Source organism: Ambystoma mexicanum, chromosome 4q (assembly GCF_040938575.1).
Source record: "Ambystoma mexicanum isolate Mex_15411 chromosome 4q, UKY_AmexF1_1, whole genome shotgun sequence".
NCBI classification, from domain to species: domain Eukaryota; kingdom Metazoa; phylum Chordata; class Amphibia; order Caudata; family Ambystomatidae; genus Ambystoma; species Ambystoma mexicanum.
In genome coordinates this window covers 435,830,527-436,083,042 of record NC_090928.1, presented here as the reverse complement: position 1 = coordinate 436,083,042, position 252,516 = coordinate 435,830,527, and the positions used below count along the sequence as shown (strand labels likewise).

Here is a 252,516-nt window from a genome sequence, read left to right as displayed (position 1 = left end):
ATTGATGATATATTGATTTATTCAGATTCCCCAGAACAACATGTAAAACATGTAACAGCAGTGTTGAAAAGGTTACAAGAATATCAATTATGTGTGAAATCAGAGAAATGCGCATTTCATGTAAGTCAGGTGGAATTTCTGGGTTTTATATTGACAAACACCGGGATTGTGATGGACCCAAGGAAGGTGCAAGCAGTAGTGAATTGGCCTTCTCCACAATGTATAAAAGATATACAATCCTTCTTGGGGTTTGCTAATTTCTACAGACGTTTTATTGGCAATTTCTCCAAGATCGTTAGTCCAATTACACAACTACTAAAAAAGGCAGTGAGATTTACATGGAGTGTGGAGGCAGAGCAAGCATTTCAACAACTAAAAACAGCGTTTACTACCGCTCCTGTGTTAAGGCATCCTAAACTAGAGAGAGCCTTTCAGGTGGAAACTGATGCTAGTAATGTGGCAGTAGGAGCTATTCTATCACAAAAGGATGAAGAGGGAATTTTGCATCCTGTGGCTTTTTTTTCTAAGAAATTGTCAGGGTGTGAACAAAACTATTCTATTACGGATAAAGAATTATTGGCCATTCGATTAGCATTTGTGGAATGGAGACATTATTTGATGGGTGCAAGACATCAGGTGGTGGTGGTAACAGACCACAAAAACTTGCAATACTTCACAACGGCACAATCACTAAGCCCTAGGCAACTACGTTGGTCTCAATATTTTAATGAATTTGACTTTGTGGTTACATTCAGACCAGGTAGTAAGAATGGAAAAGCGGATGCTTTGTCTAGACAACAAAATGTGGATAATTCAGTAGGGGAAATTAAAACTGTTATTTCACCTGAAAGAATTGTCGGGGCTATTACACAGAAAATCATTGAGCAGGTCAAGAAGGCTTTACCAGTTAGACAACTGCAGGAATGGTGTAAAACACATCCCGCACGTACCCTACGAGAAGGCTTACCCTATCATCAGGGTAGACTGTACTTGCCCACCAAGGAATTACAGAAGCAAGCATTATACTGGTGCCATAATTCTCCATTGGCAGGGCATGCAGGTTTGAGAAAAATGCAAGAGATGCTAGGGAAATATTTCTGGTGGCCCACAGTAAAACAAGACTCGGAGAAGTACTTAAGGTTGTGTGAGAATTGTGCACGTAACAAGGCAGAGCATGGGAAGAAGAGAGGGTTGTTACAGCCCTTACCAACCCCAAGTCAGCTATGGACTTCCATTTCGATGGATTTCATTACGGATTTACCTCCTGATAATGGTTATGATACCATTTGGATAGTAGTGGACTTCATGTCTAAGCAGGCTCACTTTGTTCCATGTGCAGGAATACCAGGAGCAGGAAAGTTGGCAGAGTTATTCTTGCAACATGTGGTCAGATTGCATGGGTTACCAAAGTCTATAATATCGGATAGAGGTTCACAATTCACCTCCAGGTTTTGGCGTGCCTTTTGTCAGATGCTGGGAATCAACTGTGCGCTCTCTACCAGCTATCATCCTCAAACTGATGGGCAAACAGAGCGCGTTAATCAGACCCTAGAGCAATATTTAAGAGGGTACTTGGGAAATGGCAGAGATTCTTGGGTACAAGCGTTATGGTTGGCAGAATTCACCTACAATAATACCTATCACACTTCCCTGGGAATGGCACCAAATGAATGTTTGTATGGACAAGTGCAGAATATGCTACCCGAACATTTGCCAGAAGTAGGACAAATCCCCGCGTTACAAGAGCGAAAGCAGTTGCTTCTGGAGATCAGGCAAAAGGCACGGGCACATTTAGAACAAGCCAAAAGACAATATAAAAGTCAAGCTGACAGACATAGACAAGCAGGTCCTAAATATGCAGTGGGAGATAAGGTGTGGTTATCCACGCGAAATTTAGCCTTGATAGGCTCGCGAAAATTTCTGCCTCGTTTCATTGGGCCTTACGTGATAATTAAATGTGTGTCAGCCACTGCAATGAAATTACGTTTCCCAAAAAATGTACCTATCCATCCGGTATTCCATGTCTCTTTACTTAAACCCGCAGCTCCGGGGATGACTGCTAAGAGACCACCAGCCATCATGAAAGAAGGTCAGATGGAGTATGAAGTGAAAAGTATTCTGGATGCAAAAATAAGGAATCAACGGTTATGGTACCTGATTAACTGGACAGGTTATGGGCCGGAGGACTGTTCTTGGGAGCTGGCGGAATCAGTACATGCTCCAAGGTTGGTTAAACAATTTCATCGACAACATCCGGGTAAACCAGGTCCTGGGAAGGGCCCTCGGAGAGGAGGTAATGTCAGGAATAAGGGCAAGCATGTGTACACTGGGCTCAGAGGGCTAAAACACTGAAAAGTCCAACAAAACTACAATTCCCAGCAGTACTTGGGAGGCTGGGTAGTTTACTGCCGTGCGCGCGTGGGGCCAGCTGATCATGATTGCTAACGGTTTATGAGCGGCCCACGCCGCGCGGCAGGTGTGGCTTATTTTGTTTGGAGGTCGAAGCTGCGTCGGTCGGAGCAGCATTCGGAGAAGTCAGGAGCCGCCCGCTATGAAATTGGCAGGACCACGGAGGCGGCGGGCGTGAGCACTTTTCAGCGGGGAGAGGAGTGCTCTTCACGGCTGCTACGGGCGACAGCATTCAACGTCCGGGAAGGCTCAGGAGCTTCCCGGACACAAGATAAGTGCGGAAAGGGTTTATTGGTCATTAATGAAATGCACATGTGATTACGAGCATGCTCATAGAAGTACTCGGCGTTGAGAGACTGTGCACATTTTTCTGTTCTGCTGCAAGGAAGCATTCGACAAATCTTTATGTTCTACACGTTTAATTATTGTCGTGCTTGTTGTACTTGTTAGTTGCTATAAGTGTTGCATATACCAGCCCAAGGGGCCATGTGTCATGTCTTCATCTTGGGAGTATTCCCATCGTATGTTTCATCTGCTAATCATGCTTTGTTGTTTCATGTCAATGACATACAGTGTGTGAGATACATGTATTAAGATGTTCTCAAGGTATGGGTTATCAGGTAACAGGCAGTAATACCACATATGAAATCAATTAATCAGAGTATTGCAGAGTATGATGTTATAAGTATTACTAAGTGTAGGCTTTTTCCCTGTACTTCCCCGAGTCCTATCCAAACTAGGTTTTCCTATACCCTCTATCCGGTGTTCCTAAAACCCCTCACCCTGTCCACAACCTCTCCCTAACCCTCTTCCCCCCACTGGCTGCCACGTGGTGTCCTGTCTATATATATATATATCAGGTACCTGTGCCAACCACGGTGGGAGGGTCGACTTCATTCGGCTTCTGTGATTCGGGGGAGAGTGTCGACCTCTCCTCCTATTATTGTGTATTGTGACAGAGGGTTTGGTGGCTGAAAATGCTTTGCTTTGAAGGTGATTGCATGTTGCTTCCACTTTGTACATATTACTGAATAAATAAAGGTGAACATTTCAGAAATGGGGGTATAGCTCAGGGGTAGAGCATTTCACTGCAGATCAAAAGGTCCCTAGTTCAAATCTGGGTGCCCCCTTGTCCAACTGTTTTACCTGTAGACATGTGTTTTTAATTAAATAAATTGAAGTAAACATTTACAATCTTAGCATTTTATGTAATGAGCAACACATTTCTACATTTGAAATACTCCTGATCATCTCCTGAAACATAGGGTAAACACCATGAAACTGTTTAGGATTTCTTCGTATGATACAAGCTGTGTTTTACATTCACCCAAGTTCTACTGGTGATATTATCAGTTTGAAATAGTCCATTGGAAGCTCATATGAATGTTATAAAACTGTGGTGGAAACCAATAATATGCCCTTAATGAAATGTATTAATTTGTACAGCTGACCAGAAGTGCACTGATGTCATTAGTTCTACAAGTTCCATACAGTCACCCACTCTATCACCTTTTTAAAATAGGGCAGTTTTCAGCATTCAAGGGTTTATGTCAGTGGTAGAGCGTAGGAGTGTAGTTCAAGAAGTCCCTGTTTCATAACCATATACCCTCTTCAATAGATCCTGTTCAAATGTTTTTCAACCCAATGCACTGTAAGAAACAATAAGATATATCATCATTTCATATACAAAAGAATGAACAATTGGGTTTAAGTATGCTCTTAGCACAAAATCAACAAACTGCAGTAGAGAAGCAGTTACATTTTGCAGAATTTGTGCATTTGACAAAAGATTTTTTTTCCATGTTCCAAGATCTACATGTGATACGAAATGTATGAATTCTTGCAATGGAAACCTCACTGTATTTTACCAAGGCAGATAAAGGACATCCTTCGCACCCCATATACTTATAAGGAGGGTGTCAGGAATAAGGGCAAGCATGTGTACACTGGGCTCAGAGGGCTAAAACACTGAAAAGTCCAACAAAACTACAATTCCCAGCAGTACTTGGGAGGCTGGGTAGTTTACTGCCGTGCGCGCGTGGGGCCAGCTGATCATGATTGCTAACGGTTTATGAGCGGCCCACGCCGCGCGGCAGGTGTGGCTTATTTTGTTTGGAGGTCGAAGCTGCGTCGGTCGGAGCAGCATTCGGAGAAGTCAGGAGCCGCCCGCTATGAAATTGGCAGGAACACGGAGGCGGCGGGCGTGAGCACTTTGCAGCGGGGAGAGGAGTGCTCTTCACGGCTGCTACGGGCGACAGCATTCAACGTCCGGGAAGGCTCAGGAGCTTCCCGGACACAAGATAAGTGCGGAAATGGTTTATTGGTCATTAATGAAATGCACATGTGATTACGAGCATGCTCATAGAAGTGCTCGGCGTTGAGAGACTGTGCACATTTTTCTGTTCTGCTGCAAGGAAGCATTCGACAAATCTTTATGTTCTACACGTTTAATTATTGTCGTGCTTGTTGTACTTGTTAGTTGCTATAAGTGTTGCATATACCAGCCCAAGGGGCCATGTGTCATGTCTTCATCTTGGGAGTATTCCCATCGTATGTTTCATCTGCTAATCATGCTTTGTTGTTTCATGTCAATGACATACAGTGTGTGAGATACATGTATTAAGATGTTCTCAAGGTATGGGTTATCAGGTAACAGGCAGTAATACCACATATGAAATCAATTAATCAGAGTATTGCAGAGTATGATGTTATAAGTATTACTAAGTGTAGGCTTTTTCCCTGTACTTCCCCCAGTCCTATCCAAACTAGGTTTTCCTATACCCTCTATCCGGTGTTCCTAAAACCCCTCACCCTGTCCACAACCTCTCCCTAACCCTCTTCCCCCCACTGGCTGCCACGTGGCGTCCTGTCTATATATATATATATCAGGTACCTGTGCCAACCACGGTGGGAGGGTCGACTTCATTCGGCTTCTGTGGTTCGGGGGAGAGTGTCGACCTCTCCTCCTATTATTGTGTATTGTGACATAATAAGCCACCCCCATATTGGGATACTCAAACCACCCAAGCCAAATGGAAGCGACTCCTCCGCCTTTGGCCGATGTGCTAAAGGCCCTACAAGATATGCAGTTAGCATTAGCTCAGACAAGACAAGAAGCTGATAATTTGAAGACTCAAGTTCAAAGTTTGGTTGCTCAGAGAACTCCTTTGGAGGGGGTAGGTGCAATGGGAGTTGCCTCTTCTAGTCAGAATTCCACGGTAATTGTCCACCCTCCCAGTAGTGTCCCCTTGGCAGCCCCCGAGCGTTTTTCGGGGGATCCCAGAAAGTACATGATGTTCCTTACACAGTGTAGATTACATTTCCTGTGTAAACCTACGGCCTTCGAGACTATTCAAGCTAGAACGGCTTTTGTCATTTCCTATTTAACCGGGGATGCTGCAGCATGGGCAATGCCCTTGGTACAAAAGGATGATCCCCTATTATATAACTGGGATGGGTTTTTGACGGAATTTGGCCGGCTATTCGATCGCCGAGAGGTATCTCTAGCTCAGGATAAGGAATTGTTGGGATTAAAACAAGGAGTGCGGGACCTAGTAACGTATGTAACTCAGTTTAACAGGCTAGTCATAGAGACAGACTGGCCAACAGCCAAACAAACAGTATTGTTTTACCAAGGATTACGGGAGGAATTAAAAGATGCCATTGCACAAGTGGAGCCTCAACCGAGCACATGTACTGCTATGATAGATTTAGCGCTGAGGTTGGATCATCGCATGAATGAAAGGAAAGGTGATAAAAAGAGACCGGAAGTAGCACCTTTTGTACGACTAGACAGAAGTAGAGGAGGAAGGGCAAGTGAAGCAGAACCAATGCAGATTGGAAGTGTCAGAGGGCCATTATCGGCGGCAGAAAAGGAACAACGTAGGTCCAATAAGTTGTGTTTGTATTGTGGGCAAGCAGGGCATTTTATACGAACATGTCCCAATACTCCTCAGAAGAGTGGTGAAAAGAGTTCAAAGGAGGCGGGAAAAGAATTGGGCCGGCCTTGAGGGGAACACAGGTGTCAGGCCCATTAGAAGTAAGATTCCCCAGGTGGATTGCAAACACGGTGGGTGGGACAACTTCCCATTTTTACATTCTTGTTACATTATGTTTTGCTTTGACGAAACAGGAGGTTAGGGCGATGGTGGACTCAGGGGCCACAGGTAACTTTGTAGACATATCACTGGCTACTCAGTTAGGGTTACCTGTAGTTGACAAGCAGCAGGTAGAAGGAGTCCAGTCGGTAGATGGTTCAACATTAATATCAGGTCCCATACTACAACAGACTGAGGAATTGGAAATGATTTGTGAAGGAGGTCATCAAGAACTAATTACCTTTGACCTTATAGCAGCCCCGCAATTTGGGTTGATTCTGGGAATGCCATGGTTAAGATTACATAACCCGCAAATTGATTGGGTACTACGGACAGTAAGGTTTGATGAACAACGGTGTCAAGAACACATGCTGCTTGAAACAGGCCCCACAGCATTGTTAATTGAGAAGGTAGTAGGGCCCCAAGTGGTGGGAGCAGTGGAAAAAGGAATTCCCTCACAGTACATGGAATTTGCAAAAGTGTTTGACAAAAGAGTGGCGCAGCAGTTGCCTCCTCATAGGACCTATGATTGTGTTATTGAACTAGAAGAAGGGGCGAAATTACCTTGTAGTAGAATATATGCCCTTACAGAGAAGGAAAATGAACACTTACGAGAGTATCTTGATGAAATGTTGTCTAAAGGATTTATTAGGCACTCTACTTCTCCAGTTTCTTCTCCATTATTTTTTGTCCCTAAAAAGGAAGGGACGCTACGCACATGCATAGACTATCGGGCATTAAACAAGGTGACCATCAAGAATCGATTCCCTTTACCTTTGATTTCGGTTCTATTGGACCAAGTAAAGAATGCAAAGATTTATACCAAATTGGATTTAAGGGGAGCCTATCATTTGATACGGGTGAAGGAGGGAGATGAGTGGAAGACGGCATTCAGAACAAAGTTTGGATTATTTGAGTATCTTGTCATGCCGTTTGGTTTGTGTAATGCCCCTGCTGCTTTTCAGTTTTTTATGCAAGAAGTATTGCATGAGTTTATTGATCTCTTTGTAATTGTGTACATTGATGATATATTGATTTATTCAGATTCCCCAGAACAACATGTAAAACATGTAACAGCAGTGTTGAAAAGGTTACAAGAATATCAATTATGTGTGAAATCAGAGAAATGCGCATTTCATGTAAGTCAGGTGGAATTTCTGGGTTTTATATTGACAAACACCGGGATTGTGATGGACCCAAGGAAGGTGCAAGCAGTAGTGAATTGGCCTTCTCCACAATGTATAAAAGATATACAATCCTTCTTGGGGTTTGCTAATTTCTACAGACGTTTTATTGGCAATTTCTCCAAGATCGTTAGTCCAATTACACAACTACTAAAAAAGGCAGTGAGATTTACATGGAGTGTGGAGGCAGAGCAAGCATTTCAACAACTAAAAACAGCGTTTACTACCGCTCCTGTGTTAAGGCATCCTAAACTAGAGAGAGCCTTTCAGGTGGAAACTGATGCTAGTAATGTGGCAGTAGGAGCTATTCTATCACAAAAGGATGAAGAGGGAATTTTGCATCCTGTGGCTTTTTTTTCTAAGAAATTGTCAGGGTGTGAACAAAACTATTCTATTACGGATAAAGAATTATTGGCCATTCGATTAGCATTTGTGGAATGGAGACATTATTTGATGGGTGCAAGACATCAGGTGGTGGTGGTAACAGACCACAAAAACTTGCAATACTTCACAACGGCACAATCACTAAGCCCTAGGCAACTACGTTGGTCTCAATATTTTAATGAATTTGACTTTGTGGTTACATTCAGACCAGGTAGTAAGAATGGAAAAGCGGATGCTTTGTCTAGACAACAAAATGTGGATAATTCAGTAGGGGAAATTAAAACTGTTATTTCACCTGAAAGAATTGTCGGGGCTATTACACAGAAAATCATTGAGCAGGTCAAGAAGGCTTTACCAGTTAGACAACTGCAGGAATGGTGTAAAACACATCCCGCACGTACCCTACGAGAAGGCTTACCCTATCATCAGGGTAGACTGTACTTGCCCACCAAGGAATTACAGAAGCAAGCATTATACTGGTGCCATAATTCTCCATTGGCAGGGCATGCAGGTTTGAGAAAAATGCAAGAGATGCTAGGGAAATATTTCTGGTGGCCCACAGTAAAACAAGACTCGGAGAAGTACTTAAGGTTGTGTGAGAATTGTGCACGTAACAAGGCAGAGCATGGGAAGAAGAGAGGGTTGTTACAGCCCTTACCAACCCCAAGTCAGCTATGGACTTCCATTTCGATGGATTTCATTACGGATTTACCTCCTGATAATGGTTATGATACCATTTGGATAGTAGTGGACTTCATGTCTAAGCAGGCTCACTTTGTTCCATGTGCAGGAATACCAGGAGCAGGAAAGTTGGCAGAGTTATTCTTGCAACATGTGGTCAGATTGCATGGGTTACCAAAGTCTATAATATCGGATAGAGGTTCACAATTCACCTCCAGGTTTTGGCGTGCCTTTTGTCAGATGCTGGGAATCAACTGTGCGCTCTCTACCAGCTATCATCCTCAAACTGATGGGCAAACAGAGCGCGTTAATCAGACCCTAGAGCAATATTTAAGAGGGTACTTGGGAAATGGCAGAGATTCTTGGGTACAAGCGTTATGGTTGGCAGAATTCACCTACAATAATACCTATCACACTTCCCTGGGAATGGCACCAAATGAATGTTTATATGGACAAGTGCAGAATATGCTACCCGAACATTTGCCAGAAGTAGGACAAATCCCCGCGTTACAAGAGCGAAAGCAGTTGCTTCTGGAGATCAGGCAAAAGGCACGGGCACATTTAGAACAAGCCAAAAGACAATATAAAAGTCAAGCTGACAGACATAGACAAGCAGGTCCTAAATATGCAGTGGGAGATAAGGTGTGGTTATCCACGTGAAATTTAGCCTTGATAGGCTCGCGAAAATTTCTGCCTCGTTTCATTGGGCCTTACGTGATAATTAAATGTGTGTCAGCCACTGCAATGAAATTACGTTTCCCAAAAAATGTACCTATCCATCCGGTATTCCATGTCTCTTTACTTAAACCCGCAGCTCCGGGGATGACTGCTAAGAGACCACCAGCCATCATGAAAGAAGGTCAGATGGAGTATGAAGTGAAAAGTATTCTGGATGCAAAAATAAGGAATCAACGGTTATGGTACCTGATTAACTGGACAGGTTATGGGCCGGAGGACTGTTCTTGGGAGCTGGCGGAATCAGTACATGCTCCAAGGTTGGTTAAACAATTTCATCGACAACATCCGGGTAAACCAGGTCCTGGGAAGGGCCCTCGGAGAGGAGGTAATGTCAGGAATAAGGGCAAGCATGTGTACACTGGGCTCAGAGGGCTAAAACACTGAAAAGTCCAACAAAACTACAATTCCCAGCAGTACTTGGGAGGCTGGGTAGTTTACTGCCGTGCGCGCGTGGGGCCAGCTGATCATGATTGCTAACGGTTTATGAGCGGCCCACGCCGCGCGGCAGGTGTGGCTTATTTTGTTTGGAGGTCGAAGCTGCGTCGGTCGGAGCAGCATTCGGAGAAGTCAGGAGCCGCCCGCTATGAAATTGGCAGGACCACGGAGGCGGAGGGCGTGAGCACTTTTCAGCGGGGAGAGGAGTGCTCTTCACGGCTGCTACGGGCGACAGCATTCAACGTCCGGGAAGGCTCAGGAGCTTCCCGGACACAAGATAAGTGCGGAAAGGGTTTATTGGTCATTAATGAAATGCACATGTGATTACGAGCATGCTCATAGAAGTACTCGGCGTTGAGAGACTGTGCACATTTTTCTGTTCTGCTGCAAGGAAGCATTCGACAAATCTTTATGTTCTACACGTTTAATTATTGTCGTGCTTGTTGTACTTGTTAGTTGCTATAAGTGTTGCATATACCAGCCCAGGGGGCCATGTGTCATGTCTTCATCTTGGGAGTATTCCCATCGTATGTTTCATCTGCTAATCATGCTTTGTTGTTTCATGTCAATGACATACAGTGTGTGAGATACATGTATTAAGATGTTCTCAAGGTATGGGTTATCAGGTAACAGGCAGTAATACCACATATGAAATCAATTAATCAGAGTATTGCAGAGTATGATGTTATAAGTATTACTAAGTGTAGGCTTTTTCCCTGTACTTCCCCGAGTCCTATCCAAACTAGGTTTTCCTATACCCTCTATCCGGTGTTCCTAAAACCCCTCACCCTGTCCACAACCTCTCCCTAACCCTCTTCCCCCCACTGGCTGCCACGTGGTGTCCTGTCTATATATATATATATCAGGTACCTGTGCCAAACACGGTGGGAGGGTCGACTTCATTCGGCTTCTGTGATTCGGGGGAGAGTGTCGACCTCTCCTCCTATTATTGTGTATTGTGACAGAGGGTTTGGTGGCTGAAAATGCTTTGCTTTGAAGGTGATTGCATGTTGCTTCCACTTTGTACATATTACTGAATAAATAAAGGTGAACATTTCAGAAATGGGGGTATAGCTCAGGGGTAGAGCATTTCACTGCAGATCAAAAGGTCCCTAGTTCAAATCTGGGTGCCCCCTTGTCCAACTGTTTTACCTGTAGACATGTGTTTTTAATTAAATAAATTGAAGTAAACATTTACAATCTTAGCATTTTATGTAATGAGCAACACATTTCTACATTTGAAATACTCCTGATCATCTCCTGAAACATAGGGTAAACACCATGAAACTGTTTAGGATTTCTTCGTATGATACAAGCTGTGTTTTACATTCACCCAAGTTCTACTGGTGATATTATCAGTTTGAAATAGTCCATTGGAAGCTCATATGAATGTTATAAAACTGTGGTGGAAACCAATAATATGCCCTTAATGAAATGTATTAATTTGTACAGCTGACCAGAAGTGCACTGATGTCATTAGTTCTACAAGTTCCATACAGTCACCCACTCTATCACCTTTTTAAAATAGGGCAGTTTTCAGCATTCAAGGGTTTATGTCAGTGGTAGAGCGTAGGAGTGTAGTTCAAGAAGTCCCTGTTTCATAACCATATACCCTCTTCAATAGATCCTGTTCAAATGTTTTTCAACCCAATGCACTGTAAGAAACAATAAGATATATCATCATTTCATATACAGAAGAATGAACAATTGGGTTTAACTATGCTCTTAGCACAAAATCAACAAACTGCAGTAGAGAAGCAGTTACATTTTGCAGAATTTGTGCATTTGACAAAAGATTTTTTTTCCATGTTCCAAGATCTACATGTGCTACGAAATGTATGAATTCTTGCAATGGAAACCTCACTGTATTTTACCAAGCAGATAAAGGACATCCTTCGCACCCCATATACTTATAAGGAGGGTGTCAGGAATAAGGGCAAGCATGTGTACACTGGGCTCAGAGGGCTAAAACACTGAAAAGTCCAACAAAACTACAATTCCCAGCAGTACTTGGGAGGCTGGGTAGTTTACTGCCGTGCGCGCGTGGGGCCAGCTGATCATGATTGCTAACTGTTTATGAGCGGCCCACGCCGCGCGGCAGGTGTGGCTTATTTTGTTTGGAGGTCGAAGCTGCGTCGGTCGGAGCAGCATTCGGAGAAGTCAGGAGCCGCCCGCTATGAAATTGGCAGGAACACGGAGGCGGCGGGCGTGAGCACTTTGCAGCGGGGAGAGGAGTGCTCTTCACGGCTGCTACGGGCGACAGCATTCAACGTCCGGGAAGGCTCAGGAGCTTCCCGGACACAAGATAAGTGCGGAAAGGGTTTATTGGTCATTAATGAAATGCACATGTGATTACGAGCATGCTCATAGAAGTGCTCGGCGTTGAGAGACTGTGCACATTTTTCTGTTCTGCTGCAAGGAAGCATTCGACAAATCTTTATGTTCTACACGTTTAATTATTGTCGTGCTTGTTGTACTTGTTAGTTGCTATAAGTGTTGCATATACCAGCCCAAGGGGCCATGTGTCATGTCTTCATCTTGGGAGTATTCCCATCGTATGTTTCATCTGCTAATCATGCTTTGTTGTTTCATGTCAATGACATACAGTGTGTGAGATACATGTATTAAGATGTTCTCAAGGTATGGGTTATCAGGTAACAGGCAGTAATACCACATATGAAATCAATTAATCAGAGTATTGCAGAGTATGATGTTATAAGTATTACTAAGTGTAGGCTTTTTCCCTGTACTTCCCCCAGTCCTATCCAAACTAGGTTTTCCTATACCCTCTATCCGGTGTTCCTAAAACCCCTCACCCTGTCCACAACCTCTCCCTAACCCTCTTCCCCCCACTGGCTGCCACGTGGCGTCCTGTCTATATATATATATATCAGGTACCTGTGCCAACCACGGTGGGAGGGTCGACTTCATTCGGCTTCTGTGGTTCGGGGGAGAGTGTCGACCTCTCCTCCTATTATTGTGTATTGTGACATAATAAGCCACCCCCATATTGGGATACTCAAACCACCCAAGCCAAATGGAAGCGACTCCTCCGCCTTTGGCCGATGTGCTAAAGGCCCTACAAGATATGCAGTTAGCATTAGCTCAGACAAGACAAGAAGCTGATAATTTGAAGACTCAAGTTCAAAGTTTGGTTGCTCAGAGAACTCCTTTGGAGGGGGTAGGTGCAATGGGAGTTGCCTCTTCTAGTCAGAATTCCACGGTAATTGTCCACCCTCCCAGTAGTGTCCCCTTGGCAGCCCCCGAGCGTTTTTCGGGGGATCCCAGAAAGTACATGATGTTCCTTACACAGTGTAGATTACATTTCCTGTGTAAACCTACGGCCTTCGAGACTATTCAAGCTAGAACGGCTTTTGTCATTTCCTATTTAACCGGGGATGCTGCAGCATGGGCAATGCCCTTGGTACAAAAGGATGATCCCCTATTATATAACTGGGATGGGTTTTTGACGGAATTTGGCCGGCTATTCGATCGCCGAGAGGTATCTCTAGCTCAGGATAAGGAATTGTTGGGATTAAAACAAGGAGTGCGGGACCTAGTAACGTATGTAACTCAGTTTAACAGGCTAGTCATAGAGACAGACTGGCCAACAGCCAAACAAACAGTATTGTTTTACCAAGGATTACGGGAGGAATTAAAAGATGCCATTGCACAAGTGGAGCCTCAACCGAGCACATGTACTGCTATGATAGATTTAGCGCTGAGGTTGGATCATCGCATGAATGAAAGGAAAGGTGATAAAAAGAGACCGGAAGTAGCACCTTTTGTACGACTAGACAGAAGTAGAGGAGGAAGGGCAAGTGAAGCAGAACCAATGCAGATTGGAAGTGTCAGAGGGCCATTATCGGCGGCAGAAAAGGAACAACGTAGGTCCAATAAGTTGTGTTTGTATTGTGGGCAAGCAGGGCATTTTATACGAACATGTCCCAATACTCCTCAGAAGAGTGGTGAAAAGAGTTCAAAGGAGGCGGGAAAAGAATTGGGCCGGCCTTGAGGGGAACACAGGTGTCAGGCCCATTAGAAGTAAGATTCCCCAGGTGGATTGCAAACACGGTGGGTGGGACAACTTCCCATTTTTACATTCTTGTTACATTATGTTTTGCTTTGACGAAACAGGAGGTTAGGGCGATGGTGGACTCAGGGGCCACAGGTAACTTTGTAGACATATCACTGGCTACTCAGTTAGGGTTACCTGTAGTTGACAAGCAGCAGGTAGAAGGAGTCCAGTCGGTAGATGGTTCAACATTAATATCAGGTCCCATACTACAACAGACTGAGGAATTGGAAATGATTTGTGAAGGAGGTCATCAAGAACTAATTACCTTTGACCTTATAGCAGCCCCGCAATTTGGGTTGATTCTGGGAATGCCATGGTTAAGATTACATAACCCGCAAATTGATTGGGTACTACGGACAGTAAGGTTTGATGAACAACGGTGTCAAGAACACATGCTGCTTGAAACAGGCCCCACAGCATTGTTAATTGAGAAGGTAGTAGGGCCCCAAGTGGTGGGAGCAGTGGAAAAAGGAATTCCCTCACAGTACATGGAATTTGCAAAAGTGTTTGACAAAAGAGTGGCGCAGCAGTTGCCTCCTCATAGGACCTATGATTGTGTTATTGAACTAGAAGAAGGGGCGAAATTACCTTGTAGTAGAATATATGCCCTTACAGAGAAGGAAAATGAACACTTACGAGAGTATCTTGATGAAATGTTGTCTAAAGGATTTATTAGGCACTCTACTTCTCCAGTTTCTTCTCCATTATTTTTTGTCCCTAAAAAGGAAGGGACGCTACGCACATGCATAGACTATCGGGCATTAAACAAGGTGACCATCAAGAATCGATTCCCTTTACCTTTGATTTCGGTTCTATTGGACCAAGTAAAGAATGCAAAGATTTATACCAAATTGGATTTAAGGGGAGCCTATCATTTGATACGGGTGAAGGAGGGAGATGAGTGGAAGACGGCATTCAGAACAAAGTTTGGATTATTTGAGTATCTTGTCATGCCGTTTGGTTTGTGTAATGCCCCTGCTGCTTTTCAGTTTTTTATGCAAGAAGTATTGCATGAGTTTATTGATCTCTTTGTAATTGTGTACATTGATGATATATTGATTTATTCAGATTCCCCAGAACAACATGTAAAACATGTAACAGCAGTGTTGAAAAGGTTACAAGAATATCAATTATGTGTGAAATCAGAGAAATGCGCATTTCATGTAAGTCAGGTGGAATTTCTGGGTTTTATATTGACAAACACCGGGATTGTGATGGACCCAAGGAAGGTGCAAGCAGTAGTGAATTGGCCTTCTCCACAATGTATAAAAGATATACAATCCTTCTTGGGGTTTGCTAATTTCTACAGACGTTTTATTGGCAATTTCTCCAAGATCGTTAGTCCAATTACACAACTACTAAAAAAGGCAGTGAGATTTACATGGAGTGTGGAGGCAGAGCAAGCATTTCAACAACTAAAAACAGCGTTTACTACCGCTCCTGTGTTAAGGCATCCTAAACTAGAGAGAGCCTTTCAGGTGGAAACTGATGCTAGTAATGTGGCAGTAGGAGCTATTCTATCACAAAAGGATGAAGAGGGAATTTTGCATCCTGTGGCTTTTTTTTCTAAGAAATTGTCAGGGTGTGAACAAAACTATTCTATTACGGATAAAGAATTATTGGCCATTCGATTAGCATTTGTGGAATGGAGACATTATTTGATGGGTGCAAGACATCAGGTGGTGGTGGTAACAGACCACAAAAACTTGCAATACTTCACAACGGCACAATCACTAAGCCCTAGGCAACTACGTTGGTCTCAATATTTTAATGAATTTGACTTTGTGGTTACATTCAGACCAGGTAGTAAGAATGGAAAAGCGGATGCTTTGTCTAGACAACAAAATGTGGATAATTCAGTAGGGGAAATTAAAACTGTTATTTCACCTGAAAGAATTGTCGGGGCTATTACACAGAAAATCATTGAGCAGGTCAAGAAGGCTTTACCAGTTAGACAACTGCAGGAATGGTGTAAAACACATCCCGCACGTACCCTACGAGAAGGCTTACCCTATCATCAGGGTAGACTGTACTTGCCCACCAAGGAATTACAGAAGCAAGCATTATACTGGTGCCATAATTCTCCATTGGCAGGGCATGCAGGTTTGAGAAAAATGCAAGAGATGCTAGGGAAATATTTCTGGTGGCCCACAGTAAAACAAGACTCGGAGAAGTACTTAAGGTTGTGTGAGAATTGTGCACGTAACAAGGCAGAGCATGGGAAGAAGAGAGGGTTGTTACAGCCCTTACCAACCCCAAGTCAGCTATGGACTTCCATTTCGATGGATTTCATTACGGATTTACCTCCTGATAATGGTTATGATACCATTTGGATAGTAGTGGACTTCATGTCTAAGCAGGCTCACTTTGTTCCATGTGCAGGAATACCAGGAGCAGGAAAGTTGGCAGAGTTATTCTTGCAACATGTGGTCAGATTGCATGGGTTACCAAAGTCTATAATATCGGATAGAGGTTCACAATTCACCTCCAGGTTTTGGCGTGCCTTTTGTCAGATGCTGGGAATCAACTGTGCGCTCTCTACCAGCTATCATCCTCAAACTGATGGGCAAACAGAGCGCGTTAATCAGACCCTAGAGCAATATTTAAGAGGGTACTTGGGAAATGGCAGAGATTCTTGGGTACAGGCGTTATGGTTGGCAGAATTCACCTACAATAATACCTATCACACTTCCCTGGGAATGGCACCAAATGAATGTTTATATGGACAAGTGCAGAATATGCTACCCGAACATTTGCCAGAAGTAGGACAAATCCCCGCGTTACAAGAGCGAAAGCAGTTGCTTCTGGAGATCAGGCAAAAGGCACGGGCACATTTAGAACAAGCCAAAAGACAATATAAAAGTCAAGCTGACAGACATAGACAAGCAGGTCCTAAATATGCAGTGGGAGATAAGGTGTGGTTATCCACGCGAAATTTAGCCTTGATAGGCTCGCGAAAATTTCTGCCTCGTTTCATTGGGCCTTACGTGATAATTAAATGTGTGTCAGCCACTGCAATGAAATTACGTTTCCCAAAAAATGTACCTATCCATCCGGTATTCCATGTCTCTTTACTTAAACCCGCAGCTCCGGGGATGACTGCTAAGAGACCACCAGCCATCATGAAAGAAGGTCAGATGGAGTATGAAGTGAAAAGTATTCTGGATGCAAAAATAAGGAATCAACGGTTATGGTACCTGATTAACTGGACAGGTTATGGGCCGGAGGACTGTTCTTGGGAGCTGGCGGAATCAGTACATGCTCCAAGGTTGGTTAAACAATTTCATCGACAACATCCGGGTAAACCAGGTCCTGGGAAGGGCCCTCGGAGAGGAGGTAATGTCAGGAATAAGGGCAAGCATGTGTACACTGGGCTCAGAGGGCTAAAACACTGAAAAGTCCAACAAAACTACAATTCCCAGCAGTACTTGGGAGGCTGGGTAGTTTACTGCCGTGCGCGCGTGGGGCCAGCTGATCATGATTGCTAACGGTTTATGAGCGGCCCACGCCGCGCGGCAGGTGTGGCTTATTTTGTTTGGAGGTCGAAGCTGCGTCGGTCGGAGCAGCATTCGGAGAAGTCAGGAGCCGCCCGCTATGAAATTGGCAGGACCACGGAGGCGGCGGGCGTGAGCACTTTTCAGCGGGGAGAGGAGTGCTCTTCACGGCTGCTACGGGCGACAGCATTCAACGTCCGGGAAGGCTCAGGAGCTTCCCGGACACAAGATAAGTGCGGAAAGGGTTTATTGGTCATTAATGAAATGCACATGTGATTACGAGCATGCTCATAGAAGTACTCGGCGTTGAGAGACTGTGCACATTTTTCTGTTCTGCTGCAAGGAAGCATTCGACAAATCTTTATGTTCTACACGTTTAATTATTGTCGTGCTTGTTGTACTTGTTAGTTGCTATAAGTGTTGCATATACCAGCCCAAGGGGCCATGTGTCATGTCTTCATCTTGGGAGTATTCCCATCGTATGTTTCATCTGCTAATCATGCTTTGTTGTTTCATGTCAATGACATACAGTGTGTGAGATACATGTATTAAGATGTTCTCAAGGTATGGGTTATCAGGTAACAGGCAGTAATACCACATATGAAATCAATTAATCAGAGTATTGCAGAGTATGATGTTATAAGTATTACTAAGTGTAGGCTTTTTCCCTGTACTTCCCCGAGTCCTATCCAAACTAGGTTTTCCTATACCCTCTATCCGGTGTTCCTAAAACCCCTCACCCTGTCCACAACCTCTCCCTAACCCTCTTCCCCCCACTGGCTGCCACGTGGTGTCCTGTCTATATATATATATATCAGGTACCTGTGCCAACCACGGTGGGAGGGTCGACTTCATTCGGCTTCTGTGATTCGGGGGAGAGTGTCGACCTCTCCTCCTATTATTGTGTATTGTGACAGAGGGTTTGGTGGCTGAAAATGCTTTGCTTTGAAGGTGATTGCATGTTGCTTCCACTTTGTACATATTACTGAATAAATAAAGGTGAACATTTCAGAAATGGGGGTATAGCTCAGGGGTAGAGCATTTCACTGCAGATCAAAAGGTCCCTAGTTCAAATCTGGGTGCCCCCTTGTCCAACTGTTTTACCTGTAGACATGTGTTTTTAATTAAATAAATTGAAGTAAACATTTACAATCTTAGCATTTTATGTAATGAGCAACACATTTCTACATTTGAAATACTCCTGATCATCTCCTGAAACATAGGGTAAACACCATGAAACTGTTTAGGATTTCTTCGTATGATACAAGCTGTGTTTTACATTCACCCAAGTTCTACTGGTGATATTATCAGTTTGAAATAGTCCATTGGAAGCTCATATGAATGTTATAAAACTGTGGTGGAAACCAATAATATGCCCTTAATGAAATGTATTAATTTGTACAGCTGACCAGAAGTGCACTGATGTCATTAGTTCTACAAGTTCCATACAGTCACCCACTCTATCACCTTTTTAAAATAGGGCAGTTTTCAGCATTCAAGGGTTTATGTCAGTGGTAGAGCGTAGGAGTGTAGTTCAAGAAGTCCCTGTTTCATAACCATATACCCTCTTCAATAGATCCTGTTCAAATGTTTTTCAACCCAATGCACTGTAAGAAACAATAAGATATATCATCATTTCATATACAAAAGAATGAACAATTGGGTTTAACTATGCTCTTAGCACAAAATCAACAAACTGCAGTAGAGAAGCAGTTACATTTTGCAGAATTTGTGCATTTGACAAAAGATTTTTTTTCCATGTTCCAAGATCTACATGTGATACGAAATGTATGAATTCTTGCAATGGAAACCTCACTGTATTTTACCAAGGCAGATAAAGGACATCCTTCGCACCCCATATACTTATAAGGAGGGTGTCAGGAATAAGGGCAAGCATGTGTACACTGGGCTCAGAGGGCTAAAACACTGAAAAGTCCAACAAAACTACAATTCCCAGCAGTACTTGGGAGGCTGGGTAGTTTACTGCCGTGCGCGCGTGGGGCCAGCTGATCATGATTGCTAACTGTTTATGAGCGGCCCACGCCGCGCGGCAGGTGTGGCTTATTTTGTTTGGAGGTCGAAGCTGCGTCGGTCGGAGCAGCATTCGGAGAAGTCAGGAGCCGCCCGCTATGAAATTGGCAGGAACACGGAGGCGGCGGGCGTGAGCACTTTGCAGCGGGGAGAGGAGTGCTCTTCACGGCTGCTACGGGCGACAGCATTCAACGTCCGGGAAGGCTCAGGAGCTTCCCGGACACAAGATAAGTGCGGAAAGGGTTTATTGGTCATTAATGAAATGCACATGTGATTACGAGCATGCTCATAGAAGTGCTCGGCGTTGAGAGACTGTGCACATTTTTCTGTTCTGCTGCAAGGAAGCATTCGACAAATCTTTATGTTCTACACGTTTAATTATTGTCGTGCTTGTTGTACTTGTTAGTTGCTATAAGTGTTGCATATACCAGCCCAAGGGGCCATGTGTCATGTCTTCATCTTGGGAGTATTCCCATCGTATGTTTCATCTGCTAATCATGCTTTGTTGTTTCATGTCAATGACATACAGTGTGTGAGATACATGTATTAAGATGTTCTCAAGGTATGGGTTATCAGGTAACAGGCAGTAATACCACATATGAAATCAATTAATCAGAGTATTGCAGAGTATGATGTTATAAGTATTACTAAGTGTAGGCTTTTTCCCTGTACTTCCCCCAGTCCTATCCAAACTAGGTTTTCCTATACCCTCTATCCGGTGTTCCTAAAACCCCTCACCCTGTCCACAACCTCTCCCTAACCCTCTTCCCCCCACTGGCTGCCACGTGGCGTCCTGTCTATATATATATATATCAGGTACCTGTGCCAACCACGGTGGGAGGGTCGACTTCATTCGGCTTCTGTGGTTCGGGGGAGAGTGTCGACCTCTCCTCCTATTATTGTGTATTGTGACATAATAAGCCACCCCCATATTGGGATACTCAAACCACCCAAGCCAAATGGAAGCGACTCCTCCGCCTTTGGCCGATGTGCTAAAGGCCCTACAAGATATGCAGTTAGAATTAGCTCAGACAAGACAAGAAGCTGATAATTTGAAGACTCAAGTTCAAAGTTTGGTTGCTCAGAGAACTCCTTTGGAGGGGGTAGGTGCAATGGGAGTTGCCTCTTCTAGTCAGAATTCCACGGTAATTGTCCACCCTCCCAGTAGTGTCCCCTTGGCAGCCCCCGAGCGTTTTTCGGGGGATCCCAGAAAGTACATGATGTTCCTTACACAGTGTAGATTACATTTCCTGTGTAAACCTACGGCCTTCGAGACTATTCAAGCTAGAACGGCTTTTGTCATTTCCTATTTAACCGGGGATGCTGCAGCATGGGCAATGCCCTTGGTACAAAAGGATGATCCCCTATTATATAACTGGGATGGGTTTTTGACGGAATTTGGCCGGCTATTCGATCGCCGAGAGGTATCTCTAGCTCAGGATATCAGGATAAGGAATTGTTGGGATTAAAACAAGGAGTGCGGGACCTAGTAACGTATGTAACTCAGTTTAACAGGCTAGTCATAGAGACAGACTGGCCAACAGCCAAACAAACAGTATTGTTTTACCAAGGATTACGGGAGGAATTAAAAGATGCCATTGCACAAGTGGAGCCTCAACCGAGCACATGTACTGCTATGATAGATTTAGCGCTGAGGTTGGATCATCGCATGAATGAAAGGAAAGGTGATAAAAAGAGACCGGAAGTAGCACCTTTTGTACGACTAGACAGAAGTAGAGGAGGAAGGGCAAGTGAAGCAGAACCAATGCAGATTGGAAGTGTCAGAGGGCCATTATCGGCGGCAGAAAAGGAACAACGTAGGTCCAATAAGTTGTGTTTGTATTGTGGGCAAGCAGGGCATTTTATACGAACATGTCCCAATACTCCTCAGAAGAGTGGTGAAAAGAGTTCAAAGGAGGCGGGAAAAGAATTGGGCCGGCCTTGAGGGGAACACAGGTATCAGGCCCATTAGAAGTAAGATTCCCCAGGTGGATTGCAAACACGGTGGGTGGGACAACTTCCCATTTTTACATTCTTGTTACATTATGTTTTGCTTTGACGAAACAGGAGGTTAGGGCGATGGTGGACTCAGGGGCCACAGGTAACTTTGTAGACATATCACTGGCTACTCAGTTAGGGTTACCTGTAGTTGACAAGCAGCAGGTAGAAGGAGTCCAGTCGGTAGATGGTTCAACATTAATATCAGGTCCCATACTACAACAGACTGAGGAATTGGAAATGATTTGTGAAGGAGGTCATCAAGAACTAATTACCTTTGACCTTAAAGCAGCCCCGCAATTTGGGTTGATTCTGGGAATGCCATGGTTAAGATTACATAACCCGCAAATTGATTGGGTACTACGGACAGTAAGGTTTGATGAACAACGGTGTCAAGAACACATGCTGCTTGAAACAGGCCCCACAGCATTGTTAATTGAGAAGGTAGTAGGGCCCCAAGTGGTGGGAGCAGTGGAAAAAGGAATTCCCTCACAGTACATGGAATTTGCAAAAGTGTTTGACAAAAGAGTGGCGCAGCAGTTGCCTCCTCATAGGACCTATGATTGTGTTATTGAACTAGAAGAAGGGGCGAAATTACCTTGTAGTAGAATATATGCCCTTACAGAGAAGGAAAATGAACACTTACGAGAGTATCTTGATGAAATGTTGTCTAAAGGATTTATTAGGCACTCTACTTCTCCAGTTTCTTCTCCATTATTTTTTGTCCCTAAAAAGGAAGGGACGCTACGCACATGCATAGACTATCGGGCATTAAACAAGGTGACCATCAAGAATCGATTCCCTTTACCTTTGATTTCGGTTCTATTGGACCAAGTAAAGAATGCAAAGATTTATACCAAATTGGATTTAAGGGGAGCCTATCATTTGATACGGGTGAAGGAGGGAGATGAGTGGAAGACGGCATTCAGAACAAAGTTTGGATTATTTGAGTATCTTGTCATGCCGTTTGGTTTGTGTAATGCCCCTGCTGCTTTTCAGTTTTTTATGCAAGAAGTATTGCATGAGTTTATTGATCTCTTTGTAATTGTGTACATTGATGATATATTGATTTATTCAGATTCCCCAGAACAACATGTAAAACATGTAACAGCAGTGTTGAAAAGGTTACAAGAATATCAATTATGTGTGAAATCAGAGAAATGCGCATTTCATGTAAGTCAGGTGGAATTTCTGGGTTTTATATTGACAAACACCGGGATTGTGATGGACCCAAGGAAGGTGCAAGCAGTAGTGAATTGGCCTTCTCCACAATGTATAAAAGATATACAATCCTTCTTGGGGTTTGCTAATTTCTACAGACGTTTTATTGGCAATTTCTCCAAGATCGTTAGTCCAATTACACAACTACTAAAAAAGGCAGTGAGATTTACATGGAGTGTGGAGGCAGAGCAAGCATTTCAACAACTAAAAACAGCGTTTACTACCGCTCCTGTGTTAAGGCATCCTAAACTAGAGAGAGCCTTTCAGGTGGAAACTGATGCTAGTAATGTGGCAGTAGGAGCTATTCTATCACAAAAGGATGAAGAGGGAATTTTGCATCCTGTGGCTTTTTTTTCTAAGAAATTGTCAGGGTGTGAACAAAACTATTCTATTACGGATAAAGAATTATTGGCCATTCGATTAGCATTTGTGGAATGGAGACATTATTTGATGGGTGCAAGACATCAGGTGGTGGTGGTAACAGACCACAAAAACTTGCAATACTTCACAACGGCACAATCACTAAGCCCTAGGCAACTACGTTGGTCTCAATATTTTAATGAATTTGACTTTGTGGTTACATTCAGACCAGGTAGTAAGAATGGAAAAGCGGATGCTTTGTCTAGACAACAAAATGTGGATAATTCAGTAGGGGAAATTAAAACTGTTATTTCACCTGAAAGAATTGTCGGGGCTATTACACAGAAAATCATTGAGCAGGTCAAGAAGGCTTTACCAGTTAGACAACTGCAGGAATGGTGTAAAACACATCCCGCACGTACCCTACGAGAAGGCTTACCCTATCATCAGGGTAGACTGTACTTGCCCACCAAGGAATTACAGAAGCAAGCATTATACTGGTGCCATAATTCTCCATTGGCAGGGCATGCAGGTTTGAGAAAAATGCAAGAGATGCTAGGGAAATATTTCTGGTGGCCCACAGTAAAACAAGACTCGGAGAAGTACTTAAGGTTGTGTGAGAATTGTGCACGTAACAAGGCAGAGCATGGGAAGAAGAGAGGGTTGTTACAGCCCTTACCAACCCCAAGTCAGCTATGGACTTCCATTTCGATGGATTTCATTACGGATTTACCTCCTGATAATGGTTATGATACCATTTGGATAGTAGTGGACTTCATGTCTAAGCAGGCTCACTTTGTTCCATGTGCAGGAATACCAGGAGCAGGAAAGTTGGCAGAGTTATTCTTGCAACATGTGGTCAGATTGCATGGGTTACCAAAGTCTATAATATCGGATAGAGGTTCACAATTCACCTCCAGGTTTTGGCGTGCCTTTTGTCAGATGCTGGGAATCAACTGTGCGCTCTCTACCAGCTATCATCCTCAAACTGATGGGCAAACAGAGCGCGTTAATCAGACCCTAGAGCAATATTTAAGAGGGTACTTGGGAAATGGCAGAGATTCTTGGGTACAAGCGTTATGGTTGGCAGAATTCACCTACAATAATACCTATCACACTTCCCTGGGAATGGCACCAAATGAATGTTTATATGGACAAGTGCAGAATATGCTACCCGAACATTTGCCAGAAGTAGGACAAATCCCTGCGTTACAAGAGCGAAAGCAGTTGCTTCTGGAGATCAGGCAAAAGGCACGGGCAAATTTAGAACAAGCCAAAAGACAATATAAAAGTCAAGCTGACAGACATAGACAAGCAGGTCCTAAATATGCAGTGGGAGATAAGGTGTGGTTATCCACGCGAAATTTAGCCTTGATAGGCTCGCGAAAATTTCTGCCTCGTTTCATTGGGCCTTACGTGATAATTAAATGTGTGTCAGCCACTGCAATGAAATTACGTTTCCCAAAAAATGTACCTATCCATCCGGTATTCCATGTCTCTTTACTTAAACCCGCAGCTCCGGGGATGACTGCTAAGAGACCACCAGCCATCATGAAAGAAGGTCAGATGGAGTATGAAGTGAAAAGTATTCTGGATGCAAAAATAAGGAATCAACGGTTATGGTACCTGATTAACTGGACAGGTTATGGGCCGGAGGACTGTTCTTGGGAGCTGGCGGAATCAGTACATGCTCCAAGGTTGGTTAAACAATTTCATCGACAACATCCGGGTAAACCAGGTCCTGGGAAGGGCCCTCGGAGAGGAGGTAATGTCAGGAATAAGGGCAAGCATGTGTACACTGGGCTCAGAGGGCTAAAACACTGAAAAGTCCAACAAAACTACAATTCCCAGCAGTACTTGGGAGGCTGGGTAGTTTACTGCCGTGCGCGCGTGGGGCCAGCTGATCATGATTGCTAACGGTTTATGAGCGGCCCACGCCGCGCGGCAGGTGTGGCTTATTTTGTTTGGAGGTCGAAGCTGCTTCGGTCGGAGCAGCATTCGGAGAAGTCAGGAGCCGCCCGCTATGAAATTGGCAGGACCACGGAGGCGGCGGGCGTGAGCACTTTTCAGCGGGGAGAGGAGTGCTCTTCACGGCTGCTACGGGCGACAGCATTCAACGTCCGGGAAGGCTCAGGAGCTTCCCGGACACAAGATAAGTGCGGAAAGGGTTTATTGGTCATTAATGAAATGCACATGTGATTACGAGCATGCTCATAGAAGTACTCGGCGTTGAGAGACTGTGCACATTTTTCTGTTCTGCTGCAAGGAAGCATTCGACAAATCTTTATGTTCTACACGTTTAATTATTGTCGTGCTTGTTGTACTTGTTAGTTGCTATAAGTGTTGCATATACCAGCCCAAGGGGCCATGTGTCATGTCTTCATCTTGGGAGTATTCCCATCGTATGTTTCATCTGCTAATCATGCTTTGTTGTTTCATGTCAATGACATACAGTGTGTGAGATACATGTATTAAGATGTTCTCAAGGTATGGGTTATCAGGTAACAGGCAGTAATACCACATATGAAATCAATTAATCAGAGTATTGCAGAGTATGATGTTATAAGTATTACTAAGTGTAGGCTTTTTCCCTGTACTTCCCCGAGTCCTATCCAAACTAGGTTTTCCTATACCCTCTATCCGGTGTTCCTAAAACCCCTCACCCTGTCCACAACCTCTCCCTAACCCTCTTCCCCCCACTGGCTGCCACGTGGTGTCCTGTCTATATATATATATATCAGGTACCTGTGCCAACCACGGTGGGAGGGTCGACTTCATTCGGCTTCTGTGATTCGGGGGAGAGTGTCGACCTCTCCTCCTATTATTGTGTATTGTGACAGAGGGTTTGGTGGCTGAAAATGCTTTGCTTTGAAGGTGATTGCATGTTGCTTCCACTTTGTACATATTACTGAATAAATAAAGGTGAACATTTCAGAAATGGGGGTATAGCTCAGGGGTAGAGCATTTCACTGCAGATCAAAAGGTCCCTAGTTCAAATCTGGGTGCCCCCTTGTCCAACTGTTTTACCTGTAGACATGTGTTTTTAATTAAATAAATTGAAGTAAACATTTACAATCTTAGCATTTTATGTAATGAGCAACACATTTCTACATTTGAAATACTCCTGATCATCTCCTGAAACATAGGGTAAACACCATGAAACTGTTTAGGATTTCTTCGTATGATACAAGCTGTGTTTTACATTCACCCAAGTTCTACTGGTGATATTATCAGTTTGAAATAGTCCATTGGAAGCTCATATGAATGTTATAAAACTGTGGTGGAAACCAATAATATGCCCTTAATGAAATGTATTAATTTGTACAGCTGACCAGAAGTGCACTGATGTCATTAGTTCTACAAGTTCCATACAGTCACCCACTCTATCACCTTTTTAAAATAGGGCAGTTTTCAGCATTCAAGGGTTTATGTCAGTGGTAGAGCGTAGGAGTGTAGTTCAAGAAGTCCCTGTTTCATAACCATATACCCTCTTCAATAGATCCTGTTCAAATGTTTTTCAACCCAATGCACTGTAAGAAACAATAAGATATATCATCATTTCATATACAAAAGAATGAACAATTGGGTTTAACTATGCTCTTAGCACAAAATCAACAAACTGCAGTAGAGAAGCAGTTACATTTTGCAGAATTTGTGCATTTGACAAAAGATTTTTTTTCCATGTTCCAAGATCTACATGTGATACGAAATGTATGAATTCTTGCAATGGAAACCTCACTGTATTTTACCAAGGCAGATAAAGGACATCCTTCGCACCCCATATACTTATAAGGAGGGTGTCAGGAATAAGGGCAAGCATGTGTACACTGGGCTCAGAGGGCTAAAACACTGAAAAGTCCAACAAAACTACAATTCCCAGCAGTACTTGGGAGGCTGGGTAGTTTACTGCCATGCGCGCGTGGGGCCAGCTGATCATGATTGCTAACGGTTTATGAGCGGCCCACGCCGCGCGGCAGGTGTGGCTTATTTTGTTTGGAGGTCGAAGCTGCGTCGGTCGGAGCAGCATTCGGAGAAGTCAGGAGCCGCCCGCTATGAAATTGGCAGGAACACGGAGGCGGCGGGCGTGAGCACTTTGCAGCGGGGAGAGGAGTGCTCTTCACGGCTGCTACGGGCGACAGCATTCAACGTCCGGGAAGGCTCAGGAGCTTCCCGGACACAAGATAAGTGCGGAAAGGGTTTATTGGTCATTAATGAAATGCACATGTGATTACGAGCATGCTCATAGAAGTGCTCGGCGTTGAGAGACTGTGCACATTTTTCTGTTCTGCTGCAAGGAAGCATTCGACAAATCTTTATGTTCTACACGTTTAATTATTGTCGTGCTTGTTGTACTTGTTAGTTGCTATAAGTGTTGCATATACCAGCCCAAGGGGCCATGTGTCATGTCTTCATCTTGGGAGTATTCCCATCGTATGTTTCATCTGCTAATCATGCTTTGTTGTTTCATGTCAATGACATACAGTGTGTGAGATACATGTATTAAGATGTTCTCAAGGTATGGGTTATCAGGTAACAGGCAGTAATACCACATATGAAATCAATTAATCAGAGTATTGCAGAGTATGATGTTATAAGTATTACTAAGTGTAGGCTTTTTCCCTGTACTTCCCCCAGTCCTATCCAAACTAGGTTTTCCTATACCCTCTATCCGGTGTTCCTAAAACCCCTCACCCTGTCCACAACCTCTCCCTAACCCTCTTCCCCCCACTGGCTGCCACGTGGCGTCCTGTCTATATATATATATATCAGGTACCTGTGCCAACCACGGTGGGAGGGTCGACTTCATTCGGCTTCTGTGGTTCGGGGGAGAGTGTCGACCTCTCCTCCTATTATTGTGTATTGTGACATAATAAGCCACCCCCATATTGGGATACTCAAACCACCCAAGCCAAATGGAAGCGACTCCTCCGCCTTTGGCCGATGTGCTAAAGGCCCTACAAGATATGCAGTTAGAATTAGCTCAGACAAGACAAGAAGCTGATAATTTGAAGACTCAAGTTCAAAGTTTGGTTGCTCAGAGAACTCCTTTGGAGGGGGTAGGTGCAATGGGAGTTGCCTCTTCTAGTCAGAATTCCACGGTAATTGTCCACCCTCCCAGTAGTGTCCCCTTGGCAGCCCCCGAGCGTTTTTCGGGGGATCCCAGAAAGTACATGATGTTCCTTACACAGTGTAGATTACATTTCCTGTGTAAACCTACGGCCTTCGAGACTATTCAAGCTAGAACGGCTTTTGTCATTTCCTATTTAACCGGGGATGCTGCAGCATGGGCAATGCCCTTGGTACAAAAGGATGATCCCCTATTATATAACTGGGATGGGTTTTTGACGGAATTTGGCCGGCTATTCGATCGCCGAGAGGTATCTCTAGCTCAGGATAAGGAATTGTTGGGATTAAAACAAGGAGTGCGGGACCTAGTAACGTATGTAACTCAGTTTAACAGGCTAGTCATAGAGACAGACTGGCCAACAGCCAAACAAACAGTATTGTTTTACCAAGGATTACGGGAGGAATTAAAAGATGCCATTGCACAAGTGGAGCCTCAACCGAGCACATGTACTGCTATGATAGATTTAGCGCTGAGGTTGGATCATCGCATGAATGAAAGGAAAGGTGATAAAAAGAGACCGGAAGTAGCACCTTTTGTACGACTAGACAGAAGTAGAGGAGGAAGGGCAAGTGAAGCAGAACCAATGCAGATTGGAAGTGTCAGAGGGCCATTATCGGCGGCAGAAAAGGAACAACGTAGGTCCAATAAGTTGTGTTTGTATTGTGGGCAAGCAGGGCATTTTATACGAACATGTCCCAATACTCCTCAGAAGAGTGGTGAAAAGAGTTCAAAGGAGGCAGGAAAAGAATTGGGCCGGCCTTGAGGGGAACACAGGTGTCAGGCCCATTAGAAGTAAGATTCCCCAGGTGGATTGCAAACACGGTGGGTGGGACAACTTCCCATTTTTACATTCTTGTTACATTATGTTTTGCTTTGACGAAACAGGAGGTTAGGGCGATGGTGGACTCAGGGGCCACAGGTAACTTTGTAGACATATCACTGGCTACTCAGTTAGGGTTACCTGTAGTTGACAAGCAGCAGGTAGAAGGAGTCCAGTCGGTAGATGGTTCAACATTAATATCAGGTCCCATACTACAACAGACTGAGGAATTGGAAATGATTTGTGAAGGAGGTCATCAAGAACTAATTACCTTTGACCTTATAGCAGCCCCGCAATTTGGGTTGATTCTGGGAATGCCATGCTTAAGATTACATAACCCGCAAATTGATTGGGTACTACGGACAGTAAGGTTTGATGAACAACGGTGTCAAGAACACATGCTGCTTGAAACAGGCCCCACAGCATTGTTAATTGAGAAGGTAGTAGGGCCCCAAGTGGTGGGAGCAGTGGAAAAAGGAATTCCCTCACAGTACATGGAATTTGCAAAAGTGTTTGACAAAAGAGTGGCGCAGCAGTTGCCTCCTCATAGGACCTATGATTGTGTTATTGAACTAGAAGAAGGGGCGAAATTACCTTGTAGTAGAATATATGCCCTTACAGAGAAGGAAAATGAACACTTACGAGAGTATCTTGATGAAATGTTGTCTAAAGGATTTATTAGGCACTCTACTTCTCCAGTTTCTTCTCCATTATTTTTTGTCCCTAAAAAGGAAGGGACGCTACGCACATGCATAGACTATCGGGCATTAAACAAGGTGACCATCAAGAATCGATTCCCTTTACCTTTGATTTCGGTTCTATTGGACCAAGTAAAGAATGCAAAGATTTATACCAAATTGGATTTAAGGGGAGCCTATCATTTGATACGGGTGAAGGAGGGAGATGAGTGGAAGACGGCATTCAGAACAAAGTTTGGATTATTTGAGTATCTTGTCATGCCGTTTGGTTTGTGTAATGCCCCTGCTGCTTTTCAGTTTTTTATGCAAGAAGTATTGCATGAGTTTATTGATCTCTTTGTAATTGTGTACATTGATGATATATTGATTTATTCAGATTCCCCAGAACAACATGTAAAACATGTAACAGCAGTGTTGAAAAGGTTACAAGAATATCAATTATGTGTGAAATCAGAGAAATGCGCATTTCATGTAAGTCAGGTGGAATTTCTGGGTTTTATATTGACAAACACCGGGATTGTGATGGACCCAAGGAAGGTGCAAGCAGTAGTGAATTGGCCTTCTCCACAATGTATAAAAGATATACAATCCTTCTTGGGGTTTGCTAATTTCTACAGACGTTTTATTGGCAATTTCTCCAAGATCGTTAGTCCAATTACACAACTACTAAAAAAGGCAGTGAGATTTACATGGAGTGTGGAGGCAGAGCAAGCATTTCAACAACTAAAAACAGCGTTTACTACCGCTCCTGTGTTAAGGCATCCTAAACTAGAGAGAGCCTTTCAGGTGGAAACTGATGCTAGTAATGTGGCAGTAGGAGCTATTCTATCACAAAAGGATGAAGAGGGAATTTTGCATCCTGTGGCTTTTTTTTCTAAGAAATTGTCAGGGTGTGAACAAAACTATTCTATTACGGATAAAGAATTATTGGCCATTCGATTAGCATTTGTGGAATGGAGACATTATTTGATGGGTGCAAGACATCAGGTGGTGGTGGTAACAGACCACAAAAACTTGCAATACTTCACAACGGCACAATCACTAAGCCCTAGGCAACTACGTTGGTCTCAATATTTTAATGAATTTGACTTTGTGGTTACATTCAGACCAGGTAGTAAGAATGGAAAAGCGGATGCTTTGTCTAGACAACAAAATGTGGATAATTCAGTAGGGGAAATTAAAACTGTTATTTCACCTGAAAGAATTGTCGGGGCTATTACACAGAAAATCATTGAGCAGGTCAAGAAGGCTTTACCAGTTAGACAACTGCAGGAATGGTGTAAAACACATCCCGCACGTACCCTACGAGAAGGCTTACCCTATCATCAGGGTAGACTGTACTTGCCCACCAAGGAATTACAGAAGCAAGCATTATACTGGTGCCATAATTCTCCATTGGCAGGGCATGCAGGTTTGAGAAAAATGCAAGAGATGCTAGGGAAATATTTCTGGTGGCCCACAGTAAAACAAGACTCGGAGAAGTACTTAAGGTTGTGTGAGAATTGTGCACGTAACAAGGCAGAGCATGGGAAGAAGAGAGGGTTGTTACAGCCCTTACCAACCCCAAGTCAGCTATGGACTTCCATTTCGATGGATTTCATTACGGATTTACCTCCTGATAATGGTTATGATACCATTTGGATAGTAGTGGACTTCATGTCTAAGCAGGCTCACTTTGTTCCATGTGCAGGAATACCAGGAGCAGGAAAGTTGGCAGAGTTATTCTTGCAACATGTGGTCAGATTGCATGGGTTACCAAAGTCTATAATATCGGATAGAGGTTCACAATTCACCTCCAGGTTTTGGCGTGCCTTTTGTCAGATGCTGGGAATCAACTGTGCGCTCTCTACCAGCTATCATCCTCAAACTGATGGGCAAACAGAGCGCGTTAATCAGACCCTAGAGCAATATTTAAGAGGGTACTTGGGAAATGGCAGAGATTCTTGGGTACAAGCGTTATGGTTCGCAGAATTCACCTACAATAATACCTATCACACTTCCCTGGGAATGGCACCAAATGAATGTTTATATGGACAAGTGCAGAATATGCTACCCGAACATTTGCCAGAAGTAGGACAAATCCCCGCGTTACAAGAGCGAAAGCAGTTGCTTCTGGAGATCAGGCAAAAGGCACGGGCAAATTTAGAACAAGCCAAAAGACAATATAAAAGTCAAGCTGACAGACATAAACAAGCAGGTCCTAAATATGCAGTGGGAGATAAGGTGTGGTTATCCACGCGAAATTTAGCCTTGATAGGCTCGCGAAAATTTCTGCCTCGTTTCATTGGGCCTTACGTGATAATTAAATGTGTGTCAGCCACTGCAATGAAATTACGTTTCCCAAAAAATGTACCTATCCATCCGGTATTCCATGTCTCTTTACTTAAACCCGCAGCTCCAGGGATGACTGCTAAGAGACCACCAGCCATCATGAAAGAAGGTCAGATGGAGTATGAAGTGAAAAGTATTCTGGATGCAAAAATAAGGAATCAACGGTTATGGTACCTGATTAACTGGACAGGTTATGGGCCGGAGGACTGTTCTTGGGAGCTGGCGGAATCAGTACATGCTCCAAGGTTGGTTAAACAATTTCATCGACAACATCCGGGTAAACCAGGTCCTGGGAAGGGCCCTCGGAGAGGAGGTAATGTCAGGAATAAGGGCAAGCATGTGTACACTGGGCTCAGAGGGCTAAAACACTGAAAAGTCCAACAAAACTACAATTCCCAGCAGTACTTGGGAGGCTGGGTAGTTTACTGCCGTGCGCGCGTGGGGCCAGCTGATCATGATTGCTAACGGTTTATGAGCGGCCCACGCCGCGCGGCAGGTGTGGCTTATTTTGTTTGGAGGTCGAAGCTGCGTCGGTCGGAGCAGCATACGGAGAAGTCAGGAGCCGCCCGCTATGAAATTGGCAGGAACACGGAGGCGGCGGGCGTGAGCACTTTTCAGCGGGGAGAGGAGTGCTCTTCACGGCTGCTACGGGCGACAGCATTCAACGTCCGGGAAGGCTCAGGAGCTTCCCGGACACAAGATAAGTGCGGAAAGGGTTTATTGGTCATTAATGAAATGCACATGTGATTACGAGCATGCTCATAGAAGTACTCGGCGTTGAGAGACTGTGCACATTTTTCTGTTCTGCTGCAAGGAAGCATTCGACAAATCTTTATGTTCTACACGTTTAATTATTGTCGTGCTTGTTGTACTTGTTAGTTGCTATAAGTGTTGCATATACCAGCCCAAGGGGCCATGTGTCATGTCTTCATCTTGGGAGTATTCCCATCGTATGTTTCATCTGCTAATCATGCTTTGTTGTTTCATGTCAATGACATACAGTGTGTGAGATACATGTATTAAGATGTTCTCAAGGTATGGGTTATCAGGTAACAGGCAGTAATACCACATATGAAATCAATTAATCAGAGTATTGCAGAGTATGATGTTATAAGTATTACTAAGTGTAGGCTTTTTCCCTGTACTTCCCCGAGTCCTATCCAAACTAGGTTTTCCTATACCCTCTATCCGGTGTTCCTAAAACCCCTCACCCTGTCCACAACCTCTCCCTAACCCTCTTCCCCCCACTGGCTGCCACGTGGTGTCCTGTCTATATATATATATATCAGGTACCTGTGCCAACCACGGTGGGAGGGTCGACTTCATTCGGCTTCTGTGATTCGGGGGAGAGTGTCGACCTCTCCTCCTATTATTGTGTATTGTGACAGAGGGTTTGGTGGCTGAAAATGCTTTGCTTTGAAGGTGATTGCATGTTGCTTCCACTTTGTACATATTACTGAATAAATAAAGGTGAACATTTCAGAAATGGGGTTATAGCTCAGGAGTAGATAATTTTACTGCAGATCAAAAGGTCCCTAGTTCAAATCTGGGTGCCCCCTTGTCCAACTGTTTTAATTGTAGAAATATTTTTTTAATTAAATAAATTGAAGAAAACATTTACAATCTTAGCATTTTATGTAATGAGCAACACATTTCTACATTTGAAATACTCCTGATCATCGCCTTAAACATAGGGTAAACACCATGAAACTGTTTAGGATTTCTTCGTATGATACAAGCTGTGTTTTACATTCTCCCAAGTTCTACTGGTGATATTATCAGTTTGAAATAGTCCATTGGAAGCTCATATGAATGCTATAAAACTGTGGTGGAAACCAATAATATGCCCTTAATGAAATGTATTAATTTGTACAGCTGACCAGAAGTGCACTGATGTCATTAGTTCTACAAGTTCCATACAGTCACTCACTCTATCACCTTTTTAAAAAAGGGCAGTTTTCAGCATTCAAGGGTTTAACTCAGTGGTAGAGCATAGGAATGCAGTTCAAGAAGTCCCTGTTTCATAACCATATACCCTTTTCAATAGATCCTGTTCAAATGTTTTTCAACCCAATGCACTGTAAGAAACAATAAGATATATCATCATTTCATATACAAAACAATGAACAATTGGGTTTAACTATGCTCTTAGCACAAAATCAACAAACTGCAGTAGAGAAGCAGTTACGTTTTGCAGAATTTGTGCATTTGACAAAAGATTTTTTTTTCCATGTTCCAAGATCTACATGTGGTACGAAATGTATGAATTCTTGCAATGGAAACCTCACTGTATTTTACCAAGGCAGATAAAGGACATCGTTTGTACCCCTTATACTTATAAGGAGGGTTTGGTGGCTGAAAATGCATTGCTTTGATGGTGATTGCATGTTGCTTGCACTTTGTACATATTACTGAATTAATAAAGGTGAAATTTTCAGAACTGGGGGTATAGCTCAGTGGTAGAGCATTTCACTGCAGATCAAGAGGTCCCTAGTTCAAATCTGGGTGCCCCCTTGTTCAACTGTTTTACCTGTAGAAATATGTTTTTAATTAAATAAATTGAAGTAAACATTTACAATCTTAGCATTTTATGTAATGAGCAACACATTTCTACATTTGAAATACTCCTGATCATCACCTGAAACATAGGGTAAACACCATTAAGCTGTTTAGGATTTCTTCATATGATACAAGCTGTGTTTTACATTCACCCACGTTCTACTGGTGATATGATCAGTTTGAAATAGTCCATTGGAAGCTCATATGAATGTTATAAAACTGTGGTGGAAACCAATAATATGCCCTTAATGAAATGTATTAATTTGTACAGCTGACCAGAAGTGCACTGATGTCATTAGTTCTACAAGTTCCATAGAGTCACCCACTTTGTCACCTTTTTAAAAAAGGGCAGTTTTCAACATTCAAGGGTTTATGTCAGTGGTAGAGCGCAGGAGTGTAGTTCAAGAAGTCCCTGTTTCATAACCATAAACCCTTTTCAATAGATCCTGTTAAAATGTATTTTTTAACCCAATGCACTGTATGAAACAATAAGATATATCATCATTTCAAATACAAAAGAATGAACAATTGGGTTTAACTATGCTCTTAGCACAAAATCAACAAAATGCAGTAGAGAAACAGTTATGTTTTGCAGAATTTGTGCATTTGACAAAAGTGTTTTTTGCATGTTCCAAGATCTACATGTGATACGAAATTTATGAATTCTTGCAATGGAAACCTCACTGTATTTTACCAAGGCAGATAAAGGACATCCTTTGCACCCCATATACTTATAAGGAGGGTTTTGTGGCTGAAAATCCTTTGCTTTGATGGTGATTGCATGTTGCTTCCACTTTGTACATATTACTGAATAAATAAAGGTGAACATTTCAGAAATAGGGTTATAGCTCAGGAGTAGAGCATTTTACTGCAGATCAAAAGGTCCCTAGTTCAAATCTGGGTGCCCCCTTGTCCAACTGTTTTAATTGTAGAAATATGTTTTTAATTAAATAAATTGAAGAAAACATTTACAATCTTAGTATTTTATGTAATGAGCAACACATTTCTACATTTGAAATACTCCTGATCATCGCCTGAAACATAGGGTAAACACCATGAAACTGTTTAGGATTTCTTCGTATGATACAAGCTGTGTTTTACATTCTCCCAAGTTCTACTGGTGATATTATCAGTTTGAAATAGTCCATTGGAAGCTCATATGAATGCTATAAAACTGTGGTGGAAACCAATAATATGCCCTTAATGAAATGTATTAATTTGTACAGCTGACCAGAAGTGCACTGATGTCATTAGTTCTACAAGTTCCATACAGTCACTCACTCTATCACCTTTTTAAAAAAGGGCAGTTTTCAGCATTCAAGGGTTTAACTCAGAGGTAGAGCGTAGGAATGCAGTTCAAGAAGTCCCTGTTTCATAACCATATACCCTTTTCAATAGATCCTGTTAAAATGTTTTTCAACCCAATGCACTGTAAGAAACAATAAGATATATCATCATTTCATATACAAAACAATGAACAATTGGGTTTAACTATGCTCTTAGCACAAAATCAACAAACTGCAGTAGAGAAGCAGTTACGTTTTGCAGAATTTGTGCATTTGACAAAAGATTTTTTTTCCATGTTCCAAGATCTACATGTGGTAAGAAATGTATGAATTCTTGCAATGGAAACCTCACTGTATTTTACCAAGGCAGATAAAGGACATCGTTTGTACCCCTTATACTTATAAGGAGGGTTTGGTGGCTGAAAATGCATTGCTTTGATGGTGATTGCATGTTGCTTGCACTTTGTACATATTACTGAATTAATAAAAGGGAAATTTTCAGAACTGGGGGTATAGCTCAGTGGTAGAGCATTTCACTGCAGATCAAGAGGTCCCTAGTTCAAATCTGGGTGCCCCCTTGTTCAACTGTTTTATCTGTAGAAATATGTTTTTAATTAAATAAATTGAAGTAAACATTTACAATCTTAACATTTTATGTAATGAGCAACACATTTCTACATTTGAAATACTCCTGATCATCACCTGAAACATAGGGTAAACACCATTAAGCTGTTTAGGATTTCTTCATATGATACAAGCTGTGTTTTACATTCACCCAAGTTCTACTGGTGATATGATCAGTTTGCAATAGTCCATTGGAAACTCATATGAATGCTATAAAACTGTGGTGGAAACCAATAATATGCCCTTAATGAAATGTATTAATTTGTACAGCTGACCAGAAGTGCACTGATGTCATTAGTTCTACAAGTTCCATACAGTCACTCACTCTATCACCTTTTTAAAAAAAGGGCAGTTTTCAGCATTCAAGGGTTTATGTCAGTGGTAGAGCGTAGGAGTGCTTTTCAAGAAGTTCCTGTTTCATAACCATAAACCCTTTTCAATAGATCCTGTTAAAATGTATTTTTTAACCCAATGCACTGTAAGAAACAATAAGATATATCATCATTTCAAATACAAAAGAATGAACAATTGGGTTTAACTATGCTCTTAGCACAAAATCAACAAAATGCAGTAGAGAAACAGTTATGTTTTGCAGAATTTGTGCATTTGACAAAAGATTTTTTTCCATGTTCCAAGATCTACATGTGATACGAAATGTATGAATTCTTGCAATGGAAACCTCACTGTATTTTACCAAGGCAGATAAAGGACATCCTTCGCACCCCATATACTTATAGGAGGGGTTGGTGGCTGAAAATGCTTTGCTTTGATGGTGATTGCATGTTGCTTCCACTTTGTGCATATTACTGAATAAATAAAGGTGAACATTTCAGAAATGGGGATATCGCTCAGGGGTAGAGCATTTCACTGCAGATCAAAACGTCCCTAGTTCAAATCTGGGTGCCCCCTTGTCCAACTGTTTTACCTGTAGAAATATATTTTTAATTAAATAAATGGAAGAAAACTTTTACAATCTTAGCATTTTATTTAATGAGCAACACATTTCTACATTTGAAATACTCCTGTTCATCTCCTGAAACATAGGGTAAACACCATGAAACTGTTTAGGATTTCTTCATATGATACAAGCTGTGTTTTACATTCACCCAAGTTCTACTGGTGATATTATCAGTTTGAAATAGTCCATTGGAAGCTCAAATGAATGTTATAAAACTGTGGTGGAAACCAATAATATGCCCTTAATGAAATGTATTAATTTGTACAGCTGACCAGAAGTGCACTGATGTCATTAGTTCTACAAGTTCCATACAGTCACTCACTCTATCACCTTTTTAAAAAAGGGCAGTTTTCAGCATTCAAGGGTTTAACTCAGAGGTAGAGCGTAGGAATGCAGTTCAAGAAGTCCCTGTTTCATAACCATATACCCTTTTCAATAGATCCTGTTAAAATGTTTTTCAACCCAATGCACTGTAAGAAACAATAAGATATATCATCATTTCATATACAAAACAATGAACAATTGGGTTTAACTATGCTCTTAGCACAAAATCAACAAACTGCAGTAGAGAAGCAGTTACGTTTTGCAGAATTTGTGCATTTGACAAAAGATTTTTTTTCCATGTTCCAAGATCTACATGTGGTACGAAATGTATGAATTCTTGCAATGGAAACCTCACTGTATTTTACCAAGGCAGATAAAGGACATCGTTTGTACCCCTTATACTTATAAGGAGGGTTTGGTGGCTGAAAATGCATTGCTTTGATGGTGATTGCATGTTGCTTGCACTTTGTACATATTACCGAATTAATAAAGGGGAAATTTTCAGAACTGGGGGTATAGCTCAGTGGTAGAGCATTTCACTGCAGATCAAGAGGTCCCTAGTTCAAATCTGGGTGCCCCCTTGTTCAACTGTTTTACCTGTAGAAATATGTTTTTAATTAAATAAATTGAAGTAAACATTTACAATCTTAGCATTTTATGTAATGAGCAACACATTTCTACATTTGAAATACTCCTGATCATCACCTGAAACATAGGGTAAACACCATTAAGCTGTTTAGGATTTCTTCATATGATACAAGCTGTGTTTTACATTCACCCAAGTTCTACTGGTGATATGATCAGTTTGCAATAGTCCATTGGAAACTCATATGAATGCTATAAAACTGTGGTGGAAACCAATAATATGCCCTTAATGAAATGTATTAATTTGTACAGCTGACCAGAAGTGCACTGATGTCATTAGTTCTACAAGTTCCATACAGTCACTCACTCTATCACCTTTTTAAAAAAAGGGCAGTTTTCAGCATTCAAGGGTTTATGTCAGTGGTAGAGCGTAGGAGTGCTTTTCAAGAAGTTCCTGTTTCATAACCATAAACCCTTTTCAATAGATCCTGTTAAAATGTATTTTTTAACCCAATGCACTGTAAGAAACAATAAGATATATCATCATTTCAAATACAAAAGAATGAACAATTGGGTTTAACTATGCTCTTAGCACAAAATCAACAAAATGCAGTAGAGAAACAGTTATGTTTTGCAGAATTTGTGCATTTGACAAAAGATTTTTTTCCAAGTTCCAAGATCTACATGTGATACGAAATGTATGAATTCTTGCAATGGAAACCTCACTGTATTTTACCAAGGCAGATAAAGGACATCCTTCGCACCCCATATACTTATAGGAGGGGTTGGTGGCTGAAAATGCTTTGCTTTGATGGTGATTGCATGTTGCTTCCACTTTGTGCATATTACTGAATAAATAAAGGTGAACATTTCAGAAATGGGGGTATCGCTCAGGGGTAGAGCATTTCACTGCAGATCAAAACGTCCCTAGTTCAAATCTGGGTGCCCCCTTGTCCAACTGTTTTACCTGTAGAAATATATTTTTAATTAAATAAATGGAAGAAAACTTTTACAATCTTAGCATTTTATGTAATGAGCAACACATTTCTACATTTGAAATACTCCTGATCATCTCCTGAAACATAGGGTAAACACCATGAAACTGTTTAGGATTTCTTCATATGATACAAGCTGTGTTTTACATTCACCCAAGTTCTACTGGTGATATTATCAGTTTGAAATAGTCCATTGGAAGCTCATATGAATGTTATAAAACTGTGGTGGAAACCAATAATATGCCCTTAATGAAATGTATGAATTTGTACAGCTGACCAGAAGTGCACTGATGTCATTAGTTCTACAAGTTCCATAGAGTCACCCACTCTATCACCTTTTTAAAAAAGGCCAGTTTTCAGCATTCAAGGGTTTAACTCAGTGGTAGAGCATAGGAATGCAGTTCAAGAAGTCCCCGTTTCATAACCATATACCCTCTTCAATTGATCCTGTTAAAATGTTTTTCAACCCAATGCACTGTAAGAAACAATAAGATATATCATCATTTCATATACAAAACAATGAACAATTGTGTTTAACTATGCTCTTAGCACAAAATCAACAAAATGCAGTAGAGAAACAGTTACGTTTTGCAGAATTTGTGCATTTGACAAAAGTGTTTTTTCCATGTTCCAAGATCTACATATGATACCAAATGTATGAATTCTTGCAATGGAAACCTCACTGTATTTTACCAAGGCAGATAAAGGACATCTTTTGTACCCCTTATACTTATAAGGAGAGTTTGGTTGCTGAAAATGCATTGCTTTGATGGTGATTGCATGTTGCTTGAACTTTGTACATATTACTGAATTAATAAAGGTGAACATTTAAGAACTGGGGGTATAGCTCAGTGGTAGAGCATTTGACAGCAGATCAAGAGGTCCCTAGTTCAAATCTGGGTGCCCCCTTGTCCAACTGTTTTACCTGTAGAAATGTTTTTTTAATTAAATAAATTGAAGAAAACATTTACAATCTTAGCATTTTATGTAATGAGCAACACATTTATACATTTGAAATACTCCTGATCATCTCCTGAAACATAGGGTAAACACCATGAAACTGTTTAGGATTTGTTCGTATGATACAAGCTGTGTTTTACATTCTCCCAAGTTCTACTGGTGATATTATCAGTTTGCAATAGTCCATTGGAAACTCATATGAATGCTATAAAACTGTGGTGGAAACCAATAATATGCCCTTAATGAAATGTATTAATTTGTACAGCTGACCAGAAGTGCACTGATGTCATTAGTTCTACAAGTTCCATACAGTCACTCACTCTATCACCTTTTTAAAAAAAGGGCAGTTTTCAGCATTCAAGGGTTTATGTCAGTGGTAGAGCGTAGGAGTGCTTTTCAAGAAGTTCCTGTTTCATAACCATATACCCTTTTCAATAGATCCTGTTAAAATGTATTTTTTAACCCAATGCACTGTAAGAAACAATAAGATATATCATCATTTCAAATACAAAACAATGAACAATTGGGTTTAACTATGCTCTTAGCACAAAATCAACAAACTGCAGTAGAGAAGCAGTTACGTTTTGCAGAATTTGTGCATTTGACAAAAGATTTTTTTTCCATGTTCCAAGATCTACATGTGGTACGAAATGTATGAATTCTTGCAATGGAAACCTCATTGTATTTTACCAAGGCAGATAAAGGACATCGTTTGTACCCCTTATACTTATAAGGAGGGTTTGGTGGCTGAAAATGCATTGCTTTGATGGTGATTGCATGTTGCTTGCACTTTGTACATATTACTGAATTAATAAAGGAGACATTTTCAGGCCTGGGGGTATAGCTCAGTGGTAGAGCATTTCACTGCAGATCAAGAGGTCCCTAGTTCAAATCTGGGTGCCCCCCTTGTTCAACTGTTTTACCTGTAGAAATATGTTTTTAATTAAATAAATTGAAGTAAACATTTACAATCTTAGCATTTTATGTAATGAGCAACACATTTCTACATTTGAAATACTCCTGATCATCACCTGAAACATAGGGTAAACACCATTAAGCTGTTTAGGATTTGTTCGTATGATACAAGCTGTGTTTTACATTCTCCCAAGTTCTACTGGTGATATGATCAGTTTGAAATAGTCCATTGGAAGCTCATATAAATGTTATAAAACTGTGGTGGAAACCAATAATATGCCCTTAATGAAATGTATTAATTTGTACAGCTGACCAGAAGTGCACTGATGTCATTAGTTCTACAAGTTCCATACAGTCACTCACTCTATCACCTTTTTAAAAAAAGGGCAGTTTTCAGCATTCAAGGGTTTATGTCAGTGGTAGAGCGTAGGAGTGCTTTTCAAGAAGTTCCTGTTTCATAACCATATACCCTTTTCAATAGATCCTGTTAAAATGTATTTTTTAACCCAATGCACTGTAAGAAACAATAAGATATATCATCATTTCAAATACAAAACAATGAACAATTGGGTTTAACTATGCTCTTAGCACAAAATCAACAAACTGCAGTAGAGAAGCAGTTACGTTTTGCAGAATTTGTGCATTTGACAAAAGATTTTTTTTCCATGTTCCAAGATCTACATGTGGTACGAAATGTATGAATTCTTGCAATGGAAACCTCATTGTATTTTACCAAGGCAGATAAAGGACATCGTTTGTACCCCTTATACTTATAAGGAGGGTTTGGTGGCTGAAAATGCATTGCTTTGATGGTGATTGCATGTTGCTTGCACTTTGTACATATTACTGAATTAATAAAGGCGACATTTTCAGACCTGGGGGTATAGCTCAGTGGTAGAGCATTTCACTGCAGATCAAGAGGTCCTTAGTTCAAATCTGGGTGCCCCCCTTGTTCAACTGTTTTACCTGTAGAAATATGTTTTTAATTAAATAAATTGAAGTAAACATTTACAATCTTAGCATTTTATGTAATGAGCAACACATTTCTACATTTGAAATACTCCTGATCATCACCTGAAACATAGGGTAAACACCATTAAGCTGTTTAGGATTTCTTCATATGATACAAGCTGTGTTTTACATTCACCCAAGTTCTACTGGTGATATGATCAGTTTGAAATAGTCCATTGGAAGCTCATATGAATGTTATAAAACTGTGGTGGAAACCAATAATATGCCCTTAATGAAATGTATTAATTTGTACAGCTGACCAGAAGTGCACTGATGTCATTAGTTCTACAAGTTCCATAGAGTCACCCACTTTGTCACCTTTTTAAAAAAGGGCAGTTTTCAACATTCAAGGCTTTATGTCAGTGGTAGAGCGCAGGAGTGTAGTTCAAGAAGTCCCTGTTTCATAACCATAAACCCTTTTCAATAGATCCTGTTAAAATGTATTTTTTAACCCAATGCACTGTAAGAAACAATAAGATATATCATCATTTCAAATACAAAAGAATGAACAATTGGGTTTAACTATGCTCTTAGCACAAAATCAACAAAATGCAGTAGAGAAGCAGTTACATTTTGCAGAATTTGTGCATTTGACAAAAGATTTTTTTCCATGTTCCAAGATCTACATGTGATACGAAATGTATGAATTCTTGCAATGGAAACCTCACTGTATTTTACCAAGGCAGATAAAGGACATCCTTCGCACCCCATATACTTATAAGGAGGGTTTGGTGGCTGAAAATGCTTTGCTTTGATGGTGATTGCATGTTGCTTCCACTTTGTACATATTACTGAATAAATAAAGGAGAACATTTCAGAAATGGGGTTATAGCTCAGGAGTAGAGCATTTCACTGCAGATCTAAAGGTCCCTAGTTCAAATCTGGGTGCCCCCTTGTCCAACTGTTTTACCTGTAGAAATATGTTTTTAATTAAATAAATTGAAGAAAACATTTACAATCTTAGCATTTTATGTAATGAGCAACACATTTCTACATTTGAAATACTCCTGATCATCTCCTGAAACATAGGGTAAACGCCATGAAACTGTTTAGGATTTCTTCATATGATACAAGCTGTGTTTTACATTCACCCAAGTTCTACTGGTGATATTATCAGTTTGAAATAGTCCATTGGAAGCTCATATGAATGTTATAAAACTGTGGTGGAAACCAATAATATGCCCTTAATGAAATGTATTAATTTGTACAGCTGACCAGAAGTGCACTGATGTCGTTAGTTCTACAAGTTCCATACAATCACCCACTCGATCACCTTTTTAAAAAAGGGCAGTTTTCAGCATTCAAGGGTTTAACTCAGTGGTAGAGCGTAGGAATGCAGTTCAAGAAGTCCCCGTTTCATAACCATATACCCTCTTCAATAGATCCTGTTAAAATGTTTTTCAACCCAATGCACTGTAAGAAACAATAAAATATATCATCATTTCATATACAAAAGAATGAACATTTGGGTTTAACTATGCTCTTAGCACAATATCAACAAACTGCAGTAGAGAAGCAGTTACATTTTGCAGAATTTGTGCATTTGACAAAAGATTTTTTTTCCATGTTCCAAGATCTACATGTGATACGAAATGTATGAATTCTTGCAATGGAAACCTCACTGTATTTTACCAAGGCAGATAAAGGACATCCTTCGCACCCCATATACTTATAACGAGGGTTTGGTGGCTGAAAATGCTTTGCTTTGATGGTGATTGCATGTTGCTTCCACTTTGTACATATTACTGAATAAATAAAGGTGAACATTTCAGAAATGGGGTTATAGCTCAGGGGTAGAGCATTTGACTGCAGATCAAAAGATCCCTAGTTCAAATCTGGGTGCCCCCTTGTCCAACTGTATTACCTGTAGAAATATGCTTTTAAATAAATTGAAGAAAACATTTACAATCTTAGCATTTTATGTAATGAGCAACACATTTCTGCATTTGAAATACGCCTGATCATCTCCTGAAACATAAGGTAAACACCATGAAACTGTTTAGGATTTCTTCATATGATACAAGCTGTGTTTTACATTCACCCAAGTTCTACTGGTGATATTATCAGTTTGAAATAGTCCATTGGAAGCTCATATGAATGTTATAAAACTGTGGTGGAAACCAATAATATGCCCTTAATGAAATGTATGAATTTGTACAGCTGACCAGAAGTGCACTGATGTCATTAGTTCTACAAGTTCCATAGAGTCACCCACTCTATCACCTTTTTAAAAAAGGCCAGTTTTCAGCATTCAAGGGTTTAACTCAGTGGTAGAGCGTAGGAATGCAGTTCAAGAAGTCCCCGTTTCATAACCATATACCCTCTTCAATTGATCCTGTTAAAATGTTTTTCAACCCAATGCACTGTAAGAAACAATAAGATATATCATCATTTCATATACAAAACAATGAACAATTGGGTTTAACTATGCTCTTAGCACAAAATCAACAAAATGCAGTAGAGAAACAGTTACGTTTTGTAGAATTTGTGCATTTGACAAAAGTTTTTTTTCCATGTTCCAAGATCTACATATGATACGAAATGTATGAATTCTTGCAATGGAAACCTCACTGTATTTTACCAAGGCAGATAAAGGACATCTTTTGTACCCCTTATACTTATAAGGAGGGTTTGGTTGCTGAAAATGCATTGCTTTGATGGTGATTGCATGTTGCTTGAACTTTGTACATATTACTGAATTAATAAAGGTGAACGTTTAAGAACTGGGGGTATAGCTCAGTGGTAGAGCATTTGACAGCAGATCAAGAGGTCCCTAGTTCAAATCTGGGTGCCCCCTTGTCCAACTGTTTTACCTGTAGAAATGTTTTTTAAATTAAATAAATTGAAGAAAACATTTACAATCTTAGCATTTTATGTAATGAGGAACACATTTCTACATTTGAAATACTCCTGATCATCTCCTGAAACATAGGGTAAACACCATGAAACTGTTTAGGATTTCTTCGTATGATACAAGCTGTGTTTTACATTCTCCCAAGTTCTACTGGTGATATTATCAGTTTGCAATAGTCCATTGGAAACTCATATGAATGCTATAAAACTGTGGTGGAAACCAATAATATGCCCTTAGTGAAATGTATTAATTTGTACAGCTGACCAGAAGTGCACTGATGTCATTAGTTCTACAAGTTCCATACAGTCACTCACTCTATCACCTTTTTAAAAAAAGGGCAGTTTTCAGCATTCAAGGGTTTATGTCAGTGGTAGAGCGTAGGAGTGCTTTTCAAGAAGTTCCTGTTTCATAACCATATACCCTTTTCAATAGATCCTGTTAAAATGTATTTTTTAACCCAATGCACTGTAAGAAACAATAAGATATATCATCATTTCAAATACAAAAGAATGAACAATTGGGTTTAACTATGCTCTTAGCACAAAATCAACAAAATGCAGTAGAGAAACAGTTATGTTTTGCAGAATTTGTGCATTTGACAAAGGTTTGTTTTCCATGTTCCAAGATCTACATGTGATACGAAATGTATGAATTCTTACAATGGAAACCTCACTGTATTTTACCAAGGCAGATAAAGGACATCCTTCGCACCCCATATACTTATAACAAGGGTTTGTTGGCTGAAAATCCTTTGCTTTGATGGTGATTGCATGTTGCTTCCACTTTGTACATATTACTGAATAAATAAAGGTGACCATTTCAGAAATGGGGTTATAGCTCAGGAGTAGAGCATTTTACTGCAGATCAAAAGGTCCCTAGTTCAAATCTGGGTGCCCCCTTGTCCAACTGTTTTAATTGTAGAAATATGTTTTTAATTAAATAAATTGAAGAAAACATTTACAATCTTAGCATTTTATGTAATGAGCAACACATTTCTACATTTGAAATACTCCTGATCATCTCCTGAAACTTGGGTAAACACCATGAAACTGTTTAGGATTTCTTCATATGATACAAGCTGTCTTTTACATTCACCCAAGTTCTACTGGTGATATTATCAGTTTGAAATAGTCCATTGGAAGCTCATATGAATGTTATAAAACTGTGGTGGAAACCAATAATATGCCCTTAATGAAATGTATGAATTTGTACAGCTGACCAGAAGTGCACTGATGTCATTAGTTCTACAAGTTCCATAGAGTCACCTGAAGTGGGAGAATGGAAGACCAGGCTCCCGTCCTTCACCTCTCGCGCTTGGCCTAGAGGGTCACGACCCAGACACCCGCCACGAGAAGAGTTTGTCCACTTACCAGATGACCAAATACCCTGGTATAGGAACATACGGATGTGTCCATCTGCCTGCCCAACAGCCCGCACTGGCCATGCCGACACCTGCGGCACGGACCAACTAGACTAAAATCTACACGTCGTTAGAGATGCCATGACGACCTAGACAACGGGAAGCACCTCTGTACAAATACACACATTGGACATTCCCACACCGATCTACACGAAGAATATACTCAGTGCTATGACGTAGGCGACAGGCATATTCACGGACGTGCATCTTTATTATTTTTACATAGGCTTTCAGAATGCAGAAACGCAAGACGCGTCATGAACTCATTTACAAAGCTTGCTCACGCTTCTCTTGAAACCAGTTACCACTATAAGAACTATAATGAAGACACGATACTGGTCATGGAACTATATGCTACTATAACTTTAAGCACCCATGCACCAACCGGATCACGTATGCACCAGGCCCAAGTAGGCCTCAAACAAGAGCTCCCGTGGACGTTAACAAAGCAAGAGTCTGGTTGCTGATCCTGCAGAATGGGCCCGGTGAAACAACCAGCCAAGGTCGCGATGTTGCAAACCCACATTCCAAGAACAAAGCATCAAAGGCACGATGTTGCAGCCTCGCACTCCGCGCACCAACGTTAAGGTCACACCTGCAAATTAAACCAGACACACAGTGGAAAAGCAATATTAATTGTGCAGAATTCTGCCTCAAACACGGTCCCTCCCCACGTGACCAAGCCGAACCTGACGAGATGCCAAACCCAGGAGAGAAAAGGCGTCTGGATCCCTCGCTACGAGACACAGGCAGATACACTTGAAAGGCTCAATGGACATCTGTGACAGTGGGAGCGGTCAGCCTTCCAACTATGAATAAATCCTCACATTGTCTGCACGTACCCATATTGAAACATTGTTGCAATCGCAGGTACACCGAGAGCTGGGAACAACGGTGGTCCCAGGCTGGGAAGCTCACGGGTGCACCAATCAGAACATGGGGCTCTTATCTCAGACGTCAGTAATATTAACCAATCCTCAGGAGTCTTCATGTAACAATTTTCATGTATCTAATTGTAGGGACAACCCAGATATATCACCTGACTACCCTTTGTCCAGTAACATTGTCCTCTATATGTGCGCTATACTAACCCTACCACTCGAGCAACTAATTAAGAGTGGCGATAGGTTTTTTGTTAACTTTCTAAAGTGACGCGAATAGCGCGTCATAATGCAGTAAAAAGGGCCTGCGAGCCCCACGATTGTGTGTGTGTCAGGACGTACGCGTACGTTCCTTGACCCATCCCTGCCGTTTTTGTCTAATAAACAGCAGAGTCACCTTGCTCCTTGTGTGTGTCTCGTGCTCTGTCTCAACTGGGATACACGGGAGGAGTTGGGGCCTCCCTGCCTGGAGGTCCGCGGATGGCCCGGCCGACCCCGGCAGAATTTCTCCCCGACAAGTTGGAGGCACTGCTGAGATCTGTTTAAGATCGACTTTTTCTTTTTTACTTCGACCCTCTATTTTTAATTTTTCCAGGCACTCCCGTTGCGAGGAGGCCCGGCGGCGTGGCCCCCTCTGCCGTTGCCCCCTTCTGAGGACTACAGGACCATCGCGGAGCTGCGAGAAGACCGGACGGCGCAGTCCGGATATTGGCCCTCGGGAGCCGGTTGAGAAGTATCCCGCCCGCGGTTGGCGAGTGTCCAGACGTGGTCCAGACGAAGGGAGGTGGCGAGCCGCTTGGAGGGGTGCACGCAGTCGAGCGGCCCTGCATCGAGAGAACTTGGTGAGCATGACACGCACAACAAGCAATGCGAAATTGTGAGGGAGGGGGGAGGAAGTGAATGAGGGAGGTGTTGTACAGATGCGCGGCGAAGGTCTAACAACTTAGTGTTGCCAATGGAATGAATGGCAGCGAAACGAGTGCGAGAGCAGTCGGCTACGTTACGCGGAAGAGGGAGGGCGGAGCACGAAAACATCACGTGCGGCCGCTCGTAAGGCGCTGATTGGCCTAAATCGCGACTACGTGTAAGGGTGGGTGTGTGTGTGTGGTTTCCTACGATTTGGCATTTATTGATCAATGAGTAGACGAGGATCCCTATTGTTCGAGCAAGAAACTCGATAGGTAGATGACGATTCCCTGTAGGCGGTGGCTAGTTAATTAAGTTGCCCAATACGGAAGATAATTGGCTGGTTAAGCCCTCCTGTTGAGGGGCGTATCACACGCGAGGCGACGCAGCGTGCGCAGTCCGATTATATTATTGATTTGATTACCTTGTTCCAGGAGTGACAGGAAGACAGCTGTAGGGTTAGCGGGGGTAGGTTGCAAGTGTATTTTGAACTTAAAAGAACATAATAAGAATGTACCATTAGCTCGAAGAGATCGGTGACGTCACCAGTAGGGATTTAATAGGATAGCGCGAACACAAGGACGTTTGGTTTTGGGAGTGGTGGGGAAGAGAAATGTGATAAGGGAGCGGGCGCGGAGATAAACGATAAACGAGTGGATCGGGAAAAGGAGAAGGGGAAAGGGGCGTGGCTGCGCACGGAGAACGCCGGCCACGGCAAGTGTAACAGGGGGAGGAGAACGGGGAAACAGGATGACTGTATAAGAGCGTCGTAAAGGGTACACAGCCGCAGGGGGCTGTGTGCGCTTCGGCCGCAGGGGGCCGTAAGGGTGTAGTAACAGAAGGGAATCGACAAATGTAAAACCATACATAACGGATTGTCGTAAGTCCCCATACTTACGGGGCCAGGTAAACAATATAAGGTTGTATATTGTAAACTACCAGTGAAGGAAAGGATAACAAGTGGAGAGTCACCATGTCATACGGGACAGGGTCGGGAGGGTGGGGGAACACCCTCACTACACCATTACAACACATATGCACCACACTGCCACCCCATAGGGAGAAGTTAATAAAGTACAGCATAGAGTGGACCCAGGGGACGGATAACAAAATGTTAACACCTTGGCCACCTAATGGGAGTTTCGATCCATATGCCCAACATTCACTGCTAAACCATCTGCACAATACATACAAGGGGAAGAAGTTGGCAAACCATGTGGAGGTGTTTAACTTATGGAGGATGTTCCAGGGGTCCCGACCGGGACCAAATGGAATGTTCACTATGGGGGAAACACCGGAAGAAAAGGAGACTAAGAAAGAAGGAGAGGATGGGAAACAGGGGCGTGAAAGCACAAAGAATACGGGGAACGGAGGAGAGGGAGGAGAAAAGAGTGTTAAATCAGACGACATAAAAAAGGAACCGAACAACGAGATACCCATAACACCGGGAGTGAAAACGGAGGGAGGAGGGTTGTACCCTTTAAGAGAATTAGGAGAAATAGAAGGACAGTTAAGGGCGGCTGAAGGATACTCGAACCCGGCATACAGCCCTCCACCATATGTGGCTCATAGGAAAATGGCAGTGGGAGAGGGGAAGATTGGAGAAGAGCAGACTGTAGAGATAAGACATGATGACTGGGTAGCTGCACAAATATTATTAAAATTACGAGGTTCACTAACTGGAGAAGAGAGGGAGGTAGTAAAGAGAACAGACGAGGATAGTGCAAGAGAGAGTGAAATAAGGGGGGAGGAGCTATTACGGCAAAAGGAAGAGATTTTAGAGGAAAGATTAGCAAAGCTAAGGGATGAGCAGAATGAACTGATCAAACAGCTTGAGAGGGAGGAAAAAGAGAGAGTGAGGCAAAGAAAAGAAGGTAAGAACGAATTGGAAAAATTAAGGGAACAAAATGAGGAGCAAAGGAGAGAAGCTGAAAGGGTAAAAGCAGCAGCAGACAGGGTATCAAGAGTAGTGTTGAGAGAGAAGAAGAAGGAAGAAGAAGAAAGAGAAAAGGAAATGGCAATATGGAAGAGGAGGGTACTATCAGAGACAGCAAAGAAATATGAAGAGGGGAAAATAATAGAAAGTATCGTGGAGAGAGAAAGAGTGAAACGGGAAAGGAAGAAAGAGGATGAAAGAATATTGGAACAGATGAGCAACGAAGTGATGGAGGAATTGAAAAGGAAGAGGGAGGAAAATAGTAGGGAGATGGAGGAGAAAAGGGAAGGAGAAAGAGAGGGGAGGAGTAGGGAGAGTGAAAGATGGGGGGATGTATATAGAAGTAGAGAAGTAGCAACAACATCAGCACTAGGGGGAGCGGTTGATAACAAAGGAAAAGGAGAAATAGACCTAATAGACTTAGAGACAGTAACAATAAAAGGGAAAAAGGCAGAGTGGGGGTGCCATTTATGAATTATTTTTGCAGTGAGGAGGAAGAAGGAGTGGAGAGAGAAGGAAGAAAGAGTGAAAGGGAAAGCTTAGATAAGCTATACCTCACTCGAACAAACATAGACTCGCCATGGATCAGTAGGAGAAGGGAGGACTTGGAGAGAAGTGAGGAGGGAGTGAAAGGACTAGTGGAAAGACAAACCCATGAAAACACACCATCCCCATCTCCATCACGCCCTCCCCCATCGCACCCTACATGCTCAACCACCGCACGCTCGCTGCGCAGAATAAAGCTCGCGCCCTTCATGGACGAACTGACACCCTATGCATGTAGGCTTAGAGACCTCCCTAGTCGCAGGCAAGACAGACAAATAAACACGCCCACATTAACTACAGGAAATGACGAAAGGGGAAAGGATGGAGAAGGAGTTAGGAGCAGGGGTAATAAGGACGAAATTGAAGAGGTAAAGGAACCGGAAGAAGAGGAGGGGTGTGAAGACTCGATATTGTGGAACATAAAGGGTGACACCAGACACAACTTAATGCCACTGTTGGAGAGAGGAGGGGTTAGACCACAGTACGTCCCTTGGAAGCATACGGATAAGGAAAATATAAAATATAGGCTCCCATCACTAAGTGGAGGTGCGGGTAAGTGGATATATGAAATGGAAAAACACACCGCAGGACAGAAACTAGCAGTAGGAGATGTAAAGGGCCTGTTAATATCAATATTAGGGGATAGAGCGGATGACATTTGGAAGAGAGCGGGATTCCATGGGGTAACAATAACAAACACATCGCATGATGGGGCACCATTTGCAAACTGCAGACATGCGCTATGGCAGGCACTGAGAGTACAATACCCAGACACATCAGACATAGGAGCATTTACTTCCCGTAAGATGCGTGAGAATGAGGATCCTGTTGATTATATCCAGGATATCCAAGAGAAGTGGCGCATGGAAACTAGAGAACAATGGGACAAAACACCAGCCATATTTTATCATATACTAGTACAAGGGCTCTCAGAAGGAGTTCAGAAACAACTAAAGAAAGTAGTGGGAATGGAAGCAAAACCATGGCCAGAAATACAACTGACTATAGTACATCACTGCAGGACATGGCAAGGAAAGATGAAACAAAAAGAAGAGGACAGGAAAACAGAAGAGGCTAAACTAGTACAGAAAAAACTTACTAAATACACAATGGAAGGGGCACTAATAACTACGCCCACACCAATGGCCCAAAGCCCAATACAAGTAGTGGCTGCACAAGATCCTGCTCAAATAGCACCTCCACAGATTATAACACAACAAGTCCCAGTCCCGCCACTGCAATTACACGCACCAAACATGGGAGGAGAGTACCCAATGCAAGGAGCTGGGTATTATAGTTATAATAGGGGGAGAGGAGGATTTATGAGAGGGAGAGGATACGGATATAACGCCCAACAGCAGGTGGGAGGACTTAGACATTCCTACCCCACAGGGCAACCAGTATACCAGGACAACACAGAGAGCTTCCCATGGCAAAGCAGGGAACCACCCGTGTGTTGGAGTTGTGGGTTATTAGGACACATGTCACGTACGTGTAGGGTCAGGCCAGGAACACCAGCATGGAATGAACAAGCACAACCTAGGACCCCACAAGAACTGCAGGGTATACAACAACAGCAGACGTTACAACAAGGAAATGACCCACAACAACAACAAATACCACAACAACAGCCACTGCCACAACAACAAGTAACGTTAACACAGCAACCCCAAACTCAACAAACGCAATTGGGTAGGGTGACGGTCTTGGGACACAACCCTTACACAGGGAATGGCCAATCATTGTACCCACAATAGGACAGCCCAGAGACGGCCTTGGTGTGTCCCATCCTGTCAGTAACACCTAATAGTGCGGAGGAGCCACGCATAGTGGTAACGATAGGTGACAAAAAATTATCATTCCTTGTTGACACCGGGGCAACCCGGTCTTGCATAAGGGAAGGTAAATTTAAGATGTCAGGCGAAGCCATGAACACCCAAGGATTTTCTGGGGCTAAAGGGTTGGTTCCATTTACTGATAACCTTCCCTTATCTATTGGAGATTATGATCTGTCAGTTCCACTTTTATATTATAGTGCCTCACCAGTGAATATACTGGGGAGGGACATAATGAACAGGTTGAATATGACGATCTCCTTTACAGAGGATGGCATAATTTGCTCTACTCCAGGGATTAACATGCTCGCAGCACGACAGATTATGCAAGCATACTGTGGACAGACAGCGATTAGGGCGGAGCCAGTAGATGGCGAGCTATTCCAGTATGGAACAGACATGGCGTTTGCATGGATGCCAGGGATAGAAGGGAAAATATGGAGGAGGCCAGCAGCCTATCTGTTCCGACCAGAAACACCTGTTAATGAACCAGAAGGAAAGGTGTTTGTAATGGACATTGAGAGCATTATTGCAACAGCTGATTATATTGCTGTACATGCCCAAGATAAAGAAGGGAGAGCATGGAGGGCAGTGATAGCACTAGCAGAAGGATGTAGGCTGACCCAGGTGTCAGATGAGGAGCTGTTCTCAGAAGAAAAGGAGGAAGGTGAAATGGTGTTCATGATGAGTGTAGGAATATGGCTAAGGGTGGCTCACAAACAAGTAGCACAGAAAATTGCAATGGCACTTGAGGCACCCGCATGCACCCCAGTCCCCTTCTTTGAGGAGGATATGTCAAAGGTGCCCAAATCATTATGGACTACTAGCCCTTATGACGTGGGATGCATAAAAAGCATAGGGGGTGTAAGGATAAAATTGAAAAAAGGTGCAATACTACCAAGAGTGAAACAGTACCCACTGTCAAGAGAGGCAGATGAGGGTATATATGAAACCATAACGGCTCTTATAAACAATGGCATATTGGTCCCCTCAGAGTCACCCTGCAACACGGCTGTGTACCCAGTGCGCAAGGCTAGAGGGGGGTCTTGGCGCTTCATACAGGACCTCAGGCCCTTGAATAACATAGTGGAAGCAGAGTATCCAGTAACAGCAAACCCGGCCACAATATTGTGTGGCATTCCAGCAGAAGCATCACGGTTTACAGTGATTGACCTTAAAAATGCTTTCTTCTCAATACCATTACACCCAGACTCACAAGATTTGACAAGCTTCACTTACCGAAACACAAAGTGGAAACATACCAGATTGCCACAGGGGTATTGTGAATCACCCTCAATTTTCAATAGAGTAATACAGATGGATTTGAGTAACGTTGAAATGGAAAGCACAGTGTTACAGTATGTGGATGACATAATAATTTGCAGTATAAACGAAAGTAAATGTAGAGAGGACTCCTTAAAAATGTTGACGATATTGGCTGAAAAAGGGTACAAGGTAGACATGAATAAGATACAATACTGTCAGGAACAGGTACTTTACATTGGCCAACTGATATCCCAACATGGAAGAAAAATTGCACCACAAAGAGCACAGGCCATTTCAAGCACTCCAATGCCACAGACTGTGAGAGAACTGCAGCAATTTCTGGGGCTGTGCAACTACTGTAGAGCATGGGTATTTGATTACAGCTCATACATAGGACCCCTGCTTGAGGGTTTGAGAGAAGCAAATAAAGGGGAGAAAAAGTTGAGGTGGACTATGGAAATGAGAGAGGCCTTTGATGAATTGAAAGACGCAATTTCAACTGCTCCAGTACTGGCATCCCCAGACTATGAGCGACGATTTTTTATATTTTCACATTGCGACTCAGCAGTGATGAAGGCAGTATTGGCCCAAAAAACGAGCATGGGCTATAAACCAGTAGCATTTTACAGCGGTCACTTAGACCCTGTGATGTTAGGCCACTTCCCTTGCGAACAAGGTCTCGCTGCAGCTGCTTTTGCAGTGGAAAAAGCATCAGCAATAACCATGGGGTGTCCGACTACACTGTTTGTGGAACATGCACTATTTGCAATATTGAATAAACCTAAGTCCACACTAACAACGCAAAGGGCATCAGGTTATGAGATCATCTTGTCTAGAGCTGAACTAGCAATTGTTAGATGTAGCACGGTTAACCCTGCAAGGTTCCTAGCAGAAGTAATTGAGGAGGGAGATTATGCCCATGATTGCACCCAAATAACTGAACTGTACTCGGGTACTAGAAAAGTTGAAGAAAACGCACTAGAGGGAGGTGAGCTTTTGTTTATTGATGGGTCATCAACTATTGATCAAGGAGATGGGATAAGGAGGACGGGGCAGCAGTGGTTAAAATGATGGAGGCGCCGGTGTGTGTGGCTATGAAATGTGTACAATTACCACAGAATTATTCTGCTCAAGCCGCAGAACTGGTTGCACTAATATTGGCATTGAAGGAAAGTTTTGACAAACAAGTAACCATATATTCCGACAGTGCATATGTTACATCCACTGTCCACTCAGGGCTATCAAAATGGAGAAGAAGAGGGTTTAGGAGAGCTGATGGCACTCCAGTGCAACATGCCCTCTTATTGGCTGAACTAATTGAAGTAATAAATGACCCCCAAGAACTAGCCCTAGTAAAATGCACCGCACACACCAATGGGGAAGATCACATCTCAAAAGGGAATGCAGCAGCAGACGCACATGCGAAATATGCTGCATACTTTGGTGAGATATGGAACCCTACAGACTCACAGAGAGGGAGAGGGAGGGGAATGGCTAGGGAGATGTTGATAAGAGAAGGGTACACCCATCTTCCAGCCACACAGATTATGGAGCTACAAGCGGCTGCACCAATGGCCGAAAAAGAAATATGGGTAAAAAGAGGATGTACAATGTCACCAACCGACGCATTATGGCGCCAGAGCAGCACTGGGAAAGTTGTAATACCATTGGCACTTTTAAACACCGCCCTGAGCCAATTACATCACCCAGCCCATACAGGCAAGGAAATAATTGCAGCACGAATTAGAGAAGATTGGTTCTGTCCTGAGTTAAATTCTCATGTGTCAAATTTTATCAACAATTGTCTTACATGTCAGCAGTTTACGGCCGGTCATACCCTAAAGGTGATAAGAGGTACCATACCCCGGCCAGAGGGACCTTTTCGGCACCTTCACATTGACTATGTTGATATGATCAACATATGTCAAGGTAATAGGTATATGATTGTAGTAGTATGCCCATTCTCTAGATGGATTGAAGCAGGGCCCTGTTCACACCCAGATGCATTTAGAGCAGCCAAATTCCTAGTAAGGGAGGTCTTCCCCAGGTGGGGAGTGTGCGAGGTGTTAAGGTCAGACAACGGCCCACATTTCGCAAACGAAATGTTCCAACATATTACATCCTTGCTGAACATAAAACATAAATTTGCATGTGCATACCACCCACAGGCTAACGGTATATGTGAACGCCTGAATGGCCTACTGAAGGAGGCAATTGCAAAAATACAACAAACAACAAAGAAAAGCTGGTTGTATTGCCTTCCATTAGCCCTATTCGAATTGAGGAATAGGCCAGGGTCCGACCACCACCTCACCCCGCACGAGGTGGTTACTGGACGTCAAATGCGCCTTCCCCTAACGCCAACGTCAAGGGCATTCACTGACCACGAAAGTTCAGCAAGTGTGTTAGGTGATGAAATGTATCAATATGTGTCTTCTTTGATTACTAGTGTTGTGTTTGTGTCTCAACAGCTCGAGCGCACACGGGGCGGGTCCACCAGCAATCAAGAAGAAGGCGCCAGTACCGAATTAGAAAAGGAGAACTTGTGCAAACTTGCCAAAGGTGACCACGTGCTACTTCGCAATTTCAATAGGAAGTGGAACGATAAGAGGTTTACTGGCCCCCATCTGGTAGAGGACGTATCAACAAGAGCAGTAAAACTAAAAGACAAGCGTGCCTGGAACCACTTACATGATGTAAAGATCTACAAACTGCAGACCCGCCCCAGCGCCAACGACAGGTCCAGTGGAAGAGCAGCAACAACATCCCCTACAGAGGAAGGAAGTTCTACCACAGACAACGACCCAATTGTTCCCTTACCGTGTCACTACCCAAATTCCCCAGAGACAATAACTGACGAAGAAAGGAGTGATACCCATACTGCCCACCCCATGGTCACACGCTCAAGGAGTAAAAATACTTCCGCCACCTGAGCCCAAACCCCCGCCCATTGACCCCCAAGTATAGTCATAACTGACCTGAAAGACATTGCCTCACAAATACACCTGTAAACACGTGAATGTTCTCTTTTTCTCTCGCACATACAGGTACTGCGTATTGTATTGTTAAGAAAGTAGCTTACTAACAAGTTCACTGCCCAGGTGTAGATGGTACTACCAGACGATAACTACCCAGAAGAATTGTCACACCAATTTGTATACGAAATAAAAAGGCCAACGTACCTAAAAAGGAGAAGGGTGCGTGTCTACTACACAGCATTCCTCTTGGCCATAGAATATTCCATGCCCCACCTCCGCCCATACTTGCCGATCCTAAGAGACAGATCACTTAGAGTAGCGTGGGAACAGCTCTTCGCCTGGGCACTGAATGACTATTTGATAGGGAGAGCTTAAAGGAAACAAACCACTAACATTTAGTAACCAGCATTTTTGAGAATTTTCAGGCGGGCAACTTTAACGTCGCAAGAATACGCTGCCAGGACTGCAGCAAGGTAAGAGCAAAATGCTGGTGAGACTAGCATATGTAATAAAGGTAATAGGGATTTTGATGATCACCGGGTTCTTGGCTGCTTCTGTATGGCAGTACAGCTATGCTATTAATTTTATTGCTGCACCTAAACCTAATATACCCCCGTCCCCTGCTGCAACAGGTGTTACGTCAGGTGATAGTAGTAACCTTGCACCCAAGCAAAATAGAGTTAAACGCAGCACATACTCAGACAATAAAGGTATTGATAATTTTATACAAGATTCAGCACACGTCACAAACAACATATGGTACCAACACATGACCCGCATTGGTAAACAAACAACTGAGGACAGCTGCTACGTTTGCTCATTAATACCATACGCCATGAGTGCTTCACGAACATTTGTTGCCATAGAAATTGATGAAAAGATAGCACAATGCATACTATACTTGGCACTGTTCCAAACGAAAGGAAGATTTCAAGGGACGGTAGTACACATGACATGGTAAACATGAGATTCATATCCATATGAAAACAACTTCCTCAAGACCTATTTGAGTTACCACAAGACCAGTTTACATGCAGAAGCATTCAGATACATAACAAGTGGCCCTGCAAAAGGAGAAACAAAGAAAGTAACATTGCAGTATCTACCATGTGATTGGTACGCCACCGAAGTTCCGGGTAAACAAGGATGTTGGGAGAGGCCGCTGGTGACGATAACAGGAAAGGTGTATCTGGACAACAGCTGGGAGATAGGAGTGATTGGCAGCAACATGGTAACAAAAGAAACTATCTCAACTATCGAGGCCCACAATCACCGATGCTGGACGACGTGGATCAAGTATGTACCAATGCTCACGTGGGTAGAAACAGATGAAGACCCAATAACAATACTACCGCTGACTGCGCCCAAGGTATGCTACCAGCATAAAGGAGAGGTGGACGTAGGATATAACACCAATTGTGAAAGTGTGACGGAGTTACCTGAGGGGGGAGCAGGAACAGCAGTAATAATGGACCATTATTGGGCCTGTGGAGCAAAGGCATACCATACACTGCCCCCCCCTGTGGAATGGTGTGTGCACAATGGTGCACGTCAATGTACCATCACTAGTGGTACCTAAGAAGCATGTTAATGTGGCGAACTTTCCCAAAATGGATGAAGGGGACAAGAGAAAAAAGAGATCTGCACCACTTAAGGAGGAGCAAGGGAACAGGACCAACAACAATGATACTGTCCTAAATAGAAGGAAAAGACAAGGAGAGCCACTGACAGGAAATTACCTGTGGGGAAGGTCGGAAACGGAACTAACCTCCATACCGCCAGAACACAGACTATTCAGCAGAGCAGCAATGTTCTTCTCTTCAATAATACATCCGGGACTGCAGGCTTACGCAAACGCGAAATGGCTCCAAATAACTAGATGGGAACTAATGATGACCATTAATTCTACAGTAAATGGGTTTAACGCAATAAAAGAGGAGCTGCGAGCTATAAGAATGGTAGCACTCCAGAACAGATATGTATTGGACCTTCTCACAGCAATGGAAGGAGGAGTTTGTGCAAAGATAGGACAATCATGCTGCACGTTCATACCTGCCAACGATGCTGATAATGGTACACTGACTGAAGCAGTTTCACAATTGGCCCAGATGCACTCCAAAATGATGGATGAAAGTAACGGTGTAAACAAGGATAAGAGCTGGTTCTCAGTATTATGGTCATGGATGCCATCCTGGCTGTCAGATGGACTGAAAATAATAGTGGGTTGTACTATTTTGGCTGGAGCTACGCTGATCATAATTAGATTTTGGAAGGCCCGGAAGGCACGCACCACTGACGAGTTGCTCGAAATGGTGGGAATGCACCCCCTGATGCCAGCAGATGACGGCCAACATACAGGTGTGATAATACAGGAGAGGGAGAAGCTGCGCACCCAAATAATCACCAACCATCTAGACCCACCATCAGTGAAGATCGAGAACCCAAGAAACCCCAGGAGTTACATAGGGAAATGGGTATACTGTACTCCTGGAGGAACCTGTGAATATATGTATTGGTCATTTGAAGATCATGTGAACCATTATGGACATCTAGGAGGAATAACTAAGATATGGCGAGTAAGAGGAGATAACGAGAAGGGAATTGTAGGGACAACCCAGATATATCACCTGACTACCCTTTGTCCAGTAACATTGTCCTCTATATGTGCGCTATACTAACCCTACCACTCGAGCAACCAATTAAGAGTGGCGATAGGTTTTTTGTTAACTTTCTGAAGTGACGCGAATAGCGCGTCATAATGCAGTAAAAAGGGCCTGCGAGCCCCACGATTGTGTGTGTGTCAGGACGGACGCGTACGTTCCTTGACCCATCCCTGCCGTTTTTGTCTAATAAACAGCAGAGTCACCTTACTCCTTGTGTGTGTCTCGCACTCTGTCTCAACTGGGATACACGGGAGGAGTTGGGGCCTCCCTGCCTGGAGGTCCGCGGACGGCCCGGCCGACCCCGGCAGAATTTCTCCCCGACACACCCACTCTATCACCTTTTTAAAAAAGGCCAGTTTTCAGCATTCAAGGGTTTAACTCAGTGGTAGAGCGTAGGAATGCAGTTCAAGAAGTCCCCGTTTCATAACCATATACCCTCTTCAATTGATCCTGTTAAAATGTTTTTCAACCCAATGCACTGTAAGAAACAATAAGATATATCATCATTTCATATACAAAACAATGAACAATTGGGTTTAACTATGCTCTTAGCACAAAATCAACAAAATGCAGTAGAGAAACAGTTACGTTTTGCAGAATTTGTGCATTTGACAAAAGTTTTTTTTCCATGTTCCAAGATCTACATATGATACGAAATGTATGAATTCTTGCAATGGAAACCTCACTGTATTTTACCAAGGCAGATAAAGGACATCTTTTGTACCCCTTATACTTATAAGGAGGGTTTGTTGGCTGAAAATCCTTTGCTTTGATGGTGATTGCATGTTGCTTCCACTTTGTACATATTACTGAATAAATAAAGGTGATCATTTCAGAAATGGGGTTATAGCTCAGGAGTAGAGCATTTTACTGCAGATCAAAAGGTCCCTAGTTCAAATCTGGGTGCCCCCTTGTCCAACTGTTTTACCTGTAGAAATGTTTTTTTAATTAAATAAATTGAAGAAAACATTTACAATCTTAGCATTTTATGTAATGAGCAACACATTTCTACATTTGAAATACTCCTGATCATCTCCTGAAACATAGGGTAAACACCATGAAGCTGTTTAGGATTTCTTCGTATGATACAAGCTGTGTTTTACATTCTCCCAAGTTCTACTGGTGATATTATCAGTTTGCAATAGTCCATTGGAAACTCATATGAATGCTATAAAACTGCGGTGGAAACCAATAATATGCCCTTAATGAAATGTATTAATTTGTACAGCTGACCAGAAGTGCACTGATGTCATTAGTTCTACAAGTTCCATACAGTCACTCACTCTATCACCTTTTTAAAAAAGGGCAGTTTTCAGCATTCAAGGGTTTAACTCAGTGGTAGAGCGTAGGAATGCAGTTCAAGAAGTCCCTGTTTCATAACCATATACCCTTTTCAATAGATCCTGTTAAAATGTTTTTCAACCCAATGCACTGTAAGAAACAATAAGATATATCATCATTTCATATACAAAACAATGAACAGTTGGGTTTAACTATGCTCTTAGCACAAAATCAACAAACTGCAGTAGAGAAGCAGTTACGTTTTGCAGAATGTGTGCATTTGACAAAAGATTTTTTTTCCATGTTCCAAGATCTACATGTGGTACGAAATGTATGAATTCTTGCAATGGAAACCTCACTGTATTTTACCAAGGCAGATAAAGGACATCGTTTGTACCCCTTATACTTATAAGGAGGGTTTGGTGGCTGAAAATGCATTGCTTTGATGGTGATTGCATGTTGCTTGCACTTTGTACATATTACTGAATTAATAAAGGGGACATTTTTAGAACTGGGGGTATAACTCAGTGGTAGAGCATTTCACTGCAGATCAAGAGGTCCCTAGTTCAAATCTGGGTGCCCCCTTGTTCAACTGTTTTACCTGTAGAAATATGTTTTTAATTAAATAAATTGAAGTAAACATTTACAATTTTAGCATTTTATGTAATGAGCAACACATTTCTACATTTGGAATACTCCTGATCATCACCTGAAACATAGGGTAAACACCATTAAGCTGTTTAGGATTTCTTCATATGATACAAGCTGTGTTTTACATTCACCCAAGTTCTACTGGTGATATGATCAGTTTGAAATAGTCCATTGGAAGCTCATATGAATGCTATAAAACTGTGGTGGAAACCAATAATATGCCCTTAATGAAATGTATTAATTTGTACAGCTGACCAGAAGTGCATTGATGTCATTAGTTCTACAAGTTCCATACAGTCACTCACTCTATCACCTTTTTAAAAAAGGGCAGTTTTCAGCATTCAAGGGTTTAACTCAGTGGTAGAGCGTAGGAATGCAGTTCAAGAAGTCCCTGTTTCATAACCATATACCCTTTTCAATAGATCCTGTTAAAATGTTTTTCAACCCAATGCACTGTAAGAAACAATAAGATATATCATCATTTCATATACAAAACAATGAACAATTGGGTTTAACTATGCTCTTAGCACAAAATCAACAAACTGCAGTAGAGAAGCAGTTACGTTTTGCAGAATTTGTGCATTTGACAAAAGATTTTTTTTCCATGTTCCAAGATCTACATGTGGTACGAAATGTATGAATTCTTGCAATGGAAACCTCACTGTATTTTACCAAGGCAGCTAAAGGACATCGTTTGTACCCCTTATACTTATAAGGAGGGTTTGGTGGCTGAAAATGCATTGCTTTGATGGTGATTGCATGTTGCTTGCACTTTGTACATATTACTGAATTAATAAAGGGGAAATTTTTAGAACTGGGGGTATAACTCAGTGGTAGAGCATTTCACTGCAGATCAAGAGATCCCTAGTTCAAATCTGGGTGCCCCCTTGTTCAACTGTTTTACCTGTAGAAATATGTTTTTAATTAAATAAATTGAAGTAAACATTTACAATCTTAGCATTTTATGTAATGAGCAACACATTTCTACATTTGAAATACTCCTGATCATCACCTGAAACATAGGGTAAACACCATTAAGCTGTTTAGGATTTCTTCATATGATACAAGCTGTGTTTTACATTCACCCAAGTTCTACTGGTGATATGATCAGTTTGAAATAGTCCATTGGAAGCTCATATGAATGTTATAAAACTGTGGTGGAAACCAATAATATGCCCTTAATGAAATGTATTAATTTGTACAGCTGACCAGAAGTGCACTGATGTCATTAGTTCTACAAGTTCCATAGAGTCACCCACTTTATCACCTTTTTAAAAAAGGGCAGTTTTCAACATTGAAGGGTTTATGTCAGTGGTAGACCGCAGGAGTGTAGTTCAAGAAGTCCCTGTTTCATAACCATATACCCTCTTCAATAGATCCTGTTAAAATATTTTTCAACCCAATGCACTGTAAGAAACAATAGGATATATCATCATTTCATATACAAAACAATGAACAATTGGGTTTAACTATGCTCTTAGCACAACATCATCAAACTGCAGTAGAGAAGCAGTTACATTTTGCAGAATTTGTGCATTTGACAAAAGATTTTTTCCATGTTCCAAGATCTACATGTGATACGAAATGTATGAATTCTTGCAATGGAAACCTCACTGTATTTTACCAAGGCAGATAAAGGACATCCTTTGCACCCCATATACTTATAAGGAGGGTTTGGTGGCTGAAAATGCTTTGCTTTGATGGTGATTGCATATTGCCTCCACTTTGTACATATTACTGAATAAATAAAGGTGAACATTTCAGATATGGGGTTATAGCTCAGGAGTAGAGCATTTCACTGCAGATCAAAAGGTCCCTAGTTCAAATCTGGGTGCCCCCTTGTCCAACTGTTTTAATTGTAGAAATATGTTTTTAATTAAATAAATTGAAGAAAACATTTACAATCTTAGCATTTTATGTAATGAGCAACACATTTCTACATTTGAAATACTCCTGATCATCTCCTGAAACATAGGGTAAACACCATGAAACTGTTTAGGATTTCTTCGTATGATACAAGCTGTGTTTTACATTCTCCCAAGTTCTACTGGTGATATTATCAGTTTGAAATAGTCCATTGGAAGCTCATATGAATGCTATAAAACTGTGGTGGAAACCAATAATATGCCCTTAATGAAATGTATTAATTTGTACAGCTGACCAGAAGTGCACTGATGTCATTAGTTCTACAAGTTCCATACAGTCACTCACTCTATCACCTTTTTAAAAAAAGGGCAGTTTTCAGCATTCAAGGGTTTAACTCAGTGGTAGAGCGTAGGAATACAGCTGACCAGAAGTGCACTGATGTCATTAGTTCTACAAGTTCCATAGAGTCACCCACTTTATCACCTTTTTAAAAAAGGGCAGTTTTCAACATTCAAGGGTTTATGTCAGTGGTAGAGCGCAGGAGTGTAGTTCAAGAAGTACCTGTTTCATAACCATATACCCTCTTCAATAGATACTGTTAAAATATTTTTCAACCCAATGCACTGTAAGAAACAATAGGATATATCATCATTTCATATACAAAACAATGAACAATTGGGTTTAACTATGCTCTTAGCACAAAATCAACAAACTGCAGTAGAGAAGCAGTTACCTTTTGCAGAATTTGTGCATTTGACAAAAGATTTTTTTCCATGTTCCAAGATCTACATGTGATACGAAATGTATGAATTCTTGCAATGGAAACCTCACTGTATTTTACCAAGGCAGATAAAGGACATCCTTTGCACCTCATATACTTATAAGGAGGGTTTGGTGGCTGAAAATGCTTTGCTTTGATGGTGATTGCCTGTTGCTTCCACTTTGTACATATTACTGAATAAATAAAGGTGAACATTTCAGAAATGGGGTTATAGCTCAGGAGTAGAGCATTTCACTGCAGATCAAACGGTCCCTAGTTCAAATCTGGGTGCCCCCTTGTCCAACTGTTTTACCTGTAGAAATATGTTTTTAATTAAATAAATTGAAGAAAACATTTACAATCTTAGCATTTTATGTAATGAGCAACACATTTCTTCATTTGAAATACTCCTGATCATCTCCTGAAACATAGGGTAAACACCATGAAACTGTTTAGGATTTCTTCATATGATACAAGCTGTGTTCTACATTCACCGAAGTTCTACTGGTGATATTATCAGTTTGAAATAGTCCATTGGAAGCTCATATGAATGTTATAAAACTGTGGTGGAAACCAATAATATGCCCTTAATGAAATGTATTAATTTGTACAGCTGACCAGAAGTGCACTGATGTCGTTAGTTCTACAAGTTCCATACAGTCACCCACTCGATCACCTTTTTAAAAAAGGGCAGTTTTCAGCATTCAAGGGTTAAACTCAGTGGTAGAGCGTAGGAATACAGCTGACCAGAAGTGCACTGATGTCATTAGTTCTACAAGTTCCATAGAGTCACCCACTTTATCACCTTTTTAAAAAAGGGCAGTTTTCAACATTCAAGGGTTTATGTCAGTGGTAGAGCGCAGGAGTGTAGTTCAAGAAGTACCTGTTTCATAACCATATACCCTCTTCAATAGATACTGTTAAAATATTTTTCAACCCAATGCACTGTAAGAAACAATAGGATATATCATCATTTCATATACAAAACAATGAACAATTGGGTTTAACTATGCTCTTAGCACAAAATCAACAAACTGCAGTAGAGAAGCAGTTACATTTTGCAGAATTTGTGCATTTGACAAAAGATTTTTTTCCATGTTCCAAGATCTACATGTGATACGAAATGTATGAATTCTTGCAATGGAAACCTCACTGTATTTTACCAAGGAAGATAAAGGACATCCTTTGCACCCCATATACTTATAAGGAGGGTTTGGTGGCTGAAAATGCTTTGCTTTGATGGTGATTGCCTGTTGCTTCCACTTTGTACATATTACTGAATAAATAAAGGTGAACATTTCAGATATGGGGTTATAGCTCAGGAGTAGAGCATTTCACTGCAGATCAAAAGGTCCCTAGTTCAAATCTGGGTGCCCCCTTGTCCAACTGTTTTAATTGTAGAAATATGTTTTTAATTAAATAAATTGAAGAAAACATTTACAATCTTAGCATTTTATGTAATGAGCAACACATTTCTACATTTGAAATACTCCTGATCATCTCCTGAAACATAGGGTAAACACCATGAAACTGTTTAGGATTTCTTCGTATGATACAAGCTGTGTTTTACATTCTCCCAAGTTCTACTGGTGATATTATCAGTTTGAAATAGTCCATTGGAAGCTCATATGAATGCTATAAAACTGTGGTGGAAACCAATAATATGCCCTTAATGAAATGTATTAATTTGTACAGCTGACCAGAAGTGCACTGATGTCATTAGTTCTACAAGTTCCATACAGTCACTCACTCTATCACCTTTTTAAAAAAGGGCAGTTTTCAGCATTCAAGGGTTTAACTCAGTGGTAGAGCGTAGGAATACAGCTGACCAGAAGTGCACTGATGTCATTAGTTCTACAAGTTCCATAGAGTCACCCACTTTATCACCTTTTTAAAAAAGGGCAGTTTTCAACATTCAAGGGTTTATGTCAGTGGTAGAGCGCAGCAGTGTAGTTCAAGAAGTACCTGTTTCATAACCATATACCCTCTTCAATAGATACTGTTAAAATATTTTTCAACCCAATGCACTGTAAGAAACAATAGGATATATCATCATTTCATATACAAACAATGAACAATTGGGTTTAACTATGCTCTTAGCACAAAATCAACAAACTGCAGTATAGAAGCAGTTACATTTTGCAGAATTTGTGCATTTGACAAAAGATTTTTTTCCATGTTCCAAGATCTACATGTGATACGAAATGTATGAATTCTTGCAATGGAAACCTCACTGTATTTTACCAAGGCAGATAAAGGACATCCTTTGCACCCCATATACTTATAAGGAGGGTTTGGTGGCTGAAAATGCTTTGCTTTGATGGTGATTGCCTGTTGCTTCCACTTTGTACATATTACTGAATAAATAAAGGTGAACATTTCAGAAATGGGGTTATAGCTCAGGAGTAGAGCATTTCACTGCAGATCAAAAGGTCCCTAGTTCAAATCTGGGTGCCCCCTTGTCCAACTGTTTTACCTGTAGAAATATGTTTTTAATTAAATAAATTGAAGAAAACATTTACAATCTTAGCATTTTATGTAATGAGCAACACATTTCTTCATTTGAAATACTTCTGATCATCTCCTGAAACATAGGGTAAACACCATGAAACTGTTTAGGATTTCTTCATATGATACAAGCTGTGTTCTACATTCACCCAAGTTCTACTGGTGATATTATCAGTTTGAAATAGTCCATTGGAAGCTCATATGAATGTTATAAAACTGTGGTGGAAACCAATAATATGCCCTTAATGAAATGTATTAATTTGTACAGCTGACCAGAAGTGCACTGATGTCATTAGTTCTACAAGTTCCATAGAGTCACCCACTTTATCACCTTTTTAAAAAAGGGCAGTTTTCAACATTGAAGGGTTTATGTCAGTGGTAGACCGCAGGAGTGTAGTTCAAGAAGTCCCTGTTTCATAACCATATACCCTCTTCAATAGATCCTGTTAAAATATTTTTCAACCCAATGCACTGTAAGAAACAATAGGATATATCATCATTTCATATACAAAACAATGAACAATTGGGTTTAACTATGCTCTTAGCACAACATCATCAAACTGCAGTAGAGAAGCAGTTACATTTTGCAGAATTTGTGCATTTGACAAAAGATTTTTTCCATGTTCCAAGATCTACATGTGATACGAAATGTATGAATTCTTGCAATGGAAACCTCACTGTATTTTACCAAGGCAGATAAAGGACATCCTTTGCACCCCATATACTTATAAGGAGGGTTTGGTGGCTGAAAATGCTTTGCTTTGATGGTGATTGCATATTGCCTCCACTTTGTACATATTACTGAATAAATAAAGGTGAACATTTCAGATATGGGGTTATAGCTCAGGAGTAGAGCATTTCACTGCAGATCAAAAGGTCCCTAGTTCAAATCTGGGTGCCCCCTTGTCCAACTGTTTTAATTGTAGAAATATGTTTTTAATTAAATAAATTGAAGAAAACATTTACAATCTTAGCATTTTATGTAATGAGCAACACATTTCTACATTTGAAATACTCCTGATCATCTCCTGAAACATAGGGTAAACACCATGAAACTGTTTAGGATTTCTTCGTATGATACAAGCTGTGTTTTACATTCTCCCAAGTTCTACTGGTGATATTATCAGTTTGAAATAGTCCATTGGAAGCTCATATGAATGCTATAAAACTGTGGTGGAAACCAATAATATGCCCTTAATGAAATGTATTAATTTGTACAGCTGACCAGAAGTGCACTGATGTCATTAGTTCTACAAGTTCCATACAGTCACTCACTCTATCACCTTTTTAAAAAAAGGGCAGTTTTCAGCATTCAAGGGTTTAACTCAGTGGTAGAGCGTAGGAATACAGCTGACCAGAAGTGCACTGATGTCATTAGTTCTACAAGTTCCATAGAGTCACCCACTTTATCACCTTTTTAAAAAAGGGCAGTTTTCAACATTCAAGGGTTTATGTCAGTGGTAGAGCGCAGGAGTGTAGTTCAAGAAGTACCTGTTTCATAACCATATACCCTCTTCAATAGATACTGTTAAAATATTTTTCAACCCAATGCACTGTAAGAAACAATAGGATATATCATCATTTCATATACAAAACAATGAACAATTGGGTTTAACTATGCTCTTAGCACAAAATCAACAAACTGCAGTAGAGAAGCAGTTACATTTTGCAGAATTTGTGCATTTGACAAAAGATTTTTTTCCATGTTCCAAGATCTACATGTGATACGAAATGTATGAATTCTTGCAATGGAAACCTCACTGTATTTTACCAAGGCAGATAAAGGACATCCTTTGCACCTCATATACTTATAAGGAGGGTTTGGTGGCTGAAAATGCTTTGCTTTGATGGTGATTGCCTGTTGCTTCCACTTTGTACATATTACTGAATAAATAAAGGTGAACATTTCAGAAATGGGGTTATAGCTCAGGAGTAGAGCATTTCACTGCAGATCAAACGGTCCCTAGTTCAAATCTGGGTGCCCCCTTGTCCAACTGTTTTACCTGTAGAAATATGTTTTTAATTAAATAAATTGAAGAAAACATTTACAATCTTAGCATTTTATGTAATGAGCAACACATTTCTTCATTTGAAATACTCCTGATCATCTCCTGAAACATAGGGTAAACACCATGAAACTGTTTAGGATTTCTTCATATGATACAAGCTGTGTTCTACATTCACCGAAGTTCTACTGGTGATATTATCAGTTTGAAATAGTCCATTGGAAGCTCATATGAATGTTATAAAACTGTGGTGGAAACCAATAATATGCCCTTAATGAAATGTATTAATTTGTACAGCTGACCAGAAGTGCACTGATGTCGTTAGTTCTACAAGTTCCATACAGTCACCCACTCGATCACCTTTTTAAAAAAGGGCAGTTTTCAGCATTCAAGGGTTAAACTCAGTGGTAGAGCGTAGGAATACAGCTGACCAGAAGTGCACTGATGTCATTAGTTCTACAAGTTCCATAGAGTCACCCACTTTATCACCTTTTTAAAAAAGGGCAGTTTTCAACATTCAAGGGTTTATGTCAGTGGTAGAGCGCAGGAGTGTAGTTCAAGAAGTACCTGTTTCATAACCATATACCCTCTTCAATAGATACTGTTAAAATATTTTTCAACCCAATGCACTGTAAGAAACAATAGGATATATCATCATTTCATATACAAAACAATGAACAATTGGGTTTAACTATGCTCTTAGCACAAAATCAACAAACTGCAGTAGAGAAGCAGTTACATTTTGCAGAATTTGTGCATTTGACAAAAGATTTTTTTCCATGTTCCAAGATCTACATGTGATACGAAATGTATGAATTCTTGCAATGGAAACCTCACTGTATTTTACCAAGGAAGATAAAGGACATCCTTTGCACCCCATATACTTATAAGGAGGGTTTGGTGGCTGAAAATGCTTTGCTTTGATGGTGATTGCCTGTTGCTTCCACTTTGTACATATTACTGAATAAATAAAGGTGAACATTTCAGATATGGGGTTATAGCTCAGGAGTAGAGCATTTCACTGCAGATCAAAAGGTCCCTAGTTCAAATCTGGGTGCCCCCTTGTCCAACTGTTTTAATTGTAGAAATATGTTTTTAATTAAATAAATTGAAGAAAACATTTACAATCTTAGCATTTTATGTAATGAGCAACACATTTCTACATTTGAAATACTCCTGATCATCTCCTGAAACATAGGGTAAACACCATGAAACTGTTTAGGATTTCTTCGTATGATACAAGCTGTGTTTTACATTCTCCCAAGTTCTACTGGTGATATTATCAGTTTGAAATAGTCCATTGGAAGCTCATATGAATGCTATAAAACTGTGGTGGAAACCAATAATATGCCCTTAATGAAATGTATTAATTTGTACAGCTGACCAGAAGTGCACTGATGTCATTAGTTCTACAAGTTCCATACAGTCACTCACTCTATCACCTTTTTAAAAAAGGGCAGTTTTCAGCATTCAAGGGTTTAACTCAGTGGTAGAGCGTAGGAATACAGCTGACCAGAAGTGCACTGATGTCATTAGTTCTACAAGTTCCATAGAGTCACCCACTTTATCACCTTTTTAAAAAAGGGCAGTTTTCAACATTCAAGGGTTTATGTCAGTGGTAGAGCGCAGCAGTGTAGTTCAAGAAGTACCTGTTTCATAACCATATACCCTCTTCAATAGATACTGTTAAAATATTTTTCAACCCAATGCACTGTAAGAAACAATAGGATATATCATCATTTCATATACAAACAATGAACAATTGGGTTTAACTATGCTCTTAGCACAAAATCAACAAACTGCAGTATAGAAGCAGTTACATTTTGCAGAATTTGTGCATTTGACAAAAGATTTTTTTCCATGTTCCAAGATCTACATGTGATACGAAATGTATGAATTCTTGCAATGGAAACCTCACTGTATTTTACCAAGGCAGATAAAGGACATCCTTTGCACCCCATATACTTATAAGGAGGGTTTGGTGGCTGAAAATGCTTTGCTTTGATGGTGATTGCCTGTTGCTTCCACTTTGTACATATTACTGAATAAATAAAGGTGAACATTTCAGAAATGGGGTTATAGCTCAGGAGTAGAGCATTTCACTGCAGATCAAAAGGTCCCTAGTTCAAATCTGGGTGCCCCCTTGTCCAACTGTTTTACCTGTAGAAATATGTTTTTAATTAAATAAATTGAAGAAAACATTTACAATCTTAGCATTTTATGTAATGAGCAACACATTTCTTCATTTGAAATACTTCTGATCATCTCCTGAAACATAGGGTAAACACCATGAAACTGTTTAGGATTTCTTCATATGATACAAGCTGTGTTCTACATTCACCCAAGTTCTACTGGTGATATTATCAGTTTGAAATAGTCCATTGGAAGCTCATATGAATGTTATAAAACTGTGGTGGAAACCAATAATATGCCCTTAATGAAATGTATTAATTTGTACAGCTGACCAGAAGTGCACTGATGTCGTTAGTTCTACAAGTTCCATACAGTCACCCACTCGATCACCTTTTTAAAAAAGGGCAGTTTTCAGCATTCAAGGGTTTAACTCAGTGGTAGAGCGTAGGAATGCAGTTCAAGAAGTCCCCGTTTCATAACCATATACCCTCTTCAATAGATCCTGTTAAAATGTTTTTCAACCCAATGCACTGTAAGAAACAATAAAATATATCATCATTTCATATACAAAAGAATGAACAATTGGGTTTAACTATGCTCTTAGCACAAAATCAACAAACTGCATTAGAGAAGCAGTTACATTTTGCAGAATTTGTGCATTTGACAAAAGATTTTTTTTCCATGTTCCAAGATCTACATGTGATACGAAATGTATGAATTCTTGCAATGGAAACCTCACTGTATTTTACCAAGGCAGATAAAGGACATCCTTCGCACCCCATATACTTATAACGAGGGTTTGGTGCCTGAAAATGCTTTGCTTTGATGGTGATTGCATGTTGCTTCCACTTTGTACATATTACTGAATAAATAAAGGTGAACATTTCAGAAGTGGGGTTATAGCTCAGGGGTAGAGCATTTTACTGCAGATCAAAAGATCCCTAGTTCAAATCTGGGTGCCCCTTGTCCAACTGTATTACCTGTAGAAATATATTTTTAATTAAATAAATTGAAGAAAACATTTACAATCTTAGCATTTTGTGTAATGAGCAACACATTTCTACATTTGAAATACTCCTGATCATCTCCTGAAACATAGGGTAAACACCATGAAACTGTTTAGGATTTCTTCATATGATACAAGCTGTGTTTTACATTCACCCAAGTTCTACTGGTGATATTATCAGTTTGAAATAGTCCATTGGAAGCGCATATGAATGTTATAAAACTGTGGTGGAAACCAATAATATGCCCTTAATGAAATGTATTAATTTGTACAGCTGACCAGAAGTGCACTGATGTCATTAGTTCTATAAGTTCCATACAGTCACCCACTCTATCACTTTTTTAAAAAAGGGCAGTTTTCAGCATTCAAGGGTTTATGTTAGTGGTAGAGGGTAGGAGTGCAGTTCAAGAAGTCCCTGTTTCATAACCATATACCCTCTTCAATAGATCCTGTTAAAATGTTTTTCAACACAATGCACTGTAAGAAACATTAAGATATATCATCATTTCTTATACAAAACAATGAACAATTGGGTTTAACTATGCTCTTAGCACAAAATCAACAAACTGCAGTAGAGAAGCAGTTACGTTTTGCAGAATTCGTGCTTTTGACAAAAGTTTTATTTTTCCATGTTCCAAGATCTACATGTGACAGGAAATGTATGAATTCTTGCACTGGAAACCTCACTGTATTTTACGAAGGCAGATGAAGGACATCTTTTGTACCCCTTATACTTATGAGGAGGGTTTGGTGGCTGAAAATGCATTGCTTTGATGGTGATTGCATGTTGCTTGCACTTTGTACATATTACTGAATAAATAAAGTTGAACATTTTGGAACTGGGGGTATAGCTCAGTGGTAGAGCATTTGACTGCATATCAAGAGGTCACTAGTTCAAATCTGGGTACCCCCTTGTCCAACTGTTTTACCTGTAGAAATATGTTTTTAATTAAATAAATTGAAGAAAACATTTACAATCTTAGCATTTTATGTAATGAGCAACACATTTCTACATTTGAAATACTCCTGATCATCTCCGGAAACATAGGGTAAACACCATTAAGCTGTTTCGGATTTCTTCATATGATACAAGCTGTATATTTCATTCACCCAAGTTCTACTGGTGATATTATCAGTTTGAAATAGTCCATTGGAAGCGCATATGAATGCTATAAAACTGTGGAGGAAACCAATAATATGCCCTTAATGAAATGTATTAATTTGTACAGCTGACCAGAAGTGCACTGATGTCATTAGTTCTACAAGTTCCATACGGTCACCCACTCTATCACCTTTTTAAAAAAGAGCAGTTTTCAGCATTCAAGGGTTTATGTCAGTGGTAGAGGGTAGGAGTGCACTTCAAGAAGTCCCTGTTTCATAACCATATACCCTCTTCAATAGATCCTGTTAAAATGTTTTTCAACCCAATGCATTGTAAGAAACAATAGGATATATCATCATTTCATATAAAAAACAATGAATAATTGGGTTTAACTATGCTCTTAGCACAAAATCAACAAACTGCAGTAGAGAAGCAGTTACGTTTTGCAGAATTTGTGCATTTGACAAAAGTTTTTTTTCCATGTTCCAAGATCTACATGTGATACGAAATGTATGAATTCTTGCAATGGAAACCTCACTGTATTTTACCAAGGCAGATAAAGGACATCCTTCGCACCCCATATACTTATAAGGAGGGTTTGGTGGCTGAAAATGCATTGCTTTGATGGTGATTGCATGTTGCTTGCACTTTGTACATATTACTGAATGAATAAAGGTGAACATTTTAGAACTGGGGGTATAGCTCAGTGGTAGAGCATTTGACTGCAGATCAAGAGGTCCCTAGTTCAAATCTGGGTGCCCCCTTGTCCAACTGTTTTACCTGTAGAAATATTTTTTTAATTAAATAAATTGAAGAAAACATTTACAATCTAAGCATTTTATGTAATGAGCAACACATTTCTACATTTGAAATACTCCTGATCATCTCTGGAAACATAGGGTAAACACCATTAAGCTGTTTCAGATTTCTTCGTATGATACAAGCTGTGTATGACATTCACCCAAGTTCTACTGGTGATATTATCAGTTTGAAATAGTCCATTGGAAGCACATATGAACGTTATAAAACTGTGGTGGAAACCAATAATATGCCCTTAATGAAATGTATTAATTTCTCCAGCTGACCAGAAGTGCACTGATGTCATTAGTTCTACAAGTTCCATACAGTCACCCACTCTATCACCTTTTTAAAAAAGGGCAGTTTTCAGCATTCAAGGGTTTAACTCAGTGGTAGAGCGTAGGAATGCAGTTCAAGAAGTCCCTGATTCATAACCATATATCCTCTTCAATAGATCCTGTTAAAATGTTTTTCAACCCAATGCACTGTAAGAAACAATAGGATATATAATCATTTCATATAAAAAAACAATGAACAATTGGGTTTAACTATGCTCTTAGCACAAAATCAACAAACTGCAGTAGAGAAGCAGTTACGTTTTGCAGAATTTGTGCATTTGACAAAAGTTTTTTTTCCATGTTCCAAGATCTACATGTGATACGAGATGTATGAATTCTTGCAATGGAAACCTCACTGTATTTTACCAAGGCAGATAAAGGACATCCTTCCCACCCCATATACCTATAAGGAGGGTTTGGTGGCTGAAAATGCTTTGCTTTGATGGTGATTGCATGTTGCTTGCACTTTGTACATATTACTGAATTAGTAAAGGGGAACATTTTAGAACTGGGGGTATAGCTCAGTGGTAGAGCATTTGACTGCACTTCAAGAGGTCCCTAGTTCGAATCTGGGTGCCCTCTTGTCCAACTGTTTTACCTCTAGAAATATTTTTTTAATTAAATAAATTGAAGAAAACATTTACAATCTTAGCATTTTATGTAATGAGCAACACATTTCTACATTAGAAATACTCCTGATCATCTCTGGAAACATAGGGTAAACACCATTAAGCTGTTTCGGATTTCTTCGTATGATACAAGCTGTGTATTACATTCACCCAAGTTCTACTGGTGATATTATCAGTTTGAAATAGTCCATTGGAAGCGCATATGAATGTTATAAAACTGTGGTGGAAACCAATAATATGCCCTTAATGAAATGTATTAATTTGTACAGCTTCCCAGAAGTGCACTGATGTCATTAGTTCTACACGTTCCATACAGTCACCCACTCTATCACTTTTTTTAAAAAGGGCAGTTTTCAGCATTCAAGGGTTTAACTCAGTGGTAGAGCGTAGGAATGCAGTTCAAGAAGTCCCTGTTTCATAACCATCTACCCTCTTCAATAGATCCTGTTAAAATGTTTTTCAACCCAATGCACTGTAAGAAACAATAGGATATATCATCATTTCATATAAAAACAATGAACAATTGGGTTTAACTATGCTCTTAGCACAAAATCAACAAACTGCAGTAGAGAAGCAGTTACGTTTTGCAGAATTTGTGCATTTGGCAAAATATTTTTTCCATGTTCCAAGATCTACATGTGATACGAAATGTATGAATTCTTGAAATGGAGACCTCACTGTATTTTACCAAGGTAGATAAAGGACATCCTTCGCACCCCTTATACTTATAAGGAGGGTTTGGTGGCTGAAAATGCATTGCTTTGATGGTGATTGCATGTTGCTTCCACTTTGTACATATTACTGAATAAATAAAGGTGAACATTATCGAATTGGGGGTATAGCTCAGTGGTAGAACATTTGACTGCAAATCAAGGGGTCCCTCATTCAAATCTGGGTGCCCCCTGGTCCAACTGTTGTACCTGTAGAAATATTGATTTAAATAAATTGAAGAAAACATTTACAATCTTAGCATTTTATGTAATGAGCAACACATTTCTACATTTGAAATACTCCTGATCATCTCCTGAAACATAGGGTAAACACCATTAAGCTGTTTCGGATTTCTTCATATGATACACGCTGTGTATTACATTCACCCAAGTTCTACTGGTGATATTATCAGTTTGAAATAGTCCACTGGAAGCTCATATGAATGTTACAAAACTGTGGTGGAAATCAATAATATGCCCTTAATGAAATGTATTAATTTGTACAGCTGACCAGAAGTGCACTGATGTCATTAGTTCTACAAGTTCCATACAGTCACGCACTCTATCACTTTTTTTAAAAAAGGGCAGTTTTCAACATTCAAGGGTGTATATCAGTGGTAGAGCGTAGGAGTGTAGCTCAAGAAGTCCCTGTTTCATAACCATATACCCTCTTCAATAGATCCTGTTAAAATGTTTGTTAACCCAATGCATGAATGGAATACACAGCTTGTATCATACGAAGAAATCCGAAACAGCTTAATGGTGTTTACCCTATGTTTCAGGAGATGATCAGGAGTATTTCAAATGTAGAAATGTGTTGCTCATTACATAAAATGCTAAGATTGTAAATGTTTACTTCAATTTATTTAATTAAACAAATATTTCTACAGGTAAAACAAGTGGACAAGGGGGCACCCCTATTGGAACTAGTGACCTTTTGATCTGCAGTCAAATGCTCTACCATTGAACTATACCCCCAATTCTGAAATGTTCACCTATATTAATTCAGTATTATGTACAAAGTGGAAGCAATATGCAATCACCATCAAAGCAATGCATTTTCAGCCCCCAAACTCTCCTTATAACTATATGGGGTACACAAGATGTCCTTTATATGCCTTGGTAAAATACAGTGAGGTTTCCATTGCAAGAATTCATACCTTTCGTATCACATGTAGATCTTGGAACATGGAAAAAAAATCTTTTGTCAAATGCACACATTCTGCAAAATGTAACTGCTTCTCTACTGAAGTTTGTTGATTTTGTGCTAAGAGTATAGTTAAACCCAATTGTTCATTGTTTTTTATATGAAATGATGATATATCCCATTGTTTCTTACAGTGCATTGGGTTGAAAAACATTTTAACAGGATCTATTGAAGAGGGTATATGGTTATGAAACAGGGACTTCTTGAACTACACTCCTACGCTCTACCACTGACAAAAACCCTTGAATGTTGAAAACTGCCCTTTTTAAAAAGGTGATAGAGTGTTTGACTGTATGAAACTTGTAGAACTAATGACATCAGTGCAATTCTGGTCAGCTGTACAAATTAATACATTTCATTAAGGGCATATTATTGGTTTCCACCACAGTTTTATAACATTCATATGAGCTTCCAATGGATTATTTCAAACTGATAATATCACCAGTAGAACTTGGGTGAATGTAAAACACAGCTTGTATCATATGAAGAAATCCTAAACAGTTTCATGGTGTTTACCCTATGTTTCAGGAGATGATCAGGAGTATTTCAAATGTAGAAATGTGTTGCTCATTACATAAAATGCTAAGATTGTAAAAGTTTTCTTCAATTTACAGTTGGACAAGGGGGCACACAGATTTGAACTAGGGACCTCTTGATTTACAGTCAAATGCTCTTCCACTGAGCTATACCCCCAATTATGAAATGTTCACTTATATTAATTCAGTATTATGTACAAAGTGGAAGCAATATGCAATCACCATCAAAGCAATGCATTTTCAGCCACCAAACCCTCCTTATAACTATATGGGGTACACAAGATGCCCTTTATCTGCCTTGGTAAAATACAGTGAGGTTTCCATTGCAAGAATTCATACATTTCGTATCACATGTAGATCTTGGAACATGGAAAAAAAATCTTTTGTCAAATGCACAAATTCTGCAAAATGTAACTGCTTCTCTACTGAAGTTTGTTGATTTTGTGCTAAGAGCATAGTTAAACCCAATTGTTCATTGTTTTGTACATGAAATGATGATATATCCTATTGTTTCTTACAGGGCATTGGGTTGAAAAACATTTTAACAGGATCTATTGAAAAGGGTATATGTTTATGAAACAGGGACTTCTTGAACTGCACTCCTACCGTCTACCACTGACATAAACCCTTGAATGTTGAAAACTGCCCTTTTTTAAAAAGGTGATAGAGTGGGTGACTGTATGGAACTTGTACAACTAATGACATCAGTGCACTTCTGGTCAGCTGTACAAATTAATACATTTCATTAAGGGCATATTATTGGTTTCCACCACAGTTTTATAACATTCATATGAGCTTCCAATGGACTATTTCAAACTGATAATATCACCAGTAGAACTTGGGTGAATGTAAAACACAGCTTGTATCATATGCAGAAATCCTAAACAGCTTGATGGTGTTTACCCTATGTTTCAGGTGATGATCAGGAGTATTTCAAATGTAGAAATGTGTTGCTCATTACATAAAATGCTAAGATTGTAAATGTTTACTTCAATTTATTTAATTAAAAAATATTTCTACAGGTAAAACAGTTGGACAAGGGGGCACCCAGATATGAACTAGGGACCTCTTGATCTGCAGTGTAATGCTCTACCCCTGAGCTATAGCCCCATTTCTGAAATGTTCACCTTTATTTATTCAGTAATATGTACAATGTGGAAGCAACATGCAATCACCATCAAAGCAATGCATTTTCAGCCACCAAACCCTGCTTATAAGTATAAGGGGTACAAATGATGTCCTTTATCTGCCTTTGTAAAATACAGTGAGGTTTCCATTGCAAGAATTCATACATTTTGTATCACATGTAGATCTTGGAACATGGAAAAAAAACTTTTGTCAAATGCACAAATTCTGCAAAACGTAACTGCTTCTCTACTGCAGTTTGTTGATTTTGTGCTAAGAGCATAGTTAAACCCAATTGTTCATTGTTTTTTATATGAAATGATGATATATCCTATTGTTACTTACAGTGCATTGGGTTGAAAAACATTTTAACAGGATTTTTTGAAGAGGGTATATGGTTATGAAACAGGGACTTGTTGAACTGCACTCCTACGCTCTACCACTGAGTTAAACCCTTGAATGCTGAAAAATGCCCTTTTTTAAAAAGGTGATAGAGTGGGTGACTGTATGGAACTTGTAGAACTAATGACATCAGTGCAATTCTGGTCAGCTGTACAAATTAATACATTTCATTAAGGGCATATTATTGGTTTCCACCACAGTTTTATAACATTCATATGAGCTTCCAATGGACTATTTCAAACTGATAATATCACCAGTAGAACTTGGGTGAATGTAAACCACAGCTTGTATCATATGAAGAAATCCTAAACAGTTTCATGGTGTTTACCCTATGTTTCAGGAGATGATCAGGAGTATTTCAAATGTAGAAATGTGTTGCTCATTACATAAAATGCTAAGATTGTAAATGTTTTCTTCAATTTACAGTTGGACAAAGGGGCACACAGATTTGAACGAGGGACCTCTTGATTTACAGTCAAATGCTCTACCACGGAACTATACCCCCAATTCTGAAATGTTCACGTATTTTAATTCAGTAATATGTACAAAGTGGAAGCAACATGCAATCACCATCAAAGCAATGCATTTTCAGCCACCAAACCCTCCTTATAACTGTAAGGGGTACACAAGATGTCCTTTATCTGCCTTGGTAAAATACAGTGAGGTTTCCATTGCAAGAATTCATACATTTCTATAACATGTAGATCTTGGAACATGGAAAAACAACTTTTGTCAAATGCACAAATTCTGCAAAACCTAACTGCTTCTCTACTGCAGTTTGTTGATTTTGTGCTAAGAGCATAGTTAAACCCAATTGTTCATTGTTTTTCTATATGAAATGATGATATATCCTATTGTTACTTACAGTGCATTGGGTTGAAAAACATTTTAACAGGATCTATTGAAGAGGGTATATGGTTATGAAACAGGGACTTGTTGAACTGCACTCCTGCGCTCTACCACTGAGTTAAACCCTTGAATGCTGAAAACTGCCCTTTTTTTAAAAGGTGATAGAGTGGGTGACTGTATGGAACTTGTAGAACTAATGACATCAATGCAATTCTGGTCAGCTGTACACATTAATACATTTCATTAAGGGCATATTATTGGTTTCCACCACAGTTTTATAACATTCATATGAGCTTCCAATGGACTATTTCAAACTGATAATATCACCAGTAGAACTTGGGTGAATGTAAAACACAACTTGTATCATACTAAGAAATCCTAAACAGCTTAATGGTGTTTACCCTATGTTTCAGGTGATGATCAGGAGTATTTCAAATGTAGAAATGTGTTTCTCATTACATAAAATGCTAAGATTGTAAATGTTTTCTTCAATTTATTAAAACAAATATTTCTACAGGTAAATCAGTTGGACAAGGGGGCACCCAGATTTGAACTAAGGACCTCTTGATCTACAGTGAAATGCTCTACCCCTGAGTTATAGCCCCATTTCTGAAATGTTCACCTTTATTTATTCAGTAATATGTACAAAGTGGAAGCAACATGCAATCACCATCAAAGCAATGCATTTTCAGCCACCAAACCCTCCTTATAACTATAAGGCGTACACAAGATGTCCTTTATCTGCCTTGGTAAAATACAGTGAGGTTTCCATTGCAAGAATTCATACATTTATTATCACATGTAGATCTTGGAACATGGAAAGAAAACTTTTGTCAAATGCACAATTTCTGCAAAACCTAACTGCTTCTCTACTGCAGTTTGTTGATTTTGTGCTAAGAGCATAGTTAAACCCAATTGTTCATTGTTTTTTTATATGAAATGATGATATATCATATTGTTACTTACAGTGCATTGGGTTGAAAAACATTTTAACAGGATCTATTGAAGAGGGTATATGGTTATGAAACAGGGACTTCTTGAACTGCACTCCTACGCTCTACCACTGAGTTAAACCCTTGAATGCTGAAAACTGCCCTCTTTTTTAAAAAGGTGATAGAGTGGGTGACTGTATGGAACTTGTAGAACTAATGACATCAGTGCAATTCTGGTCAGCTGTACAAATTAATACATTTCATTAAGAGCATATTATTGGTTTCCACCACAGTTTTATAACATTCATATGAGCTTCCAATGGACTATTTCAAACTGATAATATCACCAGTAGAACTTGGGTGAATGTAAAACACAGCTTGTATCATATGAAGAAATCCTAAACAGTTTCATGGTGTTTACCCTATGTTTCAGGAGATGATCAGGAGTATTTCGAATGTAGAAATGTGTTGCTCATTACATAAAATGCTAAGATTGTAAATGTTTTCTTCAATTTATCTAATTAAATAAATATTTCTCCAGGTAAAACAAGTGGGCATTCAGATTTGAACTAGGGTCCTCTTGATCTGCCGTTAAATGCTCTACCCCTGAGCTATAGCCCCATTTCTAAAATATTCACCTTTATTTTTTCGGTAATATGTACAAAGTGGAAGCAACATGCAATCACCATCAAAGCAATGCATTTTCAGCCACCAAACCCTCCTTATAAGTATAAGGGGTACAAATGATGTCCTTTATTTGCCTTGGTAAAATACAGTGAGGTTTCCATTGCAAGAATTCATACATTTCGTATCACATGTAGATCTTGGAACATGGAAAAAAAAAAATGTTGTCAAATGCACAAATTCTGCAAAACGTAACTGCTTCTCTACTGCAGTTTGTTGAATTTGTGCTAAGAGCATAGTTAAACCCAATTGTTCATTGTTTTGTATATGAAATGATGATATATCTTATTGTTTCTTAGAGTGCATAGGGTTGAAAAACATTTTAACAGGATCTATTGAAGAGGGTATATGGTTATGAAACAGGGACTTCTTGAACTGCTTCCTACCCTCTACCACTGACATAAACCCTTGAATGCTGAAAACTGCCCTTTTTTAAAAAAAAGTGATAGAGTGGGTGACTGGATGGAACTTGTAGAACTAATGACATCAGTGCACTTTCTGCTCAGCTGTACACATTAATACATTTCATTAAGGGCATATTATTGGTTTCCACCACAGTTTTATAACATTCATATGAGCTTCCAATGGACTATTTCAAACTGATAATATCACCAGTAGAACTTGGGTGAATGTAAAACACAGCTTGTATCATGTGAAGAAATCCGAAACAGCTAATGGTGTTTACCCTATGTTTCAGGAGATGATCAGGAGTATTTCAAATGTAGAAATGTGTTGCTCATAACATAAAATGCTAAGATTGTAAATGTTTACTTCAATTTATTTAATTAAAAAATTATTTCTACAGGTAAAACAGTTGGACAAGGGGGCACCCAGATTTGAACTAGGGACTTCTTGATCGGCAGTGAAATGCTCTACCCCTGAGCTATAGCCCCATGTCTGAAATGTTCATCTTTATTAATTCAGTAATATGTACAAAGTGCAAGCAACATGCAATCACCATCAAAGCAATGCATTTTCAGCCACCAAACCCTCCTTATAAGTATAAGGGTACAAATGATGTCCTTTATCTGCCTTTGTAAAATACAGTGAGGTTTCCATTGCAAGAATTCATACATTTCGTATCACATGTAGATCTTGGAACATGGAAAAAAAATCTTTTGTCAAATGCACAAATTCTGCAAAATGTAACTGCTTCTCTACTGAAGTTTGTTGATTTTGTGCTAAGGGCATAGTTAAACCCAATTGTTCATTGTTTTGTATATGAAATGATGATATATCCTATTGTTTCTTACCATGCATTGGGTTGAAAAACATTTTAACAGGATCTATTGAAAAGGGTATATGTTTATGAAACAGGGACTTCTTGAACTGCACTCCTACAGTCTACCACTGACATAAACCCTAGAATGTTGAAAACTGCCCTTTTTGAAAAAGGTGATAGAGTGGGTGACTGTATGGAACTTGTAGAACTAATGACATCAGTGCACTTCTGGTCAGATGTACAAATTAATACATTTCATTAAGGGCATATTATTGGTTTGCACCACAGTTTTATAAAATTCATATGAGCTTCCAATGGACTATTTCAAACTGATAATATCACCAGTAGAACTTGGGTGAATGTAAAACACAGCTTGTATCATATGCAGAAATCCTAAACAGCTTAATGATGTTTACCCTATGTTTCAGGTGATAATCAGGAGTATTTCAAATGTAGAAATGTGTTGCTCATTACATAAAATGCTAAGATTGTAAATGTTTACTTCAATTTATTTAATTAAAAAATATTTCTACAGGTAAAACAGTTGGACAAGGGGGCACCCAGATTTGAATTAGGGACCTCTTGATCTGCAGTGAAATGCTCTACCCCTGAGCTATAGCCCCATTTCTGAAATGTTCACCTTTATTTATTCAGTAATATGTACAAAGTGGAAGCAACATGCAATCACCATCAAAGCAATGCATTTTCAGCCACCAAACCCTCCTTATAACTATAAGGGGTACAAAAGAAGTCCTTTGTCTGCCTTGGTAAAATACAGTGAGGTTTCCATTGCAAGAATTCATACATTTTGTATCACATGTAGATCTTGGAACATGGAAATAAAACTTCTGTCAAATGCACAAATTCTGCAAAACGTAACTGCTTCTCTACTGCAGTTTGTTGATTTTGTGCTAAGAGCATAGTTAAACCCAATTGCTCATTGTTTTGTATATGAACTGATGATATATCTTATTGTTTCTTACAGTGCATTGGGTTGAAAAACATTTTTTGAACTGGATCTATTGAAGAGGGTATATGGTTATGAAACAGGGACTTCTTGAACTGCACTCCTACGCTCTACCACTGACATAAACCCTTGAATGCTGAAAACTGACCTTTTTTAAAAAAGTGATAGAGTGGGTGACTGTATGGAACTTGTGGAACTAATGACAACAGTGCACTTCTGGGCAGCTGTACAAATTAATGCATTTCATTAAGGGCATATTATTGGTTTCCACCACAGTTTTAAAACATTCATATGACCTTCCAATGGACTATTTCAAACTGATAATATCACCAGTAGAACTTGGGTAAATGTAAAACACAGCTTGTATCATATGAAGAAATCCTAAACAGTTTCATGGTGTTTACCCTATGTTTCAGGAGATGATCAGGAGTATTTCAAATGTAGAAATGTGTTGCTCATTACATAAAATGCTAAGATTGTAAATGTTTTCTTCAATTTACAGTTGGACAAGGGTGCACCCAGATTTGATCTAGGGACCTCTTGATCTACAGTCAAGTGCTCTACCACAGAGCTATACCCCCAATTCTGAAATGTTCACTTATTTTAATTCAGTAATAAGTACAAAGTGGAAGCAACATGCAATCACCATCAAAGCAATGCATTTTCAGCCACCAAACCCTCCTTATAACTATAAGGGGTACACAAGATGTCCTTTATCTGCCTTGGTAAAATAAAGTGAGGTTTCCATTGCAAGAATTCATAAATTTCGTATCACATGTAGATCTTGTAACATGGAAAAAAACGTTTGTCAAAACACATATTCTGCAAAACGTAACTGCTTCTCTACTGCAGTTTGTTGATTTTGTGCTAAGAGCATAGTTAAACCCAATTGTTCATTGTTTTTTATATGAAATGATGATATATCCTATTGTTTCTTACAGTGCATTGGGTTGAAAAACATTTTAACAGGATCTGTTGAAGAGGGTATATGGTTATGAAACAGGGACTTCTTGAACTGCACTCCTACGCTCTACCACTGAGTTAAACCCTTGAATGCTGAAATCTGCCCTTTTTTAAAAAGGTGATAGAGTGGGTGACTGTATGGAACTTGTAGAACTAATGACATCAGTGCACTTCTGGTCAGCTGCACAAATTAATACATTTCATTAAGGGCATATTTTTGGTTTCCACCACAGTTTTATAACATTCATTTGAGCTTCCTATGGACTATTTCAAACTGATAATATCACGAGTAGAAATTGGGTGAATGTAAAACACTTCTTGTATCATATGCAGAAATCCTAAACAGCTTAATGGTGTTTACCCTATATTTCATTAGATGATCAGGAGTATTTCAAATGTAGAAATGTGTTGCTCATTACATAAAATGCTAAGATTGTAAATGTTTTCTTCAATTTATTTAATTAAAACATTTTTCTACAGGTGAAACAGTTGGACAATGGGGCACCCAGATTTGAACTAGGGACCGCTTGATATGCAGTCAAATGCACTACCACTGAGCTATACCCCCAGTTCTGAAATGTTCATCTTTATTTATTCAGTAATATGTACAGAGTGGAAACAACATGTAATCACGATCAAAGCAATGCATTTCCAGCCACCAAACCCTCCTTATAAGTATAAGGGGTACAAAAGATGTCCTTCATCTGCCTTGGTAAAATACAGTGAGGTTTCCATTGCAGAAATGTATACATTTCGTATCACATGTAGATCTTGGAACATGGAAAAAAAACATTTGTCAAATGCACAAATTCTGCAAAACGTAACTGCTTCTCTACTGCATTTTGTTGATTTTGTGCTAAGAGCATAGTTAAACCCAATTGTTCATTGTTTTGTATATGAAATGATGATATATCTTATTGTTTCTTACAGTGCATTGGGTTAAAAAATACATTTTAACAGGATCTATTGAAGAGGGTGTATGGTTATGAAACAGGGACTTCTTGAACTGCACTCCTAGGCTCTACCGCTGACATAAACCCTTGAATGCTGAAAACTGCCCTTTTTTAAGAAAGTGATAGAGTGGGTTACTGTATGGGACTTGTAGAACTAATGACATCAGTTCACTTATGGTCAGCTGTACAAATTAATACATTTCATTAAGGGCATATTATTGGTTTCCACCACAGTTTTATAACATTCATATGAGCTTCCAATGGACTATTTCAAACTGATAATATCACCAGTATAACTTGGGTGAATGTAAAACACAGCCTGTATCATATGAAGAAATCCTAGACAGTTTCATGGTGTTTACCCTATGTTTCAGGAGATGATCAGGAGTCTTTCAAATGTAGAAATGTGTTGCTCATTACATAAAATGCTAAGATTGTAAATGTTTTCTTCAATTTATTTCTACAGGTAAAACAGTTGGAGAAGAGGGCACCCAGATTTAAACTAGGGACCTCTTGATCTGCAGTCAAATGCTCTACAACTGAGCTATACCCCCTCTCTGAAATGTTCGCCTTTATTTATTCAGTAATATGTACAAAGTGGAAGCAACATGCAATCACCATCAAAGCAATGTATTTTCAGCCACCAAACCCTCCTCATAAGTATATGGGGTGCGAAGGATGTCCTTTATCTGCCTTGGTAAAATACAGTGAGGTTTCCATTGCAAGAATTCATACATTTCGGATCACATGTAGATCTTGGAATATGGAAAAAAATCTTTTGTCAAATGCACACATTCTGCAAAACGTAACTGCTTCTCTACTGCAGTTTGTTGATTTTGTGCTAAGAGCATAGTTAAACCCAATTGTTCATTGTTTTGTACATGAAATGATGATATATCTTATTGTTTCTTACAGTACATTGGGTTAAAAAACATTTTAACAGGATCTATTGAAGAGGGTATATGATTATGAAACAGGGTCTTCTTGAACTGCACTCCTACACTCTACCACGGAGTTAAACCCTTGAATGCTCAAAACTGCCCTTTTTTAAAAAGGTGATAGATTGGGTGACTGTATGGAACTTGTAGAACTAATGACATCAGTGCACTTCTGGTCAGCTGTACAAATTAATACATTTCATTAAGGGCATATTATTGGTTTCCACCACAGTTTATAACATTCACATGAGCTTTCAATGGACTATTTCAAACTGATCATATCACCAGTAGAACTTGGGTGAATGTAAAAAACAGCTTGTATCATATGAAGAAATCCTAAACAGCTTAATGGTGTTTACCCTATGTTTCAGGAGATGATCAGGAGTCTTTCACATGTAGAAATGTGTTGCTCATTACATAAAATGCTAAGATTGTAAATGTTTTCTTCAATTTATTTCTACAGGTAAAAAAGTTGGAGAAGGGGGCATCCAGGTTTGAACTAGGGACCTCCTGATCTGCAGTCAAATGCTCTACCACTGAGCTATACCCCCAATTCTGAAATGTTCCCCTATATTAATTCAGTAATATGTACAAAGTGGAAGCAACATGCAATCACCATCAAAGCAATGCCATTTCAGCCACCAAACCCTCCTTATAAGTATAAGGGGTACAAAAGATTTCCTTTATCTGCCTTGGTAAAATACAGTGAGGTTTCCATTGCAAGAATTCATACATGTTGTATCACATGTAGATCTTGGAACATGGAAAAAAAACTTTTGTCAAATGCACAAATTCTGCAAAACGTAACTGCTTCTCTACTGCAGTTTGTTGATTTTGTGCTAAGAGCATAGTTAAACCCAATTGTTCATTGTTTTGTATATGAAATGATGATATATCTTATTGTTTCTTACAGTGCATTGGGTTCAAAAACATTTTAACAGGATCTATTGAAGAAGGTATATGGTTATGAAACAGGGACTTCTTGAACTGCACTCCTACCCTCTACCACTGACATAAACCCTTGAATGCTGAAAACTGCCCTTTTTTAAAAAAGTGATAGAGTGGGTGACTGTATGGAACTTGTCAAACTAATGACATCAGTGAACTTCTGGTCAGCTGTACAAATTAATACATTTCATTAAGGGCATATTATGGGTTTCCACCACAGTTTTATAACATTCATATGAGCTTCCAATGGACTATTTCAAACTGATAATATCACCAGTAGAACTTGGGTGAATGTAATTGTCGGGGGGTTTCTCCTGGGGTCGGCTGGGCCTTCCGCGGACCTCCGGGCTGGGAGGCCCCAACTCCTCCCGCGTATCCCAAAAATGAGTATGAGACGCACACAAGAAGCAAGGTGTTACTGCTGTTTATTGAATAACGGCAGGGATGGGTCTAGGATCGTATGCGTCCGTCCAGACTCTCGAAATTCGTAGGGCTCGCAGGCCCCTTTTTGCCTCAGTATGACGCGCTACTTGCGTACCTGGGAAAGTTAGCAAAAAACCTATTGCCACTCTGGATTGGTCGCTAGAGTGGTAGGGTTAGTATAGCATACGTATAGAGAACGCTGTTAGTGGTTAAGGGTCAGTCAGATGGTATACTTAGGTTGTCCCTTCTATTAGATACTTGAAAATTGTTACACAAAGACCCCTAATGATTGGCTAATGTTAGTGGCTTCAGTGATGAGTGCCCCATGTTCTGATTGGTCGACTCGCGAGCCCCCCAGCCTGGGACCATTGTTGTTCCCTGCTCGCGGTGTACCTGTCATGTGCAACAACATGTAACTATGTGTTTGTGCAGACAATGCGTGAATTTGCTCATATGCCTGAGAGCAGACCATTCCCATCGCTGTAGGTGTCCATTAGGTCATTTCATTGTTGCAGCCTGTGTCTCAAACGTGGGACCCAGGCGAATTCTTCCTCCTGGGTCTGGCACCCTGTCAGGTTTGCCTTGGTCACGTGAGGAGAGACCGTGGTTGAGGCAGAATTTTGCACATTTAAGTTGTACTTTCCACTGTGTGTCTGGCTTAGCTTGCAGGTGCGACCTTGGCGTCGGCTGGTGGCATGCGAGTTGCAACATCGCTCCCTTGGCTGTCAGTTCTCGCTGGGCGCGTTCTGCAGGGTCAGCAATTGTACTCTTGCTCGTTCAATGTTCATGGAGGCTCTTGCTTGCGGCCTACTTGGGCCTGGTGCATAGGTGGGGGTGTTTAATGCACGGCACTTTAAGTTGCAGTATCACATTGCTTCATAGCCGGGACCATGTCTACGTTGTATTTTCATCACAATGCAAGGGTTAGGAGAAGCGTCTGCAAGCATTTAGATGAGTGCTTTGTGCGTCTTGCGTTTCTGCATTTCGAAAAACCTATGTGAAAAATAATAAAGATGCGCGTCAGTGGGTGAGTCTGTCATCTACGTCATAGCACTGAGTATGTTCTTCATGTAGATTGGTGTGGGGGTGTCCAGTGTGCATGGTTGCACAAGTGTTCTGACAGTTGGCTAGGTCGTCATGGCATCTCTAACGATGTGTTTATTTACTGTTGAAGGGTTTAGTCGAGTTCATCCATGCCGCAGGTGTCGGCTTAAGCAGGGCAGGCTGGTGGGCAGGCTGATGGGCACATCCGTATGTTCCTGTACCAGGGTATTTGGTCGTCTGGTAGATATGCAAATTCATCTTGTGGCGGGTGTCTGGGTCGCGATCCTCTAGGTCAGGGGCGCGAGGAGATTGGGGGGGAGTCTTTTCTCCCATTCTCCCACTTCATAATACACAGCTTGTATCATACGAAGAAATCCGAAACAGCTTAATGGTGTTTACCCTATGTTTCAGGTGACGATCAGGAGTATTTCAAATGTAGAAATGTGTTGCTCATTACATAAAATGCTAAAATTGTAAATGTTTTCTTCAATTTATTTAATTAAAAAAATATTTCTACAGGTAAAACAAGTGGGCACCCAGATATGAACTAGGTACCTCTTGATCTGCAGCCAAACACTCTACCACGGAGCTATACCCCCAATTCTGAAACGTTCAGCTATTTTAATTCAGTACTATGTACAAAGTGGAAGCAACATGCAATCACCATCAAAGCAATGCATTTTTAGCCACCAAACCCTCCTTATAAGTATAAGGGGTACAAAAGATGTCCTTTATCTTCCTTGGTAAAATACAGTGAGGTTTCCATTGCAAGAATTAAAACATTTCGTATCACATGTAGATCTTGGAACATGGAAAAAAAACTTTTGTCAAATGCACAAATTCTGCAAAATGTAACTGCTTCTCTACTGCAGATTGTTGATTTTGTGCTAAGAGCATAGTTAAACCCAATTGTTCATTGTTTTGTATATGAAATGATGATATATCCTATTGTTTCTTACAGTGCATTGGGTTAAAAAAATACATTTTAACAGGATCTATTGAAGAGGGTATATGGTCATGAAACAGGAACTTCTTGAAAAGCACTCGTACGTTCTACCACTGACATAAAACCTTGAATTCTGAAAACTGCCCTTTTTTAAAAAGGTGATAGAGTGGGTGACTGTATGGATCTTGTAGAACTAATGACATCAGTGCACTTCCGGTCAGCTGTACACATTAATACATTTCATTAAGGGCATATTATTGGTTTCCACCACAGTTTTATAACATTCATATGAGCTTCCAATGGACTATTTCAAACTAATAATATCACCAGTAGAACTTGGGTGAATGTTAAACACAGCTTGTATCATATGAAGAAATCCTAAACAGTTTCATGGTGTTTACCCTATGTTTCAGGAGATGATCAGGAGTATTTCTAATGTAGAAATGTGTTGCTCATTACATAAAATGCTAAGATTGTAAATGTTTTCTTCAATTTATTTAAAAAAATATTTCTACAGGTAAATCAGTTGAACAAAGGGGCACCCAGATTTGAACTAGGGACCTCTTGATCTGCAGTTAAATGATCTAACACTGAGCTATACGCAAGCTCCAAAAAGTTCTCCTTTATTAATTCAGTAATATGTACAAAGTGCAAGCAACATGCAATCACCATCAAAGCTATGCATTTTCAGCCACCAAACCCTCCTTATAAGTATATGGTGTGCGAAGGATGTCCTTTATCTGCCTTGGTAAAATACAGTGAGGTTTCCATTGCAAGAATTCATACATTTCGTATCACATATAGATCTTGGAACATGGAAAAAAAATCTTTTGTCAAATGCACAAATTCTGCAAAATGTAACTGCTTCTCTACTGCAGTTTGTTGATTTTGTGCTAAGAGCATAGTTAAACCCAATTGTTCATTGTTTTTTATATGAAATGATGATATATCCTATTGTTTCTTACAGTGCATGGGTTGAAAAACATTTTAACAGGATCTATTGACGAGGGTATATGGTTATGAAACAGGGACTTCTTGAACTGCACTCCTACGCTCTACCACTGAGTTAAACCCTTGAATGCTGAAAACTGCACTTTTTTAAAAAGGTGATAGAGTGGGTGACTGTATGGAACTTTTAGAACTAATGACATCAGTGCAATTCTGGTCAGCTGTACAAATTAATACATTTCATTAAGGGCACCCTATTGGTTTCCACCACAGTTTTATAACATTCATATGAGCTTCCAATGGACTATTTCAAACTGATAATATCACCAGTAGAACTTGGGTGAATGTAAAACACAGCTTGCATCATACGAAGAAATCCTAAACAGTTTCATGGTGTTTACCCTATGTTTCAGGAGATGATCAGGAGTATTTCAAATGTACAAATGTGTTGCTCATTACATAAAATGCTAAGATTGTAAATGTTTTCTTAAATTTATTTAATTAAAAAAATATTTCTACAGGTAAAACCGTTGGAGTAGGGGGGCACCCAGATTTGAACAAGGGACCTCTTGATTTGCAGTGAAATGCTCTACCAGGGATCTATACCCCCGATTCTGAAATGTGCACCTATATTAATTCAGTAATATGTACAAAGTGGAAGCAACATGCAATCACCATCAAAGCAATGCATTTTCAGCCACCAAACCCTCCTTATAACTATAAGGGGTAAACACGATGTCCTTTATCTGCCTTGGTAAAATACAGTGAGGTTTCCATTGCAAGAATTCATACATTTCGTATCACATGTAGATCTTGGAACAAGGAAAAAAACTTTTGTCAAATGCACAAATTCTGCAAAACGTAACTGCTTCTCTACTGCAGTTTGTTGATTTTGTGCTAAGAGCATAGTTAAACCCAATTGTGTATTGTTTTGTATATGAAATGATGATATATCTTATTGTTTCTTACAGTGCATTGGGTTGAAAAACATTTTAACAGGATCTATTGAGGAGGGTATATGGTTATGAAAAAGGGACTTTGTGAACTGCACTCCTACCCTCTACCACTGACATAAACCCTTGAATGACGAAAACTGCCCTTTTTAAAAAAAGTGATAGAGTGGGTAACTGTATGGAACTTGTAGAACTAATGACATCAGTGCACTTCTGGTCAGCTGTACAAATTAATACATCTCATTAAGGGCATATTATTGGTTTCCACCACAGTTTTATAACATTCATATGAGCTTCCAATGGACTATTTCAAACTGATCATATCACCAGTAGAACTTGGGTGAATGTAAAACACAGCTTGTTTCATTTGAAGAAATCCTAAACAGATTAATGGTGTTTACCCTATGTTTCAGGTGATGATCAGGAGTATTTCAAATGTAGAAATGTGTTGCTCATTACATAAAATGCTAAGATTGCAAATGTTTTCTTCAACTTATTTAATTAAAAAATTATTTCTACAGGTAAAACAGTTGAACAAGGGGGCACCCAGATTTGAACTAGAGGACCTCTTGATCTGCAGTCAAATGCTGTACCACTGAGTTATACCCCCAGTTCTGATATGTTCACCTTTATTAATTCAGTAATATGTACAAAGTGCAAGCAACATTCAATCACCATCAAAGCAATGCATTTTCAGTCACCAAACCCTCCTTATACGTATATGGGGTGCGAAGGATATCCTTTACCTGCCTTGGTAAAATACAGTGAGGTTTCCATTGCAAGAATTCACACATTTCGTATCACATGTACATCTTGGAACATGGAAAAAAAATCTTTTGTCAAATGCACAAATTCTGCAAAATGTAACTGCTTCTCTACTGCAGTTTGTTGATTTTGTGCTAAGATCATAGTTAAACCCAATTGTTCATTGTTGTGTATATGAAATGAGGATATATCCTATTGTTTCTTACAGTGCATTGGGTTGAAAAACATTTTAACAGGATCTATTGAAGAGGGTATATGGTTATGAAACAGGGACTTCTTGAACTACACTCCTAGGCTCTACCAGTGACATACACCCTTGAATGTTGAAAACTGCCCTTTTTTAAAAAGGTGATAGAGTGGGTGACTGTATGGAACTTGTAGAACTAATGACATCAGTGCACTTCTGGTCAGCTGTACACATTAATACATCTCATTAAGGGCATATTATTGGTTTCCACCACAGTTTTATAACATTCATATGAGCTTCCAATGGACTATTTCAAACTGATCATATCACCAGTAGAACTTGGGTGAATGTAAAACACAGCTTGTTTCATATGAAGAAATCCTAAACAGCTTAATGGTGTTTACCCTATGTTTCAGGAGATGATCAGGAGTATTTCAAATGTAGAAATGTGTTGCTCGTTACATAAAATGCTAAGATTGCAAATGTTTTCTTCAATTTATTTAATTAAAAAAATATTTCTACAGGTAAAACAGTTGAACAAGGGTCACCCAGATTTGAACTAGGGGACCTCTTGATCTGCAGTGAAAGGCTCTACCACAGAGCTATACCCCAGATTCTGAAATGTGCACCTATATTAATTCAGTAATATGTACAAAGTGGAAGCAAAATGCAATCACCATCAAAGCAATGCATTTTCAGCCACCAAACCCTCCTTATAACAATAAGGGGTAAACAAGATGTCCTTTATCTGCCTTGGTAAAATACAGTGAGGTTTCCATTGCAATAATTCATACATTTCGTATCACAGGTAGATCTTGGAACATGGAAAAAAAAACTTTTGTCAAATGCACAAATTATGCAAAACATTACTGCTTCTCTACTGCAGTTTGTTGATTTTGTGCTAAGAGCATAGTTAAACCCAATTGTTCATTGTTTTTTATACGAAATGATGATATATCCTATTGTTTCTTACAGTGCATTGGGTTGAAAAAATACATTTTAACAGGATCTATTGAAGAGGGTATATGGTTATGAAACAGGGACTTCTTGAACTACACTCCTAGGCTCTACCACTGAGTTAAACCCTTGAATGCTGAAAACTGCACTTTTTTAAAAAGGTGATAGAGTGGGTGACTGTATGGAACTTTTAGAACTAATGACATCAGTGCACTTCTGGTCAGCTGTACAAATTAATACATTTCATTAAGGGCACACTATTGGTTTCCACCACAGTTTTATAACATTCATATGAGCTTCCAATGGACTATTTCAAACTGATCATATCACCAGTAGAACTTGGGTGAATGTAAAACACAGCTTGTATCATACGATGAAATCCTAAACAGTTTCATGGTGTTTACCCTATGTTCAGGAGATGATCAGGAGTATTTCAAATGTACAAATGTGTTGCTCATTACATAAAATGCTAAGATTGTAAATGTTTTCTTCAATTTATTTAATTAAAAAAATATTTCTACAGGTAAAACAGTTGAACACGGGGGCACCCAGATTTGAACTAGGGGACCTCTTGATCTGCAGTCAAATGCTCTACCACTGAGTTATACCCCCAGTTATACCCCCAGTTCTGATATGTGCACCTTTATTAATTCAGTAATATGTACAAAGTGCAAGCAACATGCAATCACCATCAAAGCAATGCATTTTCAGCCACCAAACCCTCCTTATACGTATATGGGGTGCGAAGGATATCCTTTATCTGCCTTGGTAAAATACAGTGAGGTTTCCATTGCAAGAATTCACACATTTCGTATCACATGTAGATCTTGGAACATGGAAAAAAAATCTTTTGTCAAATGCACAAATTCTGCAAAATGTAACTGCTTCTCTACTGCAGTTTGTTGATTTTGTGCTAAGATCATAGTTAAACCCAATTGTTCATTGTTTTGTATATGAAATGAGGATATATCCTATTGTTTCTTAGAGTGCATTGGGTTGAAAAACATTTTAACAGGATCTATTGAAGAGGGTATATGGTTATGAAACAGGGACTTCTTGAACTACACTCCTACGCTCTACCAGTGACATACACCCTTGAATGTTGAAAACTGCCCTTTATTAAAAAGGTGATAGAGTGGGTCACTCTAGGGAACTTGTAGAACTAATGACATCAGTGCATTTCTGGTCAGCTGTACAAATTAATACATTTCATTAAGGGCATATTATTGGTTTCCACCACAGTTTTATAACATTCATATGAGCTTCCAATGGACTATTTCAAACTAATCATATCACCAGTAGAACTTGGGTGAATGTAAAACACAGCTTGTATCATATGAAGAAATCCTAAACAGCTTAATGGTGTTTACCCTATGTTTCAGGTGATGATCAGGAGTATTTCAAATGTAGAAATGTGTTGCTCATTACATAAACTGCTAAGATTGTAAATGTTTACTTCAATTTATTTAATTAAAAAGCAATTTCTACAGGTAAAACAGTTGGACAAGGGGGGCACCCAGATTTGAATGAGGGACCTCTTGATTTGCAGTGAAATGCTCTACCACGGAGCTATAGCCCCGATTCTGAAATGCGCACCTATATTAATTCAGTAATATGTACAAAGTGGAAGCAAAATGCAATCACCATCAAAGCAATGCATTTTCAGCCACCAAACCCTCCTTATAACTATAAGGGGTAAACAAGATGTCCTTTATCTGCCTTGGTAAAATACAGTGAGGTTTCCATTGCAATAATTCATACATTTCGTATCACAGGTAGATCTTGGAACATGGAAAAAAAACTTTTGTCAAATGCACAAATTCTGCAAAACATAACTGCTTCTCTACTGCAGTTTGTTGATTTTGTGCTAAGAGCATAGTTAAACCCAATTGTTCATTGTTTTGTATATGAAATGATGATATATCCTATTGTTTCTTACAGTGCATTGGGTTGAAAAACATTTTAACAGGATCTATTGACGAGGGTATATGGTTATGAAACAGGGACTTCTTGAACTGCACTCCTACGCTCTACCACTGAGTTAAACCCTTGATTGCTGAAAACAGCCCTTTTTTAAAAAGGTGATAGAGTGGGTGACTGTATGGAACTTGTAGAACTAATGACATCAGTGCACTTCTGGTCAGCTGTACAAATTAATACATTTTATTTAGGGCATATTATTGGTTTCCACCACAGTTTTATAACATTCATATGAGCTTCCAATGGACTATTTCAAACTGATGATATCACCAGTAGAACTTGGGTGAATGTACAACACACCTTGTATCATATGAAGAAATCCTAAACAGTTTCATGGTGTTTACCCTATGTTTCAGGAGATAAGCAGGAGTATTTCAAATGTAGAAATGTGTTGCTCATTACATAAAATGCTAAGATTGTAAATGTTTTCTTCAATTTATTTAAAAAAATATTTCTACAGTTAAAGCAGTTGGACAAGGGGGCACCCCGATTTGAACTAGGGACCTCTTCATATGCAGTGAAATGCTCTACCACCGAGCTATACCCCCAATTCACAAATGTTCACTTATATTAATTCAGTAATATGTACAAAGTGGAAGCAACATGCAATCACCATCAAAGCAATGCATTTTCAGCCACCAAACCCTCCTTATAACTATAAGGGGTACACAAGATGTCCTTTATCGGCCTTGGAAAAATACAGTGAGGTTTCCATTGCAAGAATTCATACATTTCGTATCACATGTAGATCTTGGAACATGGAAAAAAAACTTTTGTTAAATGCACAAATTCTGCAAAACGTCACTGCTTCTCTACTGCAGTTTGTTGATTTTGTGCTAAGAGCATAGTTAAACCCAATTGTTCATTGTTTTGTATATGAAATGATGATATATCTTATTGTTTCTTACAGTGCATTGGGTTGAAAAACATTTTAACAGGATCTATTGACAGGGGTATATGGTTATGAAACCGGGACTTCTTGAACTGCACTCCTACGCTCTACCACTGAGTTAAACCCTTGAATGCTGACAACTGCCCTTTTTTGAAAAGGTGATAGAGTGGGTGACTGTATGAAAATTGTAGAAATAATGACATCAGTGCACTTCTGGTCAGCTGTACAAATTAATACATTTCATTTAGGGCATATTATTGGTTTCCACCACAGTTTTATAACATTCATATGAGCTTCCAATGGGCTATTTCAAACTGATAATATCACCAGTAGAACTTGGGTGAATGTAAAACACAGCTTGTATCATATGAAGAAATCCTAAACAGTTTCATGGTGTTTACCCTATGTTTCAGGAGATGATCAGGAGTATTTCAAATGTAGAAATGTGTTGCTCATTACATAAAATGCTAACATTGTAAATGTTTTCTTCAATTTATTTAATTAAAAAAATATTTCTACAGGTAAAACAGTTGAACAAGGAGGCACCCAGATTTAAACTAGGGACCTCTTGATCTCCAGCCAAATGCTCTACCACTGAGCTATACCCCCGATTCTGAAATGTGCACCTATATTAATTCAGTAATATGTACAAAGTGGAAGCAACATGCAATCACCATCAAAGCAATGCATTTTCAGCCACCAAACCCTCCTTATAACTATAAGGGGTAAACACGATGTCCTTTATCTGCCTTGGTAAAATACAGTGAGGTTTCCATTGCAATAATTCATACATTTCGTGTCACAGGTAGATCTTGGAACATGGAAAATAAACTTTTGTCAAATGCACAAATTCTGCAAAACGTAACAGCTTCTCTACTGCAGTTTGTTGATTTTGTGCTAAGATCATAGTTAAACCCAATTGTTCATTGTTTTGTATATGAAATGATGATATTTCCTATTGTTTCTTACAGTGCATTTGGTTGAAAAACATTTTAACAGGATCTATTGAAGAGGGTATATGGTTATGAAACAGGGACTTCTTGAACTGCACTCCTACGCTCTACCACTGACATACACCATTGAATGTTGAAAACTGCCCTTTTTTAAAAAGGTGATAGAGTGGGTGACTGTAGGGAACTTGTAGAACTAATGACACCAGTGCACTTCTGGTCAGCTGTACAAATTAATACATTTCATTAAGGGCAAATTATTGGTTTCCACCACAGTTTTATAACATTCATATGAGCTTCCAATGGACTATTTAAAACTGATAATATCACCAGTAGAACTTGGGTGAATGTAAAACACAGCTTTTAGCATACGAAGAAATCCTAAACAGTTTCATGGTGTTTACCCTATGTTTCAGGAGATGATCAGGAGTATTTCAAATGTAGAAATGTGTTGCTCATTACATAAAATGCTAAGATTGTAAATGTTTTCTTCAATTTATTTAAAAAAATATTTCTACAGTTAAAGCAGTTGGACAAGGTGGCACCCCGATTTGAACTAGGGACCTCTTCATATGCAGTGAAATGCTCTACCACTGAGCTATACCCCCAATTCAAAAATGTTCACTTATATTAATTCAGTAATATGTACAAAGTGGAAGCAACATGCAATCACCATCAAAGCAATGCATTTTCAGCCACCAAACCCTCCTTATAACTATAAGGGGTACACAAGATGTCCTTTATCGGCCTTGGAAAAATACAGTGAGGTTTCCATTGCAAGAATTCATACATTTCGTATCACATGTAGATCTTGGAACATGGAAAAAAAACTTTTGTTAAATGCACAAATTCTGCAAAACATCACTGCTTCTCTACTGCAGTTTGTTGATTTTGTGCTAAGAGCATAGTTAAACCCAATTGTTCATTGTTTTGTATATGAAATGATGATATATCTTATTGTTTCTTACAGTGCATTGGGTTGAAAAACATTTTAACAGGATCTATTGACAGGGGTATATGGTTATGAAACCGGGACTTTTTGAACTGCACTCCTACGCTATAACCACTGAGTTAAACCCTTGAATGCTGAAAACTGCCCTTTTTTGAAAAGGTGATAGAGTGGGTGACTGTATGGAACTTGTAGAAATAATGACATCAGTGCACTTCTGGTCAGCTGTACAAATTAATACATTTCATTAAGGGCATATTATTGGTTTCCACCACAGTTTTATAACATTCATATGAGCTTCCAATTGACCATTTCAAACTGATAATATCACCATTAGAACTTGGGTGAATGTAAAACACAGCTTGTATCATATCAAGAAATCCTAAACAGTTTCATGGTGTTTACCCTATGTTTCAGGAGATGATCAGGAGTATTTCAAATGTAGAAATGTGTTGCTCATAACATAAAATGCTAACATTGTAAATGTTTTCTTCAATTTATTAAATAAAAAACAATTCTACAGGTAAAACAGTTGAACAAGGGGCACCCAGATTTGAACTAGGGACCTCTTGATCTGCAGTCAAATGCTCTACCACTGAGCTATACCCCCAGTTCTGAAAAGTTCACCTTTATTAATTCAGTAATATGTACAAAGTGCAAGCAACATGCAATCACCATCAAAGCAATGCATTTTCAGCCACCAAACCCTCCTTATAAGTATAAGGGGTACAAAAATGTCCTTTATCTGCCTTGGTAAAATACAGTGAGGTTTCCATTGCAAGAATTCATACATTTCGTATCACATGTAGATCTTGGAACATGGAAAAAAAACATTTGTCAAATGCACAAATTCTGCAAAACGTAACTGCTTCTCTACTGCAGTTTGTTGATTTTGTGCTAAGAGTATAGTTAAACCCAATTGTTCACTGTTTTTTATATGAAATGATGTTATATCCTATTGTTTCTTACAGTGCATTGGGTTGAAAAACATTTTAACAGGATCTATTGACGAGGGTATATGGTTATGAAACAGGGACTTCTTGAACTGCACCCCTATGCTCTACCACTGAGTTAAACCCTTGAATGCTGAAAACTGCCCTTTTTTAAAAAGGTGATAGAGTGGGTAACTGTATGGAACTTGTAGAACTAATGACAACAGTGCATTTCTGGTCAGCTGTACAAATTAATACATTTCATTAAGGGCATATTATTGGTTTCCACCACAGTTTTATAACATTCATATGAGCTTCCAATGGACTATTTCAAACTGATAATATCACCAGTAGAACTTGGGTGAATGTAAAACACAGCTTGTATCATATGAAGAAATCCTAAACAGTTTCAAGGTGTTTACCCTATGTTTCAGGAGATGATCAGGAGTATTTGAAATGTAGAAATATGTTGCTCATTACATAGAATGCTAAGATTGTAAATGTTTTCTTCAATTTATTTAATAACACAAATATTTCTACAGGTAAAACAGTTGAACAAGGGGGCACCCAGATTTGAACTAGGGACCTCTTGAACTGCAGTCAAATGCTCTACCACTGAGCTATACCCCCAGTTCTGCAAAGTTAACCTTTATTAATTCAGTAATATGTACAAAGTGCAAGCAACATGCAATCACCATCAAAGCAAAGCATTTTCAGCCACCAAAACCTCATCATAAGTATATTGGGTGCGAAGGATGTCCTTTAACTGCCTTGGTAAAATACAGTGAGGTTTCCATTGCAAGAATTCATACATTTCGTATCACATGTAGATCTTGGAACATGGAAAAAAATCTTTTGTCAAATGCACAAATTCTGCAAAATGTAACTGCTTCTCTACTGCAGTTTGTTGATTTTGTGCTAAGAGCATAGTTAAACCCAATTGTTCATTGTTTTGTATATGAAATGATGATATATCCTATTGTTTCTTACAGTGCATTGGGTTGAAAAACATTTTAACAGGATCTATTGACGAGGGTATATGGTTATGAAACAGGGACTTCTTGAACTGCACTCCTATGCTCTACCACTGAGATAAACCCTTGAATGCTGAAAACTGACCTTTTTTTAAAAAGGTGATAGAGTGGGTAACTGTATGGAACTTGTAGAACTAATGACATCAGTGCACTTCTGGTCAGCTGTACAAATTAATACATTTCATTAAGGGCATATTATTGGTTTCCACCACAGTTTTATAACATTCATGTGAGCTTCCAATGGACTATTTCAAACTGATAATATCACAAGTAGAACTAGGGTGAATGTAAAACACAGCTTGTATCATATGAAGAAATCCTAAACAGTTTCAAGGTGTTTACCCTATGTTTCAGGAGATGATCAGGAGTATTTCAAATGTAGAAATGTGTTGCTCATTATATAAAATGCTAAGATTGTAAATGTTTTCTTCAATTTATTTAATAAAAAAATATTTCTACAGGTAAAACAGCTGAACAAGGGGGCACCCAGATTTGAACTAGGGACCTCTTGATCTGCAGTCAAATGCTCTACCACTGAGCTATACCCACAGTTCTGAAAAGTTCACCTTTATTAATTCAGTAATATGTACAAAGTGCAAGCAACATGCAATCACCATCAAAGCAAAGCATTTTCAGCCACCAAAACCTCCTTATAAGTATATGGGGTGCGAAGGATGTCCTTTATCTGCCTTGGTAAAATACAGTGAGGTTTCCATTGCAAGAATTCATACATTTCGTATCACATGTAGATCTTGGAACATGGAAAAAAAATCTTTTGTCAAATGCACAAATTCTGCAAAATGTAGCTGCTTCTCTACTGCAGTTTGTTGATTTTGTGCTAAGAGTATAGTTTAACCCAATTGTTCATTGTTTTTTATATGAAATGATGATATATCCTATTGTTTCTTACAGTGCATTGGGTTGAAAAACATTTTAACAGGATCTATTGATGAGGGTATATGGTTATGAAACAGGGACTTCTTGAACTGCACTCCTATGCTCTACCACTGAGATAAACCCTTGAATGCTGAAAACTGACCTTTTTTTAAAAAGGTGATAGAGTGGGTAACTGTATGGAACTTGTAGAACTAATGACATCAGTGCACTTCTGATCAGCTGTACAAATTAATATATTTCATTAAGTGCATATTATTGGTTTCCACCACAGTTTTATAACATTCATATGAGCTTCCAATTGACCATTTCAAACTGATAATATCACCAGTAGAACTTGGGTGAATGTAAAACACAGCTTGTATCATATGAAGAAATCCTAAACAGTTTCATGGTGTTTACCCTATGTTTCAGGAGATGATCAGGAGTATTTCAAATGTAGAAATGTGTTGATCATTACATAAAATGCTAACATTGTAAATGTTTTCTTTAATTTATTTAATAAAAAACATTTCTACAGGTAAAACAGTTGAACAAGGGGCACCCAGATTTAAACTAGAGACCTCTTGATCTGCAGTCAAATGCTGTACCACTGAGCTATACCCCCAGTTCTGAAAAGTTCACCTTTATTAATTCAGTAATATGTATAAAGTGCAAGCAACATGCAATCACCATCAAAGCAATGCATTTTCAGCCACCAAACCATCCTTTTAAGTATAAGGGGTACAAAAATGTCCTTTATCTGCCTTGGTAAAATACAGTGAGGTTTCCATTGCAAGAATTCATACATTTCCAATCACATGTAGATCTTGGAACATGGAAAAAAACGTTTATCAAATGCACAAGTTCTGCAAAACGTAACTGCTTCTCTACTGCAGTTTGTTGATTTTGTGCTAAGAGTATAGTTAAACCCAACTGTTCATTGTTTTTTATATGAAATGATGATATATCCTATAGTTTCTTACAGTGCATTGGGTTGAAAAACATTTTAACAGGATCTATTGAAGAGGGTATATGGTTATGAAACAGGGACTTCTTGAACTGCACTCCTACGCTTTACCACTGAGTTAAACCCTTGAATGCTGAAAACTGCCCTTTTTTAAAAAGGTGATAGAGTGGATAACTGTATGGAACTTGTAGAACTAATGACAACAGTGCACTTCTGGTCAGCTGTACAAATTAATACATTTCATTAATGGCATATTATTGGTTTCCACCACAGTTTTATAACATTCATATGAGCTTCCAATGGACTATTTCAAACTGATAATATCACCAGTAGAACTTGGGTGAATGTAAAACACAGCTTGTATCATATGAAGAAATCCTAAACAGTTTTAAGGTGTTTAACCTATGTTTAAGGAGATGATCAGGAGTATTTCAAATGTAGAAATGTGTTGCTCATTATATAAAATGCTAAGATTGTAAATGTTTTCTTCAATGTATTTAATAAAAAAAATATTTCTAAAGGTAAAACAGTTGAACAAGGGGGCACCCAGATTTGAACTAGGGACCTCTTGATCTGCAGTCTAATGCTCTACCACTGAGCTATACCCCTTGTTCTGAAACGTTCACCTTTATTAATTCAGTAATATGTACAAAGTGCAAGCAACATGCAATCACCATCAAAGCAAAGCGTTTTCAGCCACGAAACCCTCCTTATAAGTATATGGGGTGCGAAGGATGTCCTTTATCTGCCTTGGTAAAATACAGTGAGGTTTCCATTGCAAGAATTCATACATTTCGCATCACATGTAGCTCTTGGAACATGGAAAAAAAATCTTTTGTCAAATGCACTAATTCTGCAAAATGTAACTGCTTCTCTACTGCAGTTTGTTGATTTTGTGCTAAGAGCATAGTTAAACCCAATTGTTCATTGTTTTTTATATGAAATGATGATATATCCTATTGTTTCTTACAGTGCATTGGGTTGAAAAACATTTTAACAGGATCTATTGATGAGGGTATATGGTTATGAAACAGGGACTTCTTGAACTGCACTCCTATGCTCTACCACTGAGTTAAACCCTTGAATGCTGAAAACTGCCCTTTTTCTAAAAAGGTGATAGAGTGGGTAACTGTATGGAACTTGTAGAACTAATGACATCAGTGCACTTCTGGTCAGCTGTACAAATAAATACATTTCATTAAGGGCATATTATTGGTTTCCACCACAGTTTTATAACATTCATGTGAGCTTCCAATGGACTATTTCAAACTGATAATATCACCAGTAGAACTTGGGTGAATGTCAAACACAGCTTGTATCATATGAAGAAATCCTAAACAGTTTCATGGTGTTTACCCTATGTTTCAGGAGATGATCAGGAGTATTTCAAATGTAGAAATATGTTGCTCATTACATAGAATGCTAAGATTGTAAATGTTTTCTTCAATTTATTTAATAAAAAAATATTTCTACAGGTAAAACAGTTGAACAAGGGGGCACCCAGATTTGAACTAGGGACCTCTTTATCTGCAGTCACATGCTCTACCACTGAGCTATACCCCCAGTTCTGAAAAGATCATCTTTATTAATTCAGTAATATGTACAAAGTGCAAGCAACATGCAATCACCATCAAAGCAAAGCATTTTCAGCCACCAAAACCTCCTTATAAGTATATGGGGTGTAAAGGATGTCCTTTATCTGCCTTGGTAAAATACAGTGAGGTTTCCATTGCAAGAATTCATACATTTCGTATCACATGTAGATCTTGGAACATGGAAAAAAAACGTTTGTCAAATGCACAAATTCTGCAAAACGTAACTGCTTCTCTACTGCAGTTTGTTGATTTTGTGCTAAGAGTATAGTTAAACCCAATTGTTCATTTTTTTTTTATATGAAATGATGATATATCCTATTGTTTCTTACAGTGCATTGGGTTGAAAAACATTTTAACAGGATCTATTGATGAGGGTATATGGTTATGAAACAGGGACTTCTTGAACTGCACTCCTATGCTCTACCACTGAGTTAAACCCTTGAATGCTGAAAACTGCCCTTTTTCTAAAAAGGTGATAGAGTGGGTAACTGTATGGAACTTGTAGAACTAATGACATCAGTGCACTTCTGGTCAGCTGTACAAATTAATACATTTCATTAAGGGCATATTATTGGTTTCCACCACAGTTTTATAACATTCATGTGAGCTTCCAATGGACTATTTCAAACTGATAATATCACCAGTAGAACTTGGGTGAATGTCAAACACAGCTTGTATCATATGAAGAAATCCTAAACAGTTTCAAGGTGTTTACCCTATGTTTCAGGAGATGATCAGGAGTATTTCAAATGTAGAAATGTGTTGCTCATTATATAAAATGCTAAGATTGTAAATGTTTTCTTCAATTTATTTAATAAAAAAATATTTCTACAGGTAAAACAGTTGAACAAGGGGGCACCCAGATTTGAACTAGGGACCTCTTGAACTGCAGTCAAATGCTCTACAACTGAGCTATAACCCCAGTTCTGAAAAGTTCACCTTTATTAATTCAGTAATATGTACAAAGTGCAAGCAACATGCAATCACCATCAAAGCAAAGCATTTTCAGCCACCAAAACCTCCTTATAAGTATATGGGGTGCGAAGGATGTCCTTTATCTGCCTTGGTAAAATACAGTGAGGTTTCCATTGCAAGAATTCATACATTTCGTATCACATGTAGATCTTGGAACATGGAAAAAAAATCTTTTGTCAAATGCACAAATTCTGCAAAATGTAACTGCTTCTCTACTGCAGTTTGTTGATTTTGTGCTAAGAGCATAGTTAAACCCAATTGTTCATTGTTTTGTATATGAAATGATGATATATCTTATTGTTTCTTACAGTGCATTGGGTTGAAAAACATTTTAACAGGATCTATTGAAGAGGGTATATGGTTATGAAACTGGGACTTCTTGAACTGCACTCCTATGCTTTACCACTGAGTTAAACCCTTGAATGCTGAAAACTGCCCTTTTTTAAAAAGGTGATAGAGTGGGTAACTGTATGGAACTTGTAGAACTAATGACATCAGTGCACTTCTGGTCAGCTGTACAAATTAATACAGTTCATTAAGGGCATATTATTGGTTTCCACCACAGTTTTATACCATTCATATGAGCTTCCAATGGACTATTTCAAACTTATAATATCACCAGTAGAACTTGGGTGAATGTAATACACAACTTGTATCATATGAAGAAATCCTAAACAGTTTCAAGGTGTTTACCCTATGTTTCAGGAGATGATCAGGAGTATTTCAAATGTAGAAATGTGTTGCTCATTACATAAAATGCTAACATTGTAAATGTTTTCTTCAATTTATGTATTACAAAAAAATATTTCTACAGGTAAAACAGTTGAACAAGGGGGCACCCAGATTTGAACTAGGGACCTCTTGATCTGCAGTCAAATGTTCTACCACTGAGCTATACCCCCAGTTCTGAAAAGTTCACTTTTATTAATTCAGTAATATGTACAAAGTGCAAGCAACATGCAATCACCATCAAAGCAAAGCATTTTCAGCCACCAAACCCTCCTTATAAGTATATGGGGTGCGAAGGATGTCCTTTATCTGCCTTGGTAAAATACAGTGAGGTTTCCATTGCAAGAATTCATACATTTCGTATCACATGTAGATCTTGGAAGATGGAAAAAAAATATTTTGTCAAATGCACAAATTCTGAAAAATGTAGCTGCTTCTCTACTGCAGTTTGTTGATTTTGTGCTAAGAGTATAGTTTAACCCAATTGTTCATTGTTTTTTATATGAAATGATGATATATCCTATTGTTTCTTACAGTGCATTGGGTTGAAAAACGTTTTAACAGGATCTATTGATGAGGGTATATGGTTATGAAACAGGGACTTCTTGAACTGCACTCCTATGCTCTACCACTGAGTTAAACCCTTGAATGCTGAAAACTGCCCTTTTTGAAAAAGGTGTTAGAGTGGGTGACTGTATGGAACTTGTAGAACTAATGACATCAGTGCACATCTGATCAGCTGTACAAATTAATACATTTCATTAAGTGCATATTATTGGTTTCCACCACAGTTTTATAACATTCATATGAGCTTCCAATTGACCATTTCAAACTGATAATATCACCAGTAGAACTTGGGTGAATGTAAAACACAGCTTGTATCATATGAAGAAATCCTAAACAGTTTCATGGTGTTTACCCTATGTTTCAGGAGATGATCAGGAGTATTTCAAATGTAGAAATGTGTTGCTCATTACATAAAATGCTAACATTGTAAATGTTTTCTTTAATTTATTTAATAAAAAACATTTCTACAGGTAAAACAGTTGAACAAGGGGCACCCAGATTTAAACTAGAGACCTCTTGATCTGCATTCAAATGCTCTACCACTGAGCTATACCCCCAGTTCTGAAAAAGGTTCACCTTTATTAATTCAGTAATATGTATAAAGTGCAAGCAACATGCAATCACCATCAAAGCAATGCATTTTCAGCCACCAAACCCTCCTTTTAAGTATAAGGGGTACAAAAATGTCCTTTATCTGCCTTGGTAAAATACAGTGAGGTTTCCATTGCAAGAATTCATACATTTCGTATCACATGTAGATCTTGGAACATGGAAAAAAAACGTTTGTCAAATGCACAAATTCTGCAAAACGTAACTGCTTCTCTACTGCAGTTTGTTGATTTTGTACTAAGAGTATAGTTAAACCCAATTGTTCATTGTTTTTTATATGAAATGATGATATATCCTATTGTTTCTTACAGTGCATTGGGTTGAAAAACATTTTAACAGGATCTATTGTTATGAAACAGGGACTTCTTGAACTGCACTCCTATGCTTTACCACTGAGTTAAACCCTTGAATGCTGAAAACTGCCCTTTTTTAAAAAGGTGATAGAGTGGGTAACTGTATGGAACTTGTAGAACTAATGACATCAGTGCACTTCTGGTCAGCTGTACAAATTAATACAGTTCATTAAGGGCATATTATTGGTTTCCACCACAGTTTTATACCATTCATATGAGCTTCCAATGGACTATTTCAAACTTATAATATCACCAGTAGAACTTGGGTGAATGTAAAACACAACTTGTATCATATGAAGAAATCCTAAACAGTTTCAAGGTGTTTACCCTACCCTATTTTTCAGGAGATGATCAGGAGTATTTCAAATGTAGAAATGTGTTGCTCATTACATAAAATGCTAACATTGTAAATGTTTTCTTCAATTTATGTATTACAAAAAAATTCTACAGGTAAAACAGTTGAACAAGGGGCACACAGATTTGAACTAGGGACCTCTTGATCTGCACTCAAATGCTCTACCACTTAGCTATACTCCCAGTTCTGAAAAGTTCAACTTTATTAATTCAGTAATATGTACAAAGTGCAAGCAACATGCAATCACCATCAAAGCAATGCATTTTCAGCCACCAAACCCTCCTTATAAGTAAAAGGGGTACAAAAATGTCCTTTATCTGCCTTGGTAAAATACAGTGAGGTTTCCATTGCAAGAATTTATACATTTCGTATCACATGTAGATCTTGGAACATGGAAAAAAAATCTTTTGTCAAATGCACAAATTCTGCAAAACGTAACTGCTTCTCTACTGCAGTTTGTTGATTTTGTACTAAGAGTATAGTTAAACCCAATTGTTCATTGTTTTTTATATGAAATGATGATATATCCTATTGTTTCTTACAGTGCATTGGGTTGAAAAACATTTTAACAGGATCTATTGAAGAGGGTATATGGTTATGAAACAGGGACTTCTTGAACTGCACTCCTATGCTTTACCACTGAGTTAAACCCTTGAATGCTGAAAACTGCCCTTTTTTAAAAAGGTGATAGAGTGGGTAACTGTATGGAACTTGTAGAACTAATGACATCAGTGCACTTCTGATCAGCTGTACAAATTAATACATTTCATTAAGTGCATATTATTGGTTTCCACCACAGTTTTATAACATTCATATGAGCTTCCAATTGACCATTTCAAACTGATAATATCACCAGTAGAACTTGGGTGAATGTAAAACACAGCTTGTATCATATGAAGAAATCCTAAACAGTTTCATGGTGTTTTCCCCTATGTTTCAGGAGATGATCAGGAGTATTTCAAATGTAGAAATGTGTTGCTCATTACATAAAATGCTAACATTGTAAATGTTTTCTTCAATTTATTTAATAAAAAAACATTTCTACAGGTAAAACAGTTGAACAAGGGGCACCCAGATTTAAACTAGAGACCTCTTGATCTGCAGTCAAATGCTCTACCACTGAGCTATACCCCCAGTTCTGAAAAGTTCACCTTTATTAATTCAGTAATATGTATAAAGTGCAAGCAACATGCAATCACCATCAAAGCAATGCATTTTCAGCCGCCAAACCCTCCTTTTAAGAATAAGGGGTACAAAAATGTCCTTTATCTGCCTTGGTAAAATACAGTGAGGTTTCCATTGCAAGAATTCATACATTTCGAATCACATTTAGATCTTGGAACATGGAAAAAAAACGTTTGTCAAATGCACAAATTCTGCAAAACGTAACTGCTTCTCTACTGCAGTTTGTTGATTTTGTGCTAAGAGTATAGTTAAACCCAATTGTTCATTGTTTTTTATATGAAATGATGATATATCCTATAGTTTCTTACAGTGCATTGGGTTGAAAAACATTTTAACAGGATCTATTGAAGAGGGTATATGGTTATGAAACAGGGACTTCTTGAACTGCACTCCTATGCTTTACCACTGAGTTAAACCCTTGAATGCTGAAAACTGCCCTTTTTTAAAAAGGTGATAGAGTGGGTAACTGTATGGAACTTGTAGAACTAATGACAACAGTGCACTTCTGGTCAGCTGTACAAATTAATACATTTCATTAATGGCATATTATTGGTTTCCACCACAGTTTTATAACATTCATATGAGCTTCCAATGGACTATTTCAAACTGATAATATCACCAGTAGAACTTGGGTGAATGTAAAACACAGCTTGTATCATATGAAGAAATCCTAAACAGTTTTAAGGTGTTTAACCTATGTTTAAGGAGATGATCAGGAGTATTTCAAATGTAGAAATGTGTTGCTCATTATATAAAATGCTAAGATTGTAAATGTTTTCTTCAATTTATTTAATAAAAAAAATATTTGTAAAGGTAAAACAGTTGAACAAGGGGGTACCCAGATTTGAACTAGGGACCTCTTGATATGCAGTTTAATGCTCTACCACTGAGCTATACCCCTTGTTCTGAAACGTTCACCTTTATTAATTCAGTAATATGTACAAAGTGCAAGCAACATGAAATCACCATCAAAGCAAAGCGTTTTCAGCCACCAAACCCTCCTTATAAGTATATGGGGTGCGAAGGATGTCCTTTATCTGCCTTGGTAAAATACAGTGAGGTTTCCATTGCAAGAATTCATACATTTCGCATCACATGTAGATCTTGGAACATGGAAAAAAAATCTTTTGTCAAATGCACTAATTCTGCAAAATGTAACTGCTTCTCTACTGCAGTTTGTTGATTTTGTGCTAAGAGCATAGTTAAACCCAATTGTTCATTGTTGTGTATATGAAATGATGATATATCTTATTGTTTCTTACAGTGCATTGGGTTGAACAACATTTTAACAGGATCTATTGAAGAGGGTATATGGTTATGAAACAGGGACTTCTTGAACTGCATTCCTATGCTCTACCACTGAGTTAAACCCTTGAATGCTGAAAACTGCTCTTTTTTAAAAAGGTGATAGAGTGGGTGACTGTATGGAACTTGTAGAACTAATGACATCAGTGCACTTCTGGTCAGCTGTACAAATTAATACAGTTCATTAAGGGCATATTATTGGTTTCCACCACAGTTTTATAACATTCATATGAGCTTCCAATGGACTATTTCAAACTGATAATATCACCGTAGAACTTGGGTGAATGTAAAACACAGCTTGTATCATATGAAGAAATCCTAAACAGTTTCATGGTGTTTACCCTATGTTTCAGGCGATGATCAGGAGTATTTCAAATGTAGAAATATGTTGCTCATTACATAGAATGCTAAGATTGTAAATGTTTTCTTCAATTTATTTAATAAAAAAAATATTTCTACAGGTAAAACAGTTGAACAAGGGGGCACCCAGATTTGAACTAGGGACCTCTTGATCTGCAGTCAAATGCTCTACCACTGAGCTATACCCCCAGTTCTGAAAAGATCACCTTTATTAATTCAGTAATATGTACAAAGTGCAAGCAACATGCAATCACCATCAAAGCAAAGCATTTTCAGCCACCAAAACCTCCTTATAAGTATATGGGGTGTAAAGGATGTCCTTTATCTGCCTTGGTAAAATACAGTGAGGTTTCCATTGCAAGAATTCATACATTTCGTATCACATGTAGATCTTGGAACATGGAATAAAAAACGTTTGTCAAATGCACAAATTCTGCAAAACGTAACTGCTTCTCTACTGCAGTTTGTTGATTTAGTGCTAAGAGTATAGTTAAACCCAATTGTTCATTGTTTTTTATATGAAATGATGATATATCCTATTGTTTCTTACAGTGCATTGGGTTGAAAAACATTTTAACAGGATCTATTGATGAGGGTATATGGTTATGAAACAGGGACTTCTTGAACTGCACTCCTATGCTCTACCACTGAGTTAAACCCTTGAATGCTGAAAACTGCCCTTTTTCTAAAAAGGTGATAGAGTGGGTAACTGTATGGAACTTGTAGAACTAATGACATCAGTGCACTTCTGGTCAGCTGTACAAATAAATACATTTCATTAAGGGCATATTATTGGTTTCCACCACAGTTTTATAACATTCATGTGAGCTTCCAATGGACTATTTCAAACTGATAATATCACCAGTAGAACTTGGGTGAATGTCAAACACAGCTTGTATCATATGAAGAAATCCTAAACAGTTTCATGGTGTTTACCCTATGTTTCAGGAGATGATCAGGAGTATTTCAAATGTAGAAATATGTTGCTCATTACATAGAATGCTAAGATTGTAAATGTTTTCTTCAATTTATTTAATAAAAAAATATTTCTACAGGTAAAACAGTTGAACAAGGGGGCACCCAGATTTGAACTAGGGACCTCTTTATCTGCAGTCACATGCTCTACCACTGAGCTATACCCCCAGTTCTGAAAAGATCATCTTTATTAATTCAGTAATATGTACAAAGTGCAAGCAACATGCAATCACCATCAAAGCAAAGCATTTTCAGCCACCAAAACCTCCTTATAAGTATATGGGGTGTAAAGGATGTCCTTTATCTGCCTTGGTAAAATACAGTGAGGTTTCCATTGCAAGAATTCATACATTTCGTATCACATGTAGATCTTGGAACATGGAAAAAAAACGTTTGTCAAATGCACAAATTCTGCAAAACGTAACTGCTTCTCTACTGCAGTTTGTTGATTTTGTGCTAAGAGTATAGTTAAACCCAATTGTTCATTTTTTTTTATATGAAATGATGATATATCCTATTGTTTCTTACAGTGCATTGGGTTGAAAAACATTTTAACAGGATCTATTGATGAGGGTATATGGTTATGAAACAGGGACTTCTTGAACTGCACTCCTATGCTCTACCACTGAGTTAAACCCTTGAATGCTGAAAACTGCCCTTTTTCTAAAAAGGTGATAGAGTGGGTAACTGTATGGAACTTGTAGAACTAATGACATCAGTGCACTTCTGGTCAGCTGTACAAATTAATACATTTCATTAAGGGCATATTATTGGTTTCCACCACAGTTTTATAACATTCATGTGAGCTTCCAATGGACTATTTCAAACTGATAATATCACCAGTAGAACTTGGGTGAATGTCAAACACAGCTTGTATCATATGAAGAAATCCTAAACAGTTTCAAGGTGTTTACCCTATGTTTCAGGAGATGATCAGGAGTATTTCAAATGTAGAAATGTGTTGCTCATTATATAAAATGCTAAGATTGTAAATGTTTTCTTCAATTTATTTAATAAAAAAATATTTCTACAGGTAAAACAGTTGAACAAGGGGGCACCCAGATTTGAACTAGGGACCTCTTGAACTGCAGTCAAATGCTCTACAACTGAGCTATAACCCCAGTTCTGAAAAGTTCACCTTTATTAATTCAGTAATATGTACAAAGTGCAAGCAACATGCAATCACCATCAAAGCAAAGCATTTTCAGCCACCAAAACCTCCTTATAAGTATATGGGGTGCGAAGGATGTCCTTTATCTGCCTTGGTAAAATACAGTGAGGTTTCCATTGCAAGAATTCATACATTTCGTATCACATGTAGATCTTGGAACATGGAAAAAAAATCTTTTGTCAAATGCACAAATTCTGCAAAATGTAACTGCTTCTCTACTGCAGTTTGTTGATTTTGTGCTAAGAGCATAGTTAAACCCAATTGTTCATTGTTTTGTATATGAAATGATGATATATCTTATTGTTTCTTACAGTGCATTGGGTTGAAAAACATTTTAACAGGATCTATTGAAGAGGGTATATGGTTATGAAACTGGGACTTCTTGAACTGCACTCCTATGCTTTACCACTGAGTTAAACCCTTGAATGCTGAAAACTGCCCTTTTTTAAAAAGGTGATAGAGTGGGTAACTGTATGGAACTTGTAGAACTAATGACATCAGTGCACTTCTGGTCAGCTGTACAAATTAATACAGTTCATTAAGGGCATATTATTGGTTTCCACCACAGTTTTATACCATTCATATGAGCTTCCAATGGACTATTTCAAACTTATAATATCACCAGTAGAACTTGGGTGAATGTAATACACAACTTGTATCATATGAAGAAATCCTAAACAGTTTCAAGGTGTTTACCCTATGTTTCAGGAGATGATCAGGAGTATTTCAAATGTAGAAATGTGTTGCTCATTACATAAAATGCTAACATTGTAAATGTTTTCTTCAATTTATGTATTACAAAAAAATATTTCTACAGGTAAAACAGTTGAACAAGGGGGCACCCAGATTTGAACTAGGGACCTCTTGATCTGCAGTCAAATGTTCTACCACTGAGCTATACCCCCAGTTCTGAAAAGTTCACTTTTATTAATTCAGTAATATGTACAAAGTGCAAGCAACATGCAATCACCATCAAAGCAAAGCATTTTCAGCCACCAAACCCTCCTTATAAGTATATGGGGTGCGAAGGATGTCCTTTATCTGCCTTGGTAAAATACAGTGAGGTTTCCATTGCAAGAATTCATACATTTCGTATCACATGTAGATCTTGGAAGATGGAAAAAAAATATTTTGTCAAATGCACAAATTCTGAAAAATGTAGCTGCTTCTCTACTGCAGTTTGTTGATTTTGTGCTAAGAGTATAGTTTAACCCAATTGTTCATTGTTTTTTATATGAAATGATGATATATCCTATTGTTTCTTACAGTGCATTGGGTTGAAAAACGTTTTAACAGGATCTATTGATGAGGGTATATGGTTATGAAACAGGGACTTCTTGAACTGCACTCCTATGCTCTACCACTGAGTTAAACCCTTGAATGCTGAAAACTGCCCTTTTTGAAAAAGGTGTTAGAGTGGGTGACTGTATGGAACTTGTAGAACTAATGACATCAGTGCACATCTGATCAGCTGTACAAATTAATACATTTCATTAAGTGCATATTATTGGTTTCCACCACAGTTTTATAACATTCATATGAGCTTCCAATTGACCATTTCAAACTGATAATATCACCAGTAGAACTTGGGTGAATGTAAAACACAGCTTGTATCATATGAAGAAATCCTAAACAGTTTCATGGTGTTTACCCTATGTTTCAGGAGATGATCAGGAGTATTTCAAATGTAGAAATGTGTTGCTCATTACATAAAATGCTAACATTGTAAATGTTTTCTTTAATTTATTTAATAAAAAACATTTCTACAGGTAAAACAGTTGAACAAGGGGCACCCAGATTTAAACTAGAGACCTCTTGATCTGCATTCAAATGCTCTACCACTGAGCTATACCCCCAGTTCTGAAAAAGGTTCACCTTTATTAATTCAGTAATATGTATAAAGTGCAAGCAACATGCAATCACCATCAAAGCAATGCATTTTCAGCCACCAAACCCTCCTTTTAAGTATAAGGGGTACAAAAATGTCCTTTATCTGCCTTGGTAAAATACAGTGAGGTTTCCATTGCAAGAATTCATACATTTCGTATCACATGTAGATCTTGGAACATGGAAAAAAAACGTTTGTCAAATGCACAAATTCTGCAAAACGTAACTGCTTCTCTACTGCAGTTTGTTGATTTTGTACTAAGAGTATAGTTAAACCCAATTGTTCATTGTTTTTTATATGAAATGATGATATATCCTATTGTTTCTTACAGTGCATTGGGTTGAAAAACATTTTAACAGGATCTATTGTTATGAAACAGGGACTTCTTGAACTGCACTCCTATGCTTTACCACTGAGTTAAACCCTTGAATGCTGAAAACTGCCCTTTTTTAAAAAGGTGATAGAGTGGGTAACTGTATGGAACTTGTAGAACTAATGACATCAGTGCACTTCTGGTCAGCTGTACAAATTAATACAGTTCATTAAGGGCATATTATTGGTTTCCACCACAGTTTTATACCATTCATATGAGCTTCCAATGGACTATTTCAAACTTATAATATCACCAGTAGAACTTGGGTGAATGTAAAACACAACTTGTATCATATGAAGAAATCCTAAACAGTTTCAAGGTGTTTACCCTACCCTATTTTTCAGGAGATGATCAGGAGTATTTCAAATGTAGAAATGTGTTGCTCATTACATAAAATGCTAACATTGTAAATGTTTTCTTCAATTTATGTATTACAAAAAAATTCTACAGGTAAAACAGTTGAACAAGGGGCACAAAGATTTGAACTAGGGACCTCTTGATCTGCACTCAAATGCTCTACCACTTAGCTATACTCCCAGTTCTGAAAAGTTCAACTTTATTAATTCAGTAATATGTACAAAGTGCAAGCAACATGCAATCACCATCAAAGCAATGCATTTTCAGCCACCAAACCCTCCTTATAAGTAAAAGGGGTACAAAAATGTCCTTTATCTGCCTTGGTAAAATACAGTGAGGTTTCCATTGCAAGAATTTATACATTTCGTATCACATGTAGATCTTGGAACATGGAAAAAAAATCTTTTGTCAAATGCACAAATTCTGCAAAACGTAACTGCTTCTCTACTGCAGTTTGTTGATTTTGTACTAAGAGTATAGTTAAACCCAATTGTTCATTGTTTTTTATATGAAATGATGATATATCCTATTGTTTCTTACAGTGCATTGGGTTGAAAAACATTTTAACAGGATCTATTGAAGAGGGTATATGGTTATGAAACAGGGACTTCTTGAACTGCACTCCTATGCTTTACCACTGAGTTAAACCCTTGAATGCTGAAAACTGCCCTTTTTTAAAAAGGTGATAGAGTGGGTAACTGTATGGAACTTGTAGAACTAATGACATCAGTGCACTTCTGATCAGCTGTACAAATTAATACATTTCATTAAGTGCATATTATTGGTTTCCACCACAGTTTTATAACATTCATATGAGCTTCCAATTGACCATTTCAAACTGATAATATCACCAGTAGAACTTGGGTGAATGTAAAACACAGCTTGTATCATATGAAGAAATCCTAAACAGTTTCATGGTGTTTTCCCCTATGTTTCAGGAGATGATCAGGAGTATTTCAAATGTAGAAATGTGTTGCTCATTACATAAAATGCTAACATTGTAAATGTTTTCTTCAATTTATTTAATAAAAAAACATTTCTACAGGTAAAACAGTTGAACAAGGGGCACCCAGATTTAAACTAGAGACCTCTTGATCTGCAGTCAAATGCTCTACCACTGAGCTATACCCCCAGTTCTGAAAAGTTCACCTTTATTAATTCAGTAATATGTATAAAGTGCAAGCAACATGCAATCACCATCAAAGCAATGCATTTTCAGCCGCCAAACCCTCCTTTTAAGAATAAGGGGTACAAAAATGTCCTTTATCTGCCTTGGTAAAATACAGTGAGGTTTCCATTGCAAGAATTCATACATTTCGAATCACATGTAGATCTTGGAACATGGAAAAAAAACGTTTGTCAAATGCACAAATTCTGCAAAACGTAACTGCTTCTCTACTGCAGTTTGTTGATTTTGTGCTAAGAGTATAGTTAAACCCAATTGTTCATTGTTTTTTATATGAAATGATGATATATCCTATAGTTTCTTACAGTGCATTGGGTTGAAAAACATTTTAACAGGATCTATTGAAGAGGGTATATGGTTATGAAACAGGGACTTCTTGAACTGCACTCCTATGCTTTACCACTGAGTTAAACCCTTGAATGCTGAAAACTGCCCTTTTTTAAAAAGGTGATAGAGTGGGTAACTGTATGGAACTTGTAGAACTAATGACAACAGTGCACTTCTGGTCAGCTGTACAAATTAATACATTTCATTAATGGCATATTATTGGTTTCCACCACAGTTTTATAACATTCATATGAGCTTCCAATGGACTATTTCAAACTGATAATATCACCAGTAGAACTTGGGTGAATGTAAAACACAGCTTGTATCATATGAAGAAATCCTAAACAGTTTTAAGGTGTTTAACCTATGTTTAAGGAGATGATCAGGAGTATTTCAAATGTAGAAATGTGTTGCTCATTATATAAAATGCTAAGATTGTAAATGTTTTCTTCAATTTATTTAATAAAAAAAATATTTGTAAAGGTAAAACAGTTGAACAAGGGGGTACCCAGATTTGAACTAGGGACCTCTTGATATGCAGTTTAATGCTCTACCACTGAGCTATACCCCTTGTTCTGAAACGTTCACCTTTATTAATTCAGTAATATGTACAAAGTGCAAGCAACATGAAATCACCATCAAAGCAAAGCGTTTTCAGCCACCAAACCCTCCTTATAAGTATATGGGGTGCGAAGGATGTCCTTTATCTGCCTTGGTAAAATACAGTGAGGTTTCCATTGCAAGAATTCATACATTTCGCATCACATGTAGATCTTGGAACATGGAAAAAAAATCTTTTGTCAAATGCACTAATTCTGCAAAATGTAACTGCTTCTCTACTGCAGTTTGTTGATTTTGTGCTAAGAGCATAGTTAAACCCAATTGTTCATTGTTGTGTATATGAAATGATGATATATCTTATTGTTTCTTACAGTGCATTGGGTTGAACAACATTTTAACAGGATCTATTGAAGAGGGTATATGGTTATGAAACAGGGACTTCTTGAACTGCATTCCTATGCTCTACCACTGAGTTAAACCCTTGAATGCTGAAAACTGCTCTTTTTTAAAAAGGTGATAGAGTGGGTGACTGTATGGAACTTGTAGAACTAATGACATCAGTGCACTTCTGGTCAGCTGTACAAATTAATACAGTTCATTAAGGGCATATTATTGGTTTCCACCACAGTTTTATAACATTCATATGAGCTTCCAATGGACTATTTCAAACTGATAATATCACCGTAGAACTTGGGTGAATGTAAAACACAGCTTGTATCATATGAAGAAATCCTAAACAGTTTCATGGTGTTTACCCTATGTTTCAGGCGATGATCAGGAGTATTTCAAATGTAGAAATATGTTGCTCATTACATAGAATGCTAAGATTGTAAATGTTTTCTTCAATTTATTTAATAAAAAAATATTTCTACAGGTAAAACAGTTGAACAAGGGGGCACCCAGATTTGAACTAGGGATCTCTTGATCTGCAGTTAAATGCTCTACCACTGACCTATACCCCCAGTTCTGCAAAGTTCGCCTTTATTAATTCAGTAATATGTACAAAGTGCAAGCAACATGCAATCACCATCAAAGCAAAGCATTTTCAGCCACCAAAACCTCCTTATGAGTATATGGGGTGTAAAGGATGTCCTTTATCTGCCTTGGTAAAATACAGTGAGGTTTCCATTGCAAGAATTCATACATTTCGTATCACATGTAGATCTTGGAACATGGAAAAAAAAGTTTGTCAAATGCAGAAATTCTGCAAAACTTAACTGCTTCTCTACTGCAGTTTGTTGATTTTGTGCTAAGAGTATAGTTAAACCCAATTGTTCATTGTTTTTTATATGAAATGATGATATATCCTATTGTTTCTTACAGTGCATTGAGTTGAAAAACATTTTAACAGGATCTATTGATGAGGGTTTATGGTTATGAAACAGGGACTTCTTGAACTGCACTCCTATGCTCTACCACTGAGTTAAACCCTTGAATGCTGAAAACTACCCTTTTTCTAAAAAGGTGATAGAGTGGGTAACTGTATGGAACTTGTAGAACTAATGACATCAGTGCACTTCTGGTCAGCTGTACAAATTAATCAATTTCATTAAGGGCATATTATTCGTTTCCACCACAGTTTTATAACATTCATGTGAGCTTCCAATGGACTATTTCAAACTGATAATATCACCAGTAGAACTTGGGTGAATGTCAAACACAGCTTGTATCATATGAAGAAATCCTACACAGTTTCAAGGTGTTTACCCTATGTTTCAGGAGATGATCAGGAGTATTTCAAATGTAGAAATGTGTTGCTCATTATATAAAATGCTAAGATTGTAAATGTTTTCTTGAATTTATTTAATAAAACAAATATTTCTACAGGTAAAACAGTTGCACAAGGGGGCACCCAGATTTGAACTAGGGACCTCTTGAACTGCAGTCAAATGCTCTACCACTGAGCTATACCCCCAGTTCTGAAAAGTTCACCTTTATTAATTCAATAATATGTACAAAGTGCAAGCAACATGCCTTCACCATCAAAGCAAGCATTTTCAGCCACCAAAACCTCCTTATAAGTATATGGGGTGCGAAGGATGTCCTTTATCTGCCTTGGTAAAATACAGTGAGGTTTCCATTGCAAGAATTCATACATTTCGTATCACATGTAGATCTTGGAACATGGAAAAAAAATCTTTTGTCAAATGCACAAATTCTGCAAAATGTAACTGCTTCTCTACTGCAGTTTGTTGATTTTGTGCTAAGAGCATAGTTAAACCCAATTGTTCATTGTTTTTTATATGAAATAATGATATATCCTATTGTTTCTTACAGTGCATTGGGTTGAAAAACATTTTAACAGGATCTATTGAAGAGGGTATATGGTTATGAAACAGGGACTTCTTGAACTGCATTCCTATGCTCTACCACTGAGTTAAACCCTTGAATGCTGAAAACTGCTCTTTTTTAAAAAGGTGATAGAGTGGGTGACTGTATGGAACTTGTAGAACTAATGACTTCAGTGCACTTCTGGTCAGCTGTACAAATTAATACAGTTCATTAAGGGCATATTATTGATTTCCACCACAGTTTTATAACATTCATATGAGCTTCCAATGGACTATTTCAAACTGATAATATCAACAGTAGAACTTGGGTGAATGTAAAACACAGCTTGTATCATATGAAGAAATCCTAAACAGTTTCATGGTGTTTACCCTATGTTTCAGGAGATGATCAGGAGCATTTCAAATGTAGAAATATGTTGCTCATTACATAGAATGCTAAGATTGTAAATGTTTTCTTCAATTTATTTAATAAAAAAATATTTCTACAGGTAAAACAGTTGAACAAGGGGGCACCCAGATTTGAACTAGGGACCTCTTGATCTGCAGTCAAATGCTCTACCACTGAGCTATACCCCCAGTTCTGAAAAGTTCACCTTTATTAATTCAGTAATATGTACAAAGTGCAAGCAACATGTAATCACCATCAAAGCAAAGCATTTTCAGCCACCAAAACCTCCTTATAAGTATATGGGGTGCAAAGGATGTCCTTTATCTGCCTTGGTAAAATACAGTGAGGTTTCAATTGCAAGAATTCATACATTTCGTATCACATGTAGATCTTGGAACATGGAAAAAAAAACGTTTGTCAAATGCACAAATTCTGCAAAACATAACTGCTTCTCTACTGCAGTTTGTTGATTTTGTGCTAAGAGTATAGTTAAACCCAATTGTTCATTGTTTTTTATATGAAATGATGATATATCCTATTGTTTCTTACAGTGCATTGGGTTGAAAAACATTTTAACAGGATCTATTGATGAGGGTTTATGGTTATGAAACAGGGACTTCTTGAACTGCACTCCTATGCTCTACCACTGAGTTAAACCCTTGAATGCTGGAAACTACCCTTTTTCTAAAAAGGTGATAGAGTGGATAACTGTATGGAACTTGTAGAACTAATGACATCAGTGCACTTCTGGTCAGCTGTACAAATTAATACATTTCATTAAGGGCATATTATTGGTTTCCACCACAGTTTTATAACATTCATGTGAGCTTCCAATGGACTATTTCAAACTGATAATATCACCAGTAGAACTTGGGTGAATGTCAAACACAGCTTGTATCATATGAAGAAATCCTAAACAGTTTCAAGGTGTTTACCCTATGTTTCAGGAGATGATCAGGAGTATTTCAAATGTAGAAATGTGTTGCTCATTATATAAAATGCTAAGATTGTAAATGTTTTCTTGAATTTATTTAATAAAAAAAATATCTATACAGGTAAAACAGTTGAACAAGGGGGCACCCAGATTTGAACTAGGGACCTCTTGAACTGCAGTCAAATGCTCTACCACTGAGCTACACCCCCAATTCTGAAAAGTTCACCTTTATTAATTCAGTAATATGTACAAAGTGCAAGCAACATGCAATCACCATCAAAGCAAAGCATTTTCAGCCACCAAAACCTTCTTATAAGTATATGGGGTGCGAAGGATGTCCTTTATCTGCCTTGGTAAAATACAGTGAGGTTTCCATTGCAAGAATTCATACATTTCGTATCACATGTAGATCTTGGAAGATGGAAAAAAAATATTTTGTCAAATGCACAAATTCTGAAAAATGTAGCTGCTTCTCTACTGCAGTTTGTTGATTTTGTGCTAAGAGTATAGTTTAACCCAATTGTTCATTGTTTTTTAGATGAAATGATGATATATCCTATTGTTTCTTACAGTGCATTGGGTTGAAAAACGTTTTAACAGGATCTATTGATGAGGGTATATGGTTATGAAACAGGGACTTCTTGAACTGCACTCCTATGCTCTACCACTGAGTTAAACCCTTGAATGCTGAAAACTGCCCTTTTTCTAAAAAGGTGATAGAGTGGGTAACTGTATGGAACTTGTAGAACTAATGACATCAGTGCACTTCTGGTCAGCTGTACAAATTAATACATTTCATTAAGGGCATATTATTGGTTTCCACCACAGTTTTATAACATTCATGTGAGCTTCCAATGGACTATTTCAAACTGATAATATCACCAGTAGAACTTGGGTGAATGTCAAACACAGCTTGTATCATATGAAGAAATCCTAAACAGTTTCAAGGTGTTTACCCTATGTTTCAGGAGATGATCAGGAGTATTTCAAATGTAGAAATGTGTTGCTCATTATATAAAATGCTAAGATTGTAAATGTTTTCTTCAATTTATTTAATAAAAAAATATTTCTACAGGTAAAACAGTTGAACAAGGGGGCACCCAGATTCGAACTAGGGACCTCTTGAACTGCAGTCAAATGCTCTACGACTGAGCTATAACCCCAGTTCTGAAAAGTTCACCTTTATTAATTCAGTAATATGTACAAAGTGCAAGCAACATGCAATCACCATCAAAGCAAAGCATTTTCAGCCACCAAAACCTCCTTATAAGTATATGGGGTGCGAAGGATGTCCTTTATCTGCCTTGGTAAAATACAGTGAGGTTTCCATTGCAAGAATTCATACATTTCGTATCACATGTAGATCTTGGAACATGGAAAAAAAATCTTTTGTCAAATGCACAAATTCTGCAAAATGTAACTGCTTCTCTACTGCAGTTTGTTGATTTTGTGCTAAGAGCATAGTTAAACCCAATTGTTCATTGTTTTGTATATGAAATGATGATATATCTTATTGTTTCTTACAGTGCATTGGGTTGAAAAACATTTTAACAGGATCTATTGAAGAGGGTATATGGTTATGAAACTGGGACTTCTTGAACTGCACTCCTATGCTTTACCACTGAGTTAAACCCTTGAATGCTGAAAACTGCCCTTTTTTAAAAAGGTGATAGAGTGGGTAACTGTATGGAACTTGTAGAACTAATGACATCAGTGCACTTCTGGTCAGCTGTACAAATTAATACAGTTCATTAAGGGCATATTATTGGTTTCCACCACAGTTTTATAACATTCATATGAGCTTCCAATGGACTATTTCAAACTTATAATATCACCAGTAGAACTTGGGTGAATGTAATACACAACTTGTATCATATGAAGAAATCCTAAACAGTTTCAAGGTGTTTACCCTATGTTTCAGGAGATGATCAGGAGTATTTCAAATGTAGAAATGTGTTGCTCATTACATAAAATGCTAACATTGTAAATGTTTTCTTCAATGTATGTATTACAAAAAAATATTTCTACAGGTAAAACAGTTGAACAAGGGGGCACCCAGATTTGAACTAGGGACCTCTTGATCTGCAGTCAAATGTTCGACCACTGAGCTATACCCCCAGTTCTGAAAAGTTCACTTTTATTAATTCAGTAATATGTACAAAGTGCAAGCAACATGCAATCACCATCAAAGCAAAGCATTTTCAGCCACCAAACCCTCCTTATAAGTATATGGGGTGCGAAGGATGTCCTTTATCTGCCTTGGTAAAATACAGTGAGGTTTCCATTGCAAGAATTCATACATTTCGTATCACATGTAGATCTTGGAAGATGGAAAAAAAATATTTTGTCAAATGCACAAATTCTGAAAAATGTAGCTGCTTCTCTACTGCAGTTTGTTGATTTTGTGCTAAGAGTATAGTTTAACCCAATTGTTCATTGTTTTTTATATGAAATGATGATATATCCTATTGTTTCTTACAGTGCATTGGGTTGAAAAACGTTTTAACAGGATCTATTGATGAGGGTATATGGTTATGAAACAGGGACTTCTTGAACTGCACTCCTATGCTCTACCACTGAGTTAAACCCTTGAATGCTGAAAACTGCCCTTTTTGAAAAAGGTGTTAGAGTGGGTGACTGTATGGAACTTGTAGAACTAATGACATCAGTGCACATCTGATCAGCTGTACAAATTAATACATTTCATTAAGTGCATATTATTGGTTTCCACCACAGTTTTATAACATTCATATGAGCTTCCAATTGACCATTTCAAACTGATAATATCACCAGTAGAACTTGGGTGAATGTAAAACACAGCTTGTATCATATGAAGAAATCCTAAACAGTTTCATGGTGTTTACCCTATGTTTCAGTAGATGATCAGGAGTATTTCAAATGTAGAAATGTGTTGCTCATTACATAAAATGCTAACATTGTAAATGTTTTCTTTAATTTATTTAATAAAAAACATTTCTACAGGTAAAACAGTTGAACAAGGGGCACCCAGATTTAAACTAGAGACCTCTTGATCTGCATTCAAATGCTCTACCACTGAGCTATACCCCCAGTTCTGAAAAAAGTTCACCTTTATTAATTCAGTAATATGTATAAAGTGCAAGCAACATGCAATCACCATCAAAGCAATGCATTTTCAGCCACCAAACCCTCCTTTTAAGTATAAGGGGTACAAAAATGTCCTTTATCTGCCTTGGTAAAATACAGTGAGGTTTCCATTGCAAGAATTCATACATTTCGTATCACATGTAGATCTTGGAACATGGAAAAAAAACGTTTGTCAAATGCACAAATTCTGCAAAACGTAACTGCTTCTCTACTGCAGTTTGTTGATTTTGTACTAAGAGTATAGTTAAACCCAATTGTTCATTGTTTTTTATATGAAATGATGATATATCCTATTGTTTCTTACAGTGCATTGGGTTGAAAAACATTTTAACAGGATCTATTGAAGAGGGTATATGGTTATGAAACAGGGACTTCTTGAACTGCACTCCTATGCTTTACCACTGAGTTAAACCCTTGAATGCTGAAAACTGCCCTTTTTTAAAAAGGTGATAGAGTGGGTAACTGTATGGAACTTGTAGAACTAATGACATCAGTGCACTTCTGGTCAGCTGTACAAATTAATACAGTTCATTAAGGGCATATTATTGATTTCCACCACAGTTTTATAACATTCATATGAGCTTCCAATGGACTATTTCAAACTGATAATATCAACAGTAGAACTTGGGTGAATGTAAAACACAGCTTGTATCATATGAAGAAATCCTAAACAGTTTCATGGTGTTTACCCTATGATTCAGGAGATGATCAGGAGCATTTCAAATGTAGAAATATGTTGCTCATTACATAGAATGCTAAGATTGTAAATGTTTTCTTCAATTTATTTAATAAAAAAATATTTCTACAGGTAAAACAGTTGAACGAGGGGGCACCCAGATTTGAACTAGGGACCTCTTGATCTGCAGTCAAATGCTCTACCACTGAGCTATACCCCCAGTTCTGAAAAGTTCACCTTTATTAATTCAGTAATATGTACAAAGTGCAAGCAACATGTAATCACCATCAAAGCAAAGCATTTTCAGCCACCAAAACCTCCTTATAAGTATATGGGGTGCAAAGGATGTCCTTTATCTGCCTTGGTAAAATACAGTGAGGTTTCAATTGCAAGAATTCATACATTTCGTATCACATGTAGATCTTGGAACATGGAAAAAAAACGTTTGTCAAATGCACAAATTCTGCAAAACATAACTGCTTCTCTACTGCAGTTTGTTGATTTTGTGCTAAGAGTATAGTTAAACCCAATTGTTCATTGTTTTTTATATGAAATGATGATATATCCTATTGTTTCTTACAGTGCATTGGGTTGAAAAACATTTTAACAGGATCTATTGATGAGGGTTTATGGTTATGAAACAGGGACTTCTTGAACTGCACTCCTATGCTCTACCACTGAGTTAAACCCTTGAATGCTGGAAACTACCCTTTTTCTAAAAAGGTGATAGAGTGGATAACTGTATTGAACTTGTAGAACTAATGACATCAGTGCACTTCTGGTCAGCTGTACAAATTAATACATTTCATTAAGGGCATATTATTGGTTTCCACCACAGTTTTATAACATTCATGTGAGCTTCCAATGGACTATTTCAAACTGATAATATCACCAGTAGAACTTGGGTGAATGTCAAACACAGCTTGTATCATATGAAGAAATCCTAAACAGTTTCAAGGTGTTTACCCTATGTTTCAGGAGATGATCAGGAGTATTTCAAATGTAGAAATGTGTTGCTCATTATATATATAAAATGCTAAGATTGTAAATGTTTTCTTGAATTTATTTAATAAAAAAAATATTTATACAGGTAAAACAGTTGAACAAGGGGGCACCCAGATTTGAACTAGGGACCTCTTGAACTGCAGTCAAATGCTCTACCACTGAGCTATACCCCCAATTCTGAAAAGTTCACCTTTATTAATTCAGTAATATGTACAAAGTGCAAGCAACATGCAATCACCATCAAAGCAAAGCATTTTCAGCCACCAAAACCTCCTTATAAGTATATGGGGTGCGAAGGATGTCCTTTATCTGCCTTGGTAAAATACAGTGAGGTTTCCATTGCAAGAATTCATACATTTCGTATCACATGTAGATCTTGGAAGATGGAAAAAAAATATTTTGTCAAATGCACAAATTCTGAAAAATGTAGCTGCTTCTCTACTGCAGTTTGTTGATTTTGTGCTAAGAGTATAGTTTAACCCAATTGTTCATTGTTTTTTATATGAAATGATGATATATCCTATTGTTTCTTACAGTGCATTGGGTTGAAAAACGTTTTAACAGGATCTATTGATGAGGGTATATGGTTATGAAACAGGGACTTCTTGAACTGCACTCCTATGCTCTACCACTGAGTTCAACCCTTGAATGCTGAAAACTGCCCTTTTTCTAAAAAGGTGATAGAGTGGGTAACTGTATGGAACTTGTAGAACTAATGACATCAGTGCACTTCTGGTCAGCTGTACAAATTAATACATTTCATTAAGGGCATATTATTGGTTTCCACCACAGTTTTATAACATTCATGTGAGCTTCCAATGGACTATTTCAAACTGATAATATCACCAGTAGAACTTGGGTGAATGTCAAACACAGCTTGTATCATATGAAGAAATCCTAAACAGTTTCAAGGTGTTTACCCTATGTTTCAGGAGATGATCAGGAGTATTTCAAATGTAGAAATGTGTTGCTCATTATATAAAATGCTAAGATTGTAAATGTTTTCTTCAATTTATTTAATTAAAAAATATTTCTACAGGTAAAACAGTTGAACAAGGGGGCACCCAGATTTGAACTAGGGACCTCTTGAACTGCAGTCAAATGCTCTACGACTGAGCTATAACCCCAGTTCTGAAAAGTTCACCTTTATTAATTCAGTAATATGTACAAAATGCAAGCAACATGCAATCACCATCAAAGCAAAGCATTTTCAGCCACCAAAACCTCCTTATAAGTATATGGGGTGCGAAGGATGTCCTTTATCTGCCTTGGTAAAATACAGTGAGGTTTCCATTGCAAGAATTCATACATTTCGTATCACATGTAGATCTTGGAACATGGAAAAAAAATCTTTTGTCAAATGCACAAATTCTGCAAAATGTAACTGCTTCTCTACTGCAGTTTGTTGATTTTGTGCTAAGAGCATAGTTAAACCCAATTGTTCATTGTTTTGTATATGAAATGATGATATATCTTATTGTTTCTTACAGTGCATTGGGTTGAAAAACATTTTAACAGGATCTATTGAAGAGGGTATATGGTTATGAAACTGGGACTTCTTGAACTGCACTCCTATGCTTTACCACTGAGTTAAACCCTTGAATGCTGAAAACTGCCCTTTTTTAAAAAGGTGATAGAGTGGGTAACTGTATGGAACTTGTAGAACTAATGACATCAGTGCACTTCTGGTCAGCTGTACAAATTAATACAGTTCATTAAGGGCATATTATTGGTTTCCACCACAGTTTTATACCATTCATATGAGCTTCCAATGGACTATTTCAAACTTATAATATCACCAGTAGAACTTGGGTGAATGTAATACACAACTTGTATCATATGAAGAAATCCTAAACAGTTTCAAGGTGTTTACCCTATGTTTCAGGAGATGATCAGGAGTATTTCAAATGTAGAAATGTGTTGCTCATTACATAAAATGCTAACATTGTAAATGTTTTCTTCAATGTATGTATTACAAAAAAATATTTCTACAGGTAAAACAGTTGAACAAGGGGGCACCCAGATTTGAACTAGGGACCTCTTGATCTGCAGTCAAATGTTCTACCACTGAGCTATACCCCCAGTTCTGAAAAGTTCACTTTTATTAATTCAGTAATATGTACAAAGTGCAAGCAACATGCAATCACCATCAAAGCAAAGCATTTTCAGCCACCAAACCCTCCTTATAAGTATATGGGGTGCGAAGGATGTCCTTTATCTGCCTTGGTAAAATACAGTGAGGTTTCCATTGCAAGAATTCATACATTTCGTATCACATGTAGATCTTGGAAGATGGAAAAAAAATATTTTGTCAAATGCACAAATTCTGAAAAATGTAGCTGCTTCTCTACTGCAGTTTGTTGATTTTGTGCTAAGAGTATAGTTTAACCCAATTGTTCATTGTTTTTTATATGAAATGATGATATATCCTATTGTTTCTTACAGTGCATTGGGTTGAAAAACGTTTTAACAGGATCTATTGATGAGGGTATATGGTTATGAAACAGGGACTTCTTGAACTGCACTCCTATGCTCTACCACTGAGTTAAACCCTTGAATGCTGAAAACTGCCCTTTTTGAAAAAGGTGTTAGAGTGGGTGACTGTATGGAACTTGTAGAACTAATGACATCAGTGCACATCTGATCAGCTGTACAAATTAATACATTTCATTAAGTGCATATTATTGGTTTCCACCACAGTTTTATAACATTCATGTGAGCTTCCAATGGACTATTTCAAACTGATAATATCACCAGTAGAACTTGGGTGAATGTAAAACACAGCTTGTATCATATGAAGAAATCCTAAACAGTTTCAAGGTGTTTACCCTATGTTTCAGGAGATGATCAGGAGTATTTCAAATGTAGAAATGTATTGCTCATTATATAAAATGCTAAGATTGTAAATGTTTTCTTCAATTTATTTAATAAAAAAAATATTTCTACAGGTAAAACAGTTGAACAAGGGGGCACCTAGATTTGAACTGGGGACCTCTAAATCTGCAGTCAAATGCTCTACCACTGAGCTATAACCCCAGCTCTGAAAAGTTCACCTTTATTAATTCGGTAATATGTACAAAGTGCAAGCAACATGCAATCACCATCAAAGCAAAGCATTTTCAGCCACCAAAACCTCCTTATAAGTATATGGGGTGCGAAGGATGTCCTTTATCTGCCATGGTAAAATACAGTGAGGTTTCCATTGCAAGAATTCATACATTTCGTATCACATGTAGATCTTGGAACATGGAAAAAAAATCTTTTGTCAAATGCACAAATTCTGCAAAACGTAACTGCTTCTCTACTGCAGTTTGTTGATTTTGTACTAAGAGTATAGTTAAACCCAATTGTTCATTGTTTTTTATATGAAATGATGATATATCCTATTGTTTCTTACAGTGCATTGGGTTGAAAAACATTTTAACAGGATCTATTGAAGAGGGTATATGGTTATGAAACAGGGACTTCTTGAACTGCACTCCTATGCTTTACCACTGAGTTAAACCCTTGAATGCTGAAGACTGCCCTTTTTTAAAAAGGTGATAGAGTGGGTAACTGTATGGAACTTGTAGAACTAATGACATCAGTGCACTTCTGGTCAGCTGTACAAATTAATACAGTTCATTAAGGGCATATTATTGGTTTCCACCACAGTTTTATACCATTCATATGAGCTTCCAATGGACTATTTCAAACTGATAATATCACCAGTAGAACTTGGGTGAATGTAAAATACAGCTTGTATCATATGAAGAAATCCTAAACAGTTTCATGGTGTTTACCCTATTTTTCAGGAGATGATCAGGAGAATTTCAAATGTAGAAATGTGTTGCTCATTACATAAAATGCTAACATTGTAAATGTTTTCTTCAATTTATGTATTACAAAAAAAATTCTACAGGTAAAACAGTTGAACAAGGGGCACACAGATTTGAACTAGGGACCTCTTGATCTGCACTCAAATGCTCTACCACTTAGCTATACTCCCAGTTCTGAAAAGTTCAACTTTATTAATTCAGTAATATGTACAAAGTGCAAGCAACATGCAATCACCATCAAAGCAATGCATTTTCAGCCACCAAACCCTCCTTATAAGTAAAAGGGGTACAAAAATGTCCTTTATCTGCCTTGGTAAAATACAGTGAGGTTTCCATTGCAAGAATTTATACATTTCGTATCACATGTAGATCTTGGAACATGGAAAAAAATCTTTTGTCAAATGCACTAATTCTGCAAAATGTAACTGCTTCTCTACTGCAGTTTGTTGATTTTGTGCTAAGAGTATAGTTAAACCCAATTGTTCATTGTTTTTTATATGAAATGATGATATATCCTATTGTTTCTTACAGTGCATTGGGTTGAAAAACATTTTAACAGGATCTATTGACGAGGGTATATGGTTTTGAAACAGGTACTTCTTGAACTGCACTCCTATGCTCTACCACTGAGTTAAACCCTTGAATGCTGAAAACTGACCTTTTTTTAAAAAGGTGATAGAGTGGGTAACTGTATGGAACTTGTAGAACTAATGACATCAGTGCACTTCTGGTCAGCTGTACAAATTAATACATTTCATTAAGGGCATATTATTGGTTTCCACCACAGTTTTATAACATTCATGTGAGCTTCCAATGGACTATTTCAAACTGATAATATCACCAGTAGAACTTGGGTGAATGTAAAACACAGCTTGTATCATATGAATAAATCCTAAACAATTTCAAGGTGTTTACCCTATGTTTCAGGAGATGATCAGGAGTATTTCAAATGTAGAAATGTATTGCTCATTATATAAAATGCTAAGATTGTAAATGTTTTCTTCAATTTATTTAATAAAAAAAATATTTCTACAGGTAAAACAGTTGAACAAGGGGGCACCCAGATTTGAACTGGGGACCTCTAAATATGCAGTCAAATGCTCTACCACTGAGCTATAACCCCAGCTCTGAAAAGTTCACCTTTATTAATTCGGTAATATGTACAAAGTGCAAGCAACATGCAATCACCATCAAAGCAAAGCATTTTCAGCCACCAAAACCTCCTTATAAGTATATGGGGTGCGAAGGATGTCCTTTATCTGCCATGGTAAAATACAGTGAGGTTTCCATTGCAAGAATTCATACATTTCGTATCACATGTAGATCTTGGAACATGGAAAAAAAATCTTTTGTCAAATGCACAAATTCTGCAAAACGTAACTGCTTCTCTACTGCAGTTTGTTGATTTTGTACTAAGAGTATAGTTAAACCCAATTGTTCATTGTTTTTTATATGAAATGATGATATATCCTATTGTTTCTTACAGTGCATTGGGTTGAAAAACATTTTAACAGGATCTATTGAAGAGGGTATATGGTTATGAAACAGGGACTTCTTGAACTGCACTCCTATGCTTTACCACTGAGTTAAACCCTTGAATGCTGAAAACTGCCCTTTTTTAAAAAGGTGATAGAGTGGGTAACTGTATGGAACTTGTAGAACTAATGACATCAGTGCACTTCTGATCAGCTGTACAAATTAATACATTTCATTAAGTGCATATTATTGGTTTCCACCACAGTTTTATAACATTCATATGAGCTTCCAATTGACCATTTCAAACTGATAATATCACCAGTAGAACTTGGGTGAATGTAAAACACAGCTTGTATCATATGAAGAAATCCTAAACAGTTTCATGGTGTTTTCCCCTATGTTTCAGGAGATGATCAGGAGTATTTCAAATGTAGAAATGTGTTGCTCATTACATAAAATTCTAACATTGTAAATGTTTTCTTCAATTTATTTAATAAAAAAACATTTCTACAGGTAAAACAGTTGAACAAGGGGCACCCAGATTTAAACTAGAGACCCCTTGATCTGCAGTCAAATGCTCTACCACTGAGCTATACCCCCAGTTCTGAAAAGTTCACCTTTATTAATTCAGTAATATGTATAAAGTGCAAGCAACATGCAATCACCATCAAAGCAATGCATTTTCAGCCGCCAAACCCTCCTTTTAAGAATAAGGGGTACAAAAATGTCCTTTATCTGCCTTGGTAAAATACAGTGAGGTTTCCATTGCAAGAATTCATACATTTCGAATCACATGTAGATCTTGGAACATGGAAAAAAAACGTTTGTCAAATGCACAAATTCTGCAAAACGTAACTGCTTCTCTACTGCAGTTTGTTGATTTTGTGCTAAGAGTATAGTTAAACCCAATTGTTCATTGTTTTTTATATGAAATGATGATATATCCTATAGTTTCTTACAGTGCATTGGGTTGAAAAACATTTTAACAGGATCTATTGAAGAGGGTATATGGTTATGAAACAGGGACTTCTTGAACTGCACTCCTATGCTTTACCACTGAGTTAAACCCTTGAATGCTGAAAACTGCCCTTTTTAAAAAAGGTGATAGAGTGGGTAACTGTATGGAACTTGTAGAACTAATGACAACAGTGCACTTCTGGTCAGCTGTACAAATTAATACATTTCATTAATGGCATATTATTGGTTTCCACCACAGTTTTATAACATTCATATGAGCTTCCAATGGATTATTTCAAACTGATAATATCACCAGTAGAACTTGGGTGAATGTAAAACACAGCTTGTATCATATGAAGAAATCCTAAACAGTTTTAATGTGTTTAACCTATGTTTAAGGAGATGATCAGGAGTATTTCAAATGTAGAAATGTGTTGCTCATTATATAAAATGCTAAGATTGTAAATGTTTTCTTCAATTTATTTAATAAAAAAAATATTTGTAAAGGTAAAACAGTTGAACAAGGGGGTACCCAGATTTGAACTAGGGACCTCTTGATCTGCAGTCTAATGCTCTACCACTGAGCTATACCCCTGGTTCTGAAACGTTCACCTTTATTAATTCAGTAATATGTACAAAGTGCAAGCAACATGCAATCACCATCAAAGCAAAGCGTTTTCAGCCACCAAACCCTCCTTATAAGTATATGGGGTGCGAAGGATGTCCTTTATCTGCCTTGGTAAAATACAGTGAGGTTTCCATTGCAAGAATTCATACATTTCGCATCACATGTAGCTCTTGGAACATGGAAAAAAAATCTTTTGTCAAATGCACTAATTCTGCAAAATGTAACTGCTTCTCTACTGCAGTTTGTTGATTTTGTGCTAAGAGCATAGTTAAACCCAATTGTTCATTGTTGTGTATATGAAATGATGATATATCTTATTGTTTCTTACAGTGCATTGGGTTGAAAAACATGTTAACAGGATCTATTGAAGAGGGTATATGGTTATGAAACAGGGACTTCTTGAACTGCATTCCTACGCTCTACCACTGAGTTAAACCCTTGAATGCTGAAAACTGCCCTTTTTTAAAAAGGTGATAGAGTGGGTGACTGTATGGAACTTGTAGAACTAATGACATCAGTGCACTTCCGGTCAGCTGTACAAATTAATACAGTTCATTAAGGGCATATTATTGGTTTCCACCACAGTTTTATTACATTCATATGAGCTTCCAATGGACTATTTCAAACTGATAATATCACCAGTAGAACTTGAGTGAATGTAAAACACAGCTTGTATCATATGAAGAAATCCTAAACAGTTTCATGGTGTTTACCCTATGTTTCAGGAGATGATCAGGAGTATTTCAAATGTAGAAATATGTTGCTCATTACATAGAATGCTAAGATTGTAAATGTTTTCTTCAATGTATTTAATAAAAAAATATTTCTACAGGTAAAACAGTTGAACAAGGGGGCACCCAGATTTGAACTAGGGACCTCTTGATCTGCAGTCAAATGCTCTACCACTGAGCTATACCCCCAGTTCTGAAAAGATTACCTTTATTAATTCAGTAATATGTACAAAGTGCAAGCAACATGCAATCACCATCAAAGCAAAGCATTTTCAGCCACCAAAACCTCCTTATAAGTATATGGGGTGTAAAGGATGTCCTTTATCTGCCTTGGTAAAATACAGTGAGGTTTCCATTGCAAGAATTCATACATTTCGTATCACATGTAGATCTTGGAACATGGAAAAAAAACGTTTGTCAAATGCACAAATTCTGCAAAACGTAACTGCTTCTCTACTGCAGTTTGTTGATTTTGTGCTAAGAGTATAGTTAAACCCAATTGTTCATTGTTTTTTATATGAAATGATGATATATCCTATTGTTTCTTACAGTGCATTGGGTTGAAAAACATTTTAAAAGGATCTATTGATGAGGGTATATGGTTATGAAACAGGGACTTCTTGAACTGCACTCCTATGCTCTACCACTGAGTTAAACCCTTGAATGCTGAAAACTGCCCTTTTTCTAAAAAGGTGATAGAGTGGGTAACTGTATGGAACTTGTAGAACTAATGACATCAGTGCACTTCTGGTCAGCTGTACAAATTAATACATTTCATTAAGGGCATATTATTGGTTTCCACCACAGTTTTATAACATTCATGTGAGCTTCCAATGGACTATTTCAAACTGATAATATCACCAGTAGAACTTGGGTGAATGTCAAACACAGCTTGTATCATATGAAGAAATCCTAAACAGTTTCAAGGTGTTTACCCTATGTTTCAGGATATGATCAGGAGTATTTCAAATGTAGAAATGTGTTGCTCATTATATAAAATGCTAAGATTGTAAATGTTTTCTTCAATTTATTTAATAAAAAAAATATTTCTACAGGTAAAACAGTTGAACAAGGGGGCACCCAGATTTGAACTAGGGACCTCTTGAACTGCAGTCAAATGCTCTACCACGGAGCTATACCCCCAGTTCTAAAAAGTTCACCTTTATTAATTCAGTAATATGTACAAAGTGCAAGCAACATGCATTCACCATCAAAGCAAAGCATTTTCAGCCACCAAAACCTCCTTATAAGTATATGGGGTGCGAATGATGTCCTTTATCTGCCTTGGTAAAATACAGTGAGGTTTCCATTGCAAGAATTCATACATTTCGTATCACATGTAGATCTTGGAACATGGAAAAAAATCTTTTGTCAAATGCACAAATTCTGCAAAATGTAACTGCTTCTCTACTGCAGTTTGTTGATTTTGTGCTAAGAGCATAGTTAAACCCAATTGTTCATTGTTTTGTATATGAAATGATGATATATCTTATTGTTTCTTACAGTGCATTGGGTTGAAAAACATTTTAACATGATCTATTGATGAGGGTATATGGTTATGAAACAGGGACTTCTTGAACTGCATTCCTATGCTCTACCACTGAGTTAAACCCTTGAATGCTGAAAACTGCTCTTTTTTAAAAAGGTGATAGAGTGGGTGACTGTATGGAACTTGTAGAACTAATGACATCAGTGCACTTCTGGTCAGCTGTACAAATTAATACAGTTCATTAAGGGCATATTATTGGTTTCCACCACAGTTTTATAACATTCATATGAGCTTCCAATGGACTATTTCAAACTGATAATATCACCGTAGAACTTGGGTGAATGTAAAACACAGCTTGTATCATATGAAGAAATCCTAAACAGTTTCATGGTGTTTACCCTATGTTTCAGGCGATGATCAGGAGTATTTCAAATGTAGAAATATGTTGCTCATTACATAGAATGCTAAGATTGTAAATGTTTTCTTCAATTTATTTAATAAAAAAATATTTCTACAGGTAAAATAGTTGAACAAGGGGGCACCCAGATTTGAACTAGGGATCTCTTGATCTGCAGTCAAATGCTCTACCACTGACCTATACCCCCAGTTCTGCAAAGCTCGCCTTTATTAATTCAGTAATATGTACAAAGTTCAAGCAACATGCAATCACCATCAAAGCAAAGCATTTTCAGCCACCAAAACCTCCTTATAATTATATGGGGTGTAAAGGATGTCCTTTATCTGCCTTGGTAAAATACAGTGAGGTTTCCATTGCAAGAATTCATACATTTCGTATCACATGTAGATCTTGGAACATGGAAAAAAAAGTTTGTCAAATGCACAAATTCTGCAAAACTTAACTGCTTCTCTACTGCAGTTTGTTGATTTTGTGCTAAGAGTGTAGTTAAACCCAATTGTTCATTGTTTTTTATATGAAATGATGATATATCCTATTGTTTCTTACAGTGCATTGGGTTGAAAAACATTTTAACAGGATCTATTGATGAGGGTATATGGTTATGAAACAGGGACTTCTTGAACTGCACTCCTATGCTCTACCACTGAGTTAAACCCTTGAATGCTGAAAACTGCCCTTTTTGAAAAAGGTGTTAGAGTGGGTGACTGTATGGAACTTGTAGAACTAATGACATCAGTGCACTTCTGGTCAGCTGTACAAATTAATACATTTCATTAAGTGCATATTATTGGTTTCCACCACAGTTTTATAACATTCATATGAGCTTCCAATTGACCATTTCAAACTGATAATATCACCAGTAGAACTTGGGTGAATGTAAAACACAGCTTGTATCATATGAAGAAATCCTAAACAGTTTCATGGTGTTTACCCTATGTTTCAGGAGATGATCAGGAGTATTTCAAATGTAGAAATGTGTTGCTCATTACATAAAATGCTAACATTGTAAATGTTTTCTTTAATTTATTTAATAAAAAACATTTCTACAGGTAAAACAGTTGAACAAGGGGCACCCAGATTTAAACTAGAGACCTCTTGATCTGCATTCAAATGCTCTACCACTGAGCTATACCCCCAGTTCTGAAAAAAGTTCACCTTTATTAATTCAGTAATATGTATAAAGTGCAAGCAACATGCAATCACCATCAAAGCAATGCATTTTCAGCCACCAAACCCTCCTTTTAAGTATAAGGGGTACAAAAAAGTCCTTTATCTGCCTTGGTAAAATACAGTGAGGTTTCCATTGCAAGAATTCATACATTTCGTATCACATGTAGATCTTGGAACATGGAAAAAAAACGTTTGTCAAATGCACAAATTCTGCAAAACGTAACTGCTTCTCTACTGCAGTTTGTTGATTTTGTACTAAGAGTATAGTTAAACCCAATTGTTCATTGTTTTTTATATGAAATGATGATATATCCTATTGTTTCTTACAGTGCATTGGGTTGAAAAACATTTTAACAGGATCTATTGAAGAGGGTATATGGTTATGAAACAGGGACTTCTTGAACTGCACTCCTATGCTTTACCACTGAGTTAAACCCTTGAATGCTGAAAACTGCCCTTTTTTAAAAAGGTGATAGAGTGGGTAACTGTATGGAACTTGTAGAACTAATGACATCAGTGCACTTCTGGTCAGCTGTACAAATTAATACAGTTCATTAAGGGCATATTATTGGTTTCCACCACAGTTTTATACCATTCATATGAGCTTCCAATGGACTATTTCAAACTTATAATATCACCAGTAGAACTTGGGTGAATGTAAAACACAACTTGTATCATATGAAGAAATCCTAAACAGTTTCAAGGTGTTTACCCTATGTTTCAGGAGATGATCAGGAGTATTGCAAATGTAGAAAGGTGTTGCTCATTATATGAAATGCTAAGATTGTAAATGTTTTCTTCAATTTATTTAATAAAAAAAATATTTCTACAGGTAAAACAGTTGAACAAGGGGGCACCCAGATTTGAACTAGGGACCTCTTGATCTGCAGTCAAATGCTCTACCACTGAGCTATACCCCCAGTTCTGAAAAGTTCACCTTTATTAATTCAGTAACATGTACACAGTGCAAGCAACATGCAATCACCATCAAAGCAAAGCATTTTCAGCCACCAAAACCTCCTTATAAGTATATGGGGTGCGAAGGATGTCCTTTATCTGCCTTGGTAAAATACAGTGAGGTTTCCATTGCAAGAATTCATACATTTCGTATCACATGTAGATCTTGGAACATGGAAAAAAAATCTTTTCTCAAATGCACAAATCCTGCAAAATGTAACTGCTTCTCTACTGCAGTTTGTTGATTTTGTGCTAAGAGCATAGTTAAACCCAATTGTTCATTGTTTTGTATATTAAATGATGATATATCTTATTGTTTCTTACAGTGCATTGGGTTGAAAAACATTTTAACAGGATCTATTGAAGAGGGTATATGGTTATGAAACAGGGACTTCTTGAACTGCATTCCTATGCTCTACCACTGAGTTAAACCCTTGAATGCTGAAAACTGCTCTTTTTTAAAAAGGTGATAGAGTGGGTGACTGTATGGAACTTGTAGAACTAATGACATCAGTGCACTTCTGGTCAGCTGTACAAATTAATACAGTTCATTAAGGGCATATTATTGGTTTCCACCACAGTTTTATAACATTCATATGAGCTTCCAATTGACTATTTCAAACTGATAATATCACCAGTAGAACTTGGGTGAATGTAAAATACAGCTTGTATCATATGAAGAAATCCTAAACAGTTTCATGGTGTTTACCCTATTTTTCAGGAGATGATCAGGAGTATTTCAAATGTAGAAATGTGTTGCTCATTACATAAAATGCTAACATTGTAAATGTTTTCTTCAATTTATGTATTACAAAAAAAATTCTACAGTTAAAACAGTTGAACAAGGGGCACACAGATTTGAACTAGGGACCTCTTGATCTGCACTCAAATGCTCTACCACTTAGCTATACTCCCAGTTCTGAAAAGTTCAACTTTATTAATTCAGTAATATGTACAAAGTGCAAGCAACATGCAATCACCATCAAAGCAATGCATTTTCAGCCACCAAACCCTCCTTATAAGTAAAAGGGGTACAAAAATGTCCTTTATCTGCCTTGGTAAAATACAGTGAGGTTTCCATTGCAAGAATTTATACATTTCGTATCACATGTAGATCTTGGAACATGGAAAAAAATCTTTTGTCAAATGCACTAATTCTGCAAAATGTAACTGCTTCTCTACTGCAGTTTGTTGATTTTGTGCTAAGAGTATAGTTAAACCCAATTGTTCATTGTTTTTTATATGAAATGATGATATATCCTATTGTTTCTTACAGTGCATTGGGTTGAAAAACATTTTAACAGGATCTATTGACGAGGGTATATGGTTTTGAAACAGGTACTTCTTGAACTGCACTCCTATGCTCTACCACTGAGTTAAACCCTTGAATGCTGAAAACTGACCTTTTTTTAAAAAGGTGATAGAGTGGGTAACTGTATGGAACTTGTAGAACTAATGACATCAGTGCACTTCTGGTCAGCTGTACAAATTAATACATTTCATTAAGGGCATATTATTGGTTTCCACCACAGTTTTATAACATTCATGTGAGCTTCCAATGGACTATTTCAAACTGATAATATCACCAGTAGAACTTGGGTGAATGTAAAACACAGCTTGTATCATATGAAGAAATCCTAAACAGTTTCAAGGTGTTTACCCTATGTTTCAGGAGATGATCAGGAGTATTTCAAATGTAGAAATGTATTGCTCATTATATAAAATGCTAAGATTGTAAATGTTTTCTTCAATTTATTTAATAAAAAAAATATTTCTACAGGTAAAACAGTTGAACAAGGGGGCACCCAGATTTGAACTGGGGACCTCTAGATCTGCAGTCAAATGCTCTACCACCGAGCTATAACCCCAGCTCTGAAAAGTTCACCTTTATTAATTCGGTAATATGTACAAAGTGCAAGCAACATGCAATCACCATCAAAGCAAAGCATTTTCAGCCACCAAAACCTCCTTATAAGTATATGGGGTGCGAAGGATGTCCTTTATCTGCCATGGTAAAATACAGTGAGGTTTCCATTGCAAGAATTCATACATTTCGTATCACATGTAGATCTTGGAACATGGAAAAAAAATCTTTTGTCAAATGCACAAATTCTGCAAAACGTAACTGCTTCTCTACTGCAGTTTGTTGATTTTGTACTAAGAGTATAGTTAAACCCAATTGTTCATTGTTTTTTATATGAAATGATGATATATCCTATTGTTTCTTACAGTGCATTGGGTTGAAAAACATTTTAACAGGATCTATTGAAGAGGGTATATGGTTATGAAACACGGACTTCTTGAACTGCACTCCTATGCTTTACCACTGAGTTAAACCCTTGAATGCTGAAAACTGCCCTTTTTTAAAAAGGTGATAGAGTGGGTAACTGTATGGAACTTGTAGAACTAATGACATCAGTGCACTTCTGATCAGCTGTACAAATTAATACATTTCATTAAGTGCATATTATTGGTTTCCACCACAGTTTTATAACATTCATATGAGCTTCCAATTGACCATTTCAAACTGATAATATCACCAGTAGAACTTGGGTGAATGTAAAACACAGCTTGTATCATATGAAGAAATCCTAAACAGTTTCATGGTGTTTTCCCCTATGTTTCAGGAGATGATCAGGAGTATTTCAAATGTAGAAATGTGTTGCTCATTACATAAAATGCTAACATTGTAAATGTTTTCTTCAATTTATTTAATAAAAAAACATTTCTACAGGTAAAACAGTTGAACAAGGGGCACCCAGATTTAAACTAGAGACCTCTTGATCTGCAGTCAAATGCTCTACCACTGAGCTATACCCCCAGTTCTGAAAAGTTCACCTTTATTAATTCAGTAATATGTATAAAGTGCAAGCAACATGCAATCACCATCAAAGCAATGCATTTTCAGCCGCCAAACCCTCCTTTTAAGAATAAGGGGTACAAAAATGTCCTTTATCTGCCTTGGTAAAATACAGTGAGGTTTCCATTGCAAGAATTCATACATTTCGAATCACATGTAGATCTTGGAACATGGAAAAAAAACGTTTGTCAAATGCACAAATTCTGCAAAACGTAACTGCTTCTCTACTGCAGTTTGTTGATTTTGTGCTAAGAGTATAGTTAAACCCAATTGTTCATTGTTTTTTATATGAAATGATGATATATCCTATAGTTTCTTACAGTGCATTGGGTTGAAAAACATTTTAACAGGATCTATTGAAGACGGTATATGGTTATGAAACAGGGACTTCTTGAACTGCACTCCTATGCTTTACCACTGAGTTAAACCCTTGAATGCTGAAAACTGCCCTTTTTTAAAAAGGTGATAGAGTGGGTAACTGCATGGAACTTGTAGAACTAATGACAACAGTGCACTTCTGGTCAGCTGTACAAATTAATACATTTCATTAATGGCATATTATTGGTTTCCACCACAGTTTTATAACATTCATATGAGCTTCCAATGGATTATTTCAAACTGATAATATCACCAGTAGAACTTGGGTGAATGTAAAACACAGCTTGTATCATATGAAGAAATCCTAAACAGTTTTAAGGTGTTTAACCTATGTTTAAGGAGATGATCAGGAGTATTTCAAATGTAGAAATGTGTTGCTCATTATATAAAATGCTAAGATTGTAAATGTTTTCTTCAATTTATTTAATAAAAAAAATATTTGTAAAGGTAAAACAGTTGAACAGGGGGGTACCCAGATTTGAACTAGGGACCTCTTGATCTGCAGTCTAATGCTCTACCACTGAGCTATACCCCTGGTTCTGAAACGTTCACCTTTATTAATTCAGTAATATGTACAAAGTGCAAGCAACATGCAATCACCATCAAAGCAAAGCGTTTTCAGCCACCAAACCCTCCTTATAAGTATATGGGGTGCGAAGGATGTCCTTTATCTGCCTTGGTAAAATACAGTGAGGTTTCCATTGCAAGAATTCATACATTTCGCATCACATGTAGCTCTTGGAACATGGAAAAAAATCTTTTGTCAAATGCACTAATTCTGCAAAATGTAACTGCTTCTCTACTGCAGTTTGTTGATTTTGTGCTAAGAGCATAGTTAAACCCAATTGTTCATTGTTGTGTATATGAAATGATGATATATCTTATTGTTTCTTACAGTGCATTGGGTTGAAAAACATGTTAACAGGATCTTTTGAAGAGGGTACATGGTTATGAAACAGGGACTTCTTGAACTGCATTCCTACGCTCTACCACTGAGTTAAACCCTTGAATGCTGAAAACTGCCCTTTTTTAAAAAGGTGATAGAGTGGGTGACTGTATGGAACTTGTAGAACTAATGACATCAGTGCACTTCCGGTCAGCTGTACAAATTAATACAGTTCATTAAGGGCATATTATTGGTTTCCACCACAGTTTTATAACATTCATATGAGCTTCCAATGGACTATTTCAAACTGATAATATCACCAGTAGAACTTGAGTGAATGTAAAACACAGCTTGTATCATATGAAGAAATCCTAAACAGTTTCATGGTGTTTACCCTATGTTTCAGGAGATGATCAGGAGTATTTCAAATGTAGAAATATGTTGCTCATTACATAGAATGCTAAGATTGTAAATGTTTTCTTCAATGTATTTAATAAAAAAATATTTCTACAGGTAAAACAGTTGAACAAGGGGGCACCCAGATTTGAACTAGGGACCTCTTGATCTGCAGTCAAATGCTCTACCACTGAGCTATACCCCCAGTTCTGAAAAGATTACCTTTATTAATTCAGTAATATGTACAAAGTGCAAGCAACATGCAATCACCATCAAAGCAAAGCATTTTCAGCCACCAAAACCTCCTTATAAGTATATGGGGTGTAAAGGATGTCCTTTATCTGCCTTGGTAAAATACAGTGAGGTTTCCATTGCAAGAATTCATACATTTCGTATCACATGTAGATCTTGGAACATGGAAAAAAAACGTTTGTCAAATGCACAAATTCTGCAAAACGTAACTGCTTCTCTACTGCAGTTTGTTGATTTTGTGCTAAGAGTATAGTTAAACCCAATTGTTCATTGTTTTTTATATGAAATGATGATATATCCTATTGTTTCTTACAGTGCATTGGGTTGAAAAACATTTTAAAAGGATCTATTGATGAGGGTATATGGTTATGAAACAGGGACTTCTTGAACTGCACTCCTATGCTCTACCACTGAGTTAAACCCTTGAATGCTGAAAACTGCCCTTTTTCTAAAAAGGTGATAGAGTGGATAACTGTATGGAACTTGTAGAACTAATGACATCAGTGCACTTCTGGTCAGCTGTACAAATTAATACATTTCATTAAGGGCATATTATTGGTTTCCACCACAGTTTTATAACATTCATGTGAGCTTCCAATGGACTATTTCAAACTGATAATATCACCAGTAGAACTTGGGTGAATGTCAAACACAGCTTGTATCATATGAAGAAATCCTAAACAGTTTCAAGGTGTTTACCCTATGTTTCAGGAGATGATCAGGAGTATTTCAAATGTAGAAATGTGTTGCTCATTATATAAAATGCTAAGATTGTAAATGTTTTCTTCAATTTATTTAATAAAAAAAAATGTCTACAGGTAAAACAGTTGAACAAGGGGGCACCCAGATTTGAACTAGGGACCTCTTGAACTGCAGTCAAATGCTCTACCACGGAGCTATACCCCCAGTTCTGAAAAGTTCACCTTTATTAATTCAGTAATATGTACAAAGTGCAAGCAACATGCATTCACCATCAAAGCAAAGCATTTTCAGCCACCAAAACCTCCTTATAAGTATATGGGGTGCGAATGATGTCCTTTATCTGCCTTGGTAAAATACAGTGAGGTTTCCATTGCAAGAATTCATACATTTCGTATCACATGTAGATCTTGGAACATGGAAAAAAATCTTTTGTCAAATGCACAAATTCTGCAAAATGTAACTGCTTCTCTACTGCAGTTTGTTGATTTTGTGCTAAGAGCATAGTTAAACCCAATTGTTCATTGTTTTGTATATGAAATGATGATATATCTTATTGTTTCTTACAGTGCATTGGGTTGAAAAACATTTTAACAGGATCTATTGAAGAGGGTATATGGTTATGAAACAGGGACTTCTTGAACTGCATTCCTATGCTCTACCACTGAGTTAAACCCTTGAATGCTGAAAACTGCTCTTTTTTAAAAAGGTGATAGAGTGGGTGACTGTATGGAACTTGTAGAACTAATGACATCAGTGCACTTCTGGTCAGCTGTACAAATTAATACAGTTCATTAAGGGCATATTATTGGTTTCCACCACAGTTTTATAACATTCATATGAGCTTCCAATGGACTATTTCAAACTGATAATATCACCGTAGAACTTGGGTGAATGTAAAACACAGCTTGTATCATATGAAGAAATCCTAAACAGTTTCATGGTGTTTACCCTATGTTTCAGGCGATGATCAGGAGTATTTCAAATGTAGAAATATGTTGCTCATTACATAGAATGCTAAGATACTAAATGTTTTCTTCAATTTATTTAATAAAAAAATATTTCTACAGGTAAAACAGTTGAACAAGGGGGCACCCAGATTTGAACTAGGGATCTCTTGATCTGCAGTCAAATGCTCTACCACTGACCTATACCCCCAGTTCTGCAAAGTTCGCCTTTATTAATTCAGTAATATGTACAAAGTGCAAGCAACATGCAATCACCATCAAAGCAAAGCATTTTCAGCCACCAAAACCTCCTTATAAGTATATGGGGTGTAAAGGATGTCCTTTATCTGCCTTGGTAAAATACAGTGAGGTTTCCATTGCAAGAATTCATACATTTCGTATCACATGTAGATCTTGGAACATGGAAAAAAAAGTTTGTCAAATGCACAAATTCTGCAAAACTTAACTGCTTCTCTACTGCAGTTTGTTGATTTTGTGCTAAGAGTATAGTTAAACCCAATTGTTCATTGTTTTTTATATGAAATGATGATATATCCTATTGTTTCTTACAGTGCATTGGGTTGAAAAACATTTTAACAGGATCTATTGATGAGGGTTTATGGTTATGAAACAGGGACTTCTTGAACTGCACTCCTATGCTCTACCACTGAGTTAAACCCTTGAATGCTGAAAACTACCCTTTTTCTAAAAAGGTGATAGAGTGGGTAACTGTATGGAACTTGTAGAACTAATGACATCAGTGCACTTCTGGTCAGCTGTACAAATTAATCAATTTCATTAAGGGCATATTATTCGTTTCCACCACAGTTTTATAACATTCATGTGAGCTTCCAATGGACTATGTCAAACTGATAATATCACCAGTAGAACTTGGGTGAATGTCAAACACAGCTTGTATCATATGAAGAAATCCTAAACAGTTTCAAGGTGTTTACCCTATGTTTCAGGAGATGATCAGGAGTATTTCAAATGTAGAAATGTGTTGCTCATTATATAAAATGCTAAGATTGTAAATGTTTTCTTGAATTTATTTAATAAAAAAAATATTTCTACAGGTAAAACAGTTGCACAAGGGGGCACCCAGATTTGAACTAGGGACCTCTTGAACTGCAGTCAAATGCTCTACCACTGAGCTATACCCCCAGTTCTGAAAAGTTCACCTTTATTAATTCAATAATATGTACAAAGTGCAAGCAACATGCCTTCACCATCAAAGCAAGCATTTTCAGCCACCAAAACCTCCTTATAAGTATATGGGGTGCGAAGGATGTCCTTTATCTGCCTTGGTAAAATACAGTGAGGTTTCCATTGCAAGAATTCATACATTTCGTATCACATGTAGATCTTGGAACATGGAAAAAAAATCTTTTGTCAAATGCACAAATTCTGCAAAATGTAACTGCTTCTCTACTGCAGTTTGTTGATTTTGTGCTAAGAGCATAGTTAAACCCAATTGTTCATTGTTTTTTTATATGAAATAATGATATATCCTATTGTTTCTTACAGTGCATTGGGTTGAAAAACATTTTAACAGGATCTATTGAAGAGGGTATATGGTTATGAAACAGGGACTTCTTGAACTGCATTCCTATGCTCTACCACTGAGTTAAACCCTTGAATGCTGAAAACTGCTCTTTTTTAAAAAGGTGATAGAGTGGGTGACTGTATGGAACTTGTAGAACTAATGACTTCAGTGCACTTCTGGTCAGCTGTACAAATTAATACAGTTCATTAAGGGCATATTATTGATTTCCACCACAGTTTTATAACATTCATATGAGCTTCCAATGGACTATTTCAAACTGATAATACCAACAGTAGAACTTGGGTGAATGTAAAACACAGCTTGTATCATATGAAGAAATCCTAAACAGTTTCATGGTGTTTACCCTATGTTTCAGGAGATGATCAGGAGCATTTCAAATGTAGAAATATGTTGCTCATTACATAGAATGCTAAGATTGTAAATGTTTTCTTCAATTTATTTGATAAAAAAATATTTCTACAGGTAAAACAGTTGAACAAGGGGGGCACCCAGATTTAAACTAGGGACCTCTTGATCTGCAGTCAAATGCTCTACCACTGAGCTATACCCCCAGTTCTGAAAAGTTCACCTTTATTAATTCATTAATATGTACAAAGTGCAAGCAACATGTAATCACCATCAAAGCAAAGCATTTTCAGCCACCAAAACCTCCTTATAAGTATATGGGGTGCAAAGGATGTCCTTTATCTGCCTTGGTAAAATACAGTGAGGTTTCAATTGCAAGAATTCATACATTTCGTATCACATGTAGATCTTGGAACATGGAAAAAAAACGTTTGTCAAATGCACAAATTCTGCAAAACATAACTGCTTCTCTACTGCAGTTTGTTGATTTTGTGCTAAGAGTATAGTTAAACCCAATTGTTCATTGTTTTTTATATGAAATGATGATATATCCTATTGTTTCTTACAGTGCATTGGGTTGAAAAACATTTTAACAGGATCTATTGATGAGGGTTTATGGTTATGAAACAGGGACTTCTTGAACTGCACTCCTATGCTCTACCACTGAGTTAAACCCTTGAATGCTGAAAACTGCCCTTTTTCTAAAAAGGTGATAGAGTGGGTAACTGTATGGAACTTGTAGAACTAATGACATCAGTGCACTTCTGGTCAGCTGTACAAATTAATCCATTTCATTAAGGGCATATTATTCGTTTCCACCACAGTTTTATAACATTCATGTGAGCTTCCAATGGACTATTTCAAACTGATAATATCACCAGTAGAACTTGGGTGAATGTCAAACACAGCTTGTATCATATGAAGAAATCCTAAACAGTTTCAAGGTGTTTACCCTATGTTTCAGGAGATGATCAGGAGTATTTCAAATGTAGAAATGTATTGCTCATTATATAAAATGCTAAGATTGTAAATGTTTTCTTCAATTTATTTAATAAAAAAAATATTTCTACAGGTAAAACAGTTGAACAAGGGGGCACCCAGATTTGAACTGGGGACCTCTAGATCTGCAGTCAAATGCTCTACCACCGAGCTATAACCCCAGCTCTGAAAAGTTCACCTTTATTAATTCGGTAATATGTACAAAGTGCAAGCAACATGCAATCACCATCAAAGCAAAGCATTTTCAGCCACCAAAACCTCCTTATAAGTATATGGGGTGCGAAGGATGTCCTTTATCTGCCATGGTAAAATACAGTGAGGTTTCCATTGCAAGAATTCATACATTTCGTATCACATGTAGATCTTGGAACATGGAAAAAAAATCTTTTGTCAAATGCACAAATTCTGCAAAACGTAACTGCTTCTCTACTGCAGTTTGTTGATTTTGTACTAAGAGTATAGTTAAACCCAATTGTTCATTGTTTTTTATATGAAATGATGATATATCCTATTGTTTCTTACAGTGCATTGGGTTGAAAAACATTTTAACAGGATCTATTGAAGAGGGTATATGGTTATGAAACACGGACTTCTTGAACTGCACTCCTATGCTTTACCACTGAGTTAAACCCTTGAATGCTGAAAACTGCCCTTTTTTAAAAAGGTGATAGAGTGGGTAACTGTATGGAACTTGTAGAACTAATGACATCAGTGCACTTCTGATCAGCTGTACAAATTAATACATTTCATTAAGTGCATATTATTGGTTTCCACCACAGTTTTATAACATTCATATGAGCTTCCAATTGACCATTTCAAACTGATAATATCACCAGTAGAACTTGGGTGAATGTAAAACACAGCTTGTATCATATGAAGAAATCCTAAACAGTTTCATGGTGTTTTCCCCTATGTTTCAGGAGATGATCAGGAGTATTTCAAATGTAGAAATGTGTTGCTCATTACATAAAATGCTAACATTGTAAATGTTTTCTTCAATTTATTTAATAAAAAAACATTTCTACAGGTAAAACAGTTGAACAAGGGGCACCCAGATTTAAACTAGAGACCTCTTGATCTGCAGTCAAATGCTCTACCACTGAGCTATACCCCCAGTTCTGAAAAGTTCACCTTTATTAATTCAGTAATATGTATAAAGTGCAAGCAACATGCAATCACCATCAAAGCAATGCATTTTCAGCCGCCAAACCCTCCTTTTAAGAATAAGGGGTACAAAAATGTCCTTTATCTGCCTTGGTAAAATACAGTGAGGTTTCCATTGCAAGAATTCATACATTTCGAATCACATGTAGATCTTGGAACATGGAAAAAAAACGTTTGTCAAATGCACAAATTCTGCAAAACGTAACTGCTTCTCTACTGCAGTTTGTTGATTTTGTGCTAAGAGTATAGTTAAACCCAATTGTTCATTGTTTTTTATATGAAATGATGATATATCCTATAGTTTCTTACAGTGCATTGGGTTGAAAAACATTTTAACAGGATCTATTGAAGACGGTATATGGTTATGAAACAGGGACTTCTTGAACTGCACTCCTATGCTTTACCACTGAGTTAAACCCTTGAATGCTGAAAACTGCCCTTTTTTAAAAAGGTGATAGAGTGGGTAACTGCATGGAACTTGTAGAACTAATGACAACAGTGCACTTCTGGTCAGCTGTACAAATTAATACATTTCATTAATGGCATATTATTGGTTTCCACCACAGTTTTATAACATTCATATGAGCTTCCAATGGATTATTTCAAACTGATAATATCACCAGTAGAACTTGGGTGAATGTAAAACACAGCTTGTATCATATGAAGAAATCCTAAACAGTTTTAAGGTGTTTAACCTATGTTTAAGGAGATGATCAGGAGTATTTCAAATGTAGAAATGTGTTGCTCATTATATAAAATGCTAAGATTGTAAATGTTTTCTTCAATTTATTTAATAAAAAAAATATTTGTAAAGGTAAAACAGTTGAACAGGGGGGTACCCAGATTTGAACTAGGGACCTCTTGATCTGCAGTCTAATGCTCTACCACTGAGCTATACCCCTGGTTCTGAAACGTTCACCTTTATTAATTCAGTAATATGTACAAAGTGCAAGCAACATGCAATCACCATCAAAGCAAAGCGTTTTCAGCCACCAAACCCTCCTTATAAGTATATGGGGTGCGAAGGATGTCCTTTATCTGCCTTGGTAAAATACAGTGAGGTTTCCATTGCAAGAATTCATACATTTCGCATCACATGTAGCTCTTGGAACATGGAAAAAAATCTTTTGTCAAATGCACTAATTCTGCAAAATGTAACTGCTTCTCTACTGCAGTTTGTTGATTTTGTGCTAAGAGCATAGTTAAACCCAATTGTTCATTGTTGTGTATATGAAATGATGATATATCTTATTGTTTCTTACAGTGCATTGGGTTGAAAAACATGTTAACAGGATCTTTTGAAGAGGGTACATGGTTATGAAACAGGGACTTCTTGAACTGCATTCCTACGCTCTACCACTGAGTTAAACCCTTGAATGCTGAAAACTGCCCTTTTTTAAAAAGGTGATAGAGTGGGTGACTGTATGGAACTTGTAGAACTAATGACATCAGTGCACTTCCGGTCAGCTGTACAAATTAATACAGTTCATTAAGGGCATATTATTGGTTTCCACCACAGTTTTATAACATTCATATGAGCTTCCAATGGACTATTTCAAACTGATAATATCACCAGTAGAACTTGAGTGAATGTAAAACACAGCTTGTATCATATGAAGAAATCCTAAACAGTTTCATGGTGTTTACCCTATGTTTCAGGAGATGATCAGGAGTATTTCAAATGTAGAAATATGTTGCTCATTACATAGAATGCTAAGATTGTAAATGTTTTCTTCAATGTATTTAATAAAAAAATATTTCTACAGGTAAAACAGTTGAACAAGGGGGCACCCAGATTTGAACTAGGGACCTCTTGATCTGCAGTCAAATGCTCTACCACTGAGCTATACCCCCAGTTCTGAAAAGATTACCTTTATTAATTCAGTAATATGTACAAAGTGCAAGCAACATGCAATCACCATCAAAGCAAAGCATTTTCAGCCACCAAAACCTCCTTATAAGTATATGGGGTGTAAAGGATGTCCTTTATCTGCCTTGGTAAAATACAGTGAGGTTTCCATTGCAAGAATTCATACATTTCGTATCACATGTAGATCTTGGAACATGGAAAAAAAACGTTTGTCAAATGCACAAATTCTGCAAAACGTAACTGCTTCTCTACTGCAGTTTGTTGATTTTGTGCTAAGAGTATAGTTAAACCCAATTGTTCATTGTTTTTTATATGAAATGATGATATATCCTATTGTTTCTTACAGTGCATTGGGTTGAAAAACATTTTAAAAGGATCTATTGATGAGGGTATATGGTTATGAAACAGGGACTTCTTGAACTGCACTCCTATGCTCTACCACTGAGTTAAACCCTTGAATGCTGAAAACTGCCCTTTTTCTAAAAAGGTGATAGAGTGGATAACTGTATGGAACTTGTAGAACTAATGACATCAGTGCACTTCTGGTCAGCTGTACAAATTAATACATTTCATTAAGGGCATATTATTGGTTTCCACCACAGTTTTATAACATTCATGTGAGCTTCCAATGGACTATTTCAAACTGATAATATCACCAGTAGAACTTGGGTGAATGTCAAACACAGCTTGTATCATATGAAGAAATCCTAAACAGTTTCAAGGTGTTTACCCTATGTTTCAGGAGATGATCAGGAGTATTTCAAATGTAGAAATGTGTTGCTCATTATATAAAATGCTAAGATTGTAAATGTTTTCTTCAATTTATTTAATAAAAAAAAATGTCTACAGGTAAAACAGTTGAACAAGGGGGCACCCAGATTTGAACTAGGGACCTCTTGAACTGCAGTCAAATGCTCTACCACGGAGCTATACCCCCAGTTCTGAAAAGTTCACCTTTATTAATTCAGTAATATGTACAAAGTGCAAGCAACATGCATTCACCATCAAAGCAAAGCATTTTCAGCCACCAAAACCTCCTTATAAGTATATGGGGTGCGAATGATGTCCTTTATCTGCCTTGGTAAAATACAGTGAGGTTTCCATTGCAAGAATTCATACATTTCGTATCACATGTAGATCTTGGAACATGGAAAAAAATCTTTTGTCAAATGCACAAATTCTGCAAAATGTAACTGCTTCTCTACTGCAGTTTGTTGATTTTGTGCTAAGAGCATAGTTAAACCCAATTGTTCATTGTTTTGTATATGAAATGATGATATATCTTATTGTTTCTTACAGTGCATTGGGTTGAAAAACATTTTAACAGGATCTATTGAAGAGGGTATATGGTTATGAAACAGGGACTTCTTGAACTGCATTCCTATGCTCTACCACTGAGTTAAACCCTTGAATGCTGAAAACTGCTCTTTTTTAAAAAGGTGATAGAGTGGGTGACTGTATGGAACTTGTAGAACTAATGACATCAGTGCACTTCTGGTCAGCTGTACAAATTAATACAGTTCATTAAGGGCATATTATTGGTTTCCACCACAGTTTTATAACATTCATATGAGCTTCCAATGGACTATTTCAAACTGATAATATCACCGTAGAACTTGGGTGAATGTAAAACACAGCTTGTATCATATGAAGAAATCCTAAACAGTTTCATGGTGTTTACCCTATGTTTCAGGCGATGATCAGGAGTATTTCAAATGTAGAAATATGTTGCTCATTACATAGAATGCTAAGATACTAAATGTTTTCTTCAATTTATTTAATAAAAAAATATTTCTACAGGTAAAACAGTTGAACAAGGGGGCACCCAGATTTGAACTAGGGATCTCTTGATCTGCAGTCAAATGCTCTACCACTGACCTATACCCCCAGTTCTGCAAAGTTCGCCTTTATTAATTCAGTAATATGTACAAAGTGCAAGCAACATGCAATCACCATCAAAGCAAAGCATTTTCAGCCACCAAAACCTCCTTATAAGTATATGGGGTGTAAAGGATGTCCTTTATCTGCCTTGGTAAAATACAGTGAGGTTTCCATTGCAAGAATTCATACATTTCGTATCACATGTAGATCTTGGAACATGGAAAAAAAAGTTTGTCAAATGCACAAATTCTGCAAAACTTAACTGCTTCTCTACTGCAGTTTGTTGATTTTGTGCTAAGAGTATAGTTAAACCCAATTGTTCATTGTTTTTTATATGAAATGATGATATATCCTATTGTTTCTTACAGTGCATTGGGTTGAAAAACATTTTAACAGGATCTATTGATGAGGGTTTATGGTTATGAAACAGGGACTTCTTGAACTGCACTCCTATGCTCTACCACTGAGTTAAACCCTTGAATGCTGAAAACTACCCTTTTTCTAAAAAGGTGATAGAGTGGGTAACTGTATGGAACTTGTAGAACTAATGACATCAGTGCACTTCTGGTCAGCTGTACAAATTAATCAATTTCATTAAGGGCATATTATTCGTTTCCACCACAGTTTTATAACATTCATGTGAGCTTCCAATGGACTATGTCAAACTGATAATATCACCAGTAGAACTTGGGTGAATGTCAAACACAGCTTGTATCATATGAAGAAATCCTAAACAGTTTCAAGGTGTTTACCCTATGTTTCAGGAGATGATCAGGAGTATTTCAAATGTAGAAATGTGTTGCTCATTATATAAAATGCTAAGATTGTAAATGTTTTCTTGAATTTATTTAATAAAAAAAATATTTCTACAGGTAAAACAGTTGCACAAGGGGGCACCCAGATTTGAACTAGGGACCTCTTGAACTGCAGTCAAATGCTCTACCACTGAGCTATACCCCCAGTTCTGAAAAGTTCACCTTTATTAATTCAATAATATGTACAAAGTGCAAGCAACATGCCTTCACCATCAAAGCAAGCATTTTCAGCCACCAAAACCTCCTTATAAGTATATGGGGTGCGAAGGATGTCCTTTATCTGCCTTGGTAAAATACAGTGAGGTTTCCATTGCAAGAATTCATACATTTCGTATCACATGTAGATCTTGGAACATGGAAAAAAAATCTTTTGTCAAATGCACAAATTCTGCAAAATGTAACTGCTTCTCTACTGCAGTTTGTTGATTTTGTGCTAAGAGCATAGTTAAACCCAATTGTTCATTGTTTTTTTATATGAAATAATGATATATCCTATTGTTTCTTACAGTGCATTGGGTTGAAAAACATTTTAACAGGATCTATTGAAGAGGGTATATGGTTATGAAACAGGGACTTCTTGAACTGCATTCCTATGCTCTACCACTGAGTTAAACCCTTGAATGCTGAAAACTGCTCTTTTTTAAAAAGGTGATAGAGTGGGTGACTGTATGGAACTTGTAGAACTAATGACTTCAGTGCACTTCTGGTCAGCTGTACAAATTAATACAGTTCATTAAGGGCATATTATTGATTTCCACCACAGTTTTATAACATTCATATGAGCTTCCAATGGACTATTTCAAACTGATAATACCAACAGTAGAACTTGGGTGAATGTAAAACACAGCTTGTATCATATGAAGAAATCCTAAACAGTTTCATGGTGTTTACCCTATGTTTCAGGAGATGATCAGGAGCATTTCAAATGTAGAAATATGTTGCTCATTACATAGAATGCTAAGATTGTAAATGTTTTCTTCAATTTATTTGATAAAAAAATATTTCTACAGGTAAAACAGTTGAACAAGGGGGGCACCCAGATTTAAACTAGGGACCTCTTGATCTGCAGTCAAATGCTCTACCACTGAGCTATACCCCCAGTTCTGAAAAATTCACCTTTATTAATTCATTAATATGTACAAAGTGCAAGCAACATGTAATCACCATCAAAGCAAAGCATTTTCAGCCACCAAAACCTCCTTATAAGTATATGGGGTGCAAAGGATGTCCTTTATCTGCCTTGGTAAAATACAGTGAGGTTTCAATTGCAAGAATTCATACATTTCGTATCACATGTAGATCTTGGAACATGGAAAAAAAACGTTTGTCAAATGCACAAATTCTGAAAAACATAACTGCTTCTCTACTGCAGTTTGTTGATTTTGTGCTAAGAGTATAGTTAAACCCAATTGTTCATTGTTTTTTTATATGAAATAATGATATATCCTATTGTTTCTTACAGTGCATTGGGTTGAAAAACATTTTAACAGGATCTATTGATGAGGGTATATGGTTATGAAACAGGGACTTCTTGAACTGCACTCCTATGCTCTACCACTGAGTTAAACCCTTGAATGCTGAAAACTGCCCTTTTTCTAAAAAGGTGATAGAGTGGGTAACTGTATGTAACTTGTAGAACTAATGACATCAGTGCACTTCTGGTCAGCTGTACAAATTAATACAGTTCATTAAGGGCATATTATTGGTTTCCACCACAGTTTTATAACATTCATATGAGCTTCCAATGGACTATTTCAAACTGATAATATCGCCAGTAGAACTTGAGTGAATGTAAAACACAGCTTGTATCATATGAAGAAATCCTAAACAGTTTCATGGTGTTTACCCTATGTTTCAGGAGATGATCAGGAGCATTTCAAATGTAGAAATATGTTGCTCATTACATAGAATGCTAAGATTGTAAATGTTTTCTTCAATTTATTTAATAAAAAAATATTTCTACAGGTAAAACAGTTGAACAAGGGGGCACCCAGATTTGAACTAGGGACCTCTTGATCTGCAGTCAAATGCTCTACCACTGAGCTATACCCCCAGTTCTGAAAAGTTCACCTTTATTAATTCAGTAATATGTACAAAGTGCAAGCAACATGTAATCACCATCAAAGCAAAGCATTTTCAGCCACCAAAACCTCCTTATAAGTATATGGGGTGCAAAGGATGTCCTTTATCTGCCTTGGTAAAATACAGTGAGGTTTCAATTGCAAGAATTCATACATTTCGTATCACATGTAGATCTTGGAACATGGAAAAAAAACGTTTGTCAAATGCACAAATTCTGCAAAACATAACTGCTTCTCTACTGCAGTTTGTTGATTTTGTGCTAAGAGTATAGTTAAACCCAATTGTTCATTGTTTTTTATATGAAATGATGATATATCCTATTGTTTCTTACAGTGCATTGGGTTGAAAAACATTTTAACAGGATCTATTGATGAGGGTTTATGGTTATGAAACAGGGACTTCTTGAACTGCACTCCTATGCTCTACCACTGAGTTAAACCCTTGAATGCTGAAAACTGCCCTTTTTCTAAAAAGGTGATAGAGTGGGTAACTGTATGGAACTTGTAGAACTAATGACATCAGTGCACTTCTGGTCAGCTGTACAAATTAATCCATTTCATTAAGGGCATATTATTCGTTTCCACCACAGTTTTATAACATTCATGTGAGCTTCCAATGGACTATTTCAAACTGATAATATCACCAGTAGAACTTGGGTGAATGTCAAACACAGCTTGTATCATATGAAGAAATCCTAAACAGTTTCAAGGTGTTTACCCTATGTTTCAGGAGATGATCAGGAGTATTTCAAATGTAGAAATGTATTGCTCATTATATAAAATGCTAAGATTGTAAATGTTTTCTTCAATTTATTTAATAAAAAAAATATTTCTACAGGTAAAACAGTTGAACAAGGGGGCACCCAGATTTGAACTGGGGACCTCTAGATCTGCAGTCAAATGCTCTACCACCGAGCTATAACCCCAGCTCTGAAAAGTTCACCTTTATTAATTCGGTAATATGTACAAAGTGCAAGCAACATGCAATCACCATCAAAGCAAAGCATTTTCAGCCACCAAAACCTCCTTATAAGTATATGGGGTGCGAAGGATGTCCTTTATCTGCCATGGTAAAATACAGTGAGGTTTCCATTGCAAGAATTCATACATTTCGTATCACATGTAGATCTTGGAACATGGAAAAAAAATCTTTTGTCAAATGCACAAATTCTGCAAAACGTAACTGCTTCTCTACTGCAGTTTGTTGATTTTGTACTAAGAGTATAGTTAAACCCAATTGTTCATTGTTTTTTATATGAAATGATGATATATCCTATTGTTTCTTACAGTGCATTGGGTTGAAAAACATTTTAACAGGATCTATTGAAGAGGGTATATGGTTATGAAACACGGACTTCTTGAACTGCACTCCTATGCTTTACCACTGAGTTAAACCCTTGAATGCTGAAAACTGCCCTTTTTTAAAAAGGTGATAGAGTGGGTAACTGTATGGAACTTGTAGAACTAATGACATCAGTGCACTTCTGATCAGCTGTACAAATTAATACATTTCATTAAGTGCATATTATTGGTTTCCACCACAGTTTTATAACATTCATATGAGCTTCCAATTGACCATTTCAAACTGATAATATCACCAGTAGAACTTGGGTGAATGTAAAACACAGCTTGTATCATATGAAGAAATCCTAAACAGTTTCATGGTGTTTTCCCCTATGTTTCAGGAGATGATCAGGAGTATTTCAAATGTAGAAATGTGTTGCTCATTACATAAAATGCTAACATTGTAAATGTTTTCTTCAATTTATTTAATAAAAAAACATTTCTACAGGTAAAACAGTTGAACAAGGGGCACCCAGATTTAAACTAGAGACCTCTTGATCTGCAGTCAAATGCTCTACCACTGAGCTATACCCCCAGTTCTGAAAAGTTCACCTTTATTAATTCAGTAATATGTATAAAGTGCAAGCAACATGCAATCACCATCAAAGCAATGCATTTTCAGCCGCCAAACCCTCCTTTTAAGAATAAGGGGTACAAAAATGTCCTTTATCTGCCTTGGTAAAATACAGTGAGGTTTCCATTGCAAGAATTCATACATTTCGAATCACATGTAGATCTTGGAACATGGAAAAAAAACGTTTGTCAAATGCACAAATTCTGCAAAACGTAACTGCTTCTCTACTGCAGTTTGTTGATTTTGTGCTAAGAGTATAGTTAAACCCAATTGTTCATTGTTTTTTATATGAAATGATGATATATCCTATAGTTTCTTACAGTGCATTGGGTTGAAAAACATTTTAACAGGATCTATTGAAGACGGTATATGGTTATGAAACAGGGACTTCTTGAACTGCACTCCTATGCTTTACCACTGAGTTAAACCCTTGAATGCTGAAAACTGCCCTTTTTTAAAAAGGTGATAGAGTGGGTAACTGCATGGAACTTGTAGAACTAATGACAACAGTGCACTTCTGGTCAGCTGTACAAATTAATACATTTCATTAATGGCATATTATTGGTTTCCACCACAGTTTTATAACATTCATATGAGCTTCCAATGGATTATTTCAAACTGATAATATCACCAGTAGAACTTGGGTGAATGTAAAACACAGCTTGTATCATATGAAGAAATCCTAAACAGTTTTAAGGTGTTTAACCTATGTTTAAGGAGATGATCAGGAGTATTTCAAATGTAGAAATGTGTTGCTCATTATATAAAATGCTAAGATTGTAAATGTTTTCTTCAATTTATTTAATAAAAAAAATATTTGTAAAGGTAAAACAGTTGAACAGGGGGGTACCCAGATTTGAACTAGGGACCTCTTGATCTGCAGTCTAATGCTCTACCACTGAGCTATACCCCTGGTTCTGAAACGTTCACCTTTATTAATTCAGTAATATGTACAAAGTGCAAGCAACATGCAATCACCATCAAAGCAAAGCGTTTTCAGCCACCAAACCCTCCTTATAAGTATATGGGGTGCGAAGGATGTCCTTTATCTGCCTTGGTAAAATACAGTGAGGTTTCCATTGCAAGAATTCATACATTTCGCATCACATGTAGCTCTTGGAACATGGAAAAAAATCTTTTGTCAAATGCACTAATTCTGCAAAATGTAACTGCTTCTCTACTGCAGTTTGTTGATTTTGTGCTAAGAGCATAGTTAAACCCAATTGTTCATTGTTGTGTATATGAAATGATGATATATCTTATTGTTTCTTACAGTGCATTGGGTTGAAAAACATGTTAACAGGATCTTTTGAAGAGGGTACATGGTTATGAAACAGGGACTTCTTGAACTGCATTCCTACGCTCTACCACTGAGTTAAACCCTTGAATGCTGAAAACTGCCCTTTTTTAAAAAGGTGATAGAGTGGGTGACTGTATGGAACTTGTAGAACTAATGACATCAGTGCACTTCCGGTCAGCTGTACAAATTAATACAGTTCATTAAGGGCATATTATTGGTTTCCACCACAGTTTTATAACATTCATATGAGCTTCCAATGGACTATTTCAAACTGATAATATCACCAGTAGAACTTGAGTGAATGTAAAACACAGCTTGTATCATATGAAGAAATCCTAAACAGTTTCATGGTGTTTACCCTATGTTTCAGGAGATGATCAGGAGTATTTCAAATGTAGAAATATGTTGCTCATTACATAGAATGCTAAGATTGTAAATGTTTTCTTCAATGTATTTAATAAAAAAATATTTCTACAGGTAAAACAGTTGAACAAGGGGGCACCCAGATTTGAACTAGGGACCTCTTGATCTGCAGTCAAATGCTCTACCACTGAGCTATACCCCCAGTTCTGAAAAGATTACCTTTATTAATTCAGTAATATGTACAAAGTGCAAGCAACATGCAATCACCATCAAAGCAAAGCATTTTCAGCCACCAAAACCTCCTTATAAGTATATGGGGTGTAAAGGATGTCCTTTATCTGCCTTGGTAAAATACAGTGAGGTTTCCATTGCAAGAATTCATACATTTCGTATCACATGTAGATCTTGGAACATGGAAAAAAAACGTTTGTCAAATGCACAAATTCTGCAAAACGTAACTGCTTCTCTACTGCAGTTTGTTGATTTTGTGCTAAGAGTATAGTTAAACCCAATTGTTCATTGTTTTTTATATGAAATGATGATATATCCTATTGTTTCTTACAGTGCATTGGGTTGAAAAACATTTTAAAAGGATCTATTGATGAGGGTATATGGTTATGAAACAGGGACTTCTTGAACTGCACTCCTATGCTCTACCACTGAGTTAAACCCTTGAATGCTGAAAACTGCCCTTTTTCTAAAAAGGTGATAGAGTGGATAACTGTATGGAACTTGTAGAACTAATGACATCAGTGCACTTCTGGTCAGCTGTACAAATTAATACATTTCATTAAGGGCATATTATTGGTTTCCACCACAGTTTTATAACATTCATGTGAGCTTCCAATGGACTATTTCAAACTGATAATATCACCAGTAGAACTTGGGTGAATGTCAAACACAGCTTGTATCATATGAAGAAATCCTAAACAGTTTCAAGGTGTTTACCCTATGTTTCAGGAGATGATCAGGAGTATTTCAAATGTAGAAATGTGTTGCTCATTATATAAAATGCTAAGATTGTAAATGTTTTCTTCAATTTATTTAATAAAAAAAAATGTCTACAGGTAAAACAGTTGAACAAGGGGGCACCCAGATTTGAACTAGGGACCTCTTGAACTGCAGTCAAATGCTCTACCACGGAGCTATACCCCCAGTTCTGAAAAGTTCACCTTTATTAATTCAGTAATATGTACAAAGTGCAAGCAACATGCATTCACCATCAAAGCAAAGCATTTTCAGCCACCAAAACCTCCTTATAAGTATATGGGGTGCGAATGATGTCCTTTATCTGCCTTGGTAAAATACAGTGAGGTTTCCATTGCAAGAATTCATACATTTCGTATCACATGTAGATCTTGGAACATGGAAAAAAATCTTTTGTCAAATGCACAAATTCTGCAAAATGTAACTGCTTCTCTACTGCAGTTTGTTGATTTTGTGCTAAGAGCATAGTTAAACCCAATTGTTCATTGTTTTGTATATGAAATGATGATATATCTTATTGTTTCTTACAGTGCATTGGGTTGAAAAACATTTTAACAGGATCTATTGAAGAGGGTATATGGTTATGAAACAGGGACTTCTTGAACTGCATTCCTATGCTCTACCACTGAGTTAAACCCTTGAATGCTGAAAACTGCTCTTTTTTAAAAAGGTGATAGAGTGGGTGACTGTATGGAACTTGTAGAACTAATGACATCAGTGCACTTCTGGTCAGCTGTACAAATTAATACAGTTCATTAAGGGCATATTATTGGTTTCCACCACAGTTTTATAACATTCATATGAGCTTCCAATGGACTATTTCAAACTGATAATATCACCGTAGAACTTGGGTGAATGTAAAACACAGCTTGTATCATATGAAGAAATCCTAAACAGTTTCATGGTGTTTACCCTATGTTTCAGGCGATGATCAGGAGTATTTCAAATGTAGAAATATGTTGCTCATTACATAGAATGCTAAGATACTAAATGTTTTCTTCAATTTATTTAATAAAAAAATATTTCTACAGGTAAAACAGTTGAACAAGGGGGCACCCAGATTTGAACTAGGGATCTCTTGATCTGCAGTCAAATGCTCTACCACTGACCTATACCCCCAGTTCTGCAAAGTTCGCCTTTATTAATTCAGTAATATGTACAAAGTGCAAGCAACATGCAATCACCATCAAAGCAAAGCATTTTCAGCCACCAAAACCTCCTTATAAGTATATGGGGTGTAAAGGATGTCCTTTATCTGCCTTGGTAAAATACAGTGAGGTTTCCATTGCAAGAATTCATACATTTCGTATCACATGTAGATCTTGGAACATGGAAAAAAAAGTTTGTCAAATGCACAAATTCTGCAAAACTTAACTGCTTCTCTACTGCAGTTTGTTGATTTTGTGCTAAGAGTATAGTTAAACCCAATTGTTCATTGTTTTTTATATGAAATGATGATATATCCTATTGTTTCTTACAGTGCATTGGGTTGAAAAACATTTTAACAGGATCTATTGATGAGGGTTTATGGTTATGAAACAGGGACTTCTTGAACTGCACTCCTATGCTCTACCACTGAGTTAAACCCTTGAATGCTGAAAACTACCCTTTTTCTAAAAAGGTGATAGAGTGGGTAACTGTATGGAACTTGTAGAACTAATGACATCAGTGCACTTCTGGTCAGCTGTACAAATTAATCAATTTCATTAAGGGCATATTATTCGTTTCCACCACAGTTTTATAACATTCATGTGAGCTTCCAATGGACTATGTCAAACTGATAATATCACCAGTAGAACTTGGGTGAATGTCAAACACAGCTTGTATCATATGAAGAAATCCTAAACAGTTTCAAGGTGTTTACCCTATGTTTCAGGAGATGATCAGGAGTATTTCAAATGTAGAAATGTGTTGCTCATTATATAAAATGCTAAGATTGTAAATGTTTTCTTGAATTTATTTAATAAAAAAAATATTTCTACAGGTAAAACAGTTGCACAAGGGGGCACCCAGATTTGAACTAGGGACCTCTTGAACTGCAGTCAAATGCTCTACCACTGAGCTATACCCCCAGTTCTGAAAAGTTCACCTTTATTAATTCAATAATATGTACAAAGTGCAAGCAACATGCCTTCACCATCAAAGCAAGCATTTTCAGCCACCAAAACCTCCTTATAAGTATATGGGGTGCGAAGGATGTCCTTTATCTGCCTTGGTAAAATACAGTGAGGTTTCCATTGCAAGAATTCATACATTTCGTATCACATGTAGATCTTGGAACATGGAAAAAAAATCTTTTGTCAAATGCACAAATTCTGCAAAATGTAACTGCTTCTCTACTGCAGTTTGTTGATTTTGTGCTAAGAGCATAGTTAAACCCAATTGTTCATTGTTTTTTTATATGAAATAATGATATATCCTATTGTTTCTTACAGTGCATTGGGTTGAAAAACATTTTAACAGGATCTATTGAAGAGGGTATATGGTTATGAAACAGGGACTTCTTGAACTGCATTCCTATGCTCTACCACTGAGTTAAACCCTTGAATGCTGAAAACTGCTCTTTTTTAAAAAGGTGATAGAGTGGGTGACTGTATGGAACTTGTAGAACTAATGACTTCAGTGCACTTCTGGTCAGCTGTACAAATTAATACAGTTCATTAAGGGCATATTATTGATTTCCACCACAGTTTTATAACATTCATATGAGCTTCCAATGGACTATTTCAAACTGATAATACCAACAGTAGAACTTGGGTGAATGTAAAACACAGCTTGTATCATATGAAGAAATCCTAAACAGTTTCATGGTGTTTACCCTATGTTTCAGGAGATGATCAGGAGCATTTCAAATGTAGAAATATGTTGCTCATTACATAGAATGCTAAGATTGTAAATGTTTTCTTCAATTTATTTGATAAAAAAATATTTCTACAGGTAAAACAGTTGAACAAGGGGGGCACCCAGATTTAAACTAGGGACCTCTTGATCTGCAGTCAAATGCTCTACCACTGAGCTATACCCCCAGTTCTGAAAAGTTCACCTTTATTAATTCATTAATATGTACAAAGTGCAAGCAACATGTAATCACCATCAAAGCAAAGCATTTTCAGCCACCAAAACCTCCTTATAAGTATATGGGGTGCAAAGGATGTCCTTTATCTGCCTTGGTAAAATACAGTGAGGTTTCAATTGCAAGAATTCATACATTTCGTATCACATGTAGATCTTGGAACATGGAAAAAAAACGTTTGTCAAATGCACAAATTCTGAAAAACATAACTGCTTCTCTACTGCAGTTTGTTGATTTTGTGCTAAGAGTATAGTTAAACCCAATTGTTCATTGTTTTTTTATATGAAATAATGATATATCCTATTGTTTCTTACAGTGCATTGGGTTGAAAAACATTTTAACAGGATCTATTGATGAGGGTATATGGTTATGAAACAGGGACTTCTTGAACTGCACTCCTATGCTCTACCACTGAGTTAAACCCTTGAATGCTGAAAACTGCCCTTTTTCTAAAAAGGTGATAGAGTGGGTAACTGTATGTAACTTGTAGAACTAATGACATCAGTGCACTTCTGGTCAGCTGTACAAATTAATACAGTTCATTAAGGGCATATTATTGGTTTCCACCACAGTTTTATAACATTCATATGAGCTTCCAATGGACTATTTCAAACTGATAATATCGCCAGTAGAACTTGAGTGAATGTAAAACACAGCTTGTATCATATGAAGAAATCCTAAACAGTTTCATGGTGTTTACCCTATGTTTCAGGAGATGATCAGGAGCATTTCAAATGTAGAAATATGTTGCTCATTACATAGAATGCTAAGATTGTAAATGTTTTCTTCAATTTATTTAATAAAAAAATATTTCTACAGGTAAAACAGTTGAACAAGGGGGCACCCAGATTTGAACTAGGGACCTCTTGATCTGCAGTCAAATGCTCTACCACTGAGCTATACCCCCAGTTCTGAAAAGTTCACCTTTATTAATTCAGTAATATGTACAAAGTGCAAGCAACATGTAATCACCATCAAAGCAAAGCATTTTCAGCCACCAAAACCTCCTTATAAGTATATGGGGTGCAAAGGATGTCCTTTATCTGCCTTGGTAAAATACAGTGAGGTTTCAATTGCAAGAATTCATACATTTCGTATCACATGTAGATCTTGGAACATGGAAAAAAAACGTTTGTCAAATGCACAAATTCTGCAAAACATAACTGCTTCTCTACTGCAGTTTGTTGATTTTGTGCTAAGAGTATAGTTAAACCCAATTGTTCATTGTTTTTTATATGAAATGATGATATATCCTATTGTTTCTTACAGTGCATTGGGTTGAAAAACATTTTAACAGGATCTATTGATGAGGGTTTATGGTTATGAAACAGGGACTTCTTGAACTGCACTCCTATGCTCTACCACTGAGTTAAACCCTTGAATGCTGAAAACTGCCCTTTTTCTAAAAAGGTGATAGAGTGGGTAACTGTATGGAACTTGTAGAACTAATGACATCAGTGCACTTCTGGTCAGCTGTACAAATTAATCCATTTCATTAAGGGCATATTATTCGTTTCCACCACAGTTTTATAACATTCATGTGAGCTTCCAATGGACTATTTCAAACTGATAATATCACCAGTAGAACTTGGGTGAATGTCAAACACAGCTTGTATCATATGAAGAAATCCTAAACAGTTTCAAGGTGTTTACCCTATGTTTCAGGAGATGATCAGGAGCATTTCAAATGTAGAAATATGTTGCTCATTATATAAAATGCTAAGATTGTAAATGTTTTCTTCAATTTATTTAATAAAAAAAATATTTCTACAGGTAAAACAGTTGAACAAGGTGGGCACCCAGATTTGAACTAGGGACCTCTTGATTTGCAGTCAAATGCTCTACCACTGAGCTATACCCCCAGTTCTGAAAAGTTCACCTTTATTAATTCAGTAATATGTACAAAGTGCAAGCAACATGTAATCACCATCAAAGCAAAGCATTTTCAGCCACCAAAACCTCCTTATAAGTATATGGGGTGCAAAGGATGTCCTTTATCTGCCTTGGTAAAATACAGTGAGGTTTCAATTGCAAGAATTCATACATTTCGTATCACATGTAGATCTTGGAACATGGAAAAAAAACGTTTGTCAAATGCACAAATTCTGAAAAATGTAACTGCTTCTCTACTGCAGTTTGTTGATTTTATGCTAAGAGTATAGTTAAACCCAATTGTTCATTGTTTTTTTATATGAAATAATGATATATCCTATTGTTTCTTACAGTGCATTGGGTTGAAAAACATTTTAACAGGATCTATTGATGAGGGTATATGGTTATGAAACAGGGACTTCTTGAACTGCACTCCTATGCTCTACCACTGAGTTAAACCCTTGAATGCTGAAAACTGCCCTTTTTCTAAAAAGGTGATAGAGTGGGTAACTGTATGGAACTTGTAGAACTAATGACATCAGTGCACTTCTGGTCAGCTGTACAAATTAATACAGTTCATTAAGGGCATATTATTGGTTTCCACCACAGTTTTATAACATTCATATGAGCTTCCAATGGACTATTTCAAACTGATAATATCACCAGTAGAACTTGAGTGAATGTAAAACACAGCTTGTATCATATGAAGAAATCCTAAACAGTTTCATGGTGTTTACCCTATGTTTCAGGAGATGATCAGGAGTATTTCAAATGTAGAAATATGTTGCTCATTACATAGAATGCTAAGATTGTAAATGTTTTCTTCAATTTATTTAATAAAAAAATATTTCTACCGGTAAAACAGTTGAACAAGGGGGCACCCAGATTTGAACTAGGGATCTCTTGATCTGCAGTCAAATGCACTACCCCTGACCTATACCCCCAGTTCTGAAAAGTTCACCTTTATTAATTCAGTAATATGTACAAAGTGCAAGCAACATGCAATCACCATCAAAGCAAAGCATTTTCAGCCACCAAAACCTCCTTATAAGTATATGGGGTGTAAAGGATGTCCTTTATCTGCCTTGGTAAAATACAGTGAGGTTTCCATTGCAAGAATTCATACATTTCGTATCACATGTAGATCTTGGAACATGGAAAAAAAACGTTTGTCAAATGCACAAATTCTGCAAAACGTAACTGCTTCTCTACTGCAGTTTGTTGATTTTGTGCTAAGAGTATAGTTAAACCCAATTGTTCATTGTTTTTTTATATGAAATGATGATATATCCTATTGTTTCTTACAGTGCATTGGGTTGAAAAACATTTTAACAGGATCTATTGATGAGGGTTTATGGTTATGAAACAGGGACTTCTTGAACTGCACTCCTATGCTCTACCACTGAGTTAAACCCTTGAATGCTGAAAACTACCCTTTTTCTAAAAAGGTGATAGAGTGGGTAACTGTATGGAACTTGTAGAACTAATGACATCAGTGCACTTCTGGTCAGCTGTACAAATTAATCCATTTCATTAAGGGCATATTATTGGTTTCCACCACAGTTTTATAACATTCATGTGAGCTTCCAATGGACTATTTCAAACTGATAATATCACCAGTAGAACTTGGGTGAATGTCAAACACAGCTTGTATCATATGAAGAAATCCTAAACAGTTTCAAGGTGTTTACCCTATGTTTCAGGAGATGATCAGGAGTATTTCAAATGTAGAAATGTGTTGCTCATTATATAAAATGCTAAGATTGTAAATGTTTTCTTCAATTTATTTAATAAAACAAATATTTCTACAGGTAAAACAGTTGAACAAGGGGGCACCCAGATTTGAACTAGGGACCTCTTGATCTGCAGTCAAATGCTCTACCACTGAGCTATACCCCCAGTTCTGAAAAGTTCACCTTTATTAATTCAGTAATATGTACAAAGTGCAAGCAACATGTAATCACCATCAAAGCAAAGCATTTTCAGCCACCAAAACCTCCTTATAAGTATATGGGGTGCAAAGGATGTCCTTTATCTGCCTTGGTAAAATACAGTGAGGTTTCAATTGCAAGAATTCATACATTTCGTATCACATGTAGATCTTGGAACATGGAAAAAAAACGTTTGTCAAATGCACAAATTCTGCAAAACATAACTGCTTCTCTACTGCAGTTTGTTGATTTTGTGCTAAGAGTATAGTTAAACCCAATTGTTCATTGTTTTTTATATGAAATGATGATATATCCTATTGTTTCTTACAGTGCATTGGGTTGAAAAACATTTTAACAGGATCTATTGACGAGGGTATATGGTTTTGAAACAGGTACTTCTTGAACTGCACTCCTATGCTCTACCACTGAGTTAAACCCTTGAATGCTGAAAACTGCCCTTTTTCTAAAAAGGTGATAGAGTGGGTAACTGTATGGAACTTGTAGAACTAATGACATCAGTGCACTTCTGGTCAGCTGTACAAATTAATCCATTTCATTAAGGGCATATTATTCGTTTCCACCACAGTTTTATAACATTCATGTGAGCTTCCAATGGACTATTTCAAACTGATAATATCACCAGTAGAACTTGGGTGAATGTCAAACACAGCTTGTATCATATGAAGAAATCCTAAACAGTTTCAAGGTGTTTACCCTATGTTTCAGGAGATGATCAGGAGCATTTCAAATGTAGAAATATGTTGCTCATTATATAAAATGCTAAGATTGTAAATGTTTTCTTCAATTTATTTAATAAAAAAAATATTTCTACAGGTAAAACAGTTGAACAAGGTGGGCACCCAGATTTGAACTAGGGACCTCTTGATTTGCAGTCAAATGCTCTACCACTGAGCTATAACCCCAGTTCTGAAAAGTTCACCTTTATTAATTCAGTAATATGTACAAAGTGCAAGCAACATGTAATCACCATCAAAGCAAAGCATTTTCAGCCACCAAAACCTCCTTACAAGTATATGGGGTGCAAAGGATGTCCTTTATCTGCCTTGGTAAAATACAGTGAGGTTTCAATTGCAAGAATTCATACATTTCGTATCACATGTAGATCTTGGAACATGGAAAAAAAACGTTTGTCAAATGCACAAATTCTGAAAAATGTAACTGCTTCTCTACTGCAGTTTGTTGATTTTATGCTAAGAGTATAGTTAAACCCAATTGTTCATTGTTTTTTTATATGAAATAATGATATATCCTATTGTTTCTTACAGTGCATTGGGTTGAAAAACATTTTAACAGGATCTATTGATGAGGGTATATGGTTATGAAACAGGGACTTCTTGAACTGCACTCCTATGCTCTACCACTGAGTTAAACCCTTGAATGCTGAAAACTGCCCTTTTTCTAAAAAGGTGATAGAGTGGGTAACTGTATGGAACTTGTAGAACTAATGACATCAGTGCACTTCTGGTCAGCTGTACAAATTAATACAGTTCATTAAGGGCATATTATTGGTTTCCACCACAGTTTTATAACATTCATATGAGCTTCCAATGGACTATTTCAAACTGATAATATCACCAGTAGAACTTGAGTGAATGTAAAACACAGCTTGTATCATATGAAGAAATCCTAAACAGTTTCATGGTGTTTACCCTATGTTTCAGGAGATGATCAGGAGTATTTCAAATGTAGAAATATGTTGCTCATTACATAGAATGCTAAGATTGTAAATGTTTTCTTCAATTTATTTAATAAAAAAATATTTCTACCGGTAAAACAGTTGAACAAGGGGGCACCCAGATTTGAACTAGGGATCTCTTGATCTGCAGTCAAATGCACTACCCCCGACCTATACCCCCAGTTCTGAAAAGTTCACCTTTATTAATTCAGTAATATGTACAAAGTGCAAGCAACATGCAATCACCATCAAAGCAAAGCATTTTCAGCCACCAAAACCTCCTTATAAGTATATGGGGTGTAAAGGATGTCCTTTATCTGCCTTGGTAAAATACAGTGAGGTTTCCATTGCAAGAATTCATACATTTCGTATCACATGTAGATCTTGGAACATGGAAAAAAAACGTTTGTCAAATGCACAAATTCTGCAAAACGTAACTGCTTCTCTACTGCAGTTTGTTGATTTTGTGCTAAGAGTATAGTTAAACCCAATTGTTCATTGTTTTTTTATATGAAATGATGATATATCCTATTGTTTCTTACAGTGCATTGGGTTGAAAAACATTTTAACAGGATCTATTGATGAGGGTTTATGGTTATGAAACAGGGACTTCTTGAACTGCACTCCTATGCTCTACCACTGAGTTAAACCCTTGAATGCTGAAAACTACCCTTTTTCTAAAAAGGTGATAGAGTGGGTAACTGTATGGAACTTGTAGAACTAATGACATCAGTGCACTTCTGGTCAGCTGTACAAATTAATCCATTTCATTAAGGGCATATTATTGGTTTCCACCACAGTTTTATAACATTCATGTGAGCTTCCAATGGACTATTTCAAACTGATAATATCACCAGTAGAACTTGGGTGAATGTCAAACACAGCTTGTATCATATGAAGAAATCCTAAACAGTTTCAAGGTGTTTACCCTATGTTTCAGGAGATGATCAGGAGTATTTCAAATGTAGAAATGTGTTGCTCATTATATAAAATGCTAAGATTGTAAATGTTTTCTTCAATTTATTTAATAAAACAAATATTTCTCCAGGTAAAACAGTTGAACAAGGGGGCACCCAGATTTGAACTAGGAACCTCTTGAACTGCAGTCAAATGCTCTACCACTGAGCTATACCCCCAGTTCTGAAAAGTTCACCTTTATTAAGTCAGTAATATGTACAAAGTGCAAGCAACATGCAATCACCATCAAAGCAAAGCATTTTCAGCCACCAAAACCTCCTTATAAGTGTATGGGGTGCGAAGGATGTCCTTTATCTGCCTTGGCAAAATACAGTGAGGTTTCCATTGCAAGAATTCATACATTTCGCATCACATGTAGCTCTTGGAACATGGAAAAAAAATCTTTTGTCAAACGCACTAATTCTGCAAAATGTAACGGCTTCTCTACTGCAGTTGGTGATTTTGTGCTAAGAGCATAGTTAAACCCAATTGTTCATTGTTTTGTATATGAAATGATGATATATCTTATTGTTTCTTACAGTGCATTGGGTTGAAAAACATGTTAACAGGATCTATTGAAGATGGTATATGGTTATGAAACAGGGACTTCTTGAACTGCATATCTACGCTCTACCACTGAGTTAAACCCTTGAATGCTGAAAACTGCCCTTTTTAAAAAAGGTGATAGAGTGGGTGACTGTATGGAACTTGTAGAACTAATGACATCAGTGCACTTCTGGTCAGCTGTACAAATTAATACAGTTCATTAAGGGCATATTATTGGTTTCCACCACAGTTTTATAACATTCATATGAGCTTCCAATGGACTATTTCAAACTGATAATATCACCAGCAGAACTTGAGTGAATGTAAAACACAGCTTGTATCATATGAAGAAATCCTAAACAGTTTCATGGTGTTTACCCTATGTTTCAGGAGATGATCAGGAGTATTTCAAATGTAGAAATATGTTGCTCATTACATAGAATGCTAAGATTGTAAATGTTTTCTTCAATTTATTTAATAAAAAAATATTTCTACAGGTAAAACAGTTGAACAAGGGGGCACCCAGATTTGAACTAGGGATCTCTTGATCTGCAGTCAAATGCTCTACCACTGACCTATACCCCCAGTTCTGAAAAGTTCACCTTTATTAATTCAGTAATATGTACAAAGTGCAAGCAACATGCAATCACCATCAAAGCAAAGCATTTTCAGCCACCAAAACCTCCTTATAAGTATATGGGGTGCGAAGGATGTCCTTTATCTGCCTTGGTAAAATACAGTGAGGTTTCCATTGCAAGAATTCATACATTTCGCATCACATGTAGCTCTTGGAACATGGAAAAAAATCTTTTGTCAAATGCACTAATTCTGCAAAATGTAACTGCTTCTCTACTGCAGTTTGTTGATTTTGTGCTAAGAGCATAGTTAAACCCAATTGTTCATTGTTGTGTATATGAAATGATGATATATCTTATTGTTTCTTACAGTGCATTGGGTTGAAAAACATGTTAACAGGATCTTTTGAAGAGGGTACATGGTTATGAAACAGGGACTTCTTGAACTGCATTCCTACGCTCTACCACTGAGTTAAACCCTTGAATGCTGAAAACTGCCCTTTTTTAAAAAGGTGATAGAGTGGGTGACTGTATGGAACTTGTAGAACTAATGACATCAGTGCACTTCCGGTCAGCTGTACAAATTAATACAGTTCATTAAGGGCATATTATTGGTTTCCACCACAGTTTTATAACATTCATATGAGCTTCCAATGGACTATTTCAAACTGATAATATCACCAGTAGAACTTGAGTGAATGTAAAACACAGCTTGTATCATATGAAGAAATCCTAAACAGTTTCATGGTGTTTACCCTATGTTTCAGGAGATGATCAGGAGTATTTCAAATGTAGAAATATGTTGCTCATTACATAGAATGCTAAGATTGTAAATGTTTTCTTCAATGTATTTAATAAAAAAATATTTCTACAGGTAAAACAGTTGAACAAGGGGGCACCCAGATTTGAACTAGGGACCTCTTGATCTGCAGTCAAATGCTCTACCACTGAGCTATACCCCCAGTTCTGAAAAGATTACCTTTATTAATTCAGTAATATGTACAAAGTGCAAGCAACATGCAATCACCATCAAAGCAAAGCATTTTCAGCCACCAAAACCTCCTTATAAGTATATGGGGTGTAAAGGATGTCCTTTATCTGCCTTGGTAAAATACAGTGAGGTTTCCATTGCAAGAATTCATACATTTCGTATCACATGTAGATCTTGGAACATGGAAAAAAAACGTTTGTCAAATGCACAAATTCTGCAAAACGTAACTGCTTCTCTACTGCAGTTTGTTGATTTTGTGCTAAGAGTATAGTTAAACCCAATTGTTCATTGTTTTTTATATGAAATGATGATATATCCTATTGTTTCTTACAGTGCATTGGGTTGAAAAACATTTTAAAAGGATCTATTGATGAGGGTATATGGTTATGAAACAGGGACTTCTTGAACTGCACTCCTATGCTCTACCACTGAGTTAAACCCTTGAATGCTGAAAACTGCCCTTTTTCTAAAAAGGTGATAGAGTGGGTAACTGTATGGAACTTGTAGAACTAATGACATCAGTGCACTTCTGGTCAGCTGTACAAATTAATACATTTCATTAAGGGCATATTATTGGTTTCCACCACAGTTGTATAACATTCATGTGAGCTTCCAATGGACTATTTCAAACTGATAATATCACCAGTAGAACTTGGGTGAATGTCAAACACAGCTTGTATCATATGAAGAAATCCTAAACAGTTTCAAGGTGTTTACCCTATGTTTCAGGAGATGATCAGGAGTATTTCAAATGTAGAAATGTGTTGCTCATTATATAAAATGCTAAGATTGTAAATGTTTTCTTCAATTTATTTAATAAAAAAAAATGTCTACAGGTAAAACAGTTGAACAAGGGGGCACCCAGATTTGAACTAGGGACCTCTTGAACTGCAGTCAAATGCTCTACCACGGAGCTATACCCCCAGTTCTGAAAAGTTCACCTTTATTAATTCAGTAATATGTACAAAGTGCAAGCAACATGCATTCACCATCAAAGCAAAGCATTTTCAGCCACCAAAACCTCCTTATAAGTATATGGGGTGCGAATGATGTCCTTTATCTGCCTTGGTAAAATACAGTGAGGTTTCCATTGCAAGAATTCATACATTTCGTATCACATGTAGATCTTGGAACATGGAAAAAAATCTTTTGTCAAATGCACAAATTCTGCAAAATGTAACTGCTTCTCTACTGCAGTTTGTTGATTTTGTGCTAAGAGCATAGTTAAACCCAATTGTTCATTGTTTTGTATATGAAATGATGATATATCTTATTGTTTCTTACAGTGCATTGGGTTGAAAAACATTTTAACAGGATCTATTGAAGAGGGTATATGGTTATGAAACAGGGACTTCTTGAACTGCATTCCTATGCTCTACCACTGAGTTAAACCCTTGAATGCTGAAAACTGCTCTTTTTTAAAAAGGTGATAGAGTGGGTGACTGTATGGAACTTGTAGAACTAATGACATCAGTGCACTTCTGGTCAGCTGTACAAATTAATACAGTTCATTAAGGGCATATTATTGGTTTCCACCACAGTTTTATAACATTCATATGAGCTTCCAATGGACTATTTCAAACTGATAATATCACCGTAGAACTTGGGTGAATGTAAAACACAGCTTGTATCATATGAAGAAATCCTAAACAGTTTCATGGTGTTTACCCTATGTTTCAGGCGATGATCAGGAGTATTTCAAATGTAGAAATATGTTGCTCATTACATAGAATGCTAAGATACTAAATGTTTTCTTCAATTTATTTAATAAAAAAATATTTCTACAGGTAAAACAGTTGAACAAGGGGGCACCCAGATTTGAACTAGGGATCTCTTGATCTGCAGTCAAATGCTCTACCACTGACCTATACCCCCAGTTCTGCAAAGTTCGCCTTTATTAATTCAGTAATATGTACAAAGTGCAAGCAACATGCAATCACCATCAAAGCAAAGCATTTTCAGCCACCAAAACCTCCTTATAAGTATATGGGGTGTAAAGGATGTCCTTTATCTGCCTTGGTAAAATACAGTGAGGTTTCCATTGCAAGAATTCATACATTTCGTATCACATGTAGATCTTGGAACATGGAAAAAAAAGTTTGTCAAATGCACAAATTCTGCAAAACTTAACTGCTTCTCTACTGCAGTTTGTTGATTTTGTGCTAAGAGTATAGTTAAACCCAATTGTTCATTGTTTTTTATATGAAATGATGATATATCCTATTGTTTCTTACAGTGCATTGGGTTGAAAAACATTTTAACAGGATCTATTGATGAGGGTTTATGGTTATGAAACAGGGACTTCTTGAACTGCACTCCTATGCTCTACCACTGAGTTAAACCCTTGAATGCTGAAAACTACCCTTTTTCTAAAAAGGTGATAGAGTGGGTAACTGTATGGAACTTGTAGAACTAATGACATCAGTGCACTTCTGGTCAGCTGTACAAATTAATCAATTTCATTAAGGGCATATTATTCGTTTCCACCACAGTTTTATAACATTCATGTGAGCTTCCAATGGACTATTTCAAACTGATAATATCACCAGTAGAACTTGGGTGAATGTCAAACACAGCTTGTATCATATGAAGAAATCCTAAACAGTTTCAAGGTGTTTACCCTATGTTTCAGGAGATGATCAGGAGTATTTCAAATGTAGAAATGTGTTGCTCATTATATAAAATGCTAAGATTGTAAATGTTTTCTTGAATTTATTTAATAAAAAAAATATTTCTACAGGTAAAACAGTTGCACAAGGGGGCACCCAGATTTGAACTAGGGACCTCTTGAACTGCAGTCAAATGCTCTACCACTGAGCTATACCCCCAGTTCTGAAAAGTTCACCTTTATTAATTCAATAATATGTACAAAGTGCAAGCAACATGCCTTCACCATCAAAGCAAGCATTTTCAGCCACCAAAACCTCCTTATAAGTATATGGGGTGCGAAGGATGTCCTTTATCTGCCTTGGTAAAATACAGTGAGGTTTCCATTGCAAGAATTCATACATTTCGTATCACATGTAGATCTTGGAACATGGAAAAAAAATCTTTTGTCAAATGCACAAATTCTGCAAAATGTAACTGCTTCTCTACTGCAGTTTGTTGATTTTGTGCTAAGAGCATAGTTAAACCCAATTGTTCATTGTTTTTTTATATGAAATAATGATATATCCTATTGTTTCTTACAGTGCATTGGGTTGAAAAACATTTTAACAGGATCTATTGAAGAGGGTATATGGTTATGAAACAGGGACTTCTTGAACTGCATTCCTATGCTCTACCACTGAGTTAAACCCTTGAATGCTGAAAACTGCTCTTTTTTAAAAAGGTGATAGAGTGGGTGACTGTATGGAACTTGTAGAACTAATGACTTCAGTGCACTTCTGGTCAGCTGTACAAATTAATACAGTTCATTAAGGGCATATTATTGATTTCCACCACAGTTTTATAACATTCATATGAGCTTCCAATGGACTATTTCAAACTGATAATACCAACAGTAGAACTTGGGTGAATGTAAAACACAGCTTGTATCATATGAAGAAATCCTAAACAGTTTCATGGTGTTTACCCTATGTTTCAGGAGATGATCAGGAGCATTTCAAATGTAGAAATATGTTGCTCATTACATAGAATGCTAAGATTGTAAATGTTTTCTTCAATTTATTTGATAAAAAAATATTTCTACAGGTAAAACAGTTGAACAAGGGGGGCACCCAGATTTGAACTAGGGACCTCTTGATCTGCAGTCAAATGCTCTACCACTGAGCTATACCCCCAGTTCTGAAAAGTTCACCTTTATTAATTCAGTAATATGTACAAAGTACAAGCAACATGTAATCACCATCAAAGCAAAGCATTTTCAGCCACCAAAACCTCCTTATAAGTATATGGGGTGCAAAGGATGTCCTTTATCTGCCTTGGTAAAATACAGTGAGGTTTCAATTGCAAGAATTCATACATTTCGTATCACATGTAGATCTTGGAACATGGAAAAAAAACGTTTGTCAAATGCACAAATTCTGAAAAACATAACTGCTTCTCTACTGCAGTTTGTTGATTTTGTGCTAAGAGTATAGTTAAACCCAATTGTTCATTGTTTTTTTATATGAAATAATGATATATCCTATTGTTTCTTACAGTGCATTGGGTTGAAAAACATTTTAACAGGATCTATTGATGAGGGTATATGGTTATGAAACAGGGACTTCTTGAACTGCACTCCTATGCTCTACCACTGAGTTAAACCCTTGAATGCTGAAAACTGCCCTTTTTCTAAGAAGGTGATAGAGTGGGTAACTGTATGTAACTTGTAGAACTAATGACATCAGTGCACTTCTGGTCAGCTGTACAAATTAATACAGTTCATTAAGGGCATATTATTGGTTTCCACCACAGTTTTATAACATTCATATGAGCTTCCAATGGACTATTTCAAACTGATAATATCGCCAGTAGAACTTGAGTGAATGTAAAACACAGCTTGTATCATATGAAGAAATCCTAAACAGTTTCATGGTGTTTACCCTATGTTTCAGGAGATGATCAGGAGCATTTCAAATGTAGAAATATGTTGCTCATTACATAGAATGCTAAGATTGTAAATGTTTTCTTCAATTTAATTAATAAAATAATATTTCTACAGGTAAAACAGTTGAACAAGGGGGCACCCAGATTTGAACTAGGGACCTCTTGATCTGCAGTCAAATGCTCTACCACTGAGCTATACCCCCAGTTCTGAAAAGTTCACCTTTATTAATTCAGTAATATGTACAAAGTGCAAGCAACATGTAATCACCATCAAAGCAAAGCATTTTCAGCCACCAAAACCTCCTTATAAGTATATGGGGTGCAAAGGATGTCCTTTATCTGCCTTGGTAAAATACAGTGAGGTTTCAATTGCAAGAATTCATACATTTCGTATCACATGTAGATCTTGGAACATGGAAAAAAAACGTTTGTCAAATGCACAAATTCTGCAAAACATAACTGCTTCTCTACTGCAGTTTGTTGATTTTGTGCTAAGAGTATAGTTAAACCCAATTGTTCATTGTTTTTTATATGAAATGATGATATATCCTATTGTTTCTTACAGTGCATTGGGTTGAAAAACATTTTAACAGGATCTATTGATGAGGGTTTATGGTTATGAAACAGGGACTTCTTGAACTGCACTCCTATGCTCTACCACTGAGTTAAACCCTTGAATGCTGAAAACTGCCCTTTTTCTAAAAAGGTGATAGAGTGGGTAACTGTATGGAACTTGTAGAACTAATGACATCAGTGCACTTCTGGTCAGCTGTACAAATTAATCCATTTCATTAAGGGCATATTATTCGTTTCCACCACAGTTTTATAACATTCATGTGAGCTTCCAATGGACTATTTCAAACTGATAATATCACCAGTAGAACTTGGGTGAATGTCAAACACAGCTTGTATCATATGAAGAAATCCTAAACAGTTTCAAGGTGTTTACCCTATGTTTCAGGAGATGATCAGGAGCATTTCAAATGTAGAAATATGTTGCTCATTATATAAAATGCTAAGATTGTAAATGTTTTCTTCAATTTATTTAATAAAAAAAATATTTCTACAGGTAAAACAGTTGAACAAGGTGGGCACCCAGATTTGAACTAGGGACCTCTTGATTTGCAGTCAAATGCTCTACCACTGAGCTATACCCCCAGTTCTGAAAAGTTCACCTTTATTAATTCAGTAATATGTACAAAGTGCAAGCAACATGTAATCACCATCAAAGCAAAGCATTTTCAGCCACCAAAACCTCCTTATAAGCATATGGGGTGCAAAGGATGTCCTTTATCTGCCTTGGTAAAATACAGTGAGGTTTCAATTGCAAGAATTCATACATTTCGTATCACATGTAGATCTTGGAACATGGAAAAAAAACGTTTGTCAAATGCACAAATTCTGAAAAATGTAACTGCTTCTCTACTGCAGTTTGTTGATTTTATGCTAAGAGTATAGTTAAACCCAATTGTTCATTGTTTTTTTATATGAAATAATGATATATCCTATTGTTTCTTACAGTGCATTGGGTTGAAAAACATTTTAACAGGATCTATTGATGAGGGTATATGGTTATGAAACAGGGACTTCTTGAACTGCACTCCTATGCTCTACCACTGAGTTAAACCCTTGAATGCTGAAAACTGCCCTTTTTCTAAAAAGGTGATAGAGTGGGTAACTGTATGGAACTTGTAGAACTAATGACATCAGTGCACTTCTGGTCAGCTGTACAAATTAATACAGTTCATTAAGGGCATATTATTGGTTTCCACCACAGTTTTATAACATTCATATGAGCTTCCAATGGACTATTTCAAACTGATAATATCACCAGTAGAACTTGAGTGAATGTAAAACACAGCTTGTATCATATGAAGAAATCCTAAACAGTTTCAAGGTGTTTACCCTATGTTTCAGGAGATGATCAGGAGCATTTCAAATGTAGAAATATGTTGCTCATTATATAAAATGCTAAGATTGTAAATGTTTTCTTCAATTTATTTAATAAAAAAAATATTTCTACCGGTAAAACAGTTGAACAAGGGGGCACCCAGATTTGAACTAGGGATCTCTTGATCTGCAGTCAAATGCACTACCCCTGACCTATACCCCCAGTTCTGAAAAGTTCACCTTTATTAATTCAGTAATATGTACAAAGTGCAAGCAACATGCAATCACCATCAAAGCAAAGCATTTTCAGCCACCAAAACCTCCTTATAAGTATATGGGGTGTAAAGGATGTCCTTTATCTGCCTTGGTAAAATACAGTGAGGTTTCCATTGCAAGAATTCATACATTTCGTATCACATGTAGATCTTGGAACATGGAAAAAAAACGTTTGTCAAATGCACAAATTCTGCAAAACGTAACTGCTTCTCTACTGCAGTTTGTTGATTTTGTGCTAAGAGTATAGTTAAACCCAATTGTTCATTGTTTTTTTATATGAAATGATGATATATCCTATTGTTTCTTACAGTGCATTGGGTTGAAAAACATTTTAACAGGATCTATTGATGAGGGTTTATGGTTATGAAACAGGGACTTCTTGAACTGCACTCCTATGCTCTACCACTGAGTTAAACCCTTGAATGCTGAAAACTACCCTTTTTCTAAAAAGGTGATAGAGTGGGTAACTGTATGGAACTTGTAGAACTAATGACATCAGTGCACTTCTGGTCAGCTGTACAAATTAATCCATTTCATTAAGGGCATATTATTGGTTTCCACCACAGTTTTATAACATTCATGTGAGCTTCCAATGGACTGTTTCAAACTGATAATATCACCAGTAGAACTTGGGTGAATGTCAAACACAGCTTGTATCATATGAAGAAATCCTAAACAGTTTCAAGGTGTTTACCCTATGTTTCAGGAGATGATCAGGAGTATTTCAAATGTAGAAATGTGTTGCTCATTATATAAAATGCTAAGATTGTAAATGTTTTCTTCAATTTATTTAATAAAACAAATATTTCTCCAGGTAAAACAGTTGAACAAGGGGGCACCCAGATTTGAACTAGGAACCTCTTGAACTGCAGTCAAATGCTCTACCACTGAGCTATACCCCCAGTTCTGAAAAGTTCACCTTTATTAAGTCAGTAATATGTACAAAGTGCAAGCAACATGCAATCACCATCAAAGCAAAGCATTTTCAGCCACCAAAACCTCCTTATAAGTGTATGGGGTGCGAAGGATGTCCTTTATCTGCCTTGGCAAAATACAGTGAGGTTTCCATTGCAAGAATTCATACATTTCGCATCACATGTAGCTCTTGGAACATGGAAAAAAAATCTTTTGTCAAACGCACTAATTCTGCAAAATGTAACGGCTTCTCTACTGCAGTTGGTGATTTTGTGCTAAGAGCATAGTTAAACCCAATTGTTCATTGTTTTGTATATGAAATGATGATATATCTTATTGTTTCTTACAGTGCATTGGGTTGAAAAACATGTTAACAGGATCTATTGAAGATGGTATATGGTTATGAAACAGGGACTTCTTGAACTGCATTCCTACGCTCTACCACTGAGTTAAACCCTTGAATGCTGAAAACTGCCCTTTTTAAAAAAGGTGATAGAGTGGGTGACTGTATGGAACTTGTAGAACTAATGACATCAGTGCACTTCTGGTCAGCTGTACAAATTAATACAGTTCATTAAGGGCATATTATTGGTTTCCACCACAGTTTTATAACATTCATATGAGCTTCCAATGGACTATTTCAAACTGATAATATCACCAGCAGAACTTGAGTGAATGTAAAACACAGCTTGTATCATATGAAGAAATCCTAAACAGTTTCATGGTGTTTACCCTATGTTTCAGGAGATGATCAGGAGTATTTCAAATGTAGAAATATGTTGCTCATTACATAGAATGCTAAGATTGTAAATGTTTTCTTCAATTTATTTAATAAAAAAATATTTCTACAGGTAAAACAGTTGAACAAGGGGGCACCCAGATTTGAACTAGGGATCTCTTGATCTGCAGTCAAATGCTCTACCACTGACCTATACCCCCAGTTCTGAAAAGTTCACCTTTATTAATTCAGTAATATGTACAAAGTGCAAGCAACATGCAATCACCATCAAAGCAAAGCATTTTCAGCCACCACAACCTCCTTATAAGTATATGGGGTGTAAAGGATGTCCTTTATCTGCCTTGGTAAAATACAGTGAGGTTTCCATTGCAAGAATTCATACATTTCGTATCACATGTAGATCTTGGAACATGGAAAAAAAACGTTTGTCAAATGCACAAATTCTGCAAAACGTAACTGCTTCTCTACTGCAGTTTGTTGATTTTGTGCTAAGAGTATAGTTAAACCTAATTGTTCATTGTTTTTTATATGAAATGATGATATATCCTATTGTTTCTTACAGTGCATTGAGTTGAAAAACATTTTAACAGGATCTATTGATGAGGGTTTATGGTTATGAAACAGGGACTTCTTGAACTGCACTCCTATGCTCTACCACTGAGTTAAACCCTTGAATGCTGAAAACTGCCCTTTTTCTAAAAAGGTGATAGAGTGGGTAACTGTATGGAACTTGTAGAACTAATGACATCAGTGCACTTCTGGTCAGCTGTACAAATTAATCCATTTCATTAAGGGCATATTATTGGTTTCCACCACAGTTTTATAACATTCATGTGAGCTTCCAATGGACTATTTTCAAACTGATAATATCACCAGTAGAACTTGGGTGAATGTCAAACACAGCTGGTATCATATGAAGAAATCCTAAACAGTTTCAAGGTGTTTACCCTATGTTTCAGGAGATGATCAGGAGTATTTCAAATGTAGAAATGTGTTGCTCATTATATAAAATGCTAAGATTGTAAATGTTTTCTTGATTTTATTTAATAAAAAAAATATTTCTACAGGTAAAACAGTTGAACAAGGGGGCACCCAGATTTGAACTAGGGACCTCTTGAACTGCAGTCAAATGCTCTACCACTGAGCTATACCCCCAGTTCTGAAAAGTTCACCTTTATTAATTCAGTAATATGTACAATGTGCAAGCAACATGCAATCACCATCAAAGCAAAGCGTTTTCAGCCACCAAACCCTCCTTATAAGTATATGGGGTGCGAAGGATGTCCTTTATCTGCCTTGGTAAAATACAGTGAGGTTTCCATTGCAAGAATTCATACATTTTGTATCACATGTAGATCTTGGAACATGGAAAAAAAACGTTTGTCAAATGCACAAATTCTGCAAAACGTAACTGCTTCTCTACTGCAGTTTGTTGATTTTGTGCTAAGAGTATAGTTAAACCCAATTGTTCATTGTTTTTTATATGAAATGATGATATATCCTATTGTTTCTTACAGTGCATTGGGTTGAAAAACATTTTAACAGGATCTATTGAAGAGAGTATATGGTTATAGTTAAACCCAATTGTTCATTGTTTTGTATATGAAATGATGATATATCTTATTGTTTCTTACAGTGCATTGGGTTGAAAAACATTTTAACAGGATCTATTGAAGAGGGTATATGGTTGTCAGACTTCTTGAACTGCATTCCTATGCTCTACCACTGAGTTAAACCCTTGAATGCTGAAAACTGCTCTTTTTTAAAAAGGTGATAGAGTGGGTGACTGTATGGAACTTGTAGAACTAATGACATCAGTGCACTTCTGGTCAGCTGTACAAATTAATACAGTTCATTAAGGGCATATTATTGATTTCCACCACAGTTTTATAACATTCATATGAGCTTCCAATGGACTATTTCAAACTGATAATATCACCAGTAGAACTTGGGTGAATGTAAAACACAGCTTGTATCATATGAAGAAATCCTAAACAGTTTCATGGTGTTTACCCTATGTTTCAGGAGATGATCAGGAGCATTTCAAATGTAGAAATATGTTGCTCGTTACATAGAATGCTAAGATTGTAAATGTTTTCTTCAATTTATTTAATAGAAAAATATTTCTACAGGTAAAACAGTTGAACAAGGGGGCACCCAGATTTGAACTAGGGACCTCTTGATCTGCAGTCAAATGCTCTACCACTGAGCTATACCCCCAGTTCTGAAAAGTTCACCTTTATTAATTCAGTATTATGTACAAAGTGCAAGCAACATGTAATCACCATCAAAGCAAAGCATTTTCAGCCACCAAAACCTCCTTATAAGTATATGGGGTGCAAAGGATGTCCTTTATCTGCCTTGGTAAAATACAGTGAGGTTTCAATTGCAAGAATTCATACATTTCGTATCACATGTAGATCTTGGAACATGGAAAAAAAACGTTTGTCAAATGCACAAATTCTGCAAAACATAACTGCTTCTCTACTGCAGTTTGTTGATTTTGTGCTAAGAGTATAGTTAAACCCAATTGTTCATTGTTTTTTTATATCAAATAATGATATATCCTATTGTTTCTTACAGTGCATTGGGTTGAAAAACATTTTAACAGGATCTATTGATGAGGGTATATGGTTATGAAACAGGGACTTCTTGAACTGCACTCCTATGCTCTACCACTGAGTTAAACCCTTGAATGCTGAAAACTGCCCTTTTTCTAAAAAGGTGATAGAGTGGGTAACTGTATGGAACTTGTAGAAGTAATGACATCAGTGCACTTTTGGTCAGCTGTACAAATTAATACATTTCATTAAGGGCATATTATTGGTTTCCACCACAGTTTTATAACATTCATGTGAGCTTCCAATGGACTATTTCAAACTGATCATATCACCAGTAGAACTTGGGTGAATGTCAAACACAGCTTGTATCATATGAAGAAATCCTAAACAGTTTCAAGGTGTTTACCCTATGTTTCAGGAGATGATCAGGAGTATTTCAAATGTAGAAATGTGTTGCTCATTATATAAAATGCTAAGATTGTAATTGTGTTCTTCAATTTATTTAATAAAAAAAATATTTCTAAAGGTAAAACAGTTGAACAAGGGGGCACCCAGATTTGAACTAGGGACCTCTTGATCTGCAGTCTAATGTTCTACCACTGAGCTATACCCCTAGTTCTGAAAGGTTCACCTTTATTAATTCAGTAATATGTACAATGTGCAAGCAACATGCAATCACCATCAAAGCAAAGCGTTTTCAGCCACCAAACCCTCCTTATAAGTATATGGGGTGCGACGGATGTCCTTTATCTGCCTTGGTAAAATACAGTGAGGTTTCCATTGCAAGAATTCATACATTTCGCATCACATGTAGCTCTTGGAACATGGAAAAAAAATCTTTTGTCAAACGCACTAATTCTGCAAAATGTAACTGCTTCTCTACTGCAGTTTGTTGATTTTGTGCTAAGAGCATAGTTAAACCCAATTGTTCATTGTTTTGTATATGAAATGATGATATATCTTATTGTTTCTTACAGTGCATTGGGTTGAAAAACATGTTAACAGGATCTATTGAAGAGGGTATATGGTTATGAAACAGGGACTTCTTGAACTGCATTCCTACGCTCTACCACTGAGTTAAACCCTTGAATGCTGAAAACTGCCCTTTTTTAAAAAGGTGATAGAGTGGGTGACTGTATGGAACTTGTAGAACTAATGACATCAGTGCACTTCTGGTCAGCTGTACAAATTAATACAGTTCATTAAGGGCATATTATTGGTTTCCACCACAGTTTTATAACATTCATATGAGCTTCCAATGGACTATTTCAAACTGATAATATCACCAGTAGAACTTGGGTGAATGTAAAACACAGCTTGTATCATATGAAGAAATCCTAAACAGTTTCATGGCGTTTACCCTATGTTTCAGGAGATGATCAGGAGTATTTCCAATGTAGAAATATGTTGCTCATTACATAGAATGCTAAGATTGTAAATGTTTTCTTCAATTTATTTAATAACAAATATTTCTACAGGTAGAACAGTTGAACAAGGGGGCACCCAGATTTGATCTAGGTATTTCTTGATCTGCAGTCAAATGCTCTACCACTGAGCTATACCCCCAGTTCTGAAAAGTTCACCTTTATTAATTCAGTAATATGTACAAAGTGCAAGCAACATGCAATCACCATCAAAGCAAAGCATTTTCAGCCACCAAAACCTCCTTATAAGTATATGGGGTGTAAAGGATGTCCTTTATCTGCCTTGGTAAAATACAGTGAGGTTTCCATTGCAAGAATTCGTACATTTCGTATCACATGTAGATATTGGAACATGGAAAAAAAACGTTTGTCAAATGCACAAATTCTGCAAAACGTAACTGCTTCTCTACTGCAGTTTGTTGATTTTGTGCTAAGAGTATAGTTAAACCCAATTGTTCATTGTTTTTTATATGAAATGATGATACATCCTATTGTTTCTTACAGTGCATTGGGTTGAAAAACATTTTAACAGGATCTATTGATGAGGGTATATGGTTATGAAACAGGGACTTCTTGAACTGCACTCCTATGCTCTACCACTGAGTTAAACCCTTGAATGCTGAAAACTGCCCTTTTTCTAAAAAGGTGATAGAGTGGGTAACTGTATGGAACTTGTAGAACTAATGACATCAATGCACTTCTGGTCAGCTGTACAAATTAATACATTTCATTAAGGGCATATTATTGGTTTCCACCACAGTTTTATAACATTCATATGAGCTTCCAATGGACTATTTCAAACTGATAATATCACCAGTAGAACTTGGGTGAATGTCAAACACAGCTTGTATCATATGAAGAACTCCTAAACAGTTTCAAGGTGTTTACCCTATGTTTCAGGAGATGATCAGGAGTATTTCAAATGTAGAAATGTGTTGCTCATTATATAAAATGCTAAGATTGTAAATGTTTTCTTCAATTTATTTAATAAAACATAAATTTCTACAGGTAAAACAGTTGAAGAAGGGGGCACCCAGATTTGAACTAGGGACCTCTTAAACTGTAGTCAAATGCTCTACCACTGAGCTATACCCCCAGTTCTGAATAGTTCACCTTTATTAATTCAGTAATATGTACAAAGTGCAAGCAACATGCAATCACCATCAAAGCAAAGCATTTTCAGCCACCAAAACCTCCTTATAAGTATATGGGGTGAGAAGGATGTCCTTTATCTGCCTTGGAAAAATACAGTGAGGTTTCCATTGCAAGAATTCATACATTTCGTATCACATGTAGATCTTGGAACATGGAAAAAAAATCTTTTGTCAAATGCACAGATTCTGCAAAATGTAACTGCTTCTCTACTGCAGTTTGTTGATTTTGTGCTAAGAGCATAGTTAAACCCAATTGTTCATTGTTTTGTATATGAAATGATGATATATCTTATTGTTTCTTACAGTGCATTGGGTTGAAAAACATTTTAACAGGATCTATTGAAGAGGGTATATGGTTATGAAACAGGGACTTCTTGAACTGCATTCCTATGCTCTACCACTGAGTTAAACCCTTGAATGCTGAAAACTGCCCTTTTTCTAAAAAGGTGATAGAGTGGGTAACTGTATGGAACTTGTAGAAGTAATGACATCAGTGCACTTTTGGTCAGCTGTACAAATTAATACATTTCATTAAGGGCATATTATTGGTTTCCACCACAGTTTTATAACATTCATGTGAGCTTCCAATGGACTATTTCAAACTGATAATATCACCAGTATAACTTTGGTGAATGTCAAACACAGCTTGTATCATATGAAGAAATCCTAAACAGTTTCAAGGTGTTTACCCTATGTTTCAGGAGATGATCAGGAGTATTTCAAATGTAGAAATGTGTTGCTCATTATATAAAATGCTAAGATTGTAAATGTGTTCTTCAATTTATTTAATAAAAAAAATATTTCTAAAGGTAAAACAGTTGAACAAGGGGGCACCCAGATTTGAATTAGGGACCTCTTGATCTGCAGTCTAATGTTCTACCACTGAGCTATACCCCTAGTTCTGAAAAGTTCACCTTTATTAATTCAGTAATATGTACAATGTGCAAGCAACATGAAATCACCATCAAAGCAAAGCGTTTTCAGCCACCAAACCCTCCTTATAAGTATATGGGGTGCGAAGGATGTCCTTTATCTGCCTTGGTAAAATACAGTGAGGTTTCCATTGCAAGAATTCATACATTTCGCATCACATGTAGCTCTTGGAACATGGAAAAAAAATCTTTTGTCAAACGCACTAATTCTGCAAAATGTAACTGCTTCTCTACTGCAGTTTGTTGATTTTGTGCTAAGAGCATAGTTAAACCCAATTGTTCATTGTTTTGTATATGAAATGATGATATATCTTATTGTTTCTTACAGTGCATTGGGTTGAAAAACATGTTAACAGGATCTATTGAAGAGGGTATATGGTTATGAAACAGGGACTTCTTGAACTGCATTCCTACGCTCTACCACTGAGTTAAACCCTTGAATGCTGAAAACTGCCCTTTTTTAAAAAGGTGATAGAGTGGGTGACTGTATGGAACTTGTAGAACTAATGACATCAGTGCACTTCTGGTCAGCTGTACAAATTAATACAGTTCATTAAGGGCATATTATTGGTTTCCACCACAGTTTTATAACATTCATATGAGCTTCCAATGGACTATTTCAAACTGATAATATCACCAGTAGAACTTGAGTGAATGTAAAACACAGCTTGTATCATATGAAGAAATCCTAAACAGTTTCACGGTGTTTACCCTATGTTTCAGGAGATGATCAGGAGTATTTCAAATGTAGAAATATGTTGCTCATTACATAGAATGCTAAGATTGTAAATGTTTTCTTCAATTTATTTAATAAAAAAAAATTTCTACAGGTAAAACAGTTGAACAAGGGGGCACCCAGATTTGAACTAGGGACCTCTTGATCTGCAGTCAAATGCTCTACCACTGAGCTATACCCCCAGTTCTGAAAAGTTCACCTTTATTAATTCAGTAATATGTACAAAGTGCAAGCAACATGTAATCACCATCAAAGCAAAGCATTTTCAGCCACCAAAACCTCCTTATAAGTATATGGGGTGTAAAGGATGTCCTTTATCTGCCTTGGTAAAATACAGTGAGGTTTCAATTGCAAGAATTCATACATTTCGTATCACATGTAGATCTTGGAACATGGAAAAAAAACGTTTGTCAAATGCACAAATTCTGAAAAACATAACTGCTTCTCTACTGCAGTTTGTTGATTTTGTGCTAAGAGCATAGTTAAACCCAATTGTTCATTGTTTTGTATATGAAATGATGATATATCTTATTGTTTCTTACAGTGCATTGGGTTGAAAAACATTTTAACAGGATCTATTGATGAGGGTATATGGTTATGAAACAGGGACTTCTTGAACTGCACTCCTATGCTCTACCACTGAGTTAAACCCTTGAATGCTGAAAACTGCCCTTTTTCTAAAAAGGTGATAGAGTGGGTAACTGTATGGAACTTGTAGAAGTAATGACATCAGTGCACTTTTGGTCATCTGTACAAATTAATACATTTCATTAAGGGCATATTATTGGTTTCCACCACAGTTGTATAACATTCATGTGAGCTCCCAATGGACTATTTCAAACTGATCATATCACCAGTAGAACTTGGGTGAATGTCAAACACAGCTTGTATCATATGAAGAAATCCTAAACAGTTTCAAGGTGTTTACCCTATGTTTCAGGAGATGATCAGGAGTATTTCAAATGTAGAAATGTGTTGCTCATTATATAAAATGCTAAGATTGTAAATGTGTTCTTCAATTTATTTAATAAAAAAAATATTTCTAAAGGTAAAACAGTTGAACAAGGGGACACCCAGATTTGAACTAGGGACCTCTTGATCTGCAGTCTAATGTTCTACCACTGAGCTATACCCCTAGTTCTGAAAAGTTCACCTTTATTAATTCAGTAATATGTACAATGTGCAAGCAACATGCAATCACCATCAAAGCAAAGCGTTTTCAGCCACCAAACCCTCCTTATAAGTATATGGGGTGCGAAGGATGTCCTTTATCTGCCTTGGTAAAATACAGTGAGGTTTCCATTGCAAGAATTCATACATTTCGCATCACATGTAGCTCTTGGAACATGGAAAAAAAATCTTTTGTCAAACGCACTAATTCTGCAAAATGTAACTGCTTCTCTACTGCAGTTTGTTGATTTTGTGCTAAGAGCATAGTTAAACCCAATTGTTCATTGTTTTGTATATGAAATGATGATATATCTTATTGTTTCTTACAGTGCATTGGGTTGAAAAACATGTTAACAGGATCTATTGAAGAGGGTATATGGTTATGAAACAGGGACTTCTTGAACTGCATTCCTACGCTCTACCACTGAGTTAAACCCTTGAATGCTGAAAACTGCCCTTTTTTTAAAAAGGTGATAGAGTGGGTGACTGTATGGAACTTGTAGAACTAATGACATCAGTGCACTTCTGGTCAGCTGTACAAATTAATACAGTTCATTAAGGGCATATTATTGGTTTCCACCACAGTTTTATAACATTCATGTGAGCTTCCAATGGACTATTTCAAACTGATAATATCACCAGTAGAACTTGGGTGAATGTCAAACACAGCTTGTATCATATGAAGAAATCCTAAACAGTTTCAAGGTGTTTACCCTATGTTTCAGGAGATGATCAGGAGTATTTCAAATGTAGAAATGTGTTGCTCATTATATAAAATGCTAAGATTGTAAATGTTTTCTTCAATTTATTTAATAAAACATAAATTTCTACAGGTAAAACAGTTGAACAAGGGGGCACCCAGATTTGAACTAGGGACCTCTTGAACTGCAGTCAAATGCTCTACCACTGAGCTATACACCCAGTTCTGAATAGTTCACCTTTATTAATTCAGTAATATGTACAAAGTGCAAGCAACATGCAATCACCATCAAAGCAAAGCATTTTCAGCCACCAAAACCTCCTTATAAGTATATGGGGTGAGAAGGATGTCCTTTATCTGCCTTGGAAAAATACAGTGAGGTTTCCATTGCAAGAATTCATACATTTCGTATCACATGTAGATCTTGGAAAATGGAAAAAAAATCTTTTGTCAAATGCACAGATTCTGCAAAATGTAACTGCTTCTCTACTGCAGTTTGTTGATTTTGTGCTAAGAGCATAGTTAAACCCAATTGTTCATTGTTTTGTATATGAAATGATGATATATCTTATTGTTTCTTACAGTGCATTGGGTTGAAAAACATTTTAACAGGATCTATTGAAGAGGGTATATGGTTATGAAACAGGGACTTCTTGAACTGCATTCCTATGCTCTACCACTGAGTTAAACCCTTGAATGCTGAAAACTGCTCTTTTTTAAAAAGGTGATAGAGTGGGTGACTGTATGGAACTTGTAGAACTAATGACATCAGTGCACTCCTGGTCAGCTGTACAAATTAATACAGTTCATTAAGGGCATATTATTGGTTTCCACCACAGTTTTATAACATTCATATGAGCTTCCAATGGACTATTTCAAACTGATAATATCACCAGTAGAACTTGGGTGAATGCAAAACACAGCTTGTATCATATGAAGAAATCCTAAACAGTTTCATGGTGTTTACCCTATGTTTCAGGAGATGATCAGGAGTATTTTAAATGTAGAAATATGTTGCTCATTACATAGAATGCTAAGATTGTTAATGTTTTCTTCAATTTATTTAATAAAAAAATATTTCTACAGGTAAAACAGTTGAACAAGGGGGCACCCAGATTTGAACTAGGGATCTCTTGATCTGCAGTCAAATGCTCTATCACTGAGCTATACCCCCAGTTCTGAAAAGTTCACCTTTATTAATTCAGTAATATGTACAAAGTGCAAGCAACATGTAATCACCATCAAAGCAAAGCATTTTCAGCCACCAAAACCTCCTTATAAGTATATGGGGTGCAAAGGATGTCCTTTACTCCCTTGGTAAAATACAGTGAGGTTTCCATTGCAAGAATTCGTACATTTCGTATCACATGTAGATCTTGGAACATGGAAAAAAAACGTTTGTCAAATGCACAAATTCTGCAAAACGTAACTGCTTCTCTACTGCAGTTTGTTGATTTTGTGCTAAGAGTATAGTTAAACCCAATTGTTCATTGTTTTTTATATGAAATGATGATATATCCTATTGTTTCTTACAGTGCATTGGGTTGAAAAACATTTTAACAGGATCTATTGATGAGGGCATATGGTTATGAAACAGGGACTTCTTGAACTGCACTCCTATGTTCTACCACTGAGTTAAACCCTTGAATGCTGAAAACTGCCCTTTTTCTAAAAAGGTGATAGAGTGGGTAACTGTATGGAACTTGTAGAACTAATGACATCAGTGCACTTCTGTTCAGCTGTACAAATTAATACATTTCATTAAGGGCATTTTATTGGTTTCCACCACAGTTTTATAACATTCATGTGAGCTTCCAATGGACTATTTCAAACTGATAATATCACCAGTAGAACTTGGGTGAATGTCAAACACAGCTTGTATCATATGAAGAAATCCTAAACAGTTTCAAGGTGTTTACCCTATGTTTCAGGAGATGATCAGGAGTATTTCAAATGTAGAAATGTGTTGCTCATTACATAAAATGCTAAGATTGTAAATGTTTTCTTCAATTTATTTAATTCTACAGGTAAAACAGTTGGACAAGGGGGCACCCAGATTTGAAGTAGGGACGTTTTTGATCTGCAGTGAAATGCTCTTCCCCTGAGCTATAGCCCCATTTCTGAAATGTTCACCTTTATTTATTCAGTAATATGTACAAAGTGGAAGCAACATGCAATCACCATCAAAGCAATGCATTTTCAGCCACCAAACCCTCCTTATAAGTATAAGGGGTACAAAAGATGTCCTTTATCTGCCTTGGTAAAATACAGTGAGGTTTCCATTCCAAGAATTCATACATTTCGTATCACATGTAGATCTTGGAACATGGAAAATAAACTTTTGTCAAATGCACAAATTCTGCAAAACGTAACTGTTCCTCTACTGCATTTTGTTGATTTTGTGCTAAGAGCATAGCTAAACCCAATTGTTCATTGTTTTGTATATGAAATGATGATATATCTTATTGGTTCTTACAGTGCATTGGGTTAAAAAATACATTTTAACAGGATCTATTGAAGAGGGTATATGGTTATGAAACAGGAACTTCTTGAAAAGCACTCCTACGCTCTACCACTGAAATAAACCCTTGAATGCTGAAAACTTCTCTTTTTTAAAAAGGTGATAGAGTGGGTGACTGTATGGAACTTGTAGAACTAATGACATCAGTGCACTTCTGGTCAGCTGTACAAATTAATACATTTCATTAAAGGCATATTATTGGTTTCCACCACAGTTTTATAACATTCATATGAGCTTCCAATGGACTATTTCAAACTGATAATATCACCAGTAGAACTTGGGTGAATGTAAAACACAGCTTGTATCATATGAAGAAATCCTAAACAGTTTCATGGTGTTTACCCTATGTTTCAGGAGATGATCAGGAGTATTTCAAATGTAGAAATATGTGGCTCATTACATAGAATGCTAAGATTGTAAATGTTTTCTTCAATTTATTTAATAAAAAAATATTTCTACAGGTAAAACAGTTGAACAAGGGGGCACCCAGATTTGAACTAGGGACCTCTTGATCTGCAGTCAAATGCTCTACCGCTGAGCTATACCCCCAATTCTGAAAAGTTCACCTTTATTAATTCAGTAATATGTACAAAGTGCAAGCAACATGCAATCACCATCAAAGCAAAGCATTTTCAGCCACCAAAACCTCCTTATATGTGTATGGGGTGCAAAGGATGTCCTTTATCTGCCTTGGTAAAATACAGTGAGGTTTCCATTGCAAGAATTCATACATTTCGTATCACATGTAGATCTAAGAACATGGAAAAAAAACGTTTGTCAAATGAACAAATTCTGCAAAACGTAACTGTTTCTCTACTGCAGTTTGTTGATTTTGTGCTAAGAGTATAGTTAAACTCAATTGTTCATTGTTTTTTTTATATGAAATGATGATATATCCTATTGTTTCTTACAGTGCATTGGGTTGAAAAACATTTTAACAGGATCTATTGATGAGGGTATATGGTTATGAAACAGGGACTTCTTGAACTGCACTCCTATGCTCTACCACTGAGTTAAACCCTTGAATGCTGAAAACTGCCCTTTTTCTAAAAAGGTGATAGAGTGGGTAACTGTATGGAACTTGTAGAACTAATGACATCAGTGCACTTCTGGTCAGCTGTACAAATTAATACATTTCATTAAGGGCATATTATTGGTTTCCACCACAGTTTTATAACATTCATGTGAGCTTCCAATGGACTATTTCAAACTGATAATATCACCAGTAGAACTTGGGTGAATGTCAAACACAGCTTGTATCATATGAAGAAATCCTAAACAGTTTCAAGGTGTTTACCCTATGTTTCAGGAGATGATCAGGAGTATTTCAAATGTAGAAATGTGTTGCTCATTATATAAAATGCTAAGATTGTAAATGTTTTCTTCAATTTATTTAATAAAAAAAATATTTCTACTGGTAAAACAGTTGAACAAGGGGGCACCCAGATTTGAACTAGGGACCTCTTGATCTGCAGTCAAATGCTCTACCACTGAGCTATACCCCCAGTTCTGAAATGTTCACCTTTATTTATTCAGTAATATGTACAAAGTGCAAGCAACATGCAATCACCATCAAAGCAAAGCATTTTCAGCCACCAAAACCTCCTTATAACTATATGGGGTGCGAAGGATGTCCTTTATCTGCCTTGGTAAAATACAGTGAGGTTTCCATTGCAAGAATTCATACATTTTGCATCACATGTAGCTCTTGGAACATGGAAAAAAAATCTTTTGTCAAATGCACTAATTCTGCAAAATGTAACTGCTTCTCTACTGCAGTTTGTTGATTTTGGGCTAAGAGCATAGTTAAACCCAATTGTTCATTGTTTTGTATATGAAATGATGATATATCTTATTGTTTCTTACAGTGCATTGGGTTGAAAAACATGTTAACAGGATCTATTGAAGAGGGTATATGGTTATGAAACAGGGACTTCTTGAACTGCATTCCTACGCTCTACCACTGAGTTAAACCCTTGAATGCTGAAAACTGCCCTTTTTTAAAAAGGTGATAGAGTGGGTGACTGTATGGAACTTGTAGAACTAATGACATCAGTGCACTTCTGGTCAGCTGTACAAATTAATACATTTCATTAAAGGCATATTATTGGTTTCCACCACAGTTTTGTAACATTCATATGAGCTTCCAATGGACTATTTCAAACTGATAATATCACCAGTAGAACTTGGGTGAATGTAAAACACAGCTTGTATCATATGAAGAAATCCTAAACAGTTTTGTGGTGTTTACCCTATGTTTCAGGAGATGATCAGGAGTATTTCAAATGTAGAAATATGTTGCTCATTACATAGAATGCTAAGATTGTAAATGTTTTCTTCAATTTATTTAATAAAAAAATATTTCTACAGGTAAAACAGTTCAACAAGGGGGCACCCAGATTTAAACTAGGGACCTCTTGATCTGCAGTCAAATGCTCTACCACTGAGCAATACCCCCATTTCTGAAAAGCTCACCTTTATTAATTCAGTAATATGTACAAAGTGCAAGCAACATGCAATCACCATCGAAGCAAAGCATTTTCAGCCTCCAAAACCTCCTTATAAGTATATGGGGTGTAAAGGATGTCCTTTATCTGCCTTGGTAAAATACAGTGAGGTTTCCATTGCAAGAATTCATACATTTCATATCACATGTAGATCTTGGAACATGGAAAAAAAACGTTTGTCAAATGCACAAATTCTGCAAAACGTAACTGCTTCTCTACTGCAGTTTGTTGATTTTGTGCTAAGAGTATAGTTAAACCCAATTTTTCATTGTTTTTTATATGAAATGATGATATATCCTATTGTTTCTTACAGTGCATTGGGTTGAAAAACATTTTAACAGGATCTACTGATGAGGGTATATGGTTATGAAACAGGGACTTCTTGAACTGCACTTCTATGCTCTACCACTGAGTTAAACCCTTGAATGCTGAAAACTGCCCTTTTTCTAAAAAGGTGATAGAGTGGGTAAATGTATGGAACTTGTAGAACTAATGACATCAGTGCACTTCTGGTCAGCTGTACAAATTAATACATTTCATTAAGGGCATATTATTGGTTTCCACCACAGTTTTATAACATTCATGTGAGCTTCCAATGGACTATTTCAAACTGATAATATCACCAGTAGAACTTGGGTGAATGTCAAACACAGCTTGTATCATATGAAGAAATCCTAAACAGTTTCAAGGTGTTTACCTATGTTTCAGGAGATGATCAGGAGTATTTCAAATGTAGAAATGTGTTGCTCATTATATAAAATGCTAAGATTGTAAATGTTTTCTTCAATGTATGTAATAAAAAAAATATTTCTACAGGTAAAACAGTTGAACAAGGGGGCACCCAGATTTGAACTAGGGACCTCTTAAACTGCAGTCAAATGCTCTACCACTGAGCTATACCCCCAGTTCTGAAAAGTTCACCTTTATTAATTCAGTAATATGTACAAAGTGCAAGCAACATGCAATCACCATCGAAGCAAAGCATTTTCAGCCACCAAAACCTCCTTATAAGTATATGGGGTGCGAAGGATGTCCTTTATCTGCCTTGGTAAAATACAGTGAGGTTTCCATTGCAAGAATTCATACATTTCGTATTACATGTAGATCTTGGAACTTGGAAAAAAAATCTTTTGTCAAATGCACAAATTCTGCAAAATGTAACTGCTTCTCTACTGCAGTTTGTTGATTTTGTGCTAAGAGCATAGTTAAACCCAATTGTTCATTGTTTTGTATATGAAATGATGATATATCTTATTGTTTCTTACAGTGCATTGGGTTGAAAAACATTTTAACAGGATCTATTGAAGAGGGTATATGGTTATGAAACAGGGACTTCTTGAACTGCATTCCTATGCTCTACCACTGAGTTAAACCCTTGAATGCTGAAAACTGCTCTTTTTTAAAAAGGTGATAGAGTGGGTGACTGTATGGAACTTGTAGAACTAATGACATCAGTGCACTTCCGGTCAGCTGTACAAATTAATACAGTTCATTAAGGGCATATTATTGGTTTCCACCACAGTTTTATAACATTCATATGAGCTTCCAATGGACTATTTCAAACTGATAATATCACCAATAGAACTTGGGTGAATGTAAAACACAGCTTGTATCATATGAAGAAATCCTAAACAGTTTCATGGTGTTTACCCTATGTTTCAGGAGATGATCAGGAGTATTTCAAATGTAGAAATGTGTTGCTCATTACATAAAATGCTAAGATTGTAAATGTTTTCTTCAATTTATTTAATTCTACAGGTAAAACAGTTGGACAAGGGGGCACCCAGATTTGAAGTAGGGACCTTTTGATCTGCAGTGAAATGCTCTTCCCCTGAGCTATAGCCCCATTTCTGAAATGTTCACCTTTATTTATTCAGTAATATGTACAAAGTGGAAGCAACATGCAATCACCATCAAAGCAATGCATTTTCAGCCACCAAACCCTCCTTATAAGTGTAAGGGGTACAAAAGATGTCCTTTATCTGCCTTGGTAAAATACAGTGAGGTTTCCATTGCAAGAATTCATACATTTCGTATCACATGTAGATCTTGGAACATGGAAAATAAACTTTTGTCAAATGCACAAATTCTGCAAAACGTAACTGTTCCTCTACTGCATTTTGTTGATTTTGTGCTAAGAGCATAGCTAAACCCAATTGTTCATTGTTTTGTATATGAAATGATGATATATCTTATTGGTTCTTACAGTGCATTGGGTTAAAAAATACATTTTAACAGGATCTATTGAAGAGGGTATATGGTTATGAAACAGGAACTTCTTGAAAAGCACTCCTACGCTCTACCACTGAAATAAACCCTTGAATGCTGAAAACTGCCCTTTTTTTAAAAAGGTGATAGAGTGGGTGACTGTATGGAACTTGTAGAACTAATGACATCAGTGCACTTCTGGTCAGCTGTACAAATTAATACATTTCATTAAAGGCATATTATTGGTTTCCACCACAGTTTTATAACATTCATATGAGCTTCCAATGGACTATTTCAAACTGATAATATCACCAGTAGAACTTGGGCGAATGTAAAACACAGCTTGTATCATATGAAGAAATCCTAAACAGTTTCATGGTGTTTACCCTATGTTTCAGGAGATGATCAGGAGTATTTCAAATGTAGAAATGTGTTGCTCATTACATAAAATGCTAAGATTGTAAATGTTTTCTTCAATTTATTTAATTCTACAGGTAAAACAGTTGGACAAGGGGGCACCCAGATTTGAAGTAGGGACCTTTTGATCTGCAGTGAAATGCTCTTCACCTGAGCTATAGCCCCATTTCTGAAATGTTCACCTTTATTTATTCAGTAATATGTACAAAGTGGAAGCAACATGCAATCACCATCAAAGCAATGCATTTTCAGCCACCAAACCCTCCTTATAAGTATAAGGGGTACAAAAGATGTCCTTTATCTGCCTTGGTAAAATACAGTGAGGTTTCCATTGCAAGAATTCATACATTTCGTATCACATGTAGATCTTGGAACATGGAAAATAAACTTTTGTCAAATGCACAAATTCTGCAAAACGTAACTGTGTTGATTTTGTGCTAAGAGCATAGCTAAACCCAATTGTTCATTGTTTTGTATATGAAATGATGATATATCTTATTGGTTCTTACAGTGCATTGGGTTAAAAAATACATTTTAACAGGATCTATTGAAGAGGGTATATGGTTGTGAAACAGGGCCTTCTTGAACTACACTCCTACGCCTACCACTGACATAAACCCTTCAATGTTGAAAACTGCCCTTTTTTTAAAAAGCTGATAGAGTGGGTGACTCTATGGAACTTGTAGAACTAATGCATCAGTGCACTTCTGGTCAGCTGTACAAATTAATACATTTCATTAAGGGCATATTATTGGTTTCCACCACAGTTTTCTAACATTCATATGAGTGTCGGATGGTTTCTCCCGGGGTCGGCTGTGCCTTCCGCGGACCTCCGGCCTGGGAGGCCCCAACTCCTCACGTGTATCCCAAAAATGAGTATGAGACACACACAAGAAGCAAGGTGGTTCTGCTGTTTATTGAATAACGGCATGGATGGGTCTAGGATCGTACGCGTCAGTCCAGACTCTCGAAATTCGTGGGGCTCGCATGCCCCTTTTTGCCTCAGTATGACGCGCTACTTGCGTCACCTGGGAAAGTTAGCAAAAACCTATCGCCACTCTGGATTGGTTCCTCGAGTGGTAGGGTTAGTATAGCATACGTATAGAGAACGCTGTTAGTGGTTAAGGGTCAGTCAGGTGGTATACTTAGGTTGTCCCTTCTATTAGATACTTGAAAATTGTTACACAAAGACACCTAATGATTGGCTAATGTTAGTGGCATCAGTGATGAGTGCCTCATGTTCCGATTGGTCGACTCGCGAGCCCCCCAGCCTGGGACCATCGTTGTTCCCAGCTCGCAGTGTACCTGTCATTTGCAACAATATGTAACTATGTGTTCGTGCAGACAATGCGTGGATTTGCTCATATGCCTGAGAGCAGACCATTCCTATCGCTGTAGGTGTCCATTGGGTCATTTCATTGTTGCAGCCTGTGTCTCAAACGTGGGACCCAGGCGACTTCTCCTTCCTGGGTCTGGCACCCTGTCAGGTTTGGCTTGGTCACGTGAGGAGAGACTGTGGTTGAGGCAGAATTCTGCACATTTAAGGTTGTATTTTCCACTGTGTGCCTGGCTTAGCTTGCAGGTGTGACCTTGGCGTCGGCTTGTGGCATGTGAGTTGCAACATCGCTACCTTGGCTGTCAGTTCGCGCTGGGCGTGTTCTTCAGGGTCAGCAATTGTACTCTTGCTCGTCCAATGTTCGTGGAGGCTCTTGCTTGCGGCCTACTTGGGCCTGGTGCATAGGTGGGGATGTTTAATGCACGGCACTTTAAGTTGCGGTATCACATTGCTTCATATGCGGGATCATGTCTACGTTGTATTTTCATCACAATGTAAGGGTTAGGAGAAGCGTCAGCAAGCATTTAGATGAGTGTTTTGTGCGTCTTGCGTTTCTGCATTTTCGAAAAACCTATGTGAAAAATAATAAAGATGCGCGTCAGTGGGTGTGTCCGTCACCTACGTCATAGCACTGAGTATGTTCTTCGTGTGGATTGGTGTGGGGGTGTCCAGTGTGCATGGTTGCACGGGTGTTCTGACAGTTGGCTAGGTCATCATGGCATCTCTAACGATGTGTTTATTTAGTGTTGAAGGGTTTAGTCGAGTTCATTCGAGACATGCAGGTGTCGGCTTGAGCAGGGCAGGCTGGTGGGCAGGCTGATGGGCACATCCGTATGTTCCTGTACCAGGGTATTTGGTCGTCTGGTAGATAGGCAAATTCATCTCGTGGTGGGTGTCTGGGTCGCGATTGTCTAGGCCAGGGGCGCGAGGAGATTGGGGGGAGTCTTTTCTCCCATTCTCCCACTTCATGAGCTTCCAATCGACTATTTCAAACTGATAATATCACCAGTAGAACTTGGGTGAATGTAAAACACAGCTTGTATCATAAGAAGAAATCCTAAACAGCTTAATGGTGTTTACCCTATGTTTCAGGTGATGATCAGGAGTATTTCAAATGTAGAAATGTGTTGCTCATTACATAAAATGCTAAGATTGTAAATGTTTACTTCAATTTATTTCATTAAAAAAATATTTCTACAGGTAAAACAGTTGGGCAAGGGGGCACCCAGATTTGAGCTAGGGACCTTTTGATCTGCAGTGAAATGCTCTACCCCTGAGCTATACCCCCATTTCTGAAATGCTCACCTTTATTTATTCAGTAATATGTACAAAGTGGAAGCAACATGCAATCACCATCAAAGCAATGCATGTTCAGCCACCAAACCCTCCTTATAAGTATAAGGGGTGCGAAGAATGTCCTTTATCTGCCTTGGTAAAATACAGTGAGGTTTCCATTGCAAGAATTCATACATTTCGTATCACATGTAGATCTTGGAACATGGTAAAACAATCTTTTGTCAAATGCACAAATTCTGCAAAATGTAACTGCTTCTCTACTGCAGTTTGTTGATTTTGTGCTAAGAGCATAGTTAAACCCAATTGTTCATTGTTTTGTATATGAAATGATGATATATCCTATTGTTTCTTACAGTGCATTGGGTTGAAAAACATTTTAACAGGATCTATTGAAGAGGGTATATGGTTATGAAACAGGGACTTCTTGAACTACACTCCTACGCTCTACCACTGACATAAACCCTTGAATGTTGAAAACTGCCCTTTTTTAAAAAGGTGATAGAGTGGGTGACTCTATGGAACTTGTAGAACTAATGACATCAGTGCACTTCTGGTCAGCTGTACAAATTAATACATTTCATTAAGGGCATATTATTGATTTCCACCACCGTTTTATAACATTAATATGAGCTTCAAATGGACTATTTCAAACTGATCATATCACCAGTAGAACTTGGGTGAATGTAAAACACAGCTTGTATCATATAAAGAAATCCTAAACAGCTTAATGGTGTTTACCCTATGTTTCAGGAGATGATCAGGAGTATTTCAAATGTAGAAATATGTTGCTCATTACATAGAATGCTAAGATTGTAAATGTTTTCTTCAATTTATTTAATAAAAAAATATTTCTACAGGTAAAACAGTTGAACAAGGGGGCACCCAGATTTGAACTAGGGAGCTCTTGATCTGCAGTCAAATGCTCTACCACTGAGCTATACCCCCAGTTCTGAAAAGTTCACCTTTATTAATTCAGTAATATGTACAAAGTGCAAGCAACATGCAATCACCATCAAAGCAAAGCATTTTCAGCCACCAAAACCTCCTTATAAGTATATGGGGTGCAAAGGATGTCCTTTATCTGCCTTGGTAAAATACAGTGAGGTTTCCGTTGCAAGAATTCATACATTTCGTATCACATGTAGATCTTGGAACATGGAAAAAAAACGTTTGTCAAATGCACAAATTCTGCAAAACGTAACTGCTTCTCTACTGCAGTTTGTTGATTTTGTGCTAAGAGTATAGTTAAACCCAATTGTTCATTGTTTTTTTATATGAAATGATGATATATCCTATTGTTTCTTACAGTGCATTGGGTTGAAAAACATTTTAACAGGATCTATTGATGAGGGTATATGGTTATGAAACAGGGACTTCTTGAACTGCACTCCTATGCTCTACCACTGAGTTAAACCCTTGAATGCTGAAAACTGCCCTTTTTCTAAAAAGGTGATAGAGTGGGTAACTGTATGGAACTTGTAGAACTAATGACATCAGTGCACTTCTGGTCAGCTGTACAAATTAATACATTTCATTAAAGGCATATTATTGGTTTCCACCACAGTTTTATAACATTCATGTGAGCTTCCAATGGACTATTTCAAACTGATAATATCACCAGTAGAACTTGGGTGAATGTCAAACACAGCTTGTATCATATGAAGAAATCCTAAACAGTTTCAAGGTGTTTACCCTATGTTTCAGGAGATGATCAGGAGTATTTCAAATGTAGAAATGTGTTGCTCATTATATAAAATGCTAAGATTGTAAATGTTTTCTTCAATTTATTTAATAAAACAAATATTTCTCCAGGTAAAACAGTTGAACAAGGGGGCACCCAGATTTGAACTAGGAACCTCTTGAACTGCAGTCAAATGCTCTACCACTGAGCTATACCCCCAGTTCTGAAAAGTTCACCTTTATTAAGTCAGTAATATGTACAAAGTGCAAGCAACATGCAATCACCATCAAAGCAAAGCATTTTCAGCCACCAAAACCTCCTTATAAGTATATGGGGTGCGAAGGATGTCCTTTATCTGCCTTGGTAAAATACAGTGAGGTTTCCATTGCAAGAATTCATACATTTCGTATCACATGTAGATCTTGGAACATGGAAAAAAAATCTTTTGTCAAATGCACAAATTCTGCAAAATGTAACTGCTTCTCTACTGCAGTTTGTTGATTTTGTGCTAAGAGCATAGGTAAACCCAATTGTTCATTGTTTTGTATATGAAATGATGATATATCTTATTGTTTCTTACAGTGCATTGGGTTGAAAAACATTTTAACAGGATCTATTGAAGAGGGTATATGGTTATGAAACAGGGACTCCTTGAACTGCATTCCTATGCTCTACCACTGAGTTAAACCCTTGAATGCTGAAAACTGCTCTTTTTTAAAAAGGTGATAGAGTGGGTGACTGTATGGAACTTGTAGAACTAATGACATCAGTGCACTTCTGGTCAGCTGTACAAATTAATACAGTTCATTAAGGGCATATTATTGGTTTCCACCACAGTTTTATAACATTCATATGAGCTTCCAATGGACTATTTCAAACTGATAATATCACCAGTAGAACTTGGGTGAATGTAAAACACAGCTTGTATCATATGAAGAAATCCTAAACAGTTTCATGGTGTTTACCCTATGTTTCAGGAGATGATCAGGAGTATTTCAAATGTAGAAATATGTTGCTCATTACATAGAATGCTAAGATTGTAAATGTGTTCTTCAATTTATTTAATAAAAAAATATTTCTACAGGTAAAACAGTTGAACAAGGGGGCACCCAGATTTGAACTAGGGACCTCTTGATCTGCAGTCAAATGCTCTACCACTGAGCTATACCGCCAGTTCTGAAAGGTTCACCTTTATTAATTCAGTAATATGTACAAAGTGCAAGCAACATGTAATCACCATCAAAGCAAAGCATTTTCAGCCACCAAAACCTCCTTATAAGTATATGGGGTGCAAAGGATGTCCTTTATCTGCCTTGGTAAAATACATTGAGGTTTCCATTGCAAGAATTCATACATTTCGTATCACATGTAGATCTTGGAACATGGAAAAAAAACATTTGTCAAATGCACAAATTCTGCAACACGTAACTGCTTCTCTACCGCAGTGTGTTGATTTTGTGCTAAGAGTATAGTTAAACCCAATTGTTCATTGTTTTTTTATATGAAATGATGATATATCCTGTTGTTTCTTACAGTGCATTGGGTTGAAAAACATTTTAACAGGATCTATTGATGAGGGTATATGGTTATGAAACAGGTTCTCTTCTTGAACAGCACTCCTATGCTCTACCACTGAGTTAAACCCTTGAATGCTGAAAACTGCCCTTTTTCTAAAAAGGTGATAGAGTGGGTAACTGTATGGAACTTGTAGAAGCAATGACATCAGTGCACTTCTGGTCAGCTGTACAAATTAATACAATTCATTAAGGGCATATTATTGGTTTCCACCACAGTTTTATAACATTCATGTGAGCTTCCAATGGACTATTTCAAACTGATAATATCACCAGTAGAACTTGGGTGAATGTCAAACACAGCTTGTATCATATGAAGAAATCCTAAACATTTTCAAGGTGTTTACCCTATGTTTCAGGAGATGATCAGGAGTATTTCAAATGTAGAAATGTGTTGCTCATTATATAAAATGCTAAGATTGTAAATGTTTTCTTCAATTTATTTAATAAAAAAAATATTTCTACAGGTAAAACAGTTGAACAAGGGGGCACCCAGATGAGAACTAGGGACTTCTTGAACTGCAGTCAAATGCTCTACCACTGAGCTATACCACCAGTTCTGAAAAGTTCACCTTTATTAATTCAGTAATATGTACAAAGTTCAAGCAACATGCAATCACCATCAAAGCAAAGCATTTTCATCCACCAAAACCTCCTTATAAGTATATGGGGTGCAATGGATGTCCTTTATCTGCCTTGGTAAAATACAGTGAGGTTTCCATTGCAAGAATTCATACATTTCGTATCACATGTAGATCTTGGAACATGGAAAAACAATCTTTTGTCAAATGCACAAATTCTGCAAAATGTAACTGCTTCTCTACTGCAGTTTGTGAATTTTGTGCTAAGAGCATAGTTAAACCCAATTGTTCATTGTTTTGTATATGAAATGATGATATATCTTATTGTTTCTTACAGTGCATTGGGTTGAAAAACATTTTAACAGGATCTATTGAATAGGGTATATGGTTATGAAACAGGGACTTCTTGAACTGCATTCCTATGCTCTACCACTGAGTTAAACCCTTGAATGCTGAAAACTGCTCTTTTTTAAAAAGGTGATAGAGTGGGTGACTGTATGGAACTTGTAGAACTAATGACATAAGTGCACTTCTGGTCAGCTGTACAAATTAATACAGTTCATTAAGGGCATATTATTGGTTTCCACCACAGTTTTATAACATTCATATGAGCTTGCAATGGACTATTTCTAACTGATAATATCACCAATAGAACTTGGGTGAATGTAAAACACAGCTTGTATCATATGAAGAAATCCTAAACAGTTTCATGGTTTTTACCCTATGTTTCAGGAGATGATCAGGAGTATTTCAAATGTAGAAATGTGTTGCTCATTACATAAAATGCTAAGATTGTAAATGTTTTCTTCAATTTATTTAATTAAAAAAATATTTCTACAGGTAAAACAGTTGAACAAGGGGGCACCCAGATTTGAACTAGGGACCTCTTGATCTGCAGTGAAATGCTCTACCACTAAGCTATACCCACATTTCTGAAAAGTTCACCTTTATTAATTCAGTAATATGTACAAAGTGCAAGCAACATGCAATCACCATCAAAACAATGCATTTTCAGTCACCAAACCCTCCTTATAAGTATAAGTGGTACAAAAGATGTCCTTTATCTGCCTTGGTAAAATACAGTGAGGTTTCCATTGCAAGAATTCATACATTTCGTATGACATGTAGATCTTGGAACATGGAAAAAAAATCTTTTGTCAAATGCACAAATTCTGCAAAATGTAACTGCTTCTCTACTGCAGTTTGTTGATTTTGTGCTAAGAGCATAGTTAAACCCAATTGTTCATTGTTTTGTATATGAAATGTTGATATATCCTTTTGTTTCTTACAGTGCATTGGGTTGAAAAACAGGATCTATTGAAGAGGGTATATAGTTATGAAACAGGGACTTCTTGAACTGCACTCCTATGCTCTAACACTGAGTTAAACCCTTGACTGCTGAAAACTGCCCTTTTTTTAAAAAGGTGATAGAGTGGGTGACTCTATGGAACTTGTAGAACTAATGACATCAGTGCACTTCTGGTCAGCTGTACAAATTAATACAGTTCATTAAGGGCATATTTTTGGTTTCCACCACAGTTTTATAACATTCATATGAGCTTCTAATTGACTATTTCAAACTGATAATATCACCAGTAGAACTTGGGTGAATGTAAAACACAGCTTGTATCATATGAAGAAATCCTAAACAGTTTCAAGGTGTTTACCCTATGTTTCAGGAGATGATCAGGAGTATTTCAAATGTAGAAATGTGTTGCTCATTATATAAAATGCTAAGATTGTAAATGTTTTCTTCAATTTATTTAATAAAATAATAAAAAAAATGTTTCTACAGGTAAAACAGTTGAACAAGGGGGCACCCAGATTTGAACTAGGGACCTCTTGATCTGCAGTCAAAGTTCACCTTTATTAATTCAGTAATATGTACCAAGTGCAAGCAACATGCAATCACCATCAAAGCAAAGCATTTTCAGCCACCAAAACCTCCTTATAAGTATATGGGGTGCGAAGGATGTCCTTTATCTGCCTTGGTAAAATACAGTGAGGTTTCCATTGCAAGAAGTCATACATTTCGTATCACATGTAGATCTTGGAACATGGAAAAAAAATCTTTTGTCAAATGCACAAATTCTGCAAAATGTCACTGCTTCTCTACTGCAGTTTGTTGATTTTTTGCTAAGAGCATAGTTAAACCCAATTGTTCATTGTTTTGTATATGAAATGATGATATATCTTATTGTTTCTTACAGTGTATTGGGTTGAAAAACATTTTAAGAGGATCTATTGAAGAGGGTATATGGTTATGAAACAGGAACTTCTTGAAAAGCACTCCTACGCTCTACCACTGAAATAAACCCTTGAATGCTGAAAACTGCCCTTTTTTAAAAAGGTGATAGAGTGGGTGACTGTATGGAACTTGTAGAACTAATGACATCAGTGCACTTCTGGTCAGCTGTACAAATTAATACATTTCATTAAAGGCATATTATTGGTTTCCACCACCGTTTTATAACATGCATATGAGCTTCCAATGGACTATTTCAAACTGATAATATCACCTATAGAACTTGGGTGAATGTAAAACACAGCTTGTATCATACGAAGAAATCCTAAACAGTTTCATGGTGTTTACCCTATGTTTCAGGAGATGATCAGGAGTATTTCAAATGTAGAAATGTGTTGCTCATTACATAAAATGCTAAGATTGTAAATGTTTTCTTCAATTTATTTAATTAAAAAAACATTTCTACAGGTAAAACAGTTGGACAAGGTGGCACCCAGATTTGAACTAGGACCTCTTGATTTGCAGTCAAATGCTCTACCACTGAGCTATACCCCCAGTTCATTAATGTTCACCTTTATTAATTCAGTAATATGTACAAAGTGCAAGCAACATGCAATCACCATCAAAGCAATGCATTTTCAGCCACCAAACCCTCCTTATAAGTATAAGGGGTACAACAGATGTCCTTTATCTGACTTGGTAAAATACAGTGAGGTTGCCATTGCAAGAATTCATACATTTCGTATCACATGTAGATCTTGGATCATGGAAAAAAAAACTTTTGTCAAATGGACAAATTCTGCAAAACGTAACTGTTTCTCTACTGCATTTTGTTGATTTTGTGTTAAGAGCATAGTTAAACCCAATTGTTCATTGTTTTGTATATGCAATTATGATATAGCTTATTGTTTCTTACAGTGCATTGGGTTGAAAAACATTTTAACAGGATCTATTGAAGAGGGTATATGGTTGTGAAACAGGGCCTTCTTGAACTACACTCCTACGCCTACCACTGACATAAACCCTTCAATGTTGAAAACTGCCCTTTTTTTAAAAAGCTGATAGAGTGGGTGACTCTATGGAACTTGTAGAACTAATGCATCAGTGCACTTCTGGTCAGCTGTACAAATTAATACATTTCATTAAGGGCATATTATTGGTTTCCACCACAGTTTTCTAACATTCATATGAGTGTCGGATGGTTTCTCCCGGGGTCGGCTGTGCCTTCCGCGGACCTCCGGCCTGGGAGGCCCCAACTCCTCACGTGTATCCCAAAAATGAGTATGAGACACACACAAGAAGCAAGGTGGTTCTGCTGTTTATTGAATAACGGCATGGATGGGTCTAGGATCGTACGCGTCAGTCCAGACTCTCGAAATTCGTGGGGCTCGCATGCCCCTTTTTGCCTCAGTATGACGCGCTACTTGCGTCACCTGGGAAAGTTAGCAAAAACCTATCGCCACTCTGGATTGGTTCCTCGAGTGGTAGGGTTAGTATAGCATACGTATAGAGAACGCTGTTAGTGGTTAAGGGTCAGTCAGGTGGTATACTTAGGTTGTCCCTTCTATTAGATACTTGAAAATTGTTACACAAAGACACCTAATGATTGGCTAATGTTAGTGGCATCAGTGATGAGTGCCTCATGTTCCGATTGGTCGACTCGCGAGCCCCCCAGCCTGGGACCATCGTTGTTCCCAGCTCGCAGTGTACCTGTCATTTGCAACAATATGTAACTATGTGTTCGTGCAGACAATGCGTGGATTTGCTCATATGCCTGAGAGCAGACCATTCCCATCGCTGTAGGTGTCCATTGGGTCATTTCATTGTTGCAGCCTGTGTCTCAAACGTGGGACCCAGGCGACTTCTCCTTCCTGGGTCTGGCACCCTGTCAGGTTTGGCTTGGTCACGTGAGGAGAGACTGTGGTTGAGGCAGAATTCTGCACATTTAAGGTTGTATTTTCCACTGTGTGCCTGGCTTAGCTTGCAGGTGTGACCTTGGCGTCGGCTTGTGGCATGTGAGTTGCAACATCGCTACCTTGGCTGTCAGTTCGCGCTGGGCGTGTTCTTCAGGGTCAGCAATTGTACTCTTGCTCGTCCAATGTTCGTGGAGGCTCTTGCTTGCGGCCTACTTGGGCCTGGTGCATAGGTGGGGATGTTTAATGCACGGCACTTTAAGTTGCGGTATCACATTGCTTCATATGCGGGATCATGTCTACGTTGTATTTTCATCACAATGTAAGGGTTAGGAGAAGCGTCAGCAAGCATTTAGATGAGTGTTTTGTGCGTCTTGCGTTTCTGCATTTTCGAAAAACCTATGTGAAAAATAATAAAGATGCGCGTCAGTGGGTGTGTCCGTCACCTACGTCATAGCACTGAGTATGTTCTTCGTGTGGATTGGTGTGGGGGTGTCCAGTGTGCATGGTTGCACGGGTGTTCTGACAGTTGGCTAGGTCGTCATGGCATCTCTAACGATGTGTTTATTTAGTGTTGAAGGGTTTAGTCGAGTTCATTCGAGACATGCAGGTGTCGGCTTGAGCAGGGCAGGCTGGTGGGCAGGCTGATGGGCACATCCGTATGTTCCTGTACCAGGGTATTTGGTCGTCTGGTAGATAGGCAAATTCATCTCGTGGTGGGTGTCTGGGTCGCGATTGTCTAGGCCAGGGGCGCGAGGAGATTGGGGGGAGTCTTTTCTCCCATTCTCCCACTTCATGAGCTTCCAATCGACTATTTCAAACTGATAATATCACCAGTAGAACTTGGGTGAATGTAAAACACAGCTTGTATCATAAGAAGAAATCCTAAACAGCTTAATGGTGTTTACCCTATGTTTCAGGTGATGATCAGGAGTATTTCAAATGTAGAAATGTGTTGCTCATTACATAAAATGCTAAGATTGTAAATGTTTACTTCAATTTATTTCATTAAAAAAATATTTCTACAGGTAAAACAGTTGGGCAAGGGGGCACCCAGATTTGAGCTAGGGACCTTTTGATCTGCAGTGAAATGCTCTACCCCTGAGCTATACCCCCATTTCTGAAATGCTCACCTTTATTTATTCAGTAATATGTACAAAGTGGAAGCAACATGCAATCACCATCAAAGCAATGCATGTTCAGCCACCAAACCCTCCTTATAAGTATAAGGGGTGCGAAGAATGTCCTTTATCTGCCTTGGTAAAATACAGTGAGGTTTCCATTGCAAGAATTCATACATTTCGTATCACATGTAGATCTTGGAACATGGTAAAACAATCTTTTGTCAAATGCACAAATTCTGCAAAATGTAACTGCTTCTCTACTGCAGTTTGTTGATTTTGTGCTAAGAGCATAGTTAAACCCAATTGTTCATTGTTTTGTATATGAAATGATGATATATCCTATTGTTTCTTACAGTGCACTGGGTTTAAAAACATTTTAACAGGATCTATTGAAGAGGGTATATGGTTATGAAACAGGGACTTCTTGAACTACACTCCTACGCTCTACCACTGACATAAACCCTTGAATGTTGAAAACTGCCCTTTTTTAAAAAGGTGATAGAGTGGGTGACTCTATGGAACTTGTAGAACTAATGACATCAGTGCACTTCTGGTCAGCTGTACAAATTAATACATTTCATTAAGGGCATATTATTGATTTCCACCACCGTTTTATAACATTAATATGAGCTTCAAATGGACTATTTCAAACTGATCATATCACCAGTAGAACTTGGGTGAATGTAAAACACAGCTTGTATCATATAAAGAAATCCTAAACAGCTTAATGGTGTTTACCCTATGTTTCAGGTGATGACCAGGAGTATTTCAAATGTAGAAATGTGTTGCTCATTACATAAAATGCTAAGATTGTAAATGTTTACTTCAATTTATTTCATTAAAAAAATATTTCTACAGGTAAAACAGTTGGGCAAGGGGGCACCCAGATTTGAGCTAGGGACCTTTTGATCTGCAGTGAAATGCTCTACCCCTGAGCTATACCCCCATTTCTGAAATGCTCACCTTTATTTATTCAGTAATATGTACAAAGTGGAAGCAACATGCAATCACCATCAAAGCAATGCATGTTCAGCCACCAAACCCTCCTTATAAGTATAAGGGGTGCGAAGAATGTCCTTTATCTGCCTTGGTAAAATACAGTGAGGTTTCCATTGCAAGAATTCATACATTTCGTATCACATGTAGATCTTGGAACATGGAAAACAAATCTTTTGTCAAATGCACAAATTCTGCAAAATGTAACTGATTCTCTACTGCAGTTTGTTGATTTTGTGCTAAGAGCATAGTTAAACCCAATTGTTCATTGTTTTGTATATGAAATGATGATATATCCTATTGTTTCTTACAGTGCATTGGGTTGAAAAACATTTTAACAGGAGCTATTGAAGAGGGTATATGGTTATGAAACAGGGACTTCTTGAACTACACTCCTACGCTCTACCACTGACATAAACCCTTGAATGTTGAAAACTGCCCTTTTTTAAAAAGGTGATAGAGTGGGTGACTGTATGGAACTTGTAGAACTAATGACATCAGTGCACTTCTGGTCAGCTGTACAAATTAATAAATTTCATTAAGGGCATATTATTGGTTTCCACCACAGTTTTATAACATTCATATGAGCTTCCAATGGACTATTTCAAACTGATCATATCACCAGTAGAACTTGGGTGAATGTAAAACACAGCTTGTATCATATAAAGAAATCCTAAACAGCTTAATGGTGTTTACCCTATGTTTCAGGTGATGACCAGGAGTATTTCAAATGTAGAAATGTGTTGCTCATTACATAAAATGCTAAGATTGTAAATGTTTACTTCAATTTATTTAATAAAAAAATATTTCTACAGGTAAAACAGTTGAACAAGGGAGCACCCAGATTTGAAGTAGGAACCTTTTGATTTGCAGTGAAATGCTCTACCACTGAGCTATACCCCCATTTCTGAAATGTGCATCTTTATTTATTCAGTAATATGTACAAAGTGGAAGCAACATGCAATCACCATCAAAGCAATGCATTTTCAGCCACCAAACCCTCCTTATAAGTATTAGGGGTACAAAAATGTCCTTTACGTTTGTCAAATGCACAAATTCTGCAAAACGTAACAGCTTCTCTACTGCAGTTTGTTGATTTTGTGCTAAGAGTATAGTTAAACCCAATTTTTCATTGTTTTTTATATGAAATGATGATATATCCTATTGTTTCTTACAGTGCATTGGGTTGAAAAACATTTTAACAGGATCTATTGACGAGGGTATATGGTTATGAAACAGGGACTTCTTGAACTGCACTCCTACGCTCTACCACTGAGTTAAACCCTTGAATGCTGAAAACTGCCCTTTTTTAAAAAGGTGATAGAGTGGGTGACTGTATGGAACTTGTAGAACTAATGACATCAGTGCACTTCTGGTCAGCTGTACAAATGAATACATTTCATAAAGGGCATATTATTGGTTTCCACCACAGTTTTATAACATTCATATGAGCTTCCAATGGACTATTTCAAACTGATCATATCACCAGTAGAACTTGGGTGAATGTAAAACACAGCTTGTATCATATGAAGAAATCCTAAACAGCTTAATGGTGCTTACCCTATGTTTCAGGTGATGATCAGGAGTATTTCAAATGTAGAAATGTGTTGCTCATTATATAAAATGCTAAGATTGTAAATGTTTTCTAAAATGTATTTAATTAAAAAAATATTTCTACAGGTAAAACAATTGGACAAGCGGGCACCCAGATTTGAACTAGGGACCTCTTGATCTGCAGTTAAATGCTCTACCACTGAGCTATATCCCCAGGTCTTAACCGCTCACCTTTATTAATTCAGTAATATGTACAAAGTGCAAGCAACATGCAATCACCATCAAAGCAATGCATTTTCAGCCACCAAACCCTCCTTATAAGTATAATGGGTACAAAAGATGTCCTTTATCTGCCTTGGTAAAATACAGTGAGGTTTCCATTGCAAGAATTCATACATTTCGTATGAAATGTACATCTTGGAACATGGAAAAAAAACTTTTGTCAAATGCACAAATTCTGCAAAATGTAACTGCTTCTCTACTGCAGTTTGTTGATTTTGTGCTAAGAGTATAGTTAAACCCAATTGTTCATTGTTTTGTATATGAAATGATGATATATCCTATTGTTTCTTACAGTGCATTGGGTTGAAAAACATTTTAACAGGATCTATTGACGAGGGTATATGGTTATGAAACAGGGACTTCTTGAACTGCACTCCTATGCTCAACCACTGAGTTAAACCCTTGAATGCTGAAAACTGCCTTTTTTTAAAAAGGTGATAGAGTGGGTGACTGTATGGAACTTGGAGAAATAATGATATCAGTGCTCTTCTGGTCAGCTGTACAAATTAATACATTTCATTAAGGGCATATTATTGGTTTCCACCACAGTTTTATAACATTCATATGAGCTTCCAATGGACTATTTCAAACTGATCATATCACCAGTAGAACTTTTGTGAATGTAAAACACAGCTTGTATCATATGAAGAAATCCTAAACAGCTTAATGGTGTTTACCCTATGTTTCAGGTGATGATCAGGAGTATTTCAAATGTAGAAATGTGTTGCTCATTACATAAAATGCTAAGATTGTAAATGTTTACTTCAATTTATTTAATTAAAAAAATATTTCTACAGGTAAAACAGTTGGACAAGGGGGCACCCAGATTTGAACTGGGGACCTTTTGATCTGCAGTGAAATGCTCTACCCCTGAGCTATACCCCCATTTCTGAAATGTCCACCTTTATTTATTCAGTAAAATGTACAAAGTGGAAGCAACATGCAATCACCATCAAATCAATGCATTTTCAGCCACCAAACCCTCCTTATAAGTATAAGGGGTACAAAAGATGTCCTTTATCTGCCTTGGTAAAATACAGTGAGGTTTCCATTGCAAGAATTCATACATTTCGTATCACATGTAGATCTTGGAACATGGAAAAAAAATCTTTTGTCAAATGCACAAATTCTGCAAAACGTAACTGTTTCTCTACTGCATTTTGTTGATTTTGTGCTAAGAGCATAGTTAAACCTAATTGTTCATTGTTTTGTATATGAAATGATGATATATCTTATTGTTCTTACAGTGCATTTGGTTGAAAAACATTTTAACAGGATCTATTGAAGAGGGTATATGGTTATGAAACAGGGACTTCTTGATCTGCATTCCTACGCCCTACCACTGAGTTAAACCCTTGAATGCTGAAAACTGCCCTTTTTTAAGAAGGTGATAGAGTGGTTGACTGTATGGAACTTGTAGAACTAATGACATCAGTGCACTTCTGATCAGCTGTACAAATTAATACATTTCATTAAGGGCATATTATTGGTTTCCACCACAGTTTTATAGCATTCATATGAGCTTCCAATGGACTATTGCAAACTGATAATATCACCAGTAGAACTTGGGTGAATTTAAAACACAGCTTGTATCATACGAAGAAATCCTAAACAGTTTCATGGTGTTTACCCTATGTTTCAGGAGATGATCAGGAGTATTTCTAATGTAGAAATGTGTTGCTCATTACATAAAATGCTAAGATTGTAAATGTTTTCTTCAATTTATTTAATTAAAAAAATATTTCTACAGGTAAAACAGTTGAACAAGGGGGCACCCAGATTTGAACTAGGGACCTCTTGATCGGCAGTCAAATGCTCTACCACTGAGCTATTCCCCCATTTCTGAAAAGTTCACCTTTATTAATTCAGTAATATGTACAAAGTGCAAGCAACATGCAATCACCATCAAAACAATGCATTTTCAGCCACCAAACCCTCCTTATAAGTATAAGTGGTACAAAAGATGTCCTTTATCTGCCTTGGTAAAATACAGTGAGGTTTCCATTGCAAGAATTCATACATTTCGTATCACATGTAGATCTTGGAACATGGAAAAAAAATATTTTGTCAAATGCACAAATTCTGCAAAATGTAACTGCTTCTCTACTGCAGTTTGTTGATTTTGTGCTAGGAGCATAGTTAAACCCAATTGTTCATTGTTTTGTATATGAAATGATGATATATCCGATTGTTTCTTACAGTGCATTGGGTTGAAAAACATTTTAACAGGATCTATTGAAGAGGGTATATGGTTATGAAACAGGGACTTCTTGAACTACCCTCCTACGCTCTACCACTGACATAAAACCTTGAATGTTGAAAACTGCCCTTTTTTAAAAAGGTGATAGAGTGGGTGACTCTATGGAACTTGTAGAACTAATGACATCAGTGCACTTCTGGTCAGCTGTACAAATTAATACATTTCATTAAGGGCATATTATTGGTTTCCACCACAGTTTTATAACATTCATAAGAGCTTCCAATGGACTATTTCAAACTGATAATATCACCAGTAGAACTTGGGTGAATGTAAAACACAGCTTGTATCATATGAAGAAATCCTGAACATTTTCATGGTGTTAACCCTATGTTTCAGGAGATGATCAGGAGTATTTCAAATGTAGAAATGTGTTGCTCATTACATAAAATGCTAAGATTGTAAATGTTTTCTTCAATTTATTTAATTAAAAAAATATTTCTACAGATAAAACAGTTGAACAAGGGGGTACCCAGATTTGAACTAGGGACCTCTTGATCTGCAGTCAAATGCTCTACCACTGAGCTATACCCGCAGTTCTGAAAAGTTCACCTTTATTAATTCAGTAATATGTACAAAGTGCAAGCAACATGCAATCACCATCAATACAATGCATTTTCAGCCACCGCACCCTCCTTATAAATATATGGGGTGCGAAGGATGTCCTTTATCTGCCTTGGTAAAATACAGTGAGGTTTCCATTGCAAGAATTCATACATTTCGTATCACATGTAGATCTTGGAATATGGAAATTAAATCTTTTGTGAAATGCACAAATTCTGCAAAATGTAACTGCTTCTCTACTGCAGTTTGTTGATTTTGTGCTAAGAGCATAGTTAAACCCAATTGTTCATTGTTTTGTATATGAAATGATGATATATCCTATTGTTTCTTACAGTGCATTGGGTTGAAAAACATTTTAACAGGATCTATTGAAGAGGGTATATGGTTATGAAACAGTGACTTCTTGAACTACCCTCCTACGCTCTACCACTGACATAAACCCTTGAATGTTGAAAACTGCCCTTTTTTAAAAAGGTGATAGAGTGGGTGACTCTATGGAACTTGTAGAACTAATGACATCAGTGCACTTCTGGTCAGCTGTACAAATTAATACATTTCATTAAGGGCATATTATTGGTTTCCACCACAGTTTTATAACATTCATAAGAGCTTCCAATGGACTATTTCAAACTGATGATATCACCAGTAGAACTTGGGTGAATGTAAAACACAGCTTATATCATATGAAGAAATCCTAAACAGTTTCATGGTGTTTACCCTATGTTTCAGGAGATGATCAGGAGTATTTCTAATGTAGAAATGTATTGCTCATTACATAAAATGCTAAGATTGTAAATGTTTTCTTCAATTTATTTAATTAAAAAAATATTTCTACAGGTAAAACAGTTGAACTAGGGGGCACCCACATTTGAACTAGGGACCTCTTGATCTGCAGTCAAATGCTCTACCACTGAGCTATAACCCCATTTCTGAAAAGTTCACCTTTATTAATTCAGTAATATGTACAAAGTGCAAGCAACATGCAATCACCATCAAAACAATGCATTTTCAGCCACCAAACCCTCCTTATAAGTATAAGTGGTACAAAAGATGTCCTTTATCTGCCTTGGTAAAATACAGTGAGGTTTCCATTGCAAGAATTCATACATTTCGTATCACATGTAGATCTTGGAACATGGAAAAAAAATCTTTTGTCAAATGCACAAATTCTGCAAAATGTAACTGCTTCTCTACTGCAGATTGTTGATTTTGTGCTAAGAGCATAGTTAAACCCAATTGTTCATTGTTTTGTATATGAAATGATGATATATCTGATTGTTTCTTACAGTGCATTGGGTTGAAAAACATTTTAACAGGATCTATTGAAAAGGGTATATGGTTATGAAACAGGGACTTCTTGAACTACACTCCTACGCTCTACCACTGACATAAACCCTTGAATGTTGAAAACCGCCCTTTTTGAAAAAGGTGATAGAGTGGGTGACTCTATGGAACTTGTAGAACTAATGACATCAGTGCACTTCTGGTCAGCTGTACAAATTAATACATTTCATTAAGGGCATATTATTGGTTTCCACCACAGTTTTATAACATTCATAAGAGCTTCCAATGGACTATTTCAAACTGATAATATCACCAGTAGAACTTGGGTGAATGTAAAACACAGCTTGTATCATATGAAGAAATCCTAAACATTTTCATGGTGTTTACCCTATGTTTCAGGAGATGATCAGGAGTATTTCAAATGTAGAAATGTGTTGCTCATTACATAAAATGCAAAGATTGTAAATGTTTTCTTCAATTTATTTATAAAAATATTTCTACAGGTAAAACAGTTGAACAAGGGGGCACCCAGATTTGAGCTAGGGATCTCTTGATCTGCAGTCAAATGCTCTACCACTGAGCTATACCCCCCGTTCTGAAAAGTTCACCTTTATTAATTCAGTAATATGTACAAAGTGCAAGCAACATGCAATCACCATCAAAGCAATGCATTTTCAGCCACCAAACCCTCCTTATAAGTATATGGGGTGCGAAGGATGTCCTTTATCTGCCTTGGTAAAATACAGTGAGGTTTCCATTGCAAGAATTCATACATTTCGTATGACATGTAGATCTTGGAACATGGAAAAAAAATCTTTTGTCAAATGCACAAATTATGCAAAATGTAACTGCTTCTCTACTGCAGTTTGTTGATTTTGTGCTAAGAGCATAGTTAAACCCAATTGTTCATTGTTTTGTATATGAAATGTTGATATATCCTTTTGTTTCTTACAGTGCATTGTGTTGAAAAACATTTTAACAGGATCTATTGACGAGGGTATATGGTTATGAAACAGGGACTTCTTGAACTGCACTCCTACGCTCTACCACTGAGATAAACCCTTGAATGCTGAAAACTGACATTTTTTTAAAAAGGTGATAGAGTGGGTGACTGTATGGAACTTGTAGAACTAATGACATCAGTGCACTTCTGGTCAGCTGTACAAATTAATACCTTTCATTAAGGGCATATAATTGGTTTCCACCACAGTTTTATAACATTCATATGAGCTTCCAGTGGACTATTTCAAACTAATCATATCACCAGTAGAACTTGGGTGAATGTAAAACACAGCTTGTATCATATGAAGAAATCCTAAACAGCTTAATGGTGTTTACTCTATGTTTCAGGTGATGATCAGGAGTATTTCAAATGTAGAAATGTGTTGCTCATTACATAAAATGCTAAGATTGTAAATGTTTACTTCAATTTATTTAATTAAAAAAATATTTCTACAGGGAAAACAGTGGGACAAGGGGGCACCCAGATTTGAACTAGGGACCTTTTGATCTGCAGTGAAATGCTCTACCCCTGAGCTATACCACCATTTCTGAAATGTTTCCCTTTATTTATTCAGTAATATGTACAAAGTGGAAGCAACATGCAATCACCACCCAAGCAATGCATGTTCAGCCACCAAACCCTCCTTATAAGTATAAGGGGTGCGAAGGATGTCCTTTATCTGCCTTGGTAAAATACAGTGAGGTTTCCATTGCAAGAATTCATACATTTCGTATCACATGTAGATCTTGGAACATGGAAAAAAATCTTTTGTCAAATGCACAAATTCTGCAAAATGTAACTGCTTCTCTACTGCAGTTTGTTGATTTTGTGCTAAGAGCATAGTTAAACCCAATTGTTCATTGTTTTGTATATGAAATGATGATATATCCTATTGTTTCTTACAGTGCATTGGGTTGAAAAACATTTTAACAGGATCTATTGAAGAGGGTATATGGTTATGAAACAGGGACTTATTGAACTACACTCTTATGCTCTACCACTGCCATAAACTCTTGAATGTTGAAAACTGCCCTTTTTTAAAATGGTGATAGAGTGGGTGACTCTATGGAACTTGTAAAACTAATGACATCAGTGCACTTCTGGTCAGCTGTACAAATTAATAAATTTCATTAAGGGCATATTGTTGGTTTCCACCACAGTTTTATAACATTCATATGAGCTTCCAATGGACTATTTCAAACTGATCATATTACCAGTAGAACTTGGGTCAATGTAAAACACAGCTTGTATCATATGAAGAAATCCTAAACAGCTTAATAGTGTTTACCCTATGTTTCAGGTGATGATCAGGAGTATTTCAAATGTAGAAATGTGTTGCTCATTACATAAAATGCTAAGATTGTAAATGTTTACTTCAATTTATTTAATTAAAAAAATATTTCTACCGGTAAAACAGTTGGACAAGGGGGCACCCAGATTTGAACTAGGGACCTCTTGATCTGCAGTGACATGCTCTACCCCTGAGCACTAACCCAATTTCCGAAACATTCACCTTTATATATTCAGTAATATGTACAAAGTGGAAGCAACATGCAATCACCATCGAAGCATTGCATTTTCAGCCACCAAACCCTCCTTATAAGTATAAGGGGTACAAAGGATGTCCTTTATCTGCCTTGGTAAAATACAGTGAGGTTTCCAATGCAAGAATTCATACATTTCGCATCACATGTAGATCTTGGAACATGGAAAAAAACGTTTGTGAAATGCACAAATTCTGCAAAACGTAACTGCTTCTCTACTGCATTTTGTTGATTTTGTGCTAAGATCATAGTTAAACCCAATTGTTCATTGTTTTTTAAATGAAATGATGATATATCCTATTGTTTCTTAGAGTGCATTGGGTTGAAAAACATTTTAACAGGATCTATTGAAGAGGGTATATGGTTATGAAACAGGGACTTCTTGAAAAGCACTCCACGCTCTACCACTGACATAAACCCTTGAATGCTGAAAACTGCCCTTTTTTTATAAAGGTGATAGAGTGGGTGACTGTGTGGAACTTGTAGAACTAATGACATCAGTGCACTTCTGGTCAGTTGTACAAATTAATACATTTCATTAAGGGCATATTATTGGTTTCCACCACAGTTTTATAACATTCATATGAGCTTCCAATGGACTATTTCAAACTGATAATATCACCAGTAGAACTTGGGTGAATGTGAAACACAGCTTGAATCATATGAAGAAATCCTAAACAGTTTCATGGTGTTTACCCTATGTTTCAGGAGATGATCAGGAGTATTTCCAATGTAGAAATGTGTTGCTCATTACATAAAATGCTAAGATTGTAAATGTTTTCTTCAATTTATTTAATTAAAAAAATATTTCTACAGGTAAAACAGTTGAACAAAGGGGCACTCAGATTTGAACTAGGGACCTCTTGATCTGCAGTCAAATGCTCTACCCCTGAGCTATACCCCCATTTCTGAAATGTTCACCTTTATTTATCCAGTAATATGTACAAAGTGGAAGCAACATGCAATCACCATCAAAGCAATGCATTTTCAGCCACCAAACCCTCCTTATAAGTATAAGGGGTGCGAAGGATGTCCTTTATCTGCCTTGGTGAAATACAGTGAGGTTTCCATTGCAAGAATTCATACATTTCGTATTGCATGCAGATCTTGGAACATGGAAAAAAATCTTTTGTCAAATGCACACATTCTGCAAAATGTAACTGCTTCTCTACTGCAGTTGGTTGATTTTGTGCTAAGAGCATAGTTAAACCCAATTGTTCATTGTTTTGTATATGAAATGATGATATATCCTATTGTTTCTTACAGTGCATTGGGTTGAAAAACATTTTAACAGGATCTATTGAAGAGGGTATATGGTTATGAAACCGGGATTTCTTTAGGTACACTCCAACGCTCTACCACTGACATAAACCCTTCAATGTTGAAAACTGCCCTTTTTTAAAAAGGTGATATAGTGGGTGTCTCTATGGAACTTGTAGAACTAATGACATCAGTGCACTTCAGGTCAGCTGTACAAATTAATACATTTCATTAAGGGCATATTATTGGTTTCCACCACAGTTTTATAACATTCATATGAGCTTCCAATGGACTTTTTCAAACTAATCATATCACCAGTAGAACTTGGGGGAATGTAAAACACAGCTTGTATCATATGAAGAAATCCTAAACAGCTTAATGGTGTTTACCCTATGTTTCAGGTGATGATCAGGAGTATTTCAAATGTAGAAATGTGTTGCTCATTACATAAAATGCTAAGATTGTAAATGTTTACTTCAATTTATTTAATTAAAACGTATTTCTACAGGTGAAACAGTTGCACAAGTGGGCACCCAGATTTGAACTAGGGACCTTTTGATCTGCAGTTAAATGCTCTACCCCTGAGCTACACCCCCATTTCTGAAATGTTCACTTTTATTTATTCAGTAATATGTACAAAGTGGAAGCAACATGCAATCACCATCAAAGCAATGCATGTTCAGCCACCAAACCCTCCTTATAAGCATAAGGGGTGCAAAGGATGTCCTTTATCTGCCTTGGTAAAATACAGTGAGGTTTCCATTGCAAGAATTCATACATTTCGTATCACATGTAGGTCTTGGAACATGGAAAAAAAATCTTTTGTCAAATGCACAAATTCTGCAAAATGTAACTGCTTCTCTACTGCAGTTTGTTGATTTTGTGCTAAGAGCATAGTTAAACCCAATTGTTCATTGTTTTGTATATGAAATGATGATATATCCTATTGTTTCTTACAGTGCATTGGGTTGAAAAACATTTTAACAGGATCTATTGAAGAGGGTATATGGTTATGAAACAGGGACTTCTTGAACTACACTCCTACGCTCTACCACTGACATAAACCCTTCAATGTTGAAAACTGCCCTTTTTTAAAAAGGTGATAGAGTGGGTGACTCTATGGAACTTGTAGAACTAATGACATCAGTGCACTTCTGGTCAGCTGTACAAATTAATACATTTCATTAAGGGCATATTATTGGTTTCCACCACAGTTTTATAACATTCATATGAGCTTCCAATGGACTATTTCAAACTAATCATATCACCAGTAGAACTTGGGTGAATGTAAAACACAGCTTGTATCATATGAAGCAATCCTAAACAGCTTAATGGTGTTTACCCTATGTTTCAGGTGATGAACAGGAGTATTTCAAATGTAGAAATGTGTTGCTCATTACATAAAATGCTAAGATTGTAAATGTTTACTTCAATTTATTTAATTCAAAAATATTTCTACAGGTAAAACAGTTGGACAAGGGGGCACCCAGATTTGAACTAGGGACCTTTTGATCTGTAGTGAAATGCTCTACCCCTGAGCTATACTCCCATTTCTGAAATGTTCACCTTTATTTATTCAGTAATATGTACAAAGTGGAAGCAACATGCAATCACCATCAAAGCAACGCATTTTCAGCCACCAAACCCTCCTTATAAGTATAAGGGGTACAAAAGATGTCCTTTATCTGCCTTGGTAAAATACAGTGATGTTTCCATTGCAAGAAATCATACATTTCGTATCACATGTAGATCTTGGATCATGGAAAAAAACATCTTTTGTCAAATGCACAAATTCTGCAAAATGTAACTGCTTCTCTACTGCAGTTTGTTGATTTTGTGCTAAGAGCATAGTTAAACCCAATTGTTCATTGTTTTGTATATGACATGATGATATATCCTATTGTTTCTTACAGTGCATTGGGTTGAAAAACATTTTAACAGGATCTATTGAAGAGGGTATATGGTTATGAAACAGGGACTTCTTGAACTACACTCCTACGCTCTACCACTGACATAAACCCTTCAATGTTGAAAACTGCCCTTTTTTAAAAAGGTGATATGGTGGGTCACTCTATGGAACTTGTAGAACTAATGACATCAGTGCACTTCTGGTCAGCTGTACAAATTAATACATTTCATTAAGGGCATATTATTGGTTTCCACCACAGTTTTATAGCATTCATATGAGCTTCCAATGGACTATTTCAAACTAATCATATCACCAGTAGAACTTGGGTGAATGTAAAACACAGCTTGTATCATATGAAGAAATCCTAAACAGTTTCATGGTGTTTACCCTATGTTTCAGGAGATGGTCAGGAGTATTTCAAATGTAGAAATGTGTTGCTCATTACATAAAATGCTAAGATTGTAAATGTTTTCTAAAATGTATTTAATTAAAAAAATATTTCTACAGGTAAAACAATTGGACAAGCGGGCACCCAGATTTGAACTAGGGACCTCTTGATCTGCAGTTAAATGCTCTACCACTGAGCTATATCCCCAGGTCTTAACCGCTCACCTTTATTAATTCAGTAATATGTACAAAGTGCAAGCAACATGCAATCACCATCAAAGCAATGCATTTTCAGCCACCAAACCCTCCTTATAAGTATAATGGGTACAAAAGATGTCCTTTATCTGCCTTGGTAAAATACAGTGAGGTTTCCATTGCAAGAATTCATACATTTCGTATGAAATGTACATCTTGGAACATGGAAAAAAAACTTTTGTCAAATGCACAAATTCTGCAAAATGTAACTGCTTCTCTACTGCAGTTTGTTGATTTTGTGCTAAGAGTATAGTTAAACCCAATTGTTCATTGTTTTGTATATGAAATGATGATATATCCTATTGTTTCTTACAGTGCATTGGGTTGAAAAACATTTTAACAGGATCTATTGACGAGGGTATATGGTTATGAAACAGGGACTTCTTGAACTGCACTCCTATGCTCAACCACTGAGTTAAACCCTTGAATGCTGAAAACTGCCTTTTTTTAAAAAGGTGATAGAGTGGGTGACTGTATGGAACTTGGAGAAATAATGACATCAGTGCTCTTCTGGTCAGCTGTACAAATTAATACATTTCATTAAGGGCATATTGTTGGTTTCCACCACAGTTTTATAACATTCATATGAGCTTCCAATGGACTATTTCAAACTGATAATATCACCAGTAGAACTTGGGTGAATGTAAAACACAGCTTGTATCATATGAAGAAATCCTAAACAGTTTCATGGTGTTTACCCTATGTTTCAGGAGATGATCAGGAGTATTTCAAATGTAGAAATGAGTTGCTCATTACATAAAATGCTAAGATTGTAAATGTTTTCTTCAATTTATTTAATTAAAAAAATATTTCTACAGGTAAAACAGTTGAACAAGGGGGCACCCAGATTTGAACCAGGGACCTCTTGATCTGCAGTCAAATGCTCCACCACTGAGCTATACCCGCAGTTCTGAAAAGTTAACCTTTATTAATTCAGTATTATGTACAAAGTGCAAGCAACATGCAATCACCATCAAAGCAATGCATTTTCAGCCACCAAACCCTCCTTATAAGTATATGGGATGCGAAGGATGTCCTTTATCTGCCTTGGTAAAATACAGTGAGGTTTCCATTGCAAGAATTTGAAGTGGGAAAATGGAACACAAGGCTCCCACCAATCTCCTCACACCCCTGGCCTAGAGGATCACGGCCCAGGCACCCGCCACGAGAGGAGTTTGCCCATCTACCAGACGACCAAATACCCTGGTACAAGAACATACGGATGTGCCCACCAGCCTGTCCTACCCATGCCAACACCTGCGGCATGGATGAACTCGACTGAACCATGCAACAGTAAATGAACACATCGTTAGAGATGCCATGACGACTTAGCCACCGGTCAGCACACCCGTGCAAACATGCACACTGGACACTCCCACACCAACCCACACGAAAAACATATTCAGTGCTATGACGTAGGTGACGGATACACTCACCGACGCGCATCTTTATTATTTTTCACATAGGCTTTTCAAAATGCAGAAACGCAAGACGCATAATGAACTCATCTAAAACGCTTGCTGACGCTTCTCCTAAACCCATGCATTGCAATGAGGAATATAACGAAGACACGATACTGGGGATAAAGCAATATGATACCATAACCTAAAGCGCTGTGTATCAAACGGTTCCACCTATGCACCAGGCCCAAGTAGGCCGCAAGCAAGAGCTTCCATGAACATTGAATGAGCAAGAGTACAGTTGCTGACCCTGCAGAATGAGCCCGGCGATGATTGACAGTCAAGGGCACAATGTTGCAATCTTGTATGCCGCAAGCCGACGCCGAGGTCACACCTGCCATTAAAACCAGGCACACAGTGGAAAATACAATATTAATTGTGCAGAATTCTGCCTCGACCACGGTCCCACCTCACGTGACCAAGCCAAACCTGACAGAGTGCCAGGCCCAGGTGGAGGGAGGCACCAAAACCCCCCGTTTCAAGACATAGGCAGATACAATTAAGTGATTCAATGAACATCTGCAGCGGTGGGAGTAGTCGGCCTTCAGGCATACCAATAAATCTTCACGTTGTCTGCACATAACCATAGTGAAACATTGTTACAAATGACAGGTGCACCGCGAGCTGGGAACAACAATGGTCCCAGACTGGGGGGCTCGTGCGTGGGCCAATCAGAACATGGGGCTCTTATCACTGACGCCATTAACATTGACCAATCCCCAGGGATCTTCATGTAACAATTTCCATGTATCAATTTGAAGGGACAACCCAATTATACCACCTGACTAACCCTCAACCACTAAGAATGCTCTCTATACGTATGCTATACTAACCCTACCACTCGAAGAGCCAATCCAGAGTGGCGATAGGTGTTTTGCTAACTTTCCCAGGTGACGCAAGTAGCGCGTCATACTAAGGTAAAAGGGGCCTGCGAGCCCATGATGAGAAGAGTGTGTCAGGACGGACGCGTACGTTCCTTGACCCATCCCTGCCATGTGTTCAATAAACAGCAGAACCACCTTGCTTCTTGCGTGTGCCTCATACTCATTTTTTTTGGGATACACGGGAGGAGTTGGGGCCTCCCTGCCCGGAGGTCCCCGGACGACTCAGCCGACCCCGGGAGAACTTCCCCCCGACAAATTCATACATTTCGTATCACATGTAGATCTTGGAACATGGAAAAAAAATCTTTTGTCAAATGCACAAATTCTGCAAAATGTAACTGCTTCTCTACTGCAGTTTGTTGATTTTGTGCTAAGAGCATAGTTAAACCCAACTGTTCATTGTTTTGTATATGAAATGATGATATATCCTATTGTTTCTTAAAGTGCATTGGGTTGAAAAACATTTTAACAGGATCTATTGAAGAGGGTATATAGTTATGAAACAGGGACTTCTTGAACTGCACTCCCACGCTCTACCACTGAGTTAAACCGTTGAATGCTGAAAACTGCCCTTTTCTAAAAAGGTGATAGAGTGGGTGACTGTATGGAACTTGTAGAACTAATGACATCAGTGCACTTCCGGTCAGCTGTACAAATTAATACATTTCATTACGGGCATATTATTGGTTTCCTCCACAGTTTTATAACATTCATATGATCTTCCAATGGACTATTTCAAACTGATAATATCACCAGTAGAACTTGGGTGAATGTAAAACACAGCTTGTATCATATGAAGACATCCTAAACAGCTTAATGGTGTTTACCCTATGTTTCAGGTGATGATCAGGAGTATTTCAAATGTAGAAATGTGTTGCTCATTACATAAAATGCTAAGATTGTAAATGTTTACTTCAATTTATTTAACTAAAAAAATATTTCTACAGGTAAAACAGTTGGACAAGGGGGCACCCAGATTTGAACTAGGGACCTTTTGATCTGCACTACCCCTGTGCTATACCCTAATTTCTGAAATGTTCACCTTTATTTATTCAGTAATATGTACAAAGTGGAAGCAACATGCAATCACCATCAAAGCAATGCATTTTCAGCCACCAAACCCTCCTTATAAGTATAAGGGGTACAAAAGATGTCCTTTATCTGCCTTGGTAAAATACAGTGAGGTTTCCATTGCAAGAATTCATACATTTCGTATCACATGTAGATCTTGGAACATGGAAAAAAAACTTTTGTCAAACGCTCAAATTCTACAAAACGTAACTACTTCTCTACTGCAGTTTGTTGATTTTGTGCTAAGAGCATAGTTAAACCCAATTGTTCATTGTTTTTTATATGAAATGAAGATATATCCTATTGTTTCTTACAGTGCATTGGGTTGAAAAACATTTTAACAGGATCTATTGACAAGGGTATATGGTTATGAAACAGGGACTTCTTGAACTACACTCCTACGCTCTACCACTGAGTTAAACCCTTGAATGCTGAAAACTGCCCTTTTTTAAAAAGGTGATAGAGTGGGTGACTGTATGGAACTTGTAGAACTAATGACATCAGTGCACTTCTGGTCAGCTGTACAAATTAATACATTTCAATAAGGGCATATTATTGGTTTCCACCACAGTTTTATAACATTCATCTAGCTTCCAATGGACTATTTCAAACTAATCATATCACCAGTAGAACTTGGGTGAATGTATAACACAGCTTGTATCATATGAAGAAATCCTAAACAGCTTAATGGTGTTTACCCTATGTTTCAGGAGTATTTCAAATGTAGAAATGTGTTGCTCATTACATCAAATGCTAAGATTGTAAATGTTTTTTTCTACAGGTAAAACAGTTGAACAAGAGAGCACACAGATTTGAACTAGGGACCTCTTGATCTGCAGTCAAATGCTCTACCACTGAGCTACACCCCCAGTTCCGAAAAGTTCACCTTTATTTATTCAGTAATATGTACAAAGTGGAAGCAACATGCAATCACCATCAAAGCAATGCATGTTCAGCCACCAAACCCTCCTTATAAGTATAAGGGGTGCGAAGGATGTCCTTTATCTGCCTTGGTAAAATATAGTGATGTTTCCATTGCAAGAATTCATACATTTCGTATCACATGTAGATCTTGGAACATGGAAAAAAAATCTTTTGTCAAATGCACAAATTCTGCAAAATGTAACTGCTTCTCTACTGCAGTTTGTTGATTTTGTGCTAAGAGCATAGTTAAACCCAATTGTTCATTGTTTTGTATATGAAATGATGATATATCCTATTGTTTCTTACAGTGCATTGGGTTGAAAAACATTTTAACAGGATCTATTGAAGAGGGTATATGGTTATGAAACAGGGACTTCTTGAACTACACTCCTACGCTCTACCACTGACATAAACCCTTCAATGTTGAAAACTGCCCTTTTTTAAAAAGGTGATAGAGTGGGTGACTCTATGGCACTTGTAGAACTAATGACATCAGTGCACTTCTGGTCAGCTGTACAAATTAATACATTTCATTAAGGGCATATTATTGGTTTCCACCACAGTTTTATAACATTCATATGAGCTTCCAATGGACTATTTTAAACTGGTCATATCACCAGTAGAACTTGGGTGAATGTAAAACACAGCTTGTATCATATGAAGAAATCCTAAACAGCTTAATGGTGTTTACCCTATGTTTCAGGTGATGATCAGGAGTATTTCAAATGTAGAAATGTGTTGCTTATCACATAAAATGCTAAGATTGTAAATGTTTACTTCAATTTATTTAATTAAAAACATATTTCTACAGGTAAAATAGTTGGACAAGGGGGCACCCAGATTTGAACCAGGGACCGTTTGATCTGCAGTGAAATGCTCTACCCCTGAGCTATACCCCCATTTATGGAATGTTCACCTTTTATTTATTCAGTAATATGTACAAAGTGGAAGCAACATGCAATCACCATCAAAGCAATGCATTTTCAGCCACCAAACCCTCCTTATAATTATAAGGGGTACAAAAGATAGTCCTTTATCTGCCTTGGTAAAATACAGTGAGGTTTCCATTGCCAGAATTCATACATTTCGTATCACATGTAGATCTTGGAACATGGAAAAAAAAAATCTTTTGTCAAATGCACAAATTCTGCAAAATGTAACTCCTTCTCTACTGCAGTTTGTTGATTTTGTGTTAAGAGCATAGTTAAACCCAATTGTTCATTGCTTTGTATATGAAATGATGATATATCCTTTTGTTTCTTACAGTGCATTGGGTTGAAAAACATTTTAACAGGATCTATTGAAGAGGGTATATGTTTATGAAACAGGGACTTCTTGAAAAGCACTCCTACGCTCTACCACTGACATAAACCCTTGAATGCTGAAAACGGCCCTTTTATAAAAAGGTGATAGAGTGGGTGACTGTATGGAACTTGTAGAACTAATGACATCAGTGCACTTCTGGTCAGCTGTACAAATTAATACATTTCATTAAGGGCATATTATTGGTTTCCGGGACAGTTTTATAACATTTATATGAGCTTCCAATGGACCATTTCAAACTAATCATATCACCAGTAGAACTTGGGTGAACGTAAAACACAGCTTGTATCATATGAAGAAATCCTAAACAGTTTCATGGTGTTTACCCTATGTTTCAGGAGTATTTCAAATGTAGAAATGTGTTGCTCATTACATCAAATGCTAAGATTGTAAATGTTTTTTTCTACAGGTAAAACAGTTGAACAAGAGAGCACACAGATTTGAACTAGGGACCTCTTGATCTGCAGTCAAATGCTCTACCACTGAGCTACACCCCCAGTTCCGAAAAGTTCACCTTTATTTATTCAGTAATATGTACAAAGTGGAAGCAACATGCAATCACCATCAAAGCAATGCATGTTCAGCCACCAAACCCTCCTTATAAGTATAAGGGGTGCGAAGGATGTCCTTTATCTGCCTTGGTAAAATATAGTGATGTTTCCATTGCAAGAATTCATACATTTCGTATCACATGTAGATCTTGGAACATGGAAAAAAAATCTTTTGTCAAATGCACAAATTCTGCAAAATGTAACTGCTTCTCTACTGCAGTTTGTTGATTTTGTGCTAAGAGCATAGTTAAACCCAATTGTTCATTGTTTTGTATATGAAATGATGATATATCCTATTGTTTCTTACAGTGCATTGGGTTGAAAAACATTTCAACAGGATCTATTGAAGAGGGTATATGGTTATGAAACAGGGACTTCTTGAACTACACTCCTACGCTCTACCACTGACATAAACCCTTCAATGTTGAAAACTGCCCTTTTTTTAAAAAGGTGATAGAGTGGGTGACTCTATGGCACTTGTAGAACTAATGACATCAGTGCACTTCTGGTCAGCTGTACAAATTAATACATTTCATTAAGGGCATATTATTGGTTTCCACCACAGTTTTATAACATTCATATGAGCTTCCAATGGACTATTTTAAACTGGTCATATCACCAGTAGAACTTGGGTGAATGTAAAACACAGCTTGTATCATATGAAGAAATCCTAAACAGCTTAATGGTGTTTACCCTATGTTTCAGGTGATGATCAGGAGTATTTCAAATGTAGAAATGTGTTGCTTATCACATAAAATGCTAAGATTGTAAATGTTTACTTCAATTTATTTAATTAAAAACATATTTCTACAGGTAAAATAGTGGGACAAGGGGGCACCCAGATTTGAACCAGGGACCGCTTGATCTGCAGTGAAATGCTCTACCCCTGAGCTATACCCCCATTTATGGAATGTTCACCTTTTATTTATTCAGTAATATGTACAAAGTGGAAGCAACATGCAATCACCATCAAAGCAATGCATTTTCAGCCACCAAACCCTCCTTATAATTATAAGGGGTACAAAAGATGTCCTTTATCTGCCTTGGTAAAATACAGTGAGGTTTCCATTGCCAGAATTCATACATTTCGTATCACATGTAGATCTTGGAACATGGAAAAAAAAAATCTTTTGTCAAATGCACAAATTCTGCAAAATGTAACTGCTTCTCTACTGCAGTTTGTTGATTTTGTGTTAAGAGCATAGTTAAACCCAATTGTTCATTGCTTTGTATATGAAATGATGATATATCCTTTTGTTTCTTACAGTGCATTGGGTTGAAAAACATTTTAACAGGATCTATTGAAGAGGGTATATGTTTATGAAACAGGGACTTCTTGAAAAGCACTCCTACGCTCTACCATTGACATAAACCCTTGAATGCTGAAAACGGCCCTTTTTTAAAAAGGTGATAGAGTGGGTCACTGTATGGAACTTGTAGAACTAATGACATCAGTGCACTTCTGGTCAGCTGTACAAATTAATACATTTCATTAAGGGCATATTATTGGTTTCCAGGACAGTTTTATAACATTTATATGAGCTTCCAATGGACCATTTCAAACTAATCATATCACCAGTAGAACTTGGGTGAACGTAAAACACAGCTTGTATCATATGAAGAAATCCTAAACAACTTAATGGTGTTTACCCTATGTTTCAGGTGATGATCACTAGTATTTCAAATGTAGAAATGTGTTGCTCATTACATAAAATGCTAAGATTGTAAATGTTTACTTCAATTTATTTAATTAAAAAAAATATTTCTACAGGTAAAACAGTTGCACAAGGGGGCACCCATATTTGAACTAGGGACCTTTTAATGTGCTGTGAAATGATCTACCCATGAGCTATACCCCCATTTCTGAAATGTTCACCTTTATTTATTCAGTAATATGTACAAAGTGGAAGCAACATGCAATCGCCATCAAAGCAATGCATTTTCAGCCACCAAACCCTCCTTATAAGTATAAGGGGTACAAAAGATGTCCTTTATCTGCCTTGGTAAAATACAGTGAGGTTTCCATTGCAAGAATCAAACATTTCGTATCACATGTAGATCTTGGAACATGGAAAAAAAACTTTTGTCAAATGCACAAATTCTGCAAAACGTAACTGCTTCTCTACTGCTGTTTGTTGATTTTTTGCTAAGAGTATAGTTAAACCCAATTGTTCATTGTTTTGTATATGAAATGATGATATATCCTATTGTTTCTTACAGTACATTGGGTTGCAAAACATTTTAACAGGATCTATTGAAGAGGGTATATGGTTATGAAACAGGAACTTCTTGAAAAGCACTCCCACGCTCTACCACTGACATAAACCCTTGAATGCTGAAAACTGCCCTTTTTTAAAAAGGTGATAGAGTGGGTGACTGTATGGAACTTGTAGAACTAATGACATCAGTGCACTTCTGGTCAGCTGTACAAATTAATACATTTCATTAAGGGCATATTATTGGTTTCCACCACAGTTTTATAACATTCATATGAGCTTCCAATCGACTATTTCAAACTAATCATATCACCAGTAGAACTTGGGTGAATGTAAAACACAGCTTCTATCATATGAAGAAATCCTAAACAGCTTAATGGTGTTTACCCTATGTTTAAGGTGATGATCAGGAGTATTTCAAATGTAGATATGTGTTGCTCATTACATAAAATTCTAAGATTGTAAATGTTTACTTCAATTTATTTAATTAAAAAAATATTTCTACAGGTAAAACAGTTGGACAAGGGGGCACCCGGATTTGAACTAGGGACCTCTTGATCTGCAGTGAAATGCTCTACCCCTGAGCTATAACCCCATTTCTGAAATGTTCACCTTTACTTATTCAGTAATATGTACAAAGTGGAAGCAACATGCAATCACCATCAAAGCAATGCATTTTCAGCCACCAAACCCCCCTTATAAGTAAGAGGGGTGCGAAGGATGTCCTTTATCTGCCTTGGTAAAATACAGTGAGGTTTCCATTGCAAGAATTCATACATTTCGTATCACATGTAGATCTTGGAACATGGAAAAAAAATATTTTGTCAAATGCACAAATTCTGCAAAATGTAACTGCTTCTCTACTGCAGTTTGTTGATTTTGTGCTAAGAGCATAGTTAAACCCAATTGTTCATTGTTTTGTATATGAAATGATGATATATCCTATTGTTTCTTACAGTGCATTGGGTTGAAAAACATTTTAACAGGATCTATTGAAGAGGGTATATGGTTATGAAACAGGGACTTCTTGAACTACACTCCTACGCTCTACCACTGACATAAACCCTTCAATGTTGAAAACTGCTCTTTTTTAAAAAGGTGATAGAGTGGGTGACTCTATAGGACTTGTAGAACTAATGACATCAGTGCACTTCTGGTCAGCTGTACAAATTAATACATTTCATTAAGGGCATATTATTGGTTTCCACCACAGTTTTATAACATTCATGTGAGCTTCCAATGGACTATTTCAAATTGATAATATCACCAGTAGAACTTGGGTGAATGTAAAACACAGCTTCTATCATATGAAGAAATCCTAAACAGCTTAATGGTGTTTACCCTATGTTTCAGATGATGATCAGGAGTATTTCAAATGTAGAAATGTGTTGCTCATTACATAAAATGCTAAGATTGTAAATGTTTACTTCAATTTATTTAATTAAAAAAATATTTCTACAGGTAAAACAGTTGGACAAGGGGGCACCCAGATTTGAACTACGGACCTTTTGATCTGCAGTGAAATGCTCTACCCCTGAGCTATACCCCCATGTCTGAATTGTTCACCTTTATTTATTCAGTAATATGTACAAAGTGGAAGCAACATGCAATCACTATCAAAGCAATGCATGTTCAGCCACCAAACCCTCCTTATAAGTATAAGGGGTACAAAAGATGTCCTTTATCTGCCTTGGTAAAATACAGTGAGGTTTCCATTGCAAGAATCAAACATTTCGTATCACATGTAGATCTTGGAACATGGACAAAAAACTTTTGTCAAATGCACAAATTCTGCAAAATGTAACTGCTTCTCTACTGCAGTTTAGTGATTTTGTGCTAAGAGCATAGTTAAATCCAATTGTTCATTGTTTTGTATTTGAAATGATGATATATCCTATTGTTTCTTACAGTGCATTGGGTTGAAAAACATTTTAACAGGATCTATTGAAGAGGGTATATGGTTATGAAACAGGGACTTCTTGAACTACACTCCTACGCTCTACCACTGACATAAACCCTTCAATGTTGAAAACTGCCCTTTTTTTAAAAAGGTGATAGAGTGGGTGACTCTATGGAACTTGTAGAACTAATGACATCAGAGCACTTCTGGTCAGCTGTTCAAATTAATACATTTCATTAAGGGCATATTATTGGTTTCCACCACAGTTTTATAACATTCATATGAGCTTCCAATGGACTATTTCAAACTGATCATATCACCAGTAGAACTTGGGTGAATGTAAAACAAAGCTTGTATCATATGAAGAAATCCTAAACAGCTTAATGGTGTTTACCCTATGTTTCAGGTGATGATCAGGAGTATTTCAAATGTAGAAATGTGTTGCTCATTACATAAAATGTTAAGGTTGTAAATGTTTACTTCAATTTATTTAATTAAAAAAAATATTTCTACAGGTAAAGCAGTTGGACAAGGGGGCACCCAGATTTGATCTAGGGACCTCATGATCTGCACTGATATGCTCTACCCCTGAGCTATAACCCCATTTCTGAAATGCTCACCTTTATTTATTCAGTAATATGTACAAAGTGGAAGCAACATGCAATCACCATCAAAGCAATTCATTTTCAGCCACCAAACCCTTCTTATAAGTATAAGGGGTACAAAAGATGTCCTTTATCTGCATACATTTTGTATCACATGTAGATCTTGGAACATGGAAAAAAACTTTTGTCAAATGCACAAATTCTGCAAAACGTAACTACTTCTCTACTGCAGTTTGTTGATTTTGTGCAAAGAGCATAGTTAAACCCAATTGTTCATTGTTTTTTATATGAAATGATGATATATCCTTTTGTTTCTTACAGTACATTGGGTTGAAAAACATTTTAACAGGATCTATTGACGAGGGTATATGGTTATGAAACAGGGACTTCTTGAACTGCACTCCTATGCTCTACCGCTGAGTTAAACCCTTGAATGCTGAAAACTGCCATTTTTCAAAAGGTGATAGAGTGGGTGACTGTATGGAACTTGTAGAACTAATGACATCAGTGCACTTCTGGTCAGTTGTACAAATTAATACATTTAATTAAGGGCATATTATTGGTTTCCACCACAGTTTTATAACATTCATATGAGCCTCCAATGGACTATTTCAAACTGATAATATCACCAGTAGAACTTGGGTGAATGTAAAACACAGCTTGTATCATATGAAGAAATCCTAAACAGTTTCAGGGTGTTTACCCTATGTTTCAGGAGATGATCAGGAGTATTTCAAATGTAGAAATGTGTTGCTCATTACATAAAATGCTAAGATTGTAAATGTTTTCTTCAATTTATTTAATTAAAAAAATATTTCTACAGGTAAAACAGTTGAACAAGGGAGCACCAAGATTTGAACTATGGACCTCTTGATCTGCAGTCAAATGCTCTACCACTGAGCTATAACCACCGTTCTGAAATATTCACCTTTATTAATTCAGTAATATGTACAAAGTGCAAGCAACATGCAATCACCATCAAAGCAATGCATTTTCAGCCACCAAACCCTCCTTATAGGTATATGGAGTGCGAAGGAGGTCCTTTATCTGCCTTGGTAAAATACAGTGAGCTTTCCATTGCAAGAATCAAACATTTTGTATCACATGTAGATCTTGGAACATGGACAAAAAACTTTTGTCAAATGCACAAATTCTGCAAAATGTAACTGCTTCTCTACTGCAGTTTAGTGATTTTGTGCTAAGAGCATAGTTAAATCCAATTGTTCATTGTTTTGTATACGAAATTATGATATATCCTATTGTTTCTTACAGTGCATTGGGTTGAAAAACATTTTAACAGGATCTATTGAAGAGGATATATGGTTATGAAACAGGGACTTCTTGAACTACACTCCTACGCTCTACCACTGACATAAACCCTTCAATGTTGAAAACTGCCCTTTTTTAAAAAGGTGATAGAGTGGGTGACTCTATGGAACTTGTAGAACTAATGACATCAGAGCACCTCTGGTCAGCTGTACAAATTAATACATTTCATTAAGGGCATATTATTGGTTTCCACCACAGTTTTATAACATTCATATGAGCTTCCAATGGACTATTTCAAACTCATCATATCACCAGTAGAACTTGGGTGAATGTAAAACAAAGCTTGTATCATATGAAGAAATCCTAAACAGCTTAATGGTGTTTACCCTGTGTTTCAGGTGATGGTCAGGAGTATTTCAAATGTAGAAATGTGTTGCTCATTACATAAAATGCTAAGATTGTAAATGTTTACTTCAATTTATTTAATTAAACAAATATTTCTACAGGTAAAACAGTTGGACAAGGGGGCACCCAGATTTGAACTAGGGACCTCTTGATATGCAGTGAAATGCTCTACCCCTGAGCTATAGCCCCATTTCTGAAAAGTTCACCTTTACTTATTCAGTAATATGTACAAAGTGGAAGCAACATGCAATCACTATCAAAGCAATGCATTTTCAGCCACCAAACCCACCTTATAAGTATAAGGGGTACAAAAGATGTCCTTTATCTGCCTTGGTAAAATACAGTGAGGTTTCCATTGCAAGAATTCCTACATTTCGTATCACCTGTAGATCTTGGAACATGGAAATAAAACGTTTGTCAAATGCACAAATTCTGCAAAACGTAACTGCTTCTCTACTGCAGTTTGTTGATTTTGTGCTAAGAGCATAGTTAAACTCAAATGTTCATTGTTTTTTATATGAAATGATGATATATCCTTTTGTTTCTTACAGTACATTGGGTTGAAAAACATTTTAACAGGATCTATTAACGAGGGTATATGGTTATGAAACAGGGACTTCTTAAACTGCACTCCTACGCTCTACCTCTGACATAAACCCTTGAATGCTGAAAACTGCCCTTTTTTAAAAAGGTGATAGAGTGGGTGACTGTATGGAACTTGTAGAACTAATGACATCAGTGCACTTATGGTCAGCTGTACAAATTAATACATTTCATTAAGGGCATATTATTGGTTTCCACCACAGTTTTATAACATACATGTGAGCTTCCAATGGACTATTTCAAACTGATAATATCACCAGTAGAACTTGGGTGAATGTAAAACACAGCTTGTATCATATGAAGAAATCCTAAACAGCTTAATGGTGTTTACCCTATGTTTCAGATGATGATCAGGAGTATTTCAAATGTAGAAATGTGTTGCTCATTACATAAAATGCTAAGATTGTAAATGTTTACTTCAATTTATTTAATTAAAACAATATTTCTACAGGTAAAACAGTTGGACAAGGGGGCACCCAGATTTGAACTAAGGACGTTTTGCTCTGCAGTGAAATGCTCTACCCCTGAGCTACGCCCCCATTTCTGAATTGTGCACCTTTATTTATTCAGTAATATGTACAAAGTGGAAGCAACATGCAATCACCATCAAAGCAATGCATTTTCAGCCACCAAACCCTCCTTATAAGTATAAGGGGTACAACAGATGTCCTTTATCAGCCTTGGTAAAATACAGTGAGGTTTCCATTGCAAGAATTTCTACATTTCGTATCACATGTAGATCTTGGAACATGGAAAAAAAAAACTTTTGTCAAATGCACAAATTCTGCAAAACGTAACTGCTTCTCTACTGCAGTTTGTTGATTTTGTGCTAAGAGCATAGTTAAACCCAATTGTTCATTGTTTTTTATATGAAATGATGATATATCCTTTTGTTTCCTACAATACATTGGGCTGAAAAACATTTTAACAGGATCTATTGACAAGGGTATATGGTTATGAAACAGGGACTTCTTGAACTGCACTCCTACGCTCTACCACTGAGTTAAACCCTTGAATGCTGAAAACTGCCCTTTTTTAAAAAGGTGATAGAGTGGGTGACTGTATGGAACTTGTAGAACTAATGACATTAGTTCACTTATGGTCAGCTGTACAAATTAACACATTTCATTAAGGGCATATTATTGGTTTCCACCACAGTTTTATAACATTCATATGAGCTTCCAATGGACTATTTCAAACTGATAATATCACCAGTAGAACTTGGGTGAATGTACAACACAGCTTGTATCATATGAAGAAATCCAAAACAGCTTAATGGTGTTTACCCTATGTTTCAGGTGATGATCAGGAGTATTTCAAATGTAGAAATGTGTTGCTCATTACATAAAATGCTAAGATTGTAAATGTTTACTTCAATTTATTTAATTAAAAAAATATGTCTACAGGTAAAACAGTTGGACGAGGGGGAACCCAGATTTGAACTAGGGACCTTTTTGAAGTGCAGTGAAATGCTCTACTCCTGAGCTATACCCCCATTTCTGAATTGTTCACCTTTATTTATTCAGGTATATGTACAAAGTGGAAGCAACATGCAATCACTATCAAAGCAATGCATTTTCAGCCACCAAACCCACCTTATAAGTATAAGGGGTACAAAAGATGTCCTTTATCTGCCTTGGTAAAATACAGTGAGGTTTCCATTGCAAGAATTCCTACATTTCGTATCACCTGTAGATCTTGGAACATGGAAATAAAACTTTTGTCAAATGCACAAATTCTGCAAAACGTAACTGCTTCTCTACTGCAGTTTGTTGATTTTGTGCTAAGAGCATAGTTAAACTCAAATGTTCATTGTTTTTTATATGAAATGATGATATATCCTTTTGTTTCTTACAGTACATTGGGTTGAAAAACATTTTAACAGGATCTATTAACGAGGGTATATGGTTATGAAACAGGGACTTCTTAAACTGCACTCCTAAGCTCTACCTCTGACATAAACCCTTGAATGCTGAAAACTGCCCTTTTTTAAAAAAGTTGATAGAGTGGGTGACTGTATGGAACTTGTAGAACTAATGACATCAGTGCACTTATGGTCAGCTGTACAAATTAATACATTTCATTAAGGGCATATTATTGGTTTCCACCACAGTTTTATAACATACATGTGAGCTTCCAATGGACTATTTCAAACTGATAATATCACCAGTAGAACTTGGGTGAATGTAAAACACAGCTTGTATCATATGAAGAAATCCTAAACAGCTTAATGGTGTTTACCCTATGTTTCAGATGATGATCAGGAGTATTTCAAATGTAGAAATGTGTTGCTCATTACATAAAATGCTAAGATTGTAAATGTTTACTTCAATTTATTTAATTAAAACAATATTTCTACAGGTAAAACAGTTGGACAAGGGGGCACCCAGATTTGAACTAAGGACGTTTTGCTCTGCAGTGAAATGCTCTACCCCTGAGCTATACCCCGATTTCTGAATCGTGCACCTTTATTTATTCAGTAATATGTACAAAGTGGAAGCAACATGCAATCACCATCAAAGCAATGCATTTTCAGCCACCAAACCCTCCTTATAAGTATAAGGGGTACAACAGATGTCCTTTATCAGCCTTGGTAAAATACAGTGAGGTTTCCATTGCAAGAATTTCTACATTTCGTATCACATGTAGATCTTGGAACATGGAAAAAAAAACTTTTGTCAAATGCACACATTCTGCAAAACGTAACTGCTTCTCTACTGCAGTTTGTTGATTTTGTGCTAAGAGCATAGTTAAACCCAATTGTTCATTGTTTTTTATATGAAATGATGATATATCCTTTTGTTTCCTACAATACATTGGGCTGAAAAACATTTTAACAGGATCTATTGACAAGGGTATATGGTTATGAAACAGGGACTTCTTGAACTGCACTCCTACGCTCTACCACTGAGTTAAACCCTTGAATGCTGAAAACTGCCCTTTTTTTAAAAAGGTGATAGAGTGGGTGACTGTATGGAACTTGTAGAACTAATGACATCAGTTCACTTATGGTCAGCTGTACAAATTAACACATTTCTTTAAGGGCATATTATTGGTTTCCACCACAGTTTTATAACATTCATATGAGCTTTCAATGGACTATTTCAAACTGATAATATCACCAGTAGAACTTGGGTGAATGTACAACACAGCTTGTATCATATGAAGAAATCCAAAACAGCTTAATGGTGTTTACCCTATGTTTCAGGTGATGATCAGGAGTATTTCAAATGTAGAAATGTGTTGCTCATTACATAAAATGCTAAGATTGTAAATGTTTACTTCAATTTATTTAATTAAAAAAATATTTCTACAGGTAAAACAGTCGGACAAGGGGGAACCCAGATTTGAACTAGGGACCTTTTTGAAGTGCAGTGAAATGCTCTACTCCTGAGCTATACCCCCATTTCTGAATTGTTCACCTTTATTTATTCAGTTATATGTACAAAGTGGAAGCAACATGCAATCACTATCAAAGCAATGCATGTTCAGCCACCAAACCCTCCTTATAATTATAAGGGGTGCGAAGGATGTCCTTTATCTGCCTTGGTAAAATACAGTGAGGTTTCCATTGCAAGAATTCATACATTTCGTATCACATGTAGATCTTGGAACATGGAAAAAAATCTTTTGTCAAATGCACAAATTCTGCAAAATGTAACTGCTTCTCTACTGCAGTTTGTTGATTTTGAGCTAAGAGCATAGTTAAACCCAATCGTTCATTGTTTTGTATATGAAATGATGATATATCCTATTGTTTCTTACAGTGCATTGGGTTGAAAAACATTTTAACAGGATCTATTGAAGAGGGTATATGGTTATGAAACAGGGACTTCTTGAACTACACTCCTACGCTCTACCACTGACATAAACCCTTCAATGTTGAAAACTGCCCTTTTTTAAAAAGGTGATAGAGTGGGTGACTCTATGGAACTTGTAGAACTAATGACATCAGAGCACTTCTGGTCAGCTGTACAAATTAATACATTTCATTAAGGGCATATTATTGGTTTCCAACACAGTTTTATAACATTCATATGAGCTTCCAATGGACTATTTCAAACTGATCATATCACCAGTAGAACTTGGGTGAATGTGAAACAAAGCTTGTATCATATGAAGAAATCCTAAACAGCTTAATGGTGTTTACCCTGTGTTTCAGGTGATGATCATGAGTATTTCAAATGTAGAAATGTGTTGCTCATTACATAAAATTCTAAGATTGTAAATGTTTACTTCAATTTATTTAATTAAAGAAATATTTCTACAGGTAAAACAGTTGGACAAGGGGGCACCCAGATTTGAACTAGGGACCTCTTGATCTGCAGTGAAATGCTCTACCCCTGAGCTACAGCCCCATTTCTGAAATGTTCACCTTTACTTATTCAGTAATATTTACAAAGTGGAAGCAACATGCAATCACTATCAAAGCAATGCATTTTCAGCCACCAAACCCACCTTAGAAGTATAAGGGGTACAAAAGATGTCCTTTATCTGCCTTGGTAAAATACAGTGAGGTTTCCATTGCAAGAATTCCTACATTTCGTATCACCTGTAGATCTTGGAACATGGAAATAAAACTTTTGTCAAATGCACAAATTCTGCAAAACGTAACTGCTTCTCTACTGCAGTTTGTTGATGTTGTGCTAAGAGCATAGTTAAACTCAAATGTTCATTGTTTTTTATATGAAATGATGATATATCCTTTTGTTTCTTACAGTACATTGGGTTGAAAAACATTTTAACAGGATCTATTAACGAGGGTATATGGTTATGAAACAGGGACTTCTTAAACTGCACTCCTACGCTCTACCTCTGACATAAACCCTTGAATGCTGAAAACTGCCCTTTTTTAAAAAGGTGATAGAGTGGGTGACTGTATGGAACTTGTAGAACTAATGACATCAGTGCACTTATGGTCAGCTGTACAAATTAATACATTTCATTAAGGGCATATTATTGGTTTCCACCACAGTTTTATAACATACATGTGAGCTTCCAATGGACTATTTCAAACTGATAATATCACCAGTAGAACTTGGGTGAATGTAAAACACAGCTTGTATCATATGAAGAAATCCAAAACAGCTTAATGGTGTTTACCCTATGTTTCAGGTGATGATCAGGAGTATTTCAAATGTAGAAATGTGTTGCTCATTACATAAAATGCTAAGATTGTAAATGTTTACTTCAATTTATTTAATTAAAAAAATATTTCTATAGGTAAAACAGTTGGACAAGGGGGAACCCAGATTTGAACTAGGGACCTTTTTGAAGTGCAGTGAAATGCTCTACTCCTGAGCTATACCCCCATTTCTGAATTGTTCACCTTTATTTATTCAGTTATATGCACAAAGTGGAAGCAACATGCAATCACTATCAAAGCAATGCATGTTCAGCCACCAAACCCTCCTTATAAGTATAAGGGGTGCGAAGGATGTCCTTTATCTGCCTTGGTAAAATACAGTGAGGTTTCCATTGCAAGAATTCATACATTTCGTATCACATGTAGATCTTGGAACATGGAAAAAAAAATCTTTTGTCAAATGCACAAATTCTGCAAAATGTAACTGCTTCTCTACTGCAGTTTGTTGATTTTGAGCTAAGAGCATAGTTAAACCCAATCGTTCATTGTTTTGTATATGAAATGATGATATATCCTATTGTTTCTTACAGTGCATTGGGTTGAAAAACATTTTAACAGGATCTATTGAAGAGGGTATATGGTTATGAAACAGGGACTTCTTGAACTACACTCCTACGCTCTACCACTGACATAAACCCTTCAATGTTGAAAACTGCCCTTTTTTAAAAAGGTGATAGAGTGGGTGACTCTATGGAACTTGTAGAACTAATGACATCAGAGCACTTCTGGTCAGCTGTACAAATTAATACATTTCATTAAGGGCATATTATTGGTTTCCAACACAGTTTTATAACATTCATATGAGCTTCCAATGGACTATTTCAAACTGATCATATCACCAGTAGAACTTGGGTGAATGTGAAACAAAGCTTGTATCATATGAAGAAATCCTAAACAGCTTAATGGTGTTTACCCTGTGTTTCAGGTGATGATCATGAGTATTTCAAATGTAGAAATGTGTTGCTCATTACATAAAATGCTAAGATTGTAAATGTTTACTTCAATTTATTTAATTAAAGAAATATTTCTACAGGTAAAACAGTTGGACAAGGGGGCACCCAGATTTGAACTAGGGAGCTCTTGATCTGCAGTGAAATGCTCTACCCCTGAGCTACAGCCCCATTTCTGAAATGTTCACCTTTACTTATTCAGTAATATGTACAAAGTGGAAGCAACATGCAATCACTATCAAAGCAATGCATTTTCAGCCACCAAACCCACCTTATAAGTATAAGGGGTACAAAAGATGTCCTTTATCTGCCTTGGTAAAATACAGTGAGGTTTCCATTGCAAGAATTCCTACATTTCGTATCACCTGTAGATCTTGGAACATGGAAATAAAACTTTTGTCAAATGCACAAATTCTGCAAAACGTAACTGCTTCTCTACTGCAGTTTGTTGATTTTGTGCTAAGAGCATAGTTAAACTCAAATGTTCATTGTTTTTTATATGAAATGATGATATATCCTTTTGTTTCTTACAGTACATTGGGTTGAAAAACATTTTAACAGGATCTATTAACGAGGGTATATGGTTATGAAACAGGGACTTCTTAAACTGCACTCCTACGCTCTACCTCTGACATAAACCCTTGAATGCTGAAAACTGCCCTTTTTTAAAAAGGTGATAGAGTGGGTGACTGTATGGAACTTGTAGAACTAATGACATCAGTGCACTTATGGTCAGCTGTACAAATTAATACATTTCATTAAGGGCATATTATTGGTTTCCACATCAGTTTTATAACATACATGTGAGCTTCCAATGGACTATTTCAAACTGATAATATCACCAGTAGAACTTGGGTGAATGTAAAACACAGCTTGTATCATATGAAGAAATCCTAAACAGCTTAATGGTGTTTACCCTATGTTTCAGATGATGATCAGGAGTATTTCAAATGTAGAAATGTGTTGCTCATTACATAAAATGCTAAGATTGTAAATGTTTACTTCAATTTATTTAATTAAAACAATATTTCTACAGGTAAAACAGTTGGACAAGGGGGCACCCAGATTTGAACTAAGGACGTTTTGCTCTGCAGTGAAATGCTCTACCCCTGAGCTATACCCCGATTTCTGAATCGTGCACCTTTATTTATTCAGTAATATGTACAAAGTGGAAGTAACATGCAATCACCATCAAAGCAATGCATTTTCAGCCACCAAACCCTCCTTATAAGTATAAGGGGTACAACAGATGTCCTTCATCAGCCTTGGTAAAATACAGTGAGGTTTCCATTGCAAGAATTTCTACATTTCGTATCACATGTAGATCTTGGAACATGGAAAAAAAAACTTTTGTCAAATGCACACATTCTGCAAAACGTAACTGCTTCTCTACTGCAGTTTGTTGATTTTGTGCTAAGAGCATAGTTAAACCCAATTGTTCATTGTTTTTTATATGAAATGATGATATATCCTTTTGTTTCCTACAATACATTGGGCTGAAAAACATTTTAACAGGATCTATTGACAAGGGTATATGGTTATGAAACAGGGACTTCTTGAACTGCACTCCTACGCTCTACCACTGAGTTAAACCCTTGAATGCTGAAAACTGCCCTTTTTTAAAAAGGTGATAGAGTGGGTGACTGTATGGAACTTGTAGAACTAATGACATCAGTTCACTTATGGTCAGCTGTACAAATTAACACATTTCATTAAGGGCATATTATTGGTTTCCACCACAGTTTTATAACATTGATATGAGCTTCCAATGGACTATTTCAAACTGATAATATCACCAGTAGAACTTGGGTGAATGTACAACACAGCTTGTATCATATGAAGAAATCCAAAACAGCTTAATGGTGTTTACCCTATGTTTCAGGTGATGATCAGGAGTATTTCAAATGTAGAAATGTGTTGCTCATTACATAAAATGCTAAGATTGTAAATGTTTACTTCAATTTATTTAATTAAAAAAATATTTCTACAGGTAAAACAGTTGGACAAGGGGGAACCCAGATTTGAACTAGGGACCTTTTTGAAGTGCAGTGAAATGCTCTACTCCTGAGCTATACCCCCATTTCTGAATTGTTCCCCTTTATTTATTCAGTTATATGTACAAAGTGGAAGCAACATGCAATCACTATCAAAGCAATGCATGTTCAGCCACCAAACCCTCCTTATAAGTATAAGGGGTGCGAAGGATGTCCTTTATCTGCCTTGGTAAAATACAGTGAGGTTTCCATTGCAAGAATTCATACATTTCGTATCACATGTAGATCTTGGAACATGGAAAAAAAATCTTTTGTCAAATTCACAAATTCTGCAAAATGTAACTGCTTCTCTACTGCAGTTTGTTGATTTTGAGCTAAGAGCATAGTTAAACCCAATCGTTCATTGTTTTGTATATGAAATGATGATATATCCTATTGTTTCTTACAGTGCATTGGGTTGAAAAACATTTTAACAGGATCTATTGAAGAGGGTATATGGTTATGAAACAGGGACTTCTTGAACTACACTCCTACGCTCTACCACTGACATAAACCCTTCAATGTTGAAAACTGCCCTTTTTTAAAAAGGTGATAGAGTGGGTGACTCTATGGAACTTGTAGAACTAATGACATCAGAGCACTTCTGGTCAGCTGTACAAATTAATACATTTCATTAAGGGCATATTATTGGTTTCCAACACAGTTTTATAACATTCATATGAGCTTCCAATGGACTATTTCAAACTGATCATATCACCAGTAGAACTTGGGTGAATGTGAAACAAAGCTTGTATCATATGAAGAAATCCTAAACAGCTTAATGGTGTTTACCCTGTGTTTCAGGTGATGATCATGAGTATTTCAAATGTAGAAATGTGTTGCTCATTACATAAAATGCTAAGATTGTAAATGTTTACTTCAATTTATTTAATTAAAGAAATATTTCTACAGGTAAAACAGTTGGACAAGGGGGCACCCAGATTTGAACTAGGGACCTCTTGATCTGCAGTGAAATGCTCTACCCCTGAGCTACAGCCCCATTTCTGAAATGTTCACCTTTACTTATTCAGTAATATGTACAAAGTGGAAGCAACATGCAATCACTATCAAAGCAATGCATTTTCAGCCACCAAACCCACCTTATAAGTATAAGGGGTACAAAAGATGTCATTTATCTGCCTTGGTAAAATACAGTGAGGTTTCCATTGCAAGAATTCCTACATTTCGTAACACCTGTAGATCTTGGAACATGGAAATAAAACTTTTGTCAAATGCACAAATTCTGCAAAACGTAACTGCTTCTCTACTGCAGTTTGTTGATTTTGTGCTAAGAGCATAGTTAAACTCAAATGTTCATTGTTTTTTATATGAAATGATGATATATCCTTTTGTTTCTTACAGTACATTGGGTTGAAAAACATTTTAACAGGATCTATTAACGAGGGTATATGGTTATGAAACAGGGACTTCTTAAACTGCACTCCTACGCTCTACCTCTGACATAAACCCTTGAATGCTGAAAACTGCCCTTTTTTAAAAAGGTGATAGAGTGGGTGACTGTATGGAACTTGTAGAACTAATGACATCAGTGCACTTATGGTCAGCTGTACAAATTAATACATTTCATTAAGGGCATATTATTGGTTTCCACCACAGTTTTATAACATACATGTGAGCTTCCAATGGACTATTTCAAACTGATAATATCACCAGTAGAACTTGGGTGAATGTAAAACACAGCTTGTATCATATGAAGAAATCCAAAACAGCTTTATGGTGTTTACCCTATGTTTCAGGTGATGATCAGGAGTATTTCAAATGTAGAAATGTGTTGCTCATTACATAAAATGCTAAGATTGTAAATGTTTACTTCAATTTATTTAATTAAAAAAATATTTCTACAGGTAAAACAGTTGGACAAGGGGGAACCCAGATTTGAACTAGGGACCTTTCTGAAGTGCAGTGAAATGCTCTACTCCTGAGCTATACCCCCATTTCTGAATTGTTCACCTTTATTTATTCAGTTATATGTACAAAGTGGAAGCAACATGCAATCACTATCAAAGCAATGCATGTTCAGCCACCAAACCCTCCTTATAAGTATAAGGGGTGCGAAGGATGTCCTTTATCTGCCTTGGTAAAATACAGTGAGGTTTCCATTGCAAGAATTCATACATTTTGTATCACATGTAGATCTTGGAACATGGAAAAAAAATCTTTTGTCAAATGCACAAATTCTGCAAAATGTAACTGCTTCTCTACTGCAGTTTGTTGATTTTGAGCTAAGAGCATAGTTAAACCCAATCGTTCATTGTTTTGTATATGAAATGATGATATATCCTATTGTTTCTTACAGTGCATTGGGTTGAAAAACATTTTAACAGGATCTATTGAAGAGGGTATATGGTTATGAAACAGGGACTTCTTGAACTACACTCCTACGCTCTACCACTGACATAAACCCTTCAATGTTGAAAACTGCCCTTTTTTAAAAAGGTGATAGAGTGGGTGACTCTATGGAACTTGTAGAACTAATGACATCAGAGCACTTATGGTCAGCTGTACAAATTAATACATTTCATTAAGGGCATATTATTGGTTTCCAACACAGTTTTATAACATTCATATGAGCTTCCAATGGACTATTTCAAACTGATCATATCACCAGTAGAACTTGGGTGAATGTGAAACAAAGCTTGTATCATATGAAGAAATCCTAAACAGCTTAATGGTGTTTACCCTGTGTTTCAGGTGATGATCATGAGTATTTCAAATGTAGAAATGTGTTGCTCATTACATAAAATGCTAAGATTGTAAATGTTTACTTCAATTTATTGAATTAAAGAAATATTTCTACAGGTAAAACAGTTGGACAAGGGGGCACCCAGATTTGAACTAGGGACCTCTTGATCTGCAGTGAAATGCTCTACCCCTGAGCTACAGCCCCATTTCTGAAATGTTCAACTTTACTTATTCAGTAATATGTACAAAGTGGAAGCAACATGCAATCACTATCAAAGCAATGCATTTTCAGCCACCAAACCCACCTTATAAGTATAAGGGGTACAAAAGATGTCATTTATCTGCCTTGGTAAAATACAGTGAGGTTTCCATTGCAAGAATTCCTACATTTCGTATCACCTGTAGATCTTGGAACATGGAAATAAAACTTTTGTCAAATGCACAAATTCTGCAAAACGTAACTGCTTCTCTACTGCAGTTTGTTGATTTTGTGCTAAGAGCATAGTTAAACTCAAATGTTCATTGTTTTTTATATGAAATGATGATATATCCTTTTGTTTCTTACAGTACATTGGGTTGAAAAACATTTTAACAGGATCTATTAACGAGGGTATATGGTTATGAAACAGGGACTTCTTAAACTGCACTCCTACGCTCTACCTCTGACATAAACCCTTGAATGCTGAAAACTGCCCTTTTTTAAAAAGGTGATAGAGTGGGTGACTGTATGGAACTTGTAGAACTAATGACATCAGTGCACTTATGGTCAGCTGTACAAATTAATACATTTCATTAAGGGCATATTATTGGTTTCCACCACAGTTTTATAACATACATGTGAGCTTCCAATGGACTATTTCAAACTGATAATATCACCAGTAGAACTTGGGTGAATGTAAAACACAGCTTGTATCATATGAAGAAATCCAAAACAGCTTAATGGTGTTTACCCTATGTTTCAGGTGATGATCAGGAGTATTTCAAATGTAGAAATGTGTTGCTCATTACATAAAATGCTAAGATTGTAAATGTTTACTTCAATTTATTTAATTAAAAAAATATTTCTACAGGTAAAACAGTTGGACAAGGGGGAACCCAGAGTTGAACTAGGGACCTTTTTGAAGTGCAGTGAAATGCTCTACTCCTGAGCTATACCCCCATTTCTGAATTGTTCACCTTTATTTATTCAGTTATATGTACAAAGTGGAAGCAACATGCAATCACTATCAAAGCAATGCATGTTCAGCCACCAAACCCTCCTTATAAGTATAAGGGGTGCGAAGGATGTCCTTTATCTGCCTTGGTAAAATACAGTGAGGTTTCCATTGCAAGAATTCATACATTTCGTATCACATGTAGATCTTGGAACATGGAAAAAAAATCTTTTGTCAAATGCACAAATTCTGCAAAATGTAACTGCTTCTCTACTGCAGTTTGTTGATTTTGAGCTAAGAGCATAGTTAAACCCAATCGTTCATTGTTTTGTATATGAAATGATGATATATCCTATTGTTTCTTACAGTGCATTGGGTTGAAAAACATTTTAACAGGATCTATTGAAGAGGGTATATGGTTATGAAACAGGGACTTCTTGAACTACACTCCTACGCTCTACCACTGACATAAACCCTTCAATGTTGAAAACTGCCCTTTTTTAAAAAGGTGATAGAGTGGGTGACTCTATGGAACTTGTAGAACTAATGACATCAGAGCACTTCTGGTCAGCTGTACAAATTAATACATTTCATTAAGGGCATATTATTGGTTTCCAACACAGTTTTATAACATTCATATGAGCTTCCAATGGACTATTTCAAACTGATCATATCACCAGTAGAACTTGGGTGAATGTGAAACAAAGCTTGTATCATATGAAGAAATCCTAAACAGCTTAATGGTGTTTACCCTGTGTTTCAGGTGATGATCATGAGTATTTCAAATGTAGAAATCTGTTGCTCATTACATAAAATGCTAAGATTGTAAATGTTTACTTCAATTTATTTAATTAAAGAAATATTTCTACAGGTAAAACAGTTGGACAAGGGGGCACCCAGATTTGAACTAGGGACCTCTTGATCTGCAGTGAAATGCTCTACCCCTGAGCTACAGCCCCATTTCTGAAATGTTCACCTTTACTTATTCAGTAATATGTACAAAGTGGAAGCAACATGCAATCACTATCAAAGCAATGCATTTTCAGCCACCAAACCCACCTTATAAGTATAAGGGGTACAAAAGATGTCCTTTATCTGCCTTGGTAAAATACAGTGAGGTTTCCATTGCAAGAATTCCTACATTTCGTATCACCTGTAGATCTTGGAACATGGAAATAAAACTTTTGTCAAATGCACAAATTCTGCAAAACGTAACTGCTTCTCTACTGCAGTTTGTTGATTTTGTGCTAAGAGCATAGTTAAACTCAAATGTTCATTGTTTTTTATATGAAATGATGATATATCCTTTTGTTTCTTACAGTACATTGGGTTGAAAAACATTTTAACAGGATCTATTAACGAGGGTATATGGTTATGAAACAGGGACTTCTTAAACTGCACTCCTACGCTCTACCTCTGACATAAACCCTTGAATGCTGAAAACTGCCCTTTTTTAAAAAGGTGATAGAGTGGGTGACTGTATGGAACTTGTAGAACTAATGACATCAGTGCACTTATGGTCAGCTGTACAAATTAATACATTTCATTAAGGGCATATTATTGGTTTCCACCACAGTTTTATAACATACATGTGAGCTTCCAATGGACTATTTCAAACTGACAATATCACCAGTAGAACTTGGGTGAATGTAAAACACAGCTTGTATCATATGAAGAAATCCAAAACAGCTTAATGGTGTTTACCCTATGTTTCAGGTGATGATCAGGAGTATTTCAAATGTAGAAATGTGTTGCTCATTACATAAAATGCTAAGATTGTAAATGTTTACTTCAATTTATTTAATTAAAAAATATTTCTACAGGTAAAACAGTTGGACAAGGGGGAACCCAGATTTGAACTAGGGACCTTTTTGAAGTGCAGTGAAATGCTCTACTCCTGAGCTATACCCCCATTTCTGAATTGTTCACCTTTATTTATTCAGTTATATGTACAAAGTGGAAGCAACATGCAATCACTATCAAAGCAATGCATGTTCAGCCACCAAACCCTCCTTATAAGTATAAGGGGTGCGAAGGATGTCCTTTATCTGCCTTGGTAAAATACAGTGAGGTTTCCATTGCAAGAATTCATACATTTCGTATCACATGTAGATCTTGGAACATGGAAAAAAAATCTTTTGTCAAATGCACAAATTCTGCAAAATGTAACTGCTTCTCTACTGCAGTTTGTTGATTTTGAGCTAAGAGCATAGTTAAACCCAATTGTTCATTGTTTTGTATATGAAATGATGATATATCCTATTGTTTCTTACAGTGCATTGGGTTGAAAAACATTTTAACAGGATCTATTGAAGAGGGTATATGGTTATGAAACAGGGACTTCTTGAACTACACTCCTACGCTCTACCACTGACATAAACCCTTCAATGTTGAAAACTGCCCTTTTTTAAAAAGGTGATAGAGTGGGTGACTCTATGGAACTTGTAGAACTAATGACATCAGAGCACTTCTGGTCAGCTGTACAAATTAATACATTTCATTAAGGGCATATTATTGGTTTCCAACACAGTTTTATAACATTCATATGAGCTTCCAATGGACTATTTCAAACTGATCATATCACCAGTAGAACTTGGGTGAATGTGAAACAAAGCTTGTATCATATGGAGAAATCCTAAACAGCTTAATGGTGTTTACCCTGTGTTTCAGGTGATGATCATGAGTATTTCAAATGTAGAAATGTGTTGCTCATTACATAAAATGCTAAGATTGTAAATGTTTACTTCAATTTATTTAATTAAAGAAATATTTCTACAGGTAAAACAGTTGGACAAGGGGGCACCCAGATTTGAACTAGGGACCTCTTGATCTGCAGTGAAATGCTCTACCCCTGAGCTACAGCCCCATTTCTGAAATGTTCACCTTTACTTATTCAGTAATATGTACAAAGTGGAAGCAACATGCAATCACTATCAAAGCAATGCATTTTCAGCCACCAAACCCACCTTATAAGTATAAGGGGTACAAAAGATGTCCTTTATCTGCCTTGGTAAAATACAGTGAGGTTTCCATTGCAAGAATTCCTACATTTCGTATCACCTGTAGATCTTGGAACATGGAAATAAAACTTTTGTCAAATGCACAAATTCTGCAAAACGTAACTGCTTCTCTACTGCAGTTTGTTGATTTTGTGCTAAGAGCATAGTTAAACTCAAATGTTCATTGTTTTCTATATGAAATGATGATATATCCTTTTGTTTCTTACAGTACATTGGGTTGAAAAACATTTTAACAGGATCTATTAACGAGGGTATATGGTTATGAAACAGGGACTTCTTAAACTGCACTCCTACGCTCTACCTCTGACATAAACCCTTGAATGCTGAAAACTGCCCTTTTTTAAAAAGGTGATAGAGTGGGTGACTGTATGGAACTTGTAGAACTAATGACATCAGTGCACTTATGGTCAGCTGTACAAATTAATACATTTCATTAAGGGCATATTATTGGTTTCCACCACAGTTTTATAACATACATGTGAGCTTCCAATGGACTATTTCAAACTGATAATATCACCAGTAGAACTTGGGTGAATGTAAAACACAGCTTGTATCATATGAAGAAATCCTAAACAGCTTAATGGTGTTTACCCTATGTTTCAGATGATGATCAGGAGTATTTCAAATGTAGAAATGTGTTGCTCATTACATAAAATGCTAAGATTGTAAATGTTTACTTCAATTTATTTAATTAAAACAATATTTCTACAGGTAAAACAGTTGGACAAGGGGGCACCCAGATTTGAACTAAGGGCGTTTTGCTCTGCAGTGAAATGCTCTACCCCTGAGCTATACCCCCATTTCTGAATGGTGCACCTTTATTTATTCAGTAATATGTACAAAGTGGAAGCAACATGCAATCACCATCAAAGCAATGCATTTTCAGCCACCAAACCCTCCTTATAAGTATAAGGGGTACAACAGATGTCCTTTATCAGCCTTGGTAAAATACAGTGAGGTTTCCATTGCAAGAATTTCTACATTTCGTATCACATGTAGATCTTGGAACATGGAAAAAAAAACTTTTGTCAAATGCACAAATTCTGCAAAACGTAACTGCTTCTCTACTGCAGTTTGTTGATTTTGTGCTAAGAGCATAGTTAAACCCAATTGTTCATTGTTTTTTATATGAAATGGTGATATATCCTTTTGTTTCCTACAATACATTGGGCTGAAAAACATTTTAACAGGATCTATTGACAAGGGTATATGGTTATGAAACAGGGACTTCTTGAACTGCACTCCTACGCTCTACCACTGAGTTAAACCCTTGAATGCTGAAAACTGCCCTTTTTTAAAAAGGTGATAGAGTGGTTGACTGTATGGAACTTGTAGAACTAATGACATCAGTGCACTTCTGGTCAGCTGTACAAATTAATACATTTCATTAAGGGTATATTATTGGTTTCCACCACAGTTTTAAAACATTCATATGAGCTTCCAATGGACTATTTCAAACTGATCATATCACCAGTAGAACTTTGGTGAATGTAAAACACAGCTTGTATCATATGAAGAAATCCTAAACAGCTTAATGGTGTTTACCCTATGTTTCAGGTGATGATCAGGAGTATTTCAAATGTAGAAATGTGATGCTCATTACATAAAATGCTAACATTGTAAATGTTTACTTCAATTTATTTAGTTAAAAAAATATTTCTACAGGTAAAACAGTTAGACAAGGGGGCACGCAGATTTGAACTAGGGACCTTTTGATCTACAGTGAAATCCTCTACCTCTGAGCTATACCCCCATTTCTGAAATGTTCACCTTTATTTATTCAGTAATATGTACAAAGTGGAAGCAACATGCAATCACCATCTAAGCAATGCATTTTCAGCCACCAAACCCTCCTTATAAGTATAAGGGGTACAAAAGATGTCCTTTATCTGCCTTGGTAAAATACAGTGAGATTTCCATTGCAAGAATTCATACATTTCGTATCACATGTAGATCTTGGAACATGGAAAAAATTTTTTGTCAAATGCACAAATTCTGCAAAACGTAACTGCTTCTCTACTGCAGTTTGTTGATTTTGTGCTAAGAGCATAGTTAAACCCAATTGTTCATTGTTTTTTATATGAAATGATGATATATCCTTTTGTTTCTTACAGTACATTGGGTTGAAAAACATTTTAACAGGATCTATTGTCGAGGGTATATTGTTATGAAACAGGGACTTCTTGAACTGCACTCCTATGCTCTACCACTGAGTTAAACCCTTGAATGCTGAAAACTGCCCTTTTTTAAAAAGGTGATAGAGTAGGTGACTGTATGGAACTTGTAGAACTAATGACATCAGTGCACTTCTGGTCAGCTGTACAAATTAATACATTTAATTAAGGGCATATTATTGGTTTCCACCACAGTTTTATGACATTCATATGAGCTTCCAATGGACTATTTCAAACTGATAATATCACCAGTAGAACCTGGGTGAATGTAAAACACAGCTTGTATCATATGAAGAAATCCTAAACAGTTTCATGGTGTTTACCCTATGTATCAGGAGATGATCAGGAGTATTTCAAATGTAGAAATGTGTTGCTCATTACATAAAATGCTAAGATTGTAAATGTTTTCTTCAATTTATTTAATTAAAAAAATATTTCTACAGGTAAAACAGTTGAACAAGAGAGCACCAAGATTTGAACTATGGACTTCTTGATCTGCAGTCAAATGCTCTACCACTGAGCTATACCCCCAGCTCTGAAAATTTTACCTTTATTAATTCAGTAATATGTACAAAGTGCAAGCAACATGCAATCACCATCAAAGCAATGCATTTTCAGCCACCAAACCCTCCTTATAAGTATATGGGGTGCGAAGGATGTCCTTTATCTGCCTTGGTAAAATACAGTGAGGTTTCCATTGCAAGAATTCATACATTTCGTATCACATGTAGATCTTGGAACATGGAAAAAAAATTATTTTGTCAAATGCACAAATTCTGCAAAATGTAACTGCTTCTCTACTGCAGTTTGTTGATTTTGTGCTAAGAGCATAGTTAAACCCAATTGTTCATTGTTTTGTATATGAAATGATGATATATCCTTTTGTTTCTTACAGTGCATTGGGTTGAAAAACATTTTAACAGGATCTATTGAAGAGGGTATATGGTTATGAAACAGGAACTTCTTGAAAAGCACTCCTACGCTCTACCACTGACATAAACCCTTGAATGCTGAAAACTGCCCCTTTTTAAAAAGGTGATAGAGTGGGTGACTGTATGGAACTTGTAGAACTAATGACCTCAGTGCACTTCTGGTCAGCTGTACAAATTAATACATTTCATTAAGGGCATATTATTGGTTTCCACCACAGTTTTATAACATTCATATGAGCTTCCAATGGACTATTTCAAACTAATCATATCACCAGTAGAACTTGGGTGAATGTAAAACACAGCTTCTAACATATGAAAAAATCCTAAACAGCTTAATGGTGTTTACCCTATGTTTCAGATGATGATCAGGAGTATTTCAAATGTAGAAATGTGTTGCTCATTACATAAAATGCTAAGATTGTAAATGTTTACTTCAATTTATTTAATTAAAAAAATATTTCTACAGGTAAAACAGTTGGACAAGGGTGCACCCAGATTTGAACTAGGGACTGTTTGACTTGTAGTGAAATGCTCTACCCCTGAGCTATACCCCCATTTCTGAATCATTCACCTTTATTTATTCAGTAATATGTACAAAGTGGAAGCAACATGCAATCACTATCAAAGCAATGCATGTTAAGCCACCAAACCCTCCTTCTAAGTATAAGGGGTGCGAAGGATGTCCTTTATCTGCCTTGGTAAAATACAGTGAGGTTTCCATTGCAAGAATTCATACATTTCGTATCACATGTAGATCTTGGAACATGGAAAAAAAATCTTTTGTCAAATGCACAAATTCTGCAAAATGTAACTGCTTCTCTACTGCAGTTTGTTGATTTTGTGCTAAGAGCATATTCAAACCCAATCGTTCATTGTTTTGTATATGAAATGATGATATCCTATTGTTTCTTACAGTGCATTGGGTTGAAAAACATGTTAACAGGATCTATTGAAGAGGGTATATGGTTATGAAACAGGGACTTCTTGAACTACACTCCTACGCTCTACCACTGACATAAACCCTTCAATGTTGAAAACTGCCCTTTTTTAAAAAGGTGATAGAGTGGGTGACTCGATGGAACTTGTAGAACTAATGACATCAGTGCACTTCTGGTCAGCTGTACAAATTATTACATTTCATTTAAGGCATATTATTTGTTTCCACCACAGTTTTATAACATTCATATGAGCTTCCAATGGACTATTTCAAACTGATCATATCACCAGTAGAACTTGGGTGAATGTAAAACACAGCTTGTATCATATGAAGAAATC

At 37.3% G+C, this 252,516-nt stretch overlaps 52 non-coding genes across 52 annotated transcripts; 4 read left to right on the top strand and 48 right to left on the bottom strand.

Moving 5' to 3' along the window:
• The first annotated feature begins 40,255 nt into the window (after nt 1–40,255).
• TRNAC-GCA (transfer RNA cysteine (anticodon GCA)) lies at nt 40,256–40,327 on the top strand. The gene has a single exon. It is a non-coding gene; the product is annotated as a tRNA-Cys (tRNA).
• Nucleotides 40,328–45,029: 4,702 nt separating this feature from the next.
• Nucleotides 45,030–45,101, top strand: TRNAC-GCA (transfer RNA cysteine (anticodon GCA)). The gene has a single exon. It is a non-coding gene; the product is annotated as a tRNA-Cys (tRNA).
• Nucleotides 45,102–73,594: 28,493 nt separating this feature from the next.
• On the top strand, nt 73,595–73,666 carry TRNAC-GCA (transfer RNA cysteine (anticodon GCA)). The gene has a single exon. It is a non-coding gene; the product is annotated as a tRNA-Cys (tRNA).
• Nucleotides 73,667–74,548: 882 nt separating this feature from the next.
• Nucleotides 74,549–74,620, top strand: TRNAC-GCA (transfer RNA cysteine (anticodon GCA)). The gene has a single exon. It is a non-coding gene; the product is annotated as a tRNA-Cys (tRNA).
• A 22,115-nt stretch (nt 74,621–96,735) lies between these two features.
• TRNAS-GGA (transfer RNA serine (anticodon GGA)) lies at nt 96,736–96,807 on the bottom strand. The gene has a single exon. It is a non-coding gene; the product is annotated as a tRNA-Ser (tRNA).
• Nucleotides 96,808–98,635: 1,828 nt separating this feature from the next.
• On the bottom strand, nt 98,636–98,707 carry TRNAC-GCA (transfer RNA cysteine (anticodon GCA)). Its single transcript has one exon. It is a non-coding gene; the product is annotated as a tRNA-Cys (tRNA).
• Nucleotides 98,708–99,587: 880 nt separating this feature from the next.
• Nucleotides 99,588–99,659, bottom strand: TRNAC-GCA (transfer RNA cysteine (anticodon GCA)). Its single transcript has one exon. It is a non-coding gene; the product is annotated as a tRNA-Cys (tRNA).
• Nucleotides 99,660–100,540: 881 nt separating this feature from the next.
• Nucleotides 100,541–100,612, bottom strand: TRNAC-GCA (transfer RNA cysteine (anticodon GCA)). The gene has a single exon. It is a non-coding gene; the product is annotated as a tRNA-Cys (tRNA).
• A 4,694-nt stretch (nt 100,613–105,306) lies between these two features.
• On the bottom strand, nt 105,307–105,378 carry TRNAC-GCA (transfer RNA cysteine (anticodon GCA)). Its single transcript has one exon. It is a non-coding gene; the product is annotated as a tRNA-Cys (tRNA).
• Nucleotides 105,379–110,056: 4,678 nt separating this feature from the next.
• TRNAC-GCA (transfer RNA cysteine (anticodon GCA)) lies at nt 110,057–110,128 on the bottom strand. The gene has a single exon. It is a non-coding gene; the product is annotated as a tRNA-Cys (tRNA).
• A 2,790-nt stretch (nt 110,129–112,918) lies between these two features.
• On the bottom strand, nt 112,919–112,990 carry TRNAC-GCA (transfer RNA cysteine (anticodon GCA)). Its single transcript has one exon. It is a non-coding gene; the product is annotated as a tRNA-Cys (tRNA).
• A 5,630-nt stretch (nt 112,991–118,620) lies between these two features.
• Nucleotides 118,621–118,692, bottom strand: TRNAC-GCA (transfer RNA cysteine (anticodon GCA)). Its single transcript has one exon. It is a non-coding gene; the product is annotated as a tRNA-Cys (tRNA).
• An 880-nt stretch (nt 118,693–119,572) lies between these two features.
• Nucleotides 119,573–119,644, bottom strand: TRNAC-GCA (transfer RNA cysteine (anticodon GCA)). Its single transcript has one exon. It is a non-coding gene; the product is annotated as a tRNA-Cys (tRNA).
• An 883-nt stretch (nt 119,645–120,527) lies between these two features.
• Nucleotides 120,528–120,599, bottom strand: TRNAC-GCA (transfer RNA cysteine (anticodon GCA)). The gene has a single exon. It is a non-coding gene; the product is annotated as a tRNA-Cys (tRNA).
• A 3,741-nt stretch (nt 120,600–124,340) lies between these two features.
• On the bottom strand, nt 124,341–124,412 carry TRNAC-GCA (transfer RNA cysteine (anticodon GCA)). Its single transcript has one exon. It is a non-coding gene; the product is annotated as a tRNA-Cys (tRNA).
• Nucleotides 124,413–125,298: 886 nt separating this feature from the next.
• TRNAC-GCA (transfer RNA cysteine (anticodon GCA)) lies at nt 125,299–125,370 on the bottom strand. Its single transcript has one exon. It is a non-coding gene; the product is annotated as a tRNA-Cys (tRNA).
• A 1,837-nt stretch (nt 125,371–127,207) lies between these two features.
• Nucleotides 127,208–127,279, bottom strand: TRNAC-GCA (transfer RNA cysteine (anticodon GCA)). Its single transcript has one exon. It is a non-coding gene; the product is annotated as a tRNA-Cys (tRNA).
• Nucleotides 127,280–132,924: 5,645 nt separating this feature from the next.
• Nucleotides 132,925–132,996, bottom strand: TRNAC-GCA (transfer RNA cysteine (anticodon GCA)). The gene has a single exon. It is a non-coding gene; the product is annotated as a tRNA-Cys (tRNA).
• A 3,736-nt stretch (nt 132,997–136,732) lies between these two features.
• On the bottom strand, nt 136,733–136,804 carry TRNAC-GCA (transfer RNA cysteine (anticodon GCA)). Its single transcript has one exon. It is a non-coding gene; the product is annotated as a tRNA-Cys (tRNA).
• Nucleotides 136,805–141,494: 4,690 nt separating this feature from the next.
• Nucleotides 141,495–141,566, bottom strand: TRNAC-GCA (transfer RNA cysteine (anticodon GCA)). The gene has a single exon. It is a non-coding gene; the product is annotated as a tRNA-Cys (tRNA).
• Nucleotides 141,567–144,351: 2,785 nt separating this feature from the next.
• Nucleotides 144,352–144,423, bottom strand: TRNAC-GCA (transfer RNA cysteine (anticodon GCA)). The gene has a single exon. It is a non-coding gene; the product is annotated as a tRNA-Cys (tRNA).
• An 882-nt stretch (nt 144,424–145,305) lies between these two features.
• TRNAC-GCA (transfer RNA cysteine (anticodon GCA)) lies at nt 145,306–145,377 on the bottom strand. The gene has a single exon. It is a non-coding gene; the product is annotated as a tRNA-Cys (tRNA).
• Nucleotides 145,378–149,116: 3,739 nt separating this feature from the next.
• On the bottom strand, nt 149,117–149,188 carry TRNAC-GCA (transfer RNA cysteine (anticodon GCA)). The gene has a single exon. It is a non-coding gene; the product is annotated as a tRNA-Cys (tRNA).
• A 2,785-nt stretch (nt 149,189–151,973) lies between these two features.
• TRNAC-GCA (transfer RNA cysteine (anticodon GCA)) lies at nt 151,974–152,045 on the bottom strand. Its single transcript has one exon. It is a non-coding gene; the product is annotated as a tRNA-Cys (tRNA).
• Nucleotides 152,046–152,927: 882 nt separating this feature from the next.
• On the bottom strand, nt 152,928–152,999 carry TRNAC-GCA (transfer RNA cysteine (anticodon GCA)). Its single transcript has one exon. It is a non-coding gene; the product is annotated as a tRNA-Cys (tRNA).
• Nucleotides 153,000–153,881: 882 nt separating this feature from the next.
• TRNAC-GCA (transfer RNA cysteine (anticodon GCA)) lies at nt 153,882–153,953 on the bottom strand. The gene has a single exon. It is a non-coding gene; the product is annotated as a tRNA-Cys (tRNA).
• Nucleotides 153,954–157,692: 3,739 nt separating this feature from the next.
• Nucleotides 157,693–157,764, bottom strand: TRNAC-GCA (transfer RNA cysteine (anticodon GCA)). The gene has a single exon. It is a non-coding gene; the product is annotated as a tRNA-Cys (tRNA).
• A 2,785-nt stretch (nt 157,765–160,549) lies between these two features.
• Nucleotides 160,550–160,621, bottom strand: TRNAC-GCA (transfer RNA cysteine (anticodon GCA)). The gene has a single exon. It is a non-coding gene; the product is annotated as a tRNA-Cys (tRNA).
• An 882-nt stretch (nt 160,622–161,503) lies between these two features.
• TRNAC-GCA (transfer RNA cysteine (anticodon GCA)) lies at nt 161,504–161,575 on the bottom strand. Its single transcript has one exon. It is a non-coding gene; the product is annotated as a tRNA-Cys (tRNA).
• Nucleotides 161,576–162,457: 882 nt separating this feature from the next.
• On the bottom strand, nt 162,458–162,529 carry TRNAC-GCA (transfer RNA cysteine (anticodon GCA)). The gene has a single exon. It is a non-coding gene; the product is annotated as a tRNA-Cys (tRNA).
• Nucleotides 162,530–163,411: 882 nt separating this feature from the next.
• TRNAC-GCA (transfer RNA cysteine (anticodon GCA)) lies at nt 163,412–163,484 on the bottom strand. The gene has a single exon. It is a non-coding gene; the product is annotated as a tRNA-Cys (tRNA).
• Nucleotides 163,485–165,321: 1,837 nt separating this feature from the next.
• TRNAC-GCA (transfer RNA cysteine (anticodon GCA)) lies at nt 165,322–165,393 on the bottom strand. Its single transcript has one exon. It is a non-coding gene; the product is annotated as a tRNA-Cys (tRNA).
• A 2,792-nt stretch (nt 165,394–168,185) lies between these two features.
• Nucleotides 168,186–168,257, bottom strand: TRNAC-GCA (transfer RNA cysteine (anticodon GCA)). Its single transcript has one exon. It is a non-coding gene; the product is annotated as a tRNA-Cys (tRNA).
• A 1,832-nt stretch (nt 168,258–170,089) lies between these two features.
• On the bottom strand, nt 170,090–170,161 carry TRNAC-GCA (transfer RNA cysteine (anticodon GCA)). The gene has a single exon. It is a non-coding gene; the product is annotated as a tRNA-Cys (tRNA).
• A 2,785-nt stretch (nt 170,162–172,946) lies between these two features.
• On the bottom strand, nt 172,947–173,018 carry TRNAC-GCA (transfer RNA cysteine (anticodon GCA)). The gene has a single exon. It is a non-coding gene; the product is annotated as a tRNA-Cys (tRNA).
• An 882-nt stretch (nt 173,019–173,900) lies between these two features.
• On the bottom strand, nt 173,901–173,972 carry TRNAC-GCA (transfer RNA cysteine (anticodon GCA)). The gene has a single exon. It is a non-coding gene; the product is annotated as a tRNA-Cys (tRNA).
• Nucleotides 173,973–174,854: 882 nt separating this feature from the next.
• TRNAC-GCA (transfer RNA cysteine (anticodon GCA)) lies at nt 174,855–174,926 on the bottom strand. Its single transcript has one exon. It is a non-coding gene; the product is annotated as a tRNA-Cys (tRNA).
• An 882-nt stretch (nt 174,927–175,808) lies between these two features.
• TRNAC-GCA (transfer RNA cysteine (anticodon GCA)) lies at nt 175,809–175,881 on the bottom strand. Its single transcript has one exon. It is a non-coding gene; the product is annotated as a tRNA-Cys (tRNA).
• A 1,838-nt stretch (nt 175,882–177,719) lies between these two features.
• TRNAC-GCA (transfer RNA cysteine (anticodon GCA)) lies at nt 177,720–177,791 on the bottom strand. Its single transcript has one exon. It is a non-coding gene; the product is annotated as a tRNA-Cys (tRNA).
• Nucleotides 177,792–179,626: 1,835 nt separating this feature from the next.
• On the bottom strand, nt 179,627–179,698 carry TRNAC-GCA (transfer RNA cysteine (anticodon GCA)). Its single transcript has one exon. It is a non-coding gene; the product is annotated as a tRNA-Cys (tRNA).
• A 993-nt stretch (nt 179,699–180,691) lies between these two features.
• TRNAC-GCA (transfer RNA cysteine (anticodon GCA)) lies at nt 180,692–180,763 on the bottom strand. Its single transcript has one exon. It is a non-coding gene; the product is annotated as a tRNA-Cys (tRNA).
• Nucleotides 180,764–183,552: 2,789 nt separating this feature from the next.
• On the bottom strand, nt 183,553–183,624 carry TRNAC-ACA (transfer RNA cysteine (anticodon ACA)). Its single transcript has one exon. It is a non-coding gene; the product is annotated as a tRNA-Cys (tRNA).
• Nucleotides 183,625–185,460: 1,836 nt separating this feature from the next.
• TRNAC-GCA (transfer RNA cysteine (anticodon GCA)) lies at nt 185,461–185,532 on the bottom strand. The gene has a single exon. It is a non-coding gene; the product is annotated as a tRNA-Cys (tRNA).
• A 4,686-nt stretch (nt 185,533–190,218) lies between these two features.
• On the bottom strand, nt 190,219–190,290 carry TRNAC-GCA (transfer RNA cysteine (anticodon GCA)). Its single transcript has one exon. It is a non-coding gene; the product is annotated as a tRNA-Cys (tRNA).
• Nucleotides 190,291–191,174: 884 nt separating this feature from the next.
• TRNAC-GCA (transfer RNA cysteine (anticodon GCA)) lies at nt 191,175–191,246 on the bottom strand. The gene has a single exon. It is a non-coding gene; the product is annotated as a tRNA-Cys (tRNA).
• A 1,834-nt stretch (nt 191,247–193,080) lies between these two features.
• Nucleotides 193,081–193,152, bottom strand: TRNAC-GCA (transfer RNA cysteine (anticodon GCA)). Its single transcript has one exon. It is a non-coding gene; the product is annotated as a tRNA-Cys (tRNA).
• A 5,226-nt stretch (nt 193,153–198,378) lies between these two features.
• On the bottom strand, nt 198,379–198,450 carry TRNAC-GCA (transfer RNA cysteine (anticodon GCA)). The gene has a single exon. It is a non-coding gene; the product is annotated as a tRNA-Cys (tRNA).
• An 883-nt stretch (nt 198,451–199,333) lies between these two features.
• TRNAC-GCA (transfer RNA cysteine (anticodon GCA)) lies at nt 199,334–199,405 on the bottom strand. The gene has a single exon. It is a non-coding gene; the product is annotated as a tRNA-Cys (tRNA).
• Nucleotides 199,406–200,286: 881 nt separating this feature from the next.
• Nucleotides 200,287–200,358, bottom strand: TRNAC-GCA (transfer RNA cysteine (anticodon GCA)). The gene has a single exon. It is a non-coding gene; the product is annotated as a tRNA-Cys (tRNA).
• A 3,712-nt stretch (nt 200,359–204,070) lies between these two features.
• TRNAC-GCA (transfer RNA cysteine (anticodon GCA)) lies at nt 204,071–204,141 on the bottom strand. The gene has a single exon. It is a non-coding gene; the product is annotated as a tRNA-Cys (tRNA).
• An 8,034-nt stretch (nt 204,142–212,175) lies between these two features.
• On the bottom strand, nt 212,176–212,247 carry TRNAC-GCA (transfer RNA cysteine (anticodon GCA)). The gene has a single exon. It is a non-coding gene; the product is annotated as a tRNA-Cys (tRNA).
• Nucleotides 212,248–218,844: 6,597 nt separating this feature from the next.
• TRNAC-ACA (transfer RNA cysteine (anticodon ACA)) lies at nt 218,845–218,916 on the bottom strand. The gene has a single exon. It is a non-coding gene; the product is annotated as a tRNA-Cys (tRNA).
• Nucleotides 218,917–252,516: the final 33,600 nt, after the last annotated feature.